This window comes from Bos indicus, chromosome 20 (genome assembly GCF_029378745.1).
Source record: "Bos indicus isolate NIAB-ARS_2022 breed Sahiwal x Tharparkar chromosome 20, NIAB-ARS_B.indTharparkar_mat_pri_1.0, whole genome shotgun sequence".
In the NCBI taxonomy this organism is placed as follows: Eukaryota; Metazoa; Chordata; class Mammalia; order Artiodactyla; family Bovidae; genus Bos; species Bos indicus.
Window position 1 is genome coordinate 32,573,464 of NC_091779.1, and position 288,358 is coordinate 32,861,821.

Genomic DNA, 288,358 nt, shown 5'->3' on the forward strand with positions numbered 1-288,358 from the left:
ATTCCTTAAAAAACTGGAAATAGAACTGCCTTATGATCCAGCAATCCCACTGCTGGGCATACACACTGAAGAAACCAGAAGGGAAAGAGACACGTGTACCCCAATGTTCATCGCAGCACTGTTTATAATAGCCAGGACATGGAAGCAACCTAGATGTCCATCAGCAGATGAATGGCTAAGAAAGCTGTGGTACATATACACAATGGAGTATTATTCAGCCATTAAAAAGAATACATTTGAATCAATTCTAATGAGGTGGATGAAACCGGAGCCTATTACACAGAGTGAAGTAAGCCAGAAAGAAAAACACCAATACAGTATCCTAACGCATATATATGGAATTTAGAAAGATGGTAACAATAACCCTGTATACGAGACAGCAAAGAAGACGCTGATGTATAGAACAATCTTATGGACTCTGTGGGAGAGGGAGAGGGTGGGAAGATTTGGGAGAATGACATTGAAACATGTATAATATCATGTATGAAATGAGTCGCCAGTCCAGGTTCGATGCACGATGCTGGATGCTTGGGGCTGGTGCACTGGGAAGACCCAGAGGGATGGTATGGGGAGGGAGAAGGGAGGAGGGTTCAGGATGGGGAACACATGTATACCTGTGGCAGATTCATTTCAATAAAAAAATAATAATAATAATAAAGCATCAATTCTTTGGCGCTCAGCCTTCTTCACAGTCCAACTCTCACATCCATACATGACCACAGGAAAAACCATAGCCTTGACTAGACGAATCTTTGTTGGCAAAGTAATGTCTCTGCTTTTGAATATGCTATCTAGGTTGGTCATAACTTTCCTTCCAAGGAGTAAGCGTCTTTTAATTTCATGGCTGCAGTCACCATCTGCAGTGATATTGGAGCCCAGAAAAACAAAGTCTGACACTGTTTCCCCATCTATTTCCCATGAAGTGGTGGGACCGGATGCCATGATCTTCGTTTTCTGAATGTTGAGCTTTAAGCCAACTTTTTCACTCTCCACTTTCACTTTCATCAAGACACTTTTGAGTTCCTCTTCACTTTCCCTTGTAGCTCAGTTGGTAAAAGAATCTGCATGCAGTGCAGGAAACCTGGGTTTGATCCCTGGGTTGGGAAGATCCCCTGGAGAAGGAAATGGCAACCCACACCAGTATCCTTGCCTGGAAAATCTCATGGACAGAGGAGCCTGGTGGGCTGCAGTCCATGGGGTTGCAAAGAGTCAGGCACGACTAAGCGACTAACATATGTATATATACACATACACACACACACACACACATACATACATATATATATATATATATATATATATATATATATATATATGTACATGGGCTTCCCATGTGGCACTAGTGGTAAAGAACCTGACCACCAATGCAGGAGAGGTTAAGAGACATGGGTTCGATCCCTGGGTAAAGATCCCCTGGAGGAGGAAATGGCAACCCATCCCAGTACTCTTGCCTGGAGAATCCCATGGACAGAGGAGGAGCCTGTGAATATATTCACAATATATTCATATATATTCACAAAACATATTCACAAAACAGGCAAAATGAATAAATTTGTAGCCGAGAGGCAATAAATCTACAACCAGCAACAATGGAGAAGAACATATCTGGCACAGGAGATAGCATATGCAAAGCCTTTGAGTTTACAAAGAATTTGAGAGTTTTGAGGGATGAGAGAAGGGCAAAGGTTTCTGGTGCAAGGAGGAAAGTGGAACAAGGTGAGGCTGAGCAGCAGAGTGAGAGGTTATCTCCTGAGGTGGATGCCTAACCCTCAACCATGGAAATGAACTCCACACCCCGAAGTGAGCCCCAAGCTGAATTAATCAGCTTTGTCTTATGGTCATGGCCAATTCATTTATTCAATTAGTTGGACATAAATTCGTTCACTATTGAACGAGCCCCTACTCTATGCCAGGCACATGTAATATGGCACAAGACAGACCTATCTTTGTGGAGATAAATTCAAGGACAAACATATCCAGGGGTAAAAGTCTGACAGAAGCCAAGCCAATTAGATTCTTTCCCCTGGTAATCCGAGACACTAAAGACAGAACACTAAACACATCCATGTCAGCACTCCAGTGAGAGGAACCCACCTGCTGCTGTAGAGGTCCCTGGGGAGGACTTGGTTCCTTTAACTCCCCACTTCTGTCTTGATTGCTCAACTGTTCCTTAATCGTCTCCTGTATCTGTATCCTGAAACTAATTAGAGTCAGTTTATGTTGCATGCCATATAAAGCAAAAACTTAAACAGAGGGACTTCCCTGGTGGTCCAGTGGCTAAGACTCAGAGCTCCCAATGCTGGGGCCCCAGGTTTGATCACTAGTCAGGGAACTAGATCCCATAGAACACAACTAAGACCCAGCACAATCAAATAAATAAGTAAATAAAATACTATATATATATATACATACATATATATATATATAAACAGTATGAATATAGGACAGTAGAGGCAGATCAAGCAGGCCCCTGATAACATGTTGGAGATTGTAGACTTATCTTAAATGGGAAAAAAAAAAGCTATCAAAGTGTTTTTTGGCAAGGGATTGATATGATCAGACTGCATTTTAATGACTCACTCTGGCTAGAATGGAATGACAGAAATGTGAAAGAAAATTTGGTAGTTCAGTTGAGAGACTAGTTCTCTGGATGAAAATAGAATAATTCCTATCAGAATGAGCACAGCTGAAATACAGAGAATTAAATTTGACACACTATAGAAGAAGAATCAATAGGACTTGGTGATATAATTGGATGGGAGAGGAGAAGGAAAAAGAGGTATGGAGAATGTTTTCCAGGTTTTGCCAAGAGCTATTTGACCAATGGCAGTGACATTTGTTGGCTCAGATGAAGATACAGGAGGAACAGATTTGTGGGGAAAAGCAAGAATTAATTCAGCCTTATTGATTTGTAGAGCTCTATATGTAAACCTGGAGAAGGCGATGGCACCCCACTCCAGCACTCTTGCCTGGAAAATCCCATGGACGGAGGAGCCTGGTGGGCTGCAGTCCATGGGGTTGCTAAGAGTTGGACACGACTGAGCGACTTCACTTTCACTTTTCACTTTCATGCATTGGAGAAGGAAATGGCAACCCACTCCAGTGTTCTCGCCTGGAGAATCCCAGGGACGGGGGAGCCTGGTGGGCTGCCGTCTATGGGGTTGCACAGAGTCAGACACAGCTGAAGCGACTTAGCAGCAGCAGCAGCAGCATATGCAAACCTAAGCTCAATAAAACTTTTCCCTCATTTTTTTAATGAGGCAAAATTTATATAATAATACTAACCAGCTTAAAGTATACAAATCAGTGACATTTAGAACATTCACAATATCATTCAATCACCATTTCTATCAAATTTCAAAACATTTTAACTTCTCCAAAAGATAACCCCATACCCATTAAACAACCATCTTCACTCTTTCTTCCTCCAAGTTCCTGACAACTCCAGACTGCTTTCTGTTTCTATGGATTTACCTATTCTGGGTAATTCACAGACATAAAATCATGTGCTCTTTTTTGTCTGGCTTAAACTGAGCATAGTGTTTTTGAGGTGTTACATCCTGTAACATGTATCAGTGCTTCACTTCTCTTTATGGCTGATTAAAATTCCATTGTGTGAATGTATATACCACAACTTGTTTGACCACTCACTGTTGATGGACATTTGGACTGTTTCCACCACTCAGCTGTTGTGAAAAGTGCTTCTGTGAACATGCATGTACATGTACTTAAGTCCCTGGCTAAAACTTTTATCTAAGTTTTTACATTCATCTAAAAAAGTAATTAGCAATTAATTTTTGAAGTTTTCATTGGGGAGAAAGAGAAAAAGAGAGAGAGAGTGATTCTTTATAGGCATACTGGTAATTAACAGCACCCTGTGCAAAAGGACTCAAAATATTAAAAGCATGATGATTAAAAGGTTAAATATATAATTTAAGCTCTGGAATAAATTCTTTCTGAACAGAGCAGAAAGACTGCTGTGCCATTTAGGTTTTCTAGGTCTATTTTTATGTTACAAGGAACTGTTTCTCCTTTTCCACTCCCCAAGGTAATTAATCACTTCCCCTATTCTGTGGGCAGCCTTATTTGGCTGTTTTCCTTTAGCATTTTTAGTGATATCCATATTACCTGCAATATGTATCTGCCAGATTAACTATCTAATAAGTGTGCACTATTGATGCAATATCAAATAATTTCCAAGTTCTGTGCTTTGTCAGTGACATAGCATTTAAATATTGGGTACATGCCTAGTAATGGGATTGCTGGGTCATATGGTAGTTCTGTTTTTAGACCCAGAAATCCAACTACTAAGGAGCCTCTTGATGAAAGTGAAAGAGGAGAGTGAAAAAGCTGGCTTAAAGTTCAACATTCAGAAAACTAAGATTATGGCATCCGGTCCCACACTTCATGGCAAATAGATGGGGAAACAGTAGAAACAGTGGCTGACTATTTTTCTGGGCTCCAAAATCATTGCAGGTGGTGACTGCAGCCATGAAATTAAAAGATGCTTACTCCTTGGAAGGAAAGTTGTGACCAACCTAGACAGAATATTAAAAAGCAGAGACACTACTTTGCCAACAAAGGTCCGTCTAGTCAAAGCTATGGTTTTTCCAGTAGTCATATATGGATGTGAGAGTTGGACTATAAAGGAAGCTGAGTGCCAAAGAGCTGATGCTTTTGAACTGTGGTGTTGGAGAAGACTCTTGAGAGTCCCTTGGACTGCAAGGAGATCCAACCATTCCATCCTCAAAATCAGTCCTGCGTATTCACTGAAAGGACTGATGTTGAAGCTGAAACTCCAATACTTTGGCCACCTAATGTAAAGAGCTGACTCATTTGAAAAGACCCTGATGCTGGGAAAGATTGAGGGCAGGAGGAGAAGGGGACAACAGAGGATGATATGGTTGGATGGCATCATCAACTCAATGGACATAAGTTTAGGTAAACTGTGGGAGTTGGTGATGGACAAGGAGGCCGGGAATGCTGCAGTCCATGGGGTCGCAGAGTCGGACACGACTGAGTGAGTGAACTGAATCCCACTACTAGGCATATACTCTGAAAAAATCATAATGCAAAAAAAGACTTATGCATGAATTGGGAGATCAGGCTTGATTTATGTGCACTGCCATGTGTAAAACAGATAGCTAGTAGGGACCTGCTGTATAGTACAGAGAGCTCAGCTTGGTGCTCTGTGATGACCTAGAGGGATGGGATGGTAATGTGGGGTGGGAAGGCAGTCCAAGAGGGTGGGGATATATGTATACATATAGCTGATTCATTTTGTTGTACAGCAGAAACTAACATAACATTGTAAAGCATCTATACCCCAGTTTTTTAAAAAAGATTGGGTATGATATAAGTCCACTGGAATCTTAAGAATCTTAATACTTATAAAACAAATTAACAGAACACGTTGAAACTTTACAAACAACACATTGTCTAACTTGCAAAGATTCAATTAAAAGCTATTCTTTGATTTATATTACCTGTTTTTAAATCCCAAATATGCAAATATTATAAAAAAAAAAAGTATCCACACAGGACATAAATTTCAACTAACAGATCAAATATACTAGTTTCTTAATATCCCAAAGAACTCATCTTAAGGAAAAGTGTTGTATTAGGTAGAATAATTTTGGCTGCAGGACTCAGAAAGCCCAACTACCAGATAAACAGTGAGGAAATATGATACATGGTTTGGATTATGAATCTCAGAGGCAGGACAGGCTTCAGTGCTGATTAAACCAGCAGCCCCAGCTCCATGTCTCTACAAGTGTCTTGGCTCTGCTTGTTTGTTGGCTTCATACTCAACCTGACAGTGAAAGAGATGCACCCATCCCATGCCTCATATCTAAGGAAACTACTGTCAGAGGAAGAGAGAGGCAGGTACTAGTGGAAACTCTCACAGATTTATAGGGAAGTACTTCTCTAGAAGCCCAGATCAAACATTCCCTCACACTTTATTGGTTCAGTCTGGGTCACATACTGGTCCAGAACCAATTGTTAACACAGGGTTAAAATTATCCTTATACCAATCAGGTCTGTATCAGTCAGAGTTCTCCAGAAAAACAGAACCAATAGGGGATAGATATATAGGTAGAGATATATACACATATATGTCACAAAAATAATCCCCTGAAGGTCAACTCATAGATGTTAACCTCACCTAAAAAATACTTCACAACAACACCTTTGTCAGTACTTGAGTAGATAACTTAATACTATAGCCTACCAAAGTTGACACATAAAAGTAATCATCACAGAAATTCCCTGGTGATTGAGTGGCTAAGACTCTGAGCTCCCAATGCAGGGGACCCAGGTTTGACCCCTCGTCAGGGAAGTATATCCCACAGGCCACATTCCAGCAGAAGGATGGAAGATCCCACATTACTACAACCAAGAGTCGAAGCAGCCTAATAATTAATTAATTAAAAATTAATCATCACAAGATCCATTTCCAAACCTGTGAAGAATATGTTGAAGAGTGAAAATGGAAACCTGTACAAAATCAAGATCCTGACCAAGAATTGGTCAGTAATGTAGCACAAAGTTAAAGCCCAAGAGCATTGCTTTGTGCCTGTTAGTAAGAAAAATCCATCCTTTAATTTCTACTGAATCCACCGAAGTAAAAGTTCTCCTTACCCCACTGTATACTACTGTTTATACTAACTTCAGTGATTTTTAAAAATACTTTTAATGCACAAGGCTTAGCAGCTTTAGTTTTTCTTTTCAATTTATCAGTAAAAATTAAGACAATAAAATACCATATAAAAGAGAAGCTAATACTTTTCTAATTAAAAAAATTCCACTTCTTACATTGCCAAAATTGAATGAACTTTCATTTATTGTACTTGACCCAGAAACCTCTTTTTGAGTTTATTGCCAGTAATAATTAACTGCCTCGGGTAAAATGCAAACAACTTGTGCCAAGTTGTATAGACTCAAGACAACTTGTGTCAAGTTAATCATTTGGAGTCAGTCACTTTTTACCATATTTTTAAACCCTGTGGTCTTAGGGAAGGGAAGTCCTACAAGCTACAATCTGCTTTTGTGTCCTCATATCCTTATTATCCTGAACATCCTTTTCCAAGATTCTTCCTAACAATCACCTCCTTCCCACTTTTTTTCACTGTATGCCGTGGGACTCTAGCTTCAATGTTAACAAATGCATCTATTTCCTCAAAATGTTCATCTATTTATTTCAATGGACACTTGCCTATTAATACTTCATCTGTTTGATGTCAAGCTCCCTCATAATTCTCTTCCCCTCTCTTGACCTCTGGCTCCCTCTCACAACTCAGTAAAGATATTGTCTTGATTTACATAATTTACCTTCACCCTAGACCCTGCTATAAGCCTAAACTAGCCCAACATCATGGTGGACCAATGAACCAGGCTATAGCCCTCAGAAGCCTTAAACTCCAAAACTCAGTCTCTAACTACATTCCATATATCCTTTATCATTCTCTCATGATCTTACAACATTGCAGATTTTCAATCTAAAAAAACCTTTTGGCGAAATATTCTCTCAATTCTTTTAGGTCCTTTCTGGCCTCTTTCCCTTGGGTCACAAGATTGGTCATACAAATGGGCACTTTGGTTTCCTATCCTTCCACTCTAAAAACTCTGACAATCTTCACTGAATGTTCCTCTGCCCTGCAGGGAAGCACAACAGACTTATTGCCAGTAGACTGACTGGCATGCAGACTTATTGCCAACAGACTATAAATTGATCTGGAGCCTTCCTACTGCCTAGCAGTCCCTAGTCAGTTACCTTAGTCAGCTTCCTCTCATTCCTTTCAGACAGTAAATTTCTTGAGGGCAAATTGAGTGCCTGATGGGCAGTCATATCACTTGCATATGACTACTGATTTATATAACAGGCATAATTATCTATTAACTTATTAAATGTTAATTAATTTGTTAAATATTTATTTTTTTAACAAATGAACGCACCTTTAAAATGCTTGAGTTTCTCCCATTCATTGTTCCTGTGTTCTTCTCTGGCTCCTTCCCATTCTGAATTCAATCCCAACATTCAATCTTTGCAGAAGCATAGACTGCCCTCATGATTACCTGTCACCGATCGTTATCCTTTAAGAATCATCACCATACTTCAGTGTGTCTTCTTCCCTCATCATGGTCCACTCATTATCTTACCAAACATCTCTGCAGCATGTGACACTGTTTCATTTCACAGTTCAAAGACTGCACTCTCTCAATACTGTTCTAATTCATTTCTTTACTGTCCTTTCCACAAAATTAAACTTTTCTACCATCCCACTAAATGTCAGAGGATTAGTTTGAGCTACTTCCCTGGAAATGGACACTAAAATGGAGAAGAGTGTAGGTGTGTGCTTGGACTGCTCTTAGGAAGATGATTATCAATAGGAGAGGGAGATGAGGCAAGAGACAAGGTGAACTGTGATACAGTTGCAACAGAAGCCTCTACTGATTGTACAGAGTTCTTGAATTAGACGGTCCTTGATTGATGTCACAAATTGATGCAAAGGGGCCAAGGCATTGGATTTCTACATTGATCATTCCTTGGATGAGGGATATCCCCACAGAATGGGCTGGTTCAAAGTAGGGCAAAGCATCTCCCTTGGGTGTAGGGCAATTCTAGAGAAGTGATATCCCTCTGACAGCTGCTGCTGCTAAATTGCTTCAGTCGTGTCTGACTCTGCACGACCCCATAGACGGCAGCCCACCAGGCTCCTCCGTCCCTGGGATTCTCCAGGCAAGAACACTGGAGTGGGTTGCCATTGTATTCTCTGATCCCTCTGACAGAGCTGGGAGCAATCCACAGTCAGTGTTCCTAGAATCTGGGGAGGTGAGTGCCTTGGTTGTGAAGGGTGAACTGAGGGTGCAGTATAGCTTCCTCTACAGTGAGAATTTCCCTCCCATTCTGTCTTTAGTTCACTGCTTTTTTTGCCTCTCACTCTCCTGCCCTGCCTAACATACCTTACACATATGCTTTCAGCTACCACCTGTACTGTGTGTGTCTGTGTTAGTTGCTCAGTCATGTTGGATTCTTTGTGATCCCATGGACTGTAGCCCATCAGCTTCCTCTGTCCATGGAATTTTCTAGGCAAGAATAGAGAAGTGGGTTGCCATTCCCTTCTTTAGGGGATCTTCCTGACCCAGGGATCGAACCTGGGCCTCCCACATTGGCAGGAAGATTTACTACTGAACCACCTGGGAAACCCCACACTCCATATACTCATACAAAACTGACTGCTAGGCATTTTCAGCTGCAGATGCCATGGGCACTTCAAATTTAAAATATCCAGACCCAGAATCATCATCCCCAACCCTCTGCCCTTCTGTGCATCCACAGTTCCTACCATGGCATCACTCTTAATCCCATCACTCACTCAGCCCCACTCCGGTCCAATCCGGCTAGCCAAAGTCCTGAATATTTAAACTTCTTTCTATTTCTGGATTGAGGTGAGGAACTATTCAAGCCAGAGTGTTGATTAATATGTTCAACTTTACTAAGTGAATAATTAACTCCCTGTGAGCAGGGCAACGGCCTCACAAAGACGTTCACGTCATAATATCTGGAGCTGTGAGCATGTTACATGGCAAAGGGCAATTAGGTTGCAGATGGAAATGAGGTTGTTAATCAACTGAACTTAATACTGCAATATTAGCCTGCATTATCTGGATGTGCTCAGTATAATCACAAGGATTCTTAAAAGTGGAAGATGGAAGAAGAGGTCAGAGTGATACCTTCTGAGAAGGAACTTGACTTGCCATGGTTAACTTTGAAGATAGAGAAAGGGGATTATGAGCCAAGGAATATGGATAGCTGCTACAAGCTGGAAAGGCAAGGAAACAGATTCTTCCTACAACCTCAATTTATTAGTTTTCTATTGTTTCTGTCACAGATTGACATGAAATTAGTGGCTTAAAACAACAGATATTTATTATCTTCGGAGAAGACAATGGCACCCCACTCTAGTACTTTTGCCTGGAAAATCCCATGGACAGAGGAGCCTGGTGGGCTGCAGTCCATGGGGTTGCTAGAGTTGGACACGACTGAGCGACTTCACTTTCACTTTTCACTTTCATGCATTGGAGAAGGAAATGGCAACACACTCCAGTGTTCTTGCCTGGAGAATCCCAAGGACAGGGGAGCCTGGTGGGCTGCCGTCTATGGGGTCGCACAGAGTCGGACACGACTGAAGTGACTTAGCAGCAACAGCAGCATTTATTATTTTATGGCTCTGGGAGTCAGAATTGCAAAATCAGTTTCACTGGATTAAAGTCAAGGTGTCAGCAGGCCCACTCTCCCAGAAGCTCTAAGGAAGAATCAATTGCCTGTCTTTTCATAGCTTCTAGAGCTACATTTCTTGAATCCCTAGGCTCATGACTCCCTCTTCTGTCTTCAAAAATAGTGGTGTAACTTGGTAGTCCTGTGGCTAAACGCTATGTTCCCAATGGAGGGAGCCTGGGTTTGATCCTTGGTCAGGGAACTAAGATTCCACAAGTTGTGGGGTACAGCCAAATAAGAAAAAAGAAAAAAAGGGAAAAAAAAGTTAAAATCACCTGAAATAAAAGTGACTACTAGTAAAATGTCCATAAATATTATTCCAGATATCTCTGCACAAACAGAAGTCAAATTTTTTCATGGAACCAAACTATAGGGTTTTAACTTGTTTTTATGACATGTCAAAGTCTTGAAGATATTGAAATGTGTCATTCTTTTTAATATTGCTGAACATATAAAATTGAGTTTAAGAAATTATTAGATAATTATTGGCTCTTCACTTTTTAGAATTATACAAATAATATGTACTAAATATAGTAAAAATTAAAACAAGGCAACACATATAAATGGAAAATTTTATTTAAAAAATTTTTTTCACAGAAAATTATTTTATTTTATTTTTTTAATTGCAGGTAATATCTTTTTTTTTTTTAGTATTTTAAAAACAATTTAATTAGAAATTACATTCTACATAGAGGTCAACATGCATCCACCATGGGTGTACATGTGTTCCCCATCCTGAACCCCCCACCCATCTCCCTCCCCATACCATCGCTCTGGGTCATCCCAGTGCACCAGCCCCAAGCTTCTTGTATCCTGCATCGAACCTGGACTGGTGATTCAATTCTTATATGATATTGTACATGTTTTAATGCCATTCTCCCAAATCATCCCCCCACCCCCACAGAGTCCAAAAGACTGTTCTATACATCTGTGACTCTTTTGCTGTCTCGCATACAGGGTTGTTGTTACCATCTTTCTAAATTCCATATATATGTTAGTATACTGTATTGGTGTTTTTCTTTCTGGCTTACTTCACTCTGTATAATAGGCTCCAGATTCATCCACCTCATTCAAATGTATTCTTTTTAATGGCTGAGTGATACTCCATTGTGTATATGTACCACAGCTTTCTTATCCATTCATCTGCTGATTTTTCACAGAGCTAGAACAAATAAGTTCACAATTTGTATGGAAATACAAAAACCTTGAATAGCAAAGCAATCTTGAGAAAGAAGAATGGAACTGGAGGAATCAACCTGCCTGACTTCAGGCTTTACTACAAAGCCACAGTCATCAAGACAGTATGGTACTGGCACAAAGACAGAAATATAGATAAATGGAACAAAATAGAAAGCCCAGAGATAATCCCACGCACCTATGGACACCTTATCTTTGACAAAGGAGGCAAGAATATACAGTGGAGAAAAGACAATCTCTTTAACAAGTAGTGCTGGGAAAACTGGTCAACCACTTGTAAAAGAATGAAACTAGAACACTTTCTAATACCATACATGAAAATAAACTCAAAATGGATTAAAGATCTAAACGTAAGACCAGAAACTATAAAAATCTTAGAGGAGAACATAGGCAAAACACTCTCCGACACACATCACAGCAGGATCCTCTATGACCCACCTCCCAGAATATTGGAAATAAAAGCAAAAATAAACAAATGGGACCTAATTAAAATTAAAAGCTTCTGCACAACAAAAGAAACTACAAGCAAGGTGAAAAGACAGTCTTCAGAATGGGATAAAATAATAGCAAATGAAGCAACTGACAAACAACTAATCTCAAAAATATACAAGCAACTCCTGCAGCTCAATTACAGAAAAATAAACGACCCAATCAAAAAATGGGCCAAAGAACTAAATAGACATTTCTCCAAAGAAGATATACAGATGGCTAACAAACACATGAAAAGATGCTCAACATCACTCATTATCAGAGAAATGCAAATCAAAACCACAATGAGGTACCATTTCACGCCAGTCAGACTGGCTGCAATCCAAAAGTCTACAAGCAATAAATGCTGGAGAGGGTGTGGAGAAAAGGGAACCCTCTTACACTGTTGGTGGGAATGCAAACTAGTACAGCCACTATGGAGAAGAGTGTGGAGATTCCTTAAAAAACTGGAAATAGAACTGCCATACAACCCGGCAATGCCTCTGCTAGGCATACACACCGAGGAAACCAGAATTGAAAGAGACACGTGTACCCCAATGTTCATTGCAGCTCTGTTTATAATAAATGGAAAATTGTAAATTCCCTTAATTTTTCTATGAATTTCTATACAAGTACCACTAATACAGAATTGATCTATTTCTTTTTTACATAAGTGGAATCACATCATAGACATTATCCTGCAACTTGATTCCTTTATTTAACAATATATCCTGGTAAAGTGTTACTGTAAGTATGTGAAGATCCCTCTCATTCTTTTTTACTACTGTGTGAGAGTTGGTCCATAAAGAAGGCTGAGTGCCAAAGAATTGATGTTTTCAAACTGTGGTGCTGGAGAAGACTCTTGAGAATCCCCTGGACAGCTAGGAAATCACACCAGTCAATCCACACTGAATATTCAAATAGTCATTGGAAGGACTGTTGCTAAAGCTATAATACTTTGGCCACCTGATTCGAAGAGCCAATTCATTGGAAAAGGCCCAGATGTTGGGAAAGATTGAAGGCAAAAAGAGAAGGGGGCAGTCAAGGATGAGAAGGGGGAAGTAGAGTAGAGTCAGCATCACTGACTTAATGAACACGAATCTGAGCAAACTCTGGGAGATAGGGGAGGACAGAGGAGCCTGGCATGCGGCAGTCCAAGGGGTCACAAAGAGTCTGAGACAACTTAGCGACTGAACAACAACAACATCCTACAGTAAAGATACAAGATGTTGAAGGAGGGAGAAATTTCAAGCTTGATAGTTTGCTTTGTAAAATATGAGAGGATTATTTCTACATTCTTGACAACGTTGTTTATAATTAATCTCTCTAATTTTTGCCTATCTGACAAACAAAAAGTGACATCTCATTTGAAACTGCATTTCCTTGGTTAGACCATCTTTTCATATAATAGTTATTTACATTTATCCTTCCATTATGTGTGTTCATTTTTCTTTTTTGGTGACTGTGTTTTGGCTTTCTTTTTGTAGACATTAGAGTTATAGCTATTAACTGTCAGATTTATATGTAAAGAATACTTTTTCCCACTTTCTTGTCTTTTAATTTTGCTCATAGTATGAGGTTATGGCTTTAAGGTTTATGTGCTTTGTTGAATCTATCAGTCTTTCACTTTATACCTTCTGGATTTTATGATTTCTTTGAAAAGGCCTTTCCCTTTCTAAGATTATAAAATAATTCCTCTACATTTACTTCTACATACTTCATTTACTTCATACATATTAACACCACTGAGGAACTAACTCATCTTTTTCTACCAATCAAAAAGACCAGTTTAGGGACTTCCTTGATGGTCCAGTTGTTAAGATTCTGAGCTCCCAATGCAGAGGGCCTGAGTTTGACCCCTGCTCAGGGAACTAGATCCCACATGCTGCAGCCAAGAATTCACATGTTGCAACTAGGACCTGGTGTAGCCAAATAAATAAATATTTTTTAAAAAAGACCAGTTTAGCCACATATTAAATTCACATGCATATGAACTACTGAATCTCATGTTAATTCTATGTTATTTATTTAAGAGGATTAATTCTTATATTTCTTTTATATTTCTGTGTACAATCTGTCTTTAAAGTATATTTGCAGAAATAATATTTGGTTTGCTAAGCAAGTGATGTCATTGGAGCTGTATAGAAAATTCTGTTCCTGTATTGCCAGTGTCAAAGATAAGCAAGTGAGTGAGTGAGTGAGTGAAGTCGCTCAGTCATGTCCGACTCTTTGCAACCCCGTGGACTGTAGCCCAAGCAGGACATTAAAGTTTGAAAACAGATTTTATTCAATAACTACTGACTGTAGGGGCAAGAGCTGAGCTCCATCTGATTAGTGCAGAGATGACGGCATTTTAATGGCAGAATGAAGGAGTAGGGAAGAGTGAGCAGGGCTCAAGTAAAGAGGGAAAAGAAAAATTGCAACTACAAAGGGTGGTATCAAAGTGATTAGGCTAGCTGTGTCTGCCAGCTGGCAGTTAAGGAAACTGAAATTCTATCCTTTCACTGAGACTAGGAGACAAAGGCCCAATTCATCCTGATAATTATATTTCCAAGAAATAGTTTCAGGTCCTGGAGAAAGATACCTCTGAGTAGCAGGAGGTATGTATACATCTCTATGACAAATCTGAACAGCACATTAAAAAGCAGAAGTGTCACTTTGCCGAAAAAGGTCTGTAGACTCAAAGCTATGGTTTTTCCAGTATGGATGTGAGAGTTGGACCATAAAGAAGGCTGAGCACCAAAAAATTATGCTTTTGAATTGTGCCAAGAAACCCTTGGACAGCTAGGAGATCAAGCCAGTCAATCCTAAAGGAAATCAACCCTGAATTGGAAGGTTCATTGGAAGCACTGATGCTGAAGTTAAAGCTCCAATACTTTGGCCACCTGATATGAAGAGCCAGCTCATTGGAAAAGACCCTGATGCTGGGAAAGATTGAAGGCAAAGGGAGAAGAGGGCAGCAGAAGATTATTTTATATTTTGCTTTGTTTCAATTAGGTGTCATAGGGGGTTTTAGCGACATAGTCATTAGCTGATTTCTGAGGTAGTTGATTTTCATTGTTGCTGAATCAATCATTATTCATTCATACAGATGACCTGGACTATTAGACTATCACCTTTTCGTAAATAGCTCCAAAAGCACTTCATGTCAAGTAAATTCTACAGACTTATTTTGCCAGTTGGATCATGGCTCACATCACTCTTAGGGAAGCCTAAGTACTATATTATGAGACTCGATGGGTTAAGAAAGACATAGAAAGACAGAGTCCCTACCCTTTTTGAGGTATTTAGGTAGAGGTAAACATTCGTATCAAATAGCAGCAAAATTGTCTTTTAAAATGTATTTAGTAGTTCAATCAACCTGGATTGTATTTTATATATACTCTGAGATATAGCAATCTATATATATTTTTAAATTTACAGCAAACTTTCCTAATCCAATTCAGGGACTAGTTAATCTGTTTCTGCTAGTTAAAAAGACAATCTGTCATATATTATTCTGAGTTCTACCTCCCAGCTGCATGATCTGGTAATCTTTAATAGGTTAAAATCAGTTACACCACAATTGAGCATAGAAGCTACTACTTTGTTAGAGTTGATAGAAAAGTAAAAATATAATTTAAAATTTAATTTCAAAATTAAATGTTTGTATAACACCTGAAGTACTTCTGCAAAGCTCTTAAGGTATGATGGTTTAGAAAGAGCTTGGCTATAATTGGATGTTGAACTTTAACCTGTAGCCTGTGTTGTTCAGTCTCACTATGTCCAACTTTTGCAAAACCATACACTGTAGCATGCCAGTCTGTTATTCCATGTCTGGTTGTAACTGTTGCTTCTTGACGTGCATACAGGTTTCTCAGGAGGCAGGTAAGGTGGTCTGGTATTCCCATCTGTTTAAGAAATTTCCACATTTTGTTGTGATCCACAGGGTCAAGAGCTTTAGCACAGTCACCGATGAAGATGTTTTTCTGAAATTCTCTTGCTTTCTCTACGATCCAAAGAATTTGGAACTTTCATCTCTGGTTCCTTTTCTAAATCAGCTTGTATATCTGGAAGTTCTCGTTTCACATATTGTTGAAGCCTAGCTTGAAGGATTTTGAGCATTACCTTTCTAGCATGTGAAATGAGTGCAATTGTGTGGTAGTTTGAACATTCTTTGCTATTATAATCTTCTTTGGGATTGGAATGAAACTGACCTTTTCCAGTCCTGTGGCTATTGCTGAGTTTTCCAAATTGCTGGCATATTGAGTGCAGCACTTTCACAGCATCATCTTTTAGGATTTTAAATAGCTCAACTGGAATTCCATCACACCCACCAGCTTTGTTCATAGTAATGCTTCCTAAGACCCACTTGATTTCACACTCCGGGATGTCTGTCTCTAAGTGAGTGATCACACCATCATGGTTGTCTGGGTCATGGCAAGAGTGAACATTGACATTTTAGGAATCAGTGAACTAAAATGAATGGGAATGGGCAAATTTAATTCAGATGACCACTATATCTACTACTATGGGCAAGAACCCCTTAGAAGAAATGGAGTAGCCCTTACAGTCATAAAAGAGTCTGAAATGCAGTACTTGGGAGCAATCTCAAAAACAACAAAATGATCTGTTCGTTTCCAAGACAAACCATTCAATATCACAGTAATCCAAGTCTATGCCTCAGGCATGAATGTCAAAGAAGCTGAAGCTGAATGGTTCTATGATGACCTTCTAGAACTAACACCAAAAAAAGATATCCTTTTCATTATAGGGGACTGGAATGCAAAAGTAGGAAGTCAAGAGATACCTGCAGTAACAGGCAAGTTTGGCCTTGGGAGTACAAAATGAAATAGGGCAAAGGCTAATTTGTTTTGCCAAGAAAACACACCGGTCATAGCAAACCCCGTCTTCCAACAACACAAGAGATGACTGTACACATGGACATCACCAGATGGTCAACATCAAAATCAGATTGATTATATTCTTTGCAGCCAAAGATGGAGAAGCTCTATACAGTCAGCAAAATCAAGACAGGGATCTGACTGTTGCTCAGATCATGAGCTCTGTATTGCAAAATTGAGGTTTAAATTGAAGAAAGTAGGGAAAACCACTAGGGCATTCAGGTATGACCTAAATCAGATACCTTATGATTATACAGTGGAACTGACAGATTCAAGGGATTAGATCTGATAGAGTGCTTGAAGAACTATGGACAGAGTTTTATGACATTGTATAGGAGGTGGTGGTCAAATACATCTCCAAGAAAAAGAAATGCAAAAAGGCAAAATCGTTCTCTGAGGAGGCTTTATAGACGGCTGTGAAAAGAAGAGAGGCAAAAGACAAAAAAGAAAAGGAAAGATATACCCATCTGAATGCAGAGTTCCAAAGAATAGCAAGGAGAGATAAGAAAGCCTTAAGTGAACTGGTGTAAAGAAATCGAAGAAAACAACAGAATGGGAAAGACTAGAGATCTCTTCAAGAAAATTAGAGATACCAAGAGAACACTTTATGCAAAGATGGGCACAATAAAGGACAGAAATGGTATGGACCTAACAGAAGCAGAAGATATTAAGAAGTGGTGGCAAGAATACACAGAAATATACGAAAAAAGGCCTTAATGACATACATAATCATGATTGTGTGGTCACTCACCTAGAGCCAGACATCCTGGAGTGTGAAGTCAAGGGCCAAAGTGGAACTAAAGTGCCTCTTGATGAAGGTGAAAAAGGAGTGAAAAAGCTGACACAAGACTCAACATTCAAAAAACTAAGATTATGGCATCCAGCCCCATCACTTTATGGCAAATAGATGGGGAAGAAATGGAAACAGTGACAGGCTTTATTTTCTTGGGTTCCAAAATCACTGCAGATAGTGACTGCAGCCAGGAAATTCAAAGATGCTTGCTCCTTTGAAGAAAAGCTATGACAAACCTAGACAGTGTATTAAAAACAGAGACATCACTTTCCTGACACAGGTCTATATAGCCAAAGCTATGGTTTTTCTAGTAGTCATGTATGGATGTCAGAGTTGGACCATAAAGAAAGCTGAGTGCTGAAGAATTAATGCGTTCAAACTGTGGTGCTTGTGAAGACTCCTGAGAGCCCCTTAATAGCAAGGAGATCAAACCAGTCAATCCTAAAGGAAATTAACCCTGAAGAACCATAGGAAGGACTATGATGAAACTGAAGCTCCAATACTGTGGCCACCTGATGTGAAGACTGACTCACTGGAAAAGACCCTGATGCTGGAAAAGATTGAGGGCAGAAGGAGGCTGGATGGCATCACTGACTCAAAGGACATGAGTCTGAACAAGTTCGGGGATATAGTGAAGGATAGGAAAGCCTGGTGTGCGGCAGTTCATGGGGTCACAAAGAGTCGGACATGCCTGAATGTCGGACATGTTGAACAACAAAAAGAACAACTACTACTTCATTTAGGAAGCAACTGCAATAATCTAGTTTAGAGAAAGTCCTGCACTAGGGCAAAATGAGTGAAACTGTGGAGGTGGAATCCGATTCAAAGATACGTCATAAGGAAGGAGGTGTTTAACACCACACAGTGCAGCATTTGATGTTTCTCAGTTTATGAAAACATAGAAAGTATTTGAGAAATACTGGTTTGAAGAAATAGTTCTTTAGGGTATTCGTGTAAGATGTTCACAGTGTATGTTTGACATATTTGTTCAGAGTATAATCTTTTAAAAACAGAGTAGTACAAGCAGGTATTGGTCCAGACATGACTTTTATCTTGCTGTTTGGCAGTTCTCCTTAACTATTGCACCACAGGAGGCCATGTAGCTAGGCAACAGCAGAGCTGAGATTTTTAATCCAGTCTTGCTACTACAGAGTCCATGCTCTTTATTATTTTGATATCGGAATTTGATTCTGAATTGTGCAGATTCATCCTGTGAAAATCAAGAGGCAACTAGACTTTAGAATTTAAAGGTGATGAGAAAAACCAAAAGAGATGATCTCCTTCTATGCCAAGTTAGTGGGAGTTTTGGATCTTAAAGACTATGAGGAAAACCACTGATAGGTTTTAAGCAGAAGTAACATGATCAGTGGAGGTGTTGGAATTGCAGTTGAGTTATTTCAAGTCCTAAAAGATGATGCTGTGAAAGTGCTGCACTCAAAATAACAGCAAATTTGGAAAACTCAGCAGTGGCCACAGGACTGGAAAAGGTCAGTTTTCATTCCAATCCCAAAGAAAGGCAATGCCAAAGAATGCTCAAACTACTGCACAACTGCACTCATCTCGCACACTAGTAAAGTAATGCTCAAAATTCTCCAAGCCAGGCTTCAACAGTATATGAACCATGAACTTCCAGATGTTCAAGCTGGTTTTAGAAAAGGCAGAGGAAACAGAGATCAAATTTCGAACAACCATCGGATCATTGAAAAAGCAAAAGAGTTCCAGAAAAATATCTATTTCTGCTTCATTGACTATGCCAAAGGATTTGACTGCGTGGATCACAACAAACTGTGGAAAATTCTGAAAGAGATGGGAATACCAGACCACCTGACCTGCCTCTTGAGAAATCTGTATGCAGGTCAGGAAGCAACAGTTAGAACTGGACATGGAACAACAGACGGTTCCAAATAGGAAAAGGAGTACGTCAAGGCTGTATATTGTTACCCTGCTTATTTAACTTATATGCAGAGTATATCATAAGAAATGGTGGGTTGGATGAAGCACAAGCTGGAATCAAGATTTCCAGGAGAAATATAAATAACCTCAGACATGCAGATGACACCACCCATATGGCAGAAAGTGAAGAAAAACTAAAGAGCCTCTTGATGAAAGTGAAAGAGGAGAGTGAAAACATTGGCTTAAATCTCAACATTCAGAAAAATAAGAGCATGGCATCCGGTCCCATCACTTTATGGCAAACAGTGGAAACAGTGGCTGACTTTATTTTTGGGGGCTCCAAAATCATTGCAGATGGTGACCGCAGGCAGGAAATTAAAGGATGCTTACTCCTTGGAAGAAAAGCTATGACAAACCTAGACAGCATATTAAAAAGCAGAGACAATACTTTGCCAACAAAGGTCTAGTCAAGGCTATGGTTTTTCCAGTAGTCATGTATGGATATGAGAGTTGGACTATAAAGAAAGCTGCTGCTGCTGCTGCTAAGTCACTTCAGTCGTGTCCGACTCTGTGCACCAAAGAATTGATGCTTTTGAACTGTGGTGTTGGAGAAGACTCTTGAGAGGCCCTAGGACTGTAAGGAGATCCAACCAGTCCATCCTAAAGGAGATCAGTCCTGAGTGTTCATTGGAAGGGCTGATGTTAAAGCTGAAACTCCAATACTTTGGCCACCTGATGTGAAGTCCTGACTCATTTGAAAAGACCCTGATGCTGGGAAAGATTGAAGGCAGGAGAAGGGGACCTCAGAGGATGAGATGGTTGTATGGCATCACTGACTCTATGGACATGAGTTTGGGTAAACTCCGGGAGTTGGTGATGGACAGGGAGGCCTAGTGTGCTGTGGTCCAGGGGTCACAAAGAGACATGACTGAGCAACTGAACTGAACTGAAGTGAACATGATCAGACTTGAGTGCATGAGAGATAATGCTGGTATGTTTTGCTTCTTTGAGTTTCTTTAGCACTTTAACATAATTTTCAAATTCATTCCAGGACTTGAGTCTCCAAACATTTTATGCGTTTATTTTAGTATTTTTTCCTGAGGAAAAAAACTATACTGTAAGTAAAATTAAACTAATTTTTTAATGTAGTGAACAAATATTAGTACAGATTAACCCACTCCAGTGTTCTTGCCTTGAGAATCCCAGGGATGGGGGGAGCCTGGTGGGCTGCCGTCTACGGGGTTGCATGTAGTCAGACACGGCTGAAGTGACTTAGCAGCAGCAGCAGCAGCAAAGTAAAAAGTTTTTTTATGTCTTTCATACCTATTAGAGGAAAATTATCTGTCTGAAGAGATTTGTTTTCCATATGTTTAAGAATCATTGTATTAAATGAAGCATACATAGATTTTTTTTTTTTAATCTTCAAATGACCTGGTTAAAAACTCCTATTACTAGTTAAACCAGTCAAACAACATTGGAAAACAAGTCTTCAAATACCCTGATTATCAATTTGAAGAAATATCCAACCGTGATGGCAAAATGTCCTATCTTTCAGTAATGAGAGATGATAACTACCGTATTTTAGGAGAATTTAAATAAAACTCTCTTAAACAGAGAATGACAACTTACCGTCTAACCAACTCTGACACACTGATGGCAATCATTTGATAGAAAGGGTTTGTTAGTCCCTCAGTCATGTCCGACTCTTTGGGAGCCTATGGATTGTAGCCTACCAGACTCCTCTGTCTATGGGATTTTCCAGGCAAGAATACTGGAATGGGTTGACAATTCCTACTCCAGGGGACCTTCCCAACCCAGGGACTGAACTCGGGTCTCCTGTACTGCGGGCAGATTCTTCAGTGTGTGAGCCATAAAGGGAGGGGAATGTTTTTGTGTAAGTATACATAGATGTATGTGCTTAGTTGCTAACACACACATACATATATATAATAGTTTATTGAAAAGTGAAAGTGTTAATCACTCGGTCGTGTCTGACTCTTTGTGACCCCATGGACTGTAGCTCACCAGGTTCCTCCACCTACGGGATTTTTCAGGCAAGAATACTGGGAGTGGGTTGCCAATTCCTCCTCCAGGGGATTTTTCCCTACCCAGGGATTGAACCCAGGTCTCCTGCACTTTAGGCAGACTCTTTACTGACTGAGCCATTTATTATGTACAGTTAATGACACTGTTTTGATTTCAATAAAATCAATTTTGAAATTAAAAAATGTAAAATAATAAATGCAATATGTATAAAATATATGTATTTTTATATATAATAACATAATACAAAATAAACTTTCCTATTGCATGTCTAAAATCAGATCATTTGTTTAAAAACTTTGAATTCAATTCAATTCCCCCATTTTAAGAATGTGGAAGTTAAGCACTACAAGATTACCTGAAGGAAAGTTTCCAGAATATGATATATATTTGTCACAAACTGCTCCTTAAACAAAAGGGAGCTATTCTTATTAGTTCAGAAAAATTAAGATATTTTTAAAAAGTTGATTTCAAACTGATTAAATTTAAAATGGTTTTGTGGAACCAGAAGGAAAATCTGTACAGAAAAACTTTTCAATAATTTGTTCCAGTTGAAGATACTCATGTTTTATTTATAAAGTACAAAACAGAGCCATAGAATCACCAAAAAATAATAATGTGTTTTGACCACAAAGTAACGAGGCTGATTTTCTTCACAAGATTTAGAATCACACAGAGTAACACTAAAAATATGCATCTTTTCCTCAGCCAGGAGCAACAGGGTGAGACCAGCCAAGAAGAGTGTGTCATATGACCACAGTTTGACAAAGTTACTAATGCCATTTTCCATTTCATGTGCCCTGTGGAAGGGCAAAAATGGAAAAGCAGACCCAGTTGTGAGGATAGCTTTTTCACATTCTGTCAGCTACAGCACAATAACTGTTATATACTGTATTGCGACTAGCAATGGAACTTCAGTTCTAATACTTGGATTTCCCCTCCATCCAATTTCTTATGTGTTGAAAATATTGGGCAATGCAAAGTTAATTTCTCCTCATGTAGTTGGACAATTTAATTTGGTATTTTGTTCCCTCAATGACTTTAATTAAAATTATAGTATTTATAGGAAAAATGAAAAACTTCGGAGTTGAAAGAATAGCATGAAAGGGCAAGCACTTTGATGGACAGACTTTGAACTGGACCAACTGTCCATTTGAATCTCAGTGTACTTGCTAAGGAAGCTATGGGCTCATTTAATTTTCGTGTTTGCTTTGCTTTGATTTAAAACTAACAACCACGTTCCTTCGGTCAGCCCTTAATCAAATAAAATGATTATGGACTTTTCACTTGGTCCTTCCATCCAGCTACTAAGAGCATAGACGGTTTTGAAGAAACCTGACTTGGCTCAGGTCTTCAAGGAGCTAGCTGGCTAAAAGATACGGCTTGGATTGAATATATGTGCTGTATCAATGCACCATTGCAACTTGAATAAACTTAGAATAATGCCTAAGATTTATTGGGTGTTTATAATGGAGCCAGAAGCCTTGCATGAATTACCTCATGTAATCTTTACAACAGTTCTGAGTAGTATTTAACAGTTTTAATTTGCAGGCTTAGTAAAGTTAGGAAATTTGTCTCAGATCTGTCAAAGGGATTACCAGCTGCATGTTTGCATCTGGTGAGTAATCTCGGGGTTTTCCAGGAGTCCAGTGTCCGAAGATCCTGAACAAGGTAGACTTGGATGATGCCAAGCGGGGAAAAGTTGTGCCTACATCCAGTCCCGGAGGGCCAGTCCTCGTCTAGCCTTCTTTACCAGGGACCATCTTGATGCAGCCTGTCTGATCACATCTCAGGTCAGACGGCTCCCGGCTGATTCTCAAACAGTTTGCTGTTTGAGAAGCAAACAGTAATACTCTTACACAAGCGAGGGCGGGTGTGGGGAGAAAAGACTGAGAAACGTTAGACGTGGGAACGTTGTCCACAGATGGGGAAGGGCCTCAAGGCGGGTCCACCTTTGCAGCCTCCACAGGTTCCAGACACTGATAAGAAAGAGCAACAAGCTCCACCGCCCGAACACTAGGCTAAGACCTATCCCTGACCTTGGCAAAGACAGTTACTCATGACCGCTCGCACCCTACCGGCTGCTGCGGCAAGTGAGCGTACCGGGGCAGACCAAGGCACGCCCGACCGCGTGATGTATCCGACCGCCGCCAGGCCGGGACCTTCCCCCGCGACCCGCCCCGCCCGCGAGCCCCTCCCATCCTCGCTGCTCCGTCTGCCAAGCCCCGGCGCCAGAGGACCCACGACGTCACCGCAGCGCTATCGAGCCTCCAGCCCGCCCCCCGTGCGCCTTCCTTTTCCTCCCGTCCCGTGACGCGGCGGCCCGGCGGCGTCAGTGGACACACTCACACGCGCGCTGCGGCCCGGCCTGCGCCCACCCCAGCATGGCAGCTCTCGCACGCCTCTCCTCGCGCCTGCGGTTCTGCGCCTCCGCCCTCTCCTCAGCGGGCGTCTGGTCCAAGGTAAAGTGCAGGTGAAGAGCAAGGCCTCGCCCGGAAGAACGCGGACGAAAGCCTGAGCGTTTTTTTTTTTTTTTTTTTTGGTCTGTCCACACCCAGCCTCTCCAGCCCGGGAGCCGGCATCTGGGCGCAGTACCCAGGGCCCCGAGGCGCGCCGACGCCTCCTTGCCTCACTGCTTCTCCGCCTGGCCTCCTTGACTTGGTTCTGCACCCGCTTCCCCAGTGAGGCGAGACGCGGCACAAAAGTGCGCGGAGAGACCCTGGCTCGCGTCTCCATTTCGCGGGCAGTTTCTTGGGAAGGGGCTTTGGCTGCAGGAACGACCGGGAGGGTTCGCCGGCTTAAGGAGGGCAGGGGGCGACGGCTGCAAGGGGTAGGTTTGCGCTCCGAATTGGGGATCTCGGGGCGGAGTCCCCTCTACAGGCCCGGAACTGAGGGCTGGGCTAGCCAGGGGTCGGCTCGAGTTTGCCGCCAAGGGGGTGGAACGCTGCGCCCCTTCTTCTCCCTACGAGGCTGCGCTGCACCTTGGCGGTGGGAAGCGGAACCGGGACTGGAGCGCTTGCCGGCGCGTTTACCTCGCCACGCCGAGTAGCCTGTGGAGGTCTGGCGGTGCCAGGACGCGGGCTTCGAGCGCGGGCATCCCTTTCTTCTGAGGCTCCTTGGGATTTCCGTTTTCAAAGTTCTTTGCAAACGTTGTCCACTCTCACTGCAAACTCTTCACGAACGGTAGTATCTCGAGGCCCTCGCGCTGCGATTGTGGGCTGTGTCGTCTTTTTTCCCCGCGTGTCCTGTCCCCGCCTGTAAGCCCTCGCTCTGGTGCGGTTCTTATCCGGAGTCCTCGGACAGGACCAGAGTGACGAGTATAGGAGACTAGCTTACCTCCGCTACTTCCGTCACCACGGGAGCCTTTTCCTTGGAAGAGACAAAGAAAAGTGATGTTTTTGAATAATAGTTCTGAGCTTAAAAGTGTGCCTTGAACACTTACCTCCTCACAAGGAACTCCTCTTCTTCCCCACTGTTGTGGCATCTTACTGGCATCCACTCTGAGAGCGGTGAACGGAGAGGGGCTGTGACTCACCGGTAGGTGAGTGCTAGATGGTGATTAAGAACTGGAAAGATTTACACATAAATGCCTGTTAGGAGGCATTTTGATAATTGCAGGTAGCTTTGGACTTGTAAAGCATTGTTAGAAGGGAGCTCGACCTTCTGTCATTGCTGTGGGCGCTGAAACGAGTGCAAATCGGGACACAGCGACCTCCTTGGGCCAAGGTTAATAACATTCCTTGTTTTGGCACTTTGTGTGTGCATGCTCAGTCGTGTCCAACTCTTTGCGACCCCATGGACTGTAGCCCGCCAGGCTCCTCTGTTCATGGAATTTTTTTTGGCAAGAATACTGGCGTGGGTTGCTATTTGCTATGCCAGGGGATCTTCCCGACCCAGGGATCGAACCCACGTCTCTTGTGTCTCCTGCATTGGCAGGCAGATTCTTTACCCCTGGGCCACCTGGGAAGCCCTGCTAGTTACTTATTTGCCTAAGTGTAATTTACTTATTTTCTTATTGTATTATTAAACTATTCCCAAAGCCCAGCAAGCGTCTTCTTAGATGGCCGAGTTACAAATTATGGATTTTCCTGTATCTCATCTCTCCTTCAGGATTTGATCATAGGTCCAACTCCCCTTTCTCCGTGTTCCTCCAGCATTTGGCACTTAAATCCCTTAGTGTTTACCCCTTAAATCTTCACCTCCTACTTGTGTTAACTGTAACACTTGCATACTTGTTTAACTTTTTGTACGTGTAGACATCATCTTCATAACCAGATGAAATTTGCAGACCATATTGTATGCCTTTTTCTCCATCTCTCTGAGCATTACGCACTGCCATGCATAGAATAGACACTCAACACATTTCCTACGTGGATGAGAAAACACTGTGGGCAAACTTATGGAGTAACCTTGAGGACATAGATTTTTTTACTAAATATAACCAACAGGTAAAATGAGGTAGTTTTTTTTTTTTTTTTCTTGTTTGTTTGTGATAAACATGTCTTCCAGACTTGAGTGTGCATCAGAATTACCTGGAGGCTTTATCAAATAGATTGCTGTGTTCATCCCCAGAGTTTCCCATTTAGTAGGTCCTGGTAGGAGCTTAGTACTTTGCGTTAATTAGTTCCCAGATAGTAAAGCTGCTGGTCTGAGGACTGCATTTGCAGAGCCAGTGGCATTGGCTTTGACCTAAACAGACTACCCGAAGGTATCTTCCATCTTCCTTAGTCCATGATTGTTTTGGAGGGTATGTTTAATACTATTTTCCATTGACTATAGAAAATTATTACTGAAAATAAAAATCTTAAAACTACCATTAACACTTTAGCTATTTCTCTTCTTTGAAAACCATCTTTTCCAGATTTATCTCCAACCCCAGACTCTCCTGAACTGCCTTCCTTCCAGTACAACTTACTGGTTCATGTCACTCAGTACTTCTCAAGTCTTTCTGATCAAAAATGAACCAGCCGTAACGTGGCATTTTCCTTCCTTGTTTGTTTTTATTATGGGTAACAGCACCGGTATCCATCCAGAATGTAAGCTGGAAATTTAGAACCATTCTCTCCTCTGCTCCTTTCTTTAACTTGCAGTTGATTACCAGTGTCATGTGTAATAATTTTGTAGTTGTTTAGTGGCTGTTATCCTTGTAAGTTTCATTAGAGCAGAGACTATGCTTGTGAGTTTATTTGTTCGTTAACTCTCTAGTCTCAGTATTAAGTATGAAAGGGAAAGTTGCTCAGTGTCTCTGACTCTTTGTGACCCCATGGACTATACAGTCCTTGGAATTCTCCAGGTCAGAATACTGGAATGGGTAGCCTTTCTCTTCTCCAGGGATCTTCCCAACCCAGGGATCGAACCCAGGTCTACCACATTGCAGGCGGATTCTTTTCCAGCTGAGGCACCAGAATGGGTATTTTAGAACAAATAGAGGAATGAATGAAAGAATGAGTTCCCCTGCCACTTTCCTGATTCAAGTTTTTGTATGAGAGTTGTGACATCTCTGTTTCAAACAAAACAAAACACTTTGCTGTCCTTTCCTCATTGAAGGATGAAGTTGAAGCTCTTCTAGTGTTGTCTTTAAGGCCTTTTGCAAATTGCCCTGACTCCCTTACCAGCCTGATCTTCATGAGCTTCTCTCCACAGTGTGATCCTGCATGCCCTTGAAGACACAGTCTTTCCACATCTTGGTCGGAGAAGGCGATGGCACCCCACTCCAGTACTCTTGCCTGGAAAATCCCGTGGACTGAGGAGCCTGGTAGGCTGCAGTCCATGGGGTCGCTGAGAGTCAGACATGACTGAGCGACTTCCCTTTCACTTTTCACTTTCATGCATTGGAGAAGGAAATGGCAACCCACTCCAGTGTTCTTGCCTGGAGAATCCCAGGGACGGGGGAGCCTGGTGGGCTGCCGTCTATGGGGTCACACAGAGTCGGACACGACTGAAGTGACTTAGCAGCAGTAGCCACATCTTGGTACCTTTGCTCAGGCAGCTCCCCCTTTCTGGAATCCCTACCCTCATTATTTTTTTTTAAGTCTTGGCACACTTTTACACTTTCTGATCTGCTAGGCAGAATTCATTGCTTATTCATCTATGATCCTTCAGAGTGCTTCAGGGCATCCCTCCAAATTGGAATAAAATATGTACATTCCCTAAAAAACAAAGTATGCTGTTGCTGCAGAGCACTGGCCCATGTCAGCAAGTCCTGTGAGCTCCTTGTGATTCATTTGTGTCATAAGTTAGTGATTAATTATTCATGATAGTGTCCATCTTTGGTCAACGCTGGTCCAGTGCTGGATACCTAAAGCATTTTAGCACATGTCACTACTTCCTTTTGGCAGTAATGCCATGCTGTCCTTGTAAAACTGTGTATATCCACTTAAATGTTAATGCCCTTTCCTTTTAATGGTGTTCTCTGAACCTCTCTCCAGATGGCCTATCCTCCCCACTTCTATATCTATATGTCCAATTTTGAGACTGACCTGGGCAATGTCAATCTTTCTGTGTCCTGATATATTTAACTAACTATAGGGTGACAAGGGAGAGAGCATGTAGTTGTATAGTTCCTATCATTAAGATAAAATTTGTTTAAAAATAAAAAAAGTGTGGTTTGTGAATTTTCCCTCAGACGTCTTCAAAATGAAGTGCATTTTCATTTCACTAAGTTCTGGAGTGTTGAATGACAGAAAAAAGAAATTTAGGTGAAAGAATTAGTGGTAGAAGTGGTTAGAAAGGAAGGAGTGCTGGATTGGGAAGTCATGAGATAAAACATAGGCTCCACAGTAGAATCTGATCTCAAAGATTCAGTGTAAGAATTTGAAGATAAGAACAAAGTGGGAAGAGGGAGAAGATTTTAAAAGAACTAGATTTAGTAGAAAACAATTTTGCACTGTAAGAATTTTATTTCTTAGCTTCATTATGTACTGAATCACTATTATTTCTTTCCCTCAATAGTGTTAGCAGAAACTAGTGGCAACAATGAGATGGAATTTTGCAGAAGGTAGGAGGGTGGAAAAACAAAACAAAATATATTATGTTAATGTAAAGGAAGATCTCAGTGGGAAAAAAAAAAATGCTCCTAGAATCAGTAGCTGTCAAAGCTGTACAGTGTTCATTACTCTTCATTCTTTTAGGTAACTGCTGCAAAGTTGAAGGTTATTTTATTTATTTCCTTATTTTTGTAGTAGATGATGCTTGGGTTTTTTTCACATCATTATTTTAATATTTAAAATATAGTGGAAGGTAGAGCAGTTTAGAGCTCTACTTGAATTCGGTTATCATAGGAATTAAGGTAGTAATTAGAAACATATTTCTCCCCACCTCCCTGCCAATTCTTGGAAGGTGTTGGGTGTCTGTTTCTTGACCACCAGAAGCAGGGAATGTGGGAAGGGATAGTGGGCAAGGAGTATGTGTGTCAGAGAACAGATTCCAAGGCTTTCTCAGGGGTGCTGCCTCCAGGTTGTGGGCAGTTCGCTGGACTTCAGGCCTTGAAGATCCACAGCAAACTTTCTGTGGTAACTGGCCTCAGGCATTGTGCTTCCTCTTTGTCCCACTGCCTGCAGTTCATATTGCTGTTTGCCCAATAATCTTTGGATACTTACACTGGCAGCTTGTTTGCAAATAAAGTAATTACATTAAAGTAATCTTAAAGCTGGTGCTCATTTTTTTTTTTTTTTCAAAATCCCCAACAAAGATTGCTTGGATTAATTGGCTATAGTATGGATCATGTTAAATTCTTTGTAAAATCAGTAATGTGTCTGTTTTTGCATGTGTGGAGGGTAGAGTGGGGAGGTTAAAAATGAAAATTAAACTCCCAATCAGTGTCAGGTTAATCTTACTGCCCTGGCGGGGAATGGAGAAAAGGTTGCATTTCCTAAGTGAAGATCATATCCCCTGGGTATCTTCTGTAATCCAGGCTCAGGGCTAAGTGCTTCTTAGCTTAATAATAATACATAATTGTTTGATCTGTACTATATCCCTGGGAAACAGTTATCATCGTTTGTATCAGGCTTTTTTTAAAAAAAATATTAAGAGTGTCTTATGTGATACAATTACATGTCTAATTATATGGAAATCATTGACAGGAATTTAAAAAAAAATGATCATCTTTTTGTAAACCCTGATAGCTCGGTTGGTAAAGAATCCACCTGCAATGCACGGGACCCTGGTTCGATTCCTGGGTTGGGAAGATCCGGTGGAGAAGGGATAGGCTACCCACTCCAATATTCTTGGGCTTCCCTTGTGGCTCAACTGGTAAAGAATCCACCTGCAATGCTGGAGACCTGGGTTTGATCCGTGGGTTGGGAAGATTTCTTGGAGAAGGGAAAGGCTACCCTTTCCAGTATTTTGGCCTGGAGAATTCCATGGATTGTATAGTCCATGGGGTCACAAAGAGTTGGACATGACTGAGCGACTTTCACTTTTGTAAACTTAATGTCACTGCCACCCCCCTCCACCCGCCAAAAAAAGAGGCTCAGAAGTTAAGTAATTTTCTCCAGTTAATACTTCTACTGGCATTTGAAACAAGGATATTTTAGACTGAGATTAATAGAGTGTGGCCCATTATGCCACTCTTTCTCAGTCAATAGATATCAAATGTTGTTATAATAAATAGATAATACATATCAACAAATATTGTTAACTGAACATATGCAAAATGAACAGACCAATGCTGAGTACCTGTAAATTCTTTATTATCTTGAGTCCTTCTCACATTCTCTGAAAATACGAATTAGTTTATTGCTTTTAAGCTTCACTTGGGTTTTTTCTAAAATACTTCTGAAGTTGTTTTGGGGAGAGATGTGGCACAAGAGTCTCAGTAATTAAAAAAAAGATTTACGTATGTATTTGGTTGCTGTGGGTCTTAGTTGTGGCACTTGGGACTTTTGATCTTCATCACAGCATGCGAACTTTTAGTTGTGGCAGGTTGGATCTAGTTGCCTGACCAGGGTTCAAACTTGGGCCCCCTGTACTGGGAGCTCAGTCTTAACCCCTGGACCACCAGGTAAGTCTGCTTCTCAGTAATTTATGACTATTTGTAATGAATGATACTGTTCACGGGGTTCTTCCAGCAAGAATACTGGAGTGGCTTGCCATTTGAATTGTGGTGATTGAGAAGACTCTCGAGAGTCCCTTGGACAGCAGGGTGATCAAACTAAGTCAATCCTAAGGGAAGTCAATCCTGAATACTCATTGGAAGGACTGATCCTGAAACTGAAGCTCCAGTACTTTGGCCATCTGATGCAAAAAACCAACTCGTTGTAAAAGACCCTGATGCTGGAAAAGATTGAGGGCAGGAGGAGAACAGGGCAACAGAGGATGAGATGTTTGGATCGTATCATCGACTCAATGGACTGGACATGAGTTTGAGCAAACTCCAGGAGATATTGAAGGACAGGGAGCCTGGCATGCTGTAGTCCATGAGATCGCAAAGAGCTGGACACTACTGAACAACAACAACCAATTTTAACTACAGTAAAAAATGTCAGAGGAGCTATAAGTTTGGAAACATTAATAGATAATTGTGTTAGATTACTAGAGTGTACGGTCATATTGAGAGAATTTCCAGTCTTCAGCAGTTTTACCCCCCCAAATTTTTTAACTTTCTTCCTCTTCCTACTAAGGCCCTCTTTACCTTTCACTGAAAATAAGGACAACAAGAGTTCTTCATGAAAAAATAAGACACTCATAAAGGTTTGTTGTACATAAGCAATAAAATAGAAGTAGTGTAAGACTGAGGATTTTTGAAAAGGACAGAGAGGAACATATTGTGGTAGAGGGCCCCAGTGATAGAAGGCTAAACCTGGGAACTGGTCTTGCTTTAACACTGTGTAGTAAATTACAAGATCCTTATATCTTCAGAAACTTCACTTGTAAAATGAGTTGATTGGATTAGATATGTGTGTATTTTTCTCTTCTCTGTTTTTTAGGCGTGCATGTGTGCTCAGTTGTGTCTGACTCTTTGCCACCCTATGGACTGTAGCCTGCCAGACTGTCCTTAAGATGTCCCAGGCAAGAATACTGGAATGGGTTGTCATTTCCTTCTCAGGGGCATCTTCCCAACCCAGGGATCGAATCCCCATCTCTTGTGTCTCCACTGTACCACCTGGGAAGCCCCTGTTTTCTAGGAGATATCCTCAGTTTCATTTTATGATATATATGTTGGCCTCGTTAGGCTATCAAAGTTTTAAGTTCTAAGATTAAAAACATATTTTCATATATATGTGTGTGTTAAAACAGAATCAAGTAAATCCCTGCTACTTGAGTATAGGACAGAGGAGACCGCTGTTGGTAGTTCAAGCTCTTTCCTTCCTATCCCCACCTCTGCTTATTTCCCTTTGTGTGGGCAGTGTGCCACGGTAAACCACTCTTCCTCATCTGACCTTGACCAAGGTTGCAATTTAAAAGAACAAAGGTCATTTAGCACCTATACCTTTGCAGATCTCATTGGACTTTCAGTATAGTTTCTTAATCTCCTTTTGTGTTGTGTGTTAGTTGTTCAGTTGTGTCCTACTTTTTGCGACCCCAGGGGGTCTTACCCACCAGACTCCTCTGTCCATGGAATTCTCTATGCAAGAACACTGGAGTGGGTTGCCATTTCCTTCTCTACCTTTTGTATTAATTGACACTTTTTATGACCAACCTAGACAGAATAGCAACCCACTCCAGTGTTCTTGCCTGGAGAATCCCATGGACGGAGAAGCCTGGTAGGCTGCAGTCCATGGGGTCTCACAGAGTCGGACACGACTGAAGCGACTTAGTAGCAGCAGTAGCAGCAGCAGTAGCAGCAGCAGACAGAATATTAAAAAGCAGAGACATTACTTTGCCAACAAAGGTCCGAAGGCAATAGCAACCCACTCCAGTACTCTTGCCTGGAAAATCCCATGGACGGAGGAGCCTGGTAGGGGGCAGTCCATGGGGTCACAAAGAGTCGGACACTTACTGAGCAACTTCACTTTCACTTTTCACTTTCATGCATTGGAGAAGAATATGGCAACCCATTCCAGTGTTCTTGCCTGGAGAATCCCAGGGACGGCGGAGCCTGGTGGGCTGCCGTCTCGGGGGTTGCACAGAGTCGGACACTACTGAAGCGACTTAGCAGCAGCAGCAGTCAAAGCTATGGTTTTTCCAGTAGTCATGTATGGATATGAGAGTTGGACTATAAAGAAAGCTGAGCGCCGAAGAATTGATGCTTTTGAACTGTGGTGTTGGAGAAGACTCTTGAGAGTCCCTTGGACTGCAAGGAGATCCAACCAGTCCATCCTAAAGGAGATCAGTCCTGAATATTCATTGGAAGGACTGATGATGATGCCGAAACTCCAATACTTTGGCCACCTGATTCGAAGAACTGACTCATTTGAAAAGACCCTGATGCTGGAGAAGGGGATGACAGAGGATGAGATGGTTAGATGGCATCATTGACTTAGTGGACATGAGTTTGAGTAAACTCTGGGAGTTGGTGATGGACAGGGAGGCCTGGCATGCTGCAGTCCATGGGGTCGCAGAGTCAGACATGACTGAGTGGCTGAACTGAACTTTACTGAACTGATACTTTTTACGAAAGGAGATTTTGGAGGGAGAAAAAAATGAGAGCACTCATTTATGCTTTTGCTTTGATCCCCTGGGGTTCTCTGTCTGGGAGGCTCTGATAGGCATGGGTGTGAGCTTACAACATCGATGGACGGGTTAAGGGACAGTGTCTCAGGAGTCAGGTGTCATTCTCTCTACCCCCTCTCTTTTTATGTGTGCGTGCTCAGTTGTGTCTGACTCTTTGCGATTCCATGGACTGTAGCCCACCAGGCTCCTCTGTCTATGGCATTTTTCAGGCAAGACTACTGGAGTGGGTTGCCATTTCCTCCTCCAGGGGGTTCTTCCCAACCCAGGGATCGAACCCACATCTTCTCTATTTCCTGCTCTATTTCCAGGCAAATTCTTTACCCCTCAGCCACTGGGGAATCCCTCTTTTTTTAGGTTGACTACATAGTGAGAATAAAGGAGAGATGATGTTAAGTATGAGTGATTGATTGCAACTCAATCGACTGTATCATTTTTCCTGTTCATACTGTGAGTGAAGTGTAAAGAGGAAAAACAGTGTAAAACTGATGGTGAATGCGCGCCAGATAGCCTGACTTGCACCAGATAGTACACTGTGATGAGACTGGCCGCGCCCCTCTTGGAGTTAACAGTTTGCTGTTTTTCTCTGGCATCCATAAACTCTAGGCTCCAGAAGGGAATGAGTTTTTTGTGTGCTGTTCTTGTCCTTTCCAGAGGTATTCTTTGATACCCAAGATTGGATCAAGGCCAAATCTGTAGTATTTATAATATTGAGAGCAGCAGTTGTATCTTAATACTTACTAGGTTGGAATAAATACCAGAGTATTTGGCACATATGGGTTCTCAGGAAATATTTGTTAGTTGTATTGCTATCAAAAATCGATATTGACACTGATACTGTGAATTTGAGTCCCATCATACACAGTATCTACTTTCTTTTACTCTTTGAAGGGGCCCCAAATGACACAAAGTTTTCCTTATGTAATAGAAGATATGGATCATAAAGGGATTCTGGTGGTAATTTGTGAATAGAGTATGTCCACCCTACTCTTTTTTTTTGGTTGTTGTTAAATATTTATTTATTGACTTGGCTACTCTGGGTCTTAGTGGCCACACACAATATCTTTTTTTTACCTTATTTATTTTTACTGAAGTATGTTTGATTTGCAGTGTATTAATTCCTGTCATACAGTAAAGTAATTCATTTACACACACACACACACACACACACACACACATATGCATATACATTTTTTTAAATATTCTTTTCCATTATGGTTTACCATAGGATTTTTTAAAATTGGAGGATAATTACTTTTCAATGTTGTGTTAGATTCTGCTGTACAGCAAAGTGAATCAGCTATAAGTATACATAACATATATCCCCTCCTTCTTGAGCTTCCCTCCCCGCCCCAACCCCACCCCTCCAGGTCATCACAGAGCACCACGCTGAGCTCTCTGTGTTTTACAGCAGCTTCTCACTAGCTGTGTTTTACACATGGTAGCATATATATGTCGGTGCTACTCTCTGTTTGTTCTGCCTTCGTTTTTCCCTTCTGTGTGCCCAAGTCTGTTCTTTGTATCTGTGTCTCTATTCCTACCTTGCAGATAGGTTCATTTTTCTAGATTCCATATCTATACGTTAATATTTGTTTTTCTCTTTCTGACTTCTTTCACTGTGTATGACAGACTCTAGGTTCATTCACATCACTACAAATGACCCCATTTTGTTCCTTTTATGGCTGAGTAATATTCCATTCTGTATATGTACCACAACTTCTTTATCTGTTCACCTGTCAATGGGCATCTAGGTTGCTAACATGTTGTGCCTATTGTGAATAGTGGCATGCAGGATCTTTAGTTGTGGCACGTGAACTCTAGTTTCAGCATGTGGATACAGTTCCCTAAGCAGGGATTTCACCTGAGTCCTCTGCCGTGGGAGCCTGACTGGAGTCTTAACCACTAGACCATCAGGGAAGTCTCTGTCCATCCTACTCTTAAGATGAACTACTTACAGCCCCACTCTTTCTAAGACAAGCTAGTGGAATTATCCTTGTATATATAATAATTGAATATATTCGTATGCATGCAAAGTAAACACAAGTTTACAAATGCTTGTTCACTTAAAGATGTTTTTTAATGTTTTAGGGATGTATTTGCTACTTTTCAACTAGCACACGTCACCATACCAAATTTTATACAGACCCAGTGGAAGCGGTAAAAGACATTCCTGATGGTGCAACAATACTGGTTGGTGGTGAGTAATAGTATTGTTTTCCTTTTGATTTTCGCAAAGCAGGGAAATCACAATTGTGAGGTGATTAAAAAGGCTAATTATTTTATTACTTTGTTAATAAATGCCAGTTATTAGAAATGCCAGTTATTTTATTGTTTAGTTATCAATTCTTTATCTTATTTTATTTATTACATATTATGTATTTTTTATTATAGTGTCCCCTTTCTGAAAGTTTAGCAAGGTTTAGCACTTTATAGCTGACCTTTTCTTTCCTTTTCTATTTCTTTTCCTATATTATTTGAAAAGCTGACACCTTAAATGGGGATATCTTATTAGTAGCTTTGAAAAATCCCTAGATACTTGGGAATTCTGCTTACCTTAAAATGTTTGCATAAAAAAAAAAGTTTGCATGTATCTTAGCAGCCCACACTGGCCATTCCTTTTGTTCCTTCTCATTTTGGAAGCTAGAGAGCACATCCACATCTATCTGTTAGTGAGCCTCTCAAGTTCTATTGCTTCTTTTGTTTAGAATGTCTTTTACCACCCCTCTCTCACACTCATTAAACTTGTTGCCTGATTCTTATACGTTTCTTTGGATTTCTAGGCCTTGGTCATAAAAATCAAGGGTTATTTTTAGGGTTGTTCTTCATTCATTCATTCAACTCAGCAGTCATTGAATTTTAGACCTAATACCCTTTTGAGGAATTGTGTAAAAGAAATGAAAGTCATTGGCTTAGGCTTCTAGATCTGCAGAATCTACCCAGGAATGTAAAACAAACATGCTTGAAAAAGTAACTGTGTAAAGGTTCAATTTTAAAGTGGGAAAATAACAAATATGTAGTTAAGTGCAAGAAGAGCAATGTGTAGGTGGCTGTATTAACACATTGCACTTGGCTTTATACTTATGAATCAAGGACTTGGCAGTGATGTCTGATGCTATATAATGATGTAAAACATTTGGAGATAGCTGTATGGCCATTTATTTTATTTCATTTTTTTTGAGGTTTATTTTTGCTTTGTTTTGCCAGTAGAACTTTAGTAAAGTGACTTGCAAACTTTTTTGATCTAAAAACACATTTTACATCACAATCCAACAAACACACATGTATGTAATATGTATACATATATAAGTGAAACAAAAGTTTTTCAAAAATGTCTATCCTGAGTGTTAATTTTTTTCTTTTTGGAAACTTTTTCTCAAAGCAGTTTTAGGTTTATAATAAAATTGACAGGAAGGTACAGAAATTCCCCATATACTCCTTCCCCATACATGCATAGCCATTATCAACAGAGTGGTACTTTTTTTTTTCAACCAAGAATGAATTGCATTGACAGAATCACCAACATCCACAGTTCACCTTAGGGTTCACTTTAATGAAGTAAATAGTGTTGTGCATACTATGAGTTTGGACCAAAGTATAATGACATATATACATATCATTATAATGTCATACAAAGTATTTCACTGCTCATGAAAACTTCTGTACTCTGTGTATTCATCCCCCCCCAACCCCTCAAATTCCTGGCAACTGTTGATCTTTTTACTGTCTATGACCACTTCTTAAGTTGCTGAGATGTATCTGTGCTTTTGCATAGTGGGTCTAATAATGTGCTGGTACGTTTTTCTTTTTTAAGAAAAGAGTAACAGATACATTTCCTTGGAAGAAAATTACCCTCTACATAAAATTATTTATCTTCTTGGCCCATTATAGGTTTTGGGTTATGTGGAATTCCAGAGAATCTTATAGGAGCTTTGCTAAAGACTGGAGTAAAAGGGCTAACTGCAGTCAGCAACAATGCTGGGTAAGTGTGTGTTTTTAAAACAATTGACTTGAAAGAAATGATAACCCTTCATAATATTGAAATGAAGTCTATCAGTGAAGTGAAATATTTCTTCATTGACAGGAGCAGTAAGCTTAAGGATCAGAAGATAGTTTTATCATTCCAATGTTTAAGACTCCATGGTGCCACTGCAGGGGACACAGGTTTGCTCCCTTGTCAGGGAACCAAGATGCCACAAGAAAAAAATGTTCAAACTGAGCCCTTCTTTATAAAGTTTATTTAGTTATTTATTTTGTTTTTGGCTGTGCTGGGTCTTTACTGGTGCACGGGCTTTTCTGTAGTTATGGCGAGGTGGGGCTCCTCTCCAGTTGTGGGGCATGGGCTCTAGGGCCTGTGGGCTTCTACTAGTAGTGTGGCTCCTGGACTCTAGAGCACAGGCTCAGAGTTGACAAGCACAGGCTTAGTTGCTCCAAGGTGTATGGGATCTTCCTGGATAAGGGATTGAACCCATGTCTCCTGCATTGGCAAGCAGGTTCTTTACCACTGATCCACCAGCAAAGCCCCCTTTCATTTTAAAACTTAGAGATTGTATGTTGTACCTTATTGTAAATCTTTATTTATAAAGGCAGATGGACATCGATTTGAAATCTGTTTCTTTTATTTTGGTTATGACCTTACCATAGAAGATACATGAAGAATATAATCAGTCATTAAAAATGTTGCTGGTCTTGGTAGAAAGAGGAGGGTATGCAGCCAGCATTAAGACAGTAGGCTTGCATATCAAAATGGTCAGCAATGACCCATAAAATCTTAATGATTAATGGCCTGCATATTAAGATATATTTAGTTATCAAGGGAAAGGACATTTTAATTCACAATAGTAAATTATCAGCTCTTCTAACAAAGACTTCAAAGATCTTAAAAATTAAAGAAATTAATTAATTTGGCAGTTTAGTGTATTATCATAAATGCAATTTAGAAGAAATAGCGTAGATTATTTAGGCAACAAAACTAATCTACGTCGTTGTTGTTGTTGTTCAGTCACTCAGCCATGTCTGACTCTTTATAACTCCATGGACTGCAGCAAGGCAGGCTTCCCTTCACTGTCTCCCAGAATTTGCTCAAAGTCATGTCCATTGAGTCAGTGATGCCATCCAACCTTCTCAACTTCTGTTGCCTCCTTCTCCTGCCCTCAATCTTTTTTAGCATCAGGGTCTTTTCCAGTGAGTTGGCTCGTCACATCCGGTGGCCAAAGTATTGGAGTTCCAACTTCAGCATTAGACCTTCCAATGAATATTCAGGGTTGATTTCCTTTAGCATTGACTGGTGTCATCTCCTTGCTGTCCAAGGAGCTCTCAAGAGTCTTCTCCAACACCACAGTTGGAGAAAACATCAGTTCTTTGGTGCTCAGCTTTCTTTGTGGTCCAACTCTCCCATCTGTACATGACTACTGGAAAAACCATAGTTGTGACTATACGGACCTTTGTTGCAAAGTAATGTCTCTGCATTTTAGTACACTATCTAGGTTTGTAATAGCTTTTCTTCCAAGGAGAAAGCATCTTTTAATTTCATGGGTGCAGTCACTGTCCACAGTGATTTTGGAACCCAAGAAAATAAAGTCTGTCACTGCATTTTTCCTCATCTGTTTGCCATGAAGTGATAAGACCAGATGCCATGATCTTCGTTTTTTGAATGTTCAGTCTTAAGCCTGCTTTTTCACTCTCCTGTTTCACCTTCATCAGAGACTCTTTAGATACTCTTTTCTTTCTGCTGTTAGCGTGGTATCATCTACATATCTGAGGTTGTTGATATTTCTCCCGACAGTCTTGATTCCCGCTTGTGCTTCATCCAGTCCAGCATGGCGCATGATGTACTCTGCATATAAGTTAAATAAGTAGGGTGATAGTATGGAGCCTTGATGTATTCCTTTCCCAATTTGGAACCAGTCCATTGTTCCATGTCCAGTTCTATCAGTTGTTTCTTGCTCATTTTTTTCTTTGCTGACTTTATGCTGTTATTTTTGCTTGGAAGCCTGTCCACTTCTCTGGGTATCCACATCTTTTCCCATCTTATAGAAGCCATATCCAGTTAGAAAACAGCTCTAGCCTTCATTGATTTTGTCCCTTTCTGAATTCCTGTGGAGATGGTTAGCCTGTCTTTGTGTACTGATATGTGTTTATTATCTCTGATGTATATTACAGGCCAATCCTTTTACTTAGAGTAGTTTTCTATTTTCTTTTTTTTTTTTTAATTTTTTAGTTGCACCATGGAGCATACAGGATCTTAGTTCCCCAACCAGAGATCAGTCCCGTGCCCCCTGCAGTGGAAGTGGGGAGTCTTAACCACTGGACCGCAGGGAAATCCCTAGAGTAGTTTTCTGTTTCCTACTATTTATGCTTAGCCTATAGTCTCAGAGTCATTGAGACTTGAAGCTGGATGGGATTATAGAGACCGTATGTTCCAGTTCCTTCATTTAACAGGGGAAACCCTCTGTAAATAGGGAAGTAACTTGTTCATGGTCACTTGTTATTCCTGAAACACATCCTGTGCCCTGTGAACTTACTTAATGTTTATTAAAAATACTTTTGATTATCTATACTTGGTTGAATTTTCCTGATAACTCAGTGCTTCTAAGGAGTGTATGCATGTATGCTAAGATGCTTCAGTCATGTCTGACTCTTTGTGACCCCATGGACTGTAGCCCACCAGGTTCCTCTGTTCATGGGATTCTCCAGGCAAGAATACTGGAGTTTATCCAGGTGTGAATACTGGAGTAGGTTGCCATTCCCTTCTGCAGGAGATCTTAGCAACTTAGGGATCGAACCCATGTGTCTTACATCTCCTTCATTGGCAGGCAGGTTCTTTACCACTGGCACCACCTGAGAAGCACAGGGAGTAGTACAGATTAATGTAAATTTTTGATGCAGAGTAAGTACTGATAACCTACTTCATTGAAGTCAAAGAAGGCACTGGGTACACCTTGATTGGCAGTTGATTATCTTTTTTCTTTTTTTTTTGCAGTTGATTATCTTAATTAGAGGTGTTTAAAGTTTATAGGGATGAGGGCTTTGTTTTGATAATTAGAATCAGATAAACGAGGAGGACAGCTTAGTATGTCTTTATTTGAGAACCAAACATGTGAGTTGTGGGGTAAAGGGAGAGAGCATGGAATTAGAAGTAATGGTTATCACCAATATGTTCAATCTAAAAAAATGATACAAAATAACTTATTTCCAAAAGAGAAACAGACTCACAGCCATAGAACACAAACTTTTGGTTACCAAAGGGGAAAGGAGATGGGGAGGATAAATTATGAGTTTGGGTTTAACAGATACACACAACTGTATATATTTATAAAATAGATAAGCAGCAAGGACCTACTGTATAGCACAGGGAACTGTATTCAACATCTTGTAAAATACCCTGTAATGGAAAAGAAACTGAAAAAGAATGTATATGAATATATAACCAAATCACTTTGCTCCACACCTTGAAACTAACACAACATTGGAAATCAGTTCTACTTCATTTTTTAAAATAAGGAAGTAATGACTATTTTCTTCTTTAGAAAAAGACTCCATCTTTAGAAGTTCTGCCTGAATTGGAAGTCTTCCAAAGCTCAGGACTTCTAATTGTCTGTTTTTTTTTTTTAATTTGTTTGCTTTTAATGACCACTAAGACTTGTTGGCCTGAGGTACCACTTACTTTGCTATGAGTATTGACTATTAAATGTTGATGAGATAAACCCTCCTTTAGGACCACTGAAATGAATCAGTGCTTTGATATGGGTTGATTAGAAAAGCGGGAACATCACAGATGTTCCTCTGATTTTTGGAAGACTTTAACATATGAATTACAAACCTGGATGAGCAAATGTTTCACAGTAAACTTTATTTCAGGTAGTTAAATCACAGAGTCAAGGGAAAAATAGGTGTGCTGTATTAGTCATTTTCATTTCCTCAGGACAAGGTGGGGATTTAGACAACTCCCAAGGGCAGCCCCACTTCATGTAGAAGACTAATAAATAGTGGCAATATGTACAACATATGTACAGCATGTGTACATATGTACAACAGTCCCCACCTTATCCATGGTTTTGCTTTACATGGTTTGAGATACGTGGCATCAACCTTGATCTGGAAATATTAAATGGAAAATTCCAGAAATAAACAATTCATGAGTTTTCAATTATGGGCTATTTTGAGTAGCATGATGAAATCTCACGCCTTCCTGCTCTGTCCTGCCCTGGACAAGAATCATCCTTTTGTCCAGCGTGTCCACTGGTTAGTTTCTTACTTACTCCATAATCAGATCCATGATCATCAGTGTTGCCAGATCACAGTGACTGTGTTCAAGGAACACTTATTTTACTTAATAATGGCCCCCAGATGCAAGAGTAGTGATGCTGGTAATTCAGATATGCCAAGGAGAAGCCATGAAGTGCTTCTTTAAAGTGTAAAGGTGAATATTCTCGATTTAATAAGGAAAGTAAATGATCGTATGCTGAGATTGCTAAGATGTATGGTGAGAATGAGTCTTCAGCCTGAAACTGTGAAGAAGGAAAAAAGAAATTTGTACTAGTTTCCTTGCTGCATCTCAAATTGCAAGTTACAGCCATAGTGCATGATGAGTGCCCAGTTAAGCTGAAAAAGGTATTAAATTTGTATAATAACATATTTTGAGAGATCACATTCACAAAACTTTTATTACAATATGCTGTTAAAATTGTAGCAGCAGCTGTTATAATTGTTCTACTTTATAATTAGTTATTATTAATATCTTACTGTGCCTAATTTATAAATGAAACTTTCTCATAGATATGCATGTATAAGAAAAGAAGATACCTATGTATTGTTGTTTAGTTGCTAAGTTGTATCTCTTTTGTGACCCCATGGACTGTAGTCCACCAGGCTTCTCGGACCGTGGGATTTTCTAGGTAAGAACACTGGAGTGGATTGCCATTCTCTTCTCCAGGGGATTGTACATAGCATCTGTAGGGTTGGTACTGTCTTGGCATGTATCCTGGGTTAAGGGGAGATGCCTGTATGTACCTGTACATGAGATTACAATGCTGTTACTTGTATATACTTGTGTATGTCTTGTTTTATTGCATTTTGCTTTATTGCATTTCATAGACATTGCACTTTTTACAAATTGAAGGTTCAGGGCAGCCCTGCATTAAACAAGTGTATTGGCTCTATTTTTCCAATAGAATTTGCTCACTTCATGCTTCTGTCACTTTTTGATAATTTTTGCAATATTTCAAACTTTTTCATTATTATTATATTTGTTATGGTGATCTGTGATCAGTGATCTTTTTTTTAATTTATTTTTTAATTGAAGGATAATTGCTTTACAGAATTTTGTTGTTTTCTGTCAAACATCAACATGAATTAGCCATAGGTATATATATGACAGTGATCTTTGATGTTATTATTGAAAAAAAATCATGACTTCCTGTAGGTTCAGATGATTGTTAGCATGTTTTAATAATGCATTTTTTTTAAATCACTGTGGCTTTCATTTTTTAAAATTTTTACTGGAGTACAGTTACTTTGCAATGTTGTTACAAAGTATTTTTAAATTAAGGCATTGGCATTATTTTTAGGCATAATACTATTGCACACTTAACAGACTATAGTATAGTATAAACATTTATATGCACTGGAAAACAAGAAAATTTTCAGGACTTGCTTTATTGCAGTGTTTGCTTTTCTGTGGTGGTTCGGTGAGGTATGCCTGTAGTTCTGTACTGCTCAGGTATAGGAGTTCTCTGGGGGTCCAGGAGAAGTTTTTCATTCTGAATAAAATTTCTGGTTTTGCACCAATGGTTTTGAACCCAGAGATAAAGGCAAATGACTCCTTTGCTGTGCCATCTTATTTGTCAAGATAGCTACAGCTCTGAGAGCTCTAAAGGGCTTGAAGGGGAGATCTCGGCTGCCTTGGCTGATCATGAACATTTCCCCCAAGATTAGGTTATTTGGTTTGGGAAGGGCTAACCACTTCCTCCTTTCCTGCCAGAGATGCTCAGAGGGCTCAAACAAACTTTGTGCTACTGTACAAAAAAGATCTTCATGACCTAGATAATCACTCACCTAGAGCCAGACATCCTGGAATGTGAAGTCAAGTGGGCCTTAGGAAGCATCACTATGAACAAAGCTAGTAGAGGTGATGGAATTCCAGTTGAGCTGAAAGATGATGCTGTGAAAGTGCTGCACTCAATATGCCAGCAAATTTGGAAAACTCAGCAGTGGCCACAGGACTGGAAAAGGTCAGTTTTCATTCTAATACCAAAGAAAGGCAATGCCAAAGAATGCTCAAACTACAACACAGTTGCACTCATCTCACACGCTAGTAAAGTAATGCTCAAAATTCTTCAAGCCAGGCTTCAACAGTACGTGAACCGTGAACTTCAGATGTTCAAGCTGGATTTAGAAAAGGCAGAGGAACCAGAGATCAAATTGCCAACATCCACTGGATCATGGAAAAAGCAAGAGAGTTCTAGAAAAAAACATTTATTTCTGCTTTATTGACTATGCCAAAGCCTTTGACTGTGTGGATCACAATAAACTGTGGAAAATTCTGAAAGAGATGGGAATACCATACCACCTGACCTGCCTCTTAAGAAATCTGTATGCAGGTTAGGAAGCAACAGTTAGAACTGGGCATGGAACAACAGACGGTTGCAAATAGGAAAAGGAGTACATCAAGGGTGTATATTGTCACCCTGCTTATTTAACTTCTGTGCAGAGTACATCATGAGAAATGCTGGGCTGCAAGAAGCACAAGCTGGAATCAAGATTGCTGGGAGAAATATCAATAACCTCACACATGCAGATGATACCACCCTTACGGCAGAAAGTGAAGAAGAACTAAAGAGCCTCTTAATGAAAGTGAAAGAAGAGTGAAAAAGTTGGCTTAAAACTCAACATTCAGAAAACAGAAATCATGGCATCTGGTCCCATCACTTCATGGCAAATAGATGGGGAAACAGTGGAAACAGTGACACCCTTTATTTTTCTGGGTCGAAAATCACTGCAGATGGTGACTACAGCCATGGAATTAAAAGATGCTTACTCCTTGGAAGGGAAGTTATGACCAACCTAGACAGCATATTAAAAAGCAGAGACATTACTTTGTCAACAAAGATCCGTCTATTCAAAGCTATGGTTTTTCCAGTAGCCATGTATGGATGTGAGAGTTGGACTATAAGGAAAGCTGATTTGAGAGAACAGCATTGAAACATGTATATTATCATATGTGAAATAGATTGCCAGTCCAGGTTTGATGTACGAGACAGGGTGCTCAGGGCTGGTGCACTGGAATGACCCTGAGGGCCTGGATGGGGAGGGAGGGGGGAGGGGGGTTCAGGATGGGGAACACATGTACACCCATGGATGATTCATGTCAATGTATGGCAAAAACCACTGCTGCTGCTGCTGCTAAGTCGCTTCAGTTGTGTCTGACTCTGTGTGACCCCATAGACAGCAGCCCACCAGGCTCCCCCATCCCTGGGTTTCTCCAGGCAAGAATACTGGAGTGGGTTGCCATTTCCTTCTCCAATGCATGAAAGTGAAAAGTGAAAGTGAAGTCACTCAGTCGTGTCCGACTCCTAGTGACCCCATGGACTGCAGCCTACCAAGCTCCTCTGTCCATGGGATTTTCCAGGCAAGAGTACTGGAGTGGGTTGCCATTACCTTTTCTGGGAAAAACCACTACAATATTTTAAAGTAATTAGCCTCCAATTAAGAGAAATAAATTAGTTTAAAAATGAAAAAAGAAAGCTGAGCTCTGAAGAATTGATACTTTTGAACTGTGGCATTGGAGAAGACTCTTGAGAGACTCTTGGACTGCAAGGAGATCCAACCAGTCCCTCCTGATGGAAATCAATCCTGAATATTCATTGGAAGGACTGATGCTGAAGGTGAAACTCCAATCCTTTGGCCACCTGATGCGAAGAACTGACTCATTTGAAAAGACCCTGATGTGGGAGGAGAAGGGGATGACAGAAGATGAGATGGTTGAATGGCATCACGGACTCAATGGACATGAGTTTGAGCAAGCTCCAGGAGTCAGCGATGGACAGGGAGGCCTGGCGTGCTGCAGTCCATGGGATCACAAAGAGTTGGACACGACTGAGTGACTGAACTGAACTGAACTTAACCACTTCCTGGGATGTGCACTTGGACTTCCTGCTCAGCCCCTTCAAGATTTCACTTGTCCCATATAACTATGTCATGTATGTGTGCCTGGTAAGTGACTTCAGTTGTGTCTGACTGTGACCCTATGGAATATAGTCTGCTAGACTCCTTGGTACATGGCAATTTTCCATGACAGGAGGGCTGTCATGCCCTCCTCCAGGGGATCTTTCTGACCCAGGGAACTAATCCATGTCTCTTATGTCTCCTGCATAGGCGGGCCAGTTTTTTACCACTAGTGCCACCTGGGAAGCCCCTCACTATGTCATTAAATTAACCTTATATCCAAATACAGTTCTTCCTCCATTTACAGTGGGGTTAAATCCCAATAAACCCATTCTAAAGTGAAAATATTCTGAGTCATCAGTATATCCGTACACCTAACTTACTGAGCTTTGTAGCTTAGCCCACCCTGCCTTCAACGTGCTGAGATTTATATTGGCCTACAGTTGGGCAAAATCATCTACCACAAAGTTTATTTTGTAATACAGTGTTGATTAGCTCATGTAATTTATTGAATACTGTGCTGAGAGTGAGAAACAGAGTGGTCCTATGGGTACAGAATGGTTGTAAGAGTACTGGTTGTTTACCCTCATGATTGCGTGCCTGATGGAGCTGTGGCTGCCTCTGCCCTGTGTCACGAGGAGTACTGCAGATCGCTAGTCTGGACAAAGATCAAAATTTGAAGTATGATTTCTGTTGAATGCATATGACTTTCACACAACCGTAAAGTTGAAAAATTAAGTCAAACCATTTTTAGTTGGGGATCATTTGCACTACATTTTCTTTTGTTTTAGTACCCTTGATATTATTACAGTACATATAAAATTATAAGCTTTTATTATTGGTGGTTTAGACGCTAAGTCGTGTCTGACTCTTTCGACCCCATGGACTGTAGCCTGCCAGGCTCCTCTGTCCATGAGATTCTTCAGGCAGGAATACTGGAGTGGGTTGCCATTTCCTTCTCAAGAGTATATTCCCGACCCAGGGATCAAACCCAGGTCTCCTGCATTGCAGGCAGATTCTTTACCAACTGAGCTATTAGGCCACTGGTGAAAGTGAAAGTCTCTTAGTTGTGTCTGACTGTTTGCCACCCCATGGACTATACAGTCCATGGAATTCTCCAGGCCAGAATGCTGGAGTGGGTAGCCTTGCCCTTCTCCAGGGGATTTCCCAACCCAGGGATTGAACCCAGGTCTCCTACATTGCAGGTAGATTCTTTACCAGCTGAGCCACAGGCAATTGTGGCTATAATTGAGATGAGTATATTTAAATTGAGAGTAAAGAAGAGAAATACTGTTTGGAAAATAGTTGCAACTTCATTTTTTAAAATTAAATTATAGTTGATTTATAATATTATTACTTACACGTGTCCAGTAAAGTGATTCAGTTACACATCTGTGTGTGTGTGTATATATATATGTATATGTATATAAATTTTTTTCAGATTCTTTTCCCTTGTAAATTATTATCAGATATTGAATATAGTTCCCTGAGGTGTACATTAATACTTTGTTGTTAATTCTATATATGGGCATCCCTGGTGGCTCAGATGGTTAGTAATCTGCCTGCAATTCAGGAGACCCGGATTCAATCCCTAAGTCAGGAAGATCCCTTGGAGAAGGGAATGGCTACCCACTCCAGTATTCTTGCCTGGAGAATTCCATGGGCAGAGGAGCCTGGGAGCTATATATTTATATATACATATATATATTACTTTGCCAACAAAGGTCCGTCTAGTCAAGGCTATGGTTTTTCCAGTGGTCATGTATGGATGTGAGAGTTGGACTGTGAAGAAAGCTGAGTGCCAAAGAATGGACGCTTTTGAACTGTGGTATTGGAGAGGACTCTTGAGAGTCCCTTGGACTGAAAGGAGATCCAACCAGTCCATTCTGAAGGAGATCAGCCCTGGGATTTCTTTGGAAGGAACGATGCTAAAGCTGAAGCTCCAATACTTTGGCTACCTCATGCGAAGAGTTGACTCGTTGGAAAAGACTCTGATGCTGGGAGGGATTGGGGGCAGGAGGAGAAGGGGACGACAGAGGATGAGATGGCTGGATGGCATCACTGACTCAATGGATGTGAGTCTGAGTGAACTCCAGGAGTTGGTGATGGACAGGGAGGCCTGGCGTGCTGCGATTCATGGGGTCGCAAAGAGTCGGACATGACTGAGTAACTGAACTGAACTGTATATATATCTATATTCATCTTTTTCAGATTCTTTTCCACAATAGGTTATTATAAGATATTGAATATAATTCCCTGTGGTATACAGTAAACCCTTGTTGTTGAGTATGGGATTAAGAAATACAAACTATTTTATATATGATAGTGTATATTTCTTAATCCCATACTCCTAATTTATTACCCTGTCCCTTCCCCATTTGTATTATTTTTTAGATTCCACATATAAGTGATATCATATAATTTTATACTTCTCTGAGTTACTTCACTCATTATGATAATCTCTAGGTCCATTGATGTTTCTGCAGATGGCAATATTTCATTCTTTTTTATGGATGAGTAATATTTCATTATGTATAAGAGTTGACTCATTGGAAAAGACTCTGATGCTGGGAGGGATTGGGGGCAGGAGGAGAAGGGGACAACAGAAGATGAGATGTCTGGATGGTGTTGCTGACTCGGTGGACGTGAGTCTGAGTGAACTCCGGGAGTTGATGATGGACAGGGAGGCCTGGTGTGTTGTGATTCATGGGGTCGAAAAGAGTCGGACACGACTGAGCAATTGAACTGAACTAAACACACGTATACACTATATCTTCTTTATCCATTAATCTGATGATGGATACTTGGGTTGTTTTGATGTCTTGGCTGTTGTAAAAAATGCTGCTGTGAACATTGAGGTGCATGTATCTTTTCAAATTAGAGTTTTCTTCAGATATATGCCCAGGAGGGGTGTTGCTGGATCATATGATAACTATTTTTAGTTTTTCAAGGAACTTCCACACAGTTTTCCATAGTGGCTGCACCAATTTACATTCCTACCAACAGTGTAGGAGGGTTCTCTTTTCTCCATATCCTCTCCAGCATTTATTATTTGTAGACTTTTTGATGATGGATATTCTGACTGGTGTGAGGTGATACCTCCTGATAATTTTGATTTGCATGTCTCTAGTAATTAGTGATATTGAGCATCTTTTCATGTGCCTGTTGGCTGTTTGTCTTTTTTGGAGAAATGTTTATTTAGGTTTTCTGCCCATTTTTTGATTGGATTGTTTGGGTTTTTTGATATTGAGTTGTATCAGCTGTTTGTATAGTTTGTAAATTAACCCCTTGTTGATTGCATCATTGGTTGCAATTTCATTATTAGAGTTTTATTTTGACAGTTTATTTTAGAATTGTCAGTGAGATTTCAGAAAATGAAATTTCACATTCAGAAAATGAAAAATACTTGTAATACATTGATGTCTTCCATGAAATACACATTTGTGGACACGACTGAATGACTTCATTTTCACTTTTCACTTTCATGCATTGGAGAAGGAAATGGCAACCCACTCCAGTGTCCCTGCCTGGAGAATCCCAGGGATGGGGGAGCCTGGTGGGCTGCCGTCTATGGGGTCACACAGAGTCGGACACGACTGAAGCGACTTAGCAGCAGCAGCAGCAGTATACCTCTCTAATGAATTCTTGGCCTTAGGCTTCTTTTAACCATTAAAATATTTTAACATGAGTTTGTGGTGCTGTAGGAGAAAGGTCAGATCTCTCTTCAGGTATGCTAGAAAAAATTGGCTACTAAAGGCGCTGCTGCTGCTGCTGCCGCGTCGCTTTAGTTGTGTCCGACTCTGTGCGACCCCATAGACGGCAGCCCACCAGGCTTCCCATCCCTGGGATTCTCCAGGCAGGGACACTGGAGTGGGTTGCCATTTCCTTCTCCAATGCATGAAAGTGAAAAGTGAAAGTGAAGTCTCTCAGTTGTGTCTGACTTTAGCGACCCCATGGACTGCAGCCTACCATGCTCCTCCATCCATGGGATTTTCTAGGCAAAAGTACTGGAGTGGGGTGCCATTGCCTTCTCCGACTAAAGGCACTAAGTAAGATAATATCTTTGAAAGTTCATTCAGATTATCTTTAATACCAGAGAGCTTCAAGATGCTTTAACATGTGTGTTTCTCTATTAGGAATATAGTAGATTTTTCATTAGCAAAAGATTACATATGTGTTTCTTTTTTCTTGTGTGAGGCATTGCCCTTTTCACTTTTTTATCATTAGTGTCTGATACACAGTAGATAAGGGGTACATGTTTACTGAATTTGTGAACTGGAAAGTATATGGCAGAAAAGACACTCTTTTTTAAGATTTATTTGTTTATTTTATTATTATTAGTCTTTTGGCTGTGGTGGGTCTTCATTGCTGCACGAGGGCTTTCTCTAGTTGCAACAAGTGGGGGCGGCTCTTTGTGGGCTGTGGGCTTCTAATTGTGGTGCCTTCCCTTGTGTGGAGCACGGGCTCTAGGCATGCAGGCTACAGTAGTTTCTGCACATTGGCTTCAGGTGTTGTGGCTCTCGGGCTCTAGAGCACTGGCTCGGGAGTTGTGGCGCATGGGCTTGGTAACTCTATGGCATGGGGGAATCTTCCTGGGCCAGGGATCAAACAGGTGTCCCTTGCATTGCAAGGCGGATTCTTAACCGCTGGACCACTAGGGAAACTAGGAAAGACACTCTTATGATAAGCTATCTAACAGCATTTTTTGAGGCATAAACACTAAATTTGTACCTGGTCAGGTGGTAACCTCAGCTGAGTATCTTAAGCTCTGCTGGGTTGCTATGCCAGCTTGCTAGTCCAGAAATAAACCAGTAGCTAAATACACATGGTGTCCAGAGCCAAGATCAACAAATACAGAGAGGTTATCTCCAAACAGAGATAAGTTCAAATGTGTAATGGGTTGGAAGACCACAAAGAGATCAATGAAAGTGTGGTTGGAAAAATTCCCAAGTCAGTGAATGGCCAACTGTATTCTGTTTTATGGTATGGACCTCTGTACTTGGAGGGAATTTCAGATTTTTTAAAACTACAAAGCAAATGGGTTATATCCACATTCATGGATTATTTTACTATATACAACTTTACAACTTTATTTGGACAGGGCTCCAGAGGATATCAATGGTATTGTTATATTAGATAATTGAGAGAATTTATTAAAGAGACTCTTTTTAAAGGAAGAGTCAGGGCTGAGGGAAGGCAAACATGAGTATTGAAGAACCTTAGAGTTAGTAACAGTGGAGAGCTGTTACACCAGCCCTGGCCCTGACGGGGCGAGGGGATGGGGACTGTTAGAACCCAGAAGAAAGTCTTATGGAGAGGGCTATCCAGTGTGCTGCAGGTGCCAGGGAGAGAACTAAGGGAACAGAAGTCCTGACATCATTCTCCCCTCACTCCCCTCATCCTCCTGGTGGTGCCTTTGATTGGCTGGACCCAATCAGAAGTGGATGGACTCAATCAGAAGCCAGAGGGCAGGGGACCCCATGATTCAGTCTACACAGGGCAGCCACCCTAGGTGTAGGGCAGACTGGAGGTTGAAGAATGGATCTGGAGGAACACATAGCAAATATCCAGCTTGAAGACTTAATGATTTTCATTTTTATTACTAAAGAGCCAGTGAGGAGGGGAAAGTGAAATCAAGCAATAAACTCATTTGACAGATGTCAAGAAATGTTTATGTAAAACCCTATATGGGGAAAGAGTTTCTGAGAGAGATGGAAAGGCCAGGGTAAGGGCCTCCATGCACAATGCCTGGTGTATTTGAGGAACTGTAAGGAGGCCTGCAGAGGCAGAGAATTGAGCAAAAAGAAGAATGGGAGGAGTGAGGTCAGAGGTGTAAAAGGACATTTCAACCCATCCCAGGGGGCCACTCTAGAGAGAGACCTTTACTTTTACTCTGAATGAATGGGTACAACTGCAGGGTTTCAAGCAGAGCAGTGACATGATCTGATATATTGTAGTTTGGGCTATCATTTTTTGAGTAGATCATAGTGGGCCGGAGTAGAAGCAGGGAAGGTTACTGTGATATCCGGGCAAGATATGGTGCCAGTTCCAGAAAGGGAATGAGAAATGCTCAGATTCTGGGTGGATGCTGAATGCAGAGTAAGGATTTTCCAGAAGAGCTGACGTGGAACCTGTGTGTCAGGAGTCACTCCCTGAGTTTTGTTCTGAAGATCTGTAAGATGGGGCTGCCATCAGGTGAGGTGGAGAAGGCTGTAGGTAGAGTTGAATTGAGGGGAATAGAATTGTTTACCCAAAGAACTGGGAAATTGTTTAATGTCTGGGTGTATCTGTGCGTGCTCAGTCATGTCCAACTCTTGCAACCCAATGGACTGTAGCCCACCCAGCCCCTCTGTCCTTGGGATTTCCCTGGCAAGAATACTGGAGTGGGTTGCCATTTGGGAGAAGGGAATAAACAGAAAGTGTAAAGCCTTGTGCATAATCCGTGTTCGGGGAGGCTTTTTAATGACTTGGAGCCTTCTAGTGGACAAGTATATTATTAATCTTCAGGGAATTCTCCCCACATTTCAAAACTGCATTCCTGAAAATACTTGCTATTTAGGCTTTAGTTTTCTTTGTAAGGGCTTCCCAGGTGGCTCAGTATTAGAAAATCTACCTGCCAGTGCAGGAGATTCAGGAGATGTGGGTTCGATCCCTGGATCAGGAAGAGTCCCTAGAGAAGGGAATGGCAACCCACTCCCGTATTCTTGCCTGGAAGATCCCATGGACAGAGGAACCTGGAGGGCTACAGTCCATGGGGTCACAAAAGAGTTGGACTTGACTGAGCACATAGGCAGCCAAGTTTCTTCAAGTAAGAATAAAATCTGCAAATATATAGATATATATTTGGCCACACTTCATGGCTTGTGGGATCTTAGTTCCCCAACCAGGGATCGAACGAACCCGGGCCACCATAGTGAAAGTGCCGAGTCCTAACCACTGGACCATCAGGGAACTCTTCTATGCAGCTATTTCCTTACACCCATGGTGAGTGGGAATTGTTATTAGATTCAGTATTGGAAGACTTGGACTATGAAACAGATCTGTCAGAAAGTTGACAGGTACCTACCTGGACTGCTTTAAGATGTTTACTGTATCTGGACTGCCTGGGGAAGGTTATAGGCTTGGAAATGACACATTATGAGAATTAGGAAAGAATTAGGTGAGCGAGAATAACTACATGTTGGTATGAGAAGGATTAGGATGTGAAGATGAAGGAGGGAGAAAAGGAAGTTGTTAGGAGTAATGTCAGTGATTTGTCATATAAAATCTCAAGTTTCTGAATGTGAGGATGTTAGTGTTCCTTCGGATGTCCCTTTGATTGTAAGCTGCTTGTGTTTTCTTTCTAGGGTTGACAACTTTGGTTTGGGCCTTTTACTTAGATCCAAGCAGATAAAACGCATGGTCTCTTCCTATGTGGGAGAAAATGCAGAATTTGAGCGACAGTATTTATCTGGCGAATTAGAAGTAGAGCTGACACCACAGGTAAAAAAAAAAAAAGTGTTTTTTTTTTATTTTTAATAATACAAACTTATTTTGAAGTTTAGCTTTTTCCTTCTAGAAATTTCATTGTGTAAGAGAGGTAAGATAGAATGCTGTTTTGCCAAACCGAGAAAACTTATTTATAAGTCACACCTCTTGACTGCTAGAGGACTAATGTTTTGTTACTATGCACTGTAAAAGAAAGTATTTCTAGTGAAAATTCCAGGCTTCAGGATAAAATGTTAAATTTGGCACTGAAATGTGAATTTCACTGTGGCATGCAAAAGCACTTGCTGAAATGTTTGAAGATTGTCCCAAAAGTCAACTCCTACTAATCACAGAATTAGAAATTTATGCAGAATCTGGTCTTGCTGAGACGTATCAGGAAAATGAAGCCCATGGACGGGAGTAAAACTGTCAGCATCACAGACTAAATGCTGGGGGTCAGAGCCCAGGTTTCCAGGGAACTGAAACAAAGGAAGCAATGACTGCAGTTAATCTAGCAAGTTTCCACTCACTTTATCCACCATTTCCTTTCCTGTCTGATTGAAAAGTTTGTCATTGAGGAACCTTTTTGGCCAGTCCAATATAGTTAAAGGTCCCAGTTCAAGTAGACCCTTGTTTTCAGGTTGGGACAATATTAAACTCACCATCGTTAATATCCAAGCCTATTCTCACTACTGATTAGGCAGGCAGTTATTTAGTCTGAATATGATGTACTCATCTCACACGCTAGCAAAATAATGCTCAAAATTCTCTAAGCCAGGCTTCAACAATATGTGAACTTCCAGATGTTCAAGCTGGTTTTAGAAAAGGCAGAGGAAGCAGAGATCAAATTGCCAACATCTGCTAGATCATTGAAAAAGCAAGAGAGTTCCAGAAAAAACATCTATATCTGCTTTATTGACTATGCCAAAGCCTTTGACTGTGTAGATCACAATAAACTGTGGAAAATTCTGAAAGAGATGGGAATACCAGACCACCTGATCTGCCTCTTGAGAAATCTGTATGCAGGTCAGGAAGCAACAGTTAGAACTGGACATAAACAACAGACTGGTTCCAAATAGGAAAAGGAGTACGTCAAGGCTGTATATTGTCACCCTGCTTATTTAACTTCTATGCAGAGTACATCATGAGAAACGCTGGGCTGGAAGAAGCACAAGCTGGAATCAAGATAGCTGGGAGAAATATCAATAACCTCGGATATGCAGATGACACCACCCTTATGGCAGAAAGTGAAGAACTAAAGAGCCTCTTAATGAAAGTAAAAGAAGAGAGTGAAAAAATTGGCTTAAAGCATTCAGAAAACAAAGATCGTGGCATCTGGTCCCATCACTTCATGGCAAATAGATGGCGAAACAGTGGAAACAGTGGCTGACTTTTTGGGGGGGGCTCCAAAATCACTGCAGATAGTGACTGCAGCCATGAAATAAAAAGATGCTTACTCCTTGGAAGGAAAGTTATGACCAACCTAGACAGCATATTAAAAAGCAGAGACATTACTTTACCAACAAAGGTCCATGTAGTCAAAGCTATGGTTTTTCCAGTAGTCATGTATGGATGTGAGACTTGGACTATAAGGAAAGCTGAGCCCCGAAGAATTGATGCTTTTGAACTGTGGTGTTGGAGAAGACTCTTGAGAGTCCCCCTTGGACTGCAAGGAGATCCAACCAGTCCATCCTAAAGGAATCAGTCCTGAATGTTCATTGGAAGGACTGATATTGAAGCTGAAACTCCAATCCTTTGGCCACCTGATACGAAGAGCTGACTCATTGGAAAAGACCCTGATGCTGGGAAACATTGAAGGCAGGAGAAGGGGAGGACAGAGGATGAGACGGTTGGATGACATCACCAATTCAATGCACATGAGTTTGAGTGAACTCCAGGAGTTGGTGATGGACAGGGAGGCCTGGCGTGCTGTAGTCCATGGGGTCGCAAAGAGTCGGACATGACTGAGCGACTAAACTGAACTGAACTGAATATGATATAACTAGACTGTATGTTAGGGGGTGTGTCAGCAAGTGTTTAGGGCCAGAGTTATTTCCCAGTAGGAAAACTGGGTGGAAAGGCAGGTGGTGGTGAGAGAGCAGCTGGGGAAATTAGATTTGAAATGACTAGTACCTAAAAGGGAGACAAAGTGATCAGAAGAAGATACAAAGACATTTTTCATACAGCTGTTCCTACTCTTAAACAAAATTTGAATTTCTCTTGGCTTTTTAAAAACCGGTTTAGCTTTATGTTGTAGTCTTTGTCGTTTGTATTTTTCCTTAATTAGATAACGTAGTAGATAAAATACTTAAGAGAAGGTTTAGAATACACTCTAAATAACTGGAAATTTTACATTATTATTATATAATCATGATATTGTTATTTATGATAAGATTCAGGCTGTACCTACATGTAGTACACAGTAAAACACGATATTTTATTTTATGTTTTTAAATGTATACAGTTAAAGTTATATACTTCAGATTTGAAAATTGATTTAAAAATATTACAAATAGACTTGTAAAATATGATGTTGAGAAACCAGTGGAGACATGGAAACCGAGAACATGAGTATACAAATAAGCAGTTCCATTACAAATTAAGGATTAAAAATAGAGAAGTTGTTGTCTAGAGCGTCAGTCATTGTTTTGCATTGATCTTCTAGCCTGCAGTGTTAGTGAGGTAGACCAATATGCACTGCTAGGGGTGGTTTAGATGGATAAACACCTAGAGAGCAGGGACCGTGTGGCTAAGTATTTGTGTCCGCAGACAGAAGTGTGCTTAATGGACTTTTGACTCAGTGTTGTTTGCTTGCTTGTAGGGCACGCTTGCAGAGAGGATTCGTGCAGGTGGGGCTGGAGTTCCTGCATTTTACACCAGCACAGGGTATGGGACCCTGGTGCAAGAAGGGGGGTCACCAATCAAATACAACAAAGATGGCAGCATTGCCATTGCCAGTAAGCCGAGAGAGGTAAGATGCACGGATTCCAGGTGGGCTCATTGGGTAAATAAGTATAAAATCATACCTGGGTGAGAATAAAACACATTCGTTCAGTAACATACATATGCTAGGTACAATTTCTAGCTAACACTGAACATCTGCTAGTAATTAAAGTCACGTAGAGGAACCAGAATAAACAAATGAGAAGGAAAACTAATCCATAGAAATGAGAGTCAAGATTAGTTTTATGGTAGGTTTTAAGAAATTTAGGAGTGTGTATAATTGCTGATTATGTTTACGTGGAAAATAAAATACAGCTACTTTATTTAATACCATAATATGTATAGTATTAAACCCTTCATGTTCAGGCCCCTTCTGGACATGATTGAAGAATGGAAAAAAAGCTAAAGAAATCACAAATTTGTCTATAATCTTAAAAAACAGAGAATGGTTATAAATATATAATATGAGTAGAATAAATACCAAGTTTATATTATCTTCTTTATCCTTCATTTTGTACACTGGACACATTTGAGCCTTAGACTGAATAACTTAGTTTTATTTAAAGTGCTGGATAGGATGGAGTATCTTTATACTAGGTAACTTTCCTCACACATTAGAAAAGAATAGAACTCTAGATACAGGTATTTGAGATATTCAGGAGCCAGTTTTAAAAATGACACAGGCCAGTGTTTCATTGCTGTATTTTTGGTATCTTTCCCTTCTCTCTGCCCACATGGCTCATGAGAGTTAACAAAAGTCATGGACTGCTGAACTTATCTCTAGGGAAGTGAGAACTTAGTATATCAAGGGGTCTTGTCACCTTTCTTCGTATAAGGATGTTAGCTGTGCCCCTTGGGGTTGTGAGGGGAGATAAAGGTCATTGCTCTCATCCCCCTGCTGTCCCATCTTGTCTCCAGCAGCGTCCTTCATCTTTAGCTGTGCCTTTTCTGCTTAGGGTTACCTATATTGACTCAAAGTTTTTGTTAACGATTTTTATACTCTATCTTTGCTTCTTGCCTAATTAGGTTTAAAAAGTTTTTGCAAAGAAAAAGACAGGAACCTAATTATTAAGATGGATCCTAGTTAATGTAGATTAGGATAGCCAGCAAAATCTGGTGAATGCTTTGAGAACTTGCTAGAAGTTACATCATTAACTCACCCTGTGAAAACAAAGGATAAACTAGAATCTGTCCTGAATGCCTGGGTTCATTTCAGCCTGGAGTCAGGTGTAGGCATCTAGCAGTTTTGTGATTTTGTCTGAATCCCGAGGAATACAACAGATAATCTCTAGAAATGATTCTTGTTAGCCAACTTTATTTTCCTTGATTATGGTGGGAAGAGGAAATGAGTGAATTCCTTGGATTAGTGATAGTTATTTGAGGTCCTTCTGTTTGCTAAGCACTAGTCCAAATGTGGTGGAAAAAGGGGTCCTTTAGGCCAAGTCCCCCTGTAGTGGGGGATCTGACAAAGAATGAAGAAACAAATGCAAAATGTAAGAAATCAAGTAGGGCAAAGGCAGAGAGGGTGCTGAGTGGCCAGGAAGGTGTGTTCCAGGCTGGGTCAGGGGAACCTCTCTGAGAGGTGATGTTTGGTAGAGACCTGAATAAGATAGGAGAATGAGCTGGGTGATGATTGTAGGCGGTGCTCTAGTCAGAAGAAAGAGAAAGGACATGGTCCTTGGCAGGCTTGCCGTGTGTGTGCAACAGCAGGGCAGTGAGACTGGAACAGAGTGAACGAGGCAGAGAGTGGTAGGATTGGAGATTGAAGAGAGGCAGGAGCCAGGTCACATGAGCTTGGGCTTCACTGAGAGTGGTGAGGGGTTGAGAGTGTTGAATAGAAGTGGGAGAGTGATGGGACCTGAGCTACATTTTGGAAAGATCACTGTGGCTTTTGGGAGTGGGTTTTTTGTCAGAGACCCAGAAGCAGAAGCAGCGAGAGAGATGAGGGACTGTTGAATTAATACTAATCCAGTTGGAAGTAGAAGGCAGTTTAGATTGAGGTGGTGACAGTGGAATTTGTGAGAAGTGGTTGCAGTTGGGAAATACACTGAGAGTAGAGCCAACACGATTTACTGAGTAAGAAAAGACACGAATCAAGCATGCTGCTTATTGAGATGGGCCAAGTATGAGAATTAACAAGGAGCTCTTTCTGGACTTGAAGTGTTTAAGAGATTCATTGGCCTCCAAGAGTAGCTACTCAGTAGGCTTTAAGTCAGCTCAGGGAGGGTTGAGAGCTGGGATAGGAACTTTGGAGGCATCAGCAAGTGAAATTCGCTCAGTCATGTCTGACTCTTTGCAACCCCATGGACTATACAGTCCACAGAATTCTCCAAGCCAGAATACTGGAGTGGGTAGTCTTTTCCTTCTCCAGGGGATCTTCCCAACCCAGGGTCGCACCCAGGTTCTCCCTCATTGCGGTCGTGTTCTTTACCAACTGAGCCACCAGGGAAGCCCAAGAATATTGGAATGGGTAGCCTATCCCTTCTCCAGCAGATCTTCCCAACCCAGAAGTGATCAGCACGTGGTGTTTAAAACCATGTGACTTGAGTGACGAGGGCTGGAGTGCAGAGAACACCTCTTTTGCGTTTAAGGGTTTAGAAGAGGCCTGGCATTTAAAGGTTGAAAAGAGGAAAAGAAGCAGCAAATAAAATGGGAGTGTCCAGTGAGTAGAGGAGATCCAGGGGAGGTGATTTGGAAGTTGGAAACTTTTACAAAGCAAGGAGTGATCAACTGTGTCAGAAAGTGAAGGAGCTGAGTAATAGGACTGGAAGTTGATCATTGCAGTTGAAAATGTGGAGGTCATTGGTGACCTTAAAGGGTGATTTTTTTGGAACAGAGGATTTTTCTGGAATGGTGAAAATTTGAATGGAGTGGATTCAAGAAAGGATGGAAAGATGAGGATGTGGAGACTGTGAAATGAGTGACTCAAGTGAATATAATAGCTAGTTTGACAAAACCAATTCTGTCCTTGTTTTTATTTTTTTTTATTTTTTTATTTATTTATTTTTTTTTTTGACATGTTAATGATTTTATTTTATTATTATTATTTTTTTAATTAAAAAAATTTCAGGTATACACATGTTCCCCATCCTGAACCCTCCTCCCTCCCCCCTCCCCATACCATCCCCCTGGGCCGTCTGTGTAAAAAAAAAGTTTGTTCTCCGTCCGTGTAAAACAGACAGACATCATACTACTGAAAATAATTCCTGGATGTCCTTGTTTTTAAATTTTAAAATAGTTAACACTTAGCAACTGCTGATGTGTAGCCCCTTTAGGAAGTTATATAATTGGAATAGAAAAAAAATGTCAGTGTTTTTACTTTGCCCTGAGTTGGCATTTGTTCAGATGTGTTTTTCTAGGTCTGCATGGAAAAGACTCAACTATCATCATTAGTGATGACTGAAATTCTTAAGACTTAAAAAAACTAAGGCAGGAGGAGAAGGGGACAACAGAGGATGATATGGTTGGATGGCATCACTGACTTGACGGACATGAGTTTGTGTAAGCTCCATGAATTGGTGATGGACAGGGAAGCCTGGCGTGCAGCAGTCCATGGGGTCACAAAGAGTCGGACATGACTGAGTGACTGAACTGAAAAAACTATTGATGTGTATCTTACAAATATCCTTCATATAATTTATCTAAGTTCATATTAATATGATCCTCATTCATCTGTGATTCCCTAAATTCATTCATTTTTTCTGACATAATGTGTCATAATACCTTTAAGGAAACTGTTCTGTAAGAAATGATTTCTGTTTTAATGTAAATCAAAACTACAGTGAAGTATCACCTCACACTGGTCAGAATGGCCATCATCAAAAAGTTTACAAATAGTAAGTGCTGGAGAGACTGTGGAGAAAAGGGAACCTATACTGATGGTGGAAATATAAATTGGTGCAGCCAGAGTGGAAAACAAGAAGTTAAACTAAACATAGTTACTGGTCATAATGGCCGTCATCAAAAAGTCTACAAATAATAAGTGCTGGAGAGGCTGTGGAGAAAAGGGAATCTATACTGATGGTGGGAATATAAATTGGTGCAGCCAGAGTGGAAAACAGTCCCACTCCTGGGCATATATGGAAAAGATAAAAACCCTAGTTCAAAGAGATATATGCACCCCAGTGTTTTATAGCAGTATTATTTACAGTAGCCAAGAAACAGAAGCACCCTAAATGTCTATCAACAGGTGAATGGTTAAAGAAGATGTAGTGGATATATACAATGGAATATTGCTTAGCCATAAAAATGAATTAATTCCATTTGCAGTAACATGGATAGACCTAGAGCTAAATGAAATCAGTCAAATACAGAATATTATATGCTGTCACATATGTGGAAACTAAAAGATTGATACAAGTGAACTTATTTACACAACAGGAATAGACTCACTGACATAGCAAACAAACTTACGGTTACCAATGGGTAAAGTGAGGGAGAGAGATAAGTTAGGTGTTTGGGATTAACATATACACACAATTATATAAAAATAAGAACCTACTCTGTAACACAGGGAGCTTTATTCAATATCTTATAATAACCTATAATGGAAAATAATCTGAAAAAGAATATATGTATGTATACGTGTACATGTGCTGTGCTTAGTCAGTCAGTCATGTCTGACTCTTTGTGATCCCATGGACTGGAGCCCACCAGGCTCCTCTGTCCATGGGGATTCTCCAGGCAAGAATTCTGGAGTGGGTTGCCATGTCCTCCTCCAGGGGATCTTCCCAACCTAGGGATTGAACCCAGATTTCCCGAATTGCAGGTGGGTTCTTTACTGTCTGAGCCACCAGGGAAGCCCAAGAATACTGGAGTGGGTAGCCAATCCCTTCTCCAGGGGAACTTCCCAGCCCAGGAATAGAACTGGGGTCGCCTACATTGCAGGCAGATTCTTTACCAGCTGAGCTACGCAGGAATCCCATATATATACATATATGGGATATCTGAATCCTATATCTGGGATTTGAATCACTTTGCTATATACCTGAAACTAATGCAATATTATAAATTAACTATGATTTTTTTTAAAAGTTTCTTTTTTTAAACCATAGTTTAAGAAAAGTATATGTACCCAAACTCTCAAAACTTTCTGTAAAATGCATGCAGTTTTTTTTCCACTAGGAGGCGCAGTAGGAATGAGAATGGACTTCAGCCTTCAAATGGCTTCCATCCCATGTGGTGATGGAGTGTGATGTTGATTTTGTTCCCTCTGTTTCAATTCCCAGAGCTAAGTCCCCATGAAGAAAAAGGGAACAAAATGCCACAGCATAGTTTTGCTTTATGCTTTTTCTCCCCATCTCTTCCATCTGGAGTAGAATTAAAAGTCAATAAACATAAAAAATCAATAACCTTCCATTAGAACAGTAATGACAGAAAAGAAGGTGTAGTAGAATAAAATATAATAGTCATAGTGGCCATCAAAAACCATGAAGCACCTGTGAGTAAACCTAGAAAATATATACAGAGCTTTTTTGGGGGGAATTGTAAAACTATTGAAGGAGATAAAAGAAGACTTTAAAAAATAAAGGCCTATATTATGCTCACAGGTGGGATATGGCATATCACTTCTCTCCAGATTAGTCTATAAATTCTAGGAATCCCAATTAAAATCTCAGCAGATGATTATGAATTAATTAGGAGAGAGGAATGGATTTTTATAACTATTTTAGGTAGGAAAGTAATGCATTGCCTGTTTCATGCAACTATATAGTTTTTTTCTAGAGTGGAGGGAAACTGAAAGTGTTAGTCTCTCAGCCGGGTTGGACTCTTTGTGACCCCATGGACTGTAGCCCGCTGGCTCTTCTGTCTGTGAATTTCTCCAGGTGAGAGTACTGGAGTGTGTTACTATGCTCTCCTCCATGGGATCTTTTCGACCCAGGGATCAAAGCCAGGTCTCCCACGTTGCAGGTGGACTTCCTACTGTCTGAGCCACCAAAGAGGCCATAGAGTGGAGGGAAAGAGGGGCCTTTTTCATGTCAGTATGTAACTTATTCACAGAAATAGTAAAGAGAGTGCTAACACATGCAGTCTATACCATAAGCATGTAGAATTTTCAGTTCCTCGGAGTTACCAAGCTCTCCTACCACGGGGCCTTTGCACATGCTGCTTCCTTAGTTTCCTCTTCACCACTTTGAGTGAACCCTGATCCAGGGGTCCCCAGCCTCCTGGATCCAATTCCTGATGATCTGAGGTGGAGCTGATGTAATGGTAATAGAAATGAAGTGCACAATAAATAAAATGCACTTGAATCATCCCCAAACTACCCTCTACACCTGTCTATGAAAAAATTATCTTGCACGAAATCTGGCCCCTGGTGCCAAAAAAGGTTGGGGACTGCTGGCCAACACTGCTCATCCTAGAAGTCTCAGTTTAGATCTTCTCCTGCTTGCCCTAACTAGGCTTGTATCCCTTTTATCTGTCTCTGTCAGAGCAGGTGGGTCTTCCCAGGTGGCTCAGCAGCAAAGAATGCACCTGCCCCTGGGTTGGGAAGTTAATAGTTTAGTAAAACACATAAGAAAATAAGTAAGTTACACTTAGGCAAATAAGTAACTAGCAGGGCTTCTCAGGTGGCTCAGTGGTAAAGAATCTGCCTACCAATGCGGGAGACACAAGAGATGTAGGTTTGAGCTGAGAGTGGAGAAGATCCCCTGGAGTAGGAAATGGCAAACTGCTCCAGTATTCTTACCTGGAAACTTCCATGGACAGAGGAGCCTGGTGGATTACAGTATATGGGGTCTCAAAGAGTCAGACACAACTGAGCAACTGAGCACACACATACACACACATCAGAGCAGGTATCACACCCAAGCAAGCCCTCTGCAGATCCTGACGATGCCCTTTGTCTCTTGCAGGTGAGGGAGTTTAAAGGTCAGCATTTTATCTTGGAGGAAGCAATCACAGGGGATTTTGCTTTGGTGAAAGCCTGGAAGGCAGACCGAGCCGGAAACGTGATTTTCAGGTAGTACAATGGTTTTAAAAAATGTTCAACGTAATGCCTGTTAGCAACTTTATGTTTCCGAAATCATGATTACAAAATGGATATCTTGATGTGTTTGGTATTTAAAAATCTATTTTAAAGATTGGTTAATATCAGTCACGTGTGTGTGTGTGTATGTGTAGGTGTGCGTGTGTGTAGGTGTGTGCAGAACCATTGCTGTGTGGCCATGCTGGTTTGGTGCACTTGAGGACATCTGTTCTGACTGATTGGTGCCCATGGTGCACTGTTTGTTAACTATTTGACTCTATTCTAGTCTTGTATATAGTCGCATATACTTTTGTCCTGTGTAATTTAGTGATGAAGACTAATTACCATGTTGTGACATACTTAGAAAAGTTGACAAAAGCACACAATTATATTTAATTTTGACATCGTTATTTATATGCATTGTCTTAAAACACCTAAGTTAGTTTGATGTTCTGGAAAAATATTGGTAATAACCATTTAGGTCAGTTCTTTTCTGAGCTTGTTGGTGTCTACTAGGAAATGCTTATAAAGATGATGTTTGGAAAGTTGATTAACAGTAATAATGCCTAGCTTTCATTTTCATTATCTGGATGGCCACAGATAGATTAAGCCACTTAATGGATTTCAACATCTTTTGATTACGCTAAGCATACTAAATACCAAGTTTCAGTATCTTGGATTTAGGTATTATGTAGTTGTTTTTTGAAAATTGTGCCACCTTTGAATATACTCATAAAAGCTTTCAAAATGTTTGGTTTTGAAGACTTCACCTGTTAGGTTACCGAACTAGTTTTCTTTTTTATAATATGGTCCATTTCCTGCTTTTTGTTAGTGATTTTTAAACAATCTTTACCAAATACAGTTTTGGTATGATCACAATTAAATTATCAGTGATCACTCTCATGTTACTGTTTCATTTCTGAAGATCTTACATGACATTGGCTTCCCTGGTGGCTCAGCTGGTAAAGAATCTGCCTGCAATGCCTGAGACCAGAGTTCAGTCTTTGGAATGGGAGGATTCCCTAGAGAAGGGAATATCTAACCACTCCAGTATTCTTGTCTGGAGAATCCCATGGACAGAGAAGCCTTGCAGGCTACAGCTCATGGGGTCACAAAGAGTGGACACCACCAAGTGACTAACACTTTATATGACATTAACTATACTGTATTTGATTTTTTGAGCTTAGCCAATTTTTTTTGTTTGTTTGATTTTGTTTTTTTGATGGGGCCACAGCACTTAGGATCTTAGTTCCTTGACCAGAAATCGAATCTGTGTCTCCTGCAGTAGAAGTGCAGAGTCTTAACCACTGGACTGCTAGGGAAGTCCCCATATTTGGTCAGTTTTTGGTATTATAACTAGTTTTAGCAATTACAGAGGACATTGACTGCTATCTACCTTTATTTGACACCTTGGTGTAATGTTTTTGAAGCTAGGTTTTTTTTTTTTTTGGAAAATTAATGAAATTGTATAGTAGCAAATGAAAATGAATTACTTAAAATATTTCCATGAGTTTATCCTGTGCTTTACTGCCTGTTGTCTAAAGACAGCACAAGAGCTATTCTGAGCACAGACTTTATGCCTATGGTTTCTGCTCAGTAGCCATTGAGCTTTGATGTGAAATGAGAGTGCTTGTCGCCAGCGGTCAGGTGGCCTAGATTCTTAAGATCCTGACTTCTAGGCTGACCTTCACGTTGAGTGGGACAGCTGGTACAGAGGTCTGTCTAGGCCATTGGTAGAGTGGGCGGGCCCTGCATCCCTGCACCCCAGGCCACTCTGTCCTTGGAGCTTTTGATGCTGGATGTTTGATGGAATCCAATACAGTAGCTTGTGAAAGTACATAGAGATATTCCTCTCTCAAGGACACACCTATCCTTGAATCCAAGTGAAAGAAACATTACTAGCACAAAGGGCTGGTAAGACACAGCTGTGAATTATTCCTCTTTACCAAAGAATTTTTCCTTCCAATTTACACTCTCAGAAACAAGAACACATTTCAATTTCTATTATTAGAGTAAGTGCATAAATTTAGGAACTTGGGAATGCAGAAGCATCAGCAAAATTGGCCCCCTCTTTTTATACCTCAGGGTCTGATGTGGAGGTTGTAGTTTCAAAATTTTCATTGGAAGTTGGTTCTCCAGAATGATCTTTATAAGTGACTCACAAATTACCCATGAATGTTCAGTTAATTTCAACAATAGATGTCTCTTTAGTAATGAGTATAATTATTATACCTTCTCAGATAAAGCACTTGCTACTTTTCTTAATATTTAACAAGAGCAAGTTCAGTGAAATATTTAACTATAGAAACAAAGGAGCATTTCAGTTAAAAGATTTAGAGAAATTAGACTCATTAATATCCATTTTATTTTTCTGTATATTATATGTTGAAAATGAAAAATAGTTCTTTCTCTTAACCCCATAAATATGATATGATTCCATTAAGTGGCCATTGCATTGTTTTTATATATAAAATAGCTATAGAACTTACAGAAAATACGATATACTCTTTTAAAAAAATTCACAGAGTCTTAGATTGCAAAAATTCTTTTAATCTGTAATTAAAGCTGAGAGAGACACTTCTTATTTTTGGCATTCTTTCCACACTTCCTTATTCCCTCACCCCTAATGTAGGAAAAGTGCAAGGAATTTCAACTTGCCGATGTGCAAAGCTGCAGAAACCACAGTGGTGGAGGTAAGAGAAGAGGTTATTTCTGATTTCCTAATGTTACTTTTTTAAAGTTGATGTTATGTGTTAGTTTAAGAAAAAGTACTACAGTTCATTTGTTTTCATGAAGAGGGACAGTGACCATTTTTTTTTTCATTTTAGATGTTGAAGGATTCTATTTAAATATATGATAGTTGAAATTTTGCTGGAATTTGAGCTCTCTGGTTAGCTAGGATCTCAGCAGAATGCTCACTTTGGGAACCAAGCTATGAGGCTGACCAGCTCATGAAAGTTCTTTGGTACTTGAGCAAAGTGGACCTTCTTGGGTAAAATCTCAGGGATGAATTTTTCTAAACAGAATCCCAAGGAAAATAATAAGTTGTATCAGGAAAAGTTCTTTATCTCACTGTGACAGAAAGTGGTGATACTTTGCTCCTCAAGAAAGGAGGGTAATACAACTCATTGCTTTGATGTAGTTCTGTCTGGAACAGTTGAATTAATGCACTAACTGACTCTCCTTTAAACATCTCAGGGTTCGTTTGGAAGAGACTTGAATAATTCTAGAACGTGCCTAGGGTTAAAGCTCTGGGATAGAAATAGGTGCTTATACCAAAACCCTGCCATTTTGTGTGTATATATTGGAACTTGAAAGGAGACTTCAAAATAATTCATGTAGGCTTTGAGGATCACTTTGGAACCAGATTTTCATGGGATTTGAGATACATTTCCCCATGGGAGGGCTTTATAGGATCCCATCTTGGGATCTGGAAATGAGAATGTATGTTCTTGATTTTTCTTGTTATGGTACCATTGTATTTGACATCTTTTCATTCCTTCAAGCACTTGGCCAAGATGATATTTCATGGAGGCAGTGCTGCTGTATTTTTGAAACAATCAAATGTTAGAATTCTCTTGAAAAGTACAGTGTATTATTATTTTACTAGATAGCCATAGTTTGGCTTCTTTTTTTTCCCCTCTTATGGAAGAATGGTTAATTGACAGTATTTGAAGTGTACTATTTTTAAAGTGCTGGGAAATGTGGTACTTTCAACATTGGCAGGATGGTTTCTTTTGCAATGGCTTCAGTATATTTTCTGCATTTAAAATGGATAATGTGATTTAATCTGTGCAGTTTTTTTTCAATCGAATCATCTTAATGACTTTGCCTTTTCATACACCTGTAATGGTACTGAAAAAAGCCTATAACACAGCTTGAACTAATTGGTAGTTTAACTCTGTTGATTGTATGTACCTCTGTAAAACTGCCACAAACGAGTATTTTTTCTCTGAGTACTATGGGGTCAATATGCATTGTCCTGGGTGATTTTCTTTCTTTTTTTCCCTTTTATAATCCAGTTCTTTTCAGCCAGTCTTATCTCTTCCAAAAGCAGGAAGTGAACCTCTAGTAGTTTGAGAGTTAATGAAGATATTTGAAAAGACGTTCGCTGTTGGCATAAGGGAAAGGGAGATAAAATCCTTTAATTGAGCCTGCAAATATGATTAAGGCTGCCCTCCCATGTACAAGAACAGACGTCTCTTATTCACAGCACTCTGTCCTGTTAGACTCACGTTAGGATCCCCTTCAATATAGTGCTGCTGACTGCCACTCCTAATTGATTATACCTGCACTGTCCAATATGCTAGCCAGTGCCCACATGCAACTTTTAAAATTTAAACTGTTGTTGTTCACTGAGTAAGTTGTGTCCAACTCTTTGTGACTCTACGTACTACAGCATGCCAGGCTCCTCTGTCCTTCACTGCCTCCCAGATTTGCTCAAACTCATGTCCATTGAGTCGGTGATGCCATCCAACCATCTCATCCTCTATCACCCCCTTCTCTTCCTGCCCTCAGTCTTTCCCAGCATCAGGGTCTTTTCCAGTGAGTCAGCTCTTTGTATCAGGTGGCCAAAGGATTGGATATTCGGCTTTAACATTAGTCCTTACAAAAAATATTTAGAGTTGATTTCCTTTGGGATTGACTGGTTTGATCTCCTTGCAGTCCAAGGAACTCTCAAGAGTCTTATCCAGCACCACAGTTCAAAAGCATTAATTCTTCAGCACTCAGCTTTCTTTATGGTCCAGCTCTGACATTCATACATGACTAATGGAAAAATGACAGTTTTGACTATATGGACCTTTGTCAGCAAAGTCATGTCTCTGCTTTTGACTATTCTGTCTAGGTTTGTCATAGCTTTTCTTCCAAGGAGCAAACGTCTTTTAATTTCATGGCTACAGTCACTGTCCACAGTGATTTTTGGAGCCCAAGAAAATGAAACCTGTCACTACTTTCCCCATCTATTTGCCATGAAGTGATGGGCTTGGATGCCATGATCTTAGTTTTTTGAATGTTGAATTTTAAGCCAGCTTTTTCACTCTCCTCTTTCATCCTCGTTAAGAGGCTCTTTAGTTCTTTTTCGCTTTCTGCCATTAGAGTGGTATCTGAGGTTGTTGATATTTCTCCCGGTAATCTTGATTCCAGCTTATGCTTCATCCAGTCCAGCATTTTGCATGATGTACTCTGCATACAAGTTAAATAAGCAGGGTGACAATACACAGCCTTGACGTACTCCTTTCCCAATTTTGAACCAGTCCATTCATTGTTCTATGTCCAGTCCTGACTGTTGCTTCTTGATCTGCATACAAGTTTCTCAGGAGACAGGTCAAGTGGTCTGGTATTCCCATGTCATGAAGAATTTTCCAGTTTGTTGTGATCCACACAGTCAAAGGTTTTAGCATAGTCAATGAAGCAGAAGTAGGTGTTTTTTCTGGAATTCCTTGCTTTCTCTATTATCCAATGGATGTTGGCAATTTGATCTCTGATTCCTCTGCCTTTTCTAAATCCAGCTTGTACATCTGGAAACTCTCAGTTCATGTACTGCTAAAGCCTAGCTTGAAGGATTTTGAGCATGAGAAATGAGCAGAATTGAACATTCTTTGACATTGCCTTTCTTGGGATCCATTCCTGTGGCCACTGCTGAATTTTCCAAACATATTGGCATATTAAGTGCAGCACTGTCACAGCATCATCTTTTAGGATTTGAAATAGCTCAGCTGGAATTCCATCACCTCCACTAGCTTTGTTCATAGTAAGGCTTCCTCAGGCCCACTTGACTTCATACTCCAGGATTTCTGGCTCTAGGTGAGGGACCACACGATCATGGTTATCTGGGTAATTAAGATGTTTTTGTATGGTTTTTCTGTGTGTTCTTGCCACCTCTTCTTAATGTCTTCCACTTTTGTTATGTCCTTACTGTTTCTGTCCTTTATTTAAATTTAAAAATTTAAATTAATCTAAATAAAAGTTCAGTTTCTCTTCATTGGTTCCATATACTAGTGACTACTGTGTTGATCAACATAGATAAAGAACATGATCATCCCTGTAGAAAGTTTGATTCAGTTCAGTTGCTCAGTCGTGTCTGACTCTTTTCGACCCTATGAATTGCAGCACGCCAGACCTCCCTGTCCATCACCATCTCCTGGAGTTCACTCAGACTCACATCCATCGAGTCGGTGATGCCATCCAGCCATCTCATCCTCTGTCGTCCCCTTTTCCTCCTGCCCCCAATCCCTCCCAGCATCAGAGTCTTTTCCAATGAGTCAAGTCTTGGCATGAGGTGGCCAAAGTAATGGAGTTTCATCTTTAGCATCATTCCTTCCAAAGAAATCCCAGGGCTCATCTCCTTCAGAATGGACTGGTTGGATCTCCTTGCAGTCCAAGGGACTCTCAAGAGTCTTCTCCAACACCACAGTTCAAAAGCATCAGTTCTTTGGCGCTCAGCTTTCTTCACAGTCCAACTCTCACATCCATACATGACCACAGGAAAAACCATAGCCTTGACTAGACGAATCTTTGTTGGCAAAGTAATGTCTCTGCTTTTGAATATGCTTTCTAGGTTGGTCATAACTTTCCTTCCAAGGAGTAAGCATCTTTTAATTTCATGGCTGCAGTCACCATCTGTAGTGATTTTGGAGCCCAGAAAAATAAAGTCTGACACTGTTTCCACTGTTTCCCCATCTATTTCCCATGAAGTGGTGGGACCGGATGCCATGATCTTCGTTTTCTGAATGTTGAGCTTTAAGCCAGCTTTTTCACTCTCCACTTTCACTTTCATCAAGAGGCTTTTGAGTTCCTCTTCACTTTCTGCCATAAGGGTCGTGTCATCTGCATATCTGAGGTTATTGATATTTCTCCTGGCAATCTTGATCCCAGCTTGTGCTTCTTCCAGCCCAGCGTTTCTCATGATGTACTCTGCATAGAAGTTAAATAAACAGGGTGACAATATACAGCCTTGACGAACTCCTTTTCCTATTTGGAACCAGTCTGTTGTTCCATGTCCAGTTCTAACTGTTGCTTCCTGACCTGCATACAAATTTCTCAAGAGGCAGATCAGGTGTTCTGGTATTCCCATCTCTTTCAGAATTTTCCACAGTTTATTGTGATCTACACAGTCAAAGGCTTTGGCATAGTCAATAAAGCAGGAATAGATGCTTTTCTGGAACTCTCTTGCTTTTTCTGTGATCCAGCAGATGTTGGCAATTTGATCTCTGTTTCCTCTGCCTTTTCTAAAACCAGCTTGAACATCAGGAAGTTCACGGTTCATATATTGCTGAAGCCTGGCTTGGAGAATTTTGAGCATTACTTTACTAGCGTTTGAGATGAGTGCAGTTGTGCGGTAGTTTGAGCATTCTTTGGCATTGCCTCTCTTTGGGATTGGAGTGAAAACTGACCTTTTCCAGTCCTGTGGCCACTGCTGAGTTTTCCAAATTTGCTGGCATATTGAGTGCAGCAGTTTCACAGCATCATCTTTCAGGATTTGGAATAGCTCAACTGGAATTCCATCACCTCCACTATCTTTGTTCGTAGTGATGCTTTCTAAGGCCCACTTGACTTCACAGAGGCTAAGTAGAAGGATCAAGATAAAATCTAATTTGTAATTCTAGTTTAGGAATGTAAGCAAAACAGCAATTTAGACAATAAATTATGGTAAGGTTGCCCCCTCTGCCTGCTCATAGTAGAAGAGGTCCACATGGCTTTAGGTTGAATTGGAAGAACTGAGCTCTTGGAAGTGTAAAATATTTGAAATTGGGGTTGATGAGTAGACTGGGTGTTTTCTGATAATGAAGAATCTATCTAGGGTGTGAGTTTTGTATTATTCTTAGTCCGGTGAGTACCCTGGACCTCCAGCTCTTCTTCTGTGCTATGTTCTGTGTACTCTGTGACCTGCATTAGCTTTCAGGACTCTACAATTCTTTCCTCCAGCCCTATCCTGCTTTCTTGTGTAGTGGTCTTGGTAAGATGGATGATTGTGAGCTGGTTTAACAGGGAGTCCTTAGAGATCATAAGTTAGCTGCATATTTTCCTGTATCAGTATTAACAGTAATAATAACTACTATTAATCAAGTATTTATTATGTATTACTCACTTCTATATTTTAGTGGATTTTTAAAAAATGTTCACAATAGTCTTATGAGATAGGAATCATTATTATCCTTATTTTACAGATGAGGGCTATAAAGCACAGAGAGGTGAGGTTGTGTACCTGTGTCACACAGCTAGGTGGAACTGAGATAGTCCCATAGGAAACATGATTCCCAGGTGCCTGTGCTTTTCCACTATTTTATGAAATACTCTCAAATCATCATCAATGGTGATATTTCAAAATCTTGAAAGATACTGAATTTCTGAAAGTAGTCCATTTCAATGCTGTTAGAATCAAGCAGATAGGGAGTTTGGGGCCAGTATATTCCTCTATCTCCAGTCTTCTCCAGTGAAGGTCTTTTTGCCTCTTGTACCATCTGCCTCCAAGAGGGCTTTGAGAAAATCATCATCCTGGGTGGGATCAGTAGCCCTGTGAATTGGTTCAGTCCTCCTCTTAGACTCTGTTCATTCTGTTTCGTAGCCTCTCTGAGCTGTGCAGCTTTTCACAAACTTCCTGAATGTGGTGATTGAATGTCTATTCTAGTCTGGCAGGAACTTAAAGCAGTGTTTGCTTTGACAACAACTACACCCTACATTTCAGACAAAGACTTTTCTTTTTTAGACCTCTTAGCGCATCTCCTTTCTCTTATAGATCAGGCCAGAGGGATCATTTCAGTAGCAGGATCTCGGGTGGAGCCTGCCTCCTTGCAGCTTCACCCCACTCCTGAGGCTGCATCTTTTCAGCCTTTCTCCATCGGTACCCACTATAACTTGAGTTTTAAAGGGAGTCAGTGCGATGGGGGGGCGGTAGTACTATAAATATCTAAAATATTAGTGATGATTCCTTAAGAGTGGAGTTGCTCAGTCGTGTCCAACTCTTTGCAGCCCCATGGACTGTAGTCTGCCAGGTTCCTTTGTCCATGGGCTTCTCCAGGCAAGAACACTGGAATGGTTTGCCATTCCCTTCTCCAGGGGATCTTCCTGACTCAGGGACTGAACCCAGGTCTCCTACACTGCAGGTGGGATTCTTTACTATACAGGGAAGCCCCGATGATTCCCTCAGGTACCTTAAAATCTTTGGGAACTTTTTTTTTGCTGTGCTGTGCAGCATGTGGGATCTTGGTTCCCCGACCAGGAATCAAATTCTCTGCCCGCTGTGTTGGAAGCTCAGAGTCCTAGCCACTGGGCTACCATGGAAGTCCCTCTTTTTGAACTTAGAAACAGGATGGCGAAAGAACATGCAAGCCATCTCTTTCTTTTTTTGCTTCATAATTTCTCTTCTAACTGACAAGACATAAAACCAGTATCGGAGAAGGCAATGGCACCCCACTCCAGTATTCTTGCCTGGAAACTCCCATGGATGGAGGAGCCTGGTGGGCTGCAGTCCATGGGGTCTGGAAAGTCGGACACGACTGAGCAACTTCACTTTCACTTTTCACTTTCCGGCATTGGAGAAGGAAATGGCAACCCACTCCAGTGTTCTTGTCTGGAGAATCCCAGGGATGGGGGAGCCTGGTGGGCTGCAGTCCATGGGGTCGTGCAGAGTCGGACACGACTGAAGCGACTTAGCAGCAGCAGCAGCAGCAAAACCAGTGTATTTATCTTGAAGAGAATATCAAAATGACCCTTGGCATGAATTATTTCTGGTTTCTCTTAAAGTGAGACATTCCTCTTTTTTGGAAATGTTTTACCTTTCAGATGTGTTCTAAACAAACGTGAGTTGTGGAAAACCAAAGAGGTGATCAGTATGTCTTTTTCCCTTTAACAAAACTGATATGGATATTGCATTGCATCTCTTAAAACCTGCAGCCAGTGGTCTGTTTCACCACAAAGTTGGATGTCTCTTTTTCCCTCTTAAGGAACCTGGGGGTAGTTGCTTGGGAAAAATAGTACAAGTGGGTGTACATATTGGCACACATGCCACAAACACATTTCTCTTTTTAGGCCAGGCAGTGTTATTTCTGGACCTTCTCTTTGAGTGGGTGAAATCTTCCCTGATAAACTTCACAAGTTTAAGTGCAAAACCAGCCAGGGAACAGTTCTTGGTGCTGTGTCCATGTGTACCGTGAGCGGCAGGACCCTGGAACTCATTTGGCTTCTGCAGGGATCTGTTAACCCTCAACCTCCCACGTGCTCCTTGGTCAGTCTCTTGGGTGCATATCCCATCAGTCTAGGTTTCTCTGGGAATTGTCTCTATATTTTTAAAAAAAGCAACTTATAATAGAAAACCCAGGAGGAGGGGTGGGAGTGCTTCACTCAGGAGACTGTAGATATTTTGTCTCCTGCAAGCAGCCTGGCATGTCTGTGCTGTCAGGAAAGGTCATCTGACTCAGCCACCGAAGGCTGTTAAGGCTGCCTGTGACCAAAATAACCTGGCTGGTTTCGTCAAACGTGTGCCCTGGCTGGTGTTAGAAGATGGCAAGGTTTACACAAAGCTTCTTCAGCTGTTTTAGCTAATTTCAGCTTTTAGTTAAGACAAATATATTCATTACCATAACTTCAATGAACTTATTTTTATCATATTATGGTATATTTATGTATATGCTTATGAAAGAATTATGTCTATTATATGATATTTGATGCATACTGGTATTATATACATGTAGCCTGTGCAGGTTAGAAGGCATAATAATAAATCAAACACCTGCAGACCCACCTAAGGTAGAAATTAGAGGATGGCTTCTTCTCATTGTCATCTGCCTGCCTTTCCTGCAGAGAGAGCCACTGTCAGGAATATTGTGATTATCAGTCCCTTTAAAAAACATCAAAGTCATAAGGTGTGGACATATGGAAAATCATTTTCCAAAGTGATATCATAAAACTTTTTGTTTAGAAGAGCCATGCTCTGGGGACTGTGACTTCTGTGTTCTGTGCTAGCGCTTGGCGCATGCCATGGCTCCTGAGGAGGTTAATTAAAGGAAAATATTAGGGGTTCATCTGCCATCTGGGCATGAAGATGTGTTGTTTCTGATTAGTGGATGAGGAAAAGGGCAGGTTGCAGTGTAAAGGTATTACAGATTTTTGTTTTTAATGTTTATTATGAAGGGTAATGGACATATACAACAGTAAATGGAAGAGTGTAATGAACCCATCTGAGCTCATCCTGCTGTTCCAACACCTGCCCACCCTTGATCACTCCTGCCCCATCTACATCCCCATCTCCTTCTTTCTCCTCTTGTAATATTTTTTTAAATGATTTTTATTTATTTATGTGTTTTCTGGCTGCAGTGGGTCTTTGTGGCTGTGCTTGGGCTTTCTCTAGTTGTGACAAGTAGGGGCTACTCTTCATTGCAGTGGGCCGATTTCTCATTGCAGCAGCTTCTCTTGTTGCAGAGCACAGGCTGCAGGAATTGTGGTGCGTGGGCTCCATAGTGTGGTTCCCTGGGCTCTACAGTACAGGCTTAGTAGTTATGGCACACGGCTTAGTAGCTCCTCTGCACATGGGATCCTGGATCGTGGATTGAACCGACATCTCCTGCTTTTGCAGGTGGATTTTTTACCACTGAGCCACCAGGGAAGCCCCCTCTTGAAGTATTATGAAATAAGCACCAGATATTATATCCTTCACGAGCTTACATGATGATGCTCAAGATAGACAATAGGTACAATCAATAAGTAAAATATATAGTATATTAAATATTGATAAATATTAAAGAAATGGAACAAAGCATGGAAAGGGACATGAGCTGTCAAGAGAAGAAAGTTAAATTTTGTTTTTGTCTGCACTGTGAGGCTTTTGGGTTCTTTCTTCCCCGACCAGGGATTGAACTTGGGCCTTCAGCAGTGAGAATGCAGAATCACTGAATCACCAGGAATTCCAAAAGTGAAATCTGGATGGGTTGGTTTATAACAAAAATGAGATATAATGCTACTGAGATGACATTTGAATAGAGACCTCAGGGAAGTAAGGAAGATAGTTCTGGAGTATCCGGCAGGGGAGTAAGCTGGGTGGTGGAAGAAGCAGCAGGTGGAATATTCCTGGTGGACTTGAAGAGTTGAAATGCCATACTCCCCTTTCTCCAGTGTGAGGTGGTGGGCCAGTGAATCTTTACGTGAGGGTAGCCATCTTGAGAGTAGTATGATTTCTATACTTAGTTCATTTTGTAATCGTTCCTGGGATGATGAGACCTAAATCTGACTTTAAAACTCTGAGATGAATGGAGAATGTGATTTTTATATTGGAACCTCCTGGCTTTTGTGACTTTCTGGCCCTCTTTGGAGAACTCTGTGTTGATACCAGCTTATGCATTATCTTCATAGAGGAAATCATACTGGTGGTTAGTTCACGTTTTACTAGAAGGTGGGAACACAGTGGGTTTAACTGTTTGACTTAATCACTTCAGTGGATCTTGTGAACATTTAATTTCCACCAAGCAGGCCAATTAGTGTATCAACATTTTAGAAACTGGTCATCTTTCATCCTGCTTTAGAAAAAATGAAACTGCCCAAGAGATAAACATAATGCCTTTCCTCTTAGATTGCTTTTATTCTTAATCTTTAGATTGCTAATGCCTTTTGATATTACAGAGAAACTCATAATTTTTCCAAAAAACAGTAAAAAGGAAAAAAAAATTAGGTCCAAACAGGAAAAAAAATGAAAGGTTCTATCCACCCAAGAGAAACATATCTAACCACGTTGAGAAACTTCGTTAGACAGATGCACTGTTAAGGACACACATCCACACACAGACGGCCCCTGCTCATGCCTGTGTGGGATTTATGCCCACACACAAATCTCTGATTGACATGTGGAGATGTGATGTTTATGAAAACTTGGCTGAAATGTCAAATGTGACATTCACCGTGTAAAACATAATACAGTAAATGCCTTTCACTGCACTTTAGTATTTACTTGGTAATGCTTTCTACTTCTCTTCGTTAGGCAGAAGATGAGGACAGCAAGGACCTGTTTAATCCCAGTCTTCTTTACTTCATTCACACAGGCCAGTTGAGATGAGCACTCAACACAAGTTCTTTAAAAACACAGGTGGGGTAGGAAAGCTATTTGATGCAAAATATAAAGAAGGAACATCCTCTTCCCACCAATCTACCAAGAACCCTGGGATCCATCAATCCTAAGGCATAATACAGTCAGTTTCTCAAGTGTTAACTTTGGGAATGGATGTGGTGAGCTATGGATATCATTTTAAATGATTGATTTTTAAGCCTGCTAAATTATCTGATATCTTTAATTTACGTGTTTTTCTCTTATTACAGTTTTTCACTTATAAGATTTTATTCATGCTTTTGGATTTCATTTTTTTTTTAATTGTTTGCTATGCCTCTCTGAAAGAGATAGCTATAAATTCTTCATGCTACAAATTTAGCCAGATATACATTGCTTTGACAGATGATAATATCCTTACACAACTAAATGAACTGATTCATTCTACTTATTTTGAAGTATTGAAGTGTTTAGAGACATTTCCTTGACTTTTCATAAAATGCAAAACTAATTTGAAAATATTTGAATACTAATGAAGATGTATTTAGTGAAGACACATTGTAGTTGAATATTTTGACAAAATAACCTTCTAAGTAATAGAATCACTATTATATTATTATTTGTTGTTTCTGCTAAGGAAGCAGTAAATATAAAAAATATGAAGTTGATGAGTGCCCAAATTAACTTCACTGCAATTTTTTTTTTTTTTTTTTGCGTACTCTTAAAGAGTACTAAATATAATCCTTAAACTAATGACCATTTACATCCAGAAGAATAGCAGGATAAAGTATGGTTTATTGATGGTAAAAATATATTAAATCAAGTGCTAATCCTGACATTTTATTTCTTGTTGCTTGGTAACAATGCAGGAACTCTGTAAGAGTTCCTTTATCTCAGCTACAATGGACTTCATTACATTGTGGGGTAGAAATACCAATTACAGCAAGTCATTTGTATGCCATTATCCTTACAAAATTTTGGTGCTATTTTTTTATTGTTAGTACAGAGATCCTAAAAGAAAGTCATTTTAATAATACATCCCTCCTTTTTTGATGGATTGGTAGATTTAATTCTAGCTATTTGGGGCTGTTTGGCTTTGTATCTATGTATAATTTTTGAGGCTTCACAAATTTGTCTTTTATCTGTCTACACTGCTTTTGAATTTCATCATAAATATGTATGTTCTAAGTGATTGTTCATTAGTTCTTAGTGAACATCTTTTATACTTGACCACTTAAGAGGAGAGAAAAGAATACCTCATGGAATTTTTTTCTCATAAAAATTGTGAGGACACATACATCATCCTTCTCTAATATAGAGCATTTCTAGTTTTAGAACCTGCTTTAGGAAAAGGGAGCCTGTTGAACAAGTGTGATATAAGTGAAAGGCTAATTTCTGTTGTGTATACTGTATATATCCTATATACTGTTAGTTCATAATTATTATTTACAACAAAGATTGATAAACTGCAGTGTGACCTGTTCTGTACTGCCTAACAGGTAAGAAATTTTTTTAATATGTATATTTTAAAGTGTTGTTTGAAAAAAGAAAAGAACAATATGGGACAGAGACAGTATGGAGCCTGCAAAGCCTTAAACATTATCTGGCCCTTTACAGAAAAAAACTTTCAAACCCTTGACTTATGGCATAATTTCCATGTGTATACTCTAAATATATTAAATGTCACTAAGTATTATTTTCTAAAGGACCAGTGAACTTAAGTAGAACTGAAATAAAATAATGATAGCTGGTTTGAAGAGAATCAATGAAAAAATTAAATTGAAGAAGTAGTAAAATGATTATGTAATTTAGTAGGCCTGTATTGGGGACAACCATGAAGAAAGGAAGATTAGATATAGCAACTTACTTATCTTGCCATGGTTTTTACAATTTCTTTACTATCTCAATGCTTTTGTCAATAAATCTGACTTTAATACAATTCTGTACTGATAGACTCATTTTATTGGAAGCATCTTGCTTTTTCTTGCCCATTAGATTTTAGCACATACCTGAGGGCCAGTTTCTTATGTACAGTGTCTATATCCTGGGGTGATGGGGTGAGGACTTCTCCAACTTGACCTGGGTCCAGCACGCACCTGCAGCTCCTCCTGGCTGGCAGAGTGTCCAGGAGCTGCAAAAATGGTCCAGAGTTGGAGTCGTCCTGTGTGCCTGGGGTTTGGAAGGGCTCCGCAACCCTGGGTTTTCATCTCCTCTGGAGCTCTGCCCCCTGCTTCTCAGAGACAGCCCAGGAGAAGACTTGTGGATAGACTTTGGGCAAGGTGAGACTGGTTGTCTCAGCCTTCCAAACCAGGGATTTTAGCTTCTGATTTTCTTTTTAATCAGGAATATGTATGTAAGAGTTATCTGATTATGTCTTATTTATTGCTAAGGGAAACTTGAAATCAGAAAGTTCACTAGGGTAGTCGTGTGCGTTCTTATGTGACACTAGTCCTCTTAAGGAATAGAAAAGGCTCCATCCAGCCAAAATGTATTCTAATAATTAAAGATAAAGTCAATTATTTATTTACTAATTTTTGCTTTGCCATTCCGCATATGGGATTTTAGCTCCCTGACTAGGGATTGAACCTGGGACCCTGGCAGTGAGAGTCCTAACCACTGGACCACCAGGGAATTCCTGAAAGTCAGTTATTTCAGCTAGATTTGCCTCCTCGTTCTTGTAAGCAAAGGCCCAGAAAACCCTATGCTTGAGTACCACTTCTGTATTAGCATGCGTTTTATATTACTTTGTAATGCTTTATGTTTTCAAAGTGATTTTTCATATGTGTATCTAGTTTGATCCTCTTAATCACCAGGTGAGGTAGGAGGAGAAGCAATTTTATTATATATTACCCATGAGGAAACTGAGACATAGATACATTTCTGGAATAGATCAGTAGGAAGTTGAATGGCTTAATGAAAGGGACATTTGAAAGACTTGGAGTCCTGCTTTCCCACATTTCTTCTGCCATGGTCCTGCCATTACAATGCTGAAGCTTTCCTTTTTTTTTTTTTAATTTTAATTTTTGTTTTTATTTTAACATCCAAAAGATTTTGTATTAGGACACAGTTGATTGTCCTTCTTTCTTTTTTAAAAAATTAAGTGTTTTTTTGTTGTGTTGAGTCTTCATTGCTATGAATGGGCTTCAATAGTTGGAGTAAGCAGGGGCTGCTCTTCGCTGCGGTGCGTGAGCTTCTCATTGCATCGGCTTCTCTTGTTGCTGAGCACAGGCTCTAGGCACACGAGCTTCAGAAGTTGTAGCACGTGGGCTCAGTAGTTGTGGCATACAGGCTTAGTTGCTCCGAGGCAAGTGGAATCTTCTCATAACAGGGAATGAACCCATGTCCTCTGCATTGGCAGGCAGATTCTTTCCTATCCACTGTACCACCAGGGAAGTCCTGAAGCTTTATTTCTAAGACACTGAACAACAAGAAGAATTGTGAAACTCTGAAAATGTAGCTAAGTGGGCTTTTATAGAAGCTTGCACCTTATTTTAAAACAAATGAGAGGGTTGTGATTTTAGGTGATGTGTGTAGAATGGATTTTTCTGGAGGCAGGAAAGAAGACACATGGTAGCCAATGAGGAGGCTGTTGGTGTGATCCAGGCAAGAGGTGGCTATGGCTTGGACTTGAGTGGTGGAGTGGAGGTGGGGAGAGGTAGCGGAACTGAGGTATACAGTATTTTGGAAGAGGAATATTTTCAGACTTGGTAATGCCTTGGACGTGGACTGGGGTAGGGGGATGGCAGAGAATAAAATGATTCCTACTCTACTTAAGCAATGGTGTGTCACCTATAGAGTTGAGAAAGCCTGGTAACAGCTTTTGGAAGAAGTAACAAGAACCCAGCTACGATTGATTGGCATTTTTAGGCATTCAAATGGTGATGTAGGTGAAGATGGACATGTATGTGTTGTGCTCAGAGGAGAAGTCTAGAAAGAGTTATACAGTTGGAAATAATCTACATGTATTTGATAAGTAGTCATGGAATGGAAAAGACCACTTAGGGGAAAGGTCCTGGAATCAAGCATTAGGAGTCTCAGTATATTTATTTATTTATTTGGTGAACAGTATCTGAGATTAAGAATCACACCTTTGCCCCTCTGTGACATTGTGACTTTGGACAAATAAATGTACTTAAGAATCCCAGCTTCTTTATAGCATCTCCTATTTCTATTTCTCAGGTCTATTTTGAATGTCTGTGGGTTAGGGCATTTGGATGTGTTTTGTAAAGCTCTGAAGTGCTATGTTCTCACCTTGATCCCTCCTGCTGCTTTGATTAATGAACCTCAGATGACTGTGGTTTTCACTGGCCCAGTGACAATGACTGTAGAACCACCCTGTGAATAGTACCTGGCAAGGTATATCTGCCTTATCCTTTCCCTGTCTTCCACAGTTCTTGAGATTTAAGGAAATAAAAATTTCATAATACCTCCAATTTCTAAAATCTTAGTGCATTATCAAAAAACTAATTGTTTTTGATAATAACAAAAAGCAAGAATTAATTGTTTTTTAAATATATTGTTCACTTTGCATGCATGCGTGCTAAGTCACTTCAGTCGTGTCTGACTCTGCAACCCTAAGCACTGCAGCCCGCCAGGCTCCTCTGTCCATGGGATTCTCCAGGCAAGAATACTGGAGTGGGTTGCCATGCCCTCCTCAGGGGTATCTTCCTGACCCAGGGATTGAACCTGCATCTCTTATGTCTACCCTGCATTGGCAGGCGGGTTCTTTATCATTAATGCTACCTGGGAAGCCATTGTTAGCTTTAATCAGCTGTAAATTACCTAATATTTAAAGCTCATCAAAGTCAGCCTAAATATGTTTGATAACTTACGTCAAGCAAATACAGTGATGACTTTTAATGGGAGCACTACAAACCCCTTATAAAAAGGAATGTTGTTAGAGATCTGTCATTTCATTAGCTCAAGTTGCATACAGTAAAAAAAAAATAATGACCAGTCTCTGCTGTCATATTTTAAATGGAGGATTAGCCAATGATCTGTTTATCTCTTTTTGTACTTTGGCTCAGAAGGTTCAAATATTCTGGTTTTGGATGGAAACTAATGTTTGTTCTCTGATAAAACATACTTATGCTGAATATCCTCCTTGAATTCTTTCCACTGAAAGTAACATTTATTGTTTTAGGGGGTGTGAGAGAAACAGAATGAATAAAGAGAGCCTTAGATACTCGTTGATGGTTTATGTTCAACTCAGTGCACACCACTACCTACAAACATCAGAGGGACCAAGAGTCCAGAAATAGATCCTTATTTCCTTAGGATGCAGCACGCTGCTACGTATAAGTTAGTCAGTCTGCAGATGTGTTTTCCTTAAGAAAGCTTTGCCTTACTGAATTTTCAGACTCAGGGAAAAGTATGTTTTATTTAGTTTGTTTTTTGATGAAATGATTTGAAATGGTTTATTTGGGAGAAATAATGAATGATTAGAAACCAAGAATGACTTAACTGTTAGAAAGTACAGTAGTTCCTCCTTACCTGAGGTTTTGCTTTTCACATTTTCTGATAGCTATAGTCAGCTGTGATTCAAAAATATTGAATGGAATATTCCAGAATGAACAATTCATAGGTTTTAAATAGGGTGATGAAATCTCATCCCCTACAGCTCTGTCCCACCCGGGATCCCCAATTGTCAACATCTTCTGCTCCTAACATCCAGCCATCAATATAATGTCTATGATCCAGGACCACCCAGAGCAGTTGGTCCTCCTTCTGACATATCATCAGAAGGTCAGTACAGTAAGTCCCTTACATATGTATGAGTTCAGTTCTGAGAGCACCTTCAAAAGTCCAGTTTGTTCGTTAAGTCCAACAAAGTTAGCCTAGGTACCCAACTAACTCAATCAGCTATATAGTACTGTACTGTCATAGGTTTTAATAATTTTCACACAAATAATGGATAAAAACACAAAAATAAAAACATTTTTAATCTTGCAGTATAGTATCTTGAAAAGTGCAGCAGTACAGTATTATTACAGTACAACTTTTTGCCTCGGTCCACTCTCTCAATTATTTTCACTTTTGTTTTCATTGTTATCATTTGGTGCTTCTTAGCTGTACCACTGCCTTTATGCTTGCTTCTGGACATCCTGGGCTTGAAATAACGATACTGTGACACTGTATCCTACACGGTACTGTACAGTAAAGTATACAAAGGCACCCCTCGTAGAGGATGCATACATGTGACAGTGTATGCCAGAAATGTGGACTAACGTATGTGATTGGACATGAGACCACACGTTTACACCTTTGAAAATTTGCAACCTGAAGGTTCGTACATAGGGTGCTTAACTGTAGTAGTCTAACATTGCGTTACATTGCCTCTGTCCCTCACCTCATTTCATCTCATGGCATCTCGTCATCTCACATGATCACAAGGAGAAGGGGGAGCACAGAACAGTAAGGTGATTTGGGAGAGCAAGACCACATTCACATATCTTCTATTATAATATATTGTTATAATTGCCCTATTTTATTATTAATTATTGTTAATTTCTTATTGTGCCTAATTTATAAGTTAAACTTTATCATAGGTCTATATGTATAGAATAAAAATGTATATGTAGGGGTTTGGTGCTCTCCACAGTTTCAGACATCCACTGACGTCTTGGAATATATTCCCTGTGGACAAGGAAGCACTGGTGATGGTTTTTTATTCTGTTTTTTGTTCCATGAAGAAGCCCAGACCATGCATGTCCGGGAATATAGGTCACTTTCTCTCCGACTTGGCTTCTGAAATTTAGTGTTAATTTCTGTCACTGAATAACTAAGCCTGCACTCAGTTTCTTTGAAGAGAATTTTAAATCCAAATCCTATGGAGGGAAGTTAAACAGGAACCTGAATAACCTAGTATCTTTTCTGTGCTTGCTGTGAAGAGGAGCTGGGTTATTCATTTAAAGAAGCTGTTTTAGTTTCCTTGATAATTACAGGAAAGGACACAAGTTTTGCCTTGTATTCTTGAAAAGATTCTTTTCAGTTTAGAATTTTATTTTAAATTTTGGAAAAAGTTTGCTGGCACAGACAAAACTCAGGGAAGAAAAATTCATTATTATCAAATTCAGACAAATACAGGTTGACTGTTCAAGCTACAGGATTAAGACTGTAGAGTTTGAAAGTTTTGATATAATTTAAATTTCTTCCAGATTGAGAAATTTACAAAGCTCATTCATTTTGAAAACTGACATCTCAGAAATGGAATCAAATCTTTAGGAAGAAAGGAAGTATTAAATGGTATTTTAAAGGCAGTTCTATAGATCAGTTTCTGCTGTAAAGAGTATTTTAGCTGCTGTTTTATTTATAGATTTTTTTCCCTCCAGTGCTTTTGGCATTATGTTTGCACCCAAAAAGTTTTCACTTACTTTTCCTTTTTGTTGATAAATATTTTAATACATCAATACAGAGTAGCATTTTATATGTGGATTAATGAGGACTAGATTTTATAAGGAGAGAAGAAAATAGAATGGAAAACTTTTCTTCATAAAATTCATTCCCAGAAAATAGAAGGGGCAGTAAAATGGTCCAAGTAGAAAAGATAACAGGTAAAGGGTGCCTTACATAAAGTGGAGTAGATCCATAATTGAAATGTTTTCAACTGTGGCAATAATAGATAAAGGAGTTATAGCCTAATGATAATAAGAACAGCAATAGCAACAAGAACTATTTATACCATGAACTTACGTACAAAGCAAATAAGGTCATGTGTTATAATAGCCTAGTAAGGTAGGTTTTATTATCCTTATTTTATAGAGGGAGGAAATGAGGATAAGGAGAAACTTTATGATAAAGCTAATAAAGGAGAGTTAAGATTTAAAGACATTTCTTTCTGCCTCCAAAGCCATGTTCTTAAGGATTAATGAAGGATAATGGATGTATTTTAAGATACATTTTGTTTTATACTTTGCAGTGTTAATATTTAAAGTATAATTTACTAGCTCCTTAAGGGCAGGGTCATAGACCTTTAGCTAATTGAATTTTTCAGTTAACTAAGTATGGCTCCAGGATAATGTTAATACTTCCATAAACATAAAATTAAAAATCATTCAGAAATGTTAACCTCGTAAAACCTATAAAATAGGATAATCTCCTGAAAGCTATAAAATGAGAGTCTTTACACTTGAGAAGCTAGAATGGTTTCTCCCCAATAAAAATGATGTAGATGATATTAATTTCATTTCAGACAATAGTTTGAAAACAAGATAGAAATTTTAGGATTCTGGATAATAAATAGTGGCATGATTATCTACTTAAAAACTAGGAATTTCCATTTTCTTTACTGACATCTAAGAACCTTAGACATTACCACTCTTGTCCTCACAATAAAAAAGTGAACAAACTGAAAATCAGCAGAAACAGTTTGTTCACAAGAATAATAGTAGTGATGTAGTTCATAATTATAACTGATAGATGAATGAAAGCAATGTTTTAAGGGGAGGGAGGGAGATGAGAATACTGTGTCATAAGGTACTTGAATTTGTCCAAGTAACCAAGAACTCGTGTTAGTCCAGTGTGCTGACTTTCATAAGGAAGTAAACGTTTCTTTCTTTCAAGAAGTTACTTTATGTATGACCATGTTTAGACAGAAAACAGTATTTCACTTAAATGTGGGAAATGAACAATTAGCTAGAAAGTCATTCTAACTGCACACTGGACCAAGTTCATATTTTATGAAATCTGAAGTTTCATATTTTATGAAATGACCACATTCAGAGTTGCTTGGAAAGATAGTAAAAAAAAAAACATGACTGTTAAGTTCACAATGGTAAGGATTTGCTCTGTGAGACACAGTGATGATCTTAGATGATATCTCAGTTTAGTTGTTGCGATAGGATAAGCCTGAAATTAGAAGCTGTATCTAGAGCAATGGTGCTAAATTTAATGATTAAGACAGTCATTGCTGTGGGATCCTGACGATTTGTGGCTGTAACCTCTAAAGTGTTCTGTTTCTTAGCTTTGTTTGTGTAGGTACTTTAAAAAAAAATTATTTGTTTATTTTTATTTTGGGCTGTGCTGGATCTTCGTTGCTGCATGTGGACTTTCTCTAGTTGCAGAAGGTGGGGGCTACTCTCTAGTCACGCTGTGCGTGCAGGTTTCTCACTGCAGTCGATTCTCTTGTTGTGGAGCACAAGCTCTACAGTGCGCAGGCTTCACCAGCTGGTGCACAGGCTTAGTTGCTCTTCGCATGTGGGATCTTCCTGGACCAGGAATCAAAGCCATGTTCTCTGCATTGCAATCAGTTCAGTCTCTCAGTCATGTCCGACTCTGTGGACTGCAGCATGCCAGGCTTCCCTGTCCATCACCAACCCAGAGCTTGCTCAAACTCATTGGGCCACCAGGGAAGCCCTCTTTAGATACACGTGTATGATGGCTTTTAAAGGAAGGATGAACTTTCTCCATGGCTCAGCAGTAGAATCCGCTTGTAGTGTGGGAGACGTAAGATACACTGGCTTGATCCCTGGGTCTGGAAGATCCCCTGGAGGAGGGCATGGCAACCCACTCCAGTATTCTTGCCTGGAGAATCCCATGGACAGAGGAGCCTGGTGGGCTACAATCCATGGGGTTGCAAAGAGTCAGATACGGCTGAAGCGACTTAGCACGCGGGCAAGCAAAGGAAGGATAGGTCTTCAGGTATTTTACAGTCTCTTTCTTGGCTCACAGGTCTAAGGACATTTGGGTGGGGATGGGCCAGAATGGAGTGTGGAAACACATCTTCCACAGAATCAAGGGCCTTGAGGGAAAAAAATGGAATGGAATTCTTTGGTTCAATTTTGTTAATTCCTGTTTGTTACCTATATGTTTGCTTTTATAAAATTAGAATCATATTTTAATTTTTTTCATACTGTAAAGCGTTAAGCTTTTTTAATAAAAGTATTTATTTGGCTCTGCCCAGTCTTAGTTTCAGCAGGTGGCATCCTCGATCTTCATTGGAACATGCGGAATCTGTAGTTGCAGCGTGTGAACTCTTAGTTGCGGCCTCTGTGATCTAGTTCCCTGACCAGGGATGGAACCTGGGCTCCCTGCACTGGGAGCATGAAATCTTAGACACTGGACCACCAGGGAAGTTCCAAGAAAGTTTTTGGAGATCATTAAATATTCCCCTAAAGAGGGTATTTTAGTAATTATACTCAAATTTATATCAACAGTTCTGTTGTACTTTCATGTTGGTTTTCCTTGCTCACTATTATTAGTAATGCTGTGATAAACATCTGTATCTTGTATCTGTGAGTGTCTGATGATTTGATGAAATCCCTAGAAGTGAATTTTTTGGATGTGTACCTCAACATTTTACAAATTTTTGATAAATATTGCTGCATTATTCTATAGGCAGGTAGTTTCAATTATAACCCTGTAATGATACATAACAGTATCATTTTGAACCATTCTCAACAACATGAATATTATAGTTTTTTTTTAGATAATCTGCTAAGTGAAAAAAAACTGTCTGTGGTTTTAATTTTGCATATCTTTGATGACTAGGGAAGTTGAATATTTATTGTTTTTTTTTTTTTGTATTTGTGTGTATGTGTGGTTTTATGTGTTGCTGTAAGTATGATAATTATTTGAATGGGCATGTCTAGTATTTCATTCCCAGGAGTTCTTAGGTAATGAGTTGTATAAGAGGGAGTTATATAAGGGATATCAAATGACATTCCTTGTATGTGGAATCTAAAATGAAATGATACAAACAAACTTATTTATGAAACAGAAACAGACTCACAGATGTAGAGAAAAAACTTATGTTGACTTGAGGGGAAGAATGTGGGGGAAGGGATAGTTAGGGACTTTGGGGTCAACATGTACACACTGCTATATTTAAAATGAATAACCAACAAGGACCTACTATATACCACATGGAACTCTGCTCCATGTTATGTGGCAGCTTGGATGGGAGGTGGGTTTGGGTGAGAATGGATACATTCCATCACTTCATGGCAAATAGATGGGGAAACAATGAAAACAGTGAGAGACTTTATTTTCTTGGACTCCAAAATCACTGAAGATGGTGACTGCAGCCATGAAATTAAAAGACGCTTGCTCCTTGGAAGAAAAGCTATGACCAACCTAGACAGCATGTTAAAAAGCAGAGACATTACTTTGCCAACAAAGGTCTATGTAGTCAAAGCTATGGTTTTTCCAGTAGTCATGTGTGGATGTGAGAGTTGGACTGTGAAGAAAGCTGATCACTAAAGAATTGATGCTTTTGAACTGTGGGGTTGGAGAAGATTCTTGAGAGTCTCTTGGACTGCAGGAGATCCAACTAGTCTATCCTAAAGGAGATTAGTCCTGGGTGTTCATTGGAAGGACTGATGTTACTTTGGCCACCTGATGTGAAGAACTGACTCATTTGAAAAGACCCTGATGCTGGGAAAGATTGAAGGTGGGAAGAGAAGGGGATGACAGAGGATGAGATGGTTGGATGACATCACCGACTTGATGGACATGAATTTGAGTAAGCTCCAGGAGTTGTTGATGGACAGGGAGGCCTGGTGTGCTGCAGGCCATGGGGTTGCAAAGAGTTGGATATGAGTGAGCGACTGAACTGACTGAACTGGAGATGTGTATGTATGGCTGAGTCCCTTTGCTGTCCACCTGAAACTATCAAAACATTGTTAATTGGCTATATATATATATAATATATGTAATATAAAATAAGTTTTTTTTTAAAAAAGGAGAAAGAGGACGTGCAGGATTGTGGTTGACACATGAGCTCTGGAGTTAGGCTTTCTGAATTTGAACCCAGCTTCCTGAGTGATCCCCCATCTGCTGAACTCAGGCAAAGGAAGGGCATTTGAACTTCGAGGCAGTCACCCAGTTATGGGAGTAAAGATGAATAAGGCTCTCAAAAAGTAACCATGGCGGCAGCTGTACCCCCAGAACTCATTCCTAAAATAAGGTGTGAGTCAAGTGCTCCGTTGATTCACCATTTTGAGACAGCTCTCTAAAACTTACAGTCGTGATTTCCCACAAAATCATCTCACTGCAAATGAGGACATAAATCCTGTTGAAAAAAGAGAAGGGAAGAAAGGGCCAGAGGGTATTTCTAACATAATCTAATGGTTTTAGAATCTTTTACCTGTGATATTCTCTCCTGAAAAGTTATTGAATAATAAGGCACAGTATGAGTGACATAAATTGAGGAGATGTACTGTTATGAATTATCTTATTGCAAGAAAGAACAAAAGTTTCATTTACTAATTTTGTTTTCACCTTTATTTTAATGAACAATGTTTGACCTACTTTTTGATTTATTCCACATTGGTGTTAAGAATTTAGCTTGTGATTTTAGTCACTCCTATTAAAATAATAGTGGCTTTCCTCACTCCTTCCAGAGACTTTGTCAAAAAATGTTATTTTTTCCACCTCAAATATAGATCTGGCCTACAAATAGTGAAGTGCTAATTAGGGCTTGTGCAAGATTGTTTCACTTGAAAAATTAGCTGCTTTTTTTTTTTTTTTAAAGGATTTACTTTCCAAATTGTTCTGGTTTGAGTGTATAGCTAAAAAAAGGCATTTTAAAGTGATGGCTTACATAAATGATTTAAGTAAGAAATGAGTGAGAGGAAAAATGAAAAATATTATTCATTGACCCCTTTTGTGTTTCTGGTTATAATTTTTAGAAATGCATTTTTTCATGTATCATTATTGTAGTTTGAGCATGTAACATATGTCAGTCTCCTAAAATTAGAATATATTCAGATTTCCCTGTAGCCTTTCACAAGGCCCCTATAAAACCCAGGGGAACAACCAAAAATTAGTAAGAGTGAGAGACTGTGATTGCCATGGTATTGAAAATTTCTTTCTGGCGAGAGACCACCATAATGAAAAGAAACTGCCCTAGCAGCATTAGTTAAGTGAACTCTTGTGAGAGTTTTGAAGTATGAAGGGAATCATATTTCTTTTTTGTTCAGGTAAGCGATTGCTGTTTCTGAGACCTCTTCCAGAACTAGGTTCCTCATTCCATAAAATAAAAATTTCACACATCTTTCTGCCATTTCCGTTCCTATGTTCCCAAAATTTTTTCACAAGTATCCTCTCTCCACATTCCTCCATAGGCCACATCCTTCCCTAACTCCAGGCGTTTGCCCTGGCCTCTCGTTGCCTGGAATGTCCTCCTCATCCTTCTTTATGTGGCTCATTTTCTGCCTTCTTGGTGAAGCTTGTTCTCTATTATAGCATTTATTACCTTGTTACATTGTGATTAGCTGTTCATCTGTCTCTTCCAATAGATTGTGAGCATCTCGTGGGACCTTGTCCTATTCATCTCTGTATCCTCCGCATATGCACACAATGCCTGGCACAAAAGAGGCACTCATTAAATGATGTTTGAGTCACTGAGCCAGAAGGTTAAAATATGAGCATAATTTTGCAGGCTTAGAAATGTTCTGCCCATGCTAGTTGCTTGACATTATCCTGCCATAGTCTAAGAAAGTGAAAAATGCCTTGTGTTCAGTAGTTCTTCCTGATGGCTTTATGATTGAGTTCTTGATTGGGCCCTGCTTGGAGAGGCTGGATAACCTGCCACCAGATGTTCTGTAATTCCCTTCTTTATTACAGTGACTAGTTTCCTCTGATTTCTCTGGGATCACTTTATCTCAAGGTGTGCCTTTTAATGCTGGCTGGAATAGATAGCTTTTATTCCTCAGCTAAAGGAGAACAAGCCATATGGTAGTTAACTAGATTTGCAAAGGATTATAAATTGGTGGCAAATAAACTGGCCTTTTAAATGCAACAGCGTGATAAGGCAGGAGAGAATTGGCATAGCAAATTCACAAGTGCAGAGGAGTATTAAAGGTGTACTAAGTGACATGGAATTAAGATCATGTGTTGCATTTAACAAAGTACACCCAGTAAAAGGGGTTTGATCTAGTGCTCAATAACCCAGAATAATGAGAAAGCTGTAGGTTAATGTGTGTACTTTGAGGTCTTGATCGTAGAAAGAAAGAAAGATTGAGCTAAATCACATCCAACTCTTGTGACCCTATGGAGTGTAGCCTGCCAGGCTCCTCCGTCCATGGGATTTCCCAGGCAAGAATACCGGAGTGGGTTGCCATTTCCTTCTCCAGGGGATCTTCTGGACTCAGGAACTGAACCCAGATCTCCAGCACAGCAGGCAGATTCTTTACCGCCTAAGCTATGCAGGAAGAGTGGTTGTAGAACATCCAGCAACTGATGTAGATTTACAACACATAAGGGCTGGAAAGAATACGAGGCATTGCTTAAAGTTCACCTGTCACATTTTAGAGATAAAATGGCCTTACGTGGTTCACATAAGAGCATAGTACAAGAAGGAATTCCCGCTAAAACCCAGAATCTATATCTTTTGACTCCAAATCCAATTCTTTGTTTCACACTCTGCTATCTTCTTAGTTTTTAAGGGTAGGAGACATCAGAGAAATTATGTATGGACAAAAGTCCTTCTCTTACAAACTATTGACATCAGTAAATTACTTTTTTTCTGTCAACCATAGTCATTTTTCTTTAATGGTAGGGGGGAAATTCTGCCTAAAATATCAGGGTGCTTTTTAAATTGTCATTCTTAACTTTTCTTTTTTCTTTTTTTTTATTCTTAACTTTTCAAATATGCTGTTGATTTTCAGGGATGAGCTGTATATGCTCAGATGACATTTTAGATGCAGGACCTTGATCAGCTTTATTCACTTTAGTTTTCAGTTAATGCTGTGAATGACTACCTCAGAGTTAGGACTAGCTCTGCTTTCCTAGTGATGACTGGAGGTTAAAATTCAATTTGTTGGAAGAAAACTGAAAACTGAAGCCAAATCCAGCCTCTTTGGTACCCAATACCAAATTAAGTTTTGGAGACAAGAGTTTTGGTTGAAGTAGAAAAGAATAGGTTTATTGTTTTGACAGGCAAAGGGGGCCACAGTGAGCTAATGCCTTTAGAACTGTGTGTGCCCATCAGGAGTGGGTAGTGAGAAGTTTTATAGTAATGCTTCAAAGAGGGATGATCATCTCATGGACATTCTTCTAACGATTCGAGTCAGTGTCATCAGCCTTCTGGTTCCAACTGATTCTGGGGTCTGTGTGCTTGTGGGCAGCACCCCATTAATTTCTCACAGCTGGTGGGGTTTTTAGTATCTGCAGAACAGCTCAAAGATATTGTTACGTTTATCCTTTGATGGGGAACCAGGAGCCTGTTCCAAGGCTACACTATTGTTCCTCTGACCATTCGTTCCTCTCTTGTCTCTGCATCCCTTCCCTTTCCTAATTACCAACTTTTTGAACCTGTTTATTGGAAGTGGGGAGGAAGGTCATGGATGCTGAATGAAACCTATTTCCTGTAATCAAGAGATGGGTAACACCAAAAGACTTTCCTACCCAGGATTCCCACAGGGTCCTGCTCAGTATCAGAACAAGTGATGCCAGTTGTAAAACTGATTGTCTCTGCCAGTTGTCCTAAGGGAGGAGTCATTTGCTCTTAATGCTAAAATCAGAGCTGAGACTGGGATGAATATGTTTGAATATCTTTTAGGACTTAAAGGTCTAGTTTTAGAAATTGAACTACAGAGAGAGGAAAGAAGATGTTTTGAAGTTTATTTTTGCACTTTATGACTATTTTTATTATACTAAATCAGAGAAAGCAAACAGCATTTTAGTTTTCTTAATCAAATAAACAGGGTTCAACCTTGCTTACTGCTTCCTAAAAATGAAAGCATATTGAGAACATATAGAAATTTAAGTGAAAAATAAAGCTCATATTCAAAATGGCATATGCTAAACGATTTTAAATTTAGACATTGAGTCATTCACAAACTGAATTCGAGTCACAATCCCTGTTGGGTTAAGCAGCTATTATCTGTGTTCTGGAAATGTTAGAGTTTAGCCCAATTCTCCTTTGAAGTTTCTGTGTTAAATACTGTGTTCTTGCATTATAAAAAGCTCCAAGGATGATTAACAGGCCCCAACTGAAGGAAACAGTCTTAAAAAGTAACCTTTTAAAGTTTTAGCTGACATCACTAATAGGCAGTTTATCTGTGGCTGTAAAACCCAGCACAAACTTTTTTTCTCTCCTTGTTTCTCCATAACTCTCTTCATTGAAAATTGTTCCTAGTTAATTCTATTAATTATATCATGTCTCGCTGTTTTTCTTGGAGTGTGTGATAATGGTGTAATTTTTCTTACTATTATAGATAAGGCTGGTGCTTTGAATGAATGTGTTGGAGGTATTTTAATTCCTTTGGGTAGATGTTCTCATTTTAATTATTTCTTTGGATTTGCTACAGCCTAATGTTTTCTTTTAGAAAAAGATAGGACAAATAAAATTGGATATTTATAATACTTACTGAATGTTATTAAATCACATACTTAGTGAAGGATGGCATTTTTTGGTTAAATAGAAAGTGTGAAGGCAGAATGCCATCATGGTCTAGACTATCTGGATGTTGTATTAGTCAGTGGAAATGAAAATAATACTTATCATAAGCTGCATTTGAATTTGTTTAAAAAAAAAAACAGTTCAATTCTACATAAACTATTGGATTAGTCCATGAAGTAAGTAATTTTTTTACTGTTTTTTTTTTTTTTGATCAATATGTCCTATTAATTTTGCTACTAGTCACAGTTTTAATAAATTGAATTATTTTAGGTGAAGTTTTTCTCCTAATGAGTTCAAACTCATCCCATTTCCACCTCATCCCGTGGTTCTAAATGAAACATTGTAGGGACAAAGAACTGTTTTTGTTTTGTAATGAGGAACATTAGGTTGAAGGTGATTATCATAAACTCAGGTTGAACAAGAGAAGAAAGGAAGATTCTTTCACTGTTCTCTGGGTATCTTTGTCATATTATAGTGTTTTTGCTGGTAGTTAGCTAAGCCCTTTTATTTCCTAGAAAAAATGACTAGGCTAGGTGTTATTTTAGAATATTAACTTTGATCCCTGTTTAATTGCATTCATTTAATTGGCTCATTTTATTTTTTTAACCAGTAGAGGCCATTTTGTACCTTCATTGTATCAGTATTTTTTCTGGCCTTGTATCATTCTCCAGTTTGATAAATATACTGTTTAATTTTTATACATTTTGTTCCAGATATTGTAAAGTAGCTTATAAGGCACAGAAAATACACAAGATAACATCAGTTAAAAGTAGGGCCCTACAAAGAAAGAAAAGCAATGGTAGGGCTTTAAAATGGAGCAAGGACCAGACTGAAAAATTATACTGTAATAGCAAGTGCAAGATATCAAATAAAAATTATAGGACTTGTTTATATAGTTAGAAGTACATCTAATCTTTTTAATTTATTTTTTATTTTCTATTGGAGTATAGTTGATTTGCAATGTTGTTTTGGTTTGAGGTGTACAGCAAAGTGATTCAATTATACATACATACATTCTTTTTCAGATTTATTTTCCCACATAAGTTATTACAGAACATTCAGTTCCCTGTTGTTGTTGTTTAGTCGCTCAGTCGTGTCTGACTCTTTGTGACCCCATGGACTGCAGCATGCGGGGCTTCCCTGTCTTTCACTATCTCCCAGAGTTTGTTCAGATTCATGTCTATTGAGTTGGTGATGCCATCCAACCAACTCATCCTCTGTCTACCCATTCTCCTCATGCCCTCAGTCTTTCCCAGAATCAGGTCAAGGTCTTTCCCAGTGAGTTGGCTCTTCACAGCAGGTGGCAAAAGTAAGTATTAGAGCTTCAGCATCAGTCCTTCCAGTGAATATTTAGGACTGATTTCCTTTAGGATTGACTGCTTTGATCTTCTTGCCGTCCAAGGGACTCTCAAGAATCTTCTCCAACACCACAATTCAGAAGCATCAAATCTTTGGTGCTCAGCCTTCTTTATGGTCCAACTCTCACATCCATACGTGACTACTGGAAAAACTGTAGTTTTGACTATCTGGGACCTTTCTCAGCAAAGTGATGTCTCTTCTTTTTAATATGCCTTCTAGGCTTGTTATTGCTTTTCTTTCAAGGAGCAAGTGTCTTTTAATTTCCTGGCTGCAGTCACTGTCCACAGTGACTTTGGAGCCCCAGAAAATAAAGTCTGTCACTGTTTCCATTGTTTTTCCATCTATTTGCCATGAAGCGATGGGACCGGATGCCATGATCTTCATTCGAATGTTGAGTTTTAAGCCAGCTTTTTCACTCTCCTCTTTGACCTTCATCAAGAGGCTCTTTAGTTTCTCTTCACTTTCTGCTTTTAGGGTGGTGTCATCCTCATGTCTGAGGTTATTGATATTTCCCCAGCAAGCTTAATTCCAGTTTGTGATTCATCTAGCCTTGCATTTCACATGATATACTCTACATAGAGGGTTTCCCAGGTGGTGCTAGTGGTAAAAAACCCTCCTGCCAATGCAGGAGACATAAGGGACAGGGGTTCGATCCCTGGGTCTGAGAGATGCCGTGGAATAGGGCACGGCAACCCACTTCTGTATTCTGGCCTGGAGAATCCCATGGACAGAGGAGTCTGGCGGGCTCAGCCCATAGGGTCACAAAGACATAGAAGTTAAATAAGCAGGGTGACAATATACAGCCTTGACGTACTCCTTTCCCAATTTGGAACCATGTCTGTAACACGTTGTTCCGTGTCCGGTTCTAACTGTTGCTTCTTAACCTGCATATAGGTTTCTCGGGAGGCAGGTAAGGTGGTCTGGTATTCCTATCTCTTTAAGAATTTAACACAGTTTGTTGTGATCTACACTGTCAAAGGTTTTAGCATATTCAATGAGGCAGAAGTATATGTTTTCCTGAAATTTCCTTGCTTTCTCTGTGATATAGTGGATGTTGGCAGTTTGATCTCTGGTTCCTCTGCCTTTTCTAAATGCAACTTGTACATCTGAAAATTCTCAGTTCATGTACTGTTGAAGCCTAGCTGAAGGATTTTGAACATCATCTGAAATGATGTGAAAATTACTGCACACATGCAATTGTGCAGTAGTTTGAACATTCTTTGGCATTGCCCTTCTTTGGGATTGGAATGAAAACTCACCTTTTCCAGTCCCGTGGCCACTGCTGAGTTTTCCAAATTTGCTGGCATATTGGGTACAGAACTCTAACAGCATCATCTTTTAGGATTTGAAATAGTTCAGCTGGAACTCCATCACCTCCACTAGCTTTGTTCAGAGTAATGCTTCCTAAGGTCCACTTGACTTCACACTCCAGGATGTCTGGCTATAGGTGAGTGATCACTCCACTGTGGTTATCCGTGTCATTAAGATCTTTTTTGTATAGTTCTGTGTATTCTTGCCACCTCTTCTTAATCTCTTCTGCTTCTGTTAGGTCCTTATTGTTTCTGTCCTTTATTGGGCCCATTTTTGCATGAAATGTTCCCTGGGTATCTCTAATTTTCTTGAATAGATCTCTAGTCTTTCCCATTCTGTTGTTTTCCTCTGTGCTATGCAGTAGATCCTTGCTGATTATCTATTTTGTATATAATAGTGTATATGGTAATACCAAACTTCTAGTTTTCCACCCCCCTCATAGTACATGTAATTTAAAGGAAAATAATGATCAAGTGAAGTACAACTATTCTTGCTATTAAAACCAGACAGAATTTTATCTTAGGCACCCTGTTGTTGTTTTTAATTTTTTATAATTTATTTTTTAATTGAAGGATAATTGCTTTACAGAATTTGTTGTTTTCTGTCCAATATCAACATGAATCAGCCATAGGCATACATATGTCCCTTCCCTCTTGAACCTCCCTCTCATTTCCCTTTCCCTCCCACCCCTCTAGGTTGATACAGAGCCCTGTTTGAGTTTCCAGAGACGTAATGCAAATTCCCATTGGCTATTTGTTTTACATATGGTAGGCACCCTGTTTTAATTGGAAGGAAAAACTCTTTATAACTGTGGTGTAGGTTTTCTCCAAGAGTATACTATTCTTGGAGCATTAAAAGACTGGTTGGGCTCCTTAATCATTTTTTTTGCTCAAACTTTTGCTGAATATTTGGAGGTCATGAGCTTAAGATTGTCTTATAAGATGCAAATGGGAATGTAGATGTTCAGAATTGTCGGTTGTACCCAGACCCTTGCTCTTTAACCACAGTGAGCTCAGGATGTATTCCCTGTCTTCATTTAAGGGCTTGATAAAGATATTGAACAGGATAGGACCAAAGACATCAAAGTGTTACCAAGTCCAAGCTTGCTCTGCTCATCGCACAACAGACCAATAAATCAGAGAAGAGTTGTTGAGGCAAGGAATATGACTGTATTCAGAAAGCTGGCTGACTAGTGTCTCCCCAAAACAATCTTATCAGAGTCTTAGGGAAGGGAGTAAGGAAGTAAAATAATATGGCCATTAATCTTGCAGTGTCTCCTGGAATGACCAGACTTGGGGAGGGGACGGGTTAATTTTTTCCTTCCTGTAGCCATCCAAGGGTAGACTGGGTCCTGGATAATAGCACTTTGGTTTAACATTCAGGCAGAGAGGCAGACAAGCAATGAGAAGGAAAGGTTAAAATCAAACAGATGCAACATTTAGTCAGATTTTATTCTTCCCTGTAACGAAAGCACTAGAATAGGGGTCCTTTTTTAATGTGGGGTCTCACTGAGGCTTGGGGGGAGAAATGGGTAGATGTTTATGGACAAATCCTTCGTAATCCTTAGAGGGATTTTACAGGTCAGTAAATATTTTTGTGTGTGGACAGATGTTGTAGCTTTCATCAGAGTCTTAAGCAAGTACTTATTTCCCTCAAAGAACCACAATATCAGAGGCCTCTAAGACTTTGTCAAGCCATCCAGTAGTTTTGTGGTTCTTCTGTTATCTTTCTGTCTCTGCATCAGAGCAGGCTCCCTGTTTTCTTCATTGTTGTATCTAGTAGGTGCTTAATTCATATTGTTGATTTTAAAGTGAATGAAACCAAGTCACATTTTCTCAGTATGTCTGTAAAACTGTAGTGTGAGGGAGTTGGCCAGGTGCTTTGTGAAATCATACTGTGTGCTTTTCTCTCGACTCAAAAATGCACTAGCTAGATCTGCAAATTAATGAAGTTCACTTGGCAGGGCTTGGTGTGGGAAAAAACTTGTCCTGGGGTCTAACGATGTTCTTTTATCTGTTTATGACCTTGTGGACCGTTTGTTCAATAATCTTTCCCCTGCCCCACCACGCAACATGGATCTTAGTTCCCTGATCAGGAATCGAACCCTTGCCTCCTGCAATGAAAGTGCGTCTTCTTAACCCCTGGACCACCAGTGAAGTCTCAATAATTCATTAGCACACTCTTGTGAATAGAGCCCCAATTTGAAAAGGAGTATATTTGCCTTTCCATATGCTGACATCTATGCCATTTTTTATTTGACTGTAATTCTGTGACCATATTTTCAGGCTTTTTAAGAATCCTGACTTGTAATTTTTGTGGGTCTACAGCCTAGAATTAGTTTGGAGAATCTAGGTGTATCTTCTTGGAATTCAGTTCCTTCTTAGCCGTATTAGTTCTTCCCTTTTCTTCTCCCTGATCGTGAAGCCAGAAGTGAAATGGAATTGAGCTGCTGTGCTTTATTCTGTCTTCTGTCTCCAGTGGTTGTGATTACCATGTCTGAACTCCCCATCAGCAGCAACAGAATCACCCCAGAAACCACCCTTCCATTGTCTTTAGTATTTAGACACGACTCAATGGCACCCCACTCCAAAACTCTTGCCTGAAAAATCCCATGGACGGAGAAGCCTGGAAGGCTGCAATCCATGGGGTCGCTGAGGGTTGGACACGACTGAGCGACTTCACTTTCACTTTTCACTTTCATGCATTGGAGAAGGAAATGGCAACCCACTCCAGTGTTCTTGCCTGGAGAATCCCAGGGATGGGGGAGCCTGGTGAGCTGCCGTCTATGGGGTCACACACAGTCGGACACGACTGAAGCGACTTAGCAGCAGCAGCAGCAGCACCTCATTACAATTTGTACTTTTTGACCTACCTGTTACAGTTTCATGTGACCTCATTTTGTCTTAGGTCATGCGTGTCTCTCTTTTGTATGAGCTTTTTTTTTTTTTTTAATTGAAGTGTAGTTGATTTACAACGTTGTGCTAATTTCTGCTGGACAGCAAGTGACTCAGTTGTACACATATGTTCATTCTTCTTTATATTCTTTTCCATTATGCTTTATCCCAGATTGGATATAGTTGCTTGTGCTCTACAGCAGGACCTTGCTGTAATAGTTTGCATCTAAATGTAATAGTTTGCCTCTACTAACCCCGAATTCCCAGTCCATGCCCCACCCTTCTTTCTCCCCCTTGGCAACCACAAGTCCATTCTCTATGTCTGTGAGTCTGTTTCTGTTTGTAGATAGCCTTTTTAAACTACGAGAAGACACACTGCTATCCATGTTATCATATTCTTTCTTTGTATACCGTGTTCTCGTTGTCAGGATGATCCGTTTTCATACTGTCAGAATGGGGGTTTTGAGCGCCTTCCATCCCTCATAGTCTTCTATCATTTACAGTTTCTGACTGCTTGATCCTGATCTTTGTTTTTATCCTCTCAACTTTTCAAAATCTACCTCCCTTCAAAAACCAGGATACATTTTTGTGTATATCTTAAGATTCAGTTCCTGGCTTATTACAAATTCCAATTTTACATTGTCACTTTCTTTCAGGGTTTCCATCATTTCTACTTTACCAAAGAATTTATCTTTATTGGTTAAAAGTCCAGAATCATGGTTTCTCTCACTGTTTCATTCTGAAAAATAGAACTTGTCAGAAGGCAATATCGAATTTATCAGAAGAATATGATGAACAAAAGATGTTCTAATAATTGACATTTTCCATGATATCACCCTTTTATATCACTGTCTTGTTTCTGAGCCAGTTTTGTCATTTCTGTTAAAAAATATGCCATCTACATCTTTAGTTTGGTGAGCACTCTTGATTATATGTCCATTAGTGCGATATTCTTTCTCCTTTTAAAGTCACTTTGAATACATTTTGTCACATCATCGCTAGGTCAGTGGCTTCCCAGGCTTGTGCCTGTTTTCGTGACATACCTTGTGCCTTTGAGCTTATTGTCATCAGACATTGGAGAATGCCCATTGGCGTGAGACATTCAGTGACTATGCGGTTACATTTACAACTGTTTGTAAGGTTGCAGTTTCATTAATAGCCACTCATCTTTTCAGTTTTTGTGCCTTTCTATAAAGACATCTAAGACCCCATGTATTTTTCCAGATCTTTTCAGCTTTCATGCCATTTTCTACTATATTTTTGTAGTAGTCAAATTATTCCCTAGCATGGAGCTTAAGAAGCTATGCACCTTCTTGTTCCTTTGGATGTTTTTTCTCTGTTGGATTTGTGGGGAAGGACGCCCTTCAGGCCAACCCTCCTTTTGCTTGACATTTCTTCTTTCTCTTCCCTGATTTTCTGGGTTAAAGTAGTATACAGAATACCTCTGCATCTTCTAAATTTTTCTGTTATTGCTCATTGCTTCCTTTCTCCATTTTTCTAGTCTTCCAAGGCTTTTTTTCTTTTTTTGCTAATTTGGGTACTGGTGGTTTTTTTTTAAATGTTTCTTATGGTTTAATGTTTTTTAATGATAATGGTTTTAACAAGCCATTGTGGCTTGTTATTTGCTTTTTAAGTTTCCTGATAAGAGAAGAATATTCATCCTAAGTCTTTCTGAAGGCTAAGATGACTCAGGAATAAAATCTGCAATGTGATTCCTCCCCTTCCTCCCACCTCACTTTATTTCACATGGTGAGGTTTGCAGGTGTGCAGCTTTTTCCACTAACAGCCTTCAGGGTTGGGCACACTTTTGTGGCCATAACCGACTGAGGTTGTCACTAAAATAAAATATGAAATAAGGAGGTTATTACTTTGCTGCTCCTCTGTTACATTACCTGAGATATAAATAATGTTTGCCAAGGAAAAACAAAAACACTGTCACCCGAGGATGAATTCTTACCCTTCTCTGAGGTTTAAATTTTTGCAGAATTATAAAGTGGGAAGGGTTTAGGGCAGAGAAAGCAACCTTTTAAAACAAAGTTCAAATCAATAATAATTAACATTCACTGGCCTCTCTTTTCCTGCTAATAACTGAAGACAAGTACTAATTAGAGAAGCCTCAAGTGTCTGGATTTCTGGATGTACCAGATGGCTGCATAAGAACTATGCATCGTGCCAGGAAGAAGCCTGGGTTGCTCTTAGCTACCACCTCTCCTCCATTTTGATCTTGTCTGAGGACCCTTAAACATGCCCATCACTGTGCACTGAGGCTTTTTCTTTGTTCTTTCTTCTCTTGTCTTACCCACTTCTGATTTCAGGAGTACATTTCTGCCATGCTTAGTGAGTGCTCTTGTGAGCTTTTATTTTTACTTCTTCCTTAACAAACTCCTTCTATTCATCTTTTTCTTTTCAGATTTCCTTTGACTCTTATGTTTTTGTCTGATCTCACCAGATCCTTCCCTCTCTCCCCATTTGTTCTTTTTCAAGATCACACAAAATCAGCACAGAACCTTTCAGTTGCTAATATTAAGATAGTTCTGCTTCTTCAGGGTTTTTTTTTTTTTTTTTGGTAAACTCTTTTCACAGATTGTCTGAAAACATATGTTTTCTTCTTTGGGTTTATACTTTAAATATTTTCTTCCTCTGTGATTAACTCTGCTAACCAACTCTGAGAAAGCTTTGATTTTTGTATAGAAATTTTCATTCCTGTTGAGTGTTGGTATTGTTTTGACAAATGCTGCCCATGCGTTTTCCACAAGATGAAAATCATTCCTATTAGGATGACAAAGCCTGGAACTGATTACGCTTAACCACATTCTTGCTTTTCATTGGAGTTGTTTTACTGGGACACATTCTTTCACTTCGTTTGTTGTGAAAGTCATGATATAGTTGCCCTTGGTAAAGAAAATTGGTCTTGATTTGGTGTTTTTTTGTCGGAACTTTCTCTGATTGAACTCAGAAGAAAGTAGAGATTGGTTACCATCAACATTTTTGGCTAAGTGAGAAGTAGGACTCCTTTTCTTTCCCCGTGTGTTTCTTGCTCCTGCTGAAGGGTCATTGCAGGGAAACCAGTGAGGAAGCTGATGCAGTAATTCAAGCCAGAGCTGAGAGGGCGTGATCTACTGGAACAACGTTAGGCAGTGAGATTAATTTGCATTTTCTTAAAAAATATAAACAAAAAGTTTTTTTAACTTACATTTCATAACGTTGTAAATGTTTTTAGAGTTTAGAAACCACAGTTTTTAGGGCTCTATTTTCTTTTTAACATGTCCTTTTGATACATAGCTAACTAAGCAATTTATCACATCCTCCACTTATGTATTTCCTAGTTTTGGAAACCATCTACTTGATGTCTATTGCAACTTAAAAAAAAAAAAAAAAACTTGCATGTTTTTCACCTCTTGATTATAAACGTAAACTTAAACAGAAATAACTTGTACTGTCACCTAGGGATAAAAATTAGCATTTCAGTACTAGTTTCCTTTGGTTTTTCCTCTTAGTTTTTGCAGACATATAAATAATCGTTTGAGCCAATATATTAGTCTCTCAGTCATGTCCAACTCTGTGATCCCATGGACTGTAGCCCACCAGGCTCCTCTGTCCGTGGAATTCTCCAGGCGAGAATACTAGAATGGTTTTCCATTCCCTTCTCCAGGGGATCTTTCCAACCCAGAGACTGAACCCCATACCATGTATATTTTAGTGTTATTCTATTGTTGATCCTTTAGGTTGTTCCCAACTCAGTTTAAAAAAATTTTTTTGTATGTGTTTTTGGCTGCCCTGAGTCTTCATTGCTGTGCTCAGGCTTTCTCTAGTTGCGACATGAGGAGGGCTGTACTCTAATTACCACGCAGGGGCTTCTCATTGTGGTGGCTTCTCTTGTGGAGTATGGGCTCTAGGTTTGCGGGCTTCAGCAGTTGTGGCTCAGAGCACTGGTTCAATAGTTGTGGCTCACAGGCTTAGTTGATCCATGGCATGTGGGGTCTTCCTGGACCAGGAATTCAACCTGTGTCCTTTGCCTTGGCAAGCAGATTCTTGACCAGTAGATCACCAGGGAAGCCCCAACTCAATGTTATTTTAACAAATTCTATGGCCAGCATTTTCATGAATAGTAAATCTTCACACATATCCTCAATAAATGGCTTCAAATATATCCTTAGAATAATATCCTCAGAATAAATTTTTTAAAGTCAAGAATTTCTTTGAAGGCTTGAGTTGAATAAGTGTAAAATGTGAATGAACTCTAATGGCTGAAATTCCTGGCTTGTTGAAGAGGTGGAAGTAATACTTAGTTGCTCTGCATTTCCTATATCCACCTCCTGTTTACCTGATCCCTACCTTGGTTGCAGTAGATTAAAAAAGAATCAATATGCAGGAGGCCTAATAACCTGTTGGATATGTAAAAAGTGAGGGCCATGTTCTTGATATATCAGAGTATAGAGAACTTTGGAGGAAAAGATACAGAGCACAGTAATGGGGAGCCCCCTTCCTCCCCCTGATTCATTCTCAGATGAATATTAGATATACATCTCTACTCACTATTTCATTTTTGGATTCCCACATGTTTACTGACTCTTCCTTGGAGTTTTTGTTCGATCAGAGAAGATGGTTTTTATGTACCATGTCCTGTTTTTTTTTTCAGCTATTTGAGAGCAGTGCATAATAATGAAATCGACTCTTGTTAACCCCCATTAGTCTTTCATTGTGGAAGGAGTATGATTTGGGCATACATGGTAGAATAGCATAACGAGGGGTGCTTAACCTCGAAAACTTCTGAAGAGTTCAATTACTAGTTTAGGAGACAAGTATAATACAACTCCCTTTGTACAAGTCATTTCCTTTGCAGATAGTTCTTTGCTTTGGGTATGACATCTATTAAACTGAGTACTCTCAGTCTTCAAGATAATATTTTTTCTTGGCACCAGAAAGATAATTTTTTGATCTCAACAATGTTGATCTTAGTTTTTCTTAATCCTTTTTACTCTGAGGGTTTTTTTTTTTAATGTTGATATAAGAATTTTTCTATTGTCCTTTTTAAAAATGAGTTTTAAAATAGCAGACTGACTTGGGACATTTGGTATTGCTATAAAGTACCTTTTTGCTCTATGAATAACTTTAATTTTTAGAATTTCTAGTTAGTTAATATTTTCTTTTTCAAATTTCCATATTGAAATTAATGATCAATCTTAAATTATTTCAGCAATTGCAGTTCTATCATAATCCTAGGAAGCTAATAACAGGAATAATTAGAAATCGTTACAAATAGCATTTGCATCTATATTTAAAAAGCAATTGACCAAGCAGATGTTGTTACAGATTTTTGTCTTTGATATGATAAATTTCCATTAATTTTGAAAATCTGGGTTTAAGGGATGTGCTTTCAAATTTTGCATAGTTGAGCTGCAATTTGTGAAAGTTCAAGCAGCTGTACTGACAAACGTTTGACAAATTTGTAGCTGAGGCTGTTTTAAGCAAAGTTCTAGAACTTTATGTTCTGTGTTTTATGTTCAGGCCATGTATTTGAATTTCTTCTCTTTTTGTGGGTCTAGAAGTTTGTGTATATGTATGTATATGTGTATTCTTTCTCTCTGATGTATATGTAGATTTATATATGATATTTGTATGTATATACATATATATATATTTTACATTGTGTGTCCAACCTAAGTTGGAGGTAAAGATGCATATTCTTTGTTTTTTTTTTTTTAATAAAAATATTCAATTTAAACTCTCATTATTTAATTTAAAATGTTTTTCTCTTTGCTTAGGTTGAAGAAATTGTCGATATTGGATCATTTGCTCCAGAAGACATTCATATTCCTAAGATTTATGTACATCGCCTTATAAAGGGAGAAAAATATGAGAAAAGAATTGAGGTAATTGACTTACCTTGTTTGTCAGTATTTATGGATCTGACTGTCAGAGAGATGTGTCCCTGGAGCTATTCCAGATGAAAAAGAATTAAAGCTGAACAGGAAGTCTTGCTTTGAATCTTAATAGACGCTTCTCATGTGTCCATCTTGAGGGGACGTCTGTGTGATTGTCTAGATTAACAGTGCCTTGTGTTTACCACATGTATATCACTAAATTACATGATTCTCCAGACCGTGTCTTCCAAGCTTTTGTAACTGTTCTAATTTATAATGCATAGTTTTGGATGGCTGTCCTGAAAGATAGAGAACAACAATCAGGCCTTTGGTTGCTCTACCCCTGCTGGACTCTTAGTGTTTGAGTGTTCAGAGCTAACTATCTTGATGTCTTTTCATGTTTTCCCACAAGTGTTGGGCTCTCAGCAGCTGGTGGACAGATATGAGATCACGATAAGGAGAGGCTACCAGAAGCATTGGAGGTATACTAAGGCTACTGAGAGCATGAAGATCAGCTGGATCAGAGTTGATATTAAGATTCAGAAATGTGTAGGGATCTGCAACAGAATAGACAAGCAGTAAGAGATACCAGAGATTCAGAGATGCCCTCTACCTGTTGACATCAAACAGGAAGAGACTGCAGTCTAAAACTAATGTCAGGGCCCAGGGATCAAAAAGAGGACATTTGCAAACAGGGCCAGAGTCTATGTCAAAGAGACCTAGTGATGGAAATAGTTTTCTGACTGGTTTCTGGATATACCTATGATTTCTGTGATGCACTTATAGCAAAACCAGTCTCAACTCTGCAGGTGGAAATAGGAGATTGATAGCAGCAATACTTGGTAAACACATTCTGGTAGCCCCACCAAAAAACGGAGTCGAAAGGTCTATTTGTTCTCTTTGTTCCAGCTCCATCCCTGAGCACCCGAGGAGAATTCAGCTGTAGGACTCTTAAGAGTAACAGTAGTAGCACTCTTTGTGACAGTAACGGAGGAATTATTCGCTTCAGAGATAGAACAAGTGTATGTTCGTCTTCAAACAAATCTGACCTTTCATTTACTTCCTAAAGAATAATTTCTGTCATCAAATGTCATCCATGTTACTCTTCTTTTGTTAAAAAAAAAAAAAATCTATATTATATTGCAGATTTGCTTCCTGTTAGTAATGGGGGAGAGTTAAAATTTTTTCCAATACAGTTTCGTATTTCAGCAGTGATAAAATACAAGGCATACCTCAACCATGAATAATTTATTTGTTTATTTTAAAGCGTTTATCAATCCGGAAAGAGGAAGATATAAAAACCACATCTGGTAAACCTGGAGATAATGTCAGGGAACGTATCATCAAGCGGGCAGCTCTTGAATTTGAGGATGGCATGTATGGTATCCTTTATTCCTTCTGGGGCTGAGCAAAGACTTAGCCCTTTTTACATATTCATCAGGTTACTAGACTTCCTGCATAGGGATTCTTTTCTAGTCCGTTGTAGCTTCTAAAGCAATTGATCAGTTTTTACAAAATGTGGCATATAACCTAAAGATACAAAGATAAATGGAATTGAAATTATAATCCTTTTAGCTTCTTGAAGCAAAATAGTGACTGAAAATTTGCTTAGCTATTCTCTGATATACAGTGAATTTCAGTTCAGTTTGGCATTTGGCTAAAGTTAATTGGGAAAAGAGATTACCCCAGATGAAGGTTTAAATTCTCAGAAGTACTAGTTATAACCAATGTTATTTGCTTTCTCTGTGTTCTGACATTTACATACTCATTTGAAACATAAGATCCAACTTCTTAACAGCCTCTTGTTTCCCATGACAAAGATCCCTGTGAGTGTACCCTTTTATGTCTGATGTTTTGTATTCAATGAATGATTCAATTCTGCTTTAGATACTTTGTCAAGAAAAGGGTAGATAAAGTGTTTGGATTTTGAATGTGTTTAAATGTCAGTGAGTCTGCTATTTTGCTAATTTTTGAGATGTTAACCATTGAACTATATAATACAAATAATATATATAAATTCAAATAATGTATGATAAGGTAAATATTTGTTGAATGGTGAATACAGTAAAGCTGTGCTTAAAGTCCTGGGACAGAAGGTAGAAATATGGCATGTGTATCCATTCTCTGAACTTCCTCTGGTCCATAAAAACCTTCTTTCAGACAGATATTGACTGGGAAAACTCCCTTTTTTTACTTTCTTCTTAACTCCATCACTTCATTTTTTTTTTTTTTTTTTAATCTTTCAGCTTATGCATTGGTTTATGGCGGGAATTCACACAGGGAAGAGAATATTATAGTGCCTTCTTTCTCAGCTCCCATATCAGCAAGTTACAGAGTCAACCAAATTGGCTGAGCAGATGAAAGCTTGTCTGTGGGCTTTCTTTTTACCTCCAGTCAACTGGTTTACCACTGACACTGTTAACACTGACTAAAGGATAACTCTGCTTTTAGATGTATTGGCTTCTCTTCTAGGTGTCCTTTGTTCACTGTCATTGTATTGCCTATGAAAAATATGTGCAAGTCAGTTCATATAATGGTCTTTGCACAGCACCTACTCTTTTTCAACCCAAATTGCATGGGCTTTTCTCTCTCTGGTGTTTGACTCACTAAATAATATTAAAGAACTGAAAATTGCAGCATATGATAAGAAAGTTGAAGTATAAAACTTGTAATTTGGATTGCCCTTTCTTGAAAATAACCTGCTCACAATGGAATCAGTACCTCAGCGTGTTACGTGAGTCACTGTGAGAAACACAGTTAACTCTACACTGGATGGTTTGGTAGGAGGTAATCCAGGTAGCTATCATCATACCTTCATAGACTCCCTATATTCACTAGAGGTGACCTGGCACGTTGGGTTGTTTTGCTGGCCTTTGTAGTTTATAATATGGTACCATATACACACTTTATCTTTTCTGGCCTTGATTCTTAAAGCACTCCCTGTTATTAGGATCTCCCCCGAGTGCTGTTATTCTTTACTTGTGTCAGGGTCTGTGGTGTGCATTAGTGGACAGCATGGACAGCGGTTCTAGACAGTGTCGGTTGTTTTTTTTCCTTTTGGACCATGCTGTATAGCTTGTGGGGTCTTAGTTCCCCGACCAGGAATCAAGCCCAGGACTTTGATCATCTGAAGAAGGTTTAATAGCCTCAGTTAGCTCTTTAAAAAAAAATTTATTGAAGTATAGTTGACTTACAGTGTTGTATTTAATTTCTACTGCACAGCAAAGTGAGTCAGTTATGCATACATAGATTCTTTTACAGCTAATTTTCCATTATGGTTTGTCATAGGATATTGAATATAGTTCCCTGTGCTGTACAGTAGGACCTTGTTTTTTATCCATTCTGTATATAATAGTTGGCATCTGCTAATCCCAATCAGTTAGCACTTTGATGCTGCAGCATAGCTTCTTTTTAATAAATGGTCTCAGATGTGTTCACTGAAACTTAAGCATCCCCACCATCCTCTCTATGTCTTAGAGAAGATTCAGTTACCAATGGATGTTATTACAGTGACCCAAAGGAATCCATACTATTTAGGTAGACATTTTGGTGGTGTCAGAAAACTTTGTTAAAATTCAAACACAGAAGCCCCTTGTAGAATATTTTAATCATCTTTAGTCTCAGTTGGAGTTTCGAATAGTGAAAAATGCTTTTAAACAAAGCTCAGGCCATGTTACATCAGTCAGCAGTCATAGTACATATATCATAATACATTAGTCCTAATACATAGTATATAAGTCCTAATACAAGCCAAAAATTTGCTAAATGTGTCTTACAATAAAAATGACCTTTTGATTAGTTTTCTGAAGCCACTACTTTGATATCTTCATGGCAAAAGCTGTGATTATTTGAGAGATTTTCTTTTTGAAAAAATTACAAAGTAATATCTAGAGAGTGGTGGGAGAATACATTCAGAAAAAGTGACTTTAAACGCTCTGTGCAGATTTATTCATGTAGAAGATTTATGACATAATCTCTACCTTTTGTATGTTGGACCTTAACATCTTTTATTCCAGCCAATTTGGGCATAGGAATACCACTTCTGGCCAGCAACTATATCAGCCCCGATATGACTGTCCATCTGCAAAGTGAAAATGGAGTCCTGGGTTTGGTAAGACAAAAATTAAAGTTATATTTATCCAGTCTTGATGGAAAATAAGATATTTTATATAGTGCAGTCTTCTTAGAGTTGTTAGCTTAGATTTTCCAATCTTATTTTTCTTTCTCTTCATCTTCATAATAAATGTTTAACTTTTCCCATAAAATGGTAGTACTTATGAACATGTCCTGTCATATTTTATGGAGTAGATGGTAGTTTCCCAACTCCATGAGCTTTTCAATCACTCCTCATTTATCACTGTATGAGCTTCCATCTCCCCTATATAACACCGACTTCAGAGACCTCACACCAGCCTGTTCAGGTAAACTATTTATTAGCCTTTGTGTGACTGCACAAGATAATAAAGATTATTAATAATCCTATATTAAATAAAAATCAGCAAGTCTCAGCATGAGAAACTGAAGAATAACATTTCTATTGATCCTTTAGAACAGGACATTTTTTGACAGTTGGCCAATTCGAAAAGTTCTCATGTCATAATCATTTTGAGGCCATGTTGTTCAAAACGGTAGAATTTTCCCTTTCTCAAGAATAACTTTTCAAATGGGCTCAATATTCTCATAGAATTTGACTATTCCTTTTATTTTAATATTTATTTAACATAAAATAAAATTAAATACTTTAGCTTCCTGAATAACTTTTATTTACTTATTAATTATGGCAGAGATTACTTATTGTCTGACGATTTATAATATTCCTAATCTTTTATTATTTCTCAGTATATCTTAACTGTTAATACAGTACAAATTGTACATATGGAAAATGTATATCCAGCATTTAAAATATAAATTATGGTCATGAGCATGTAGTTGATTCTGATTGAGGCAATGATTGTGACCATTTTCAAAAACACAAAAATGATAATCGTCTGGAGAAAAAAAGATTCATACTGCAAAGACTCACATTTTTCAGATACCTTAGAGATTATCTAGAGTGACCAGATCCCTCATTTTGAAGACAAAGGAAATAAGTTGATATGCTTAACTATGATCACTGTTTAAAGAAAAATTTACACAGGTCTAAAACATTAGTTACCATTTCAGTTTATTTAAAGAATACATTTTTGATCCCATTTTTTGAAAGTATGTTAAAGTTTTACAGCCACTATTTTCTCTTTCTTGGCTCTAACTTAGACCTTTTCTTTCCTCTTTTTCTATTTCCTCTCTTTTAGTTTAATATATGTTATGTTATGAAACTGCTCACCCTATTCAAGTTATTAGAGATGGTTTATAAAAATACATAAAAAATAAAAACTTAGGATTACCAGTCAAAGGGACAATAAGGGCATCAAAAAGATGAGACTTGCTTCTTCAGATCCTTCTAGCCCAATAAAGTAGCCATTTAGTTTGTATTCATTGAGCTGGACACGACTGAAGCGACTTAGCAGCAGCATTGATATACTATAGCATAGACTGCATAGTAGATACTAAATAATTACTTTTTTTATTGACCTGGATTTCCAATAGCTTAACATTTCTTTCAGACTTTGGTACTTTGAAGAAACTATTTTTCACTTACCTGATCACACTTATTAGTGTAGAAAAGACTAATCAATGTGAGATATAGAGCCATGAAAACATCAGGATTACTTTGAAAAGGTTCACCTCAAGTCTTCTGATAATCATTTCCTAAGGTTTTAAATGAGTTGTTTGCATTAAAGTTTTAGTGTGTGATTCAGTGAGAAACTTCTTTTCCTAACTGGACATGTGCTTTATTTTACAGGGTCCATACCCATTAAAAAATGAAGTTGATGCAGATCTAATCAATGCAGGTAAAATAACTCATTACATGTTCTTCTAGCATTTTCCTTTGCTATTAGTTTCGTTCTCTGCCAAATGATTTTAGAGTAAGGAGTTGGGCTTGATTCTTTGATGTTTCCTGGAGAATATGCACTGTACTTTACTTGGAGGAGGCGAGAGAAGCCTTTCCAGTGCCATCTTGGTCTGCTTGCCCATTAGAGGTCTCCCCTATTTAGGGCAGAGTAAGATATAGGGGAAATTGCAGGAGGGGCTACATGAAATGGCAGGAGCTTTGGTGGGTCAATCAGGTGCCATCCTGACGGTGCACAGAGAATGCTCTCAGATGGGGTAACGAGAATTAAAGGAAAGGATAGTTTACAGGGGTGTAAATAGGGTTAAGGTAAACCAGAAAGGATGTTGAAGTACCACAGGGAGTTTTTATCACCCTTGGGCCTTAAGGGGCAACTGTGGGAGAGGGTCACCAGACAGGAACAGGGTCTTTGTGGAGGAACACAAACATCTTGCAGAAACCTGTGTGAGGGTGAGGATGGGAGTCTGCTCTGCTGTATCTCCTGCTTGTGCCTCCAATTGGCAGACCCCAGGCTGAAATAGATCTGTCTTCTCATGATGAGAAGGTGGGAAGTGGATCCATAGTAGCAGCCAAAACCAAGATCTGGGGCTCTGGGGTTTTTGTCGTGGGTAATATGTTCTGTCCTCTAATCCAGGGGTCCCTAACCACTAGAATCCAATGTCTGATGATCTGAGGTGGAACTGATGTAATAATAATAGAAATAAAATGCACAATAAATGTAATACGCTTGAATAATCCTGAAATCTTCCCTCTACCCTCTGGTCCATGGAAAAATTGGCTTCCATGAAACTAGTCACTAGTGCTCAAAAGATTGGAGATTGCTGCTCTAATTGACATGAGAGTTAGGAGTTGTTTGTTTATTAGTTGCTAGGTCATGTCCAACTCTTTTGTAACCCCACAGACTGTAGCCAGCCAGGCTCCTCTGTCTGTAGGAGTTCCCAGGCAAGAATGCTGGTTAGTAGAGCATCCTTCAAAACTTCAAGGGTACTTAAGGATGTACTCTGCTACTCATTGCAATCTAATGATATAGGTGATAAATACAGAGTTTCTTTGAATTGGGAACTCTAGCCTGTCTTCTCCTATGCTCTGGTATTCATATGCTTTGCTTTTTATTATTAGCCTTTTATTTGACTGGGACAGAGAGTCACACATTGCAGCAGCCTGGAGGAGGAGGAAAAACAGGTCAGACCTTTTGGCCTCCATCATTGCCCATACGTGAGGCAGTACTGCCACTGTGTTGGAGCTAAAGATTTTCCTTAGAATGGAGTTTCCCATAGGAAGCTAATTTTTATATTCTGGCATGATTTTCTTTATCCTTCTTTTACTTCTATTCACTCTACCCCCACAAAAGTATAATTCTTACTTTGTGTTCAAAAATAGTATGTGTAAATTTCTGAAGAGAAGCAACAGGAACCGAATATAAAGGCCAGCTGCCAAGTAGAATTGATGTTTAATACTTAGGAGTTTTGGAAGTAAAACAGCTTCTGGTTGAATAGTTGAATTAGTTAACACGACTTAACTCTGAAAGGCGCACTGTGATAAAGCAATGACATTTAACCAAGGCTGTGATTTAATTGTACTGTACCCTTTAGCAATAGCTCATTGATCTGTGAAAATATTTGCTGCTTGGTTTAATTAATTTATGATGTTAGTGAGTTATTTGCAAAATGAATAACTCCATTTTCCAAATTTCAGGCTTGAGCTCATAAAACCCACTTTCTTTGGAAAGTAGTTAATCTTTTCAGTGACATCATTGGAGAGTAGACATTTCTGATTCCATTGAGCTTAAAAGTAGCCCAATCCTAATGAAGCCACCAGTTTTAGATTTCAACTTCTCAAATACCATATATAATCTTAAAGTACTTTGTAAAACCAGAATTCTTTGCTTTTGGGAAGCCAGGCTGCCAATCAGTTTAATAGTATTCTATCTCTTTCATCAACGTCCTTTTTGGGATTTATGATGCTTTTGACTTTGGAGCTAAGTTAGAGGTGAAACACTTTGAACTCCAGAACCCAGAACATAAATTGATGATTTCCTCAACTCCCCAAGTTTGGACATTACCAGGAAGATTAGCCCATTGTTTGTGTTCATTTGAAAGGATTTTCATAGAAATCCATTAGAACAAAGACAGAGTTATGTTTCTGGGCATAAAAAGTGTATTAAAATAATAATTAGAACTATTTCTAAGGATCCTCTTTTCTAAATAATTTTATATGGTTATGTAACAATGAATGACCACTTGTATAGAATCACACAATTTACAGCATATTTTTTCACATATATTATCAATATATTAAGTAAAAATTGAGCCTCAAGTGAAAACTTTTTATACACGTTGGGAAACTGAAGCCCAGAAAAGTGAAGTGATGTGCTCAAGATCAGGTTGCTAGGGACAGATTCACATGTAGTCTCCTGCTCTTGGCCCCAGGCCTTTTTCTCTGCACATTGATCTACATCCACTGATAAGTTGAGAATTTACAAGGATGCAGAAGGCAGCATTTAGAACATTTCCAAGGTCTCAGGAAGATTTGCAGCATCCTAGTGCAATTGTGAAATTTCTAATAAATCTCATGTTAGCTTTCATATTAATGTGCATTTTGCATTCTTTCTTATTTCTTAATATTTTTCTTATTTTAATATCAAAATGTTTTTAATGACTTCTTCTTGGTCATTGTTCAGTCGTTAAGTCATGTCTGACTGTGCGAACCCATGGACTGCAGCGTGCCAGGCTTCCCTACCTTTTGATTAAAAAACTACTTAGAAAGACTTAGCAACTAAACAACGACTTAGAAAGAACCATGTTAATCTCATGGCTTTTGAATATCCTTGTTTCCTGCTATGTGCCTCTAGAGTGGTGGCTTTCAATGGGAAAGAGGGTGATTTCACCTTTCTGGGGACATTTGATAATGTCTGGAGTGCCAGTGTTACTGGCATTTAGTATGCAGAGGCCAGGGATGCTGTTAAGTATCCTGCAATAATCAGAGCAGTTTCCAGCCCCCAGCATCAGCAGTATCTGCTCTAGAGGTCTGCGTGCCACATCTGAAGAATTACAGGCCTGCAGTCTAAAGTACCACATTCAGGATCTCTCTAATGGTTGTGACTGACCTTTCCAGATTTATCTTTCGCTATGACTGAGTCCGCCCATACTGAAGTGCTCGATCTGTTCTGTTTCCTTCATCCATGACTTAGCTCTTTCAGTGCCCTTTCTTTTTTGTTATGTTCTATCCCTTGTTCATCCCTGTCTCTTTATCAGTAATGCCTATCCTTCAAGTCCTAGTTCATTTGTCCTCTCCAAATCCTTTTGCGGCTCAGAAGTGCTTCTCCTTCGAACCCACAACACATTCAGCATCTCATAAGCATACCACATTTTGCCTTGTTATTATTTGTGTATATTTATCTCTCTCGCTGGGTATCGTGTTCCTTTTGTTTAGGGTATGCATGCTTGCTTGGTTGTTACAGTCATGTCTGACTCTTTGTGACCCCATGGACTATAGCCCTCAAGGCTCCTCTGTCCATGGGATTCTCTGGGGAGGGGGCGGGGGTTGCTGTGCCCTTCTCCAGGGGATCTTCCCTATCCAGGGATTGAATCTGTATCTCCTGCATTGCAAGCAGATTCTTTACCCACCTGGGAAGCCCTTGCTTAGGGCAGTGGTTCTCAAAGTGTGGTTTTCAGAGCCACAGCATTGGCATCCCCATCACTGAGGACTTCTTAGAGATGAAAATCCTCAAACTCTGGGAGTTGTGCTCAACAGTCTGCGTTTTTATAAGACCTCCATGTGATTCTGATGAGTGTTTGAGAACCATTTGTTTAGGGCATCTGCATTTTGTTTAAGGCACAGAGTGAACATCTACTTGATATTGAGTGAGTGGCATGTTATGTCATAAGCCAAATGACTCAATAACCATGAAACTGGATAATTCTATTGCCTGAATATCATGAGAGGATATAGACATATACAGGGGAAGTTGAAGAAGACAAATAATTAGGAAAAGCTGAATAAGAAAGCCTTTTTAAGATATTGATTGTATTATTGATTATAATTATTTAACCAAATTAGGACACTGTATTTGAAAAGCATTGGTATCAACTTTAGGATATCCTATTTTTATTTAGATTTTGGGATGTTAAAAATGAAAATTAACTTTTTTTTCAAAGAATATATTTATAAGATGCCAGAATATATAACAGGGGGCCTGACAATAACTTTCATAAGAATTATTTTCTGGGCTCTTTAAAAAATACTATCCTTGATAAATCACATGGGGAGATCAGAAGCTCTGTGTGCATTGATCTCAGAGTTTCCTTTACAGTAAGTGGTAAATAATGTCTTCTATGTACTGCCAGCCGGTAGAGATAGCCCTTTGGAAGTCATTTTATTTATCACATAGAGAACAAAGAATTGAAATTTTTGTTCGTTTGTTTGTTTTGCATTTCCAGCCTACAGATTCTTCTTTGCCTCTCCATCTCACAGGACTGGAGAGGAACTGTATTTTCTGGACATGAAAGTGGTGTTAGGATAAGGTTTAGTTGTATTCTGCTTGTCCTGAAACCTGGAGTTCACACGCTGGTATATAACCTTATCATAAAAGCTGATTGCTTGCCCCTGTAGCATTTATCCCTAGAGGGTTGATGGCATTGTCTTTTTCACAAGTAGGTTTAGAGTGATGATTAACAATGAAAATAATATTAAAAATTAATGTTCACAAAGTGCTTTCTCTGTACCAGGTCCTAGAGTAAGGGCTTTACATACATGATTTCATTTAATCCTCTAAATCCTACATGCTGTTTACAAGCCAGCCCTTATTAACCACACCAGAAAGTATTCTCCAAAGCTTTTCAGCTTTGTGTTCCTTTAAAAGAGGTGAGAATGTTTCCTTTGATTAGAATCAAACTTTTAGGGGTCAGTAAATAATTCAGCATGATATAGATAGTCATGCTCTATATTTGAGCTCAGATGGAGGGGGATATTGGTGAAGTTAGCTCTTGGACATGACTTGAGAAGTTGAGGGGACAGCTGTTGCACATTTGATCACTCTTGTGATCTGATCACAGTCAGATCACTCTTGTCCTGTTGTGTCCAAGAGCTTTGCTCTATTCCATTCTTGGAATCACTTTTCTTCCCCTTCTTATTGTCTGCTCTATTACACTGGGGCAGTGGCATGCAGTGTGCTCAGACAGTTGACTTAACCTTTGGCAGAGTGGCACGTGAACACTTTTCTGTTGAGACCAGAAGCATCTCCTAGGTACCTCAAGCTCCTGAATAGACAGGTCACAAGAACTCAGCAGCTCAGGTTTGAGTTAGGTTATATTATTGCTTGTATAGGGATTGGACGACCTTGAAGAACTTTTCTAGTTCTCAGTTTTTATTATGGGATGTAAGTGTTGGGAGAGGTCCTTCTAAGAGGACCTTTTCTGGTTATTAGTAGAAATTTACTGAAGCAAGGGCAGAAAGATGAAGCAGAGAGAAAGGTTGAAAGAAGAGATTCTTTCAACCAGTGACATTAAGGAATTAGGTGAAACCTCTCTTTCTAGATTATTCATTGATTTTAAAGAACTATTTGGCGGAACTGATACAATTGTGTAAAGTTTAAAAATAAAATAAAATTTTTAAAAAAAAGGAAAAAAAAAAAAAAGAAAGAAAAATATTTGAGAAGCATCTCCTGCTTCATTCCCTTCCAGCTGATTTCTTCATGTTTATTCTACAGTGTTTCAGTCCAGTGACTTATAATAGCATTGGGTTCTGACAGGTGCATCCCAAGAACCCCTTTCTTCTTTACTCCTATTAGCATTTAATAGGGGCTTGTGAAGGGACTGGGTCTGGTGGGAGACAGGGATGGTTATGTAATAATAGGCAATAGAGAAGTACATTGTCTGTAGACAATTTCAAAACAATAATAAAATGAAAAGTTGGTCTGTTTTTCATTATCCCCATGCAAGGGCAAATCTGAACAATGTTGGTAACAAAACACTTGTCTTTGTAGGTTGGCAGTTCCCATTGTGTCCCCCCATACTCCTGTTGTTGCTGTGTTTTGGTTAAGGGACACTTACTTCTGTATGAAATAGAGAAGGTGTAGACCTCTGTCTCCACCATGATTTCCGCTCTTAGAAATCTAATAGCCTTTTCTTTCTTTTGTCTTCCCTGTGTCTGTGTGTGTGTGTGTGTGTAGGCAAGGAAACAGTTACTGTTCTTCCAGGAGCCTCTTATTTCTCCAGTGATGAATCATTTGCAATGATTAGAGGGTATGTAATAATGGAGCTCCTCATGTTTCCCACGGTGTGGAATGAGCTGAGTCATCCCTGAGTCTATTAACAAGACTGCGAAACATAACCACCTCTCCCAGCCAGAAAATGATCATGGACTTGCTTGGCTGCACCAAGATGTGAAATTATTCACATTGAATGTTGGCAATTGGAACATGCAGCCCACGATTATTAAAAGAACCTTCAAAGTGAAATATATGTCTGTGTGCCAACTAAACTGAAGTAAACGTTTTTGAGGCTCTTTCTGAGGATCCTAACATTTTCTGCAAACTGTGTTTTCATTTTCTAGCTAGTGTTTGCCTTCAAATTGAGCCACATTTTCCCTTACCAAAGGAAACAAACTCACTGTGTACACCTGTTTTTAATTTGTTTTTGGATACAATATAGGCTATAATTTTTTTTAAAGAACTCTTAATAGTTATTTTTCTGCCTTAGCTTGAAGCCAGTCTATTTGGAAATCAAGTGTTGGGTGGAAGAAAGCAAATATATTTGAGGGCAGGGGGAGTAAGATTATTTAATTGCTGGCAATTTCAAGCAAAAGGGACATAAAACATGGAAGTTTGCTTTATATTTCTTCTCTGTCTTTCTCAGGGGACATGTCAATCTGACAATGCTAGGAGCCATGCAGGTTTCCAAATATGGTGACCTGGCTAACTGGATGATACCTGTAAGTAGGCACGTTTTCTTCTGAATTATGCCTGGGTTAGAATAATTGTTTTTGAAGTATTAATATTAAGAAAAATCTTATCAGATTGCTATGAGTACAAATATAATTGTTACAGAAATAGATACTGTAAGATGTATTTCTTATTTCAAATTTTAATAAAAATCAAATTTCTAATTCTCCTGAAAAATATTTAGCTTTGCCAGTTTACTATGTAATTGGAACTAAAAATAGATAAGATCAGAGTCAAAGCATAATTTTCCCTAGAAAAACAGAGAACTTCCTCAGAAGGTAAAAAATATGGGTTAATTATACTCTGATAAAAGTAAGAAATACAAATATTTATTATAACTAAGCTTTATAACTAGAAAGAGTAATTAATATGTTCATTAATTTTATGTTAATTGTATTCTTTTCTTATTCACAGTGAGTAAAATCCTCTCTTGATTAGTCATGTGACCCTATGAGTAATCAATCACATTGTCTTCTATTACCGAATACAAAACCTGTGATATTTAAACATGTCTGTGAAATGCAAACAGTTTTCATTTACTAACGATCTAAATCAAGGAAGAAACCTCTTGAAATTAGCTTTGGAAAAAAGACTATAATCAGTTGATTTATGAGTGTAATTCTTTACATTCCAGAGTGTGGTTCTTTATATGTGTAGGCGAACAACAATGAGTGTCCATGATTATGAGCTCATTTTTTTCAGGTTACTCTTTTAATGTGTATCTTTAAAGGTTTCTGTGTGTTTCTCTGAAGCTTGAGCTAAAAAATATTTTGTTTAACTGAGGTTGGTGTTCTATAATGAAAGGTTTTTTGTATTTTTTAAATTTCTTAGTTTTTCCTGCTCATTTTTTGAGGATGGTGAATTAATGTAGTTGATAACAATGGTAGAGATTGTATTAGTTTAGCTTTTTTGAACTATGATCTCTTGAAACATTATTTTAAAATTTCAGTTATTATTACAGCTCTGGTTCTCAAACTTGGTTGCATATTGGAAGCACCTGGGAATTTTTAAAAATGGTGATGCCTCTGGCCCATCATTAGTTTCCAGTTTAATCTGGGATATAACCTGGAACTGGTTATTTTAAAAGCAGTCCTATATGGTGATGATATGTAACCACGTTTGAAAACCAAGTTCGAGTGTATTAAAGAGTGATCATCAATCATGTTTAAAATGTAAAGGGAAAATATCATTGACCCATTAATAGTAAGAACACTTAGCAAGTTATGGATTTGCTAAGTTGTTGTATTGTTGATATATTGTTATTCTAAATTAGCCATAGTTATAAGAGTTGGCAACTTTCGGAGGCTTCGAAGAAATCAGGGGGTCTCCTGAGCATTATACAGTAAGTCAGATTGATACTTTATAGGAATGTTTATTTGTGTAGAAAGAGTGTATTTCTCTTTTCAAATTTTAGAAAAAGTCTAATAGAGGGTAGTAGAAGGAGCATAAAATAGCAAGCCCTGAGTTTTAGCCCTAACTCTAAGGTTATAATATATATCATAGGGCTTGACACAGTATATGCTAGATAAATGGGTTGTTATTATTTGATAAGTTAAGAAGTTGGAGATGCCTGCCTGGCAGAGGACGGAAGAGGATTGGTTACTATGAACAGAAGCAAGAGAGTTCAAAGTAGAGGCTATTTCTCTGGACTATTAGTGAGTTTTAAAATCACAGAAACATGTCCAACATATTTTTGCTTTCAGGGAACTTGGGCATCTTTAACAAGCTACTATACAATTTGTTTTTATTATGATTTAGCACACAGTGAGACTGGAAGCTCTCATGGTGAGAGTATGCATTATGTAGTTGCCATTTGTAGGGAAGATTTTCCAACATGTATCATGGTTTTATATATCCTATGAAGATTCCTATGAATGATCAAAACATCAGTGTTTATTACTTTGTAATTTTCCTAATATAGTTTGGAGATCATGCGTTTGCAAAGGACTGGATCTAGTGGAGCAGCAATAGAGAACTCTGGATTTCTAAAGGGGTGTGGAGAAAAATTAAGCTTGAAAAGTGTTCTTGTGTCTGGTTCCACTCTTTGGTCATGGAAGTTAATAGCGTCTTTTCTGAATGAGCATTTCTTTTGTTCTTTTAGAATTTTACTTATGGCTGTGCTGGGTCTTGATTGCTGCACAGGCTTTTCTCTAGTTGTGCTGAGTGCTACGCTCTAGTTGCAGTGGAAGGGTTTTTCATTGCGGTGACTTTTCCTGTTGGAGAGGGTGGTCTCTAGGCACACAGGCTTCAGTGGCTGCGGCTCTCAGGCTCTAGAGCGCTTGCCCAGTAGTTGTGGTGCATGGGCTCAGTTGCTCCGCAGCAGGTGAGGTCTTCCCAGGTCAGGGATTGAATCCCTGTCTTCTGCGTTGGCAGGCAGATTCTTTACCCCTGAGCCACCAGGGAAGCCCTCTTTTGTTCTTTTAGTAACTGATAGTGACTTCTGGGATTCTTTGTATGTGATACAAGGTATATATTTTGCTTCCTTTGGATTCAAGATAGCTTAAGAGTCAAGACCATGAGCTTTAATTTGGAAGAGATCTGATTTGAATTTCAGCTCTACCCCTTAAAATTACACAATCTGGAGTATATGGATTTTTGTTAGGATTAAATGAAAATAAAAAGTGAAGACTCAAAGCACTCCATAAATAGTGGCTATTATTTTTAACTTCTTCAGTGTACTATTGCTTAACATTGAGAGGGAATATTTGCCTCAAAAAATGCTGGCGTAAGCAAGACTATTTTGCAGTAACTGTAAAACCTGTGTATCCAAATTCATATTCAAGTACCAGATCTGAGGACACATTTCTTGTTTTCATTGGTTATGGATAACAGCCTAGCCTCCTTATGTAGTTTCAGTGAGCTATTTCTGTTTGCCCTAAAGATTTATGTTGATTTATAAAATTTAGATATATTTTTATTGCAAGACCTGGCAGTCAAGGCGCTGAAGGGTTCAGCTTTATTATATCATTTTTCATTTACTTTTATCTTTTTACTGAGTTTAATAATCTTTCAATGGTTGTAAAGTCTTGAGTTTCTCTGCACCGTAGCATCTCCATCAATCATTACAATGTCAGATTATAATAAACTTTAAGCTTTTAAGGCAAGCAAATGGTGTGGATGCTGTTTGTCTTATCCTCTAATAGCTTCTTAGTATGCAGCATGGGTCCTGTTTTCACAGATTTTTGAAAATTCTGCCCTGAGCATACAAAGAGAGAAAATGTGACAGAACAGTGATTGGCTCTTTCTAGTTCCTTGATGATGGTAACCCTAGGCAAGCTGTAGAAATATGAGAAGATGTGCGTCCGTTGACTCTCCATCCAGAGCTGCTCTGGCTCTTCTAATGCTTATTTCTGGGAAACAGCTGCCATAGATGATAGACTTGTGAGGGGAAGTAGATGTGTATGACCTACTATGGGAGCTGGTTATTAAAGGCATGCAATAGCTGCCTTCTGGACAAGTTGCTGTATCTGAGCTGAACGTAACAGCCGAGGGCCTGCTCCTTCTACACGGGGAGAACAGAAATGAGGGATTCTTGGAACAAACAAAAATAGGATGTTTAGGTGTTTTGTTTTTCCCTCATATTTTTCATTTCTTTGTGCATTTTAGAAGATTAAGCACAAATCAGCGTCATATTCATGTATGCTATATGTATGAGTGCATTACATTGATTTGGTCTCCTAGATATGATGCCTGTTTTAAATAAGCTAATTCTCTAGTCTTCCTTCTTGTACAGCTGAGGGGAAGGGGTTGTGCTCAACATTTAATCTCATGGTTTAGATGCATGAAATGTAGCCTATATACTAAACTGTAGGTACAGATACAGAAATATAAAGATTACTGTATGGATAGATACAAACATACAGATCTAGATAGTTGTTTTAAGATACTGGTGTCTTGTCCATTTGTCCCAATGCTCAGGCAGCTGCAAACCATGGGCAAGGAAAAAGGACAGGTGGGAATTATGTGTACTTTAACAATTATTCAGTAGTGCTTTTGCTCCATCAGTGTAATGTAATAGAAACTGTACAGAACTTTGGGGTTAGATATGCCTGTTCTTAAGTACTGAAGCGAAAGTGTTAATCGCTCAGTCATGTCAGTCGCTCAGTCATATCCAATTCTTTGAGACCCCATGGACTGTAAGCTGGGCTTCCCAGGTGACAACTAGTGGTAAAGAACTCGCCTGCCAGTGCAAAAGGCATGAGATGAAGGTTTGATCCCTGGGTCGGAAGATACCCTGGAGGAAGGCATGGCAACTCACTCCAGTATTTGCCTAGAGAATTCCATGGACAGAAGAGCCTGGAAGGCTACAGTCCATAGAGTCAAAGAGAGTCGGACACGACTGAAGTGACTTAGGATGCACGCAGAGACTTCAGCCTGCCGGGCTCCTCTGCCTATGGAATTGTCTAAGCAAGAGTACTGGAGTGGGGTGCCATTCCCTTCTCCAGGGGTTCTTTCTGACCCAGGGAGTGAACCTAGATCTCCCTTACTGCAGGCAGATTCTTTACCATCTGAGCCACCAGGGAAGCCTTGCTTAAGTACTGGTTCTGTCATTTATTGGTGGTATAACAAATTAGGTGAACCTTGATATATTCATTTGTAAAATGATAACATTTAACTCATGTGCTTGCTTTGGGGATTAAGTTCGCTCATTCATTCAACAAATATTTATTAGATGTGTATTAAGGGCCATGCTCTAAATTTCTGTCTAAGCACTGTATCAGTAACATCCCACAAATTTTTGTCTCTTTTGTTTTATTATTATTCTCTTCAGGATATTTTTAATTTCTTTTGTGTTTTTTTCCCATGACCTATTGGTTATGTAAAAGTATATCATTTAATTTCAAAATATTTGGTGATTTTCCACAAAACTTTGTACTAATTTCTAGTTTAATTGTCTTGAAGTCAGAGTACATACTTTACATGGGTTCTATCCTTTTAAGTTTGAGATGTATTTGCAGCCTAGAATATAATCTATTTTTGTGACTGTTCCATCTGTTTCCATTCTTGAAAAGACTGTGTATTCTGCTCTTGTTGGCTAGAGTGTTCTCTAAGTGTCAATTAGGTCAAGTAGGGAGATGGTGTGGTTCTGGTCTACTGTGCTTTTCTATTGATTACTGAGAGAAGAGCATTGAAACCTTGAGTTATAATTGTACATTTGTATATTTCTCCTTTCAGTTTTATCACTTTTTACTTCATATATTTTAGAACTCCATTACAGTAATACTTAAGATTATTATATTCTTTTAACAAATTGACCTTTTAAAAAAATTATATTTTTCTTTATCTCTGGTAATATTTCTTATTCTGAAGCTGACTATCTTAATATTAATATGTTCACTCTGCATGGTATATCTTTTCCCATTCTTCTACCTATAACCTGTCATTACATTTAAGTGAGCTTTTGCAGTTAACATATATAGTTAGATTTTGGCTTTTTATCCAGTCTTGACTTATTTTCTTATATATATTTTACTGGTTCTCTCAAGGTTTGCAATACAGACCATCTTTTATTTATCACAGTCTATTTCAGGTTATATCACTTTATATATAATGAAAGAACCATACAGCTATAAACTTATATTCTATGTTATCTTATTTGCTATTTAGTCATATGTTTTATTCTGCATGTGTTATAAATCCATGGTGCATGCATGTGTGCTAGGTCACTTCAGTTTCGTCCAGCTTTTTGCAGTTCTGTGGACTATAGCCTGCCAAGCTCCTCTGTCCATGAGGATTGTCAAGGCAAGAATACTGGAGTGGGTTGCCATGCCCTGCTCCAGGAGAACTTCCCAACCTAGGAATCGAACCTGTGTCTCTTATGTCCCCTGGACTGACAGGCAGATTCTTTATCATTAATGCCACCTGGGAAGCCCCATAAATCCATGGTACTTTGTTATTATTTTGCTCTAAACAGTCAAGTCTCTTTTAAAGAGATTGAAAATGAGAAAAATATTGTTTATAATTTATGTATATAAATTGTATATTTTATCTCTTTTCCCTGTATATTTGCTCTTTCCTTCACTTTTCCTTTACATCAATTCAGAATGCCATCTGATCTTATTGTCTGTCTGCTGGAAGGACATCCTTTGATTTTTTTTTTTAATGCAAGTCTTACAGATGTTACTCAGGTTGATTCTTTCAGTATTTGCTTATAAAAATTTTTTTTAAATTTTTGTTTATTGTTTTTAATTTATGGAAAATTTGCTCTTAAGCTCTTTGAGATTAGTTGACAGCCTTTCAGTTCAATTCAGTTCAGTTGCTCAGTTGTGTCCGACTCTTTGCAACCCCATGAATCGCAGCACGCCAGGCCTCCCTGTCCATCACCAACTCCCAGAGTTCACTCAGACTCATGTCCATCGAGTCGGTGATGCCATCCAGCCATCTCATCCTCTGTCGTCCCCTTCTCCTCCTGCTCCCAATCCCTCCCAGCATCAGGGTCTTTTCCAGTGAGTCAACTCTTCTCATGAGGTGGCCAAAGTACTGGAGTTTCAGCTTTAGCATCATTCCTTCCAAAGAAATCCGAGGGCTGATCTCCTTCAGAATGGACTGGTTGGATCTCCTTGCAGTCCAAGGGACTCTCAAGAGTCTTCTCCAACACCACAGTTCAGAAGCATCAATTCTTCGGCGCTCAGCTTTCTTCACAGTCCAACTCTCACATCCATAAATGATCACTGGAAAAACCATAGCCTTGACTAGACGGACCTTTGTTGGCAAAGTAATGTCTCTGCTTTTGAATATGCTATCTAGGTTGGTCATAACTTTCCTTCCAAGGAGTAAGCATCTTTTAATTTCATGGCTGCAGCCTTTAGTTTCAGTCTAATTAGCCCCACTACTCATGTTGTTTTTTCTGAGGACACTACCTGATGTCCATGGCATTTCCCCTCTGGCTAGTGGGAATGTGAATTATTCTCAGACCTGTGTGAATTATGGACATTTTTCACCTAATACTTCTTGTGATTCTTCACCAGACCTCAGACAATTTTTTCTTGTAATATATATACATCATTACTCTGGTAAATAACTTGAGTTCACCTTTTGCAAATCTTCTGAGCTCTCTCTCTGTATAGCAAGCTCCCCTCTGGTATTTTGAGATCTCAAGTCAAATTCTAGTTGATCAGAGATCTCAACCCAAATGAGGCAGCTGGACTTCTCATTTCCCCTCCTTGCACTGCAGTCTGGAAACTCTCTAGACAGTAGCCTGGGGCAGTTGTGGGCCCATCTTATTGGCTTCCCTTTTCTCAGAGGTCACAGTCCTGTATTGCCTGCTCTCTGATGTCTAAAAGATGCTTTTTCTATTATTTGTCTGTATTTCTTTTTTTTTTTAATATTTATTTATTTGTATTTATTTGGCTGTTTTGGGTCTTAGTTGCAAAACGTGGTATCTTTAGTTGTGGTATGTGGGCTTAGTTGCTCCGTGCCATGTAGGATCTTAGTTCCCTGACCAAGAATTGAACCTGTGTCCCCTGCACTGCAAGGTAGATTCTATTTTCTTTTTAATTAATTAGTTTATTTTAATTGGAGGATAATTACAATATTGTGATGGTTTTTGCCATACATCAGCATGAATCAGCTATGGGTATACATGTGTCCACCCCATCCTGAACCCCCCTTCCACCGCCCTCCCTACCCTGTCCCTCTGGATTGTCCCAGAGCACTGACTTTGAATGCCCTGCTTTATGTATTGAACTTGCATGGGTCATCTGTTGTGCATATGATACTGTACATGTTTCATTGCTATTCTGTCAAATCATCCCACCCTTGCCTTCTCCCACTGAGACCAAAAGTCTGTTCTTAACATCTGTGTGTCTTTTGCTACCCAGCATGTAGATTGTCGTTACCCTCTTCCTAAGTTCCATATATATGCATTTACATACAGTATTTGTCTTTCTCTTTCTGACTTATTTCTCTCTGTATAACAGGCTCCAGTTTCTCCACCTCATTAGAACTGATTCAAATGCATTCCTTTTTATAGCTGAGTAATATTCCATTGTGTATATGTATCATAACTTCCTTATCCACTCATTTGCTGATGGACATCTAGGTTGCTTCCATGTCCTAGCTATTGTAAATACTCCTGCAATGAACATTGGGGTACATGTGTCTTTTTTAATTCTGGTTTCCTTGGAGTGTATGCCCAGCAGTGGGATTGCTGGGTCATATAGAAGTTCTATTTCTAGTTTTTTAAGGAATCTTCACACTGTTCTCCATAGTGGCTGTACCAGTTTGCATTCCCACTAACAGTGTAAGTGGAGAAGGCACTGGTGATCCACTCCAGTACTCTTGCCTGGAAAATCCCATGGACTGAGGAGCCTGGTGGGCTGCCGTCTATGGGGTTGCACAGAGTCCAACCTGACTGACATGACTTAACAGCAGCAACAGTGTAAGAGGGTTCCCTTTCTCCACACCCTTTCCAGCATTTATTCTTTGTAGATTTTTTTTTTTTTTGTAGATGATGGCCCTTCTGACTAGCGTGAAATGATACCTCATTGTGGTTTTGATTTACTTTTCTCTAATAATGAGTGATGTTGAGCATCTTTTCTTGTATTTATTACCATATGTATATAATCTTTGGAGAAATGTGTGTTTAGGTCTTTTGCCCACTTTTTGATTAGGTTATTCTTTTTTCTGGTGTTGAGCTGCATGAGCTGCTTTGTATATTTTGGAGATTAATTCTTTGTCAGATGTTTCATTTGCTATTATTTTCTCCCAGCAAGGTGGGTTCTAAACCACTGGACCACCAGGGAAGTCCCTGTCTGATTTTCTAATTGTTTAAAAGCATTAATTATATTTTTGAACTTTGGTCTTTATATAGTTCTTAGATGATTTTCCTAGTGTGAATCCCTAGTAATAGAACATCTTGGTCAATTTTTAGGGGTTTTGAAACTTACTGAATTCTTGGCAAAAAATTATCTCAGTTTGCACTCATACTGTTTTCACTCTCTCACCAACACTGGTATCAGTTTTTGTTTATTTGTTTTTCCTGTTTTTCTAATCTGTTATTTTGCATTTCTTTAAAAACTGCATCCTTGACTATTTAAAGAGCTGGCAATGTCTTATTTTTCTGGAGGGGCACTTAATCCTTTTTGTTGTTGTTGTTCTGGAGGCCTTCCTTTTGGCTTTTAGTGTTTATTATATCTTATCAAATATTGTTTCCAGTACTGCTGTCTTTGATCATTTTAAAAAACAGTATTGATGGTGACTATTCTCTGTTGTAAATGTGTGTTAAGAGACCATCTGTAACAAGCAAGCACATGTGAACGTGTGTGTGTTTGTGTTTTGTTTCCGATATGTTGAACAAGTCTTACACTTGGGATGAAATCAAAGCACAGCAATTTTTATCTCCTGTGGTGCATTTAACTTTATTCTGTTGGGAAGCTTTCCCTCTGTGTCAGCTCATTCTCAGATGATAAACTTTCAGTGGGTCACTTTAATTCCCAAACTTAGTAGTGAGTCTAAAATTAAAGGATCCAGTTCAGACTGGTGGCTCAGATGGTAAAGAATCTGCCTGCTATGCAGGAGACCCAGGTTCAATCTCTGGATTGAGAAGATCCCCTGGAAAAGAAAATGGCTCCAGTATTCTTGCCTGGGACATCCCATGGACAGAGGAGCCTGGCAAGCTATAGTCCATGGTGTTACAAAGAATCAGACACAGCTGAGCAACTAAACACACACAGTGCAAACTGGTGAACTTTGCTTCAGTATACATTCAAAAGCAATGTATCTCCTTTAACCACTGCTTCCCAGCTATGGGCAGAACAGGCTGCCTGCATTTGGGGAAGGTTGCTTGGTGTTCTTTTGCTTTTTCTCTCCACTCACTTCGTCCACCAACTCAGTTTGGCACTGCAGGGTCAAAATTCAGGAGAATGAGAAGGTGAGGAAGAAAGTTGGGAAAGTTCTTATATAGCTGTTGACTGGTAATGCCGTGAACTGCCTCCATGCTCTCTGGTCCTTTCACATGCTTAGAGCTGATCCCTTTCTCTGTGTGGTTGGGCTGGGGTTTTGGGGACCCCCTTCTGGGCTCCTTCTGTAGTGTCTGTCCTGATGAATGATGGCTGGATGCTTTCCCAGCAGCTCCTGGCTTTCCTATTGTTCTCTTCACACATACACTCTCAGTGATAGGACCCTCTCTTCCTTCCATGGCATCTTGTTGAGAACATATTAAAGCATCTTCATGCTGCTGCTGCTGCTGCTGCTGCTGCTGCTAAGTCACTTCAGTCATGTCAGACTCTGTGCGACCCTCTCCTACATGGCCCACATCTGGGAAGCACCCACACATTTCTTGTCCACCTTCAGGAATAGTGTAGCTACTTTGCCAGAATGGTAGCTTCTACTTTCTCAGGTAGGAGTCAGACATGCCATTCCCTGGTTGCATCCTGGCTCTTCTCCAAAGGGTATGATGCTCTCCTGTTGTCATCCAGGCTCTAATATGTTGATTTAGGGGTAGACAAACACTTGCCCCTCTTTTTGGTTGCTGGGATGGACCTTTCTTCAAGCCCTTTATAGAGAATCCTCTGCTGTGGCCTATACTCTGCTCCTTGATCTTGCCAATGGATCCAAAAATCATAGAACTTGTTTTTGACCATTTTCTCTGAAAATTCTGTTACTGAGCATCTGTCTCACATGCTGGTATCTCATAGGTGTCACGGTTGAACATCAGTCAAAAGCGAGACAAAAAAAGTCCCACTCTAGCATTTGGTTTCTACCACTTTGGCTTGTGGCCCTGCTGTTTCCTTGCTGTCATTATTTCTCCCTTGTAAGCTCGTGTTCAGCTAAGTCTCCATATGTGCGCGAGTGTCCTCTGTCTATGGTTCCTGTATACCAGGGTGCTCCCCACAGTTTATTCTGTTCCTAGCTCCCCTGGATAGAATAGAGGACCATGGAAGAACCTAGCCAAGCCCTTCTCATTCTACCAGGGAATAAAACGTACATTGACCCCGTGGATAGAACTTCACTTCCTGTGTCAATTAGAGACACATTTAATATCCGCAAATTTTCTGAGACCAAAGAATGATTTCTTTTTGTTCTGCAATTTAACAAATGAGCATACGTTAAAGAAAAAAAAGGACAACCTAAGATTAGTGAAATTTATGAATTTAGGGTGTTATTAGGAATATAAGCTGTTTATTATTGTTTTTCACTTGAAAACTATATTTGGTTATCCAAAAATACTTTAATCTGTGACTGTCTGGAAAACATTACGTTGAAAACTAGTCTTTAGTTTTATTACTCACAGTCAATATTTTTCAGATTAAAAGTATTTATTGACTAACATATTGACATATGAATTTTATAATGAAAATTTCTCTTACTTGGAGGATCCTGCTGCTGCTAAGTCGCCTCAGTCGTGTCCGACTCTGTGCAGCCCCATAGATGGCAGCCCACCAGGCTCCCCCGTCCCTGGGATTCTCCAGGCAAGAACACTGGAGCAGGTTGCCATTTCCTTCTTCAGTGCATGAAAGTGAAAAGTGAACGTGAAGTCGCTCAGTTGTGTCCAACTCTTAGCGACCCCACAGACTGCAGCCTACCAGGCTCCTCCGTCCATGGGATTTTCCAGGCAAGAGTCCTGGAGTGGGGTGCCATTGCCTTCTCCATGGAGGATCCTATGGATGATCAAAAGCTGTGTGTGTGTGCTCAGCCCACCAGACTTGTTTATCCATGGGATTTCTCAGATAAAAATACTTGAGTGGGTTGCCATTTCCTTCCTCCAGGGTATTTTCCCAGCCCAGGGATTGAATCCATATCTCCTGCATTGGCAGGTGGACTCTTTACCCCTGAGTTACCAGCGAAGCCACAACTAAGTTATAAATCTACTATTTTTACTACAAGGGAGCTAAGTTATAAATCTACTATTTTTACCAGAAGCTCTTTGGTTCATGCCATTGGCCAGGTTCTATGCTGTTTATTTGTATGTTTATTGTCACTTAATCCTTATAACTCTGTGAGTTAAATATAATAGTCCCTGTTGTTATAGATGAAGAGACTCAGGCCAGGAGAGTTAACTTTTCAAGTTTACATGTGTTGCAAGTTATGCAGTGGGGATTTAGTCACAGTATTGTTTGCTTTTATGTACTTTGCATTCTGCCACAAGTTTCTTTGTTCCTTTTTTTGGATGTATTTTACTAATGCCTTTGTGATGAGACAAAACTACCTGCAAAATAAATAAATATCTTTATAGCCTTTCTGTAAACTTGAGAAAGAAATCTCTGTTTCATTGTGTGGGGTAGCATGTGTGCGTACTAAGTTGCTTCAGTCATGTCTGACTCTTTGTGAACCTATGGACTGTAGCCTGGCAGGCTCCTCTGTCCATGGGACTCTCCAGGCAAGAATACTGAAATGGGTAGCCATTCCCTTCTCCAGGGAATCTTCCTGACCAGGGATCATACCTACATCTCTTATGTCTCCTGCATTGGCAGGTGAGTTCCTTACCACCGGTGCCACCTGGGAAGCCCATGTGTGGGATATAGGCTATTACAATTGGAAGGATACATGCTGTATGTGTAATACTAGTTCAAGCTGCAGGCATTGGAAGGTGCTGGATTGACAATTTGCATATTCTTTCTTCTGCATATTATCTTTTAAGTCCTCACTTGAATTCTAAAGTCTCCACTGCCTAATCACAGTAATTAACATCAATCTCATGTATGAAGTATTTTATTATCAACCCATTTTGTTTTTTATAATCTACCAACTGAAGCGTTCTTTGAAAGAGTTCTTGTCCTCTACTAGGATTTTTATAATTTTAGCTTTAGATATTTCTTAAATGGAAAACATTGAGACATAATTATAGAAATATGGGAATCAATGCAAAGGGGAATCCTAAATAGAGGTTTTTTTTTTTTTTTTTAAAAAAAAAAGATTAAATGTGAGATCAGGAAGGAACAATAGCAGATTCATTAGCAAGTTACCTCACTCAGCCTAGATCCCCACCAGTGTTAAACTTTTAGGTAAGCAAAGTAACATGAGAATATGAAATAGAAATATCTCAATTTTCATTAATCTTAAAAGAGACTTTGTCTTTTGATTGCTATCTGAATCTGTTTTTGCTCTGAAGGAAAGGAAATATTTTCCTCCTTTGTATGTTGCATATGATGTGTTTGTGAACAACTGCTTGGTTCTAAGAACTCTGTTCACTGGAACTCAGATATATTCAAGTCAGACTCTGAAAGAAACGTAAGCTGGATATCTGATTGGTTCCAAGACATGGTGCTACTTGGCCTCCTAGCAGCTCTGTATGAATTTGATCATACTTTCCACCTCCTCAGTATTGGAAGGCAGAAGTCTATGCATGAAACGGGAGTTTGGACCTTTTTATTAAAATAGTATCTGTCCCCTTTCTCCTTCTTTATAAAGAGACTAAGCAATGAGTGAGTTTGTTATTTTCAGTTATTATCCCTTTAGTTAAAGATGGTTAGTATGACTGCGGCAGCCTCCTCTCATTAAAGAGCCCACTTAAAAGAAGGGGAGGAAACATTAAAAATGATAGATGAAGTCTCCTAGAAACCCATTATTAGTAATTTCATAAATAATGGTGCTTCTGATATGACTTAGCGGGGAATGAAGCCAAAGGGCTGAAGACAGTGTGACCCTGCAGCTAAAGACTAATGAATCTTGAAGACTAAATGTTATTGAATGACTGAATTTAGCATTTCCAGTTGGTGAAAGCTTTATTTCTTACTTTACTCCTTTGGTTTAGAGATAATTTTTGACTAGAACTTTTATTGTCAAAAAAGTTTTATTAGGGAAAATGTCAAATGTGTACAAAAATAGAACACTAATGCTTAGGCAGTTGTCCATTCATGGCTAGTCTTATTTCTTATAGTCTTATACTCCTATTTACCTCTGCCCTCCCCAAATTATTTTGAGGCAGATTTCATCATCATATCATCCTATCAATAAACTTTTTAGCATTATTTCTGAAAGATAAAGATTCCTTTTATAAACCACAATTCCTTATTCCCTTAACAGTAAGCGATTAAGGATGCAATTCCTTAATATCATCCGTCGATACAGCACCCTCCTTCTACTGATAGAGAACCTGAATTCAAAGAAATGAAGTGGCTTGACCCAGGTCACAAAACTAGGCAGCAGCTAGGCCAGTGCTATAATGCATCACTCCAGCCTGTTAGTCTTAGAGGGATGGCATGTCCACTTTAAGAGGAAGAGTTTACTTTTGAAATGTAACATCCCACATAAAAAGCCTTCCGTTTTCCTTTTAAGTACACTCAGAAGCAGCTCTACGTCTCTGTGAAGTCACTTAACCTTTCAGACTTCATCTCTTTATTTTTAAAATGGGATGAATGCAATAGGTTGTATTTTATACAACTTTTTGTATTTTATACCTACTTTCTTTGGTTTTATATGTTGTATTAAGGACTGTGGATAGAGTGGTGAGCAAACCTCTTCAGGAAAAATCTTTTTCCTGGAGTGCACTAAGCATTAAATATGTTGATTTAGGAAGGACTGGTAGGTTTAGAATAATAGAGTTTCTTTGTCCAGGAGTGATGCATACTTTGTCATTTATTTAGGTCTTGTTTACCTCTTGCACTACAGTTACTCCTAATTCTTTTTAAGTGTTTGTCAATGTATTGAGCTGGATATTCCCTTTCAACTTCTAATCTATTTATTTTATTTGCTATCATGGTTCTTTTAGAATTCTCTTAGATATTCTACATATCTCTTTTATCTGCAAATAAAAAGCATTTTTATTTTCTAAGATGCCTGCCACCAGTTTATTTTCTTTTAACATATTATCCAAAACAAATATGAGTAAGTCATAGTGATTGAGGACTCTCTTGATTTTGATGAGATTTTATTTAAAATTTTTGCCTGTAATACTATGCTTGCTGTTTGTATTGTTGTTGTTCTAGAAGTTTATATTGTTCTAGAAGTTTCAGATTGCTTTTAAACTTACTGGCTGTTGAATTTTATCCAATGTGTTTTTAACCTGTTAATTTACACATGGCTATTGTTCAGTCACTCAGTTGTATTCAACTCTTTGCGACCCATGGACTGCGCAGCACCCTGGACTTCCCTGTCCTTTACTATCTCCCAGAACTTTCTTAAACTCATGACCTTTGAGTCGGTGATGCCATCCAAACATCTTATCCTCTGTCATCCCCCTTCTCCTCCTGCCTTCAATCTTTCCCAGTATCAGGGTCTTTTCTAATGAATGGGCTCTTCACATCAGATGGCCAAAATATTGGAGCTTCAGCTTCAGCATCAGTCCTTCCAAAGAATATTCAGGATTGATTTCCTTTAGGATGGACTGGTTTGACCTCCTTGCAGTCCAAAGGACTCTCAAGAGTCTTCTCCAACACCACAGTTCAAAAGCATCAGTTCTTTGGCACTCAGCCTTCTTTATGGTCCAACTCTCACATCCATACATGACTGCTGGAAAAACCATAGCTTGACTAGAAGGACCTTTGTAGGTAAAGTGATGTCTCTGCTTTTTAATATGCTATCTAGGGCTTCCCTTGTGGCCCAGTTGGTAAAGAATCTGCCTGCAGTGAGGGAGACCTGGGTTCAGTCCCTGGGTTGGGAAGATCCCCTGGAGAAGAGCATGGCAATCCACTCCAGTACGTTTGCCTGGAGAATCCCCATGGACAGAGGAGCCTGGTGGGCTACAGCCGATGGGGTTGCAAAGAGTCGGACATGACTGAGTGACTAAGCGCACACACAGGTTTGTCACAGCTCTTCTTCCAAGTAGAGAGAATCTTATAATTTCATGGTTGCACTTAGCATCCACAGTAATTTTGGAGCCCAAGAAAATAAAGTCTGTCACTGTTTCCGTTGTTTCTCTATATATTTGCCATCAAGTGATGGGGCTGGATGCCATGATGTTCCTTTTTGAATATTGAGTTTTAAGCCAGCTTTTTCACTCTCCTCATCTTCTTTAAGAGACTGTTTAGTTCCTGTTCACTTTCTGCCACAAGAGTGGTGTCATCTGCATATCTGGGGTTATTGATATTTCTCCGGGCAGTCTTAATTACAGTTTGTGCTTCATCCAGCCCATCATTTCACATGATGTATTCTGCATATAAGTTCAGTAGTCAGAGTGGCAATACACAGTCTTGATGGACTTCTTTCCCAGTTTGGAACCAGTCCATTGTTCCATGTCCAGTTCTGTTGCTTTTTTGACCAGCACACAGGAGGCAGGAGACAGGTAAAGTGATCTGGTACTCCCATTTCTTTAAGAATTTCCCACAGTTTGTTGTGATCCACACAGTCCAAGGCTTTAGTGTAGTCAATGAAACAGAAGTAGACGTTTTTATGGAATTATCTTGCTCTTTCTATGATCCAGTGGATGTTGGTGATTTGATCTCTGGTTCCTCTGCCTTTTCTAAATCCAGCTTGAACATCTGGAAGTTCTATATTCATGTACAGTTGAAGCCTAGCTTGAAGAATTTTGAGTATTACTCTGCTAGCATGTGAAATGAGTGCAGTTGTGTGGTACTTTGAACATTCTTCGGCATTGCCTTTCTTTGGGATTATTGGAATTTGTTAATGTTATATTTTAAGTTGATAGGTGTTGAATCATTGTTACTCTTTTAATACAGATGATCAGTTTGTAACAATCTGCAAGAAATTTTTTTGTTTATTGGTCTCCTCATATTTTGTGACCTTTTTTGTGACAATCTTGTTAACATGTATTTTTCTTTATAGTATTTATTTCTTTTGGATTTTCAAATTTATTGGTCCAAAACAACATAATATTTTTGTATAATTTCTTTAATAGCTTAGGAACTTGTATCTGCTTTTTATTTCTAATTCTGTAGATACTCATTTTCTCTCTTCTGTTTTCATCAGGCTTGTAAGAACTCTAATTGTTTTTAAATTAATCAAGTTTAAGAAGCATATGATTTGTTAATTTTATTCTTCTTCTTATTTATTCTCTGTGTTATACTAGTTTCTAGATTTACAAATTGCTTACTTAATTTTCAATCTTTCTGTTTTAATAATAAAAACTTTTAATAATAAAGCCCTAAGGCTTTCTCTTTCTTTAGTACAATATTGTATACTATAAACTTTAATGTGAAGTTTGTATTTTCATTAATTTCTAGGGCATTTGTAATCTTTTTATTTTTATACTTTATTTTTGGCTGTGCTGAGTGTTGTTTCTGCGTGGCCTTTCTCTAGTTGTGGAGAGTGGGGGCTGCTCTCTGGTTGTGGCTTGCAGACTTCTCCTGCGGTAGCTTCTCTGGTTGCAGAGCACAGGCTCTAGGGCTCGTGGGCTTCAGTAGTTGCAACTCCTGGGCTCCAGAGCACAGGCTCAGCAGTTGTGGTGCACGTGCTTAGTTGCTTTATTGCATGTGGACTCTTCCCAGATCAGGGATTGTACTTGTGTCTCCTGCATTGGCCAGCAAATTCTTTACCACTGAGCCACCAGAGAAGCCCCAGAATTTCAGTTTTAATTTCATTTTTGATTCAGTAACTTCTTAGAAGAATTTTTTCCCTTCAAAGATTTGTGGGGTATTCTTTATACTTTTTGAATTTACTAGGTTTTCTATATGGCCAAGTACATGATTTGTTTTTCTGAACTTCATATGGAAATGAAATAATTTTATATTAAATTCAGCCTATTACTTAATGTGGTCATATCCTTTATTTATTCACTAGTTCTTAGGGACAGTATGTGGTTTAGTAGAGAGCAAATAAGAGAATTCAAAAGACCCGAATTCTAGTTTTAACTTTTCTGCTAACAAATTGTGATCTTACATGACTTTCTCTCTTTTGGTCTAATCCAGTGCTATCCAAAAAAAACTTGCTGTCGTTGTGTAAATGTTCTATATATACTTTGTTCAATATTGTAGCACTAGTAACATGTTGCTTTTGAGCACTTGAAATGGGGCTGCTGCTACTGCTGCTAAGTCACTTCAGTCGTGTCCGACTCTGTGCGACCCCATAGACGGCAGCCCACCAGGCTCCCCCGTCCCTGGGATTCTCCAGGCAAGAACACTGGAGTGGGTTGCCATTTCCTTCTCCAATGCATGAAAGTGAAAAGTGAAAGTGAAGTCGCTCAGTCATGTCCGACCCTCAGCGACCCCATGGACTGCAGCCTTCCAGGCTCCTCCATCCATGGGATTTTCCAGGCAAGAGTACTGGAGTGGGGTGCCATAGAAATGGGGCTAGTATTACTGAATAACTGAATTTTAAATTTTATTTAATTCAAATTTATATAGCCAAATATTGGACAGTGCAGGTATAATCTATTAAAGTCTTACACTCAATAAATCTCAAGGGAGCCCAACTATAAAATGTTATTTTAACTTTCAAGCTGTAAATTTACATATTAGGTATTTTTGAAGATGCTGTGATATAATGGGAAATTTGAATGCTTAGAGAAATAAATAGTTGAGAGATGGTAAAATTTCAGAAGTTTCATACTCAGTCCAAGCTTCTAACATTAAAAAGATTGAGCCTTTGGTGATCTAAAGGTTTTGAAATACAGAAAGTTATACTGAGGGTTAGCTTCTAAATGTCAGCCCTTAGGCGAAAATCACATTATTCAAATTACACTTAAGAATGTATTTTATTTCTTTGTTAAAGGTTGGAAGACCCATAAAATCTATCATGTATTCTTTGTATTTTTTGTATTTTTTCCCTTAGGTCTTTGAATCAAAAATAAATCAAAACCTAAATTATGAATTACCTAGAAATTAATGAGAATAAAACTTTATATCAAAGCTTATAGAATACAATTAAAATTAGACTCAGAAAAAAATTGAGAGCCATAAATACTTTTATTATTTGCAGATACTGTGAATTGACCCTTCTGGCTTGCTTGCATTCCTTACCAGTGTAATGTACACAGTGTGACTATGTTAGGACTTCCGTTATCTGATCGTATTAGCCCTGGGATGTGTATTACTAAGACCCGCAGGATCAATACTAAATCAGATCATGATTATCTTTGTTAAGAACTAGATAGAGAAGTTGACTTTTATTTGGGGGAGGTCAGAAAATCCCATGGACAGAGGAGTCTGGTGAGCTACAGTCCATGGGGTTGCAAAAGAGTCAGATACAACTTAGCAATTAAGTGAAAACAAATATGATATGACAACATGTCATATAAACCCTAGAATTATCTTGATAAATATTCATTGCTGGAAGCATATGGGATTGAGACTGCGTGAATATCAGTTTCTCATCTCCCATCTTACCCTCTTTCCAGAACTTCAATGACTAAATAGAATGCCAGGCAAAATCATTAATATTTTACATTTTAGCTCTCTTTCTCCTTTCTTTTCCCTCCTCAGTCAGTATGGTGGAATTTTCTTAAGTAAAAGGCAGATAGAGTTTTTGAGCTTTATTGTACCCAATAATAAATTTAACATTTATTATACCCAATAATATATATAACATTGCCCATTTATTGTTTGCTAACTCAAAGTGGATCATTTGTAATACTTTTTTTTTTAATAATACTTTATATATTGAGAATTAGTAGAGAATAGGATATTCCATTTATTTTTTTCAGATTATCCAAATTTAGCTATGTGCTGTGCTTAGCTGCTCAGTCGTGTCCAACTCTTTGTGACTCCGTTGACTAACCTGTCTGGCACCTCTGTCCATGGGGATTCTTCAAGCAAGAATACTGGAATGGGTTTGCTGCCCTCCTCCAGGGGAGCTTCCCAACCCAGGGATAGAACCCAGGTCTCTGCATTGCAGGCAGATTCCTCACCATCTGAGCCACCAGAGAAGCCCAAATTTGGCTATATAAGTACCAATTTCTAAGTATAATTTTGGATAGAAAACCAGATTACCTGTCTTGTTACAATTATGCATAAAAAACATAAGTATGTTTTGCACAAGGGCTTGACACAGAGTCCTTTGCTTCCCTGGGGGCTCTGACAGTAAGGAATCTGCCTGCAGCGTGGGAGACCTGGGTCTGGAAGATCCCCTGGAGAAGGGGATGGGTACCTACTCTAGTATTCTTGCCTGGAGAATCCCGTCGACAGAGGAGCCTGGCAGCTACAGTCGATGGGTTCGCACAGAGTCAGGCACAACTGAGCCGACTAACACTAACATAAGCTTTAACTCATATATGAGAGATTTGACCTGTTTTATCCTTTCATTATCTGTTACGGTATTTATGGAATATTGTTATAACTTTGAACACTAACAGAATTAGATAAGAGAATTCCTCATTGGAGAGTTCTTATCATGATTTGCGTCTTATCTTTTGTTTTTCAAAACACCGCTTTCTGGTGGGGATCCTGTACTTACCAAATAATAAAGGGCCAAAGAAGTACATATTAAAATGAAAAAAAAAAAAATAAGCCTATCATCTATATAATCAGAGCCTGAAAAACTAATCCACAAACAATGTAGAACTAGCTCCCTTAAAATTGCAACATTTTTCTTACTACCAGAACATTATGAAAAATAAACTGATTACTCTGGCACTTAGAAACTTAATCAGCTAACATTTTCCATCCTGAATGTGACTTCTGCTCATAGTCATGTAGTTTTTAGGAAATTTAATTTTCTTAAATCATGGCTTTCAGGTTGGTGAAGGATACATGGTTTGTTTACAAGCACATTTGGAAAGTTTTATAATTTTTGTCCTTAAGGATCCAACTGTATTTTTAGAAGTTGTCTAAACTGAAACTATGTAGATCATCTCTAGGCTTGCTGTCTGCTTCTTAACTAAATTAATTAATTACATACAATAGATTAGGAACAATAAGAAAAAAAATAGTGCAATAGGTCCAACATAATGGACATTTTAAATAAGAAGCATCTTCTGTGGGAATTCAATTACATTTTTCTGGAAGTTATAACTTCCAGAAAAAACTTAAAAGACTTCAATTTTTTTCTGACTTGTTCTTTTAACTTCAGGTAATTTATTTAACTTTTCTTTGTTGTATTTTCTTTTCTGTATAAGGGAGAGTAAGTAAGTAAATATTAAGTAAATAAGTAATATCATTAAGTAAGTAAATATTTGGAGAAGGCAATGGCACCCCACTCCAGTACTTTTGCCTAGAAAATCCCATAGACAGAGGAGCCTGGTAGGCTGCAGTCCATGGGGTTGCTAAGAGTCGGACACGACTGAGCTACTTCACTTTCACTTTTCACTTTCATGCATTGGAGAAGGAAATGACAACCCACTCCAGTGTTCTTGCTAAGAGTCGGACATGACTGAGCTACTTCACTTTCACTTTTTGCTTTTGTGCATTGGAGAAGGAAATGGCAACCCACTCCAGTGTTCTTGCCTGGAGAATCCCAGGGACAGGGGAGCCTGGTGGGCTACCGTCTATGGGATCGCACAGAGTCAGACACGACTGAAGCGACTTAGCAGCAGCAAGTAAATATTAAGTAAGTAATAGTAAGTAAGTAAGTAAATATGATTATTTACTTACTTTTTGTAAGTAATAGTCTTACTACTTACTTTTATAATATCTACTTACTTTTTGTAAGTACTGTTTATAATGAGGAATTATCTTTATAAATTGTGTTTATTGAAAGGTTCTCTCTTACTGTGGAAAAAGTAAGCCATAACAGGAAAAATAAAATAATAGTACAAAGTAGAAATGGCATATTATATATCATAGAACAAAGATCCAGTCTGTATTTCTGATTTTTTCAAACTTGTAATAATATGGTTGTAGAACATTGTTTTAAAAGGTCCTCATTACCATGTTTCAAGTTTTTTTTTTTTTAATGCTATCAAAAACCTAAGCTGTCCAATATCAGAATTGGCTTATCAAAATAATAATGACTTAGATGGCAAAGTTTATTTATTGGGAAAAATAAAATAGAGCAAAGGAAATCCTCAACAAAATGAAAAGGCAGCCTGTCAAATGAGAGAAATTATTTGCAAATCATGTATCTGCTAAGGGGCTAATATTCAAAATATTTAAAGAACTCATGCAATTTAATGCCAAAAAAACCAAACAATCTAATTTTTAAATGGACAGAAGATATTAATAAACATTTTTCCAAAGAAAATACACAGATGGCCAGCAGGTACATGAACAGATGCTGAACATCATTAATCACTGGGGAAATGTAAATTAACCTCATGAGTTATCACCTCATACCTGTTAGAATGGCTACTATAAAAAAGACAAGAAAGGGAATTCTCTGACAATCCAGTGGTTAAGACACGGGACTTTCACTGTCATGGCCTGAGTTTAATCCCTGGTTAGGAAACGAAGATCCCCTAAACCATGTGGTACAGCCGAAAAAAAAAAAAGACAAGAAATAAGTGTTGGTGATAAAGTGGTGAAAAGAGAACCCTTGTGCACTGTTAATGGGAATGTAAATTGGTCCAGCAACTGTGCAAAATGGCATGGATGTTTCCCCAAAATTAAAAATAGAACTACCATAAGAACCAGCAATTCTACTTCTGCGTATTTGTCTGAGGAAAGCAAAAATTGTAACTTGAAAAGATATATGCACCTCTATGTTCATTGAGGGATTATTTATAGTAGTTGAGATATGGTAGCTACCTCTGTGACAATCTATGGATGAATGAAGAAGCTATGCTATATGTATGTATGCACACACATAAACAAACACAACAGAGTATTACTCAGCCATAAAGAAGAATGAGATCTTACCATTTATGACAGCACACATGGACCTCTAGGGGATTACAACAAGTGAAATAAGTCAAACAGAGAAAGATAAATACCATGTGATCTCTCTTATATGTGGAATCTAAAAAACAAAAACAAGCTTATAGATTTAGAGAACTAGTTGGTGGTTGCTAGAGGTTGGGGGTGGAGGTGTGAAAAATGGGTGAAGGATGTCAAAAAGAAAATTATAACAACAAGAACAATGAAAAGCCCACACATAGAGTTCTCAGAACTATCTTTCTTGTTCTTTATCCAGATACTAACTTATGACTTTCTGTTAAGCTAGTATATCCCGTATTGGAATAAAATTCAGTTACTACAAGAAAACAGATCATAGCTAAAAACAAAACACAAATTCATTTAACTGTCATAAATTTATTGTTTTTAGAGTCAGATTTTGCAAAGTTTTTTAGCAATTGTCTAAAAAATTACTAGGAGAGGCCCTCACTGAGGGAAATCTGAGTACTAATCTGTATTGGTTTCATTTTAAAGAAAAAACAAAAACTATAGGAACAAGCCACATATTGAGGTTTTTAAAAAAATAAACTTTGTGTTTTGGAATAATTTTAGATTTACAGAAAAGCTGTAGAGATAGTACAAAGAGTTTTCATATTCCCTTCACTCGATTTCCCTCATTATTATAATCCTTTATTACTGTGGTACATTTGACATTATTTTCCAGTAGCAACCGCACCATTTTCCATTCCATCCAACAGTGTTCAAGGGTTCCAGTTTCTTCATATCCTTGTCAACACTTATCTTTTTTTTTTTTTTTAACAATAGGTAATACTATATTGTGGTTTTGATCTGCATTTCCTTGCAGGTTGGTGATTATAAGCATCTTTTCATATACTTTTTGTGCTTCTCTGATGAGCTCAGTTGGTAGAGAATGCACCTGCAATGCAGAAGACCCCGGTTCGCTTCCTGGGTTGGGAAGATCTGCTGGAGAAGGGATAGACTACCCACTCCAGTGTTCTTGGGCTTTCCTTGTGGCTCATCTGGTAAAGAATCCCCCTACAATGCGGGAGACCTGGATTCGATCCCTGGGTTGGGAAGATCTGCTAGAGAAGGAACGGCTACTCACTCCAGTATTCTGGCCTGGAGAATTCCATGGACTGTATAGCCCATGGGGTCTCAAAGAGTTGGACACAACTGAGCACCTTTCACTTTCATATACCTTGGCCATTTGTATGTCTTCTTTGAAGAAAGTTTTATTCAAGTCCTTTGTTCATTTTTTAGTTGGATTATTTGATTTTTTTGCTGTTGAGTTGTAGGAGTTTCATTTATATTTGAGTATTAATTCCTCATCAGATATGTGGTTTGAAAATATTGCTCCAATTTCTTAGGTTACTTTTTAATGTCATTGATTATTTCCTTTGCTGTGCAGAAATTTTCTAGTTTGATGTAGTCCTCCTTGCTTATTTTTGCTTTTCTTGCCTTTTGTTATCCCTATAAGAGCCCAGTTATATTCTTTCCATGCAGATATCTAGTTCTCCCAACACCATTTATTGGAAAATCTATATTTTCTCTGTTGTATATTCTTGGCAGCTAGGTCAAAAATCGGTTGACTGTATATGTGTGGATTTATTTCACAGCCCTATATTCTGTTCCATTGATCTATGTGTCTGTTTTTATACCAGTATGATACTGTTCTAATTATTGAAGCTTTATAGTATATTTTGAAATCAGGAAATATAATCCCTCCAGCTTTGTCCTTCTTTCTCAAGATTGCTTTGACTATTTGGGGTCTTCTGTGGCTTCACATAAATTTTAGAATTTTAAAAACATTTCTATAAAAAAAAAAAGTCATTGGTATCTTGATAGGTATTGCCCTGAATCTGTAAATTACTTTGGATAGTATGGTCATTTTAATAATATTAGTCTTCCAACTCATGAACATAGAGTTTCTTTCATTTAAATTTTGTTTCATCAGTGCTTTATAGTTTTCAGTGTGCAGTTCTTTTGTGTACATTAATATCAATCTCCTGACTCTGTTTGAATTTTGTCAGATTTTCCATTCATGTTTTCTGTCTTTTCCAGGATCCAGTTCAGAGTACTGCATTGCACTTAGTTGTCACATCTCCCTAGTCTTTTCTGGTCTGTGACAGTGTCTTAGTCTTTATTTTTCATTACTTTGATAGTCTTGAGAAGTACTGGCCAGATGTCCTGTATAATGTTCCTCAGTATGGGTTTGTCTGATTTTTTTTTTTTCATTAGAGTGAGGTTCTGAGTGTTTGGAAAGAATACTATAGAAGTAAATATTCTTCTTTTTGCATCATGTTAAGGAGTATAGGATAGCCACATGATAACACTGTTGACATTAACCTTTATCTTTTGATTAAGATACTGTTTACAAGGTTTGTTTACTATAAAGTTACTATTTTTCCCTTTCCACACTTTATTCTTTAGAAGCAAGTCAGTAGATTCAGCCCACCCTCAAAGATCTCTTAAGAGAAAGGTATTATATATTATTTGCTGTTCTTTGAGAGAGATTTGTCTCTTCTCTATCATTTATTTGTTTATGACAGTATGGACTCATGTATATTTTATACTTTGAGTTATCACCCAATGCCATGTTGTTTATTTTCACACTCAAGTTATTCCAACTGTGGCCATTGGGAATTTTTTCACACTGGCTTCTGTATACCTTCATTGAAAATTTTTTCATTGAGTACTTCCTTTCTGTTACTACAGGGTGTTCATCTTATATTTTTATTGTACCCAGTATCAGCTATTTCTCCAAGGAATCCTGGTTTCTTTTGCTTGAGAAAAGTATTTGAAACCAAGATCTGGGTGTTTGGGTGTGCTTGTTCCTACCATGATGTCTTTGCTTCTAAGCCTTCTCAATGAACAAAGCTAAGTTATATATATGCATGTGAACTCACACTCATACAGTTTTGAATAATGAAGATAAACAACTTTCCATTTTAAACCTGCTCACTGAGGTTAGTCTAGTCAAAGCTGTGGTTTTTCCAGTATCCATGTATGGATGTGAGAGTTGGACCATAAAGAAAGCTGAGCACCAAAGAATTGATGCTTTTGAACTGTGTTGTTGGAGAAGACTCTTGAGAGTCCCTTGGTCAGCAAGGAGATCCAACCAGTCTATCCTAAAGGAAATCAGTCATGAAACTCTAGTAGTTTGGCCACCTGATATGAAGAACTGACTCATTGGAAAAGTCCCTGATGCTAGGAAAGATTGAAGGCAGGAAGAGAAGGGGATGACAGAGGATGAGATGGTTGGGTGGCATCACCAACTTTATGGACATGAGTTTGAGCAAGCTCCAGGAGTTGGTGAAGGACAGGGAAGCCTGGTGTGCTGCAGACCATGGGGTCGCAAAGAGTCAGACATGGCTGAGCAACTGAACTGAACTGAGGTTAGAGAAAAAAGCAACTCCTTCCTGAAGAGCTGCGTCTCAAGTGGTTATCAAGAGAGTGTGTTTCATTCTAAATATGAAGCCTAAAAATAGCATTCTTGGGAATAAAAATGATATTTTTGAGAGTACATCGCAGCTCCAAATATTTGCCATACCTCAATTCCAGATGAATGTGAATGAAATCATTTTTGCCACAGAGTGTTATAGCAATAAAAGGAATAAAATTTTTCTCACTGCAGCTCTTGCTGCTCACCTGAGAATGTAAGTATTAGATTTTTTTTTAATTTTTTAAATTTTATTTTATTTTTAAACTTTACATAATTGTATTAGTTTTGCCAAATATCAAAATGAATCCATCACAGGTATACATGTGCTCCCCAACCTGAACCGTCCTCCCTCCTCCCTCCCCATACCATCCCTCTGGGTCGTCCCAGTGCACTAGCCCCAAGCATCCAGTATCATGCATTGAACCTGGACTGGCATCTCGTTTCATACATGATATTTTACATGTACGGCACAACTACTCAGCCTGTGCTCTGGAGCCCACAAGCTGCAACTTCTGAGCCCACATGTTGCAACTATTGAAGCCTGAAGACTTTGGAGCCTGTGCCCCACAACAAGAAAAGCCACTGCAATGAGAAGCCTATGCACTGCATCCAGAGAGTAGCCCCTGCTCGCCACAACTTGAGAAATGCCTACACAACAACAAAGACTCAGCAAATACATAATTTTAAAAAATCGTGTGAACACAAAACTTGATTATTTCAGACCTGTTTTCCACGGAGCCTAAGTTGAGGTACATTCTAAATCTAATACATGTTCTTTTACCTAACCCTCTAACTTGCTTAATATAGAACCTACATTTAGTATACATAGCATTCGTTGTTGTTGTTTAGTTGCTAAGTCATGCCCGACTCTTTTGCGCCCCTGTGGATTGTAACCCACCAGGCTCCTCTGTCCATGGGATTTCCCAGGCAAGAATACTGGAGTGGGTTTCCATTCCCTTCTCCAGGGGATCTTCCCAACCCAGGGACTGAACCCAGGTCTCCTGCTTGACAGGTGGATTCTCTACTACTGACCCACCTGGGAAGCCCTTATGCTCTTTCACAATTGTTCTTAAGTGTGTATGTGTTTAGCTTTTAAATTATCTTCTACACTATTTTTTGATCTTTTCTACTGTGGTTAAAAACACTGGTAATGATTTTGATGTATTCCTTAGTAATGTTCTTTCAGTCACTGTGCCTCTCTCTCTGAAAATTCCATCCAGCTGTCAGAGATAGCTGTGTAATTATAATAATTCTGTAATTGTGCTCTTTAGAGCTTTGCAGACAGTGGGAGGAGGTGATGGAGCAAGTGTGCTTCTGCCCGTGGTTCTATGCTCACCGCCCGCATTTCATTCCAACCAACCCACACCCCCTTTGAAGAAGCAGATGATAAACTTTGTGAGAAAGATTATTTCATATTTCCAAAAGTAATGTAATAATTTCATATTCCATGTGAGTGACTTGTTGAAGGATGTTGATATATTTTTGTACATTCAGACACATAAAAATGATTGTTATCTTTCCGTTTGTATTTTAGCTGTCATTTTTGTTGTTATTATCTAGAGATTTCCTAAAAATAACATAAGCCCTTAAAAATATTCTGTGTGATAGTAAATGGGATCTGTGTTCCCACCATTAGAACATTAATTTGAACCAGCCATATGAAATTTCTGTGTTTTTAGGTCATACGTGTTTTTGTTTTCTTGTTGTTCAGTCACTCAGTTGTGTCCGACTTTTTGTGACCCCATGGACTGCAGCACACCAGGCTTCCCTCTCCTTCACCATCTCCCAGAGTTTGCGCAAACCCATGCCCATGGAGTCGGGCTGCCATCCAACTATCGCATGCTCTGCTGCACCCTTTTCCTCCTGCCTTCAATCTTTGCCAGCATCAAGGTCTTTTCCAATGAGTTAGTTCTTCGTATCATAGGGGCAGTTTCATATGATTCTAATGCATTTCTCTCTGTGACCCAATGGAAAGAAGAGGTTGTTAATGAAGAAAATAACTTACCCTTGGATTTTAAAATATTGTGTTTATCCTGTTTCTGGATAATGTACAGGGCCAGAAATGCCAGTGTTTAGCATTATTTAATTAATTCAATTAAATTCTTATTAAATAACTTATTTATACTGTAAAAAAGTTCAATTTAATAACTTATTTATACTGTAATAATACTTAATCATGTTAAATAAAAACAAACCCCCTTACATCTATCCTGGAGCACTTGTTCAAGCTCTTTCTATTGATGTCTTCTATAGGAGGTCTGATAAAATAAGGTGAACTCACCTAGCCACCTTATTTGATATTTGTTTCCATCTTTGCAGAATAATGAATAGATTCTATGAAGACTGAAACTATAGCTTCATGACAAAGCTAAGAATAACATAAGAGTTTTCCTCCTGCTGTTCATTTTATTAACCAAACAGAGTAATCAGACTGTCAATCTATCTGACCTTGTAAGAAGTTAACCTACCCAAAATGCTTCATTTATAACCCAGGGAAACTTCATCATATATTGCTTATACCTTAGGAAAAGAAAATATTAACATTTTCTACTTTTAACTCTTCACTTAGTAAATTTATAATCAATTTCTTATACAAAGGTGGAGTTAATGACTTGCAATCAATTTTATGCACATTGAAAATTTTTTATTTACTTGGAGTAGGTTGAGCTGAATTCACCCACATTCACCCAATTCAAAGGTGAATTATGTAGGCACTATTGAGTGGTATTTATACTTTTACAAAATGAGAGAATCAGTGTAGTTAATAGCTAGGGCTCCTTTTTCCTGTTTGAAGATAATTGATTTCTTTAGTGCACAGATACTGATGAATCACAATAGATGTGATCGATCACAGCATATGGTAGTCATAGCTGGATTGTCTTGGAGGCCTGGTATTGTGTTTAAAGTTGTTAGATGGTGGTGGTGGGTGGGACACAATTTGTTAGAGAGGGGAAGGGGATGCTTCTCATGAGGAAGAATTTTAATTATAGTTACCTGGATTGATTAGTGATGAGGCCTCATCACTACTTGTCAGTGGAACATCACCCCTGATCCTGATGCAGGCCATGTGACCGATTCTGCAATGAGACTGAGCAGGGATGCTGTGAGAGCAGCAAAGAGAGGTCCCTAATCTGTCTTGTTGATGGGTTGGGGCAGAGGCATGTGGATGCTTCCTGGGAGACCTCAATCAGGATTGTTACGTAAAGGGTGATCTGGAGTACACTTGATAGAATGAGGGTGGAGCCTTACAGCATAGTGTGAAGCCATATGTGGTAGACCAGAAACTCACTATTCCTGGAATAAACATGGGAACTGGGGTGTAAGGAGATGAGGAGGGTCCAGGCCAGGCCATCATAGTTTGTATGCCAGACTGAGTGATGTGCTTAGGCTTTACCCTGAAGCACTGGGGAACTAGTGAAGAGTCTTAAGCAGAGGAATGATATAAAATGCTAATTTTAGGAAGATTATTTTTGAGGTTGTGAGTTGGAAAGATTTGAGAAGGTCAAGGGGCTTCTCTGGTGGCTCAGACGGTAAAGAATCTGCCTGCAATGCAGGACATCTGGGTTCAATCCTTGGGTTGGGAAGATCTCCTGGAGGAGGGCATGGCCACCCACTCCAGTATTCTTGCCTGGAGAATCCCTATGGACAGAGGAGCCTGGCAAGCTACAGTCCATGGGGTCGCAAAGAATCAGACATCACTGAGAGACTAAGCACAGCATAGCACCAAGGTCAAGGCTGGACACAGGTTGACTAGTAGGGATGTTATAACACCACTTGGGAAGAAGTCTTAAAGATCTTATCTAGATAAGAAATGATCAAATTCAAGAAATATTGTGATTGAATGACGCATTGATTGTACATAGATAGTGAAGGAGAAGCAAGAGATAGGAACATTTCTGATTCAGACCCTGAGATGGTTGGCCACTAACTGAAACAGGAAGTTTGTTAACAGATGAGATTTGCCTTGAAAAATATGCTTAATTTAGTTTGGACTATACTGAGTTGAGGCATGAATAATTAACATACTATAATAGAAGTTTTTAGTTCTCACTCCCATAGGACCAGATGAGTACTCCTCATTGGCAGACAGCTGTCTTCTGTTCAGGGATTGAGATTTCTTGTGTTCTGTGGCTGCACCATCTTCAACATGTAGTTTGTAGAAAGGGGAAAAACATGGAACCTTGTTCTTGGAAGATTTTATGGTCCAGTCCTGGAAGTATTATATATCACTTTCACCCTGTTCCATTCATCGGTCAGAGATATCCATATGATGAACCCTAACTTCAAGGAAGGCTGGGAAATGTAGCCAATTGCCAAGAAACAAGAGGAAATTATTTTGGGAATCAGCCAATAGATTGGGCCACAGGGTTGGCTGGTGGATATTGAAATCCGAAACTCAGAGCAAAGATTTGAGCTGAAATGTGGTTTTAGAAACATCAAAGATGGAGTGATTTATATCATGAGCACACAGATGAAGTCACTCATGGAGAACAAGTAGTGACAAGAGCAGGAGCCCAAGGGTAGAGGTTTTAAGTTGGCCAACACACAAAGCTGGTGTGGGAAAAAGGATGCGAAAAGGGGGCCTGAAAGAGAGTAGGAGGTGTTTTATGAACCATGGAAGCCAATGAGTATAGAGAGTGTTCAGAAGTTGGTGGACAAGAGTGTAAAATGTCATGGAAAGGCCCAGGAATGTATAAAATAAACCCTCAGTGTTACTGAATCAAATGATTAAATATTAGAGAAGGGATTGAGTAGTTCTCACTTCAAAGGCATGATCAAGACAGAAATCGGACCTCAGTGTATTGAAGAATCTACAGAGAGGGGGATAATTGATGAAACAAGATCTCAGAGAGAACAGGAGCAAGGGTGCTTACTAAAATGAAATTTTGAGTTTATTCAAGTACTGCTTTTTATATAATGCTTTTCTGTTCAGCCCATATTATGATTGATAACTGATATTTGTTACAAGCAATTTTGTCAATTTACTTAGCAGTAGAGACTATTATTTCATTTCTAGTTAAATATTAATTGGTTTACATGATCAATTCACCTGTCCTGGGAAATATACATTAATCTTAGAAAAGAAAGTCACATTTTTCTTGGTTTTGAATACAAAGTATAACAGAAAAGAGAAATATTCTGCTGTACTTCTGTTATAACTTTGCTAAGTTAACGCAAAATTTAAATCTTTTATAACCTTTCTCTCTTTGTTTAAACAATGTTGATTATGTTTTTTACTTTCCCTCTATCCTGCACTTTAGCTGGAAACATGTTTAGAGGCCCTTTTCTTTCCTAGAACATTTTTTAATAATGGGGAACTGAGATAGAAATAAAGAAGCTTACATTTGGATTGAGATGGATTCTTAATGTTCTGATATTTAATACTGAACAACAAACCCTAGCTTTATTAATAAATAACAGCTATCTTTCCCTTTTTCTTACACTTGATTCACATTTTTCAGTGGGGCACATAGCATTAGTTTAAAATGCTTTAAAAATTGTTTCTGTAGATTGTACATTGTTTCTTACTTAACAGAATATTTAGAGGTAACAGATCTGAAAATAAGCCATTACTTTTATATACTAATGCTAAAGATGATGGCAAGAATCATTTTCAATATGTTTTATGTTTTATTTTAAATGGTATTTTAACCATTTCCTTCACTTTTCTTCAGAATTCTGATATTAGGAAATAGGATCAAAGTAAATAAAAATGTGTTTAAAATATTTATTCTGGTTTAAATATATTTCCTAGGGAAAAAAGGTAGATGATCATATTCATTTTTTATTCCTAATTCTTTAGTTCCTGGTTCATAATAGACCCCGGAAATATTTGTGAATGGAGGATAACACTTGAGTCAGTATCTTTTTCGAAAAGTTTTATAACTGTCGTATTAAATAATACAGATTGCAGCATTCTAGTGCATTTTATTTCAGTATTCTTTTCATACTTGATGTCAGAGTCAATCCATAAAATGAGCTGGCTATGATGTGAGTATCCAGCAATCATCTCCCCATTATGCTAGCCAGAATGCATTTCAGAACTAAAGTTGCCCCATTCAAGAAATGTGTATTTGCTGATGAGATTCTAAAGAAAGCCACACTTTGTGTCACCCTGGCCCAGTATTTCAATCGTGCCCAGAATCTCTTCTTTATTATAGGCCTGTTTTTCTCTAAATACCACTTTCTCTCTTGTGATTTATTTAAAAGTGTATTTTTAGCTCCTTAACCTCTCTGTTTTATCAGCTTTTTATTTGGTATATTGAATAGGATATAGGGTTTCTAGGAGGGAGATGAAGATGTAGATGAGATCTGTATTTCAACTCTATCAAGTGTCAAGCAGTGTATAGGACATTTGGATAAACAGGTAATTACAGTGCCTAGGACAGTCACACCCCTCCCCGCCAGAAGAGCAGTGGTACAACGTCTCCTTAAGAGGCCTCAGGTCCCCCACTGTTGTGCAGCTGTAACAGTTAGTTCTGTTTCTGTGCAGAATTCTGTCCCTTACATAGAACTGTTTTGGACAACACATCATTTTATTAGTCACACTAGCTGATGTAAGAGATAAGCCTCCTGACTTCAGTGGTTTAGCATCTTATATGTTTATTTTTCACTTGTATTGAACAATGCAGTTTGTTTCTGAATAAGTGGGCTCTGCTCCACATGGTCATTGAAGGACCCAGGCTGAAGGAAGCTCAGTCATCTATGATGTCAATGTCCAGATTGTAGAACTTGAAGGAGCATGAAGGATTCTATGTGAGAGGTTTTTATGGGCCAGAACCTGAAACTACAGATGTCTCCTCCCTCTCTTCCGTTGTCTAGCACTCAGGCACATGTCTTCCCCAGCTGCAGTAGAGAAATGGGATATTCAAGTAGTTGAGTCCCAGAAGAGTGCCTGCTGAGTGGGGTTGAAAGACTGTGTTGAATTTCCCACCTGCTTCAGAGAGTATGTCTTACATAACTGTTTTTTTTTCTGCTGGTATAGATAGAATAAGTTGTTTTCCTTTAGTAATTGATTCTGTTTCAGAAATCACTTGGGACTTGAAATGGAAGGAAATGTTGTATTTTCTTTTTCTAGTACAATGAACTTACTTAAAAAATATGAAAACAAACATTTGAAGGTTTTTCCTGTTAACCTGCTAGAATGCTTTCCCTTAGGAGTCACTGCTGTTCTCTTTCCCATTTGGCAGACTGCTTTTGTGAAGCGTCTCTTCTGTGACACCCCCCTGCCCCAGCCTCTTCCTCCCATTCCTGCCTCTCCAGGCACAGTTAGCATTTGCATCTTCAGTGTTCTGCTAGAGCTTGAACATACCTATGTTAGTTGAAGCCATTCATCCACTTATTCATCTGAGCACCTATAATGTAGTAATAATAATAATAAATAATACAATGACAGAAAGAAAAGGAGAGTTGACATTCACTATGATAGAATTGCATACCGAATAGTGCCAAGGACACAGGGAAGAGGCACTTAGCTCTGCCTTGGGATGAGGGAGAGGTGGAGAATGCTTCTTTTACAGGGAAGAAGTTTGGTTCCAGTCTCTTTAATTACACAAGGATGCTTTCCCTTCCTTCAGTGGTGAAATTTATGAGGAAAGAAGCCTGTCTTGATCATCTCTAACTCTAGCACCCAGTACTGTCAGGCTTATGTTAGACACTCAGGAAACTGAATTGACTGACTCAGGAAACTGAATATGTAAGTCGGTGAACTTACAAACTTTTGTTTATTCCACAGTTTTCATACATTATTTCATCCATTCCTCACAACAGCTTTATGGTAGGGCAGATATTCTTATTCCTGAATTATGAAGAATGAGCCCAAATTCAGAGAGATTTGTGCGTGTACATGCTACGTCGCGTCAGTCGTGTCCAATTCTTTGCCACCCCATGGACTGTAGCCGTAGACTGTAGGCTCCTCTGTCCATGGGATTCTCCAGGCACAATACTGGAGTGGGTTCCCATGCCCTCCTCAGGGGATCATGACCCAGGGATTGAACCTGTCTCTTGGTGTTTTGCACACGACACATGATGGGTTAATAGATCTCCGGTGTTCTGCACTTAATCTTGTGCATTTTTCACTCTTGGAAACCAATGTGTAAGTTTCAGAATAGTGCTTTGAAACATAGCATGTGCTTTGAGGACAGAACATTAGATCACTTGAATTCCTTTGCATGATGAAGGCTGTTCATTTACATTGAGTCAGGGGATAAAGTTCTTTTTAACAGAAACAAAGAGCTAGTTCTTTCCGACATGTTTTCTAGCTCTTCATATTCCTGCCAGCACAGTGTTATGTGCTTAGTTGGTACTCTATAAGTCTTTCTTAAATAATTGACAGGGGTTTAAAATACATACATCAGATTCACTTAAAATGGACAAGCTTCTTTTTAGAGGCTGTCATAAACTTTTACCAGTATCATTGTGTCACAATGGACAAAATTGGACTGTGGTATATTCTAATTCAAATAATTCTGTTTTAATTCAAGGAACGTTTAACACACTAACTTAGCCTCCGGTTTTCTTTGGCTTTCTCATTCTTTGGCACTTACACTCTTAGTCTGCCCAAGGACACCGTGTGCGGAAGCTCAGACTGGCTGGATATTCTTACCACAGCAGTTTGAGATATTTTAAAATGGACTAGCTTTAGTGTCTTCTGATGCTTTAAAAAATCTCAAACTTCTAAGAATTGGAGTTTATGATAGACATTCATTGCTTCCATCTATAACTTTCATATTTTGTACCATAACGTATCAGTGTTCTCTACAGAAATATTATGATGTGGTGCTTAACTTATTAAAATTGCCGTCAAGTAAGGTTGAAGGCATGACTTATAGAAATATAAAATTATACATTTCTACATGGATATTCTGCTTCATCGCAATCTTAATGTCTGAAGACAGACTCATTTGGTCTCTTCTACTCCTTTCTTGCTCCACTCTCCAACCATTGCCATGCTTCTCATGTCATTTAGTGACAAGCTCCAAACCACGAAGATATCCTGACTACTTACTCCCTTCTTTTCTGTTTCCTAATTCATGTTCATGCAGTGTTGCATTGACCTCTGAAATTTCTGAAACCAGGGTATTTGAGACTGTTTTAAAGCCAGCTGTGAGTGTGTGGCCTAATCTCCTTAAAGCTATGAAATTAGGGGAAAGGAGCCAAGAGCCCTGTAACCATTTATTGTCAAATCAGCAAGAGGACTTGTATGAAAAAATATATTAAATTTTCAAGAGGTTTCGGTGTTAGAAACATTTCTCGTCAGTCTACTTGAGTAAGAATTTATTTCATCATCTCTGGAAGCACTTGCTTTTTCCAAAATTCTATAACCAGGAGACAGACTAGACAATGGGAATTATTCAGAGTATATGGCACAGAGAAGGTGGTTGGTAAATGTTTAATGAATGAGGAGCTGGACAGATGAACACCAATAGAATTGTCTTGATGAAAGGATCCTGAACTGTGCTTTTGTTTTCCGTTTTTGCTTCACAGAAATACATACTTTTGTTTTGGTTTATTTTTGTAAGAGCAAGAGGAGTGCCAAGTTTTAGAAAGACAGACCCACCTTTCATATTAATCATTACTAGGGAAACACCACTAATGCATTAGTTTGTTACCTAGTGGCATTGAATCTGCAGGACAGCCAAGAGAGTGCTTTAGAAAGGGTCTGTGATTGAAGACTCAGTGGTGCCAGTTGTATGTTTAAAAAGAAAGAAATGAATGTCAGGGGTATATAGATTTTCATCTCCTATTATTCTGATAGTAGTAATGAGCCCAGAATTTTGGAAAGATTCTTGAGGCTTTTCTTATCCACTGATTGCCTTATTGCTAATATTTCTTTGATGTAATAATGTTAGCTATATTTAATAAATGTGACATAGTAATATTTATCCTGAACTTATCCTTCAGCCACAGAATAATAGAGAACAACAGAATATTAAGGTGATAAAGTTCAAGTACTAAGCAATGAGGTCAATGAGTTTTTCTGATTAATTATTCCAGCAACTTCTTGCAAGTTAATTTTGTTGCACCACATACTGAAAGGTTGAAAGAGAATTACTTCTTATTTTTTGTTTGTTTTGCAGGGAAAGATGGTGAAAGGAATGGGAGGGGCTATGGATCTAGTGTCCAGTGCCAGAACCAAAGTAGTGGTCACCATGGAACATTCTGCAAAGGTAAGGAGGACTACTTTTGGAAATTCACACTGGGCTGTGACTGTGGTTTTTATTGTTTGCTCTGGATCACTCAACTTGATAGTATTTATATTTTATAGCAAAACATTGCAAATAAAGACAATTATTTATTATCATTCAGCTAAATGGTTGTTTAACTTTGAAGCAAACATCAGGGCATTCTTTGATTATTTGCCTCACGTGCACATTAAAGGTAAAAGCTATAATGTCTTCAGAGGCAGTGAAAAGATGTTAGGGAAGAGGTGTTGATTCCGGTTTGTAGATATTTTTAATTTTGGGGCCACACCCAGCGGCATGAGGGATATTAGTTCCCCAACCGGGAATTGAACTCGTTCTGCCAGACAGTGGAAGCTCAGTGTCCTAACCACTGGACTGCCAGTGAATTCTGATTTAGGTTTAAAGATGGTTATAGTGGTTGTATTTCTGTGAAAAATGAAAATGCAACAGAATGTGGGTTTTTAAAAGCAGTTATTTTCATGTGGTTAATGTGGCCTTTTACCAAGGCTGTGGAGGTGCCATTTTGAGAAGGTGTTAGAAAATGATGGACTTGGTAACAGCAAGTGGTCTATTCTGAAGAATATTACACTTCTATTTTGATAAATTATTCAGTGTTTATTGAATGCCTGTTCTGTGTTGGGCACTGCTGGAATTTGGCTGTGACTAAAAATGGACAAGAATCCTTGACCTCGTGGTGTGTAATTAATGATGATGATGATATCATTATCCTACAATGGTGATGGCTTCCATTCATTGAGCTTACTGTGCTCCAAAGGTACACTAAGCTCTGTGTGTGTTTGCCTGTACAAGCCCATGAGCTTGATATAGGTATTTGTCGTGGGTCCAGAAACAGAGTTTCAGTGGAGTTAAGTACTTGCCTGAGGTCACATAACTAGTGGAACTGAGATTAGTCCTGATGCCTCTGACTTTGAGGCCCAGTCTTCTAAATACCAAGCTATCAGTATGACTTGCTTTCTTATTCCTTTCTTATTTGTATTTGAACCAGCTGAGCTTAATTGCCTTCCTGACCTGAATCCCTGGGCTTCTGATAATTTGCAAAGTTGATATTGAGTGACGAGTACACTTTTCACTCTCTATGCCCTCTGCTCATTCTCCTTTAAAAGTCTTACTTTTGAAACAAAAACTATTTTCACCTTGTTGTTGTTGTTCAGTCGCCAAATTGTGTCCGACTCTTTGCGACTCCGTGGACTGCAGCACGCCAGGCTTCCCTGTCCTTCACTATCTCCCAGATTTTGTTCAAACTCATGTCCATTGAACCAGTGATGCCATTCAGCTATCTTGCCCTCTGTCGTCCCCTTCTCCTCCTGCCCTCAATCTTTCCTAGCATCAGGGTCTTTTCCTTGATACCTGCTATTTTGAGTGGAAGTGATAGTTCATTTTCACTTTTTTTATTTGGTGATGAAGTATTGGAGAGCCTGGATCTGAAAGATTTGCATTTGACTTGCTTCCCATGGGGAGTTCTGTTACAGAATGATGTGTGTCATGAAGCAGTTTCATTGTGAAAACTGTGATAAATACAAAATTATAAATTGCTTAGTAAACACTGAAAACTGAGCAGTGAAGCCTAAATATGGAACAATAGAAATGAAACCAACACAGGTGACTTCTGAGCAGTGCCTTGCAAAAAGCATCCAAAATACTCCATTTCAGAGACAAAGGAATGCCAAGCACGCAGATCAAATCCAAAGTTTTTCCAGAACATAATGTCTGTTTGGAGGAAACTCTTGCCGACTTTCCTTTTGTTGTTCCTTCAGTGTTGACGCATAGGCAGTGAAGTCCGACTCATTTCAGATTATTTTTGTGCATTCGTTTTCAAAACATTGGGCCTGTATTTAGCAAATTCTCTCTCTCTCACTTCTCTTTTCCCCCCAAACTGTTTTCTTTCTCCTCAGCTGGAATTTTTGATAGAGGAAACATGGCACTTCAAACTTCTGATTAGTCCCTTATTAAAGCTTTTCATAGAAGGAAGATACTCTTTTTTTTTTTTTTAGAATTTCTTATTTTTCTTCTCTGAGTGAGGAAACTGGCACTGACTTTTAGACCAGAACTGAAGTTAGATATTTTCCCTAGATACTTTCAATTGAACAAACTAACAAAAAATATTCTTGTGATTAAGAGATTGGTTCAAGATGGCAGAATAGAAGGACATGTGTTTATCTCCTCTTGCGAGAGCCCAAATCACAAGTAGCAGTTGAACAACCATTGACAGGAGGATGCAATAATAATAGTGACTTCTTCATAGTTCACAGTTAGATAACCTTGAAAACTGGGCTTCCCTGTTTGCTCAGTGACAAAGAATCCACCTGCTAGTGCAAGAGACACACATTCGATCCTTGGCTGGGAACGATGCCCTGGAGAAGGAAATGGCAACCCACTCCAGTATATTTGCTTGGGAAATCCTGTGGACAGAGGAGTCTGGTGGGCTACAGTCCATGGGGTTGCAAAAGAGTTAGACATGACTTAGCAACTAAATAACAACAAACCTTGAAAACTAACCAAAAGAAGAAGTTCCTTTTCTTGCCACCTTCACTTTTTACTCCTGGAATGTGATTCCTACTCTCTGTCGTTCACCTGGACTCACTGTTACTGGCCCAACTTAAGGAAACACAAGGACCTCACTTCTTTCCTGCATCTTTTGTCTGCCTGAAGATTGAGAGAGGTTGGAAAGAAGAGAAAGAGGAGAGTTCTTTCACTCCTAGTGGCCTCTCCCGTAATGACCAGTTCTTTTAGACATGCCAGGTAACTTCTACTGCCTTATGACTAATCAGCCCAGGGGGAGGATCCCTACAGTTTTCTAAGATACAGAGTGGATAGTTTGCAGTGAAGAATTAAAATCTGAAGAAAGAAATATAATCTTGTATTCTTGGGCTGCTAATCTTTTTTTTCAGTAAGTGGATGGAACCATCAGCTGGTCTTAGGTATAGCTTTTTGCTCCTTTTCTTCATCTATAGGGTTACAGATGCAGGTTACTTACAAATATAGCATGACCTAATGTTTACAAATGTTTTAATCAAAGGAAACTCTTTCCTTGTAAGTCTTTGCAGCCAGCCAGCAGCTTATGGTATTTGAAGCCTGGCTGCCTACAGTGCTGCTCTAGAGTAACCATCATAACATTTCCCTTGCCTTGAAACTGCCTCTGGAGACATAGAGCAGGCACTGGTGTCAGACTGGCATTGTAGAGTGGCTTTCATTTAAACTTAGGCATCGAGGTTCCAGGCAAAATTACAAAAAAGTAGTGGTAGTTTTTGGTGTCTAGCCACCATCTTTCTTCTCTTCTTTTGATCTCTTGGTGTGTCCTTCTTTTGCCCTCTAAAAATGGGGAAAAATGGAGGAAAGGAATAGGAGTTTGAGTCCTCACTAGGTGCAAGGCTCTGTGTATGTCATTGTAGATACTGAATTTATTAACCTGTCAGTGACCCTGTAATGTAAGGCTGGGATGTAGGCAGGTCAGAAACTTGTCCAGGTCAGCGGCAGAGCCTGAAGTTTTACTCAGTTTGGTCTAGTCCATGTTCATCATACGATTCCATGCTGCCTCCTCACAAGAGTTACCTCTATATCACCATCCCACCCACACCGGCCATTTTCTGGGAGCATCAGGTTTCAGAAGTACCTCTTTCTTTTTTTTTCATTTTTTCCTGGTCAAAGCTCTCCTTACTTTGTTGAGATGGATATCAGCAAAATATTCATTTATTTTTTATTGGCCATGTCATTTGGCTTGTGAGATTGAACTCCTTGCTCTCACTCAGCAGGGAGAGCAAGGAGCCCTAACCACTGGACCACCGCCAGAGAATTCTCTGAGCAAAATATTTAAAAGAAAGCAACGGAATTGTGTCACTTAGTACCCATCTCCCCTTCTTCCCTTTTGTATTAGAACCCTCCCAGGCTTTAGCTGGGCACATTGTAGCCCAGTGACAGACCACATTTTCCAGACCTCCCTTGCATGTTGTTCAGTCATGAAGTCGTGTCTGACTCTTCGCGATCCCATAGACTGCAGCACACTAGGCTTCCCTGTCCTTCACATCTCTCAGAGCTTACTCAAACTCATGTCCATTGAGTTAGTCATGCTATCCAACCATCTCATCCTCTGTCATCCCCTTCTTCTGCCGTCAATCCATGTGACCAAGTTGAGTCAGTGGGATTTCAGCATTTGAACCCATGTAATTTCTGGATCATACTCTTAAAGCCAAATTCTTTGGACTTTCTTTGCCCCTCTCTGGTCTTCTGAGAAAGACCTTAACTGTAGCCTTGGACCCAAAGTTGTAAACCACATGCTACCCCAATGCAAAGCTGTTCTCAACAACCTGGATCCCTAGACACCACATCCTCTTTTTTACTAGTTCCTCCAGGGCTCCATGTAACTTCATCCAAGGTCCTCTGCACCTCTGACTCTCTGCATCTCTCTTGGATGCTATATAAATTTTTGTCCCCAACTGTTATTCTTCACTTAGTGAGTCCCTGATCCTTATGTCCACACTGGAATTGTCTGATGAATTCTAGGACTGTATTTCTTCCCTGTTAGATAACTCCCCCCAATTATTCCATAACTACCTCAACTATAACACTTATACAAGTAAAATCATCATTTCCTCTAAAAATCTCCCATCTGCTAGCCCACCAGGAGAAGTGATGATGCCCCTGCCCCTTCTGGAAATTACCTGTGGAATTTCTGCCCCTCCCTTGGCACCAAGCGCTGTAGGTATTGCATCCACAGCACCCCTGTAATCTGCTCCGTCCTGTGCATTTCTGCTTGTTTAGGTCCTTGTCACATCTGCATAGCATCCCAAAGGTCCTCTTACTGCTAGACAGACTTTCTTTCCTGGTAACCAGTCATGCCATGCCACTGCCAAAGTGGCTAGTCTCAAACTAAAGCTGGATTGAATCAGGGCCACGGAGGAACTCAAAAGCCTTTTGATGAAAGTGAAAGTGGAGAGTGAAAAAGTTGGCTCAAAGCTCAACATTCAGAAAACGAAGATCATGGCATCCGGTCCCATCACTTCATGGGAAATAGATGGGGAAACAGTGGAAGCAGTGTCAGACTTTATTTTTTTGGGTTCCAAAATCACTGCAGATGGTGACTGCAGCCATGAAGTTAAAAGACGCTTACTCCTTGGAAGGAAAGTTATGACCAACCTAGATAGCATATTCAAAAGCAGAGACATTACTTTGCCAACAAAGGTTCGTCTAGTCAAGGCTATGGTTTTCCTGTAGTCATGTATGGATGTAAGAATTGGACTGTGAAGAAGGCTGAGTGCCAAAGAATTGATGCTTTTGAAGTGTGGTGTTGTAGAAGACTCTTGAGAGTCCCTTGGACTGCAAGGAGATCCAACCAGTCCATTCTGAAGGAGATCAGCCCTGGGATTTCTTTGGAAGGAATGATGCTAAGGCTGAAACTCCAGTACTTTGGCCACCTCATGCCAAGAGTTGACTCATTGGAAAAGACTCTGATGCTGGGAGGGATTGGGGGCAGGAGGAGAAGGGGACGACAGAGGATGAGATGGCTGGATGGCATCACTGACTCAATGGACATGAGTCTGAGTGAACTCCGGGAGTTGGTGATGGACAGGGAGGCCTGGCGTGCTGCGATTCATGGAGTCACAAAGAGTCGGACACGACTGAGCGACTGATCTGATCTGATCTGAGCCTCCCAGTCTTTTGTCATCAACTCCCCAGCAGCCCACCCCATTCTGTTTCCAGGACTTCACTTCTTCTAAGATCTCCACAAATGCATCGTGTTGTTTCAAGTTCTTAGTTGTTTCCATGTTCTGTTCTCTTTCTTTTTTAAATGGCTCACTTCTACCTCTACCCCACCCAATATAAATGAGCCAGCTTTTTATGAATTTGCTGGCTTAGCACCTTCCATCCTCTGATGAATATTCTTTGATGCTTTTTCTGGAAATTTGGCAGAATTATTGTATGTAAGTATGTTAATTTACTTGTTTCTGCAGGCACCAAATATTTGTTGAGTACCTACTATATGCCGAGCACTATAATAGGCTCTGAGGAAGTTAGAAATAGAAAGATGTGGTCCTTCATTTAGACAGGTCAGAGTCTCACCGGGATAGAGTCATAGAAACCAATACTTAGAATAGTTACACATCAGAGTGCATGTCGTGGGATGCAGCATTTGCGTGGAGATCTGATGGATGGGGCAGAGTTTGCAGGGACCTGTGTGTTGCTGGTCGGGGAACAGGCACTGGTGTTGCAGGGCAGTGCATGCTGAGATCCCTATTGTCAGAGAAACAAAGACGAGTTGGGTGGAAACACACACACACACAATTCTCCACACGTGGTAGGAGTGATGTTTTAAAATATAAACCAGATTATATCACTTCTTTCTGGGCTCAGAAACCCTCCATGGCTTCCCATCTCCCGTAGATCAAGTTCAGAGTGCTACGTATTATCTCTAAGGCCCCCCCTGGTTTGTCAACATCAATCGCAGTACCTCTGTGATTCAAGCTCCTGGGATTCTCCCACTTGCCCACTGAGCTCTAGCCAGACTCTATTCCTGTAAGTTTCTGGAACATTCCAAACACCCTCTGCCTCGGGGCCTTTGTGCTTGTTACTCTCTGTGCCTGGAAAGCTCTTCTCAGGTTATCTGCATGGCTCCCCTCCTCAGTTCAGTCAGATCTCTGTTGAGAATACCAGAGCAGCTTCCCCTGACTATTACACAAAATGAAATTCCCCCCTCTTCTGATGATTCTTCATCTCCTTTCTGCACTAGAATGTGAGTTCCATGAGGGCAGGGGCTCTTTCTATCACAACAGCTGAGGAAAATCATGCCCAGTGCATATTAGGAATCAGTAATTGTTGAATTCATTAATTTGAACATATTTGAACACTTTTAACTTTTTCCAAGCAGTTACATGTTCATAAACTGCCTCTATTTTATCATTATAACACTATTCTGAGGTAAGTCTTAACTGTTTTCCTTCTAAAGATAATCCAGCCAAATTTCCTGGAGATTAAACATTCTGATAAAGGTCAGGTAGAAAATTAAGACCAAGTAGAAAATTAAGACCAGACGCAAGCTGAGAACCTATATATCCTGCCTCCCTTTTCTGTTACTAAACTTTTCTGTCTGGCAACTACCATCATCACTAACAAGATAAAGGAAAGTGTTTTGTTCTCAGTATTGTGTACTGGAAATGTGTTCCTAAGAGTATAACTCTCAGAGCACAAAAGCAAAGAAATTCAGTCATAGTTGTCATTTATTGGAAACAGGCAAAGCTCCAGTACTTATTTTTGAGAACATAAATGAGAGCTCTATTTCTGAAACAGGCTTAGGTTTTATTTTTATTACAGTAGGAGGCCTGGATTCTAAAGAATAAAAAGAGTCATAATTATATTGTTACGAAGCTGAGGATAAATCTTTGTGAATAATATTTTTATTAAGTCTAATCCGTATCTGATAGCAAAGCAGTCATATCAAAATCTTGAATACTGTTTTACTTTGTCTTTGCTTTTTTAATATAATGTAACTTATTTTTTAACTTTTATATTGGGGTATAGTTGATCAACAACGTTGTGTTAGTTTCAGGTGTACAGCAAAGTGACTCAGTTATACATATACATATGTCTATTCTCTTTCAAGTTCTTTTCCCATTTAGGTTATTAAAGAATATTGAGCAGAGTTCCCTGAACTATACAGTAGACTCTTGTTGATTATCTGTTTTAAATATAGCAAGGCGTATAGGTCAAGTCCCGAGAAGGCAGTGGCACCCCACTCCAGTACTCTTGCCTGGAAAATCCCATGGATGGAGGAGCCTGGTAGGCTGCAGTCCATGGGGTCGCTAAGAGTCGGGCACGACTGAGCGACTTCACTTTCACTTTTCACTTTCATGCATTGGAGAAGGAAATGGCAGCCCACTCCAGTGTTCTTGCCTGGAGAATCCCAGGGACGGCGGAGCCTGGTGGGTTGCCGTCTATGGGGTCGCACAGAGTAGGACACAACTGAAGCAGCTTAGCAGCAGCAGCAGCAGCAGCAGCATAGGGTCAATTCCAACCTCCCATCTGTCCATCCTCCCCACCCTTCTGCCCAGTGAGAAGTTTGTTCCCCACAATGAGAAGTTTGTTCTCTAGGTCTCGGATTCTGTTTCATATATAATTTCATTTGTCTTTTTTTGTCATGAAGTTGAGAATAAATCTTTGTGAATAATACTTTTAGTAAGGCCATTTCATATATGATAGCAAAGGTGTCATATGGAAATCTTGAATACTGTTTTACCTTGTCTTTGTTTTGTTTTTTGTGCAGAGGAATTATACAAAGTATAGATGAGATTTATTCATCCTTTTTAATCTGGATCAAATATATTACCAAAAGCTGCAAATATGAAAGAGTTTTTTAAAAAATGCTTTCTCAGAAACATCCTTGAGATAATTTTCTGCAACGTTGAAAAGTATCCCAAGATAAAGTATTCTTCTGTGAGGATAATTCATAATTAACAGTTTCATTTGGTTTAATTTTTTTTTCATTCATAAGAGCTTGCCGCTGTTTTATAATTTGTTAATGAAACTTCTTCGCTAGGCTTGTTTGGGAAAAAAAAACAATCAGCTCAGATCAGATCAGTCACTCAGTCGTGTCCGACTCTTTGCGACCCCATGAATCCCAGCACGCCAGGCCTCCTTGTCCATCACCAACTCCCAGAGTTCACTCAGACTCACGTCCATCGAGTTAGAGATGCCATCCAGCCATCTCATCCTCTGTCTTCCCCTTCTTCTCCTGCCCCCAATCCCTCCCAGCATCAGAGTCTTTTCCAATGAGTCAGCTCTTGGCATGAGGTGGCCAAAGTACTGGAGTTTCAGCTTTAGCATCATTTCTTCCAAAGAAATCCCAGGGCTGATCTCCTTCAGAATGGACTGGTTGGATCTCCTTGCAGTCCAAGGGACTCTCAAGAGTCTTCTCCAACACCACAGTTCAAAAGCATCAGTTCTTCAGAGCTCAGCCTTCTTCACAGTCCAACTCTCACATCCATACATGACCACAGGAAAAACCATAGCCTTGACTAGACGAACCTTTGTTGGCAAAGTAATGTCTCTGCTTTTGAATATGCTATCTAGGTTGGTCATAACTTTCCTTCCAAGGAGTAAGCGTCTTTTAATTTCATGGCTGCAGTCACCATCTGTAGTGATTTTGGAGCCCAGAAAAATAAAGTCTGACACTGTTTCCCCATCTATTTCCCATGAAGTGGTGGGACCGGATGCCATGATCTTCGTTTTCTGAATGTTGAGCTTTAAGCCAACTTTTTCACTCTCCACTTTCACTTTCATCAAGAGGCTTTTGAGTTCCTCTTCACTTTCTGCCATAAGGGTGGTTTCATCTGCATATCTGAGGTTATTTATTGATATTTCTCCCGGCAATCTTGATCCCAGCTTGTGTTTCTTCCAGTCCAGCGTTTCTCATGATGTACTGTGCATAGAAGTTAAATAAGCAGGGTGACGATATACAGCCTTGACGTACTCCTTTTCCTATTTGGAACCAGTCTGTTGTTCCATGTCCAGTTCTAACTGTTGCTTCCTGACCTGCATACAAATTTCTCAAGAGGCAGATCAGGTGGTCTAGTATTCCCATCTCTTTCAGAATTTTCCACAGTTTATTGTGATCCACACAGTCAAAGGTTTTGGTATAGTCAATAAAGCAAAAATAGATGTTTTTCTGGAACTCTCTTGCTTTTTCCATGATCCAGCGGATGTTGGCAATTTGATCTCTGGTTCGTCTGCCTTTTCTAAAACCAGCTTGAACATCAGGAATTTCACGGTTCACATACTGCTGAAGCCTGGCTTGGAGAATTTTGGGCATTACTTTACTAGCATGTGAGATGAGTGCAATTGGTGTAGGGGCACTCTGTAGGGGATGTTGGAGATGGTTTCTCCAGGGTGGATGACACCAGAGCCAAGTCATGAAGAGTGGGGTGGGTGTTGACATTCAAATGTGGGGTAAAGGGGTACATGGAGTGTGTTTCAGGTGGCATGAACACACGCTTGAAGACTTGTTCCCTTAAGGAGCAACCACCTTCTAGACTTTGCCTTCTTTGTACTTGATCACAGGGCTTTCCCAAAGAAGATGCCTGAAAGAAGAAATAATATTGGGGCACATTTAAGAAACACTTAACAGAAAAGATGGGCATGAAATGGGGTTTTATGTAAATCAAAGTCTTACATGAATGCTCTGTTGCCTCCGATAAATCAAGTGTTGACATGGAATGCAAAAATCACTGTAAAAAAGAGAACTTGTTATCTTGGATTAAGTTTATTATGATAACATGAAGCTTGTTGTAATGATGACATGAGGTTTATTATCATTTAACCAGAATTATTTATACTGAAGAATTTAGCAAAATTGCACACAGATTATCTAAAGAATTAAAGAGACATCACCATGAAGCAAGTAATAGCAAGTATTCGGTTGGATAAAAAGAAAATGGTGGTTTCCTAGATTTTGTAGGAGGCCTGTAAGTGATGCAGTGGAGAAGAGAAAAGCTGGAGAAGCAGGTGGAGGAAAGAGATTGAAATGTTCACCAAGGTTAGATGGAGTTAGCAAAGAAGGAAATATATATAAAAATCAGAAGCCTTGAGGACCAGTCAGAGCTTTTTTGATGCTTCACTTGGTGTCTGGTCATCTACCTTTTTTGACATTTCTTCATGGAGAAAGAAAGGAGCAGATTGATGGAGATGAACAAGACACCACTCACCCTAAAAATTCGGATGTAGAGTCAATCCCTCCCACTATACTGCACGTTCAGAACATTTCTTCCTACCGTGATCAGGTAAGGAAGAAGACTTGGCAGTTGAAAAGAAAACCACAGCACAAAGAATTTAAAGGACCAAATGACAATTAAATGGAAGAGTTAAAATGAAACACCTGGTCTTTGGACTCCTAATAAAGTGTTTTTTGCTACCACACTACACTACATCTCTTTTTTGGGATTTATTTTTTATTGCTAAAAACCCAGCGATTGTTCCTGCTTTGTGAATCATAGCACATTGTAAGGCTCAGCCTGGCGTGGTTAGAATAGAGTGCTCAAGTGAGAGTTAGTCATATTTTGGCTTCATAGCTAACCTACTGTTGAATATTGAAACTGTGACATTCTTTAATCCTTCTGCATCTCATTTTCTCTTCTTCCTTGATCTGTGTTATGTCTTGAAGCTCAGTGTGAATGGAGTCATCTAGATACCTTGTTCTTACCACAAGAATACCGTTGGTGCTACCATCCTAGGCCAGCCATATGCTAAGTTGCTTCAGTCGTGTCCAACTCTGTGCGACCCCATAGACGGCAGCCCACCAGGCCCCGCCATCCCTGGGATTCTCCAGGCAAGAACACTGGAGTGGGTTCCCATTTCCTTCTCCAATGCATGAAAGTGAAAAGTGAAAGTGAAGTCGCTCAGTCGTGTCTGACTCTTAGCGACCCCATGAACCGCAGCCTACCAGGCTCCTCCGTCAATGGCAGGAGCATTTTCATTTCCTCCGTTCATTTTCTGGGTAAGAGTACTAGAGTGGGTTGCCATTGCCTTCTCCGCCAGCCATATGGTTTGCTCCCAAATATGGGTTGCGGTTTCATTGGTTCTGTGGGTCTCGGGAATTTTGTTTAGGCCATTTTCTGTGTAATTCTGTGTTCAACTTCATTGAGGAACTTAAGACTTCCTGAAAAATTCCCTGGTGGTTTAGTTGCTAAGTTGTGTAGGACTCTTTGTGACCCCATGGACTGTGTCCATGTAGGTCCCCATATAGCCTGTCAGGCTCCTCTGTCCATGGGATTTTTCAGGCAAGAATACTGGAGTGGGTTGCCATTGCCTTCTCCAGGGGATCTTCCCCACCCAGGGATCAAACCTGTGTCTCCTGCATTGTAGGCAGATTGTTTACCATCTGAGCCACCAAGAAAGCCTAAAGAATTCCCTAGTAGATTGTAGAAATGTTCAGTGTATGTTATGTAAACAGTTCAAGGTTACTGAGCACTTGCTAAGTGCTGGACACTTACAGTCACCCCTGAGGTATAGCAGATGGATAAGACACAGGATCCTTGACCAGCTAGTGTGGAGTGGAGTGAGGCTTTACACTCAGGTCCTTGACTCTGCTCTGAATCACTGAGCTGTACTGTTTACATGGAAAATGGTTTCTGAAAGGTGTGTTTTGGTGATGTGCTGTGCTGTGCTTAATCGTTCAGTCACGTTCGTCTCTTTTTGGCCCCATGGACTGTAGCCCGCCAGGCTCCTCTGTCCATGGGGATTCTTCAGGCAAGAATACTGGTTGCCATGGCCTCCTCCAGGGGATCTTCTAAAGCCAGAGATTGAACTCAGGTCTGCTGCATTGCAGGTGGATTCTTTACTGTCTGAGCCACTAGGGGAAGTCCAGGAACACTGGAGTGGGTAGCCTATCCCTTCTCCAGGGGATCTTCCAGCCCAGGAATTGAACTGAGGTCTCCTGCATTGCAGGCGGATTCTTTACCAGCTGAGCTACCAGGGAAGCCCTTCTGTCTTGGTAGGGCACAATTAATTCTGGTAGTTGAAATTCTCCAAAACCAGAGTTGGTTGTTCATTGGAACCCAAGTGGCTGCTTTCACACCAGATGTAGGTCTTGCTCAAATAACGGGAACAAAGTAAGAGCTCCCCACAGAAAAACGTTCCTTGGAGGCCCACAGATTGTTCACTTTGTTCACATGCAGACCTGGAATTCATTGTGACATGTCTTAGTTGAGTTGTATGAAGTGCAAGGAGTCCTGACAACTATAGCAGTTCGAATGTTCATCATTAATTTCAGCTCTGTAATTAAGCGTCTGTGACATGTGCAAGCTTTCTTTGAAATCTGGGAATGAAAATAGACCATTAAAAATGAAGCAGAAATGAGGTTTTATTTCTACAGCTATAAATTTTCTTACACAGTAAAATCTAGAAACATACAGTTTGTTGTTAAAAGTGTAATGTCTATCCACTCTCTCTATATATATTTAGCACTAATTTTGACTAAATTAAAGTAATACAGTTTGTCAGTTTTTGAGATTCACCTAAGATTCCCAATGGAATTCCCCTTTTTTCCCCATTCGTTCGTTCAAAAAACACTGAATATCTTTTGTGCCATACACTGGATTAAGTATACTAAAGCCTCTTAATTACTCGTATGTTGGTGCATTGACATGTTATTACAAGGAGTAAAATCTTAAGCCCAGTTATTTGAAATCCTTTGCTTCTGATCATACTTAGTATGATAGCAGTTTTGAGAGAGACATAAGCCAGCTAGCAGTGCATAATTGAGAAGGTAAAACTTGGAGATGGCTAAAGATGGTGATAGCATCATGTGTGGGGCTTTTAGACCCAACATGGAAGCAGTAGGAACATTTTTGCCATTTTAAATAGAGGATCTAAAATGTGACAAATTAGCCTTCAGCCTCAAGGGAAATAGTAATTTAGGCTCCTGGTGCTTGATCCTTAGAAAGGAGCTTCATCATAATCAGAAGAAAATGATCTGAAGATCAGATCATTAGAGCTAATGTTTCAGCTGTGCTCCAGAGATGTGCCCCATCGGTCACCTCTGCACTGCACGGGGTTGGGGGAGTAGGGAATGGCGGAAAGGGGTTGATGGTTGAAAACCTGCTTCCCATCTCAATCCCTCTTTCATGTTTGAAGAAAAGGCAGTGTAGCTGAAGGAAACTTTGAAAAAAAATATGAGTATAGACCAGCACACACAGTTTACCAATGAGCGAACGGAGGCCCAGATATATTCCAGGAAAGGCAAATAGCTATATAAGAAAGTGAATATAATCATGGTTTTCTACACTGCCTGGGGTATCAGTGAGCCGTTGTAGAGTCATTTTGCCAGCATAGTGTAAATTCTGACTATTGAGTTATATACGAATTGTGACATAGCTACGCTGGGTGAACTGAAGATGATGAAGCATGGGGGTTTGCAGGAGAGGAAAGTCTTCATGTGCCCCTGTAAGAAGTTAATAGATAATACCTAAAGCTGATTAATTAAAACATAAATAGCTTTGTCAACATAGCATTTAAAAATGCAGAGGTTCAATGGAACAGAATACAGAGCCCAGAAATAAAATCACACACCTTTGGTCAATTAATCTTCAACAAAGGAGGCAAGAATATACAATAGAGAAAAAAACCGTGTCTTCTATAAGTTGTGGGGAAACTGGACAGCTACATGTAAAGAATGAAATTAGAACACTACCTAACACCATACACAGAAATAAACTCAAAATGGCTTAAAGACTTAAATATAAGACATGACAACATAAAACTAGAAGAAAACATAGACAAAACAGTCTCTAACATAAATTATGGCAGTATTTTTTTAGAGCAGTCTCTCAAGGCAGTAGAAATAAAAGCAAAGATAAACAAGTGGAACCTAACCAAATTTATAAGCTTTTGCACAGCAAAGGAAATCATAAAATGAAAAGATGATCTACAAGCTGGGAGGAAATATTTGAAAAAAATGGAACCAACAAGGTCTTAATTTCTAAAATATACAAACAGCTCATACAACTCAATAACAAAAAACCAGACAACCCAATGAAAAAATGGGCAGAAGACCTAAATAGATATTTCTCCGAAGAAGACATACAGATGGCCAATAAGCACATGAAAAGATGCTCAACATTACTAGTTATTAGAGAAATGCAAATCAAACTACATTGAGGCACCACCTCATTCCAGTCAGAATGGCCATCATTAAAAAGTGTAAAAATGGTAAATGCTGCAGAGGGTGTGGAGAGAAGGGAACCTTCTTACACTTTTGGTGGGAATGTAAATTGGTACAGCCACTGTGGAAAACAGTATGAAGGTTCCTTAGAAAACTAAAAATAGAGTTGTCCTGTGAGTTAGCAGTCCCATTCTTGGGCATATATCTGAACAAAATTCTAATTTTAAAAGATACAGGCACGCTTACGTTCATAGCAACACTACTTATAATAGCCAAGAAATGGAAACCTACATGTCCATTGACAAATGAATGGATAAAGAAGATATCTATATATATGTATATATAGATATATATGTATACACACACATATATATAATATTGCCTATCAAATAATAATATCCCACATTAATTAATATATATATACTAGAGTACTACTACTCAGCCATAAAAAAGAATAAAATGATGCCATCTGTAACTACGTGGATGAGTCTAGAGATCATATTGAGTGAAGTAAGTCAGACAGGGAAAGAAAAATACCTATGATATCACTTTCATGTGGTATCTAAGATACGACACAATGAACTCATCTATGAAACAGAAACAGCCTCACAGACATAGAGAACAGAATTCCTGTAAGGAATTCTCTGGCAGTCTGGTGGTTAGGACTCAGCATTTTCATTGCTTAGGGCTCAGGTTTGATCCCTTTTTGGAAAACTAAAATCCCACAAGCCATGTTGCTCAGCCAAAAAAATAAAAATAAAAAGAAACAGACTTGTGAAAGCAGGTGGGCAGGGGAGGGTTGAATTGGGAGTCTGGGTCTAGTAGATGCAAGCTATTGTATATAGGGTGGATAAACAACAAGGTCCTGTCGTATAGCATGGAAAACTATAGTTAATATCCTGTAGTAAGCCATAGTAGATAGTAAAATTTGTTATAAAATAAAAAAATTTAAAATGCAGAGGTAAGAAGAAAATGTATAGAAGTATATAGAAAAATGCTAAATAAAGTTGAAATTGATTTCCTGTTCAGAGCATGTCTAAGGATACGAGGGGAGTCCAGAGCTTCTGTTTTCTGTGAATGTATTACTTTTTCAACAAATAAAAATAAAACTTGAAGGAATGTATAATATGCATTTGTATCCTATGTATGCCCCCTACCCTTGGTAGAAAAATAACTCATTTGTCAAGGAGACCCTTCCTTGGGAGATCTAAGGGTGGAGGCTTAGATCAAATCTGTGGCTGGCTGTTTCCCAGCTAAACCAGTTATGCCTTTGGCTACTCATTTGTATTTCTCCTTAAATTACTGTAGGAACACAAGCTGCCTCCAGAAAGGTGAAAGCATGATGGCGCAAGTTTTTGAAACAGCCTGTACTTAGGAGACAATTTCTCTGATAATTCCTTTTGTCCTATCTTATACCAATTCTAAATAAGAATCAGCCCCTAACTACTCTTTTTGATGTTTTTTAAAACAGGGAAATGCACATAAAATCATGGAGAAATGTACATTACCTCTAACAGGAAAGCAGTGTGTCAACCGTATCATTACTGAAAAGGTAAAGTGCCTTTCTCTTTCATTTCCTCTAGTGCCTGCTACCTTTTTTAAAAAATGTGTAAGCATTTTAGAACTTTTTGTTACTTTCTAAAAGTGTATTACATTGGTAGTCATGGGATTAATTTAATCCGTGGGTAGACTGAATAGGAAGATTCATCAATTTAATGTTTCTGGATGCAGAATTCTTAAGTGAACTTCTCTGGAAATATACATATACACACAAAATGAACTATTGCCCTTGGTAACTTTGACAGTGTGATACAAATAAAAGTTATATTGAGCCTTATGACTAATACAATAGATGATCTATACAAAGTTAAGAATATATTTATCATTCCTGTCTTCTTTGATTTCCTGAATTGCAAATACATATTGTTGGATCTCATTTTAGGAAACTCAGTAAAAATTAGGTTTTAACCATTTAGGTGCAAATTGCAGTATGGCCCCACAGTGAACCAAAAAATCTATTCTTTGGTTCTTGCATAAAGCGGACTTCAGAACACACTTGCGTTTTAGAGGACCTCTAGATATTATCTTCTTTGATAGAAAAGTGTTACTGGTAAATTGAAACTGAGAGCAGCATGACTGCAGGTGCTGTAGTTCCTTTCCGACCCAGATTTGAACCTGAGATGCTGGAATGACATTGCTCTCGTAAGTGAGCCAGGAGGGTGTCATTTTCATTGTTTTGATTCAGTATTTTGATGAACCACAGGACAGAATTCTCTAGATCTAGAGTCTGTTTGTTTTTTCGTAATGGTGCTGTTCCTTTTGGCCTCAGTCAGGTTTAGAACCCTCATTCAGTTGTGGTACGAAGCACCCTAAAGCAGCCTTTTGAAGTAGAAGGCTTATAATACTTTTCAGAAGCCACATTTTAAGGAGAGTTTTGTCCTAAAATGGTGCCTGCCCCTAGGGCAGTTTATATCCATAAAGATGACATATAGAGAAGAACAAGCAGATAAAAGGGCACAAATCTAACCTACTATTTATTCCAAGTCTTATCATTTCTTAAACTCCTCCACAATCATGGACAGAACTTGTTGAAAAGAATCCATTACTTTGAAATCAAAGACAAAACAGTCCTTGCTCCTGTTTTCTTTAATAAAGTGATGGCGGTACAGCTCCTACGGGTAACCCCAGCTACGTTTTACCCCCGATCTTCCTCTTCTCCCTGTAGCCCCCCTTCACGTGCGCCCTCACCGTGTTCTTACCAGTTTAATGTTTTCATATGGAACCACTCCCATTCAACTCTGCCTCCCCAGATTCTACCCATCTTTTAATATAATTTCCAGCTTCATCATGAAGAGGTTTCCGATAACTTAGCACTCACAATTTCATCCTCAGAGTGGCCCACCATTCATTTTGGCACTTACCATCTAATATAGCGACCCCCAGCCCCCGGGTACCCATCTTAAACCTGGCTGGCACAGCCGGAGGTGAGCGTTAAGATGAGCAACCAAAGCTTCATCTGCTTCTTCCCGTCGCTCCCTGTTTTCACATTACCACCTGAACCATCCCACCTGCTACCCCCAGTCTGTGGAAAAATTGTCCTCCACTAAACCAGTCCCTGGTGCCAAAAAAGCTTGGGAACCACTGATTACATGCCTGCATTTTCTCATGAGATTATGTATATGTTATTTAACTTTGCTGCCATTTAAAAAAGCTTTCTACCCTTTCTCTCCATCTGCATTATTGTTTTTTACATTCTTTCATTCCATAAGTATTTCTGAGCTCCTTCTCTGAGGCAGGCTATTGCCAACAGTGGGCTCAGAAAGGAGGACAGTCTACTGCCCAGGAGCACATTCAGGTGGAGCTGACATCAAGCATCCAGAGGTGCCAGCAGTTAGAGTAATGCATGTAGTAGAGTCCACAGAAAAGATGTGCCAGATCGGATGCTGAGCTGGGAACATAGAGGAAGGCTGCTTAGCAGGCTCAAGAGAGTCTCAGGAAAGCTTCTAAGTGGTATCAGATATAAGCTTTTCTCTTTCTCTCTCTCTTTTTTCTTTTTGGCCACACTGCACAGCTTGTATGATCTTAGTTCCCCAACACCAGGGTCTGAACCCGGGCCCTAGTAGTCTCAGCGGTAAAGAATCCGCCTGCCAACACAGGAGACATGGGTTTGATTCCTGGGTCAGGAAGATCCCCTGGAGAAGAAAGTGGAAACCCACTCTAGTATCTTTGTCTGGGGAATCCCATGGACAGAGAAGCATAGCAGGCTACAGTCCATGAGGTCGCAAATAGTTGGACAGAACTGAGGGTCTCAGTGAAACGAAAAAACAACTCTCGGCAGTGAGAGCTAAGAGTCCTAACCACTGGACCACCAGGGAATTCCCATCAAATATAAGCTTTTAACTGCAAGGCATTTCACAGTCTGAATCTTTTCTCCTCCAGTCTGTTGCTCTCTTTTTGCCTTAACATTCTCCCCACCTCTACCGTCCTAAATGCTGTGAACTATGTGGCATCACTTACACCTTCCCCCCCAACACACACCGTGTTCTTCTGGGACTTTGCACATCCTGTCTCTCTCCCTGGCATGCTCTTCCCACCCTAGCCATCTCGCTATTTCCTGCTCATCTTTTATGTCTCAGCTACTTATTCTTCTGGCAAACCTTCCGTATCTCTCCCCAAGTCTTGTCATTGCTTCCCTGAGTTTTAGGACTCCACCCTAACAGCACTGTATTGAAATAACCTCCAAGCTCTGCCTGTCTCACTTATTACTGTTTATCTAACATTGAGCATAACGCTTGACCTGTACACAGTGAATGCCTGTTGAGTAAATACCATACGTTCCTTGATGAGAAATTAATAGATTGAGTGATGAGTCTTGAAAAATAAACATGAGTTTTTATAAGTGAAAATAAGACCAAAGAGGCCCTTCTAGGCAAAAGAAATAAAATAGGCAGAGTCACAGAGGTATTAAAACACAGCTTACTCAAGGACTTGCATGTGGGACAGTGTGGAGCATGGGACAGCATGGAGTAAGGGTATAGCCAGGGATTTTGAAGGCTGAAGATGAAAAGCCAGTGAGGGGCCAAATTATGAAGGAATGTGAATATATTGTTAATAAATTTGGGTTTTATATAGAAGGCAGTTGGGAGCCCTTCATGATTTTTAATGGACTTTGCCCTTGTGGCTCAGCTGATAAAGAATCTGCCTACAGTGTGGGAGACCTGGGTTGGGAAGATCCCCTGGAGAAGGGAGAGGCTATCCACTCCAGTATTCTGGCCTGGAGAATTCCATGGACTGTATAGTCCATGGGGTCACAAAGAGCTGGACACAATTGATCGAATTTCCCTTTCACTTTCATGATTTTTAATAGCTGGGGACACCATTGATTAGCGGAGAAGGCAATGGCACCCCACTCCAGTACTTTTGCCTGGAAAATCCCATGGACAGAGGAGCCTGTTAGGCTGCAGTCCATGGGGTCAGGAAGAGTCGGACATGACTGAGCGACTTCACTTTGACTTTTCACTTTCATGCATTGGAGAAGGAAATGGCAACCCACTCCAGTGTTCTTGCCTGGAGAATCCCAGGGATGGGGGAGCCTGGTGGGCTGCCGTCTCTGGGGTCACACAGAGTCGGACACGACTGAAGCGACTTAGCAGCAGCAGCAGTAGCAGCCATTGATTAGATTTGCATTTTGTAAAGAGCCAAGAGAAGCAAATGGCAACCCACTCCAGTGTTCTTGCCTGGAGAATCCCATGGACAGAGAAGCCTGGTAGGCTGGAGTCCATGGGGTCGCACAGAGTCGGACACAACTGAAGTGACTTAGCAGCAGCAGCAGCAGCAAAGAGCCATGTGGTTTTTACATAGAGTAGGGGGAGAAACCATGAGACTCCCTTCAGGTATCTTGGTCAGAAATATCAAGGTCCTAAACCACAAGACCCAAAGAGAGATTTCAGAAAGATTTAGGAGATGGACTCAGCCTAACTTGGTGATGAATGGGGCATAGTACTAAGGCAGAGGTAATTCCTGAGTTTTCTGGCTAGAGTCATGGTTTACCTCTTTTATCTTTAATGAAGCCTGGCTCTGCAGGAAGAGAAAGGGAGGAGCAAGGAAAGGCAGCGAAAAAATAGGTTTTGTTTGAACATACTCAATTTTATATTCCTGAGTAAGGTGACATCGAAAGTATCCAGTCTGAGATTTCTGATAAACAAGTGGAGATGGGTATCTGGAGCTCAGAGAAGTCACAGTTTGAAGGAATATGTGAACTCATTAGCAGACGGGGGTAACTGGAACCTAACCTGTAGGTGGCGTTGTGTAGATAAAGGGAGCTAGGTGTGGCACTTTGGGTGCCTCAGGGAATGGAGTAGGTAGGGTATTTCCCCTGTGCTCTATACATAGTAGATGCTTAATAAATGCTGCCTTGCTATTAACTTTAATGACTGTGAACACTGCCAGAGCAGATGTGGGACTAGAATTCCATTTTCAGCTCTTAAGGAAAGTTCCATTAGTTGCCTGCCATTTGAAAGAGGCTTCAGAGATATTTCGACTCTGCTTTCTTGGTTTTGTGTTGCTAGAATGATGGGATGATAGATACCTTCCTCAACAGCACTTGGGCTGTGACTAATTGCTTTATCCATAATGCAGCCTGTTACGGTGGTGAAAAAATAATAAAATTATTCATCTGTAAAACAAAGTAATTGAAATATTATTCTTGGTAGTTGAACAGTTGGCTGTAGCTTTTAGATTTTAGTGTCTGTCTTTTATCAAGTTTTTGTTTACACTTTATATGACTAAGTGGGGAATCTCCCTCAATATTTCAAAAGTAGATTTCTCATTTTTTTTAAAATTCATAATGTTTAGTTTTCTAATATATGACCTTGAGAGCTAATTAGGGGATTGATAAAGATGTTAATAAAAGGTTTTTAAAAGCAATGTCATTTGCCACAGAGTTTATCTTCTTGATCACCGAAGCTTTATACTCATAATACCACAGTTATACACAATAAGGCTCTTTTTCTCTTATTTGTTCCATTTTGATAAATTTGTGGTTGTTCATAATACAAGGGAAAGAATATAGTATGAATGATGCTCCAGACACATTTTCTGCAAATAAAAAGTTGCCAATTAAAAAAAAATTATAATTGTCATTTTGAAATTGAATAACCTACTGCATCATATGGGCGTTCCTCACTGATAATTTTTCCCCCTCAAAACATATTTCAGCTGAAAAGTTTCTTTAGGAACATAAAAATATGGAAACAAAAAAGTTTGCTGAAATAAATCATCCCAAATGTAAATCATCTTTTCCAGTAAAACCAATCAGGTGTCTATTCATCAAACAAAGCAAATATCACTAGTCCCCTTAACGTTTTGCTCCTGAGGAGAAATATCAATTATCTGGAGACAGATAATCATTTGGAGGCTTTAATTTGTGTTCACACACATATGCACATGTGGGAGAAAGAATATGCCTCTGTGGTGTCCTCGCTATGTCTCAGGCATGAGGCCAGCTGCTCCGTGTAGGTTTGTTATTATATTTGTCCTGTATAACAATCTTGGGAAGTAGGTTTGTTTGACATACATCTACAGATGTGAAGACAGGTTCAGCAAAGATTGCATAGCTATTGCCAGCTGAGCTGGAATTCCAGTTCATCTTGAAAGCCAGGATTCTTTCTGCTACATATTGTTGTGTCTTCTTTTTTATTATTTTTAAAATTTCTATTTTATATTGGAGTACACATTGCTGTGTCTTTTTAATAGCCTCCAGGAGTGTGTTTAAAAATGTCAATTTAGGGATGGACTTCCAAGCTAGATGAAAATAAAGATTCTAAGGCTGCAAATAATAGTTGAATTTAAGGTAATTCCAGAGGAGATGAGAGATCTGGGAAGCATAAAAAGTTTAAGTCTGAGGAAGACTGACCTTGAAAACTAGAAGAGGGAACAGTTCCTGTGCATGGAGGACAACTTACTGTAGAGTCCATGAGTGAATGTTTAGGAAAGCAGTTTCGCTTCTTGCAGTTAGAGCTTCCCATTGGTAGGTAATCTGCCTTAGAAAGTGAGCCTTCTACTACTAGAAGTTTCTAAACAAAGCCCCAGAGACCATCTCAGAAGAATGCTTTGAAGAATTCTTGTATGGAAGATTTTATTGCATGACTTTGTGGGTCCCTTCTACTCAATTTGTTGCTTTACCAAGCGTGACCACATGTGTTCTGTATCAGACACAGCTGGTTGAGCCTACCTGCTTGGGTCAAGCTATACCAATTGGCACCACCATCACCTAGTATAACCAATCAGAATGTTGAAATGCAGTGTTTAGGGTGAGGTGAGCCTTCTCATGCTTGTCCTAAACGTGAGCATCTTCATTTGATTTCCATACCAGAGGGAGAGTCACTATGCTTTCAGACCTGTGTGTTTTCACAGGACTTAAGGGAAAGCTTTAATATTTACGTGGGGGAGGGAGTTGTCTTTCAGGGCAAACTGTCCCTTTACAATTAACTCCTAGCTACTTCAGAGCACCTGCTTTTGTTTCCAGTAATTTACTGAGAAGCATCAGTCAACTTTCCCCCATCATTCCTGTGCTTTCACCTTCTAAATCTCTCCTTCCTCCCTGCTTTTCTTCCTTCTTTTTTTTCAGATCATTGTTAAATACCAAATTAAATTTTGACCAAAAGTGTTAGATCTAACAAAGGGAAAGTAGTTAAAAAAAAATGGTTATAATAGTGGCAAATGCCATCAATAGTCAGCATTTATTTATTTTCTGGCATCAACAGCACTCCCCAACTAATTGCCAATTAAGGCATTGGCGTTTATTCTCACCAAAATGTAGTAGATATAGTTGACATGTTTTCATTGCTGATTTTCAGTCTTTTACCCTGGGTCTTTTCTGTCCTTAAAAAACTTGTGAGGTTATTTCTGTTTCGTGCTATAAAATAATTACAGTGATAGGAATAGTCATTGTCATCTTCTTGATTTTGACAGGCTGTGTTTGATGTGGACAGCAAAAAGGGTCTGACTCTTATTGAACTCTGGGAAGGCCTGACAGTGGATGACATAAAGAAGAGCACTGGGTGTGATTTCACAGTAAGTGTTTCTATGAACAAATCCAGCCACTTGTCCTGTACCCCGAGCTTGGTTAATGGGTACTTATGGGACATGAACCATTAATTTGTGATCATTTTTGGAGTTGACCTTTGCAGGAACAGGAGTGGAAGGATGGGTGCCTCCAATGAGAGCAGGTGGGAGCAGGAACAGGCTCTGACTCAGGGGACAGGGTTGGCTCAGGGATCAGAAGCAGGAGGGGGAGGAACCACTAGGAGCTGCTGCAAACAGCAGGTTGAGCTTGAGCTCTAAGCTATTTACTGTAACATTCCTTGCAGTCCTCTGTTCCTGGGTTATGTATTGGGCACAGCCAAACTTAATTAACTAAAAAATGTGAGCCACACACAGACAAATGATACTTCCTTATTTTGAAACGTATGTGTGGAATTTGATTTTCTCTCTGATTAACTTCTTTGCCTGATCATTCCATCTGTGGGCGATCCTCGAATGTTGAGCTTTTAACACCACTGGATTGATAATCACAAAATAGATGATTCCTGTATTTGAAGAAAAACTGTGCTTTAAAACTCTGACTTACAAAGCATATAAGAACATCGGGAGTATCCACTAAGAAATCTCCAAATCCCTTTTTTAAACAAAGAGAATAAAGTCCACGGGGTCACTCAGTTGTGTCCAGTTCTTTGCGATCCCATGGACTGTAGCCCGCCAGGCTCTTATGTCCATGGAATTCTTCAGGCAAGAATACTGAAGTCGGTAGCCATTCCCTTCTCCAGGGGATCTTCCCAACCCAGGGATCAAACCTGTGAATCTGTGCCTCCTGCATTGGCCGGCGGATTCTTTTTTTTTTTTTTTTGCCTTAGGGGAATCATTTATTTTTTTTTTTTTTTTTAATTTTATTTTTTATTTTATTTTTTTTTCTTTTTTTCTTTTTTTTTTTTCTCTAATTTTATTTTATTTTTAAACTTTACATAATTGTATTAGTTTTGCCAAATATCAAAATGAATCCACCACAGGTATACATGTGTTCCCCATCCCGAACCCTCCTCCCTCCTCCCTCCCCATACCATCCCTCTGGGCCGTCCCAGTGCACCAGCCCCAAGCATCCAGCATCGTGCATCGAACCTGGACTGGCAACTCGTTTCCTACATGATATTTTACATGTTTCATTGCCATTCTCCCAAATCTTCCCACCCTCTCCCTCTCCCACAGAGTCCATAAGACTGTTCTATACATCAGTGTCTCTTTTGCTGTCTCGTACACCGGGTTATTGTTACCATCTTTCTAAATTCCATATATATGCGTTAGTATACTGTATTTATGTTTTTCCTTCTGGCTTACTTCACTCTGTATAATAGGCTCCAGTTTTAGGATTCTTTACTACTACTACCAGCTCGGGCCTGATAATATAAATAATAGCCTTTTAATATAAGAGCTTATTTGTGAATCACCAATCACCAAACTAATGGGATTGGGCAGAGAGTTCAGTCCATTTAGAGTTAATTGAAAGTAAAGGTGAAATGTGTCTGAAAAATGAAGAAATAGACTTTGCTTCTCACATACCTTTTTAAGAACAGCTCTACATGTTAAAATGAAATATATTTATAATGAGAAGAAATATTGCAGCTACCCATCCTTGAGAAAGTAATTTTACGAACTGTTAGTCGCTCAGTCACGTCTGACTCTTTGCAACCCTGTGGACTGTACCCCATCAGGCTTCTTTGTCAGCAGAATTTTCTAGGCAAGAATACTGAAGTGGGTTGCCTCTTCCTTCTCTAGGGGTCTTCCTGACCCAATGAGGATCAACCTGACCCACATTGCAGCCAGATTCTTTACCATCTGAGCAAGCAAGGAACTTCCTTGATAAATCAAGCATGTATTTCATACATTTCTTCCTGAGGTACTACATGATTGGCTGGTACCTATTAGTGCTTAACAAACATCTGTAAACAATTGTGCTGCATAATTCACGATCCACATATAACTGTTTCTGGTACTGTGTGAAGGTCTTTGTCTATTAACCTTCTTTGAATTTCCTTACAGAAAAAAGAAGTCTTCCAACAACTCCTTACATGAAAAGCACATCTTTAATTAACTTTTCAGTGACCTCAGTGGGTAACAAATGGGATTTGTTTAGTTTAACTATTTAGAATTCCTTACTCCAGTGATGAAAGCAACGGGTTCTTCTTCCTTAATTAGCTATTCTTTATATTTTTTCCCTCTGTGGATAAGTTAACCTCTTCTTCAGCAGATGACATTTTTGAGACATTCTATCGAATGTTCAAATCTCTGCTACAGAAGGGAATTGTAAAAGAAGATCCTCATTGTTACCAGTTTTTTTTTTTTTCTTTTTAAGTCATGTAGGTAAATCAAGAATGAAAAAGATAGATTTTTACTGTTTTTACTTTGTTTTTTAAGTGCTAGTTTCCATGTCTTGATACATTGAAAAATATCTCTGTGGCACCTCTCTTATCGCAGTAGCAACCCTCCTCCTCTTTTGGCATTGACATATAATTTTGTTTCCTCCAAATGAGGCTGTTGAAATGAAATGTTAATTTTTATGTCAACATTGCTCTGAAAATGAAAAGGTCTAGTAGTATCAGCTAAGCCATCTCAACAGAAGAACTGGATTTTGAGGATCTAATGATCAATGGCATCTCTTTAGACCCTGACAGATGAAGCCACATGTATCAGATTCTCTGTAAGACTAGAGACTGAAGTGTTCTTATTCATAAGAAGTTCTGTTTAATAGCTGGGTTATCAACAAGCTACATTTAATAACAAAGTACATTGGGATAGCATCTCTTTATTTGATAACTCAAAAGATATCTCATGATTATTACTGCATAGATAGAATTTTACTCTATGTGACTGCATACAGTTTACTCAAGATCTCTGTTTGACAAAGGCCACTCAGCCTTCACTGTATACTGAGAACTGAACATTTTAGAAAGGCATAGTTAGACCAAAGAAAGCTAAAGACCTCGGTCAAAGTAAATATGAAAATGTGTTGGTAAAAATCCCATGTACCTAAGAATATGGGCAAGGGACTGGGCAAAAGATATAGAATGTGAGCTGATGGAGAAAATCCTGAGAATTAAAAAAAAAAAACAAATATGACAACATCAGATAACAGGACATGACAAAATTGAGGTTTCAGGGTATTAAAAATAATGGTAATGAAATATCTGAGCATTAAAAAAAAAAAAAAAGAATGACTAAGACTTTTCCTGTATGTCACAGTGCAATTAGCAAAAACAAAAAATGTGAAGGGAAAATGTGTCCTTTAGGTATCACTTGAAATAGGTTTAAAAAAAATTCATAGTAACCATGATGTGAGTAGAAAGGAATTTTCTTTTCAATTAGTAGGAAAGTCTCTGTCATGTTACATCTGAAACTCCAGAGAAAGCAGTAGACGTTTTGTAAAAGAAATGCAAATATTGACTATATTTCAGGAAACTTCCTCACACTTCTAAAATAAGATTCTGGTCAGGAGTAGTTGACAGCAAAAGAAGCTAACCCATAATGGACAGAGGTCTTATTCCATATGATCGCTTTCCTTCAAAATGCAATTGTTATAAAGAAAGGGACTTTCCTCTATATTTCTTGAAGATTGAGTTCAAAATCTATTGAGAGAGAGAAACAAGTTGGTCAGAGGTTAAAAAACATCATGTTATAAAGCCTAGGATGAAGAATGTGGCTTAGATGTACAGCCACATAAGCTTTCCCAATTACAAACCCCTGAAGTGAGAGGGACCTCCACTCCCAGTTATAGGCAGCCTTGAAAAATCAGGCCTTCCACGCAGAGGAGAGTCTTTTCTACTTAACTTCTTTCCATGTGGCTGAAAGCAAAACAGCACATGCTCCCTACAGAAGGCTGAGGAAGAAGGTTCAGACTGAGTCCTACATACCCCCAGTTCTTCTGCCCAAATCCTTCTTAGGGGACACACTTGAGGCCAGAGTATTACACGGGTAAGTGTCCTTCCCCATGAGCAGTGGGGAATAAATGCTTGACACCAGCACTGTTGGTTGGTAAAGGCATACACACATGTTCACGCCCTACAAATGCTTGACTGTGATGCTGTGCAAGAATGCTTTTCTATTTTTTTTTTAAATAATTTTAGCTCCAAACATTTTTATGACTAAGGAGTTCTCTGGTTTACTTTTTTTCTAGGGCACTCATATTTTGAAAAAAAATCTCTCAAATAAATAGTAATAATTCATTTTCAAAGAGCTAAGGGATATTGCACAGTTCTCATATTAAAGCTGTGACAAGCTAATGAACACGTTAAATTTCTTTATTTCTGGTTATACTTACATCACTCAGTGTGTTACTGCCAGCTACTTCTTGGGTCAAATAGAAAGAAAAAGGAAATGAGCTCCCTGGTAGCCTAGTGGTGAGGGTTCTGCCGCAGCCCAAGTTCAATCCCTGGTCGGGGGAACTGAGAGCATGCAAGCTGTGGGGTGCAGCCAAAAAAAAAAAAAAAAGGAAGGTGGCATCCTACCACTTAAATTCCATTATATTCCAAAGTATCTTTTTGAATAAGTAGTTGGTTCAATTGGATATTCATTTCTTTCTTTTCTGATTCATGCTTGAATTACATAAAATAGGTTTTTCTTTACCACATATATCTGTGAGCCTTTTTGAACTAGAATATTTCTATTGTATTTTTTAAGTTTTCTGTTTCTTTAATTTAAAAACTTAAAAATAAATTGAATCTACAGTTGAACATCATGTAGTAGAATAAACCTTCAGAGGTTATTAGTTGTCCATGGTTATTTATTAAACTCCCAGTGTATCTCCCATATTAAGCTATGAAACATGAATAAAACAGGACAAACTAGTATAGTTCCTAATCCCAAGAGCCTTGGTCTTTTCTGTAGGTAGGAATACACCTAAACCACCAGTGGCAACAAATCAAATAAGAATCCTGCCTATTGATATGTTTGCAGGGGAATCTGAAAGAAGCCAGCTGCAGGCATTCTTTGCAAGTTGAATAAATTTGTATGCTCAATGTCTATTATGAACTGGTATTATACCAGAATTAAACAGTATATTCTTTGGATTTCAGTGGACTAGGAAGACAACTTGTTAGCTTATCCTCTGTTCATAAATCATACAGTCCTATGCTTAGCCTGTAGATCACTTTGGCAGGATAATCTGCTTCAGCTTACATGGGTTCACCATGTTGATGAGACTGTGAGAAAACAAATGAAAAATGGTGGGTTAGTAGCTGTTTTTCTTTACAAAAATAGACAGGCCAAGTCAGTGTACTTAAAGGTTCATCTTCTTTTCTGTTAAAAGTCAAGTTCCATGCTGAGGCTATAAAGGTTACTAAGAGCTCAAAATAGGGCCAGCATGACAAGGATAAGGATCAGATGTTTAGTTTGAAAAAGTCAAGGTGTCCAGTTTCCTTTTAAAGGCAATGCTATAAAGCACCTATTAGAAAATGACCTGTTTCCAAAGAAGAGTTTTATTTCATTAAATTATTTCCACAGATGCTCTGTTGTTTAAAAAAAGAAAATTGATTGTTTATGAGACACACTCTCTAAATACTCAGAGCCCATATATCTTTATTCTCTTTGGTAGAATTGAAGATCTGTGACTTTTGTATATTAATGTCTTTTATTTTGTCTATTATTATGTATCTGTTCTTGGAGCTGGCAAGTCTGAGTGAGCTCTCATTTATCCTAAGATATGTACCAAGCCATTCTGATCTTTTTTATTCTGGTCATGGCATTTTTAGGTAGAAAAATGGAAGAGGGTACATTAACTTTTGACATTGTGAAGACTTAATAAGAAAACAATTTACAAATGAATAGCAATATTTAACTTCATCATAGCCAAATAATTGTCTTCTGTTTTTACTACTGACTTAACCTGTATTAGGAGACCTTTCTTCTAGTTCTTTGAGGCTTATCTAATCTACTCATTCATTCATTCATTCATTTAACAAAATTTTAAGTGTTTATTCTGGAAGACAGATTAGATCCCCTTCAATTGTCACATCCATGAAGGGCTCAAAAATCACCTAAATTTTAGTATTCCGTACTGTGCTTTCCATGGAGCCTGTTAACTAAGACTTAATGGATATTTGCCAGATTAAATTTACCTGCTATTACACCTTGAAAGATCTGTCAAAATTAAGCCAGACTACTTACCACCAGGGTTTCCCTGGTAGCTCAGATGGTAAAGAATCTGCCTACAATGTGGGAGACCCACGTTTGATCCCTGGGTTGAGAAGATTCCTAGAGAAAGGCATGGCAGCCCACTCTGGTTTTCTTGCCTGGAAAATTCCATGGACAGAGGAGCCTGGTGGGCTGTAGTCCATGGGGTCGCAAAGAGTTGGACATGACTGAGCAACTAACACACACACTTACATTTAGATTTCCTCCTCGACCAGCTTTAGCATTAAATATAGATCTGCCCTCATATTTCTCTACTTCAAGACTCCTTGGAATTCATTTGCTATTTGGTACATTGGACATAATCATAGTTAATATTTAATATTTTTAATACTGTTACTTCCTTTTTATAATAACCTGGTATCTTTTTACTGCCTTTTTATCATTTCCACTCTGATTATAAAATTTCTGATAAAAGTGTGTTATCCAAAGACTACATTATCTCTTAACAAAATTGTGAATTGACTGGATCTATTTTAAGGATTCTGAAACTTGTGGCTTGCTCCATGGCTCTGTTCTGAGTGAAGTTCATCAGTCTCAGAGCTCAGGGGGCCATTCAGGAGAGTTTGGTCATCTGGACCCTTGTTCATCTGCTGCTCCTCCTCCACCTCCTCCTGGTTGCGAGTCTTAAATATCTTTAAGAGCTATAATGCAAGAAGGTTGAGAACTACCAGATACACAAAATGTAAATGGATAAAAGTGTTCTTTTTCTCAGTGGCTCAGATGGGGAAATAATGAGGAAACTCCAGGTGAGGGCTATGGCAAGATTACTTGTTGCCTACATCATTCAGTTTTGGAAATTCAAAGCAGAGATGTTTTATACCATGAGGTTTTTCTCATAAGTCCATAATTTTTTTTCTCTTTCTTTTACCAGGTTTCACCAAAACTCATACCAATGCGGCAGATCTCAACTTGAAATGTGTAGTAAACCTTTGTTCTAGGCCTTGTGCTCTTCATTTCAACCACATAGGAGTTTATTAGGACATCAGTAATCATAATTGTATATCTTACAGTTTTTGTCTAGTTTTCTTCTAGTGTCTTAGTGCTTTTATAGCCATACAGATTTTGTTCTCTCCAGCGTGCTATGGCATTTTAATGAATAACCAAAAGGAAAAATATATATGCTTAGCTTATTTGTTTTATAAGTGCTGAGAAGGTCATATTTACAGTTGGTGCTCACATTGGATTTATCTTCATCTTCTGTGGTAGGTACCTTAAATTGTGCACAATTTGTACCAAGATGGGCCCTTAGGGAGAGTTTCATTGGTATACTTTCCCTCCTAACTAAATCATGACATGTAGAAAAAAAGGAGGGAGGAGAAGAACTCCACTCAGAGTATACCCAGGGCAGCATTGTTGTAGTTCTAAAAGATAACATTTGTGTGGATTGAATTAGGAGAAATGTTGTCTTAAAGATCAGGTTTTTCCTTTAGCCTTCTCTGTCTTTTCTTTTGGAGCCTCTGACTTTGTGATTACATCTTAGTGCATCCCTTCTCCATCCCCACTTTTGGTAACTAAAATAAATGCCCAAGAAGGCAAACAGGAACATCTCTGTGTGAGAGAAGTAACCTGGTTTGTGGGAGAGACCAAATGGTATAGAGTCTATTGGTGCTGACATCCAACCAAGAAGTTGCCTTTATAAACAAACCAAATAAATACCTGTGCTTTGCCAAAGATGACAGTTTTTTTTTTTTTTTAAGGAAGACAGCTATAAACCTAACTGATTAGTCAGTTTTCTCATTTTCAAACAGTACAGTATTCCTGTGTATCCAGAAAGATCCTTAGAAGTCTTTCTCTATGGTATTGTGGGCTTCTTGTATAATACCTCCTCCTAAGGTAAGAGGAGCTGTAGGGTAATTTATCATGAACCTGCAGTAACAGTGACCGGAGAGGTTTAGTTTTTTTTGTTTTTTTTTTTTAAGAATTCTTTCTTTTCAGGGTCTCTTTTTTCTTCTTGGGAAAGTTTCTAAATATTGAATGCCTTTTTCTACAGAACAGTGTTCTTCTTTATTCTGCCCAGGATTCTTCCTTGAACAAAATACTTTTTATTCAGCTTTATCAAACTAGGGAAAATAATGATGAGCAAATCCAGGATTTGAAGTGCAGTGAACTTCATCCTTAGAAAATAAACATGGTAGATTAGATTTTGTAAGGACCTTCTCCTCCGAGGTATCCTCAGTTATCAAACAGTTCCCCAGGGGGTCTACCAAGCGTCCTGGGTATCAAATTGGAGAAAAGTCCAGGCACCCTGAAGACAGGCCAGATTGCTGTCCTCTGGACAGAGGTAGGCATGTTGTAGTGCAATATATCATTCCTCTCATACCAGATATAGGCATTTCTGCAAGTTTTTAGCTAATGGCTGTCATTAAATTCACTTTCTCTTCAGATACAGCTACAGTTCTGTCATTTTAGAGGAAGGAGAGGAGAAGCACACTCCATATATAAAATGGTCTTTCTGGCTGGCTGCGTGTTTGAAAGCTTCCTCTCCCAATACTGGTAAAATGGACTTTCTAGAGAATTTTAATGGTCTAGAGAATAATTTACATCTGTGTTAGAGTTATGGTTTGGAAAATGTATGACATTGATGGTTGCTGTATTTGTAAACTTACTTCTTCTGTGATTCTAAGAAAGCTCCTCATGTTGAGTGGCAAATTCTAAGTAGGTGACTTTATATTCTTGATTAAAGAGTACCATAGGTGTTAGGAAATGCATTAAGAACTACAATAAATATTCCAAATGGATGTCGATCAGTGTGATTGTCCTTTTTCTCATTTGGGAATGGTTTAAATGTGGGAATGATGCAACAGAGATTGGTGTGATAGCCAATAATAAAGTTAGAACACTTAACCACTTGTAATCAAGTGACTGTTTTTTCTTTTGCTCTTGTCAAAGAAAAGATGTTATCCTTCATGAAAGAACAAGTGAAATGTCTACCTACATGAATTCTGACTTTGCTGCTTGTCAGAGTCAATCATTTATTTGTCTACAAAAATCGACTATCCCGGATTTCCATGTGTTATTATTTATTCGCATGTATCTAACATTCCTCTGTTGTTGCTCTTTAGTTGCTGAGTCGTGTCCGACTCTTTTGAAACCCCATGGACTGTATCCCACCAGGTTTCTCTGTACATGGGATTTCCCAGGCAAGAATCCTGGAGTGGGTTGCCAATTTCCTTTTCTAGGAGATCTTCCAGACCCAGGGATCAAACCCACATCTCTTGCATTGCAGGCAGATTCTTAACTGCTGAACCACCAGGGAAGCCCAACATTCCTTTAGTAGTGAGTAATTTTCCAGTGATATGTAGATTTTACTTGCATTTTGAAGTGGCCCTACCCAGGTGTCTAACCAGCATCTATGTTGCCCCTCTTGTAACAGACTCACCCCCTGTCCAAGGAGCTGGGCCAAGGATATGCCTCTTTTTGTAACTCTCCTTTGTCCAGAGTGATTTTATAAGGGATGGCTGTATGGCCCAAAATGTATGATTCAGGTTATTTATCCTATGTTGAAAACTGAAGATGAGAGAGAAGCCAATTTTCTTATTGGTCTCTGCTCACTGAGCCATAAGAAGAATGTGAGCCTGACACCAATACCCACGTCCCGCTCCCCACCACACACTGAGCTTCAGTTAGAGAGAAAGAAATGGAAACACAAAACATTGAGCTGTCGGGAGGAGGCATCCTAGTGGTATTTGAGTTTCTGGTTCTGCACCATCTAAGGTGCACTAACTTCTCTGCAGCCATGCTTAGACATGAGCCCACAAGTCTCCCTTTTTGTTTGATCCTTTGTCACCTGCAGCCAGAGTGTGAACTCAATCAACTCTGGTAATTCTTAAGACCTGGGAGGGATCTGGTCTCCTACAGAAGGTATGCAGAATATAAGCAAATCTGCTTCTCCCTGGGCCCATAGAACATATATAAGAGCATTTATAGGTGTTACCCAGTGGGCAGGAAGGTTGTGGGTGGAGGCTTTCATTCTACAGTTCTGTAGTCAGCACAACTTTGACAATTATTCCAATGGCAGTATAAGCAGAGATTTATTCAGTGGATGAGTTTCTTTGCACTAACCTTTTCCCTTTTCTCAAAAAATAGGATCTTGGGTTTCTTTAGCCTATTTTCAGATTCTTTGTTTTTGAAAAGGAGAGAATCTAGTATCTTCCACCATAGATTCAATACAATATAATTAATAACATGATTGAAAAAATACTGACAGTCCTTTTAAAAATGTGTGTCATAATATTACCAGAATCATGAGTTGTTCTGTCCTTTTATTTTTCAACATCTACACTATCTTTCTGCTTCCACTGCCATACTATCAATTTAAACCTGTCAATAAAAGTCATGTGGTCTGAGCACATGGCTATGTGACATATACTTGAAGTTTCCTGCTTCCACAGTGTTCAGTATATCCATGTGAAGTCATCCAAAGGCACTCTTCATGGACCACGCAGCAAGTCTCATGAGTGTGATGCCAATACCAACCCAAGTAAGTAATTGCTTAAGACAATGCCTTCCCTTAAAGCTGCAATCAAGCACAAATGAGTGACTTCCCTGGTGGTCCAGTGGTTAAAATCCCATGCTTTCAATGTAAGGGATGTGGGTTTGATCCCTGAGCAGGGGTCCAAGATCCCAAGTAACTGAGCCCTTATGCAGCAACTCCTGAGCCTGCAGCTCTGGAGCTCACACATCAAAAATAGATAGCTTGTGCATCACAACTAAGACCCAACACAGCCAAATATATAAATATTTTTTAAAAAACCACACAAATGATACTTACTTGTGAAGGTTAAGCATGCTTGATTATCATGGTCATTATTGTCTTTAATGGGGTGCCACACTGGGTTTCCACCTGGAAATGATGTCAGGCCACTCTTCTGGCTTCTTTGTAGCATGAATTACATAGAAGCTATACAAAACACTCCTGCTTTCCACTGACAAACCATGAAAGCCCAGGCCCCTCATGTAGTCATTTTATTTTGTTGTCTGATTTTTAGGCATCCCATCTGTTACCTATAACTTTTTCAAGAGAACATCAGAGACCAGGGCAGAAGCTCATATAGAAATCCTGGTGTTGCATTTGAGACCCCTTGATTTGGGGATAGAAGGTAGCATCTACTTTGCATTCTTGGGTTAGAGTGCTCAATCTGCAAGTCTCAGATATGACTTTAATCTCACTCAACTCTTTCGTGTGTCCAGCATAAGCAAGGGTTTACAGAGTTGTCTCTTTCTTAAGCAAATATTCCAAAATGTGTGTGTAATGGTCGGTCTTTGGAATGTAGCATACAATGTCTGTGTGCTGTTTTAAAATCTTGTGTATTAGTATAACAACTCCATAACTTGTCCATGGTAGCTTCCAAGTATGTTTATTGAATTAATTTACTAGTTGAAAACATGAGGTGATAGTAAGCCAGGCCTGAGGGTTTCCATCAGCTAAATAATTAGATTAAGGCCTCTAAAGAAGATGTAGGAAAAGAAAAGGAAGGAAATAAGAGGCAGAATCTGGAGGCTAGCAAAAGAATAGAGACCTGAATAATGACCTGTATTTGTTGAGCATTTTGTAATGTATAAAACACCTAGCTAGTTATTTCATTCTCAGTAATCTGCCAGGGAGACATTACTCCATTAAAATTAACTTTATTAGTCTGAGAGAAGTAATGTCCATCAACTCTTTAATCAGATTAACTTTTCAGGGCTAATGTTGGATTTTGCCCAGGTACTTAATGTGAATTAAATCCCCTGAATAGAACTAGATTTGTTACTCTCTGGTAAGTTGCAAAGCAGAGAGTTCAAAACCTTTCAACCTAATGGTATATGTCTTCAGGTTTTGTTCTTGTCCACACAGCTATTGTCCACCCAATTTACAAGGAAATCAGTAGTTGTTAAAATAAAAAAGGCTAATGGCAACACCAGGGAAATTGTGCCTGTGGAAGGTTTGTAATGACTGGGTTTGCTCCTATAAATGGCCCCATTTAGGCTTGCAGGTGAGGCTGCTCATCTGACACCAGCAGGAGGGGCTGATGAACACTGCTTTATCTTTGTAGCTGAACACCTGAAATTTGATTTTCATGATGTTAATCTTAACTCACTTTCAAAGTCAGAGTTGTGGTTTAGACTCCTTCAGTTGAACCCCAGAGATTGGTTGATATGCTGTGCTGTCTTTAGTCACTCAGTCATGTCTGACTTTTTGCAACCCCATGGACTATAGCCTGCCAGGCTCCTCTGTGTGTGGGGATTCTCCAGGCAAGAATACTGGGTTGTCATTCTCTTCTCCGGGGATCTTCCCAACCCAGGGATTGAATTCAGGTCTCCCGCATTGCGGGCAGATTCTTTACCATCTGAGCCTCCAAGGAAGCCCAAGAATCCTGGAGTGAGTACCCTAATCCTTCTCCAGGAGATCTTCCTGATCTAGGAATTGAACCAGGGACTCCTGCATTGCAGATGGATTCTTTACCAGCTGAGCTACCAGGGAAGAAGTCTGAAAATGGTGACACAGCAAGAGCATTGTCCAGCGAGATCTAGGGCCTTTCCAGTCACCAGGTCCTGGAAAGACGAAAACTAGTCACAGCACTGAAGCCCATGTTGTTATTGAACATGAGTGTAAGTGTGGGAAGGCATTAGGCCTTCATGTGGGAATGTCCAATTGTTACTATTGTATTTATTTGAATATGACACCATCTTTTTTTTTATAATAGTAAGAATATTTGGCATGAGATCTACCCTCTTAAATACGGTATTGTTAAGTACAGATATCTAGATTCACATTCCCACCAACAGTGTACCTTTGCCCATTTTAAAATTAGGTTATTTAAATGTTTGCTTCCTGTCCCATCACTTCATGGCAAATAGATGGGGAAACAGTGGAACAATGGCTGACTGTTTTTGGGGGCTCCAAAATCACTGCAGATGGTGATTGCAGCCATGAAATTAAAAGACGCTTACTCCTTGGGAGGAAAGTTGTGACCAACCTAGACAGCATATTAAAAAGCAGAGACTTTGCTTTGCCAACAAAGATCCATCTAGTCAAGGCTATGGTTTTTCCAGTAGTCATGTATGGATGTGAGAGTTGGACTATAAAGACAGCTGAGCACAGAAAAATTGATGCTTTTGAACTGTAGTGTTGGAGAAGACCTTGAGAGTCCCTTGGACTTCAAGGAGATCAAGCCAGTCCATCCTAAAGGAAATCAGTCCTGGGTGTTCATTGGAAGGACTGATATTGAAGCTGAAACTCCAATATTTTGGAGACCTAATGTGAAGAGCTGACTCATTTGAAAAGACCCTGATGGGAAAGATTGATGGCAGGAGAAGGGGACAACAGAGGATGAGATGGTTAGATGGAATCACTGACTCAATGGATGTGAGCTTGGGTAAACTCCAGCCGGGAGTTGGTGATAGAAAGGGAGGCCTGGCATGCTGCGGTTTATGGGGTCTAAAGAGTCAGACATGACTGAGTGACTGAACTGAACTGAACTGACTGAAATGTTTGCTACTGAGTTAACGGAGTTTATGTATATGAAGCCCCAGTTTTCTGTTTTGGCTTTTGTTGCCTGTGCTCTTGGTGTCCTATGGAAAAAGTCATTGCCCAGACCAATGTCCAGAAGCTTTTGTACTGTTTTCTTCTAGGAGGTTTTTTACATTTAGGTCTTTTGTTTAAATCTTTAAGCTGTTTTGAGTTGATTTTTTGTCTAGTGTAAGATAAGGGCCTAATTCCACTCTTTTGCATGTGGATGTCCCATTTTCCCAGCACCATTCATTGAACAGACTCTGCTATCCCTACTCTTTGTTCTTGGCACCCTTGTTGGAGATCAGTTGACCATATATGCAAGGGTTTATTTCTGGCCTCTGTGTTCTTTTCCATTGGTTAATATGTGTGAAAACACCCATCAATTTAAAAATTCATTGTGATTTTACTTGCTTTTTATCACTTAACCTATTTTATCTTATGCATATTAGGATATTTTTTAGACTTTCCCTGAGTCTCAGGAGAGTTTGCCTGGTATTCCTTTTTTGGATTGGGAGATGCGAATTATTATGTACATAGAATAGACAAACAACATGATCCTACTGGATAGCCCAGGGAATTATATATGAAAAAGAATGTATATGTATATATTCTTTTATTTAATAGTATATGATTTAATGTATGTATAACTGAAACACTTTGCTGTACAGCAGAAACTAGCAACATTGTAAATCAACTATATTCAGTAAAATAAAAAGATAGAACAAAAATAAAGAAGGGTCATTTATGGATGCTTTATTCAGTTGATAGACATCATAAGCAGTTAATAGCCCAAGGAAACCCACCCTTCCCGAAGTTTGTGCACTTACTATCAGGCTTCTCGTTGACAAGAGAGTTCGAGTTGTCCAAGGAACAGGTTGGCCTGAAGATCAGTCATGATAAGGGTGAGAGGGAGCTGAGGTGCCTGTCTCATCTTCTCCTGGAGCAGTAGGGCTGCCGGAAGCTGAAGGGGTCATGGAATTGGACAATTCCATCAGTTGTGAAAGCATTCCAGTTCCAAAGACTTAAACATGTGGGAAATCATTCATATTGGGATCAATAAATTGAAAGGGTCCTCTGAGCTTTTCTAAATTAGCATAGTGTATTATTTAAGAATATTTGAAAGAAACCTATTTTATAACTCAAGTACACAAAGAGTTGATTGCATAGAAAAAGACTCTTAGGGAGTTGTTTTATGGATAGAAAAGAGTCAATAATTTTATTAGTGTGTGTGTGTAAATAGTCTTTAACTGTTCTTCCAAGTAGGCCAAGTGCTTATTATGTAATGTTCCTATTACAATTTGCCTTCCAGGTATGTCTCTATTTCCTCCTTCATTAACTCCCATCTTTTCCGTGTACACAGTTTCTATCTTAGGTATACACAAGTTTACCTGTGAAAAGTTTTTAAATTATAACTAAAAGTGTTTAACATATCACTGATACCCAAATACATAAACATGGAAGGCCAAGGCATTTGAGAGGCACTTTCATTAAGCCAAGAATATCAAACTCGACAAGAGATTGCTGAAGAAAGTATACTGCCATTTAAGATGACTGTTGCTGTGGAATAAATGTTTCTGCACCTCCACCCAAATTCACATGTTGAAAACCCTAATCTTCATTGTGACAGTATTTGCAGGTAGGCTCTTCAGGAGGTCTAGATTAGGTTTAGGTAAGGAGATCAGTCAGTCCTGGGTGTTCATTGGAGGGACTGATGTTGAAGCTGAAACTCCAATACTTTGGCCACCTGATGCAGAGAGCTGACTCATTTGAAAAGACCCTGATGCTGGGAAAGATTGAGGGCAGGAGGAGAAGGGGACGACAGAGGATGAGATGGTTGGATGGCATCACCAACACAATGGACATGGATTTGGGTGGACTCCAGGAGTTGGTGATGAACAGGGAGGCCTGGTGTACTGTGGTTCATGGGGTCGCAAAGAGTCGGACACGACTGAGCAACTGAACTGGAGACCATGAGGTGGAGCTTCAGTGGTGGAAATAGTGCCTTTATATGAAGGGGAAGAGACCAGAGTCCCCTACACTCTCTGCCACCTGAGGATACAGCAGGAAGGCAGCCATCTGCAACCTTCCTGGGGGAGGCCACCTTGATTTGGGGTTTCGCAGCCTCCTGAAGTGTGAGAAGTAATATTTAGTGTTTAAACTACCTAGTCTATAACATTTTCAGCCTGAGCTAAGAAGAGTGTGAAAAACTTGGAGAAACTTCAGGAAGACAAATAACCAAGGACCTACTATATACAACTCTGCTCAATATGTTACAACCTAACTGGGAAAAGAATTTGAAAAAGAATAGATACATGTATATGTATAACTGAACCACTTCATTGTACAACTGAAATTACATTGTTTTGTTCTTTATTATTGGAGTATAATTGCTTTACAATGTTGTGCTACTTTCTGCTGTACAACAAAGTGAATCAGCTATATGTATACATATATCCCCTCCCTTTTGACCCTCCGATCCCTCACCATCCCACCCTTCTAAGTCATCACATAACACAACATTGTTTATCAACTATGAAAAGTGAAAGTGTTAGTTGTTCAGTCATGTCTGACTTGACCCCATGGACAGACCCCATGGACTGTAGCCCAACAGGCTCCTCTCTCCATGGAATTTTCCAGGCAAGAATACTGGAGTGGGTAGCCATTCCCTACTCCAAGGGATCTTCCCAACCCAGGGATTGAATCCAGTTCTCCTGCATTGCAGGTGGATTCTTTACCATCTGAGCCACCAGGGAAGCCCCAAATCAACTATACTCCAATATACAGTAAAAAGTTTAAAAAAAGAATGAAACTATGATGAGAGAAGAAAATGGGAATATTTAACTTGTAGAAGGGAAGTGAGAGGAGTGATTTAATAAGATTTAAAGGGCTGCTATGCATAACTAATGAAGAATGTCCTTGGTCTGAAGGAAAGAAGAACACAAGGTGGGTGAGGAATTTAATTTAGACATTTAGCCTCATTTCCTGACAGTAAAATTTTAAAGAACAGAAATTAAATTATCTACCTATTCATTTATTTACTCATTCATTTATTCCTTTATTGGTAGGAGTTGAGAGTAGAAGAGGGACAGAAAAAGTAATCTGTACTTGATTAAAAGGCAGTTTGGAAATCTAGTGTTCCTGAAATCTGATACTCAAGGAAATTTCTACTGACTTTATGGTCTGTATTCTCTTTGCCTGTACAACAACCCTCTCATTATCCTAAGAAATCTATTATATGCTTGAAAAACTAATTTCTTAATAAAGGTTTAGTGATGGAATAAATAAAAAGTGGATAAAATAATTACAAGTAATTAATGGCACAGGATTATATTCATACAGAATTCACTTGGTCTTTTTAAATTTCTAATTTCAAATAATAACAGCTAATAACCACATAGCTGATTTGGCGATATGACAGTAATAATTCAGATCTCTCTTTCTCTTTACCTCCCTCCTTTTTCTGTTTTCTTTTGTTCCTTATTTTCTTTCAATAGATATTTATTGAGCACTTAATCATTCAGGGTCTAATCAGGAGACAGATACTATATGGTAAGTTGAACAGGGAAAATTCAACATAAAAAACTATTAACTGTAACAGGGATTGAAGTGATGAGAAATTAGCTAGTAAGAAGGAAAGAGAACTCAAAACAACTCAAAATAGGAAGTGGAACTGAAGCACAGAGAGGTTAGGGGACTTCTCCAGTATCACACAGCTAGTAAGTATTAACAGTATAGCTAGGACATAAGTCCAGACCCCCTGACTCCGGAACTTGAACTTTTAAACATTTATACCAAAGACCAATAGCTTTATGTACCCGAAGGTAACAGTTGAAGTGTGGAAAGAGATTAAAGTTCGAAAATGTCATAACAGAATTGCTTAATTAAAAATGCCCTAAATATTCATCAAAAATGCCACACGACATAGGAATAATGTATATAAGGAGCAGCCATGACCCCTAGGGTTGAGATAGCGCATCCAAGGAGAGGCCTCCAGCACTGAGATTTTCCTTGTTGGAAAATGTGCGGTGGTGGCTTGCTGGATGGCAGGGAAGTCAGTATGGTGCCACACCAGCAGAACTTGTTGGAAATCTGCCTCTGAAGTGCCCAAGGAAGCTGTTATGGGGGAGTGCCACACTTCAGAAACTGCCAGAAACCCACCTAAAGAGATGCCAGGGAAAGTGTTCACAGGAAGATATCTCAGTCCACTGAAAAGCACTCTGAGGAAGTGGGGGAAGCTTCTGGCATGGGGTCCTCTTGGCCATCACACCATGGGAGCCAGGAATTGGAGAAGTCAGCTGTGCTGTGGTTTCTGGATGTAGAAAAGCTGTGTGTGCTGCAGGGACTGGACTGTGGAAAAACCATGGCCTGACAAGGGAAGCACACCATAGCAGAGGGAGAAACCTCTTCTTCCAAGTGCCCATCCAGCACCTTCTATTGACAAAACGTTGTGCCAATGGGCTAAGACGCACTATTTGCAGGGTCCATCTCCATTATCATGGAGCAGACAGTGAAGGGTAGGGTTGGAGATGAAAGGTGATAAGTTGATGGCTGACATAGCACCAATTATAAGCCAGAAGTATGCTAGGTTCTAAGGATACAGCAGTAAGAGTGGAGAGAGACAGCTTAATCAAATAATCATAATTAAGAGTAAACATAAACATTCTTTTCCTATAAAGGAAAAATATGTGTACCATGAGAGGTTATTTAGAAGGATCTTGAACATACTTGTTTTTGTTTAGCACATCCTTAAATATACCACAAGTTGCTCAATAAAATGTGTAACCATGTTTAGAAAAAAGGAGCTAAAGTGATTCTTTTTTTTTTTTTAGAGTTTATGAAAACTTTAAATTTCCCTTTTTTTTCATTTATATTTTATTTTTTTTTTAATTTTATTTTATTTTTAAACTTTACATAATTGTATTAGTTTTGCCAAATATCAAAATGAATCCACAGAATCAAAAATAAAAATGAGACACAAACAATAGGGAAATCAAGTAATTTATGAGTATTATGATCTATACAAAATCAAAAGGAATTCTGTCCCAAACAATGCAATACTTCTGGCAAAGAGTGGTTAGAAGATGAACATCAACCATCAGTTATGTTTGGTTTGAGAAAATCTGAACTTGAAAGTTTCAGTGAGCTAGAGTTATTGAAAGGATATGGGATAAACAATTCTGGTTCAGAGTAAGGTGCATACCACTCAGTGGCTATTGTAGTCATTTGATTATGGAGATTTTATTGTGGAAGGATATGACATAGATACAATCTGTTCTGAAGAGGTCAATTGAAGTGCTGTGTTGCTTGGGAAATGTAGCAATGAGAACATTGCTGACCAAACTGAGCCAGCTGTGTTTTTCAGAAAAGAAGCAATTGTGAAATGACCTCATTGTCATCTACAGTATCATGGAGAAGCAGAAATATTCCAAGGACAGCAGAACATGTTTGCAAAAGTTAACTGAGGCACAAAATTAAAAGTCATTTCTTACGGCAGCAAGGAAAAAAGTGAAGGCTTAAAGCCAGAGAAACAACTCTCCTATACATGGAAGTAGATAGCGCTTCTGTTTATCTCATATGGCCTTCCATTTAATAAGGTCTTTTTTATTTTATTGACTATAGCACAAAATGAACCATCTACTTATATGTATAAAACAGTGGTGTCCAGTCCAGAAAAAGGGTAATTGTGTTGAAAAAAAATTCAATAAAACATTCTAAGAAGTACACCTGCTTCATAGATTATGTTCTGCCCTGATTTTTTTCAATAATATGAAAAAGAGCATTTTGAACCCTTGTTCCACAATCAAGTTATGTCCTCCAGCTTAGACAATCTTATGTCCACCTTCTCAGGAAAGGTATTTAATTCATTGGTGAAGTTATATGATGTAGGCATTTGCTTTAAAATACTCTGTAAAGTAATAAAGATTGCAAAGGTAGGTGAAATAGTATTGGCAAAATTGTGGTAATTAATGAAGCTGAGGGCAATTGTTACATGAGAATGGTTACAACAGAATCATTGTTATTATTCACTTCCTGTGTGTTTGAAATTTTTTCATATTAAAAGGGTTTTCAAAGAAAGTGTATAAATAAATATCCATTCAGTATCATTATAATAACTACAGTTCTGAATAAGGATACTTAGTGATGGTCTACTTGATTTTGGATAAGAAAGATGGCTTTTTAAAATTAAGCTTTTTTTTTAATTCTTCTAGTCACTAGTAACGCAAATCTTCATGCTAAATAGGAGAATTAAAACAAGTGCAAAAAGCATGAAAGGACAATCAACATTATTAGTCCTTGGGGAAATGCAAATTAAAACCTTGATGAGATAGCAACATACCAGAATAACTACACTAAAAAAGCAAAAATGCCAAATGCTGCTGAGGATGTGAAGACACTAAATAAGTCCTACATAGCTTTTGTTGGGGATGTCAAGTGGAGCAACTACTGTGCAAAGCAGTCCAGAAGTTTCTCTAAAGACTAAATATGCATTACCATGTGGCCTACCAAGGGCTTCCCAGGTAACTCAGTGCTAAAGAAGCCACCTGCCAATGCAGGAGATGCAGGATCGGTCCCTGGGTTGGGAAGAACCCTTGAGGAGGAATTGGCAATTCACTCCAGTATTCTTGCCTGGAAAATTCCATGAATAGAGGAGCCTCATGGGTGACAGCCCATGGGGTCACAAAGAGTCAGACATGACTGAGCACACGTGCAAGCAATGGCCTAGCAAATTCATCATCAAATTCATCAATTAATTTGGGCATTTATTTCCCCAAAATTAATACTTATGGCCATACAAAAACCTGTAAGTGAATGTCAATAGTAGTTTTATTCATAAAAGCCGAAAACTAGAAACTGCCCAGATGTCCTTCAGTGGGTGAATGGTAAACCACTATGGTAAATCCAATCCATGGAATACTACTCAGCATTAAAAAGCAATGAATGGGACTTTCCTGGTGGTGCAGTGGTTAAGACTTTGCCTTCCAATGCAAGGGATGTGGGTTTGATCCCTGGTTGGGGAACTGAGATCCCACATGCCTCCTGGCCAAAAAAACAAAACATAAGACAGAAGCAATATGTAACAAATTTTAAAAGACTTTAAAAATGGTCCACATCAAAAAAAAAAAAAAAGTAATAAACCAATGGTATTGAGATACGTAACACCTAGGATTAATCTCCAGAAAATTATGCTGAGTGAAAAAAAAGCCAATACCAAAAGATTATATCTTATATGATTTCATTTATGTAACATTTTTGAAATGACAAAAGTTTAAGAATGAAGAACAGATTAATGGTTACCAGGGGTTAGGGATCTGAGGAGAGTGGAAGGGAGATGGGTGTGTTTATCACAGAATCATAGGAGGGATCCTCACCTTTTCTGTGTCTTAACCATGGTGGTGGATGTATGAACCTACACATGTGGTAAAATTGCATAGAACTCAATTTATATACAGTCCATGGGGTTGCAAAGAGTCAGACACGACTGAGCAACTAAGTACATACATAAATGAGAAATGCAATAAAATTGATGGCTTGTATCAATGTTATTAACCTGCTTCTAATATTGTAATGTAATTTTGCAAGATGATGCTATTGAAGGAAAACAGGTAAAGGGAATTAGACATCTCAGTATTATTTCTTCCAGCTGAATGAGAATGTAAAATTATCTCAGTACAAATTTCAATGAAAAAATAAGTGCAAAAATAACTGAAAGTTCAAAGACTGCCTACTCAAAACTTTGGCAGATGTTCTTTCTTTTTTCACTTGGAATTTTAAAAAGTTGAAATCTTCCTACTAATAATTGCAAATAGTTGTTTATTATCTAGGAATATCATTCACTAGTTAAATAAGTTGGTTTTCTAAGGTGTAAATGGATATAGTATTTTCTTGACAGTGATGTTATTAGTATTAAAAAATATATCTTAAGTACCTGATACATAGAAACCATTTTAAACCCCATCACATTGGAGATAATTTTTTCATTTGTAGATTTTTTAGGACCCCTGCTCTTCTACTTTTGCTTTTCCTTTTGTCTTCAGAAATTTTCTTATGAGTTTAATTTTCTTATATGTCTGTGTAGCCCCCAGAACATGAAAAATAAAAGTAAAACTTTTCATTATGGAGACAAAAGCTTAAAACTAATAGTCAAAAAGAGATATTGGATTATCTGTGGGTTTCAATTATCTATTCTCTTCCAAACCAAGTGTAGCATATAAAATCAAGAATTATGGGCATTGAACTTAATGGCGATTTAAAATGCTGCAAGATTAGGCTGCTAAAGACAAATGTAAATTCTCATGGTGATCTCTCATCAATGTTCATTTATCGCCAAGGACACTTGATGTAAAAATGTAAAAATACTCAGTGAGTGCTTGTTCTGCCCTTCTTATGAGAAGTTATAAAAAAACCAGCATTGCACCACCAGTAATTATGTGTGTTTCCAGGTCCGTCTATTTTTATGAAGCAGACAATAAGCATTTTTGATGGTAGAATGAGAAAAATTACTCTTTTAAAAAGCAAGGAGGGAATTTTCTGCTTCAGTAATGGTGCTGCAGACTGCTGTAGGTAAAAGTGGTCACAGAAAGCAACAACCAGGAGAGCTGGATAACATATCCATTTTCACATGACCCTCCACATCCACTTCACCTCACAGAAAAGGTTTGAGGGTGGGTATCAAAGAGCACACAAGGCAGCTGGAACTTTCAGCAAAAATAGAAGCACAATGCGGTTAGCTTTATATTCTTAAACTTGACATTCCATGATATTCTTCTCCTTGAGGTACTTGCTAATTTATGAGATTTGTATAGCTAAAACACTGAGAAAGTAAATACAAAGTGACAGCGAAGAGTCTGAAAAGATTGGAAAAGCTTAAACTGCCTTATGAAGTTCGGGAAACAAAAATTAGAAATTAAGGCAGCAGGAAAGAAAAGCTCCTAGCTAACAACTTAGTGTTCCAGTTAGTTCCCCAAAAGGTCTACCGCAGAAATAAGGGTGGACCCAGAAGTAGGTAAGTCTTTGTTAAAAAAAGTTTTTTGCTTTGCATTGGATAAAATTGATTAACAATGCTGGGTTAGTTTCACGGGTAGAGCAAAGTCATTCAGTTACAGATACATGTACCTGTTGACAAGCCTTTGTAAAGATGAAAGCCCATCTCTGAAACATCTCATTCTATGAGAGGAATAAGGTGATCTGTTTTTAATCTGACTCCACCCCACAAAAAAAAAGAAAACTTCCCTCAAGAGGACCTCAGAAAAAGCCTCAAATTATTGCCACAATATTCGACAGATAGATGATCCAGATGTTGGAGTCACTAGACACAGACATTAGAAAAGGTGAATACATTCAAGAAAATAGACGATGAGATAGACAGTTTAACCAGAGAAATTCTAACATATGATAAAGTGAAATTAAGAACTCAATAGATGAAAAAAGAGTAGATGAGATGCTGAAAGAGAGGATTAGTGAATTGGAAGATAGAATAATATACAATATCCAAACTGAAGCACAGAAAGAATAAAGGAATAAAAAATACTGGGAAGTGTATAAGAGACACATGGTACATAGTGAAAAAGATCTAATATCTGTGTAAAATGTTAGAGAAGAAGAGGAAATAGAGAATGAGGCTGGAGCTTTAATTGGCAAAACATTGACCAACATTTTTAAAGATTGCCAAAAGAACTTAAGTCACAGATTCAAAGAAGCTCCACCAAACCTCAGCAGAATAAAAAGAAAACAAAGAGAAAAACCTAGGCGTACTAGCACCCAGTATCTAAAAATCAAAGACCAGAAGAAATCTTAAAAGCAGCCAAAAGAACAAATGATACATTACTTTTATTGGAAGAAGAATAAGTTGGAGAGTGACTTCTTAAATAAAAATGGGAGAGTGGAGTGACATTTTTAAGTGCTAAAAGAAAGCAATTGTCAAGCTTGTAGCAAGCCAGAAGATGTTTCTCAATAGAAGAGTTTCCTACAGAGGTTGGGATAGCTTGCTACAAAAGCCTAAAGGTTGATACTGTGACCAGCTTACAGAGAAGGGGCCTGCAAAAATTCCACATGGCATTCTTATATGCCACCCGCACATCAAGCACCATTGAATCGTGTCATCGGACTCAAGTGACAAAACCGCTTGTACAGCATCCTGGGCAAGCTGCAGAGCTTTGTTATTTAGGGCTCCAATCAAAGCTGGCAAGCTTTTAGGTTGCTTGGTAGACAGGTTGGTGGAATATACCCAAACTGGGTATATGTTCCCTCAAAAATCCAAAGAGACTATGTGTTGTACCCTCCTTTCCTAGTGTAGGCTATTCCAGAGGCCACAGCTTGTCTATCACCTTGAGAGGAATGTCTTGACATACCCCAGATTACCAGGCCTTTATAAATTTCAGCAAGGTGGCAGGACCCTGAATGTTTGAGGAATTTATTACCTACCCACTGATACACACATGCCTTAAGGTGCATTAGTAGTTGCTACTTCCTGCTCACCAGATCTTAGCACATTATCATCGATGTAATGATGACACATCACAGCCAGTGTGATGTCCTGTTTAATGGAGGTCCATGCAGATGGTATTATGATGCAGGGTGGGAGAATCGAAATACTTCATAAGATAAGAAAGTGAAGGTCTATTATGAGCTCTGTGAACTGAAAGAAAACTGCTTCTGTTGGTCTTGACCAAAAGATATAGAGATATAGAGTATTAGCCAGATCAATAACTGTACACCAGGTGCCAGGACTTCTATTGATTTACTCCAGCAAAAAAAAAAAAAAAAAATATCTGGAAAAACAGCTGTAACTGAGGTGGATACCTAAGTTTAAGATAATCCACTGTCTTTCTTTAAGATCCATCTGTTATCTGCCAGCCAAATAGATCTGTCAGGCCAAACAGATAAGTTGAATGAGAATGTGGTACAAATCACTATCAGTGTACCATTCAAAATTTTGATAGCATGAATCTCTCAAATCCCTCCTTCAATGCAGCACTGCTTTGAGTATACAGTTCTGGTAGGTAGGGGCAGTACTAGTGGGCTTCTGCTTTATTTCTATTCTAATATCTATCTATCTGTGCATGTGTGCATGCTCAGTAGCTCAGTTATGTTCTACTCTTTTGTGACCCCATGAACTATAGTCTGACAGGTTCCTCTGTCCATGGGATCCTCCAAGTCAGAATATTGGAGTGGGATGCCATTTCCTCCTCCAGGGGATCTTTCTGGCCCAGGGATCTCCTGTGTCTCCTACATCTTCTTGCATGGGCAGGCAGATTCTTTACCACTGAGCCACCTGGGAAGCCTTATCTGTCTGTCTATCTATCTATAATCTATCATCTATCTTTCTACTTATCTATCTACCTACCATCTACTGTCATAATAGCCCTCATCCCATGAGCCAAAGAACTCTTGTTGGGATTTCGATGGCTGCTGCTAAGTATGTCTGTTCCAACTATGCTTTCTAGAATTGGAAAAATAATCACAGAATGAATTTGGTGATCTGAAATAACGGTAGGATGTATTCAAGCCAAAGTCCCTTAATTATCTATCCACCATAAGCTTCTATTGTAACTAGGGGACCACAAGGGAACTGGGGGTCTATGTGAATTTTGGTCATTTCACAGAAAGTGGTCAGCGATCTCCCAGATATTGTCAGTCTGCTAAACAACTGCTTGAGGAAGGCTAGAGGAAGATTTATAGTATAAAATTTAAGCTGTGTTGCAAGGTCCTTTCTCAAGGAAGCCCAACTTCCCCATCTTTCAAGGGGCACTGGTTTTTTAACTGCCTAGGGTCTGGGATGGTTGCAAGAATGGACCTCTCTATTCCGGTAATTCAAATTAGACTTCTATTCATCAAAACTTAGAATTTTTCTATTTCAATAGAACCCACTTGTACGTCCCAACCCAAATTTTTTAGGTTTACTCCTTACCAATCTGTGTCCTAATTTTAACACAAGAGACCCTGTGAGATTTGAATTCAATTTGTGCAGTAATACAGCCATCCGCAGGAGTAGAGTCTGGGTTTATTTTTCAGAAATCATTGTCCTGTAGTTATAGGAGATAAGGGTTTCTTTCAGGGGAGTCATAAATGCTTTCTGGTCATTTACTTGAACTTTAATCTGGAAATTTAAAGCTTTCAACTCATCAATTTATCCCTCAAGTTCTCCACCCTACATAAAGCAACCAATAATCCCATTATACTTATTTTCACTAAGATATTTTATGAAAGCAACTATGTGGTGTCTCAAAGCCTTACTCTCTATTAGCACTTAATTATAGGTATCCATAAGTGATCATTTGAACAGTTATTTGCTTTTGCATGCCATGTACCAATGGTGTCCTCTTCACCACTAGTCAATGTCTTTAAACTTAATTAAATCGGAGAATAATTCCAGATAAGCCAGAACTAAGTTAGAGAACCTACCCATAAAGTTCTGTTTTCCTAGAACTACTTCTGGTGCCAACTGCTGTGTCACCTAGGAGAGAAAGGCCATGTTGAAAGATAAGAAAGAAGGGATTTATTACAGGAATTAGAACTGACACAGTGTGGTAGCTGGTGAAAAACCCATGGATAACCTTTGCTTCTGGAAATGAGTGTAACATCACTATAGGTCAGTACCCCAGCTGGACATGAAAGAGGGGAGAGAAAATACACGCTGGAACCCATGAGACAGACTAGAATCTGCACCTGTCTCATCTCCAGTCTGATAACATACTGGGTGAGCCAGAACATTGGTTTGGGTTTTTCTGTAACATCTTATGAAAACCCAAACAAAATTTTTGGCCAACCCAATAACTGATGTGGAAGACGCATACATCTGTCATCATGGAACTTCATATGCACTTGGGTCAGGACTCTGAAACCAGGGAAGAAATTAGCAGCAGCTAGAGGTCTGGATCCTTCCCTATAACAAAAGGTGAGCCAGCAGATCAGTGACAATATGCATGAACTACAAAGTACCTCATATCATACAATAACCTTTACAAAGTCATGGAAGCTTCATTTTCACTTCCCAATCTTACAGAAATTTATTCTGTTGCCAGCCCAGAATCATCCAAGGTGAAGGTGAAAGTGAGAGTTGCTCAGTCGTGTCCAACTCTTTGCGACCCCGTGGACTTAGTCCAGGGAATTTTCCAGGTTGGAATAGTGGGGTGGGTAGCCTTTCCCTTCTCCAGGGGATCTTCCCAACCCAGGATTGAACCCAGGTCTCCCACTCTGCAGGCAGATTCTTTACCAGCTGAGCCACAAGGGAAGCCCAAGAATACTGCAGTGGGTAGCCTATCCCTTCTCCAGCGGATCTGCCAGACCCAGGAATCGAACTGGGGTCTCCTGCATCTCAGGTGGATTCTTTACCAACTGAGCTGTGAGGGCCAGGCAAAGAAAACAATTAAGAAAATATGCTTCCAGTTTAGCTAAGTGCAAACTCAACACAGATGGTTTGGAAGCAAAGATGGTTGTTGAAGAAGGGAGACTCAAGATGGTAAGACTAGTTAAGATATTTTAATAATTGAAAATAAAACTTATGAGAACCTGTAATTGTTAGTGATCAGAATAGTTGAAAGCAAGGACACGTACAGAATATATTATAAATGAAACACCCAAATGTTTGCTTGAGAAATGTAAAGGAAAAGGAAAGAAAAAGGAAAGATAGGTGTCAGTCTATTATTTAGGAAATTAGAAGAAAGATATGATAAGAGACAGAAAAATGGAAAGAAAAAGGAGGATGGGAGAAGAGGGGAGAAATATGGGAAAGTATTTGCTGAGGTAGAGGTGACCTATAGGCATTTAGAACCATAGAACTAAATAAAGTTGCAAGGTAAATGGCTCTGAGATTATTACTGTAATAATTTAAATTTCTTGACAAGTTCTTAAAATTATGATCTCAATCCACAGAGCAGGGAACTGATACACAAAGACTGTATATCTATCTTTGCATAAAGATATAAATGTAGACAAAGATAAGTGTGTAGATATTCAGTGTATGGCCAATGAGATTGTTTAACCCTGAATATTACATTGTGCTATGCTTAGTTGCTCAGTCGTGTCCGACTGTTTGTGACCCCATGGACTGTAGCCCACCAGGCTCCCCTGTTCATGGGATTCTCCAGGCAAGAATACTAGAGTGGGTTGCCATTTCCTTCTCCGAATGTTACACTGGGTTTACTTTAAGATCCTATTCCCATCCAATGGAAATTCTGAAGTACTCGCCAAGATTTCTTCAAATTCCAGGGAGTTTACATTCTCTTCGTAGGACCTTGCTCCTGTTTCCTGTTCTTTCTGAACTCTTCCACTCACTCGTGCCTCATATCCACTTGCTCCTCTCTTCACTCCAGTAGTCTATTCATGAGATTAGCTTGCTTTTCTTAATTTCCCCAATAGCAATTTGTGTAGAAACGTGTGCTCCTTCTCTTCAGTACCCACCTGCTCCCATGTTATGCTTGCCATTAAGACCTCAGCAACACCTGCCTAAAAGAACCTATGTTTCTGTTGAAATTCTGTTTACTTTCCAGGCTTTGGATCACAAGACCCAGGGATTTACCCTGGGAGCCTTTTCACACTTAAATTCCTTCATGCCATCTTGTGCTGGGGAATGGTGAAATGGACCTTTGCCCCATTTCAAGTAAATCAGTTGCAAATTCACAGACCTGTTTCCAGGGCAGATTTATTTGGTTTATTTTTAAAGGCTTATGATTTATGTTTAGTATGTCAGTATTAACATTTTCTGAAAGGGAGAAAAATCAAATTCTATATTTAAGAAGGAAGGTAATGGTGAGAGAAATAAGAGGCAAGAAAACTTTTTTCCTCCCTCCATCCCTCCCTCCCTCCCTTCCTTTCCAACTTCCCTCCTTCCTTCCTTCATTCTTCTCTTTCTTCTTTTTATCTATCATCTATGTGTTATCGATCTGTATCTATCTATACACTCCCTTGTATTGGCTATTTAAACCGTAACTGATTGCACTGGCTTCATTTATTCCTAGGGGAGAAGATGGTTTGGGGCTTGGTCAAATACCTTGACCAACCAGTTTGCGAATGAAACACGAGACCCCAAGATCATGATGTGGAAGGAGGCAAATAAGAGGGAAATAAATCATTCTACAAATGCAAAATGAAGAGAAATTTGAAGACAGAGTACAATGGGAGGAGGTGGGTACTGAAGAGAAGGAGCTGATCGTCATAACAGCGGGAGGCACCTCCCAAGCAGTACCAAGTACCGAGACATTCCCAGGGCAAGACTGGCCAGATAGCCATCCAACATTGCTCAGTACCTCCCCTCTGGCATTCTGAACTTAAGCTAAATCTTTCCACACAAAAATTGCTATTGGAGAGATTAAGGAAAGCAAGCAAAGTTATTAACAGGGAGAGCCATCATAAACAAGATGAGAAAATAATAGTTATTTTAGATTTTAACTATTTTTTAATTTAATATTTTAATTTATATGTTAATTCTGAAGTTAATTAATCATTTTCATTTTGTTTCCATTTGGTTATTTTTAGAGTCACTTTCTTGAAAGTCATTCAGTCCTGCTGTACCTACTATATTTTTCTCCACTGCTCCCCACATATTCCTTCTATGGTAATTCAGGAGACACTTGTTTGCAATTTATATACATGCTATACTTGCTCTGATTTTTAGAAATTCTCATGCATTTTAGCTACTTTTTTTTTTCATTTACCTGTAATTTATTTCTGTCTTAGCAGCCAGATGGAGTCTCATCTCCTCCAAGCAGCCTGTTCAATTTAACCCAGTTTGCTCTATCAGTTTCTTCACTGAGTTCCTACTGTATTTTCTACTGATCTAAGTTGTTTGCTAGGACTTCTCTTTGTTTTAGAGACCCTATAGTGCCCTCCCCACCAGCACACACAATGAATGGTCCATTACTGGGTAATTAATCTTAATTGGTTAATAGGTTTATTAGTTTCTTAGATTGAGTGATTTGAGAATGCTCCAAATATGGAATAATATTTAGTCATGGCCAACATTAAAGCAGTAGAATTTTCCAGTAAAATTCCATTTTTAATGTTTTTTCCAGGAGTCACAGTTCAATTTTTAGATAGGAAGGATTTAAGAGAGAGAAGGAAAAAGCCATGCAACCTGTGAAATTTCACAATTTTGTTGACATCTCTATGCTTGGTAAATTGGGCCCTAGTTAAAAGTATTACCACCATCATTCTGCAAAGTAACAGTTCCCCCTGCAGTTTGGAAAAGGAAAGAGTGGACTTGGGAGCAGCATGGTCAGCATGGTGTAATGGAAAAAGAGCTCAAATAGAGGTTAAGGGATACAGGTTATTTTTCTATTTCTGCCATTTATTGGCTCTGTGCAAGCGCTCAAACCTTGGGAGCCTGTTTTCTCCTTCTGTCGGTGAAAACATGGGCAGCACCATTGTCCAAAAGCAGACTTTCCATAGACAGTCGAAAATGACTTTGACAATGGACTAGAAAGTCTCTTAGATCCTTAGTACTGTCATTCCAAACAATGCAAGAAATAATATTCTATAGGGTCAAGGAAGAGGGAAGTTGTCTACTTTAATGGCATAAGTAAATACAGCTTAATGCTTCATGGAAAAAATAATATTTTCAAAATCATGGATTCATAACTGTAAAATATAGATGCTACTACAGTTTCTATGGGCTTCCCTGGTGGCTCAGATAGTAAAGAATCCACTTCCAATGTGGGAGACCTGGGTTCGATCCCTGGGTTGGGAAGATCTCCCGGAGGAGGGCATGTCAACTCACTCCAGTATTCTAGCTGAAGAATCCCCATGGACAGAGGGGCCTGATGGGCTACAATCCATGGGGTCGCAAAGAGTCGGACACAACTGAGTGACTAAACACACACACAGTTTCTACAAAACCTACTTTATACAATTTTATAGAGTTTTACATTTTTCTATTGCAAATGAGTCTTGAGAAAGTTTTACCTGAAAGAAAGCTGAAGTCTTAGCAGTGAAAAAAATTCAAAGCTAGGAGAAATGTATAGTGGCTTGGATAGTTTGAATTTGAGTGGATTTGAGTTCTATTTTCAGGTTTTGATACTTAATGGGAAATTGAACACGCATGATTTTTTGGTGTCTATAGCCCCATATCCTAAATGGGATGGGTATTGTGTTTTGGGTAAGATTTAAGTCAAATGTCTACAGGAACCAGAGAGTTAAAGGAAACGGATGAAATGAGTTGTGGTAAGTAATAGGGAATGATGTGTAATGAAGCCCACTGGAGTGATCAGATCTCACTTAAACCAACTGACTCACATCAGGCAAGTAAATTGCTTGGCACAATGCTCTTATGTCTTTTGATTTTTCAAGTGTAATTCATATGTGAATCTCTGGGATTTGGGCATTTAATTTAAAAATTTTTGGTCACTGTGAAGACCAGACAAATTGCATCTATGGGTCACCATGCAAACTCTACTTTAGCATGTACCATCAGAAGAATGTTAAGAGATGATCATTACTGATTCTGTCATGAGGTCCTTATGGTACAAGTACAGAGATTGAAACCACAAGAGACCACCTGGCTGGTAAACATTTTATGGATTCAACAAATATACTAGCCATTATGGTGGAAACTGAAAACTACATTTACTGAACAGGAAAGACCCAATAATATAGTGGCAGGGTCCAGCTGGGCCAGGGAAACTGCATCACAGCTTGTCAACATCCTCAACAACCAATTTCTATTCCTTCTGAATGCAATCACTCCACCCGCAGTGCAGGGACTCTTGTTGCAACAGGTTGATCAAGTACCCTCGGTCTCTGGAATGTTCAGCTAATCAGAAACATTCTGCAAAGACAATTAGGCTATGTTTCAGCCTCTTTCTTTGTCAAGAATGATATGAGTAAAGAGTAGTAGAGAAAATATATGGAAATGACGGGAAAGCCTTTCCTTTACCACTTGACAACAGAAACAGCATTTGTAATTTTAACTAAGATGGTAATTTTCTAATGTGACATTATTTCAGTGTTCTACATAAATCTGTGAGAGATAAAAATTCTTTTGGAGACAAATATTGTGTTACTGCTTTGCAAGTAATAATGCTAGAAATTGAGATAGCAAGACAACAAACACCTTTCTGATATTTATGTGGTCTTGACCCCTTCCCACTTAACAGCCTTTGCTCACTCTATTCTTTCTCCCTGGAATGTCTTTCTACACATTTAAATCCTGCCCACCTTTCAGGGTCCAGCTCAATGGTGTCTTTTCAGTGAAGTTGGATGTTTTCTCTTTCTCTAATGAATCCCTATTTGTGTTTACTTCTTATTCCTGTAGCTGCTGCTGCTGCTGCTAAGTCGCTTCAGTAGTGTCCGACTCCGTGTGACCCCATAGACGGCAGCCCACCAGGCTCCCCCGTCCCTGGGATTCTCCAGGCAAGAACACTGGAGTGGCAGATGGTATATTTCCTAAGGGCATAGATAAATAAATAAGTGATATTTTCTCTCTTAAATTATGGCGTACACTCTACTGTTGTTCAGAGTAATAGTATAATCTTAAATTGTATGTTCAGTTAGAAATCTGTTTTACTGGAGTTCTACTATGGAAATGACATAAATACAACACAAAATTAAGATAAGGCCTCTGTAGCAGTATGAGGGGCAAACATATTGCCCCCTCTCATTAGGCTAAAAAGAATAAAAATCTGTTTGGAGGTGGGGGAATGGAAAGGGCCAGAAGAGACGATCACTCTCTCAAATCCATATGGAAAAAATTTTTGTGTGTGGTAGAATGGAGAGAAAAAAATATTACTTGGCTATCAGTTGCTTCAATTTAGGCAATTTCAGAAGTAAGTCACAGATTTCCCTAGTAGCACAGTGGATAAGAATTCACCTGTCAATGCAGGGGACGTGGCTTTGATCCTTTGTCCAGGAAGATGCCACATGCCAAGGAGCAACTACGCCTGTGTGCCACGACTACTGAGCCCAAGCTCTAGTGCCCGTGAGCTGCAACTACTGTGCCTGTGCACCAGAACTACTGAAGCCCAGGCGCCAGGGCCTGTGCTCCAGAGCAAGAGAAGACCCTGAAACGAGAAGCCGCACTGCAATGAAGAGTATCCCCTGCTCACTGCAGCTAAAGTCCATGCAGAAGGCAGTGAAGATCCAGTGCAGTCAAAAACAAGTAAATAATTTTTTTTAAAAAAAGAAAAGGTATTTTATAAAAGAAATGTCATTCTCTTTGTTGCAGAAGGAACATTCTTTTGCTTATCAGAGCTTTTAAATCATTACCTTTTTCTTTCTCGTGTGGAAATCTACTAGATTCTACACAAACAGAGCTAAATTTGTATTGGGTCCTACTCTAGATAAGCAAAATATTGTAAGAGAGAGACCTAATCATATTAAAATATGACAAGTCTGTCATAATAATGCAAAGTAAGCATTACATGATGAATGCACAAAATGGAGTATGGGGAGAGAGGAAGGGAACTGTAGGAAGGAAGCTGTTGCAAGAACACATAAGATGATACGGTATATAATTAACTCTGTAAATTGTGAGACATAATTCATAGTCCTGTTTCTCTTAGGAAAATGTAAAAATTAGATTTTTTTTTCAAAAATTCAGGCAAAAATTAAGACATGGAAAATGAGCACAATTTGTAGACAGACCTACAATTGCCATTCATGCTTATCTTCCATCTTGTTCATTCCAAGACTAGATTTGCTCTGAGGTTAAGTTGATGGAAGAGAAGAGAGGCCAGCATCAGTGTGTAACTTCACAGTGTGAGGGAATAAAGGACTAATACAGAACCAAAAGATGAGGAACTTCTAATGACTGAGAGACCTATGGCCTCAGGAACCTCATTTGAGGGGACTTTGGGTCCCTAGGAAACTGGACAGTAATCATGAGGTGTTGTTGGAGTCAGAAAGAGAATTAGGCTAAAAGAGCTAATGAAGCCTGCATGGGGGACATAGGATATTTTTAAGACCCCAGGGGTCAGATCCAGGTGCAGGTTGGAACCAAGGTAACACATGAAGCATTTCAGAAGGGCACTAAATAAAGCTAGATGTCCCTAGAGGCATTGAGCCTTATTTGAAAGGCTGTTGGTCTGATAGTCTCTTGAGAACTCTGCATTCCTATCTTAGCTCCCGTATGCCTGTGATGGCAGGCATCACTTACCCTCCACAAAAGCCGGCTAATAACCTAAATCCTACTTATCTTTTGAAGAAAGCATTTGAGAAAGAAATGGATTCTAGTCTTCTTCCTAGACTCTTTTACTCCCATTCTCATATTCTTTGGCTCTGAATCAGTCAAATCAATGTATTCTGTTTAGTTCAGTTCAATTCTGACATAGTTACTATTTCCATTTAGTGAATGTCTAATGTGCATCAGATATGGGTGAGAGGTATCTTACCTTATCTTATTTCAAATCTTTATATCTACCTTACAAAGTTAAAGGAACAGAGGTTCAGAGATATTAATAGAATTCCTCCAGGCTATACAGTTAGTAAATGACAAAGGTAGGATTTAACCATAGGCAGGGTTAGTTCTGGCTTCCCAAGTGGCACTAGAGGTAAAGAACCCTCCTGCCAATGCAGGGGACATAAAAGAAGTCTAAAGCTTGTCCACAAGCTTGGGCAAGGAGCAGGAATTCAGTACAGCATAAATAATTCTAACTATTACTTTAGTTGGCTAATCCTCAGCTATACCAATATCATGCTACAGACAGCGGGCAGGCAGCTAGCTTCTGACAACAGTGTGGAACTTTCAAATGAAATACACTTTTATGCAGAGTGCCTGGCTTAGGAACAACAATAACAAAAAAGCAAATAAAATCCAAAGCTTTAGTGGGAACTTTGAAGATAAAAAGCTTTTAAAAAGGAAAAAAATAATTGTTTAAAAATGTTATTGAATGAGATTCTAAGAATGGCTATTGCTATTTTTTAAAAGAAAAGCTTCATATTCTTTTAAGCAACATAGGACTGCTAGCAATTTCAATAGGGATGGCATCTGGCTCAAGTAGCTTTCCCCAAAAGTGAGCAGCAATGTCATATGAATCTCAAGGTAAGAGATGTCTGGAAAAGATGATTTCTAGTCAACAGTCATTGTTCATTTTTTGTTAGTTCATTCATTCATTTAATTTTTTTTTAATTTTACAAGTGTTGAAATACACCGAGAGGTATATAAACTATATGTAATAGTTTTAAAGAATGATTATAGATCACACACCTAAGTAACAAGAGGAATATAACATTACTTGTTGATTAGAAGTTGTCCTCCTGAATACCTTTTCTCAATCAAGTCTCTTTGAAAACCTTTTGAGCAATGACTTGAAGGAGATGAGAGAGAGAGTCATGAGTATTTCTGAAGAAACAGAATTCTGAGTGGGCATAACTATTAAACGCTCTGAAAGTGAAAGTGTTAGCTGCTCAGTCCTGTCAGACTCTTTGCAATCCCTGGACTATAGCCCGCCAGGGTCCTCTGTTCGTGGAATTCTCCAGACAAGAATACTGGAGTGGGTTGCCATTTCCTACTCCAAGAGATCTTCCCTGCCCTCAGATCGAACCTGTGTCTCCTGCATTTTGCAGGCAGATTCTTTACCATTTGAGTCACCAGGGAAGTATGCTCTGAGGCAGCAGCAACTCTGGTGCATTCAAGGACAGTGGGAATCCAGATTGATTGGAATAAAGACAACGAGGAAAATATTCTGAAATAAAGCTAAAGACAAAATGGCAGGCTCAGTTATGTGGGCTCTGATCCTGTGGGCTTCCTATGACTACTATTGTGGCTATTAGTCTAAATGTTGTTCTTTGATGGTAATCATCTTTTTCTCCTTGATTGCCTTAAATCTTCCAGTGGCCTTTATTTGGCAGTTTCTCTATGATATGACTAGATATGAGTTTTTAAAAAAATATTTTTCCTGTTTGGGAGTTTTTAAAGTTCCTAAATCTATAAATCAATGTCTTCTATCAGGTGTGGAAGATTTCCTCTTCACTCTTGCCTCCGTTTCTTCCTTCTTCCTCTTTCTGGAACTTCAGTTAAACATATGTTAAACTTTCTTACTCTGTCTTCTCTGTCTCTTGGCTGCTTTTCATCTCTGTCTCTCTCTAACTCTTTTTTCTTGTGCTGAATTTTGAAGAATTTCCTTTCGTCTGCTTTTCAGTTTACGATATCTTTGTTCAGATGTATCTAATGTGCTGATAAATCCATAGAGAAGGTTTTCTATTGTAATTATTATATTTATCATTTCTAAAAGTAATATTTCATTGCCATTCAAATCTCTTACACCATAATTTCATATTTCTTGAAATTATTTTTAAGCTTGTATTTGACTTATTTTAAATTTTGAGCAATATTATCTTAATATTTGACATTTTAAAGGCTTCATTCCTGCTGGATTTTGCTCATGAAGTTTTGTTTCCTTGAGTATTTTTGATATTTGACTCTGTGTATAATCCTCACAAAAGTGTTTTGGGAACTTTTGAAGTGTAGAATGAAGGCATATTTTTTCACTGAAGACTTTAATTTGCTTGTAAAGCATGGAGCATTAGCAGTCTGGAACCCTTTTCTCCCCACCCCCTTCCCCCATCCCCACCTTTGGCCACACCATGTGAGATCTTAGTTCCCTGACCAGGGTTTGAACCTGTGCTCCTTACAATGGAAGCACAGAGTCTTAACCACTGGACCTCTAGGGAAGTTGCATTCTAGAATCCTTTTAAAATAAAACATTAGTTTCAGGTTTTTGAGGACTCATCTTACTGCTGCTAAGTCACTTCAGTTGTGTCCGACTCTGTGCAACCCCATAGACGGCAGCCCACCAGGCTCTCCCGTCTCTGGGATTCTCCAGGCAAGAACACTGGAGTGGGTTGCCATTTCCTTCTCCAATGCATGAAAGTGAAGTCACTCAGTTGTATCTGACTCTTAGTGACCCCATGGACTGCAGCCCACCAGGCTCCTCCATCCATGGGATTTTCCAGGCAAGAGTACTGGAGTGGGGTGCCATTGCCTTCTCTGGGACTCATCTTAGTTAGCTTTTAAAAAATAATAGGCTTTATTTTTTAGAGAATTCTTAGGTTTACAGCAAAACTGAGTGTGAAACAGAGTTTCCCATACTCCAATCATTCCCTATACATAGCCTTCCCCACCCTCAACATCTCATACTAACAGGGTACATTTGTTATAGTTCCCTGGTGACTTTAAATATAGTTTACAAAGCAGCATAAGAACAAACTTATATACATACATATATATATATATATATATATATATATATATATATATATATATATAAACTTCTCAGGACAATTCTCTATTTTTTGTTCAGCACCAAAGTAACTTTCCTTGTAGTGTCCTCATATTGGAAGAAAAGGTGGTTTACATCTGATTCAGATTTAACCTGAGATCTAGCTTTATGAGAAGGTCTCCTGTTCAACTACCCACTTGTCCGTTTTTAGCCTGTTTTTCTGTCCCTGTACCAATGAGGCCATGAAACCTGAAATTTAAGTTTGCCAGGTTAGCAAATGCTCTCATGAGAAAGTGGCTTTCTCCTATAAGGAGAAACTTCTATGTTTTTTTCCTACAGGAAGAATTGGGCCTGAAAAATTCCTATAATCTTCTAAGGTCTTCAATGCAACTAAGAAGGCTTAAAAATTACTTTCCTGTCTTTTTAGTTGGTTTCAGTTGGATACTTGGCCAAATATTTTATCATGAACAGCAAGTGCTAAGTTTTGGTCATGTCCAGCTCTTTACAACCCTATGAACTGTAGCCCACTAGGCTTCTCTGGCCATGGGATTCTTTAGGCAAGATACTGGAGTGAGTTGCCATGGCCTCCCTCCTCCAGGGGACCTTCCCAATCTGGGGATCAAACCTGGGTTCTCCTGGCAGCTCTTGCATTGCAAATGAATACTTTACAGCTGAGCCACTGGGGAAACCCTTCATAAACAGAAGTCCATTCATTTATTCTCTCAATCAACAAACAATTATTGGATATCTGCTACTGAGCTGGATATTTGGGGGGTGCAATTATATATTGGGTATTATTCATGTCATGAAGGGCTTACAATTAAGTTCAGAAGGAAGTATGTGAAGACTAATCAATGTATAAGTTTTCTGAACAGAAGTAGAGAAGTTTAACTTTAATTACAATGCAATGTCTGTCTTTTTCCCAAATGCAATTCAAGTACTAAGAATTTAGCTTTGTGGGAAGAAATCTGTGAATCACTGTTCTCTGTATTAACACCCCCAATATTTTCTGGCTCCTATGAAGGAACAGAGATTTAAGAGAAAGAAACTTAGGAACGAAACTAGGGTGGGGATGGGGGTTCCAAGGATATTACCAAGAGCTTAAATTCTGTTCTCTTTTAAAAATACAATTTAAATTTTTTAATGCAATTTTAAAATGTTACTTTCTATTTTCAGCTATTACAAAATATAGGCTATATACCCTGTGTAGTACAATATATCCTTGAGCCTGTCTTACTCCCAATGGTTTGTACCTCCCATGTCCCCCCCATCCCCAATGAGATATTTGCCCTCCATCAACGGTAACCTCTAGTTTGCTCTCTTTATCTTTGTAAACTTTGTTCTCTTGGGTCCATTTAAAAATTGATATAGTCTGTTATCGCCTGTTGTCTGAACCTGCCTCACTTATGTGAACCATCAGTATGATCTTTCTGGGGAGACTGTAATTACCAGTATTGTCAAGGAGATCCCATATGTGTCACTTCCAGTACATGATCATAACAATGGATGTCACTTGTTGGTCAATTATCTTACAACTTCATATGATATTAGAGTAGTAGTAGGCTGCAGTCCACAGGGTCACTAAGAGTGGGATACAACAGAGCAACTTCACTTTCACTTTTCACTTTCATGCATTAGAGAAGGAAATGGCAACCCACTCCAGTGTTCTTGCCTGGAAAACCCCAGGGACAGGGGAGCCTGGTGAGCTGCCGTCTATGGGGTCGCACAGAGTCAACACAACTGAAGCGTCTTAGCAGCAGCAGCAGCAGTTCTATGGACATTAAAAAACCCAAATAAGACCTGCACCTGCCATAAGATTTAGAGTTTATTTGGTACTTTCAGGTATATGTTCTTAACCCCAGGAACAATACTTAAATGATTAGGACAATAGATTTTTATTTACATAGCTTGGAAAAAGTCCAACAAATCAACTCCAAACAGTGAGATATTTGATACCCTATCTTTATTTACACATTCTGGAAACAGCAGATCTGAAAGGCAAACCAAGGTTAATGTTCTGGCAATCAGCTGAAGTTAATTGATGGAGACATTTCAGAGTAAAACAAAATTATCTTGACAGCTTTTCATTAGGATAACAACCTGACAGTAAAAGGACTACCTAATTTTTTTCCTAATCATGACAAATTATTATTAATAGCAACTCACACGTGTATGACGCATCTTGAGAGACAGATCCCTACAGACTTACAGCATGGACTGGTGAAATAGCCTCCCCCCCAAGCTAGATCCTGGCATTCCTAAAATAGTGATAGAAGAGTAGTTTATTCTAAATAAAGTTCAAAGGGCTGTTTAACTTAAATTTAGACCTTAAAGCAAAGATCTAAAAATATGAGGAGTGTTAAAAAGTAATGTTCCAGAAACTTTCACCAAATAATTGTAGCCCACATGAGTAATTTTTATTTTTTTTTCTTTTTTAAGAGAATGACTCACTCTTCAGAAAACATTTGCTTTGTTCACAGAATATGTATTATGTACCTGATAAGAAACTGTTTATAGCTTTAGAATAGGTCATAAAGTCAAACATGAAGGGCAAGAAGGAAAGTTTTCATTTGGACACGTATCCTAGGATAAATCTGGGAGTAGGTTCCCCAGAATTCTGGTGAGAATTTCATAGCTTTCATTTCCCTAAGCATTGAGCTCATGTCTTTGTGAATTTATGAATGCTAGAAGAAAGAGAAGGACATGGAAGATAAAGTCCTGGGTGAAGGCTGGAGAAGCTTTATTGCTTCTGTCCATCTTTATGCCCTTCCAAGAATTCTGAAGAAAACTCCAGAATAGCAGTGAAGAGAGAGAAGTCTGGTGAGAAGTCATATGGGTAACATAGAGCTGAACACGAAATTGGGGATTCTTGATTAAAGGCAAAGAACAGGCTTATCTCTAATATTTGTGTGGCCTGGGCATTAGGTCAATTGACAAATTGATAAATAAAATGTGTTCTATCTTCCCATTTAACTGGGTGGCTCAGACAGTAAGGAATCCACCTGCAATGCAGGAGACACAGGTTCGATCCCTGGGTCAGGAGGATCCCTGGAAGAAGGGAATGGCTGACCACTCCAGTATTCTAACCTGGAGAATCCCATGGACAGAGGAGCCTGGCGAGCTATAGTCCATGAGGTCGCAAAGAGTTGGACATGACTGAGTGACTAACACATTCCTTTTTCTATCTTCCTACCAATAAAATTAGAGATACCAAGGGAACATTTCATGCAAAAATGGGCACAATAAAGGACAGAAACAGTATGGACATAACAGAAGCAGAAGATATTAAGAAGAGGTGGCAAGAATACACAGAACAACTATACAAAAAAGATCATAATGACTAAGATAACCATGATGGTGTGATCACTGACCTAGAGCCAGATATCCTGGAATGTGAAGTCAAGTGGACCTTAGAAAGCATCACTATGAACAAAGCTAATGGGGGTGATGGAATTCCAACAGAGCTATTTCAAATCCTAAAAGATGATTCTATGAAAGTGCTATACTCAACATGCCAGCAAATTTGGAAAACTCAGCAGTGGCCACAGGACTGGAAAAGGTCAGTTTTCATTCCAATCCCAAAGAAAGGCAATGCCAAAGAATATTCAAACTACTGCACAACTGCACTCATCTCACATGCTAGCAAAGTAATACTCAAAATTCTCCAAGCTAGGCTTCAATAGTACATGAACTGAGAACTTCCAAATGTTCAAGCTGGATTTACAAAAAGCAGAGGAACCAGAGATCAAATTGTCAACATCTGTTGGATCATAGAAAAAGCAAGAGATTTCCAAAAGAACAATCTGCTTCATTGACTATGCTAAAGACTCTGACTGTGTGGATCACAACAAACTGTGGAAAATTCTTAAAGAGATGGAAATACCAGACTCACCTGCCTCCTGAGAAATCTATTTGCAGACCAAGAAGCACCAATTAGAACCGGACATGGTATAATGGACTGGTTCAAAATTGGGAAAGGAGTACGTCAAGGCTGTATATCGTCACCCTGCTTATTTAACTATATGCAGAGTACATCATGCAAAACACCGGGCTAGATGAAGCACAAGCTGGAATCAAGATTGCCAGGAGAAAGATCAACAACCTCAGATATGCAGATGACACCACCCTTATGGCAGAAAGTGAAGAGGAACTGAAAAGCCTCTTGATGAAAATGAAAGAGGAGAGTGAAAAAGTTGGCTTAAAGCTCAACATTCAGAAAACAAAGATCATGGCATCTGGTCCCATCACTTCATGGCAGATAGATGGGGAAACAATGGAAACAGTGAGAGACTTTATTTTCTTGGGCTCCAACATCACTGCAGATGATGACTGCAGCCATGAAGTTCAGACACTTGCCCCTTGGAAGAAAAGCTATGACCAACCTAGACAGCATATTAAAAAGCAGAGATATTACTTTTCCAACAAAGGTCCATCTAGTCAAGGCTATGGTTTTTCCAGTAGTCAGGTATGGCTGTGAGAATTGGACCATAAAGAAAGCTGAGCACTGAAGAATTAATGTTTTTGAACTGTGGTGTTGAAGAAGACTTCTGAGTGTCCCTAGGACATCAAGGAGATCAAACTAGTCAATCTGAAAGGAAATCAATCCTGAATATTCATTGGCAGGACTGATGCTGAAGGTGAAACTCCAATACTTTGGCCACCTGATGTGAAACTCCAATACTTTTGGCCACCACTGACTCATTAGAAAAGACCCCAAAGCTGGGAAAGATTGAAGGCAGGAGGAGAAGGGGACAACTGAGGATGAGATGGTGGATGTCACAACTGACTTGATGGACATGAGTTTGAGCCCACTCCAGGAGTTGGAGGTGGACAGGGAAGCCTGGCGTGCTGCAGTCCATGGAGTTGCAAAGAGTCAGACACGACTGAGTGACTGAATTGAACTGAACCTCGAGATTTCACCTTCATAAATGACAAAGTGAGAATTTTGGATTAGGCTATTGTTTTTATGTAGCTTTATAAAACAATATTCACAATTGTCAATTTAATTTGAAGGTGAAACTATAAAATTATTAGTAAATATCACATTTTAAGTATGTATAATTTAGATGACAATGAAATTTCAATATATTTTAATATGTTGTCCAATCTCAGTAAATACTTCTATATGAGTATTGGCAATTATGTCATTCATCATCCAAGTAACTGCCAATGATATCATACTTCTTGATGTTACACCTGGAAGTACACATTCAAGGGGAAAATGAATTTTTTAATATTACAAAATATTCCTCAGCCCAGTCCAACTGTTTCGAATATTGTTGCAATCCATGAGTATATCCAATGTACTGGAACACAAAGAAGATCAAGGAAAAAGATGTTCGTCACTGGGAAACAATGATTTAATTTGTAGGAATCATTGCATCCATGCTGAGAGGAAGAATTTAACAAATTAATTTGTCTTAATTTTTTTTTTTTTGCCTAAATCCTCCTCTGACCTTCATAGCTGTGCCCATTTTCAGTGTCAATAGGTTTACAGTCCAAAACCTTTGTGGGATTTGGTTATAGGACCTTACTGTTTCTAGGATATAGAGAGATGAGCAGAAGAGTTTTTCTAGGACTTGAATGGTATTGGTTATAAGCATGAATGTTTCAGGTTATGATTTGAATGTTACCATAATTGAGCACTAAATTCTAAGTGACAGAGGCGCCTTGTGTTTTTAAAATCTTTGATTTATGTGATCTGTGGGGCTCTCTAAAGCATGGCACTCTGGGAGGAAATCTTGCAGAGATATAGACAAAAGAGGTTTATGAATTCCTGGGTCACTGACCCTGTTTTTTAGAAGCCCTGGGAGACCCATGCTTCCCTGATAGCTCAGTTGGTAAAGAATCTGCCTGCAATGCGGGAGATTACGGTTTGATTCCTGGGTGAGGAAGATCCACTGGAGAAGGGAAAGGCTACCCACTCTAGTATTCTGGCCTGGAGAATTCGATGCACTACAGTTCACGGGGTCACAAGGAGTCGGACTTTCACGTTCACTTGGGAAACCGAGCCATGTTGCAAAAAGAGCTTCCGCAGATGACCCATGAAGACAGGTACAAGTGTAACACCAGGATACCCAGGAAGAAAGCTTCAGGAGCACTTGTTTGCTGAGGGTTTGATGGACGTAACATGGGTAGAAGTGGGGATGGGGTGAAAGAGATATTTTTGGAGGTGCTACTCTCTGTGAGAAGGTTTCTACCTGAACAAACTTTGAAATAGAACTGTAATTGTTCACATGGATGTCTCTAGATTCAGTGTATGATATATTTCGTGGAATGTTTTTCCTTACCAGTATTTGTCAAGGATTCTTCAGATTATCTGGTGTCTCTCTTAAAATCTATGAAGAAGCTGTTTCAGGAATGTAAAGCTCTCTGGAGTCCCATTTCAGTTGCTACAGTAAGGTAAGATAAAACAATTAGAAACAACTTTGATGATAGGGAAAATGAAAGTGATAGTCACTCAGTTGTGTCGGACTCTTTGCGACCCCATGGACTGTAGCCTGCCAGTCTCCTCTGTCCATGGAATTCTTCAGGCAAGAATACTGGAGTGGGTTGCCATTCCCATTCCAGGGCCTCTTCCTGACCCAGGGATCGAACCCTGGTCTCCTATGTTGGCAGGCAGATTCTTTATCATCTGAGTCACTACAGATGCCCCTACTTCGATGATAGGCTCAACTTTTAAAGTATTTGTTTCTTCTGGCTTTTTTTTTTCTTTTTGGCAAGGGTACAGAGGTTAAAACTGTGAGAAAGAATAGCTCAGAGCTACATGATAATAAAAAACTGGGCTTTTACTGAAAATTCTTTCATTTCTAAAGACATTAGGCCACAATGTTATGCATATTTTTAATGAATTCCATTTTCTTGGACCTGTGATTGATGCAACCACACAACCAGATAATTTACATTTAAAAATGACAATATTAAAAAATTAAAGAGAAGGAGGGTTGCTTTGGACCCTTACATTATTACTATACATAAGATAGGTAAGTGTCTCAATTCCAAATGTGAAATGGTCTCAGAAGAAATACTCTGCAATAATAATGTAAAGTTTACACTGCAATAAAAGTGTAAAAAATCCTACTAACCTATGGAAGAACATTATTTGTTTTTATTTATACAATGGGAATATAAGCCTTTATATTAACATCATGGCCAGAAACTGAATTGAAAAGCTAAAAATTCTCATCCTGCTATTTATATTTCATCAGTTGGTATACAAACATCAAATCTGAGAGCAAATGAACACATGTCCCCTTTCAGGACAAGAGTGATACTTGTTCAATGATAGTCAAACACTATAGTGATGGTGTACATGCCAAAATGTCAGGGTCTAAAATAAAATCATTATAATGAGCAAAAACATAGTCTCTCAAGGAGTTTTCTAGACAAATTGGAACAACATCTGCTATGTTTACAGGCTTGGGCATGATGAAAAACATTTTGAACACAAATGTTGCATGATATAAGCTGGGTTTCTGTAGATGGTGGAACTCCCATGAATACTGAGAAAGAAGCTGGACTGTTTAGGAAAGGCAAGGGATGCTGCTGGAAGGAAAGCTCTGTTGTTTCAACTCTTTCTTTAATAATTTTCACTGAGGAGTAGCTGGTTCCTAGATCAGTAATATGACATCTTACTATGGTCTCCAAATAGTCTGTAAATTCTAGAGACCTTACTTCTCTTGGAAGGCTTCATGAAAGTCTTGGAGTTCTTCAAAATGTGTTTGCTGGTGCTATTGGATTCAAGGGACTCGGACTTATGAAGCCCAAGACCTTACTGTTTAGTAAGAGCCATGAACTAAGTACAAAAAAAAATCAAAGTTTTATCTTGGCTTTGACTGTGCTGCAAAAACTCTTCAGGAGAAATTAAAATCTTAGCTGCACCCAAGAGAGGTCCATAAATACCAGGACTAGTTTTTCACTGCAACTTAACACACAGATTAGGATTACTATTCATATCCCTATTTTCTATGACATGGTATCATGTCGTCATCTGAACGGAACTCATGGTTTTGTGCCAAGCGCTAAAAGAAGTAGATTATTTTTTCCAGGTAGGTATCATTTAGCATTCTGTGTCCTTAATGATGCCCTAAATACTTGAAAGAGTTAATGTTTGTCCTCTCGGTATCAGGAAGTAACCTAAGGCTCCACGAAAATGTAGATCCTCATTATAATAATCAGAGATAATGAGGATAAATGTGTGGAGATAACTGGTGCACAGTGACTGCAAAGGGATGACAAGCGTGGACAACATTGTTTGGCAGGACCACACGTTGTTTCAGGGGGAGCAGCTGATATGCTCTGAAGTCTTTAATTGCTTAAGCTATTCACCTTCAGGTTTATACCGTGCCCATCACCTGGGCCCTATTTTTTATAACTATCTGCTGAACATTGGCTGAGTCAAAATTGTTTTGTTATGAGTTATTCACATCACCTTAGGGAGGCTGGCTCATATTAGGAGCCTCAATTTCCCCATAAGCCACTGAACAGGAAAACATATTTCAGGGTGAATTAGTTCCTAAGAGGACTGTGAGACCATGACACTTTGGTGGCTCATTCTTCCCTATATGCTTAACTAGGAAGCAATTTTTAATTTTTTACTCCCACTGTCAATACTACCCTAAAATAAGAACACTGGCCATAGATCAGGCAGTTGGGGGTGGGGGGCTGGGGTGGCAAGTGGGAGACCAACCTGGGCTTGCTGCTAAGAAGGCAATGACTTGAAAAGGCAGTTGGCTTGAGAGAAAAAAGGATCTGATGCTTAAAAAAAAAAAAAGTACCTAAAGATGACACGGTATAAATTGCCCACAAGCCCTCCTATCATCACCAAAATACAATAATGAAAAAGGATCCCTCCCCTAGCCATGTAACATGTCTTCTCTTGCCTTTTTATGATTTTCCTTTCATTGCAGAGCAAAACTTGGTGTTCATGTTTCTCTGATTTAACGTGAGTAAATTTGTGAAGGAAGGAGTAAGAGGAACACACGTGTGATATGTCCGGAGACTGCAATTGCCTGGCAATTGTACTTGATGCCCGATACGGCACTACTCAAAGAATATAATCCACCAAGCATTATTTCCTTCTTAAAGAACGAGTCTAACATGTCACAGTACAGCTTACCATTTCTTTTCTTTAAACATTTCATCTTCCACCATTCAGACACAAACATCTCAACTTACAGCACTGCACAGTTTCAGCAAGCAGTTTGTTTCTTTTATATTCCAACAAATGCAAAAAATGCAAAGGTTAAAGCTGTCATTTTTGTTTGTTGTAAATCAGAGGAGCAGTGTTTAATCTTCCCCATTCGTTCCCTCCCAAGATGATCTTGAAAAAAACCTAAAGTTTCAGTTTTCAAATGATGATTATATTTGTAGAAATTAATTGAGATAATACGCGGGCAAGTGCTAGGTGCTATAGGAAGCAGCATTATAAAAATGTATAAGATCTTGCTGTTATTAGCCAGGAATATTACACTCTGGTGCTAGAAGAATTAAGATCTAAGAAGCATCCAATAGATGTATAAGAAGGGGACCTCTCTCCTTTGGAGAAATATGTTTTGCATTTCATAAGGAGTGAAGTAGAATTTTAGAAAAGGGTTTTTTTTTTTGAGTCATTAAAGTGTTTTTAATCAGTTTGATGAGTAATGATAAAAGGATAACTTCTAGATCATGAATACCAGTGATTTAGGACCCAAGGTCAGATTCTTTATTGAGTAGAGTAGACTCCAAATCCTAGGTTAAAAAATGCCATGAGAAATTCTGTTTGTGTATGAGTAGGTGAGAGAGAGAGGGAGGGAGAGAGAGAGACTGTCAAAGATAAATGCCATTTTCTTTAACTAATATTTATTTTTTGATTTAAAGCATAAAGCATTTTTCCAAATGTGTCAGTTTACAGTATCATTTGGGTGTGTGATCGTTGTACTCTCCTGAGTGTCATAGTGCTCACTGCCCTCATCATTCGTCAGCTGGAGGGAAGCCCAAATCACTGCTTTCTGACACATCATACAGGAGACGGAGCTGAAGTCTGATGTGTTACCACTTGTCATCAGACTGAATGGTGCTTTGCTTTTGTTGTGGTTGACTAACAACATGAGAAATGAAGGTTATGAGTTCTTGATCTGCCCTGCCTTGGTTTCACTGGGAAGACCACTAGACACCTTATGACTTTGAGCACTTTAATTCAGCTCATAAAAGGGAATCAATTCAGTTCAGTCGCTCAGTCATGTCCGACTCTTTGTGACCCCGTGAACTGCAGCACACCAGGCCTCCCTGTCCCTCATCAACTCCTGGAGTTCACTCAGACTCACTTCCATCGAGTCAGTGATGCCATCTAGCCATCTCATCCTCTGTCGTCCCCTTCTCCTGCCCCCAATCCCTCCCAGCATCAGAGTCTTTTCCAATGAGTCAACTCTTCACATGAGGTGGCCAAAGTACTGGAGTTTCAGCTTCAGCATCATTCCCTCCAAAGAAATCCCAGGGCTGATCTCCTTCAGAATGGACTGGTTGGATCTCCTTGCAGTCCAAGGGACTGTCAAGAGTCTTCTCCAACACCACAGTTCAAAAGCATCAATTCTTCGGCACTCAGCTTTCTTCACAGTCCAACTCTCACATCCGTACATGACCACTGGGAAAACCATAGCCTTGACTAGATGGACCTTTGTTGGCAAAGTAATGTCTCTGCTTTTTAATCTAGGTTGGTCTTAACTTTCCTTCCAAGGAGTAATTGTCTTTTAATTTCATGGCTGGAGTCACCATCTGCAGTGATTTTGGAGCCCGCAAAAATAAAGTCTAACACTGTTTCCACTGTTTCCCCATCTATTTCCCATGAAGTGATGGGACCAGATGCCATGATCTTCATTTTCTGAATGTTGAGCTTTAAGCCAATTTTTTCACTCTCCATTTTCACTTTCATCAAGAGGCTTTTTAGTTCCTCTTCAGTTTCTGCCATAAGGGTGGTGTCATCTGCATATCTGAGGTTATTGATATTTCTCCCGGCAATCTTGATTCCAGCTTGTGCTTCTTCCAGCCCAGCATTCCTCATGATGTACTCTGCATAGAAGTTAAATAAGCAGAGTGACAATATACAGCCTTGACGTACTCCTTTTCCTATTTGGAACCAGTCTGTTGTTCCATGTCCAGTTCTGACTGTTGCTTCCTGACCTGTATATAGGTTTCTCAAGAGGCAGGTCAGGTGGTCTGGTATTCCCATCTCTTTCAGAATTTTCCACAGTTGATTGTGATCCACACAGTCAAAAGCTTTGGCATAGTCCATAAAGCAGAAATAGATGTTTTTCTGGAACTCTCTTGCTTTTTCGATGATCCAGTGGATGTTGGCAATTTGATCTCTGGTTCCTCTGCCTTTTCTGTTCTTAACTGGGGACAATTTACCCCTTCCACTTCAGGGGACACTTAGAAATGTCTGGAGACATTTTTTATTGTTGTGACTGGGGAGAAATTGCAGGTGTCTAGTAGGTAAACTCTTCTGTCCATGGAATTCTCCAGGCAACAATACTGGAGTGGGTAGCCATTTCTTTCTCTAGGGGATCTTACTGATCAAGGGATCGAACCTGTGTCTCCTGCATTGCAGGCAGATTCTTTACCATCTGAGCCACCAGAGAAACCTGGTAGACCCCAGCGAGTGAGTGAAAGTCGCTCAGTTGTGTCCAACTCTTTGCAACCCCATGGACTATACAGTACATGGAATTCTTCATGCCAGAATGTTGGAGTGGGTAGCTGTACCCTTCTCCAGGGGATCTTTCCAGCCCAGGGATTGAAGCCAGGTTTCCCGCATTGCAAGGGGATTCTTTACCAGCTGAGACACCAGGAAAGCCCGGTAGACTCTAGGGATACTGCTAAACATCTTACAATGCACTGGACAACCCTCCACAACAAGAATTATCAGATATAAGATGTCAATAATGCTGAGATTGAGAAACCCTCTTTTTGAGGTAATAGGTCTCAGAGACAGCTGGTGGGGGACTTGGAAAATGAACCATAAGCTTGGGTCAGATCCACTCCACATTGGCTATGAAAACGTCAATGTGGTAGTGATAAAATCTAATTCAGAACACTCCTGTTATGAGAAAGACATAAGGCTCCCACTCTCCTTCATTAATAATTCTCACACCTCACTGCTGATGGTAAAGCATTCAGTGCTTACTCCCCCACTTCCTAATAAGCCTTCAGGGAGGAAAGAAATCCAGAGTAAACTTATGACCTGCCCTACTCCCATCCTATTTCTAATAACCTCCACCCAAATATATGAGGGACTGTAGATTGTTCATATGTGGCAATTTGCATGTTACCCTTTCATGGGGAGGTTTTTAGAAGCTGCATGTCATCAGTAGGTAAAATATGCAAGTGGTATGGCCAGGCAGCTGCAGAATAATTGATCATGTTTCCAAGGTCCACAGATTATGCCAAGATTCGTTCACATGAAGCCCACCTGGGATCTGCAATCTATTGTAAACTAAACTAGTTTAATAAGGGCATCTGTTGTGATCCCTTTCATGTTGCCTTCAGCAGGCATGCCTCTTTTATCACGAGTGAGGCTTTTGTTTCTGAGTTTCATAACAGCAAAGCTTCCCTCCATGAAGCGCTGAGCCTTTGCCAACTTTCCAGCCACCTCCTGAATAAATTAACTATGTTCCATCAGGTGGCAGAGAGGACATTTTGAATTCTCTGTGACAGATGGTTTGACACATCTAATTGAAGTAATATATCTTTCAGAGACTCTTGATGTGTTATAAGGAAATGTAAAGCGTGCCACATGAGGACAAATCTCTCCTGACTGAAGTAGGGAATTTGGAGTAAAGGTGTTGCACTCAGCCTAGGCGTGGCATTTTTCAGGGAGGAAAAAACCCTACCTCTAGATGTTCAGCTTTATTAAGGAAGACATTTGTACCAGTTACATCTAAGAAGGACACCAAGGATTCTATTAGCCAGTTTGGGACTAGTGTTATAATGAACTGAATCAAGAAGCCCACCTGTTCAAAATTAGGCATATTTTAGGAAAGGAATGGCATTCAACAAGTCCAAATGGAAGTACATAATGTAGAAAATCAAATCCCCTAACTGCCTTTCAAAGTCCACAGAATGGGAATTTGTTTCTTGGTATAATAGAGCCTCACTGGGGCACGATGGGAAAGAAACAGCTGAGTTAAGAGTTCTGACTTCTGAGAGAGCTTTCAGATATGCTCAAAACTCACAGTGGAAAAGACATTCCCATGAATAAAAGTCAGCTCCCACTAAGTGGGGGCTTTTGTACATTTAGGTTTGAGTCTTCAGATAGATAAACGTTTGCAGGGACGCAAATAGATTTCCCCTTTAACAGAAGCTGGGTGACGTCTTCCTTCAGCGTCCTGAGATTCTTTTGAGGGGTTAGCAATGCAGTGAGGACGCTGTGGTTTAGAGAATTACTATCCCAGCATGCAGCGGTACCGGGGCTCTGAGAATCCCCAGGAGAAAAGGAGATGGTAATGGGTTATAGGGGAAGGAGAGTGAAGTTTATAAGAGTGGGAGTGACCTGGAGCCTGCAGCACCCTACACCCCACAGCTCAGCACTGTCTAAACTGAGCTGATTGGTAGCTCAGCCCCTTCATCCTGCCAGGGTTTCATAGATTCACTGGATTTACTCTGCCCCAGACACACATAGAAAGACAGAGCTTCAAACGACTGCCCCAGGGGGCTTGCTACAATTTCTTGGAGGCCTGGTCCTTATTATTCATGATAATATCATTTGGAAGCTGCCTCCTCACCTGACAGATTACTGAATGAACAAAACTCACATTTCCTTAACAATCTGTATAGGGTCTTATTTAGGTAAGTGCTGTGACTAACTCATTTTTCTTTGATTCTACCTCATTAATAAAATCAGGCTTCTCTGCCCTTTCCCCACCTCCTCAGTTATCTTGAGTTCTACCAGGAGGCTGTCCCATCTGGTTCAATTGGGTTTTTTAAAAAATTTATTTATTGTAATTACTTTACAATATTGTAGTGGTTTCTGCAATACATCAACATGACTCAGCCATGGGTGGACACGTGTCCCCCATCCTGAACTCCCCACCCACCTCCCTCCCCATCCCATCCCTCAGAGTTGTCCCAGTGCACCTGCTTTGAGTGCCCTGTTTCATGCATCGAACTTGTACTTTTGTCATAGGAATAGAATATACCTTTGAAAATACTTTGATATATTGATTTATGCATCAGTCTTTTGTGAACGTGGCTATTGGGAGTCATTTTCCCACATTCTCAACAGCACTGCCACCATAACTAAACTGAGCTTCTGAATCTGCAAACAAGAGGCCCAAAACCTAGATCAGGGTGACTTACTACATCCTGCTCTAGTGAATATCTAGCATCTGGAAGGCCTCCTTCTCAGACTTTTTCACCTCTATCTATCTTCAACACTTATCAGTAACACTCATCGGCCTTTGGTAAAAAAAAGACCTTTCCTCATAACTGCCCAGCATCACCAAAGAGAATGAAATGTCTTATGAGATAGGGCCTTAGGTCTTGATCCTGGTGACTGGCACAGTAACTCAACTGAACACAATCAGTGTGATATTTAATAACTATTAAATATTATGGGCTTCCCAGATAGCTCAGTTGGTAAAGAATCTGCCTGCAGTGCGGGAGACCTGGGTTCAATCCCTGGGTGGGGAAGATCCCCTGGAGAAGGAAATGGCTACCCATCCCAGTATGCTTGCCAGGAGAATTCCACGTAGAGAGGAGCTTGGCTGGCTACAGTCCATGAGGTAGCAAGTGTCAGACACGACTTAGTGACTAAACTCAAATATTATATAATATTAGTTTTTGCTTACCTTCCTCCTTGTCTTTTGTTGCTTGTTTTCCTCACTGCTGTATCTCCAATGCTTAGTAAAGACTGCCTGGCCCATATTTGGTGCTCAAAAGTATTTCATGAATGAATCATCTGAGAAGCCATGGTATTTTATTCCTCTTAGGGTGTAGTGATTTTAAAACGTGCGAGAAAGTACGTTACTTTAACACCACCCTCACCCCCATGCTCATAATTCCTAACATCTCTCTCCCTGCCCTGTCAAGATTTCAGAAACACTTGCTCTAGTTCCTGGTCAAATATTGTTAATATTCCTGTAGTACGTATATGTGTCACACACAAAACAATGTTTTAAGCACTTTGTATTTATGCACTCTTTTCCTCCTTGCAACCACTCCGTGAAGGAGATACCATAGTTATCCTCACGTTGCAGACGAGAAAACCGAGAGGGAGTAGTAAAGTGAGAGCATTGGAGATGAACTCAGGTAACCCAGCTTTAGAATTCACATTCCTAATCACCAGACATGCTGTGTCTTCAATGACTATAGCACCAAACTCTTTATTTCAAAACTACTGAGTTCCTGAAATTATAGTGCATGTCAAAAGGCACGCGGGCACAAAGGGAGACACCGAGGGAGAAAACCTGCTCTGCATGTTGTTAATAAATCACACTTATAACAAAAGTGGTTTATTTGCAATGTCATGATTATATAAGCAGATCAACAAAAGATGGGGTTAGATCAGACAAAGAGTTCCAGCCCTGCCATGGAAGAGGTCTATAACCCACTACGTAGCCTCCAAAGGTGACACCCACTAGACCCGAAGGAAGACAAACTGAATGGTCACCCTTCTGTACCAACAAGTGGTTGACTTTATCACTTCGCATGATGGAAAGAAAACTGGCTCATGACACCCAGGGACTTCAGTGCCATCAAAATGCTCTTCTCATGGCCCTCTCTTTCCAGATCGGGTTGCCCTTGCTAGTTGCCCTTGATGGGGTTCAGGTTCCTCTAGTATCATTGGAAATTGAGAAGTCCCCTCAAAGGTGGAAGCCCCTGCTGGCTTTGGGTGACCTTTGCCCAGGGAGCCCTTGAATGCCTATAAAGAGGATACATTTTGGACCTAGACACTTCAGACACTACTCAGTTACCTGGTTAATTAACCTCGTAGAGGATATATATTTATATATGCTCTTTCCTCTGAAACAAGGCATCAGGTTCTGGGAAGGACAAAGAACTCGCACCACTGGTAGGTCATTAGGCTCCAGCCCCAGAGATTCAGCCTTTGCACTTGTTTTCTCACCCATACAGTAATACTCACCTTGCAATTACTGAGCAGTCACCCTGGGTCAGATGATGTCTGCTCTATATTCATCCAGTCGCAACAGGAAGCAGACTGCAGGCTCAATTAAGATAAATTACAGAAGCACAGAGTGTCTAACAAAAAACACGCACAAAGGTGTGGGCAAGGTATAGGAAACCCAGGAGGAAGAGGGCCAGATCCCTAGGCTAGTAGGAGTGGGACCATCACCAACCTAGTGAAGGTGAAAGAGAAGCCATTATTCAAACTTGGAGTCAGTTCTGAGGAGAGGCTGGCTTGATGGAGCCTGACCTTAGCTGGAGGAAATATGGCCAGCCTGCCCAGTGACCTCAAAGGGAGGGGCTCAGGAAACACATGCCACACCCTCATTCTCCTCCCCTATGACCCTGTGCTGGGGCTCTTCAGCAGCCAATTTCAATCTGAAGCCAGAGGTCAAGAGAGACCCTAGGTGTAGTCCATACAGCTCAAGGTAGAGACAGATGGGTTTATATGTAAAAGGGTAAATAGAGCCCTTTGCATGGATTACCTATTTAATCCTTACAATATCCTCCCAAGATAATTACTGTCCCAGTTTTTCAGAAAAGGAAACTGACTTGTAAGCAGTGAAGCAATTATATAGGGGTGTGTGTGTGTGTGTGTGTGTGTGTGTGTGTGTTATCTATCTATGTTCGGTTTCTCAGTCGTGTCCACCTCTTTGAAACCCCATGAACTGTAGCCCACCAGGCTCCTCTGTCCATGGAATTTTCCAGGGAAGGATACCGGAGTGGGTTGCCATTTTCTATTCCAGGGGATCTTCCTGACCCAGGGATAGAAACTGTGTCTTTTGCATCTCCTGCATTGGCAGATGGATTCTTCACCACTGTGCTACCTGGGAAGCCCAATATATATATATATAAACATTGTGTTATCAAATAACTTGGTCATCAGAGATCACCTCACTCAGTACTTTTCATGTCTATATGGCCTTTTATGTGACACATTTTTATTTTATTTTATTGCATTTCAATTTATTTCATTTCACTTTATGTATGAAAACATGTGCAGATTCCATTGTGCCATGCACCATTCTATATGCTTTATAAATATTAGCTTAGTAATTTTCAGAGTAATATTAAGAAGCAGGAAAAAAAAAAAAGAAGCAGGTACTATTATTATTCCCATAATATAAATGAGACAGGTTAAGTAACTTGTCTGGAATTCCATACTGATGAATGGTGGAACTCACATGCAAATTTACACAGTCTGATTTGAGTCCCATTCTTAACCATTCTGCTCTACATATATACATATCTCCTATATGCATATATCTCATTACCCCTAGACTGCAAAATTGGAATCATGTTATATATTCCTGTTCTTTAATTTTGTATCTAACTATATGTCTTCAGCATGCATTCGTATAGGAGTTCTTTTTCTTGATTATACTCATCCTAATTGGATATGGAAATAAATATTTCACCAAGAAATAGAACATGCCAGTAATACTGCTACTGCTACTGCTAAGTCACTTCAGTCGTATCCGACTCTGTGTGACCCCATAGACGGCAGCCCACCAGGCTCCCCCGTCCCTGGGATTCTCCAGGCAAGAACACTGGAGTGGGTTGCCATTTCCTTCTCCAATGCATGAAAGTGAAAAGTGAAAGTGAAGTCGCTCAGTCGTGTCCGACTCTTAGCGACCCCATGGACTGCAGCCTTCCAGGCTCCTCCATCCATGGGATTTTCCAGGCAAGAGTACTGGAGTGGGGTGCCATTGCCTTCTCCGATGCCAGTAATAAGCAGCTAAAAAAAAATCAGGTAGAAGAAAGGTACTCCCCAGCACACACACACACACACACACACAAACACAGAGATAAAAAGTAATGGAAACAGTACATATTTCTAGTAAAATATTGGATCATTTGACATAAAGTTTTACCCTTGAATGACCTGGTGTATATAATTGGCTCTGTGTGTTTGATTAGCTGCATAGTGGCAGAAATAATTCATGGTGATCTGTTCAATGCTATGGGCATTTGATATGTATAAGAGGCTTTGGGGATTTATGAATATGTAAAAACTCTTCTTGTTGACAGTCTTGTTGTAGAGGCAAGATGTATATTCATAGAGGACTGATATGGACTGAAAGTCTATATATCTCCCCCAAATTCACATGTTGAAGTTCTTAAACCCCAATGTGATGGCATTTTTGTGATGGGGCCTTTGGGAGGTAGTTAGGGTTGGATGAGTTTATGCAGGTGGGGTCCTCATGGTGGGATTAGTGCCATTTTAACCAGAGACACCAGGGAGCTCCTTACTCCTCTCTCTCCCTTGTGCCCTCAAAGAAGAGGCCAATGAGCACACAGAGAGATGGCACCACCTACACGCCAAGAGGAAATCTCAGAATGAAACTTACCTTACCAGAACCTTGATCTTGGACTTCCCAGCCTCCAGAACTATGAGAAATAAATTTCTTATCTAAGCCACCTGGTTAAATGGTGTTTTGTTTTTGCAGCTCGAGCTGGATGATACAAGGAAGATAATTTTAAGAAGTAGCTCAAAGTAGTAAGTGCTTAGCAGTGAATGAAGACTATAATAAATATTTGAGAGGAGGGAGGAATCTGAACATCTGTGGTGGTCAGATAAGCCTCCCAGGACTTAGGGAGGTGGGGAAGAGGAAGTGGCTGACACAAGCGAAAATACAAAATGACCACACAGGAACTCTCTTGGTGGTACAGTGGTTAAGAGTCTGCCTTGCAATGCAGGGGACATGGGTTCAATTCCTGGTTTGGGAAGACCCCACATGCCATGGGGAAATTGAGCCCTTGGGCCATGACTCCTAAGCCCACATGCCCTAGATAGAGCCTGTGCTCCACAACAAGACAAACCACCACAGTGGGGAGCTTGCATATCACAGCAAAGACCCAGTGCAGCCAAAAAAAAAAAAAGACCGTGCACATTTGAAGTGTGCCAGCTCATGATTCACGTGAGGGGTCTGTGTGAAGAGAGCTTCTTCCAGGTCTCCATGTTTGCCCTTCTCTCTCCTGGGCATGGTCTCCTCCCCATCTTCACCAGGTTACTGTAATGCCTACTCAGTCTCAGGACCCAGGACTTCCATGTCTCATCCTTAGGAAATCTTTGCTGACTCCCAGGCTTGGTTGTGACTCCAGTTACAGAATTCCCTGATTTCTTTCGGGGCACTCTCCACAATGATACTTAAATTATTAATTGTGTGAGGTGTTTTTTTTTTTTTTTTGGTGCTTGTTTGCCCCACTGGACTTCCAGCTCCATCAGCACCCAGTTTGGGTTGTTTTGCTCTTCATTATGGTCCCAAATTGGGGCACAGTCTGAGTAGGCATTAGCAGCTCAATACATATTTGTTGATTGCCTAGATAAATGCCTGGCTATTACATCTCACAAAAGAGCTCTTCCTTGTTGTAGCACTGACATATTTTAAAGACTGTGTCTTTGTTTAGGTCTGGGCTAAGGACCACATGACTTCCTGGGTGGCCTAGTGGTAAGGAATCTGCCTGCAACGCAGGAGACAGGAGATGTGGGTTTGATCCCTGGGTTGAGAAGATCCCCTGGAGAAGGAAATGGCAATCCAGTCCAGAATTCTTGCCTGGGAGATCCCATGGATAGGAGCCTGGTGGGCTACAGTCCCTGGGGTCACAGAGAGTCAGACACAACCAAGCGTGCACACACTCAAGGACCACATATATAGTCAAAAGAAATATTATGTCAGAGGCCAAGTTTTAAAAATAAGCTGATTGACTCTGATCTGTCACAGCCCTTTTTAGAGCTCCAAATTGTTTCTGACTTATAGAAGGATCTTTTTGGTCCTTTGAAAGGATAGAAGCTCAGGGTCAGATGACAAGATAAATTGGCTGAAATTGATGACCATAAAGTAGCTAAAAGAGAGCCAAGTGTGTTTCAGATATTCAAACTTTTGCCATTTGTCAACTTTTAACAGGCTGAGAAGAGGCTTTTAAAAATTATTTAACAAAAAATGTTAGATTCTACTTAAAAATACAAAGAGAACAGACCAAACTGTAAATATTTTCACTGGTAGCCTCTCCAGGTACTGGAGGTAGAAGAGATTTAACTTATTTCTTTTTGGGGACCTGAGCTCCCTGACTATTTAGGAAGAAACATGGGGATCTACATCAAGGACGTTTCTTCCTTTTCTGTCGGGTTCTCTGCAAGAGTCCTTTGACTATACTTGGCTGCCCCAATTTCTAGCTTCCTGTGGTATCAGATGTTTGGGAGAAAAGGCAAGATCTGTTTTTAGAGACATCTGTTTAACAGAGAGTCAGAAACCCCCACACTAATAGCTCTGCAATTAGCTGCTTCTGACTTATCTCAGGGCCAGTTTCCATCTTTCTGGATGACCCTGGTGGTAACAATCCTACTCAGACCCTCAGGACTCTCATTTCTCTCCCTTGCTGCCTCTACAGAGCATAAGGTCATCCATGGCCATCCCATCCAGCTCATGGAAATGACGAGGCTTGGCGTGATCAAAGCCACTTTCTCCTTTCAGCATTTTATGGGGACTTCCCTGGTGGTCCAGTGGTTAAGAATCCGCCTTGCAATCCAGGGGATGCAGGTTTGATCCCTGGTCAGGGAACTAAGATCTTATATGTCATGGAGCAACTAAGCTCGCGCACCACAACTACTGAGTCCACATAATCTGAAGCCTGTGCGCCGCAACTCGGGAGTCCGTGCGCCACAACTCAAGTCTGTGCTGCAACAAAAAAATCCTGCAAGAGGCAATGAAGAGCACCAAGATGCACCTAAGACCTGATTCAGCCAAATACATAAAGTAATTAAAAAACGTTCTGGAAACGGCAAGGCATGACATTAACAAACTTTCCTAATCAAGACTAAAGTGACTCCTAATAAATAAAATGGGCAAACTAATATTGCCGATGATCAAATGATCAGAGACTCTGAATACTGACTTGTTAATAATGTTTGAGATTTTTTCTAACACAGAAACCTTCTTCAACATCTGCCTCACACTCAAAATTATAAGCTGGCTGTTGAACTATGTTTTTACAAGAAATGTGCTCTGAACAAATAGTACTCAGAGCCATCTCACATGTCTAAATGCTGCAGTGCTTCCCTTTTTTTTTAATTGGTCACTAGTCCTATCTGAAATGTAATGGCCAGAAAGTAATATTTTAAAAAGCCTATAAACAACCAAATGGATTTCTTAATATCCACGTATTAAGTTCATGTACTTTTTGTGTAGTCCCTTTGATCTTCACTTTATGCTACTATATTCTTTCAGTATACACAACTTTAACAAGCCTAGGAGTATAGTTTTTCAGTTCATAATAGAAACAATATATCAGAAAGGGCAAACCCATTTGAATGAGCAAGGGTTGCAAAAATAATCATATCCAGATGGGGCAGGCAGAGAAAAGAGAAAAGGCAGATTCAAGAACTACAAATAAACAAACACTTCAGTAGCCTAAGGCCATTTCGTATGGCTCTCTTCACTCGGATTGGAAAGCGTTTTTGTATTACAACCCTGCAGGGTAATCGGATGTTCATGGTGTTGACCCTGAATTGTCAGGCAAAATAAAGAGATAAAATCATGACAGGTAACCTCTGTTCAAGAGGCAGAGAAACATTCAATGTATTTTTGAAATATCTTCAAATAAAATAGTTCAAATAAGACATGTTCACTGGCTCTAACAGATAACTTAAAGTTACCTGGAAGATTCATTTATGTGAAACACCATATTTTGTGACTGTGTCAAATAACTTATGTGAGTTGTGTGGGGAGAGTTGAAGAGTACAGATGATACAGTCTTGACTTCACAGACTTACTGCAATATTCATGAGGTAATAATTCTTCCAATAAAATTTAATATTGTTTCTGTTTCTAACATGGCTAGACTTGGGATTAGAGAGAGGGAGATGAGAAAAATACACCTCTATCCTGTACACAAAATGTTTGCACCTGACTAGTTACCTGGCAAGCTGTGGGGAAGACAAATTCTCCAACTTGTGTAAAATTTAGACAATCTGATCAATGAAGTGTGAAGTGAAAGTCGTTCAGTTGTGCCTGACTCTCTGCAACCCCATGGACTATACAGTTGAATTCTTCAGGCCAGAATACTGGAGTAGGTAGTCTATCCCTTTTCCAGGGGGATCTTCCTAACCCAGGGATCAAACCTGGGTCTCTGGCATTGGAGGTAGATTTTTTTTACCAGCTGAGCCACCAGGGAAGCCCAATCTGATCAACAACAGATTGAAATAATTCAGTTTAGCAAATGTTTTCAGTAGAGCAGAGGAATCATATTCAAACAACCCAAAACCAAGGGAAGAAAACCTTAGTATCCTGAAAAGCTTGGCTGACCATATCTCAGTATTGTATTTGGCAGAAAGAAGGGTACTCAACACATGGGTTTGTTCAGATTCACCTGGTTTCTCTGTGGGAAACACCAAGGATGCTTTCTCTTCCCTTATTATTAGATTTATCTTCATCTGCCTTTCTGGATACTCTGGAGATAAGTGCTTTGAAATTACCCAGAGAGAAGCAGATTAATGGTTTTGTTTTTCAAACATCTTAATAAAAGATCTGAAAGTTATTATTTGTTAAGTTGTAAGGAGATAGGTGACAAAGTACTGCAAATTGAATCTTCCAGACACACTGAATTAGCACAATGGACCAAAGACTCACAAAATAAAACTGTCCTAAGCTAAAGCCAGAAGTGCTCAGGGTTGTTCATTTACTTCTGCTTTCCAAATTTCCCTCCTGAGCATCAGCCGGGCTGACTGTAGAACACATTTTTTGGGCTTGCTCTCTATCTCACAGCCTGGAGGCTATGAGATGCTGCCGGGGTTCAGGCAGTGTCTCATCTATTATCCATTTGGGAAAATTACCACTGGCTATTCAAAGCTCCAGGGTCCCAGGCATCACACAGCTTTTTCATGAAACCTAAGTCTATCCAGCTTCCCTGGTGGCTCAGAAGGTAAAGAGTCTGCCTGCAACACAGGAGACCAGGGTTCAATCCCTGAATTGGGAAGATCCCCTGGAAAAGGGAATGGCAACCCACTCCAGTATTCTTGCCTGGAAAATCCCATGGATGGAGGAGCCTTGTGGGCTACAGTCCATGGGGTCCCAAAGAGTCAGACATGACCGAGAGACAATAAAGATCTATAATAATATAAGAAATTAGTTAGTGATGACAACTTGGGTCCTCTCAGAGTTCAAAGAATCGTGGGAGTTTTGTGACCAAGATGTGCTGAAGAAAGGATCTTTCCACTCAGAAATGTCTCATCCCCGTCCTATCTGTCCCGAGTTGGTATTTCCTTTAACATTTCTTTCCACAAATTCAGTGGGTGCCTCTACTGCTAATAATGGCTTCCCTTTATATCAATTCTTTCCAAACTCTGACTTCATTGATGAGAGCCCCCTTTTCCATATCTGGTTCACCTGATTTGGGAGGGAGTGGGCTCTTAGAAACCAGTCCCAGTGTATAATATGAGAGAGGACCTTCTCCCTACTCCAAGTCAACGAACACACTGTCCTAGTAGTAAACTCGAGTTGTGTACCATCTCAGGTTGCACCTAGCTAGCTTCTACCCACAATTTATGGGGGATTATAGCTCAAAATGGAGAAGGCAGTGGCGCCCCACTCTAGTAGTCTTGCCTGGAAAATCCCATGGTCAGAGGAGCCTGGTAGGCTGCAGTCCATGGGGTCACTAAGAGTCGGACATGACTGAGCAACTTCATTTTCACTTTTCACTTTGATGCATTGGAGAAGGAAATGGCAACCCATCCCAGTGTCCTTGCCTGGAGAACCCCAGGACGGGGGAGCCTGGTGGGCTGCTGTCTATGGGGTCGCACAGAGTCAGACACAACTGAAGCGACTTAGCAGCAGTAGCACAGCTCAAAATGGTGAATGAAAATAACTACTGAGTAATTGTTAAAGATGTTATAATATTTAACTGCTTTTGTATGTTTTGATCTATTGTGAGCTTTAAAACAGTCTTTTTAAAAATATTTATTTTTTATTTGACTCCATCGGGTCTTAGCTGTGGCTTACAGGACCTTCATTGTGTCATGTGGGATCTTTTGTTATGGCTCGTGGATTCTCTTATTGTGGCTTGTGGGCTGCAGAGCGTGAGCTTAGTTGCTCCATGGCATGTAGGATCTTAGTTCCCTAGCCAGGGATTCAACCCACGTCCCCTGAACTACCAGGCAAATTCTAAACCACTGGACCACCAGGGAAGTCCTTCAAAGCAGTCTTGTGCAGAAAGTAATACAGGGATTAGTTATTATTTTAGGGATGAAGAAACAGAAGGATAGTGACTTACCCAAAGTCACACACCTAGGAACTGGCAGAAAGAACAATCTGGGTCTTTCATGCTTTCTACTTCTGGCTGAAGCCTCTCTTAGCCATTATAGAACATTATGTGATGCTGTGATATGACAAGAACAACAAATCAATGTTATCTCTTGGATGTGATGGTGCAGATCCCATGAAAGGTGGTACAAAACCATTCATCTTCTCGTCTCTCATGTGACAGTGGCAGATAGATCCCAGTTGTTTGGGATACATGAATAATGAAGCATTGAAATGAAATAAAACTCGTCCTTCTGGCAGTGACGTCTTTGACCTGATTAGTATCAGGCTCTATCGGTCTATCTTATCAAGAGCACAATTTTGTAATGAATAGATTGATAAGCTTGCTTTCATTAAGCAATAAAGGAAACCAGAAAATGTCTACAAATTTGTGACATACCAGATTAAAAATATGTTCTGTGCTCTTTCTTATTTTAAATATTGTGGACTGAATGAGTTTATTTATATATTTTTTCTTTGGAGCAGAAATTCTAGAATGAAACTGGCAGAGGCGAGGTGAGGCGAGGATGACTGTGTGTTGCCAGGGCTCCTGACTCCCCAGCTAGCCTGCATGTTACAAGCACATTTCAAAGGAAGCTTAACTTCTACACTTCTGTGGTCCTGCTAGCTCAATTAGAGGGGCCAGCCTGGCCTTTTTCATCATGCCCTGTGGGAATATCCTTTGATATCAGTGGGGATCCTAGGGCTGAATGAGAGAAGAGAATGAGAGGCTGGCTCCAGAGGAATATTTGATCTGAGTTGGGTCAGGACGAGAGCAGGCACCGCCTGTGAGGACAGTTTCCTGTCAACTGCGGTGATCAATCTCCTCCAGGCTGACTGCAGTCGAACCACAGGCATTTACCTTAGCTAAACCCTGAATGACTGTCTGTGTATCAGCAATAAGCACACTCTGTGAGCCTGGATTTCCAGACAATCAGAGGCCAGGTCTGCTTTCTGAAGCGAGAGGCTTGCTCAGGTTCTGTATTCAGACTTCCTGCTGAAAGTGTTACAGAGAACAGGGGTCTCATAGAACAGACCCCAGAATCTGATTCAGCAGCTAAAACCATAGGGTTGCTTCCACACCACCCATTTGCATCCATACCATGACATCTCATTCAGATCCTGAGAGGACTGGCGTTTTTTTCCACTGTCTATCTTAGTGGGGAGAAGACAGAGAAGAAAGGAAGATGGAGAGAGATGAAGAAATGAAGAGTAAAAGAGGGCAGGGGGGTGGGGCAGAAGGAGGGATGGAAAATGAGGCTGGTTTCTGAGTGGCTTGAATACCTGGGACAAAAGCAAATATTAAAACAAGGCCCCATGCAAGACAAAAGACTCTTTTCTTTCCTTTGTACCCGTGACCCCAGGCAATCACATTTCCTTCAGTTCAGGCTTTACCCTCACTCACACACACACACTCAAGATTAATCTTGTGAAGTGAGGGAGGGATGGAGTAGTAGTTTGGGGCTAGCAGATGTAAACTATTTATTATACAGAGAATGGATGAACAACAGGCCTTACTGTATAGTACAGGGAAATAATGGAAAAGAATAGAAAAAAGAATGTGTATACATGTGTAATTGAATCACTTTGCTGTATAGCAAAAATTACACATTATAAACCAACTAGAGTACATCATGAGGAACACTGGGCTGGAAGAAGCACAAGCTGGAATTAAGATTGCGGGAGAAATATCAATAACCTCAGATATGCAGATGACGCCACCCTTATGGCAGAAAGTGAAGAGGAACTAAAAAGCCTCTTGATGAAAGTGAAAGAGGAGAGTGAAAAAGTTGGCTTAAAGCTCAACATTCAGAAAATGAAGATCATGGCATCTGGTCCCATCACTTCATGGGAAATAGATGGGGAAACAGTGGAAACAGTGTCAGACTTTATTTTTTGGGGCTCCAAAATCACTGCAGATGGTGATTGCAGCCATGAAATTAAAAGACGCTTACTCCTTAGAAGAAAAGTTATGACCAACCTAGATAGCATATTGAAAAGCAGACATTACTTTGGCAACAAAGGTCCATCTAGTCAAGGCTATGGTTTTTCCAGTAGTCATGTATGGATGTGAGAATTGGACTGTGAAGAAAGCTGAGCGCCAAAGAATTGAAGCTTTTGAACTGTGGTGTTGGAGAAGACTCTTGAGAGTCCCTTGGACTGCAAGGAGATCAAACCAGTCCATCCTAAAGGAGATCAGTCCTGGGTATTCATTGAGGCTGAAACTCCAATACTTTGGCCACCTCATGCGAAGAGTTGACTCATTGGAAAAGACTCTGATTCTGGGAGGGATGGGGGCAGGAGGAGAAGGGGACGACAGAGGATGAGATGGCTGGATGGCATCACTGACTCAATGGACGTGAGTGTGGGTGAACTCCGGGAGTTGGTGATGGACAGGGAGGCCTAGCATGCTGCGATTCATGGGGTTGCAAAGAGTCGGACACGACTGAGCGACTGAACTGATCTGATACTTTGATAGAAAAAATATTGCTCTCATTACCTCTGGACTTTGCAACACTATTACTGAAGACAATTAATTTCCCAGAGCACTCAGTAGAAAAGCCCATACCACAGTGGGCCTCAAGGCCTCCTCTCCTGTGCTCTGTACAACCACTACAGGACATACAGAGCCACTCTAACTCTGAGGTACAATACTGTATACAGAGCTGGTCTCCCTCTGAGGTAGTGCTGTGTATTCAGAGCTGGTCTTCATCCGATGTCCCCAATATATACAGAGCCAACATCTCTTTGAGGTGTTCTCTCTCTTGGATCTCTGTGTGCTTGCTCAGTCGTGTCCTACTCTTTGTGACCCTATAGGCTGTGTAGCCTGCCAGGCTCCCCTGTCCATGGGATTCTCCAGATGAGAATACTGGACTGTGTTGACATTTCCTTCTTCAGGGGATCTTCCCAAACCAGGGATCGAATCCACGTCTCGTGCATCTCCTGTATTGGCAGGCAGATTCCTTAACACCAGCCCCACCTGGAAGCTGAGGTGCTCTAGTAGGAAACGATAAAGGCACAGAATAAGGAAAGTAAGAAAGAATGGACCAAATTAGATGAAACTCTCTGTCTCCATTTGGTCCAATTTCTCAAAGGCACATTGATTACAATATGAAAGACATAGATAGATACTGTATTTATCATAAAAATTAAGGGAAACATAACATTGGAATCATTTCTGCTATGAAACAAAGGCTATAAACATGACGTATAGTTCCATGATTGACACTAAGATGCCTCATATGAAAAGACGTGGGAGGAAAACAGCAAATTAAGGTCCATTTCAACTCGAAGTTATGGAAAATCACAGTGTTTCACCTCCCAAAAGGGGGAACTTCAGGAATATCTTTGGCTATCCTAGGCTGGAAGGATTAGAGTTTTGCCTGTATCAAATGGTGTGAGTGACAGTCAAATTGTATCATTTAGAACGACTACCAGGAGATGATGAAGACCAATGGGGTCTGCAAGATTTTGGGGAAACGTTTACTTCTGGAGAATGCATGCTGCTCTGTATGATCCACATCAGTTGTTTTCATTTTCAAAATGTGGTGCTCTGCTGGGACAGAATTGAAGAAAGAAATTATTTTCTCTAGTTAATGCCTCGGGTCAGACACCTTCCTGAATCAAGTATTGTTGCTAGCAGGATTGCCTAAAAACACAATTGATGACTCATGAGCACACATGGCTATGATAGTTAAAAAAAGGCTGGGGTATGGAGCTCCATTTATACCTATTGTGCTATTTGCAGTAATGAAGGGTTCACAATGAAGACCAGTTCAGCCTGGAGAGTTCTAGCCACACTTGAGGGATAAATAAAACATCTCTTAACAGGAAGTCACCTTATTGAGTTACTTGTATGAAAATAGAAAAGAAAAATAGAGTGTTAACTTTTTCAAATACATTTAAAAAACAAAAAGTATCAACTTACTGTTGCTTACTGAGTTGATTTTTTTTTAAAAACAAACTTTATTAGAATGAGGAAGACGTGGGCATGAGGCATGATGTGACGTGATTAAAGCCTGGGTTCAGAGAGGACCTCTGAGCGTCATTCAGGCCCAGATTCCACGGGGATATACCGATTTCAGTGGAGCTGGGACAAGGATGTCCCATGCAAGGAGCGCACAGACAGTAGTGTGGAAACACCCCACACTATGCTTGATCCCTCTGAGGCCAACTGGACTTCAACCTGATCCTGGAGATGGGACCATGGAGGGGGACACTGGTTTTCTGGGGAAGCCCATTAACACTATCCATGGGGGTGCTCAGAGCCTCCATGATCAGTCAGTAGCTTCCCAGGGTTTTATCCCAGTGGCTCTTGTTTTCTCTGTGTGTGCTTTTATTTTGCAACTCTTTCATCCAAAAATCAGGGCAGCATCAGATCTGAGCCAAAGAAGATTCTCCAATTGAATATGACGAAAGGACTGGGATTAAGATGAGGTGACTCCTGCAAGTGCAAGGTCAGATTTTGTCTTTATTTAAAACCTTCTATTTTGTTCAGCATGGATTGGGGGGGGGTTAATTTTCTTAAAATATTTCATAAAATGTTATTTACCTTGATTACTGAGTTTAACTGAACACCCTTAAGTTTTGTGCTTGAGGTGCATGCCCACTTGCATCACCTTAGTTCCATGTTTTGATCCTTGCTTCATATTAAGATATGATTTAAACAGGAACAGGCCAAACTGATGTTTCTCCAATGGGTGCCCACAGAATTTAGGGAATGGTATCCTGAGGTGATGAAGGACAGACATGTTTTGTCCCAGTACCTAGGTGAGATGGTAAGAAATTTCTGTGGATTTGATTCTAGTAGACCTCTTCTTAAGGACATCTTTATATATAAAGTTTAGTTAAAATCAGTTGAATTTCTTTAATCAAGTCCAGTCATGCTTCAATTTAGCACTGAAAAAAGTAAGAAAACATTGCTCTTGGACTGAAATAAATCCATGTGTTTGGCAACGAAAAGGCCTTTTTGAAACATAAACATGACAAATGGTTCAAAAATAATTTGAGTTATTGAATGAGTTTGCACCTAATAAAATAGAAACGTGGTACCCAGGAACACTTTTCTGCATGGAATAGGAAATCTAGTCTATAGGAAGGCAGACTGCTGAGAATTGCTCAGCCTGTGCTCAGTCTCTACTGTGGTCGATAGCCAGCAGGTCTTCCCAGCTTCTTTTTTGTAATAAACCTCTACCTTTCCCCTTTACATCTACCTTACCTGCTTTAGCATCCTGCCTTGAGTACCCTTTATAGTCCAACCAGCAACCTGGGTTTCAGATGCCTCCCTTTGCTTCTTGTCTCTCCCTCTGTCAGTCAGGTTTGCATCTGGCTGGAAGTAATAGAGCCCCAACTCTAATGACTTGATTAGATATGGGTCTATTTTCTAATGTCCAGAGGTAGGTTGCTCATGGCTGGTAAGGATTATTTTAATCTGGCCCATTGTTATCCTGAGCAAAATCTGACTACTTAAAAAGAGGAAAATATCTACTGGTTAGACATATAGTATTATTAGCCACACTGGACTGCTCAATGCTCTGCTTTTAAAACAATTAATGTACTCTCTAAGAGGCATCAGAAAACGTGTTCTATATGATCTAAAATATATCATCTCAGTTCATCCCTCCAGCATGCTTATAGTAGTTATTTTTGTTTCACAGCTGAAGACTCAGAAGCCTATTGAAATTAAATAGTTTGCTTCATGTTCCATAGTTAGTGTATATGGTAGAGAAAGAATTTAAAGACTAATCTTTGGTTTTAGGTCTGGTACTCTTTCTAATAGTGTGATAAATAGATCTGTGCCATTACATGAACAGTCTTTAGTGTAACAGTTGAAATTTTATCTTTCTTTTCAGTGGTCAATCTTTTACATCAAGGAGTACGTCAAGGCTGTATATTGTCACCCTGTTTATTCAACTTATATGCAGAGTACATCATGTGAAATGCCGGACTGGATGAAGCACAAGCTGGAATCAAGATTGCCAAGAGAAATATCAATAACCTCAGAAATGCACCACCCTTATGGGAGAAAGTGAAGAAGAACTAAAGAGCTTCTTGATGAAAGTGAAAGGAAAGAGTTAAAAAGTTGGCTTAAAGCTCAACATTCAAAAAACTAAGATCATGGCTTCCAGAGTCCCATCATTTCACGGCAAGTAGATGGGGAAACAATGGAAACAGTGAGAGGCTTTATATTTTGGGGCTCCAAAATCACTGCAGATGGTGACTGCAGCCATTAAATTAAAACATAATTACTCCTTGGAAGAGAGGCTATGGCCAATCTAGACAGCATATTAAAAAAACAGAGACATTGCTTTGCTGACAAAGGTCCATCTAGTCAAAGCTATGGTTTTTCCAGTAGTCATGTATGGATGTGAGAGTTGGACTGTAAAGAAAGCTGAGTGCCAAAGAATTGATGCTTTTGAACTGTGGTGTTGGAGAAGACTCTTGAGAGTCCCTTGGACTGCAAGGAGATCAAATTAGTCAATCCTAAGGACATCAGTCCTGACTATTCATTGGAAGGACAGTTGGTGAAACTGAAGCTCCAATACTTTGGCCACCTGATACGGGAACTGAGTCATCAGAAGAGACCCTGATGCTGGGAAAGATCAAAGGCAGGAGAAGAAGGAAACGACAGAGGATGAGATGGTTGGATGGCATCACTGACTTGATGGACATAAGTTTGAGCAAGCTCCAGGAGTTGATGATGGACAGGGAAGCCTGGTGTGCTGCACTCCATGGGGTCACAGAGTCGGACACAACTGAGCGACTGAATTGAACTGACTGTACATATTTTTTGTTCTTTTGAAAAGAGCCATTCATTCGACTTGTAGATTGTTTCCACATCCTAGCTATTGTGAACAATCCTTTTTGAGATATCCTTCTGGTTTCATTTCCTTCAGATATACACCCTGAAGTGGAATTGCTGGATCATACAGAAGTTCTGTTTTTTAATTTTTTGAGGAACCTCCGTACTGTTTCCATAATGGTTGTACCAATTTATATTCCCACCAACAGACTTCAACGGTTTCTTTTTCTTTTTGCATAAAAACAGAAATATAAATCTATGGAACAAAATAGAAACCATAGAGATAAATCCACTCACCTATAGCCCCCTTATCTTTGACAAAGGAGGCAAAAAAAAAAAAAAAATATGATGGAGACAGTCTCTTCAACAAGTAGTGCTGGGAAAACTGGTCAACCATGTGCAAAAGAGTGAAATTAGAACAGTTCCTAACTCCATACACAAAATAAACTCAAAATGGATGAAGACCTAAATGTAAGACCAGAAACTGTAAAACTCTTAGAGGAAAACATAGGCAGAACACTCTCCAACATAAATCACCTCAAGATCTTCTATACCCCACCTCCCAGAGTAATGGAAATAAATATAAAAATAAACAAATGGGACCTAATTAAACTTAAAAGCTTTTGCACAATTAAGGAAGCTATAAGTAAGGTGAAAAGACAACCCTCAGAATGGGAGAAAATAATAGCAAATGAAACAACTGACAAATAATTAATCTCCAAAATACAGAAACAGCTCATGTAGCTCAATACCAGAAAAACAAAGAACCCAATTAAAAACTGGGCAAAAGACCTAAAGAGACATTTCTCCAAAGAAGACTGACAGATAGCTAATAAATGCCTGAAAAGATGCTCAACATCACTTATTATTAAAGAAATGCAAATCAAAACCACAGTGTGGTATCATCTCACACTCGTCAGAATAGCCATCATGAAAAAATCTACAAACAATACATGCTGGAGAGGATGTGAAGAAAAGGGAAGCCTCTTACAGTGTTGGTGGGAATGCAAATAGTTCCCTTTTCTTCAGATCCTTGAAAAGGATTTTGATTTTCAACCCTTACAGTTAAATTAAAAAATAATTATATACATGGTCAAAAGGATGGCTGCTTTTCATTTAAATAAGTTAAAAGAGAAAGGAGAAAAAAGTAGCTGGAAACAGCTCTCTACCTAAGCAATGAACTTTGTCTTGTTCTATAAATACATGGGACTTGAATCAAAAGGGATGAGCTGCCGTTTCTGGATGTTGATGATTCTCAAAACGGAATCTTATCGATTGATTGTTTGGAAGACAAGCTCCTCATATCCTCCAAAAGTAGTTTAAGTGTATGTGAGGGAGAGTCTGGGTGTGTGTTATTACATTAGACAGCGGATGGCATGGTTTTACTGATGATACAAAGAGACCACAGCCTATCCCTCTGAAGGGAATTTATTGCTGCTCTTCAGGTTAATGTTTTTAATATCAGAATATTTGTTACCGCCAATGAGGTAATGTTTAAATAAATCAATTGTGCCACTTTATTATGCAATTATACTAAGGCCCAGGTCTTTACATGTCCCTTGAGCTTAAGTTTAGCTCTGAGTTGGCTTCAAGCAATTTCACTGCCTTCCTTCTCTTCCTGATTAATTGGGATAAATGGCATGGTCTTTGATAGATGGGGTTGCCCTGGGGGCTGCATGCTTGCGTGAGGATGCCTCTTTTGCCACTGCTGTCTGGCATTCTTCTTTTTCCTTCATGTAGCGGCATCCTTGATATACACTCAGGCAAATTGTCCAGGTGGTCCAGACATTCTCAGGCTCAGGGGGAGACCAGGTAAGCACTTAAGTGGCTCCCTCTACTCACCTTTGTTGGAGGTTGAGATTCATATACTCTTTTTAGTCTTTGAAAGTGGATCCTACTTTTTGGAAAGTTTGCAGAGAGGCTAGATTTTTCTCCAAGATTGACCCGGAAAAGGTAATGGTCAAAAAGACCAAACACAAAGTGTATTTGTCTTGTCTATGTAGTAAAAGTTGATTGGTTTGGGATCAAAATAAAAGCCATAAGTTTGGTATGTGTCAGGATGCAAGAAATATTCCCATGATGATCAGTATCCCCCATAAGGGACCATTAATAGGAAAGTCCTGAGGACTTTTACTATAGAACAATCTGTGAAACTAATCATAGCTCTGAGCTGAGGCACAGTCTGAGCTTCATATAACCAGTAAGGAGGGATGGAATATAAGAATTAAATGGATAGATAGCCTACCACTCTATTCCTTGCTTTTGGAGGCTTCTGGGCTCTCTGGAGGTTAGAAGGCTGTTCTAAAAGCGAAACTCCTCAATTCCAAGTACCTCCAGTAAGGAACTAAGCCCATCACTCACATTCGTGTTATAGTTGGGAATCTTTTTACCATTTAACCAATATTTCTTCTCTCCAAAGGGATATTACTATGGATATGACCTCTAATCAGTGGTGTGTCACACAACTATTGTTCTTAAAACTCAAGTGAACAGCTCCTGAGATAGGATTCCATAATGATAAACAATGTTTCCTAATGGTATACTTCCTTCCCAGGTGGCGCTAGTTGTAAAGAATCTGCCTGCCAGTGCAAGAGACCCAGATTTGATTTCCTGGGTAGGGAAGATCCCCTGGAGAAATAAATGGCAACCCACTCCAGTATTCTTGCCTGGAAAATCCTGTGGACAGAGGAGCCTGGTGGGTTATAGTCCCCGGGGTCACAAAGAGTTGGACACAACTGAGTATACACACACACAATGGTATTCTTACTATTATATTTCAGAAGAGTCCAGATTTATGAGCACTCAGCCATCAGTGATGGTTAATTTTACATGCAAACTTAACTGGGCTACAAATTACCCAGATATTAGGCCAACTATTATTCTGGATATGTCTCTAAGGGAGTTTCTGGATAAGATTAACACTTAAAGCAGTAGACCAAGTAAAGCAAGTTTCTTTCCCTAATGTGGGTGGACTTCATCCAATCAATTGAAAGCCTGGACAGAATAAAAAGACTGACCCGCTGCCAAGTAAGGAGACTTCCTTCTGCTAGACTGCTTTTGAACTGGGATATTGACTCTTTCCTGCATTTGGACTTGAACTGAAACATCAGCTCTTCCTGGGTCCCCAGTCTGCCAGCCTTCAGGCTGTACTGTCAACTCTCCTGGGTCTCCAGCTTGCCAACCCACTCTGCAAATCTTGGGATTTGTCAGCTTCCATAACAGCATGAATCGATTCCTTGTCCTCTCTCTCTTTCTTCCCCCAATACTATTGGTTATGTCTCTTGAGAACCCTAAGTAATACAGGAACCAATCTGTAGATTTCCACTGAACTCTTAACATCTTTCATTCGTGCTTACCTGTTTTTGTCTTGAGTGCTAGATGTAACTATGTTCTGATACAAGAAGGACAATTCTTAATACCTGTTGTATAAGGTCTCAGTCCTGATGGAGTCTCTTCTTCAGATATTCTGAAGCTCACCGCGGGCACCACCTACAGTTAGCAGACAGAGCATGAAGTGTGTGAAAAGGACCTGAGAGTGTTCTGTCCATTGTGTTAAAACCAAGAAATAATGCTCTGTCACTTAGGCTCTGTGGAAGGAACAGGAAACAAAGGAGAATGAGGAAGAGGAGAAATGAGAAGGAAGGAAGTGGAGGAGATGGGTTCCTTGGACAGCTTGTATTTGTTTAGAAGTAGGACTACAAATGGGACTGAAGGCCTCCAGAAGGATTAAAAGGCTTTCTCACCTAGGTTCCCTCCAAATTTTTATGCCTCTACTATGTAAACTAGACAAATATGCTTTCTCACGAAGAAATTCTCTTTTAGAACTTCTCTGGTGGTCCAGTGGTTAAGAATCTGCCTGCCAATGCAGGGGACATAGGTTCTATCCTTGGTTCCAGAAGATCCCACTTGCCTTGGGGCAACTAAGCCTGGGCCAGCTCTATAGAGCCAGTGAGCTGCAACTCCTGAAGCCTGTACACCTAGAGCCTGTGCTCCACAACAACAGAAGCCACTGCAGTGAGAAGTCTGTGCACTGCAACAAAGCCAAGCACAGCCAAAAATTATAATAAATCAATTAGACAAAGAAAATGAAATGTTGCATTAAAAAAGAAAATTGAATGTTGTATTAAAAAAAGGATTTCTCATTCACTCTTAGTCTTGGGAAGGCATAGTGCAGCCTGGAGGTAGCAGTGAATGTTCAAATTCTGCAATGATTGTGCTTTCGGGCCCTCTGTAGCATGGAGACATTAAATCAGGGGAGGGAAAGGACCTCTGTAAGAGAGAGAGGGAAGGTCTTTTTGGAGTCTGATCTTTCCACTTTCATCATGTGTCCTAGTTCCCAGGAAAGGAGTCTGTAATTTATGGAGCTCATCCACCATTCTTGCCACATATCATCATCTCCTAACACAATCAGGTGTGTTTGGGTTGCCTCTTCCACCCCCACCATCGCAAGGGTAGCACTCCCAGATCAAGTTATCAGCCCTGCCTGCACAGTGCAAGCACAGAGCATGGAAAGAGGCTCTTTTTTTTTTTTTTTACTTTTTAAATGTGCCTGCTTTATATCTTCACTCTCTCAAGCAGGAAGAAGAGAAATGAGTTACAAGGGAATTTGTGTTTATTAGTCTCTGAAAACCACTGTCTGTGGGGGCAGGAAGTTGGCATCTGGGAGAGGTGTCTGCCTGCAGTGGCCTGGGGCGGGGTGGGCAGGGTGGGGGCCACAATGAGAAGAGAAGATCACTTAAATTCTGGAGATTTGAGCAAGCATGTATTAGTTGGCAATAAATAATGGGGTCTCCAGTGGGGAAGACCACTTCTTATATGTCTCTCTGTCCTTTTCCCATGCATGGTCAGTTACAGTGGCATGTGTAGATATGAACAAAATGTCTACAGAGGATGAATGAGAAGTGGTCCAGAGCCCCCTGAAAAGGGGAGAAGGCAATGGCACCCCACTCCAGTGGGGTGGAAAACCCCACTTGCCTGGAAAACCCCATGCATGGAGGAGCCTGGTAGGCTGCAATCCATGGGGTTGTGAAAAGTCGGACACGACTGAGTGACTTCACTTTCACTTTCATGCATTGGAGAAGGAAATGGCAACCCACTCCAGCGTTCTTGTCTGGAGAATCCCAGGGACAGCGGAGCCTGGTGGGCTGCCATCTATCGGGTCGCACACAGTCGGACACGACTGAAGCGACTTAGCAGCAGCAGCAGCAGCAGGGCACAGAAATTTGTCTATCCTGTAAGTGAAGGTCTTCCCCAGCAATTCTCTCTCCAACTAATCCTGCAGGACCTCCTGTTAGTCCCCAGGGGCACTATTACAGCGGCCGACACTATTCATCCCACTCAGGGTGCTCTGGATACAAAAGTACCCTGGGGTCACCCTGTGAAGCTGTTTATCCTCTCCAGAATGGAGACTGGTTTTTCAAACACCCTGCTTCTATAGAAGGTCACTAAACATTATACACCCACAGAGCAGAGACAGTAATCCAACAGAATAGTGTTTGAGAACTGGGTTTTTCATAAGGCTTCTGGAGCATGCTCAGTAGTGTCTGATTCTTTGCCACCCCATGGACTGTAGCACACCTGGCTCCTCTGTCCATGAGATTCTCCAGGCAACAATACTGGAGTGGGTTGCCATTTCCTTCTCTAGGGGATCTTCCCAGATCAGGGATTGAACCCATGTCTTCTGCATTGGAAGGTAGATTCTTTACCACTGAGCCACCTGGGAAACCCTCATCAGGCTTTGGGGCATTTTTAAAAACCAGCTTGATAGCCAGGGGCTCAATATAGCATTTCTCTGGGTTGTGGAAAAGGCTCCTTCAACTGCCTTCATCTGATTTTTCTTTTGCCTAGTTAGAGCACATTTTGTCTTAGTTCTTTTCTTCCTCTTTCCTACCTGCTTCCTGGCCTCCATTCCAATATTAAGTCCAGAAAGTCTCAAAATATCCAGCTTGAAAAATTACATGGGCGTGTTGGGTAAAAACCTTAGGACTTGTCTCTGGGCTTATTCACAGAAGACCTGGCTTAAGTCCAGAAGTCATTTTTAATTAGAATCTAGACAGTTGTGACGCAGGAGTCCTCAGCTCATATTTTGAGAGCAGTATTTTAGCTTCAGCTGCTCATATTTAATGAGTTATCAGTGCTTGTGTAATACATGAATCCATTTTCAGCTTCATTGTTTTTCTATATTTTATTTTTTTTCATTTCAGGATTATAGAAAGCAAAACAAAACCAAACTAAATGCACAATGCCAGAAAATCTTGCCACTATCTCATCATTGTATTTGAGTGAATTCTTAATACATAAAAATATGTATCCAAATATTACTTCACAAAGTCAACTTTAAACCTGAACCTTCTGATGAAGACTGGATTTAAGCAAAACTTTGGAGAAAAAGATGTTTTATCATGTTCACCCATTTGATGCTAAAATTCTACAGAATAAAATATATTTGATAACAGTTAACATGTAAATGGAATCATTATGACCTGTCTTTTTTCTCCAACCTATGAGGTTTGTCTCTGTCCTTCTGTGCCTCTGTTTCTCTGTCTCTTTCTCTCTTACTTTATTTCAGTGAAAGAGGAAGTTATTTGTTCCCACTGGATCAGATTTACCACAGTCAAGGTATAAATGAGCCTCACGGCAGAGGTTATTTTCAGGGACACTTTAGCCTTCCAATTATTAGTTTCTGTAATACATCAGAGGATAAATTTTGACTTTGGGAAATATTACTGTGGCTGAGAAATTCCGGGAAAACTATATATTCATTAGACTTAAATAGTTCAGTTGTAAATGAAAGTTTGCCAATTAAGTGACATTTTAAGTACACTGAAGATTTCGGATATCTTGAGGAAACGTGTAACCAATTTATTGGTTAAGTGAGCACCAGTTTGGTAACATGAATAGCCATCCCCTAACTCAGCCTATGTGTGAATGTGGTTATCTGTATACTGTATTCTATTAAAGTCAAGGGCATGTCCCCTGTATCAACTACTATGGTCTGAGCAAATGAGATGGAGATGAACCTGGCTTATCTGGAGGCTAGAATTTAGACGGATCTTACTGGAATGGTTGGGGAAGAAAGAAGAGAAATTACATGTTGACTGTCAGTCTTGAGCTAAGATTTTATGTCTGCTATCTTATTCAATCATCAGAATCCCACCACCCTCCACTGACCTGCCATCTTCTCCAGACTTATTTGCTGCAACACAAAAGAAATGAAGAGAAACTTTGAGCAGGAAATTCTGCATGGGAGAATGCAGCTTAGGGAGGGGTTTGGTCAGGTTCATAAAAATATGGAAGCTGCCTATTATGGATGGTATGTAAAACCATCCAGGATCCCCTAGGCAGTGGGTATGTATAAAAAGGAGAAAGACTTCAAGACTAAGCCTACTCATGAACCCAGTATTTGGCTTGCTTGGACCTCAGATATCCCTTATGTAACTACTTGGATTCTTTGCTGTCTAGAATTGCCTGATAACAATGACTTTTTAAAAAGTATTACATGTGTTTTTGATGAAATTTTAATGCAATGTCTACATGGATAAGATTGAACCAGAAGAAAGGCAACAGATCACCTCTCAGAAAGAAAAAGGCATCTACCTCTTAGGCAAAATTAAGATAAGTTAGAGTCTCTAGTTGGAGAAGGCAATGGCACCCCACTCCAGTACTCTTGCCTGGAAAATCCCATGGACGTAGGAGCCTGGTGGGCTGCAGTCCATGGGGTCACTAAGAGTTGGACGTGACTGAGGTACTTCACTTTCACTTTTCACTTTCATGCATTGGAGAAGGAAATGGCAGCCCACTCCAGTGCTCTTGCCTGGAGAATCCCAGGGACCGGGGAGCCTGGTGGGCTGCTGTCTATGGGGTCGCACAGAGTTGGACACGACTGAAGTGACTTAGCAACAGCAGCAGCAGAGTCTCTAGTAGGGCTAGGATCTCCTGAATAAGAAAAAAGAAGAAGCACTTCCCTGCATGCAGGACTACTGTGTGTGATGGGGTTCACTTGTGCATTGTACAGCTCTAAGGCTCCCATCGTGCACATAGATTTTGTATTAATTTTGACAATTTTTCAGAAGATGCAAGAAAAGCCCTGAGGAAGGGGTTCCTTTTCTTATTTTGCCCAAAGGCACCACATTCTTTAAAAGTGATGTGGCTCTTGAGTCCCTCAGCACTGGAGGAGAGCAGCCTTCTTTGTTGTTTTTTCACCACTCAGTCGTGTCTGACTCTTCAACCCCATGAAATGCAGCACGCCAGGCTTCCCTGTCCATTACCAATCCTCGGAGCTTGCTAAAACTCATGTCCATTGAGTCGGTGATGCCATCCAACCATCTCATCCTCTGTTATCGCCTTCTTCTGACTTCAATCTTTCCCAGCATCAGGGTCTTTTCCAATGAGTCGGTTCTTCACATCAGGTGGCCAAAGTATTGGAGTTTTGGCTTCAAGCATCAGTCCTTCTAGTGACTATTCAGGGTTGATTTCCTTTAGAATTGACTGGTTTGTTCTCCTTACAGTCCAAGGGACTATCAAGAGTCTTCTCCAGCACCACAGTTCAAAGGCATCAGTTCTTAGGAGGTCAGCCTATTTTATTGTCCAGCTCTCACATCCGTACATGACTACTGGAAAAGCCACAGCTTTGACTATACGGATCTTTGTAGGCAAAGTGATGTCTCTGCTTTTTAATATGCTGTCTAGGTTTGCCATTGCATTTCTTCCAAGGAGCAAGGGTCTTTTTTCATGGCTGCAATTACCATCCAAGGTGATTTTGGAGCCCAAGAAAATAAACTCAGTGAAACTATGAGCCAGGCTGTGTAGGATCACCAAAGACAGACAGGTCATGGTGGAGAGCCTGACAAAACAAGGTCCACTGGAGAAGGGAATGGCAAACCACTTAGGCATTCTTGCCTTGAGAATCCCTTGAACAGTTGAAAAAGGTAGCCTTCTTAGAGGTAAAAAATTCAAATGAGAAAGTGGTAGGGGGTGGGGGCCGGCAGAGGAGAGGGGATGACTTCTGATTATGTCTCTTTCCTGTTTCTGCCCCAAGCCTCTCAAGCAGAATAGAGAAGAGATTAGGGATAATTCCTTCCCAGTAGTGGGGAATGAAGCCCAACCTTGATATTTTAGTGTTGATGCTTTCATAATTTGTAAAATACAATTGTATCAGAATCTTCTATTCCTCTCCTCTCTCATGATTCACCAGAATACAAGCTAAGAGAGCTACTATAGGAAAATAGATTGAAGATAGATTTGAAAATTAGAGATTTGGTTCTAGATCTGCTTTTTCCTTAACTACCTCTTTGGGCAAATCATTTGATATTATTTAACCTCATTTTCCAGATTTGTAAAATGAAGGAGTTGGATGTGCTGATTATCAAAATAATTTCTAGAGCTAAGACTTTAGGATTTCATGAGAAATCTTATGATTTTGTGTAAAATTGTCTGGTTACCAAGAAAATGTTGTTAGAATTCTTCTGATTAGTATCAAAGTTGAGAATATGAGAATCGAAATGATCTCTTAAATAAGCTGGATTTAGAATCACTCAATTTGGAACCTAGCATTATTGTTCTAGGCAAATGTTGGTTTATGAAATTTTAGGAAATTCTTTGTCTTTATTTTTCTCTCTCTCTTTGTCCCTCTGTCTCTCTCCTTCTTTCTCTCTCTCTTTTCCTCTCATTATCCATTATACCATGTTGTGGTAGAAAGAGCATTTGACTTTGAAGATCGGCCAAAAGTTCTGGGTGGAAGTTTCAGCTCTGCCACTTATTAATCATGACCTTCAGCTGTTCACTAAGCTTTTCTTATACTCATTTATGTATAAAGTGGAAATGCTAATATCCACTTTAGAGCATTATTGGGTAGATTAATCAAGAATATGTTTGTAAGAGATCTCTATAAACTGTAATATATTCTGTACATTCAGGAGGTCATTAGTATCATGCTGAAATATCATTTCCATCATAACAAAATGCCAACGATTGATTCATAAAAACCAAAGGTATTGTTTGATAAATAGCCTCTTCCCCAGCAACCTTCTCTATTTCCTGCCATGTTGTCTTCCCAGCATCCCTGGGAGGTGACTCTCATTTTGCCTGATTCAAAAGTAAGTAAGCCAAAAAATAGTTAAAAATGTGTGTGCTCAGTTGTGTCTGACTCTTTGCTTCTCCCTGAGTTGTAGCCCGCCAGGCTTCTCTGTCCATGGAATTTTCCAGGTAAGAATACTGGAGTGGGTTGCCATTTATTCCTCGCAGGGACCTTTCTGACCTAGGGTTCAAACCCTCATCTCCTGTGTCTCCTGCATTGGAAGGCAGATTCTTTACCACTGTGCCACCTGGAAAGCCCTTCAGTTCAGTTGCTTAGTCAGGTCCGACTCTTTGCAACACCCTGGACTGCAGCACACCAGGCTTCCCTGCCCATCACCAACTCCCAGAGCTTGCTCAGATTCATGTCCATTGAGTCGGTGATGCCATCCAACCATCTCATCCTCTGTTGTCCCCTTCTCCTCCTGCTTTCAGTCTTTCCCAGCATCAGGGTCTTTTCCAATGAGTCAGTTTGTCACATCAGGTGGCCAAAGTATTGGAGCATAGTTCAATTTTGTGTTATTGTCTTTGAAAATGGTTGTAAGTATTTAGCAGAATCCTTGAATTTTTTTTTTCTCTCCTACTATGTCATACTAAAAAAAGTTCCATCCTGATAATTTAGTAGTATATTTTTATTTCTCTTCACCTATTCCTCCCAGGTTTTTGATGTGACATTTCCATTCACATTTTTAAAGGAAAGAGTTCTATGCATCACATACATGAAATTTCTAGGAAAGAAGCAGACACAGAATTACAGCATTTTTGATTTCTGTTTAAAGAAAAGCTAGCTCCTCTGCTCCTGTCTGACCTTGGTAAAGTTGGCAAGGTTTACTTAAACACTGCCAAATGTTTGATCTTTTTAATTAATATTTTCTATGCCTACATAGTGGCCATCTCCCTGAACCTCAAAAGCAATTCACAGTCATTATTAGTTAATATACTCAGTGTCCTTGTGAGTCAGGTGTGGGGCAGGTGGTGCTATCTGTCTGTTCACATGAAAGAACTGGACGTCAGTGTGATGCTTCCAGACCGTTCCAAGTGGGACTGGGTGACTCAAGAGCTATTTCAGTTGTTCACTGAGAATCGATATGCTTTTTAGCTGGAAAAAATTATTTGAGATCAAGAATAGGAATAGTGGACTTGTATTACTAAAATCCAAATCCCCCCAAAAGTAAAATAAAATGAAATCCAAATCCACTGTTGCTTGCTGCCTGGCACTTAAACTTTCCTTTTACTCAAACAAGATTTTACAGATTTTGAAGCAGTAAGTCATTCATAAATGCATGTATGCATCAATTGGATTAGCCATCCATCCAACCATTAAGAAGTTCCTCAAAACAAAATGGTTCTTAATATATGCATTCACATGCATTTCACGCAGCCATGAAATTAAAAGATGCTTCCTCTTTGGAAGGAAAGCTATGACAAACCTATACAGCATATTAAAAAGCAGAGACATCACTTTGCCAAAAAAGGTCCATCTAGTCAAAGCTATGGTTTTCCCAGTAGTCATGTATGGATGTGAGAGTTGGACCATAAAGAAGGCTGGGCACCGAAGAACTGATGTTTTCGAATTCTGGTGCTGGAGAAGATTCTTGAGAGTCCCTTGGAGAGCAAGAAGATCAAACCAGTCAATCCTAAAGGAAATAAAGTCTGAATAGTCACTGGAAAGACTGATGCTCAAGCTAAAACTCCAATACTTTGGTCACCTGATGTGAAGACCCGACTCATTGGAAAAGACCCTGATGCTGGGAAAGATTGAAGGTAAAAGAAGGGGGCAGCAGAGGATGAGATGGTCATTAGCATGACCCCCTCGAGGGACATGAATTTGAGCAAACTCCGGGAGACAGTGAAGGACAGGGAAGCCTGGTGTGCTACAGTCCATGGGTTCGCAAAGAGTCAGACATAACTGATGCAACTCAGCATGCACGCACGAATGCACTCTTACCCACAGAATGATACTCCTCCTCCTATTTGATTTGTAAATTCTACATATGCCACTTGGGTAAACATAGAAATTAGTAAAAATATAAGCAGTGTTTGTTTTAAAATTTTACCCAGGGTCAGTCTTGGGATTAGAAAAATGTTTGCTGATTTTGCATTTTAAGGACAGCAGATCTCTAGTGTCATGTCTCATGCCAACTTTGTAAATGATTTCTTGGCTGTGATTTCTTCCTTAGGAGATATTTTCACTGAGGTTATTTTTCCTCTGATACCTGAGAGTGCTCCTTGGATGGTGCTTCTTCAGTGTGTACATCCTAAGTAGATGATGGGCATCTAGTCTTCACATTACCCCTTGTTTATGGACAACCCTGAGGAGCGGTAACCATAGTTACCTTACCTCCGAGTGGCTTTGAAGTGACTTGCTCCAAAGGAAATTCTGAGCTGAAGCCAGAAGATTGCATTTGGGAGAGACTGAGAAAGGAAATTAAAAAGGAGGGAGGGTGTCCAGAAAGTGCAGGAGATGGGAAGGATGGGAAGTGAGCTGGAGCAAACTGAAAATGAGGAGCAGAGATGGAAACCAAGTGGGCTTCCTTCAAGCTGGGGACAAGTCACCAAGACCGTTTTCATTGAATTACACTTCTGCTTCAGCATTTCTCTGCTATTTAATTTCCATTATTTCAATTTAGGATTTCTCATTCTACCATTTCTACTAATATGGGCTAGTTATTGTTCCCACCCAGCCTCCTATAACTTTTGCATAGGTAGGATCATGATTACTGCTATATGTTAATTCACGCAGCCTGTATTGGTGCTTTATTTTAGATGTCTTGTGCAGGAGACAGCGAAGTAGGTAAAAAGAAGAAGACTTCCTACCAGCTTTTAGTGACTCTGGGAATATTCTAACCAAATCCTTTAAATCTATGGTGTAAACAATGATAGGAACAGAAGAGGAACAAAATCCTGACAGGAACTCAAAGAAGCAAGCACTGAAGTAGAGAACTGCCTAAAATGCCTTAAGACCCTTCAGCCCTTTGCTCACACCATCTGCTCACATGCAAAAAACAAACAAAAAAACCCCAGAGGTCTCTGGATTATAGCTACAGGTATAGAGGTGTCAGGTAGAACCATCTTAGCAGCTGTGAAAGTTGGGGAATAATTATCATTCCCTGTATTTTGTGGCCTGAAGAGTTGTCAGTAGACACAGCTAAAATAATCAAAACCAGGTGGTTCTAGGGAGATGTCGCACATGGCCTAGGATCCCTTTGGAGAGAGAGAGGACCTGCTCTCTGCCCTTTTGCCCCCAGTGTGGCCAGCAAGCCTCAGATCCATTTGATGACTCAGGATAAATATAGACTTCAGACATAAACAACTTTACTACACCATCCCTTGTGCCTTAGCTAGAGAGGGCTCATCTGCTTTCATGACACTTTATTTCAGAAGCTGTTGTGTCTTTACCACTTACCATCCATGGATTGGTCTTTACTGCCACTGTCCTCAGACAGCAGTAGAGTCTGAACTGCTCACAACATCCATTTTCCCCACAGCTGCTCTGGGCTGTTTCTCTGTTCCATGTGCTCCCTTTTCTCACATTACATAAAAATTCTAAAGAGTGCTTATGTACTCTTCTTCTGATACTCTTTCTTTAGATCTTGACGATTCTTGTATACCTTCAGGGACTCTAAGTATTCTTGTATCATCCAGGTTTTTACTGATTAAAGCTGTCTTGTCAATGAAGTGTAGCTGACACTGCTCTACTAATATCTCCTTGTTTGTCTTGTTGGCACAGGTAGCCATGAATTCCTGTGGGTATGAGAAGATCTTTCTTTTGAATCCTCCTCTAATTCCACACCAAACAAAATTATCCTGGTGGAATAAATCTGCTTGCCCTGCAAGGTGATGCATGCTTTCTAAGTTGCTTCAGTTGTATCTGACTCTTGGCAACCCCATGGACTATTTTTTTTTTTTTTTTTTTAGTTGAGGAACTCATTTATTTCATGCAGAAGTCTTCATAGATGCCACATTCACAACAGGTGCAGACAAGGCTGAGTGGTAGACAATGTCTGGAGAGGCTGCAGAGAGCTGGTGAAAGGATCGAGCACAGGGCCTGATCCAGGGTGCAGCCGGGGGGCATGATCCCAGGGTACCGCCCAGCACCCACCTGGAAGTCTGTCCGCTGGGGGGGGGTCTGGAGCCCGGAGGCGTGGGGGGAGGTCACAGCACGCGGTGCCCGGTTTCCAGCAGCATGCTCTCCAGAAGCAGCCTGCTCCCAGCCTCCAGGTAGGGCTGGTGCAGCCACATGGACAGGTAGCTGAGGGCGAGGTCGCGGTTGGCCGTGTGTGTCAGCTGTTCCACCACCGTGTGCTTCAGGCAGAGCTCCTGGCTGTACATGTCCTGCCAGGCTCCTCTGTCCATGGGATTCTCTGGGCAAGAATACTGGAGTAGGTTGCCATGCCCTTCTCCAGGGGATCTTCCCAACCCAGGGATCAAACCTGTGTCTCTTATGTCTCCCACATTGGCAAGTGGGTTCTTTACCACCAGTGCCACCTGGGAAGCCCAAGGTGATGCTATCTGTATCTTTCTATGTTCTGAACCTTAATCATGTACTATTTTTTTTTTCCAACTCACAAACTGCCCGATGATTAAGTGCTCAAGGATAAGGAACATACAGAGGGGAAGAATAGGGGAAGTGATAAGGAGTTTGGGACCGATATGTGCACACTGCTATATTTAAAATGGATAACCAATAAGGGATTTCCCTGATGGCTCAGATAGTAAAGAATCTGCCTGCTGTGTGGGAGACCTGGGTTAAATCCCTGAGTAGAGAAGATCCCAGTATTCTTTCCTAGAGAGTCTCATGTACAGAAGACCCTGGAGAGCTACAATCCATGGGGTTGCAAAGAGTCAGATATGACTGAGTAACTAACACACACACACATACACACACACACACACATACACACACACACACACACACACACACACCCAACAAAGACCTACTGTGTAGCATAGGGAACTCCACTCAATGTTATGTGGCAGCCTGGATGGGAGGGGAGCTTGAAGGAGAATGGATACATGTATATGCTTTTGAACTGTGGTGTTGGAGAACTCTTGAGAGTCCCTTGGACTGCAAAGAGATCCAACCAGTCCATCCTAAAGGAAATCAGTCCTGGGTGTTCATTGGAAGGACTGATGTTGAAGCTGAAACTCCAACATTTTGGCCACCTGATGTGAAGAGCTGACTCATTTGAAAAGACCCAGATGTTGGGAAAGATTGAAGTCAGGAGGAGAAGGGGACGACAGAGGATGAGATGGTTAGATGGCATCACTGACTCAATGGACATGAGTTTGGGTAAACTCTGGGAGCTGGTGATGGACAGGGAGGCCTGGTGTGCTGCAATTCATGGGGTGGCAAAGAGTCAGACACGACTGAGCGACTGAACTGAACTGATATGTATGCTCAATTCTTTTGCTGTCCACCTGAAACTATCACATTGTTAGTCAGCTATACTACAATACAAAATTGAAAGTTTTTTAAAAAAGGATAGGGAGCGCAATACAAAGAAGATGCAGTCCCAGCAGTAACTTGGGGGTAGGATGGAACAGGCTAATAAGAGCTGGTCTTAAATATTCAGGAATTTTGCAAGCCAGTTGTTGCAAAACTGCTTGATGGCTTGAAACCAGCTACTGTGAGAATATTCACACAATAGAAATTGTGAGACACTACAAATCAGGGCTTCCTACCTCCCTCCCCAACTCTCCTGGAGAGATGATTTACCTGCTCACTATCTTAGCCTCAGATGTAATATGTGTGTCTTCATGAGAGATTGGGCGAAGGAGGGGAGAAGTGTGGAGGGATGCATGCTCTACCATCCCAGAGAAAAAAGCTTTTAAATAGGGTTGTCAAAAGTGCCAAAAAATACTAATCATGCAAATTTTGAAACATAAGTCAGTTCAGTTGGTTCTCATAAAGTATAACAGTTACAAATTTTTAAAATTAGCTTTTACTGGAGTATAGTTGTTTTACAACGTTGTGTTAGTTTCTACTGTATAGCAAAGTGAATCAGCCACACACGCACATATATGCCCTCCCTTTTGGACTTCACATTCAGGTCACTGCAATGCACTGAGTTCCTGTGGTGTACAGTACGTTCTTTTATACATTCTATAATTTTCTGTTATCTTATTTGTTAATGTTTGCTACTAGCTCTATTAACCCTTCCTTCTTTGCTTTCCTTAAGTTTACTTTGTTGTTCATATTTATTTCACCAATTGGAGTCTTTTTTCTTCATGGGAATAAGGATTTAGGAATGTAGTGCTATTTTTTAGTTCTGTTTACAATACTATCTCGGTATGCTGAAATTTCAGTTTTGATTTTCTTTGATCTACAAATTGGCCTTAGAATAACAAAATGATCAGGTTTCAACCCTTGGGTAGGAATTTCCAACTTTAATTTGAGAAAGTACTATTGACTAACGTGTATTTAGTGCTAACTATGGGCTGGTTTTAGAAAAGGACTGAACTGAACTGAACTGACTGAAATGTTTGCTACTGAGTTACTGGACTTTATGTATATGAAGCCCCAGTTTTCTGTTTGGGCTTTTGTTGCCAGTGTTCTTGGTGTCATATCTAAAAAGTCATTGCCCAGACCAATGTCCAGAGGAACCAGAGATCAAATTGCCAACATCCGCTGGATCATCAAAAAATCAAGAGAGTTCCAGAAAAACATCTATTTATGCTTTATTGACTATGCAGATGACACCACCCTTATGGCAGAAAGTGAAGAGGAACTAAAAAGCCTCTTGATGAAAGTAAAAGAGGAGAGTGATAAAGTTGGCTTGAAGAGGAACTAAAAAGCCTCTTGATGAAAGTAAAAGAGGAGAGTGATAAAGTTGGCTTAAAGCTCAACATTCAGAAAACGAAGATCATGGCATTTGGTCCCATCACTTCATGGGAAATAGATGGGGAAGCAGTGGAAACAGTGTCAGACTTTATTTTTTTGGGCTCCAAAATCACTGCAGATGGTGATTGCCCCCATGAAATTAAAAGACGCTTACTCCTTGGTAGGAAAGTTATGACCAACCTAGATAGCATATTCAAAAGCAGAGACATTACTTTGCCAACAAAGATCCATCTAGTCAAGGCTATGGTTTTTCCGGTGGTCATGTATGGATGTGAGAGTTGGACTGTGAAGAAAGCTGAGTGCTGAAGAATTGATGCTTTTGAACTGTGGTGTTGGAGAAGACTCTTGAGAGTCCCATGGACTGCAAGGAGATCAAACCAGTCCATTCTGAAGGAGATCAGTCCTGGGTGTTCTTTGGAAGGAATGATGCTAAAGCTGAAACTCCAGCACTTTGGCCACCTCATGCGAAGAGTTGACTCATTGGAAAAGACTCTGATTCTGGGAGGGATTGGGGGCAGGAGGAGAAGGGGACGACAGAGGATGAGATGGCTGGACGGCATCACCGACATGATGGACGTGAGTTTGAGTGAACTCCAGGAGTTGGTGAGGGACAGGGAGGCCTGGCGTGCTGCAATTCATGGGGTTGCAAAGAGTCGGACACGACTGAGCGACTGAAATGAAATGAACTGAACTTAACTGAACTGATCGAGCACTCTGCTCAATGCTTTTCATGCATTATTTTACTTAACCTTCAAACCAAGACTTTGAGATTGTTACTATTATAATTGTATTTGTTTTACATTTATCCTTTCCCCAGTATTACAAATAGAGACTGAGGATTAGAAACTTTGAAGGTCTTGTGCAAGACCACAGCCTAGCAAGCAGCAGAGCCAAGTGTGAAACCCAACCATTCGGAGCCCAGAGCCAGGTTCTTGGCATTGTTGTAGCATGAAAAGTGTCTGTTATCCTGACTTACCAGCTATTGAACTGCTTGCTTCTTAATTGGAGGGACTCAACACTGTTTCTTGGGGTGAACATTTGTGCAACATCTCTTTCAGATGTAAGTCACATTCCAAATCAGTAGGAACAAGGAGTACTCCCTGAATCATTTCACTCGAATGATTCCCCAGTTAGACTTGTTAATTACCACATGCCTATGATTACGTGGTACTCTGCCCAGTGCTGCACAAGGCCATTAACTGACGTGGTCTTTGCTGTATTCATACGCATTAGTACATTCATTGTTGTAGTATACTTAGTTTATGAAAAGGGTATTGATAAGTATGTTATAAGCATCTTTTTCCATGGTGATTTTCAAACCTGACTGACTGCACATGAGAATCACCTGGGCAGGGGGAGATTTAAAAAACCTCAGTGCCTAAATTTCATTTCAGACCAATTACATCAGAAAAGTCTAGAGATGGGACCTACACATTAGCTGGTATTTTAAAATTGTGATGTCAGATAATGACAGTGTCTATAATTTTATTTGTGGAAAACAAATACTATCACTTAACTGTTTAACTAGTACACATTTATTTTAAAAATAATTTTTCTATCCTCCAATGTAAAAGTAATATTAAAGTAGTGTATCTTCATCTTATAAAGTCTAGAAAATTATAGTAAAAAACTGTGGACCTCTAAGATATCAGTTAGCAAAGTAATGATTAAGTGAAGTATAAGTATATTCATTCTCTGAGATGAATGTGCCACAAGGAAAATATAGGTAGTTATTAGGAGGTATAGTAGGAGAACCTCTTTCAGGCTGGTGCTCAGAATGATTTTCCCTACAAAATTTGAGTTGAGAACTGAGAAGAATAAGGAAAGAATAGGAAGGAATTAGGCAAAAGTAAACTTCATGGGAAATAGATGGGGAAACAGTGGAAACAGTGTCAGACTTTATTTGTTTGGGCTCCAAAATCACTGCAGATGGTGACTGCAGCCATGAAATTAAAAGACGCTTACTCCTTGGAAGAAAAGTTATGACCAACCTAGATAGCATATTGAAAAGCAGAGGCATTACTTTGCCAACAAAGATCAGACTAGTCAAGGCTATGGTTTTTCCTGTGGTCATGTATAGATGTGAGAGTTGGACTGTGAAGAAAGCTGAGCGCCAAAGAATTGATGCTTTTGAACTGTGGTGTTGGAGAAGACTTGAGAGTCCCTTGGACTGCAAGGAGATCCAACCAGTCCATTCTGAAGGAGATCAGCCCTGGGATTTCTTTGGAAGGAATGATGCTAAAGCTGAAACTCCAGTACTTTGGCCACCTCATGCCAAGAGTTGACTCATTGGAAAAGACTCTGATGCTGGGAGGGATTGGGGACAGGAGGAGAAGGGGACGACAGAGGATGAGATGGCTGGATGGCATCACTGACTCGATGGACATGAGTCTGAGTGAACTCTGGGAGTTGGTGAGGGACAGGGAGGCCTGGTGTGCTGTGATTCATGGGGTCACAAAGATTCGGACACGACTGAGTGACTGAACTGAACTGAGGTGAGAAAAGCTCTTGGATACAAAGGTAACAGCATGGCAGAAGGCCACAGGGTGGTGAGAGACATAGCTCACCATCTATCACTAAGGACCTGGGTGTCTGAAGGGTAGGAAATGGGGTATGTATAAGAGGAATATGGTGACCCACTCCTTCAGAGATTGCAATGCATGTTGAAGATTTTGGTCTTATCTTAAGTGCATTGGGAAACCACTAAAGGATTTTGGGTAGAGACATAGAATAATCAGAGTTGTGTTTTGAGAATCTCTCTCTGTTTGCCTTGTAGAGAACAGGTCAGCGTGAGAATGAGGAAAAAGGGGAGACCAAGTAGAATAAAAGTTGATGGATAACAGTAGCTTAGACTGAGTTGGCAGCAAAGGAATTAGAGGGAAAGGGCAGAGGAGAAGAGAGCAGATTAGATATTTAAGAGGCAGAATTGGCATGAAGAATTTGGTGAAGGATTATATGAGAGAATTAAAGAGAGTTGTGTCCACGCCAACTCCTCATTTTTTAGCTTTCATTATTGCATGTAGGACACTCTGTTTTCTAAGACTGGAAACAGGATGAAGGACTAGACTGGAAAGAAAGAAGATGAATTGAGCTTTGAACAGGTTGATTTTGAGGTGTCCTTAAGATGACCAAATGAAGAAAATACATTAAAAATTTGGAGGGCCAAGCTGAGAGCTCAGAAAAAAGGTTAGGGCTAGAAGTCTGACTCTAAATATTACTGGTTTGTGAGTGGTGATTAAAGCCTTGGGTGATGGTGAGATTTCCAGAGGAGAAAGAGTAGAGTGAGAAGAGAAGAGGCCACGATTGAGTCTTGAGAAATGCTAATGCTTAAAGCCAGACAGAGGAGGCTGAATTCCCAAAGCAAACTGAGGGGGACCGGCTGACAGGTAAGAGGAAAGTCAGGAGGGTGTAATGTCCAGGAAGTTTCAAGAAGACAGTATTGGCTTTTAAAAGAAGGGGTTGTTGATAATGCAGAATTCTGCCGGTGAGTCACCTAAGGAAGAGATCTGGAAAATGCCCATGTCTTTTAGCAATGTGGAAATAGGTCAACGGCCACCTTAGTAAAAGTCATTTTGGTGAGGGGTGGGTGTGTCATCAGATTCAAGTGGCCTGAAAAGTGGCTGGGAAATGAGAAGAACGCCAACAAAACAAAGACAGAAAATTACTTTGAAACGTCTGAGAGTGAAGGGGAGGGGAGAGAGTGATTATAGAGGTATGTGGCTGAAGGGAGTATTGTGATTTTGTGTTTTGAGATGGGATAGAGTTGAGGCTATTGGAAGACTCAGATAGGGAGAGTTCCTGAGAAGTTTCAAGGAAATAGGATCTAACACAAAGAGGGACTGACTTAGGTAGGAGGAAGTGCACTGCAAGTACACTGCTTCTTTTATAACAAAAGGAATAAGAAATGTGTGTGTATTTGTATAGTAAGATATGTAGGTTTTATAACAGGACATGCAGGAGCTTCCTGTCTGTGAGCACCTATTTCTCATTAAAGTTGCAGGTAAAGTTGTCTGCTGTGAAGAGTGGTTGTAGACTGTAGGGTGTATATATATATATATATATATATATATATATATATATATATATATATAAAAGCATGTGTGTGTGTATGTGTCTCTCTCCTTCTGTATGTGTGTATAGCTGTATTGAGGTGTGCTGACTAGATGAAATAGTGGAATTACCAGGTACTATTGAAGTCTGATTGAAGTGACCATGAACTTATAATAATGCAAATATGCTTGCTTTATTTACTTATTTATTCAACATATTTTTATTGAATCTTAGCGGGTTTGATCCCTGGGTTGAGCTCTCCTGGAGGGGAAATGGCAATTCACTCTAGTATTCTTGCTGGGAAAATCCCATGGACAGAGGAGCCTGGTGGGCTACAAACAATGGGGTCGTAAAGAGTCAGACACAACTGAGTGAGTGAGCGTGCACGCGCACGCGCATGCATACACACACACACACTGTTCCAGTTACAGAGGATAAAGCAACAAACAAAACAAAATCAGTTTCATTATAGAAATTCCCAGAGAGGAATGCAGTCAAAGCTTAAATAAATAAGTGAGTCATAGAGATAATGTTAGGTGGTTTCAGAGACTGTGCAGAAAAATCACAGTTATGGGAGGATATCTGTTATACAGAGTAGTCAGGGAAGGAGACATTTAAGCATTGATATGAATGAAATGAGAGAGTGATACTTATTGATCTGGAAGAAGAGAATTTCAGGTCAAGAAATTCCTGGTAAAGATAAGTGCAAAAGCCCTAAAGCAGGAAGAAGGGTCAGCAATGAAGTCAGAGTGGCTGGAGTAATGTGAAGAGGAAACTGGCCAGAATGAAGAATGGGGGCTAAGTCACAGAGTGTTCTAGAGCATGGAAAGGGATTTGGATATTTTTTTAATTGAAATATAGTTATTTACAATATTGTGCTAGTTTCAGTGTACAGCAAAATGGTTCAGTTATGTGTAAATATATTTTTTGGTTATTGTCCATTAAAGGTTATTAAAAATATTGAACATAGTTCCATGTATTATACAATAAATCCTTGTTGCTTATTTATTATATATACTGTAGTAGTTTGTATCTGTTAACCCTGTACTCGTAATTTATCCCTTCCCTACTTTCTCTTTTAGTGACGAAACATTTATTTTCTATGTCTGTGAGTCTGTTTCTGTTTTTTATGTAAATTCGTGTGTATTTTTTTTTTTTTTATGATTTCACATAGAAGTGATGGAAATTGGATTTTAATCAGAGTGAGCTGAGAAGCCAGCAGAGGGTTCTGAGCAGAGGAGTGATATAACAGATCTTGCATATTGGGATTTTTTTTCCTGGAAAAACCCAACTGCTTGAGTGCAAATTTAGGAGTTCTGTACTTGCATTGGCAAGTATTGATGCAAAGAAGAACACAAAGAGGTAATTGAGCTTAGAGTTACTGAAGTTGTTAACACTAGAATCTAAGCTGAGTAAGAAAGGACATATAGAGAGATAGAAGCCAATGGATAGGGAGAGGACAGAATTATCAATGAACTTGAGGCTCCATGAGGTTAAAGTATGGTCAAACAAATTAGTGGGAAAGAAAGGAGACTGGTCAGAGAGAGGTGTGTGATTTTATATGTTCAAGGGTGATATAGCTTCACGCAACACCAAGATCCTTGGCGTAACCATGAGAGAGAGTGGCTAAGTGAGAAGGTCAAGGGGGAGGGAGGGTCTAAGAGTTTGTTGAATTTGATATATTATTATATTTTAATATTTAGCTTAAGCTGAATTTTTCCATTAGCCATCTACTTAAAAAATGCTCTAAGGAACACTGGAAACCTTGACAAGCACATTACAGATAAGTAGGGCAGAGCTCAGAGTCCTGTTTAGAATGCTTAAAAAGAAGATTTTCTTGAGTGGTATCCTGTTGAAACAACCTTGATGAGGGAGGTGTGTTTGGTGCTAGTGAAGTCTGAGCAGGCGAGCAGGTAGGTGGGCTCTCGTGCTTTTAAGCACTGTTTAAGTGGTTCAGAGCCAGAAAGTTTGAGAATTGCTACATTACCACATTCACTTAAAAAATGAATTAACTGAGACCACCTTAGTAGTGATTTAACTGGCTGATTACTGAATCATTTACAAAGCTTTTTTGAAATATAAGCATCTAGTTCCCACCCAGGAACTAAGGAAGCCTAGAAAAAAATGGAAACAGTGACAGACCATTTTCTTGGGCTCCAAAATCACAGTGGATGGTGACTGCAGCCATTAAATTAAAAGACGTTTGCTCCAGGGAAGTAAAGATATGATAAACCTAGACAGCATATTAAAAAACAGAGACATCACCTTGCCAACAAAAGTGTGTATAGTCAAAGCTATGGTTTTTCCAGTAGTCACGTATGGATGTGAGAGCTGGACCATGAAGAAGGCTGAGCACCGAAGACTTGATGCTTTGGAACTGCAATGTTGGAGAAGACTCTTGAGAGTCTCTTGGACTGCAAGAAAATCAAACCAGTTAGTCCTAAAGGAAATCAACCCTGAATATTCATTGGAAGGACTGATGCTAAAGCTGAAGCTCCAATAATTTGGTCACTTCATACGAAGAGCCGACTCATTGGAAAAGACCCTGATGCTGGGAAAGATGGAGGGGAGGAGGAGAAGGGGGTGACAGAGGATGAGATGGTTGAATGACATCACTGACTTAATGAACATGCATTTGAGCAAACTCCGGGAGATAGTGAAGGACAGGGAAGCCTGGTGTACTGCAGTTCATGGGGTTGCAAAGAGTCGGACATGACTGAGCCACTGAATAGCAACAACAAATGTGTATTTACAAATTCATATAAAGCTCAGTGGATTACATCCAGCCAGGATAAAACCACTGGAATAGGGCTTAGTGACTAGTTACTGATATTGCCTATCTATACCATGGACTCTTTTCCTGCTCATGGTGATGTGACTTTTCTCTGGGACACCATCACTAACTCACTCTTGGTCTACGTGCCATGGGGAGAATTGAGGCTACTCTGGCTCCAGAGACAGCAGATTATCCAAGACTGGGTGATTTGGGAATCATGTTTCTTTTTTTTTTTTTTTTTGGCCACACCCTTCATCTTGTGGGATCTTAGTCCCCCTGCTAGAGATCAAACATATTCCCCCTGCAATGGAAACTCGAAGTCTTAACTGCTAAACCACCAGGGAAGTCCTATCACTTTCTTTTTCTATAGAGATTTGGTTTAGGAACTGCACAGGACCTAAGCCAAGGTGATTTTTCCCAATCAGAGCTAATTCCAGGTTTTCTGGGTCACTCTTTGAGTCATTCTCTTGACCACGGGTCTAGAACTGGGAGGTTGTGAGCATGGAGCTGCTGACAGGTGTCTTGAAACATGAAGAAAGCCCCTCCAAAAGGGAGTAACACAGAGGAAAGTGAAGGCAACATACAGACAGATACCTGTCCAGTGTGTATTGGATTGAGCTGTTCTGATTTGTATTGATGTGTGTGTGCTCATCATGCCTGATTCTTTGCAACCCCATGAGACTCTTCTGTCTGTGGAATTCTCCAAGCAAGAATACTGAAGTGGGTTGCCATTTCCTATCCCCTGAAGTAGGAAGTCGAACCCAGGTCTCCAGGGTCACCTGCCTTGGCAGGTGGATTCTTTACCACTGCGCCCCCTGGGAAGCCCCTCTAAGTTGACACCTCGAGGTTGGAGTCTTGTCTAAACTGGATTCTCCGACTTTCTAGATACTCTCTTTACTTTGGCCACGTGATTTCACCCTTCCAGGTAGCCTTTTTTGCCAATCTGGCTCAGGAAATTCACATTCTCAGAATCTGGCTCCTGTGTGTGGCAAGGAGACAGGAAAATAAAATGAGATCAAAATAGAAAGAAAATTGATTCTCTATGAGATTATGGCCTCTGGTGAACCCTAGACATGCTTAGACAGCTCAGCTTCTTTTTAGATCAACTTAACTCACCCAAATGGTTATGAAGCAGCAAATGGCCTCAGTCAAAAGAGCTATTTGGGATTGAGAATCCTAGAAGTAATGGACTAGAACATTATGTTCTGAGCTCAGCTTTAAAAATATGACATAAACTAGACATATTCATCTAAACATTTTTCTGTGTTGACAAGTTTCTTAGCTCTCTCCCCTTCATGCCTTTTCCTAACAGATGCCCAGTTTCATAAGGTTATGTTATTAATGGTTTCTGAAATAAAGTACTAGACTCCATGTTGTCACAAGATGAGGAATCACTTTATTTACTAATTTTGAAGAAATCAGGTTTTTGTTGTAAGAAATATTGAAAATATTATAATATTATCTTTCTCATTGAGTGGCCTGACACTAGTTCTGTCTTAAATGTTTAGCTCCTGAAACATCAGAAGGACCTGGTTAGACAACACATTCAGTTTCAAGTTGTTCTCATACCATAGATTCCAAGAGTCACTTAGGAGAAAAGTGGAATGTTACATCTTACTTCACCTATTGTCCTGTTATTCATCAAATGGATAACTTTTATTCCCTTAAAATGTCGACTGCCATCATTTTAGTGTCTGTAGGAGAAATCACTGTAGCAATTTCAGCACCTGGACTGAGCACTGACCAACATTTCAGGATACAAAGTCCAACTGTCTCATAAATTGAAATGCTAGTCAGTAGATAAAATTTGAAAATCCATTCCAAAAGAAAGCTTGATATAATGAATGTCCTTTCACTTCTCTTGAAAATGCTATAATCTCATGACTCTTGGTGAAGGTCATGTTTAACTGCTTTTCTCAAATGTCACCATCATTTCAGAATACTGCATAAATACCATTTTGGTATCAGTTTTCTTCCATGAAACAATTTTCCCTAATAACCTGAAACTCCCTCTGAGCCATGATGTCTAACTTTCTTTAATATTAGCATGAAGCTCAATTTTAGGAGAAAAGAAATAGACGAGAACAATTGGCACTCAAACCCAAAGAACTTATGCTCAGTTATACGCTTCTTTTTCTTTCTTGGTATCGTTTGTGGCTTAAGAGTAAAAGACAACCCAACCCCCAAATAAAAAACTTGCTAGTATAGAATCATGAGGACACTATAGTTCCTTACTGACTTAGAACTAAATGTGTCTCAGTTAGGATGATACACACTCCACTGGTGTGTGAAGACCACTTTCATTTGTCACTGTCAATAGAGCCACACAGGATTGCAGAGAATTCTAAGAATACATCTCAGCATGATTAAAACTGTCCTGATTTATCCTTTGTCTGTGGGCAATGAGACACTCTCAGTTGAAAGCTCAAAGTTATTTCTTATATTTAATAATCCAGTTCAGGGCAAGAATAAAGCTGTAATGCAACATTTGAAATACAAAATTCAATCAAGTAAGTAAGATCTTAAAAATCAGCCCTTCAAATCTTTTTAAGTACTTAAATAATTCTAATCTCTCTCTCTCTCACTCACACAGACAGATTCACACACACCTTCATGCATAGCTTATTTGGTTAGTAAATACCTCAGATTGTTTATACAAAATAAATTAGGAGACAATTTCCAGGGACCCCACCTTGAGCTTCAGCAGTGTTCTCTTTAGATCTTAGGCATGCCTTGACCTCATCTAGACTTCTACAGGAGAGGGCTTGTTAGGGACCCACTTCTTGAATGTTGCTGAGGTCTCTTGGGAAAGCATACACCTGCTAGAGACTTAAAAGATTATAAAAAGAGCCAGATATCTGGATTGGAAGGCAGAGGTGATCTGATTACAACACAGGGTATCTCATGAAAATTGCTTTCCCACCCAGTAACGCCCCCTTCCAAGGGTTTGGATCCCAGTATTAGAGTGAGGGTGACTGAGTTTTTTTTTAAAGCTATTTTATAATGATCTCAGCGAGTTATCAAGAGATCATGAACCCAAGACAGTATTACTTTGTAGCTTATGTTGAGAATTTAGCTCAAAGAAGAATTTATTAGTATGATATCTTCCTTTAAAAAAAATATTTTTGTAATCCTGTTTGGTACTGTTCATTTCACGAAAATAAAAGAGAAGATTTCAAATAGCTTAAAAGAATGAGAAACTGTTTTAGTAAAGTGCAAGTGCAGATATCTCTTCAAGACCGTGACTCAATTCTTTTGGATATATACATTCCATTGTCAGTGCATGGGTGAACCTAGCACATTATGCTAAGTTGACTAAACCAGACAAGAGAAAGACAAATACTCTATATGCTATGTGAAACAAAGAATTCCAATTTTATAGAAAAGAAATTAGAAAGATGGTTGTCAGAGACTGGGGAGAACAGGAAAGGGGGTGATGCAGGTCAAAGGACTACACTTAGACTTTCATATATAAGAAGAATAAGCACTGAGCAGCTAATGCGTGACATAGTGACCATGGTTAAAATACACTCTCGTATTTGTGAGGGTAGATATTAAGCATTATCATCACATTTTTTCTCCTAAGAGATTACGTTTTCTATGGAAGAAAAACACACGATCTCACTTATACATGGAATCTAAAAAACAGAACTCAAAAAAGCAGTTTATACTTTGTTTATACTCCCCAAATGGGGAGATAATTGGTCAAAGAGTACAAAGTTCAGTTATGCAAATGAACAAGTTTTAAAGATCTGGTGTACAGCATGGTAACTATAATTAACAATACTGTATCATATACTTGCCAATGGCTAACAGAGTAGATCTATTTTCACTACACACAACACAAAAAAAGCTGGATATATTAGTTAGCTTCAGTGGGGTAATCATTTCACAATGTAAGTGTACATGAAATCACCATGTTTTACACCGTAAGCATACATCCAATTTTATTTGTCAACTGTACACCAAAAAAGATACAAAAAGTTCCAATTAGATTTAAAATTACATTGTTCACATTTTACTTTAATAAGAGAAAATTAATAAAGATGAACACCATTGAGTAACTAAAGTATCTGATATTTTGATCAAAGTTGTTCATCTAGCATTTCTGACATTACAAACATTTCATTGGCAAGCAAGTCTATTCAATCTCAGTAGTTCTCATTTTTTCTGCTGAGAACAGAACAAAGGGTAATGCCTTTAAAAAGGAAAATTTTGGTTGATAGTAATGGTATTAATTCATATCATAGAATTTTTTGAGATCCTGAAAATTTCTAAATTTAATGTTGCCTGGAGAAAGGGAAATGGGTAGATAGATACAGAAGGTGTGGTTTTCAAGTATATAGTAAACAAAGTGAAGAAAATGTGATACAGTGGATATTTTGCCCTAGGTTCAAAAATATCTGGTTTGATTAATGAGGAGCAAAGTACAATATGAAATATAGGCAAAAAGTGTAAATTACTGCATGAATTTTGGGGTTCAAGAATTCAGCTGTGTAGGTATAACTTCTAGGAGAATTGAACATATGGTGATTTAGGTATGAGGCGTTCAAGGTTTTAAGTGACTTGCTTTCTAAAAAGATGAAACATGATCTGCAATAATAAAATTCTGGGATTCAAATGATAAGATGTGCTAGTCCCTCTTTCCTCTGTACAGTTCATGCCATGACTTCCTCTATTCCATTTGGGGTACTGAGTTCCTTTACTTCTCACCAGGAAAGTGAAACATGGTATGAGGGTTGGGCAAGCGTGTCCCACAAAAGCGATTTAGATAACTTGAGAATATTTCACCTGGAGAAGCAAATAGACTTAATAAAAACATAGTAATTACTTATCTCTTCTCACCCTGCATCTTATGCTTGCTGAATTGCCACACAAGTTCTTTGTCCTTCTCTCTTTTTCATCTGTCCCAACTCCTCTGGTTATTTCATCTGGTCTTATGGCTTCAAATGCCATCTACATGCTGACAACTAACCATATGTATATCTTTAGTCTTGACCACTCCTGAGAACTCTCATCTCATATTGAGCTATCTATTTGACATCTCTACATAGATGAATAACTGACATTTCAAACATAACAAGGTCAAAGCTGAATTCCTACCCTGACTACTCTCACTTCCTTCCCCATCTAAATTAGTGACAACTGCCTCCTTCATTTGCCTAAGTCCAAACTATTGGAGTCATGCTTCTTTCTGATCATTGCAAAGGGCACACAGTGCCTGACAGACGTGTAGGAGGAAGATGAAGGGCACACATAGATCAAGCAGAAGCCAGTCTCGACTCAGCATGCCCAAAGGAGCCTTCAGAGGCATGCTGCGAGGAGGTGCTTGACGGTGAAGATTCAGCACTCAGCGTGCCTTTCCAGAAGAGTCCTGTAGTTTTGGACACCCGCTTCTCTAATCAGGTCTGTGGAAGAGGGAGAGAAAGGCATAATGAAAGTTATATTCTAAAATGGGTAGCCTCATCCAGGAGAGGTTGTTTCACAATGTCTGGGAGAGTCTGACTCTGAACACAAGCAAGTGTTGGAAACTGAGAGGCACAGTGATGCCTGTTTTTGGTGACATTGAGAACAAAGCTTTTAATGATGGTCTCACCCACAGGGTGCAATGCAAAACCCAACACCTGTGACTGTTCAGTCTTCTGTTATTGTGGAAGTAATTATACTATTCATGGAACACAATAATCCACAATATTTCTCAGAGGAAAAAGAACAAATTCTGCCTCTTTTGGTTCAATTTTCAGAGCAAATTTCAACAGCCTTCCTGTTCTACAGGAAAAAGAAAACTAAAAGCAAAACCCACTGACAACTCAGATGAACAGAAAATGGCTATGGATCTCACAGAATATATTTATTTAAAATTTCCCTCTCATTTGTTTTCTTATGTACAGATAATGTTTGTTTTAAAATATGGTATTTAACCCACTATAATCATTCATTGTTCAATGCATTTGATGATCATTCACTTGCCATGTACTGACTGTACCTTTGCAAGGATATACTATACTCAATAGAACAAAATTGGAGTATTCATTTGCTCTGAGATTTAGTTAGCTATGCTTCACTGGATTGTAGGATGTATCAGAGTTTAACTAATATACATGTGATTATGACTAAACATCAAGCAAAAGAAGAAAAGTGTCAATGTGTGCGGTTACTTAGTATATTAAGACAGCCAAGCTCTTTAAATATATTATTTCACTAAATGTCAAAAATAACCTTAAGTAAGTACTGCTGTTCCTATTTTGTAGATGAGGACATAGGTTTCGTGAAAGTTTAAATAATTTTCTTGAGGACAACAAATAAGTGACAAAGCCTTAATTTTTAAATTAAATTTATTTATTTTTAAATGAAAAAAGATGAATATTTTTAATGATAAAAGGTACAATTTACAAAGAAGACAGACATCATAAACCATTAGACACTTAACAGCAAAGAAACAAAGATACATAAAGCTAAAATCAGAAGAAATAAAAGGGAAAGGAACAAAATATATACTCATTATGAGACATATTAACATTTACCTGAGAATATTTTATCAAGTATAGAAAAAATAAGAATAGGAGCATCTTGAATGATGTCATTAATAATTTAAATATAATGGATTTCTATTTCTACTAATTTATATTAATCTTAAAACCCAAATATGTTTGCAATGTCATGTCGCATACGTTGTTATTAGATGTCCATAAGACATTTAGAAAAACTGCAAAGCCAGAATTTGAATCCAAGTCTTTTCATTTTTACTTCAAAGCCTTTGTGCTTAGTTACTATACTGTGGTACTTCTCCATCACAAAAATAGAAAGAATAAAAAGATGTAAAGAAACATAAAGAAAGATGAGCAGCCTTCCTCTGTGGGGAGCTTCAATACAAAGTACTGAAACACCTTTAACTTTTCCTTGAATGTTTTGGCAAATTTTAACCATTGCCTTAATGAAAATGATAAAGAGAATACGGGAAGAAATACAGCTATTTAAAAAGAAAGTTGTTCCTAGGATGTTTCCCAGGACAAAGGGGATTTGTCATGGTCTTCCTGTGCAGTGAGGTTAGTCTGCTGTTCTGGCAGCTTTGTCTGTAGATCTAATGCCAGAGCAAACGCAGTGATGCTTCAGTAGTTCAGCTCATAACAAGGGCTCAAAACCAGAGTCCATGGAACTGCAGCTGGGAAAAAGCTGGCCTGTGTTGGGGGTGGTGACCTCCGAATGGACTCAGCATCTTGAGTGGAATACGTTTTTGTCCTTGTGTAACTGAAGATCTGATTGCAATCATTGACTTTTAGTTATTTGAAGGTCAACTGAAATGGAAGAAAATTCCAGTTCTCATTTGCCATTAATTAGCAATGGCAAATTATTTGGGGAGCATGTTTGTCTCTGACATTTAAGGTCAAATTCTTCTTGTCTTATTATTGCCAAAAGGGTCCATTATGTAAGGAAGAGTAACAAATTATTTATTTTTGTTTTTTATTGAAGTATAATTGCTGTACAATGTTGTGTTAGTTTCTGCTATGTAATGAAGTGAAATCAGCTATAGTATACCTATATCCCCTCCCTCTAGAACCTCCCTCCTACCCCAACCCCATCTCGCTCCTCTAGGTCATCACAAAGCACTGAGCTGAGCTCCCTGTGCTATACAACAGCTTCCCACTAGCTGTCAATACATGGAAGTTTACATCCCTCAATCCTGATCTCCCAGTTCGTCCCACCCTCCCCTTCCCTCACTGTGTCCACATGTTCCTTCTGTATGTCTGCAACTCTGTTCCTGCCTTGCAAACAGGTTCACCTGTACTGTTTTTATAAATTACATACATATGCATTTAGATATGATATTTATTTTTCTCTTTATGAATTACTTTGGAAGAGTAACAATTTAACAGGAGGACATTGACATATTGATTATGATTTTCTAAGAAGCCATTAAAAAAGAAGTATAAGTAATTGGCAAAGTCTAAAAATGGCTTATTTGTGACTGCCTGTGTATGTAAAACATTGTATTGTCCTTTTGACCAGTAAATAGAGAAATACTAGTTAAGTGCAGTTTTAGTATTTACAGTTAAGGAATTATCTAAAAATCTGATGCCAGGACACCAGTTTTGGCCTAAAAAGCTTAGGCCAAAAGGGCTATATTTAAGTTTAATAATTATTAGGAACCATTCATTTAGAACCAGGAGAGAGGCAGAAGTTAATATTAGTTTCACTGTTGTTTCTGTTTAAGTGAAAATTGTTTCTTAAAGAGAGGGCTTATTAGCATAGATATGTTGAAACCACATACATAAATATGAAATAAATGATTTAGTGCTTTAAAAAATTGTATTAGTTTTCTAGAGCTGATGTAACAAATTACGACAAAACTGACAGCTTACAAATAGCAGAAATGCACACTTTCAGTTCTGAAAGCCAGAAGTCTGCCAGGCAGTGTGCTCTCTGAAGGCTCGAAGGGAGAACTCTTTGCTGCCTCTTTCCTAGTTTTTGGTGAGTACTGGCACTTCCTTGCATTCCTTGGCTTGTAGACTCATCATTCCAGTTTCTGCTTTGGTTGTCACATGGCCATTTCTACATATGTCTGCCTCTTGTCATAATGATACATCATTATACTAGGGAGTATGCCATCAATATTAACTTGATCAAATCTGCATATACTCTATTTACAAGTGATGTCACATTCACAGGTACTGACAGGGGTGGGGAGGGGGGCTTTTGCACATAATTCTGTGATCTTGATCTCAAAGTATGATCCTATTCCTTTGCTGAATGTTTCCCTCTCAGAAGCTTTCTCTCTGAAGTACTCTGAAGGCAGGTTTCTCATCTTTTCCCATTTTTTAAAAGTGTCTTTTTATTTTTGGCTGCATGGGCTTTTTGTTTCAGTGTGAGGAGGCTCCAGAGGTCTCGGGCTCAGTACTTGTGGTTCGTGGGCTTAGTTGCTCTATGGCATGAGGGATATTAGCTCCTTGACCAGGGATTGAACCCATGTCCCCTGCATTGCAAGGTAGATTCTTAATCACTGGGCCAGCATGGAAGTCCCTTCCCCAGCTTTAATAAAGTAAAAATAAATAATCAGAGAAGTGATAGGCAAAAGGCAACATATTAAGATTTGAAAAACAGAGTCTAATCAGGAAAACAGAAATTACTCCAATTATTTTAATACAGAGGATTCAATATAAAGAATTGGAGAACTGAAAAGTCAAGAAGAAAGCACTGAGGTGACATAGATCTAGTCAAGGAAAGTTTTCCAGTAGTCATATATGGATGTGAACATTGGACCATAAAGAAGGCAGAGTGCCAAAGAATTGATGCATTTGAGCTGTGGTGCTGGAGAAGACGAGAGTCCCTTGGACTGCAGGATCAAACCAGTCAATCCTAAAGGAGATCATTCCTGAATATTCATTGGATATTGATGCTGAAGCTCCAATACTTTGGCCATCTGATGCAAAGAACTGACTCATTGGAAAAGACCCTCATGCTGGGAAAGATTGAGGGCAAGAGGAGAAGGGGGCAATGGAGGATGAAATGGTTGGATGGCATCACAGATTCAAAGGACATGAGTTTGAGCAAACTCTGGGTGATAGTGGAGGACAGAGGAGCTGCTGTGCTTCAGTTCATAGGGTCACAAAGAGTCAGACATGACAGCAACTGAACGCAACAACACAGGAGGAACACAAGGAAGTGGTTGGAACCTGTATTTGGCAAAGAAGTGTCACAGAGCTGGGACCCACACTGCTGTGGAAATGGTGCTGGGCAGTCTTCTGGTATCTCTGAAGGGCACAATGAGGCCAGTTTTGTGAGTGTGAAAAATACAGGAAACTAGAATCCCACTTACCACTGCCTAAGTGATGGGCTGTTGCTGAGTGGAGAGTGACAGGGTGGCTAGTACTCAGGAAAGGGCATGTCTCCCTCTGCCTTCCTCCCTCTGCCTGTTACCAGTAGTCCTTTTGGTAGTGGAGCCCCTTTTGCCAGAACCAAACTGGGAGCCTTCTAACAAAGGTGAGATGAGGTTCAGAGCCCAGTGGCGGCATCTTAAGGTGGAGGGCAGAAAGGTGGATTTGGAGTTGGGAGAAGTCTTAGCTTAATAACCAGCAAATGCAAGTTTGCAGGGCCAGTTTTCATATTTGAAAGACTAGTTGACACTGTACATTTGTTTGTATACTGTGGCCCTTTTGAGAGACATAAGCCATTGTAATGACTAAGATTTCCCCTCCCCATGACCTCCATAGCCTCCATAAAGAAGGCTGAGCTTCAAAGAATTGATGCTTTTGAACTGTGGTGTTGGAGAAGAATCTTGAGAGCCCCTTGGACAGCAAGATCAAACCAGTCAGTCCTAAATGAAACCAACCTTGAATATCTGTTGGAAGGACTGATGCCAAAGCTGAAGCTCCAGTACTTTGGCCACTTGATGTGAAGAGCTGACTCATTGGAAAAGACTGATGCTGGGAAAGATTGAGGGCAAGAGGAGAAGGGGGCAACAGAGGATGAGATGGTTGGATGGTATCACTGACTCATGTATATGAGTTTATACAAACTCCTGGAGATACTGAAGGACAGGGAAGCCTGTCATGCTGCAGTCCATGGGGTCACAAAGAGTTAGACATGACCAAGTGACTGAACAAAAAACAACAAATACCCTCTAAGAACTAATATCACTCTTGAGGGAATATTGCCTCATGAACATGAGTGTCACTGATTCTCAGAGCCAGATGTTTGATAGCTTACCTCTCAGGCACAGATCTTAAAAGCTGAAATGTGTGATGTGGGTTTCAAACCCTTTGCTCCTCAGGGATAAGCTCTGGGCTTTGAGTTCCCTCCTGATTGTAAGTTGCAGTGCAGGGTTGGGGTTTATAGTGATACTGTATCTCTGTATCCAGCTTCTGGTAAACTGTAAACCAGCTTCTCCTACTCACCTGCATGTGGACCTTGTGTCATTTGACCGGTATGTAGACTCAGACAGTTTTTCTATATTTTTTTCAGTGGAAGTTGTTGCATATTTAGCAGTGGATTCTGTGCATCCATGCGAAGAGATGAACCCAGAATCCTACTATACTTCCGTCTTGAATGGGAACCTCAAGAAGCTCCATCTTAAGGAAAGAGCACAGGGACTTCCCTGGAAGTACAGTGGTTAAGCCTTCACCTTCCGATGCAGGCTTCCATCCCTGGTCGAGGAGCTCAGATTCCCAAGTGCCTCATGGCCAAAAAATCAGATTATAAACAGAAGCAATATTGTAGCAAATTCAACAATGGTCTACCTTAAAAAATATTTACAACAGAAAGAGTAAAAACCAGGTGAATAAGCAGGAGTGAATGAAGAATGATTGTGGGCATCAAAATGAACAAAATATGTAAGGTTTTTGCAGATGGGGAAGAGGCTGGATATTCAAATTAAAGAGTAAATCCAAGTGGGCTCTTGGGTAGCTATTTCAGAGAATGGCTATCCTATCTATTGCAGGGAGGTTAGGTAATTGGAAAGTGTTCAGAAGTAAAGTGTTCTGAAGAAGTCTTCCCTGGTGGCTCAGTCAGTAAAGAGTCTGCCTGCAGTGTGGGAGATCCAAGTTCAATTCCTGGTTGGGAAGATCCCCTGGAGAAGGAAATGGCAACTCTCTCTAGTATTCTTACCTGGAGAACTCTATTGTCAGAGGAGCCTGTATGGCTACAGTCCATGGGGGTCACAAAGAGTCCATGGGGGTCACAAAGAGTCAGACACGACTGAGTGACTAACACATTTTCTGAAGAAAACAAAGCAATTCAATTTGTTAATTTCTAGGACTGACTGAGCTGGCTTGCTTTCTTAAACAATTGGAGTGAGGGCAGGGAGATGGCAGAAGTAGATAATGGCAGAGGTAGATACCTCTAGCAACCGATTAGATGGGAAGTTTAGATGGAGACACATAGGGAGTAGTTCAAGGACAATAGAGGGTAATTTAACAAAATGTGAGATTGTATGTATGGTGACTATAGAATTGTGGAGAGGAGTGATTGATGTGGTTGTTGATTATGCAGATCTTGAGTGATAAAGCAGAGCAAAATAAACAGAAAATATAGGATCTGGAATTTCAAGTTATTTATAGTTATAAATTGGAGAAGGAAATGGCAACCCATTCCAGTGTTCTTGCTTGGAGAATCCCAGGGACTGAGGAGCCTGGGGGGCTGCCGTCTATGGGGTCGCACAGAGTCGGACACAACTGACTTAGCAGCAGCAGCAGCATAGTTATAAAAAACATTACCTCATTTTAGGCTGCTGCACTATAGTGGAATTAGGAGTAGGTGAGAAGGAGATAGCTATTTGGAACAACATTTGAAAGAATTCTCTATCTTCAGAGATCTGACATTTCCAGTAAAAGCAAGGCCAGGGTTTGTCAGATGCTCTGCTTTTGGACAAATGAGCTGCCTGTTGAGTTTCATTATTCTTCTTCTTGGCAGAAAAATCATATTGCAGCTTATAAATTAAGAGAGAGCCAGTAAGGAAATTTCATTGAACATTGGTATGGTTAATGGCCCTGAGCATTTGAGGAAATGCATCCATAAAAAAAAAAAAAAAAAAAAAAAAGCAGAGTCCAAAAACAGACTGTTAGGAATAGGAACAATCAAAGTTCAGTCAGTCAGTTCAGTCGCTCAGTCGTGTCCGACTGTTTGTGACCTCATGAATCGCAGCACTCCAGGCCTCCCTGTCCATCACCAACTCCCGAGTTCACTCAAACTCATGTCCATCGAGTCAGTGATGCCATCCAGCCATCTCATCCTCTATCATCCCCTTCTCCTCCTGCCCCCAACCCCTCCCAGCATCAGGGTCTTTTCCAATGAGTCAATTCTTCACATGAGGTGGCCAAAGTATTGGAGTTTCAGCCTCATTATCAGTCCTTCCAATGAACATCCAGGACAGGTCTCCTTTAGAATGGACTGGTTGGATCTCCTTGCAGTCCAAGGGACTTGCAAGAGTCTTCTCCAGCACCACAGTTCAAAAGCATTAATTCTTTGGCACTCAGCTTTCTTCACAGTCCAACTCTCACATCAATACATGACCACTGGAAAAACCATAGCCTTGACTAGACAAGCCTTTGTTAGCAAAGTAATGTCTATGCTTTTGAATATGCTATCTAGGTTGGTCATAACTTTCCTTCCAAGGAGTAAGCGTCTTTTAGCTTCATGGCTGCAATCACCATCTGCAGTGATTTTGGAGCCCAAAAAATTAAGTCTGACAGTTTCCCCATCTATTTGCCATGAAGTGATGGGACCAGATGCCATGATCTTAGTTTTCTGAATGTTGAGCTTTAAGCCAACTTTTTCACTCTCCTCTTTCACTTTCATCAAGAGGCTTTTTAGTTCCTCTTCACTTTCTGCCATAGGGGTGGTGTCATCTGCATATCTGAGGTTATTGATATTTCTCCCGGCAATCTTGATTCCAGCTTGTGCTTCTTCCAGCCCAGCGTTTCTCATGATGTACCCTGCATATAAGTTAAATAAGCAGGGTGACAATATACAGCCTTGACGTACTCTTTTTCCTGTTTGGAACCAGCCTGTTGTTCCATGTCCAGTTCTAACTGTTGCTTCCTGACCTGCATATAGGTTTCTCAAGAGGCAGGTCAGGTGGTCTGGTATTCCCATCTCTTTCAGAATTTTCCACAGTTTATTGTGATCCACACAGTCAAAGGCTTTGGCATAGTCAATAAAGCAGAAATAGATGTTTTTCTGGAACTCTCTTGTTTTTTCAGGACTATAGGCATCTAGAAAAGATGGAGTGAGGGGAGTACAGGATTCAAGAGATAGATGATTACAGATGGTGCAGATTCTGCAGTTCTTGCTGATTTTTAAAAAATTTGTTTTAAATTTATTTTTGGCTGTGCTGGTTCTGTGGTGCTGTGAGGGCTTTTCTCTAGTTTTGGAGAGCAAGGGCTACATTCTAGTTGTGGTGCGTGAGCTTCTTATTGCTCTTTTTGCTGAGCACAGGCTCTAGGGAACTTGGGCTTCAGTAGTTATACCTGTGCTGTAAAGCATGGGCTCAATTGTTGTGGTGCAAGGGCTTAGTTGCTTCGAGGCCTGTGGGATCCTCCCAGATCGGAGATCGAACCCATGTGTTCTGCATTGGCAGGTGGTTCTTTACCACTGAGCTACCAGGGAAGCCTGTTGTTGATTCTTTTTACTATTTCTTAGATTTTTCTCCATTTCTCCTTACTCTTTGCCACCACCCCTCTTCAGATCACAGCCATCACTCACCTGGGCTGTTAGAACATGCGCCCAGCTTGGCTCTATGTTTCATGCCTTGCCACCCTCAAACCTACCCCAGTTTATTTTCTTCTTTTCTGTCAATGATCTTTCTAAAATATTCATCCATTCACTCCACAGATATCTGTGAAACACCAAATATGCATGAGGCATTCTACTGGGTGGTGGTCAGACAGTGATCAGCTAAGCATATATGGCCGCTGATTTCAGTGAGCTTGAAGCCCTTAATTGTTTTTCATTCTTCAGTCGCCCAATTGTGTCTGACTCTTTGCAACCCTGTGAACTTCAGCATGCCAGGCCTCCCCGTCCCTTACCATCTCCCGAAGTTTGCCCAAGTTCATGTCTGTTGCATTGAAGTCCTTAATGAACAGTGACAACAATGATTAGAGCTTTCAAGACCAGATATGGGAAGGATGATGGTGTGGTTGGAAGGAGAGAAGGGGCAGAGCTCTGAAAGAAAGATCCTAGAGGGAGTGATGTCTGTTATGTCAGAGTTTGGTTTTTAGCTGAAAATATTTGAAAGGTTAGCCAGGGGAAGGTTGTTGACCAGAGGAAGCCTGAGTTTTGTAAAGGCCATTCTGACAGCTGAACGGAGAAAAGTTGGGAGGGTAATTACTAATTAAATTTCTTCCTTATCTCCTTTCAAAGGATCTCCCAGTGTTCAGATTTAAACACTGATTCCTTATGCTAGTATTCAAAGGCTTTTTGTAAACAACCCTTCCCTCTGCAACTAGTTGCATCAGTTGCTGGACCTTTTCTTACAGTTTACACCTCTGGTTCTTTAAGCAGAATTACCTGGGGATACAGTAGAGATTCAGATTCTCAGGCCCCATCCCCAGGGATTTCATTTTATTAATTTTAGGGTTTGATTTCAAAATCTACACTTCCAAACAGTACCCCATGCTATCAGTCAGGACTAGTTGTTGTCCAAATATTGGACTGGCGGAAAAATTCCTTTGTGCTTTTCTGTAACATTTTAGGGAAAAATCTATACAAACTTTTTGGCCAACTAGTAGAACTTTCAGTTTTTCTCTATCTGCATGATCCAATATGGTAACTGTTGAACACTTGAAATATGGCTGGTGCAACTAACTAAATTTTAATTGTAAAGAATTGAAATAAATTTAATTTAAAGAGCCACTGGTGGTAAATTGGCCAGTTCAGTCTGGATTCCAGTCTGAGACACTTTCTTTATGAGGGTTGTACTCAATGTGTAGCTTCTTGTGATCTAGGGACAAGCTTCCCACTCTAGGAGCCTGCTCTCCACTAGTCACCACCTCCTCCCTGCATGGTCAGTTTCCATGGAGTCTATAGGTTTCTCTTACAATAGCTTCCTTTTGACCCCTTCAGATATGGAGTAGGTACCCCTCCTTCCATATCACAGACATATACTTCTTTTTATCCCCGACACCTTGAGAGCTTCCTGGATACAATACTCTCTGTACATGTTTGTTGTAGAAATAAACAAATAAATGAAACAACTGAGACACAGAAGAATAGGTGTTAGAATCATTTAACTAAGGCATTAGGTAGACACAGATCATTAGAAGATGAGGGTTATTGTTTGTTTGCTGCAACTTTGTTATTGGAAATGCCACAAAGCTGGACCCAAGAGAATTAAACTGTTCATGATCTTTAGTTGATAATGAATTCAATGTATTGTCTATGATATCTTTGTGGATTAGTTTTGCAAAGTTTGGGTGGCAGCAAGTTCTGGGGAGAAATATTTTGGAGCTGTACTACTGCCTGGATTGAAACACTGGTTCTGTTGCTTACCCAGCAACTGATTCTGTTGTTTAACCTCAGGGAAGATGTTAAGTTACTTAACATTTCTTATATTCAGTTTCATCACCTACAAAATGTGTTAATTATAGTACTTACTTCTCAATGTTGTTAACAAAGTAATATTTGCAAAGGTCTTAAGAAAATATCTGGCACATATTAAGGAATTGAGTGTTTGCTTAATGAATTAAAAACAAACTTGGCTGTTGGCTCCAGTAATATCCCAAGCTTGTGATCTTTTATCTTGGGCAAAAGAAGAATTAGGAGGAAAATGTAGGCAGTGAATACACATTATCAGTACTCAGCAACCACACATGCCCTCTAGGATTCAGTTGGGATGAAGAGATGGGATAATGTTATGAACACAGAGGCAGGCTCATGGTACCGCGCCTGTGTATGCTCAGTCGCTTCAGTCGTGTCCAACTTTTTGCGACCCCATGGATATAGCCTGCCAGGCTCCACTGTCCATGGAATTTTCTGGGCAAGAATACTGGGGTGGGTTGCCATTTCCTCTGCCAGGGGATCTTCCTGATTCAGGGATCAAACCCGTATCTCTTTTGTCTCCTGGATTGCAAGCCGGTTCTTTATTGCCACTCGATCTGAGTCACTCTGTCAACTGGAGATTACAAGAAGTAAGGTGAGAAGAAATTCTGGAAAGGTAGAAATGAAACAGCCAATATTTAAATGAAATCTGGCATGATTTTGATGTAAAATGTAAATTTCTCGAAAAATGCCTCATTTCAGATCTCTTATCACCTTTTCAATCTAAGCCTAAAGTAGATTTTGAAAGCAGAATTTGAGCTCCCACTTCCTTTCTCAAAGAACACATGTTGGGCATTTGATATTTGCTTGTCTACTTATATTATAACCTTTTCTTAATGGAACTCTGCATTCTCTTCAGGAAAATTTCCTCTTTGCCATCACAGGCACTCTTGATTGGGAGGAATTGAAGGTGAGCTGTCTATGGAGATGGAAATGAATACAATATAAGTTGATCTGACACTTTCCTCTAGGAATTACATTTTGAGGGGAATGATACATGGAAGGATATACCAATCCAGCCATTCATTACCTTGATACCTGGACCCCATAGTTAAGAAATTCCTATAGCTTAAGGAAGAGTTTGCCCTGTTCCTGACTTAATTCTCTGGAATTCTGGCTTATTCAGGATTTTAGCTACTGGAGGCCTGGCATGCTGCAATTCATGGGGTCGCAAAGAGTAGGACATGACTGAGCGACTGAACTGACTGATACCTCTAACAGATTCCATGTTCTGTTTACATGAGCCAAAGTTAATCCATGATGTAAAGAATTCAAACTGATAAAATTCCATATTTACTTAAGTCATGATCTGGTGAAATAAATAGTGAACTCTGAAATTTTCCCTCAAAACACTGTTTTTTAATGTACTTTCTTACTGACTATGAAGTAGAATAGGAAATTTCAGAGGTTGCACTATTGAGACTTCTTGACATGAAGGGGAAATGCCAGATGTTTAGGAACATCAAGTAAGAAATAATGGACGACTAAGGAAAGTCATAGGTAAAAACCCATCTCTAGAACAGTCAGCAAACTTTTTCTAAAAAGGCCAGAGAGTAAATAATTTAAGCCTTGAGAGTAATAAAATCTTTGTTAAAACTCTTCAATTCTGATCATTTCAGTTTAGTTGCTCAGTCGTGTTTGACTCTTTGCGACCCCGTGGACTGTAGCAGCCAGGCTTCCCTGTCCATCACCAACTCCTGGAGCTTGCTCAAACTCATGTCCATCGCGTTGGTAATGCCATCCAACCATCTCATCCTTTGTCGTCCTCTTCTCCTCCTACCTTCAATCTTTCCCAGCATCAGGGTCTTTTCAAATGAGTCAGTTCTTTGCATCAGGTGGCCAAAGTATTGGAGCTTCAGCTTCAGCATCAGTCCTTCCAATGAATATTCAGGACTGATTTCCTTTAGGATGGACTGGTTGGATCTCCTTGCAGTCCAAGGGACTCTAAAGAGTTTTCTCTAACACTGTGGTTCAGAAGCATCAGTTCTTCAGTGCTCATCTTTCTTTACAATCCAACTCTCACATCCATACATGACTACTGGAAAAACCATGGCTTTAAGTAGATTGACCTTAGTCAGCAAAGTAATGTCTCTGCTTTTTAATATGCTGTCTAGGTTGGTCATAACTTTTCTTCCAAGGAGCAAGCGTCTTTTAATTTCATGGCTGCAGTCACCGTCTGCAGTGATTTTGGAGACCCCCAAAATAAAGTCTGTCACTGTTTCCATTCAACTCTGCTATTAAAGCACAAAAGCAGCTCTAGATAATGTGTAAACAAATGAACATGACCATGTTCCAATAAAACTTTATTTACAAATATAGGCAACAGATGAGATTTGGCTCACTAGCCACAGTTTGCTGACAGCTTCCTTAGAATTGTGCCTGGTGTATATAAGGCTTTCAATAAATATTCATTGACTGGATGAATGAAAAAGGGGTCAGTTTGTAGGCTGGATACAGTTCCCATCTGATGATTTCTGTTTTCTCAGACTATTAGCAGTGTGAGATTTTTTTACTGACAGCAGAGTAGAGTTGAGGCTTTGAGACCATTAGCAAATTTCTGAAATAACTGCTGGTTGGGGACAATGTCTGATTCCAGAATTCAAATCTTATATATTGCAAGGAATAGTTTACTGGAATGGAAAGAAAGGAACTAGCATCTATTAAAAGAGTCTAATATCATTTGCATGTAATAACGATCTTACCTCTTCCTTTCCAATTTGGATATCTTTTGATTTTTTGTCTTATCTGGTTTCTGTGGCTAGGACTTCCAATACTGCTGAATAGAAGTGGTAGAGTGGGCATCCTTGTCTTGTTCCAGATTTTAGTGGCAAGTCTTTTATTAATAGCTTTTCACCATTAGGGATTATGTTGGCTGTGGGTTTGCCATAAATAACTTTTATTATGTTGAGATATGTTCCCTCTGTACACACTTTGATGAGAGCCATTACCATGAATGGATTTTGAATTTTATCAGCTGCTTTCTTTGCATCCATTGAGATGATGTGGTTTTTGTCTTTTCTTTTGTTGATATGGTATATCACATTGGACCATCCTTTTTACCATGGGATGAGTCCAGCCTGATCATGATATATGATCTTTTTTGTGTTTAGTTAAGTCTGCTAATATTTCTGTTAAGAATTTTTGCAACTACATTCTGTACACCTGAATCTAACTCAACATTAAATCAACTATAGTAGTAGTAGTGTTAGTTACTAGTCACGTCCAACTCTTTGTGACCCCACAGACTGTAGTCTGCCAGAGTCCTCTGTCCATGGGATTCTCCAGGCAAGAATACTGGAGTGGGTTGCCATTCCCTTCTCCAGGGGATCTTCCTGACCCAGGGATCGAACCAGGGTCTCCTGTGTTGCAGCAGATTCTTTAGCATCTGGGCTACAAGGAACTTTAATTAAAAAAAAAAAAAAAAACAAAACAGTTTAATATAGTGCTTTTCAAGGAATGCTCTTTGGAAATTTGAAACAATCAGCTGAGATGTTTGTTAATAGATGTGGGTTCTCAGACCTCTCACCAGACCTGTTGAATCAGAGACACTGAATGGACTACTAATTTTCTCAAGATCCTAAAATGATTCTCATGCAAAATTTAGTTTGAGAACTACTGCTTTAGTTGATATCAGCAACTTAAAATACATTATGTTTTCTTCACAACAGTCTTTGAAAGAGATATTATTAACCCCCGTTTACAGAGATACTGGAGCTTAGATAGGCAGAGAACTGCCCAAAGTCACATAGATCCTAAATGAAACCATGATGTTTCACACCCCCATTTGTCTGTCTTAAAGCCCACACTTCCTCACTATGCCATTCTGCCTCAAGCATCAACAGCAAAACAGAAGTATAGATTAAATTATTCTAGTTCATTATCTGATTGGCATTATCTGTTGAAAGATCTAAAATACTACTGAGGTTCAATAGGAAAATGAAGGATCTTAAAATTGAATGTTTTGCCCTGAAACTTAAGGACTATGAGTTAAGGAGAAATAATCTTACTATACTGCTGGAGTTACAGGAATCTATGAATTAAGGAGGAGCTTCTCTGAACTGTACATTGTTTTTCTTTTCAGTTCAGTTCAGTTCAGTTCAGTTGCTCAGTCATGTCCGACTCTTTGCGACCCCATGAATTGCAGCACCCCAGGCCTCCCTGTCCATCACCAACTCCCTGAGTTCACCCAAGCTCATGTGCATCCCTCCCAGCATCAGGGTCTTTTCCAATGAGTCAATTCTTCGCATGAGGTGGCCAAAGTACTGGAGTTTCAGCCTCAGTATCAGTCCTTCCAATGAACATCCAAGACAGGTCTCCTTTAGGATGGACTGACTGGTTGGATCTCCTTGCAGTCCAAGGGACTTGCCAAGAGTCTTCTCCAGCACCACAGTTCAAAAGCATCAATTATTCGGCACTCAGATTTCTTCACAGTCCAACTCTCACATCCATACATGACCACTCGAAAAACTATAGCCTTGACTAGACGGACCTTTGTTGGCAAAGTAATATCTCTGCTTTTGAATATGCTATCTAGGTTGGTCATAATTTTCCTTCAAAGGAGTAAGCGTCTTTTAATTTCATGGCTGTAATCACCATCTGCAGTGATTTTGGAGCCCAGAAAAATAAAGTCTGACACTGTTTCCCCATCTATTTGCCATGAAGTGATGGGACCAGATGCCGTGATTTTAGTTTTCTGAATGTT

The 288,358-nt window shown here is 39.6% G+C and overlaps 1 protein-coding gene across 1 annotated transcript; it reads left to right on the forward strand.

Moving 5' to 3' along the window:
- Positions 1 to 23,800: 23,800 nt before the first annotated feature.
- Positions 23,801 to 184,725, forward strand: OXCT1 (3-oxoacid CoA-transferase 1). Its single transcript, XM_070774718.1, has 17 exons — positions 23,801 to 24,018; positions 35,255 to 35,363; positions 37,055 to 37,145; positions 52,675 to 52,810; positions 55,617 to 55,766; positions 62,593 to 62,699; positions 65,338 to 65,398; positions 103,410 to 103,517; positions 104,776 to 104,890; positions 107,525 to 107,619; positions 109,351 to 109,399; positions 115,628 to 115,700; positions 116,313 to 116,388; positions 152,482 to 152,571; positions 168,720 to 168,800; positions 175,721 to 175,822; positions 182,859 to 184,725. Exons 1-17 carry the CDS (start codon positions 23,941 to 23,943, stop codon positions 182,898 to 182,900), a joined length of 1,563 nt encoding a protein of 520 aa, XP_070630819.1. The 5' UTR covers positions 23,801 to 23,940; the 3' UTR covers positions 182,901 to 184,725.
- The last annotated feature ends 103,633 nt before the right edge of the window (positions 184,726 to 288,358 follow it).

Coding starts and splice junctions, on each gene's coding strand:
- OXCT1 (XM_070774718.1), top strand. CDS start 23,941: ATGGCAGCTCTCGCACGCCTCTCCTCGCGCCTGCGGTTCTGCGCCTCC. Junction 65,399..103,409: donor CAGAAACCACAGTGGTGGAG/GTAAGAGAAGAG, acceptor CTCTTTGCTTAG/GTTGAAGAAATTGTCGATAT. Junction 175,823..182,858: donor GCACTGGGTGTGATTTCACA/GTAAGTGTTTCT, acceptor TTCTTTTACCAG/GTTTCACCAAAACTCATACC.